The 280,714-nt window shown below is 40.1% G+C and overlaps 3 protein-coding genes across 12 annotated transcripts; all 3 read left to right on the forward strand.

The window, feature by feature from the left end:
• The first annotated feature begins 6,185 nt into the window (after positions 1–6,185).
• Positions 6,186–180,910, forward strand: TSPAN9 (tetraspanin 9). 4 transcript variants are annotated; one of them, XM_083855608.1, is made up of 9 exons: positions 6,186–6,284; positions 15,914–15,957; positions 83,436–83,515; positions 171,514–171,705; positions 173,301–173,375; positions 174,838–174,939; positions 175,551–175,682; positions 175,803–175,886; positions 176,847–180,910. In XM_083855608.1, exons 3-9 carry the CDS (start codon positions 83,453–83,455, stop codon positions 176,916–176,918), a joined length of 720 nt encoding a protein of 239 aa, XP_083711734.1. In that variant the 5' UTR covers positions 6,186–6,284; positions 15,914–15,957; positions 83,436–83,452; the 3' UTR covers positions 176,919–180,910. The 4 variants fall into 4 exon arrangements, with proteins under 4 accessions (XP_083711734.1, XP_083711731.1, XP_083711733.1 ...); XM_083855605.1 differs by lacking the exons at positions 6,186–6,284; positions 15,914–15,957 and adding an exon at positions 48,601–48,673; XM_083855607.1 differs by lacking the exons at positions 6,186–6,284; positions 15,914–15,957 and adding an exon at positions 48,610–48,626.
• Positions 180,911–188,803: 7,893 nt separating this feature from the next.
• LOC310906577 (protein mono-ADP-ribosyltransferase PARP11-like) lies at positions 188,804–201,732 on the forward strand. Of its 4 annotated transcripts, XR_014589447.1 has the most exons (9): positions 189,033–189,133; positions 192,370–192,498; positions 192,597–192,717; positions 194,041–194,116; positions 195,066–195,138; positions 195,226–195,356; positions 198,964–199,115; positions 199,544–200,762; positions 201,249–201,732. XR_014589447.1 is itself a non-coding variant. In XM_083855958.1 (8 exons), exons 2-8 carry the CDS (start codon positions 192,373–192,375, stop codon positions 199,855–199,857), a joined length of 993 nt encoding a protein of 330 aa, XP_083712084.1. In that variant the 5' UTR covers positions 188,804–188,831; positions 192,370–192,372; the 3' UTR covers positions 199,858–201,732. The 4 variants fall into 4 exon arrangements, 3 of the variants coding, with proteins under 3 accessions (XP_083712084.1, XP_083712082.1, XP_083712083.1); XM_083855958.1 differs by lacking the exon at positions 189,033–189,133 and adding an exon at positions 188,804–188,831 and having other exon boundaries at positions 199,544–201,732; XM_083855956.1 differs by having other exon boundaries at positions 199,544–201,732.
• Positions 201,733–209,099: 7,367 nt separating this feature from the next.
• On the forward strand, positions 209,100–265,871 carry CRACR2A (calcium release activated channel regulator 2A). Of its 4 annotated transcripts, XM_083882393.1 has the most exons (20): positions 213,054–213,071; positions 213,829–213,929; positions 217,782–217,831; positions 222,464–222,702; positions 227,082–227,193; positions 229,421–229,589; positions 231,131–231,277; positions 236,829–236,919; positions 239,440–239,535; positions 244,370–244,557; positions 246,476–246,547; positions 249,015–249,060; positions 249,876–249,967; positions 250,698–251,022; positions 255,019–255,151; positions 257,079–257,160; positions 258,111–258,225; positions 259,871–259,972; positions 264,584–264,660; positions 265,588–265,871. In XM_083882393.1, exons 4-20 carry the CDS (start codon positions 222,535–222,537, stop codon positions 265,676–265,678), a joined length of 2,106 nt encoding a protein of 701 aa, XP_083738519.1. In that variant the 5' UTR covers positions 213,054–213,071; positions 213,829–213,929; positions 217,782–217,831; positions 222,464–222,534; the 3' UTR covers positions 265,679–265,871. The 4 variants fall into 4 exon arrangements, with proteins under 4 accessions (XP_083738521.1, XP_083738520.1, XP_083738519.1 ...); XM_083882395.1 differs by lacking the exons at positions 213,054–213,071; positions 213,829–213,929; positions 217,782–217,831 and adding an exon at positions 209,100–209,126; XM_083882394.1 differs by lacking the exons at positions 213,829–213,929; positions 217,782–217,831 and having other exon boundaries at positions 213,017–213,071.
• Positions 265,872–280,714: the final 14,843 nt, after the last annotated feature.

Below are 280,714 nucleotides of genomic sequence, written 5' to 3' on the forward strand. Positions count from 1 at the left end.
GGTGCACAAGTATTGCCCAGGATGTCATTTGGCAAGCAAACTGGAGGAAAAGAAGAGGAGAGAAGAGTGAGAACAGCTTCGCTTCCTGTGTTTCCAAGGCAATCAAACACAGCCTCTGTGCTTTACTTGTAAACTGAGGTTGTCTATTCAGAAGTCACTGAGAAGCAATAATCTTGGTCTCCACAATGCTGCTGATGTGGGGAAATGATGCAGCCATTCATGCTGCTCTGAGAGAAGAAGTGGTTTGCATGATGCTCTGGCAGCCGTTGAACAGGAAATTTATTGGGTGGCCAGGCAGTCGTGTCGCCTGGACAATCAATTTAATGTGGAAGGGGGACTAATTGACTTACTTCCTCATTAAACAACTGCATGCCAGTTGATCTGTTGTAACTGTAAAAGTTTGGGTTTCCATTTGCATGTGGGAGGTCCCTGACAGGGATGAGTCTTCACCAGGCATATACCCTGTGCTTTGAAGCATGGGAAGGAAAGGACAGGGGTAAGGAGGATAGCAAAGATGATGCCATGAAGCCAGAGCTGTAGCAGGATGGTTTGTTTCTTGTTATGGGAAAAGTGCTCTATATATTTTTCCTCCCAGTCTTGCAGACCTTGCATTCTCAGAGGCTACTTTTTAAGGACCTTGCAGAGCTAGTGCTGTTAACATTCTCTGTTCAGGAGCCAAAAGTGGATGGTCAAGAACAGAAAATTTGCTTGCACCTATCAAGCAAAATCTACATCAAATTCCTGCTCTGCCTGCACTCTGCAAGACAAAGAAATACTTTCAAGAACAGACTTCCAAACAATAATACAGACACACAGATGCCAACAACTTTCCTTAAGAGCTGCGTGGCTGGTAACCAGAATCAGTCAAGCTTGGACAAAGATGAGCCAAATACTTTAAACACCTAGAAAACAAGGCATCTTGGAATACCTGCTGTTCTGTGCTACACATGAAAAATGCATGCAAGCACAGGCTGCCCTTGCCCATCCATTGGGTGTTACTGCTAGTCCCAGCCAGGTGACCAAGCCACCCAGGACTGCATTAACTACATCTCTGCAAACCAGGCAGCCCCTCCAGATGGCCATGTAGGTGTGAATGGCACCAACTGTCTACAGGCCATTGCTAGAACACTGCACCTGCCTGTTACAGCCCTGTGCAATTTCCTTCCTGATCTCTGAACCATGTGTGAAGCAGGCATCAAATCAAATAAAACCTTGCTAATAAGAAAAAAGACTGATCCTTGGGAAAAATATTTCTGGCCCACGCAGACAACAATGTTTTGAAATGAAGCCTTTACAGAGAAAGGGCAGAGAAAGTCCCCAGCAATGGAAAATTCCTTATGATGTCTATTAGTGCTCTCCTGCAAACATGAGCTTGGTGCCTTGCATGCGTTTACCAGAGGGTTACAACAACAGACCCAATGGAAGTCAGTCCTGAAGAACATGAGCCCTAGAAATCCACTTAGTCCATTAGCTGACCATGAATAAAACCACATTAAGCAAAGATTAAAGATGTTATCAAGGCAGTAAACACAAACCAACAGGCTGAGGAACAGATGAAATCTTCACACAGTTGGTTTTTGGACACTTATGGAGGGTTTTTCTTCAACTTAACAGCAGTGGAAGATTCTTCTCTGGCACTATTCCTTTCTTCCTTGCTCTTGGAGTTCACAGCTCCCTGGTGTCAATAACCAGGGTCAGCAAGAGACATCTACCTGCCTTTGAAACTCAGTGGAGAAAGGAAAAGAAAATTCATGTGTCTGGGAGAGCTCACTTTTATGTAGGCCAAGAGATGAAGAAGATTTAGTAAAGCTAAGAGGCAAAAGAAGTACTGTAAATTTTGAGCTGGACTAAAAGGCTTCTGTCCCCTTGCAGAATGGGTGAGATCCATGCAAAAATACTTCAAAGACTGGAAGGACTGTAGCTCTCTGTTCCCAAGGCTTCCTTTCTTGGAATTACACCAGAAGAAACCAGACAGTGCATCAAACTAAGAGCCAGCTGCAATTTTGCTAAAAATAAAGCAAAGCAAACACAAAATAGCAGCATATGTAAAAAAGAGATAGCCTAGTTTCAAGAGGAAAGGCTAAACTGAACTCTAAAGAACCAACAACAAATGAGGATATTAGACTGTCTTACAAGTTTCATTTCTGTTGGGGCAGAAATACCAGAAGTATTAACTTAACCTGTAAGAACTTGCTGTAAAATCAAAGGACAAAACATTAAAAGCTGATCACTTTACAGCTCCTCTGGTCATTTTACAGCTACAAAACTGAGAGCTTAGAAGGTAAAGTGACAAAACAGAGATCTAACTATCCATGTTTTCTTTATAACAAAGCACTTAAAAAGTTTTCATTTAACCAATTCCCTTTTTTTCTAATGTACCTGCTTCAGTTCATCAACCCTAATTTGTGCAGCTACATCTGCTTGTGGAATCATGTCAAACTGAATTACTAAAATGATTCCACTTACTGATAGTCTTCTGAGATAAGACAGACCATGGGTCTGAGCAACAGAACTAGGCAAGACAGGAGCCCTCCCTTCATCCTCACTTCAAAGCAAAAAAGAACACTTCAGGTAAGACAAGTTCATTTGAATTCATTCATGTATCTGTGGTGAGGGGGTGGGAACTTCTTAAGCTGACATTGCTTAAGAAAGAAAACATGTAGGCTGACATTGCCAACAAAGAAAACATGTAGGTAGGCCTAGAGGCAAAGGTAGGGATTGAATTTAAATCTCTTTCTACTTCAATATCTAGACCCAAGGATCATTATTTTTCACATGCTTTAGCCTTTGGTGCAATGGTTTCCCAGTGACCTTCTCCTCACCATTACCCAACTCATTTTTGTCTTGCTCCTTTAACATGTTGGACCAGACGAAAGAGTTGAAGATCTTGTGTGGTTATAGCAAAGAATAAGAACTAATTCAGACAGGTGAGAACACCCTCAAACTTGCTCTAGAGCTGTAAAAGGGGCAGGAAGAACACATGCTGAGTCTTCAAGAAGCTGCCAGGGGGTCATGCTGTTTCACTAATCCTGCAAGCAGAGTCTACATCAAAACCAAGCAGGAGGGCAGCAGACAACTTGCATGCTTGTAATGAAACAGCAATATCAGGGCTACTCTCTATGAGGGAATGCTGGCCAGAAGCTTAGGTGGACCACAGATCTCTCTGTAACCTCACAGGCTGGTGCAGTACCAGTCCTCTGGGACACCAAATCCAGATCTACTACACTGGAAGCCATGTTTGCTTGTATTTAATATGCTGGTTCAGCAATTACTCAAGACTCCAAATCTGTGATTCATACAATTTTGGCCTTTTAAATGAGACACAAAATACTGGTGCTCATTCTGAGGAAAAATAAGAGAGCATCTTTAGAGAAAAGCATCCCCCTCATCTCCTTCAGGTGCAATAATACAGCAATAATGATGGAAACAAACTGAGTATAAGGAAATTTAGAAAATCTAGATGGATGATCTCTTTCTGCCAAAAAGAGAAGCAAAGACTGAATTTCAACTTCCTTAATTTCCCCACAGCACTCAGCTCTGTTGCCACGTTATGATTTAATCTGAAATCGGTGGCTGGGACCAAAGCCACAGACTTGCTATTACCACAGAAGGGTACATCCTGTGAATTAGACTGGAAAGAGTCCTTTTCTAGATGCCTCAAATACAGCTATTCAAGGTTGTTCTCAGAAGCTGTATGTAGCCTTCAGGTTTACTGGTTGGATGCCATGGATTCAGGTACACAGGATCACAGAATGAACGAGGTTGGAAAAGACCTTTGAGATTATCAACCTATGACCTAACACCACCTTATCAAAAAAACCATGGCAGTAAGTGCCACATCCATTTTTTTTAAACACCTCCAGGGACGGTGACTCTACCACCTCCATGGGCAGCCCATTCCAATGCTGAACCACTCTTTCTGTGAAAAAACATTTTTACAATGCCTAGCCTAAACTTCCCCTGGTGCAACTTAAGACTGTGGCCTCTTGTCCTGTCACTGGTTGCCTGGGAGAAGATGCTGATGAGGTGCAACTCCTTCTGTTCCTCACTGTATGGAGAACATCAGAGTGCCCCCACACTAGATTTGGTTGCATGTGGAAGACAGCTAGTAGAAGCTGAAAGTCAAGTCTAACAGATTGCTTTCCTAAACTTACTGGCATAATTGAGAAGAGACCTGCAGATAAATGCAGTTTCCTTGGTAGAAAGTGTATCTACAGTATCAGCCACTCCAGTCCTCAGTTTCACAGTGATCCACAAGCTCTTCCCTAAATGATCAGGTTCACACAAAGCTCCCGTATATGTTTCATTTTTTTCCTGTGCACATTTTACTTTTTTTCCAAGGTAGACACCAAATGATGACTTGATTTCACATACTGATTTTTCACTTCAACTTGAACTATAGAAATCCCATATACCGGGGTATAAAGCTGCTTTGCTTATTCAACAGGTAAAGAACACAATATCACGCTGTTTCTTTTAGAGTGAACAACTGACCAACAATTACACCACCACCAAATGTGTCAAATGTATTCTCGCTGTCTGCTGACTTCCTGTGCTGTTTGTCTTTCAGGAAGTGGTTGTTTATTTCCAAAGTTTAAGTTATTTAAAGATTGGCATCAATTCTGGAATGAAGATCTTTTATTCCTTAGATATAATGGGATTTGCTGCATTAGAGCTACAGCATCCAGGAGATGGACTCTTCTTGGAATCTGGAACCAAAGAATCAAAAGAAGGTCTCTTCACAGGTCTCTATATCTCTTGCTGCATTGCAAGACACATTTCCTTCATTGCTTGCTTTAAGGTAAACACACAGCAATGTTCGTATATTTCTGCAGGTAAATAAATGACTAACAGAGAGCTGCTGCACACGCTTCTCTTCTGGGAGGGAGAGAAACAAACATGCAGCAAATGACAATTGTGTTGCTGGCAGCACTGCCACCAGGATGCTTCGAGTCTGTTGAACCAAGCAGTTCATAAAAATCCACTTAGGACATGATGGAAGAGACAAGAGAATATATTTGACGTAGACATCGCCTCGAATTGAGAAGTTGACAGCAGCAGCAGTACCAGAGAAGGAAATGAGAATACACAGGGGACCCAGGAATGTGAAACAGATCTTCCTTCTGCAAAAACATTTATGGTAAAGCCTTGAGTTGATCCTCATACACTGTAAAATACAGTTCCTCTCAGGAGGCCCCTGTCCATAACTGCATTGCTCTACTTCTGTAGGCATCTCTGCCCCAGCTCTAGGTTGTTTTCCCAGCACATAACACTTCACTTAGTGGTTCATGCCAGAACCTTCCCCAGTTCTGCTAAGACAACTCAAGAGAGTGTTCTGCTGGAGACAGTGTTTAAAGTTTACTTCATTAAGTATTTGTTGCACTTCCACTGACACACACAGAGGAAGGCAGGTGGGGACTCTCTCTATGATGTCAGAAGATCTCCCTTATGGCCCTGTTTCTCATAGAACCACTGGTTAGAATCATCAAGATTGGAAAAGACCTCCAAGAGTCCTGTCATATACCCAGGACTGCTGTGTCCAGTGCTAAAACAACTCTCTAAGCACCATATATACTCCTTTTTTGAATACTTCCACGAACAGTGACTCCACCACTTCTCTGAGCAACCTGTTCCAATGTTTGAACACTCTTCCAGCAAAGAAATATTTCCTGTTATCCTATATAAACCTCACCTGGCACAGTTTGATGCTGTGTCCTCTCATCACTTGTTACCTGGGAAAGAGACCGACCTACAGCTGTGTACAACTCCTGCTGTGACCGCAGGAAGCTCAGAGGAGCGCTCAGACAGGCTTTCCGCTGTGCCAGCACCCGTAACAACACACTGGCGGTGGTGGAGGGCTTGGGACCACGGAGGAGCATCTCAGCGCGGGTTGGCGGTCGGGGCTCACCCCGGGCACCCCCTGCCCGAGCCCGGAGGGGACATCCCGCCGCGGGTCCCCGGGGCAGGGCCAGCCCAGGGGTGCTCCGGGGGATGCTCCAGGGGATTCCCGGAGGGAGCGGGGCGGGCTTCAGGCAGAGCTCTGCCCAAGGGGGGTGCGCTGGATGAACACACCGGCACCGCTCCTTCCCTCCATCCCTCCCTTCCCTCCTCCGCGGGGCTGGAGCCTCCCCTGGGCAGCGCCCCCAGCTCCTCCCCGCTCGGTAACGCCGGTCCGAGCCCCTCCTCCCGTTTCCGCTGGCAGGAGCTGGGGCCGTGTCCTGCCCTGCCTTCCCTCCGCCGCTCCCCCGGCACTCGGCCCCATCCGGCCCGGCCCAGGACCCGCGGTGAGCCCGGGGCGAGGGGCGGCGGGGGCTGCGGGCCATTCCCGGCCCCGGGCGAGGGGAGGGCAGAGCGGGGCGGGGGTCTCGGGATGCCGGCCCGGCCGCTGGAGATGCCGGCTCCCGGCGGGATAGGGGTGCGGGGGCTCGACGGGGTGAGGAGTGTTCGCTGCAAACAATACCCCCGCCCCCCCCGCCCCGCCGGTGCCTGTGCGATTTTTGCGGAAACAGGAAAGTTAGTTCTGAGGGATGAGGCGAGCCCGGCGGCGTGCGCGGTGCTGCCCACCCCAGAGCCCGCCGTGCCCATCCCGGGACGGGCATCCAGCGGGAGCGGGGGGCTCCAGCCGGGGATGGATTTGTCCCGGCGGCGGGGTGAACATCCCTGGGACAGTGGTGGTGGCAGTGGGGCTGTCCCCGCTGTGGCCTTGCCTCCCCCCGGGGCTCAGCGGGTGAGGGGCTGTGAGGGGCCGAGCCGAGCCCGGGCTGACAGCTCTGCCCTCAGACCCGGGGCCTGCCAGCGGCTCCTGCCTTCCCCTGCTGATGTAAAACTTGACTCCAGCCTGGCCTTTTCCTGTCGGAGATTTTGGAAACTTTTCTTGGCTGTCTGCCCGCCGCCGTGCTGCTGGTGGGAGCTGTGAGGTCTGCCCTCAGGGAGGCCTCCAGCTCCAGGCATTGCTGATGGGCACCTCTGGTGTGGGGATGATGTGTTAAGGAAAAAAAACCCTAGACTACAAGGGTGAACTGCGTTTCTCTACTTAATCCTTTTATCAGCTCTTGTTCTGTGCATTTATTCTGTATATAGTTCTGTGGTTTGAACCACAGGAGTGGGGGCACCTGATTTTCCTACCTGACTGCATTGGACTTACTTTAAGATATAGGCATAAGTCACCTGGGATGTGTCTGGGTAAAAGTTAAATATTCTCTAGAGCAGCCATGAGAATCAAATCACACAGTTTGTTTGGGCTCCTGGCCCATTCCCAGATGGGCCTAAAAGTTGCCTGTGGAAGCCAAACCTTAACACCTTTGTGCAGCAAAGCTGTTAGTAACAGGTGCCACAAATTGTTTTAATGGTTTGTTTGTTAAGCTGGTAGTGGAGTCCTTTGTAGCCAGGGTGTATAACTGCAAAGGACAGCAGCCACTGAAGTGTGCATTCATATGAGTTGTGTGTTGGCATGGAATGTGGGGCAAAAGTTAGCACTCAATAACTTTTAGAATGTCAAAAGATAAATTATCGATGCGATGTTGAGAGCACCAAGGAAAGAAAATCAGTCCTTGCAGTTTTATGTCCTTTGCTTCCATTTTGCATTTTTCCTGAGCTCCAAATATGAAAACTGATGGAACTAATATAGCTTCTGCCTCCAGATCTTCCCCTTTTATATTTTTAGACCTGTCATGATCAAATTGCAAATCCTACAGAAAAAGCCTTTTCTATAATGGGGCTGTAAGATTTGTGACAAACCTGATTTTGGGTACCTGCTCTTTCTTTACACTTAATTCTCATTAATAAATCTGCATAAGAAGACCTTGGGGTCAGAACATAACAAATGCAATGTCATTTGCATTATTCAGGCAAAGCTCTGAGGTTAGAATGGCCCTGTTCATCTCTGTTGAGCAGGGTAGAGGGCTAATGGTGAATGTCAATGTTATCTCAGCTATTTTGGTTATTTTAGCAGAAAGTAGCTATCAGAGATGCATATCCCACAGTCTTTGCTTACTGTGCTATTTTAAGTTATTTTCTTCCAAAGCATGCCAGACCTCAGCCTGTCCATGAGGGTATTTCCATCACAACTGTGTATTTTTAGTGTTTAACCCCTGTCTCCCCAAACACACAAACTAAAAAACTGCAATAGAAAAGTGAAACATAGGAAGAACACAAATTAAAATAGCAAACCAACACTGAGGCAGCAGCACTGAATGGAGGAGTTACTTTCACATTTGTGTCACAAGTGAAACTAGCAAGTTTGCACTAGAGAGTGCAAGGCTTTGTTTTGGTATTACTCTGAGAGAGCTGGAGCAGAAGTGACTGCTATGTTAATATGTTAATATTCTCGAGGTGCTTGGGTTTTACGATTGAAAACCCATCTCGGTTTTTTCCTTTTGTCATATTTCAGTGTCATGCTGTTTGCAAGTGACTGGTGCCCTGTTAGTTTTCTACTTTGAGTGTCACTAGGTTTATTGATGCATGACAAAAAGAGATGAGAATGCTTTAAAGAAGTTGAGCATGAGCCAGCGTTGTGCCCTGGAAGTGAAGGCAGCTGGCAATACTCAGGACTATTTTAATAAGACTGCAGCCAGTACCCAAGGAAGTGATTATCTGAGGTCAGGATCTGCATCAGTGGGGTCCAGGATCCAGATGTGTGGCTGGAGGCAGGGCACAGCCACAGCACAGGATGGGCAGGCACTGAAGGCCATAGGCAGAGCTAAAATGGGGTCCCTGGTGCCATGAGCAGAGAGCAGGGGTTTATGTGAGGCCGAGAGAGCATTTAAAGGCCTTTCAGTGCTCTCAGAGCTCTGGTGCAGCATGAGGATTGTATGCTGAGGGAGCTAGGCTTGTTCAGCCTGGAGAAAACTTCAATGGGACCTACAGTGACCTTCTGCTACTTTAGAGGAGGTTCTTGAGAAGACAGAGCCTCTTTACTTTGGTATATGGTGACTGCATGAGGGACAACAAAGGAAAGTGGAAATGAGGTTCAAGATAGATGTGATTTCCAGCAATGAGGACAGTCAGATGCTGGAACAAGTTGCCCAGAGGGGTTGTGCACTCTCTATCCTCACAGGTTTTCAAGGCCAAAGTGGATAAAGTCCTATTGGGACCTCATAGCTGGCCTGTGTGAGGTAGAGCATGATGGAATCCCTACAGGCCTGCTCCAGCATGACTTCTCTGATCCTGAGATCAAGCAGCCACTTGGTCTGAGAAGGAGGGAGATGTATAAAACAATGGCAATACTTATAAATACCCTAGATGAAGAAATGTTTTAGGATGCTGATGTGCTGCTAAGATGCTAAAAGAAATTAAATTAAGAACTTTTCTCACTATGTGTGCAGCTTACGCTGGGAAGGTGTGTGTGTGGGTAGGGGAACAGTTTGTATTTGTAAACTCACTTTTCTTTAATGATTCTCAAAGTACAAAGTGCCTTTGTGGTGTAACATCACTTCAGGATCATTCTGGAATAGATCAAACCATGTTCTTTCAAATTTCATGTAGGAAGTGTGATGGCAATAAAGCATGTTGAGCTTGGGGAAAGAGTGTATAACCAGGGAACAGCTCTTATCTGAGGATTGTCTTCTTTGCCTCTGTAGAAAATAGAATAAACATGCCAGGACCAGCAGATCATTTCCCCATTTCTGCTGTGGTTGTTAACAGACCTTAGGATCGAGTCAGTCCTGGTGAGGCCACCTTAGCAATAACCCAGAGAATGTGAGTGGATCAGAAATAGATATTTGTCTTTTCCTCTCTACATGGCAGTGAAACTTTGGAAAAGTAGGGATGTTCTCAGGAAGGTCCATCTCTTTGCTCCGTGCAATGCATGTTAGAATTTAATTTTGAGGAGAATTACTTGTTGGGAAGATACAAACTTCTGTATATTTTACTCAGGTGTTAATAAGATATTTTATTGGAGACTACAGGTATCACTGGTGTACTCTGCAATTCCTCTTCCTCTCTCCTGATCTCCTAAAACTGTTAGACTTCCAGAGACTGTTTCTGCTGCTCCTTGTAGCCTCCCTCAATGAAACATGCATTGCTGAATGTCAGTGCTGTGTTTCCTGGGAAAAAAACCATCAAATCTGTGCTGTGGGTCACTTTCTGTGGTTCAGTGACATGTTTTCTGTGGTGTGTTTGTCATGAGGCTGGACTCTGTTCTCCAGTGAAAGATGCTGGATGCTTTGCTCATTGCACAGGTGTTTCTGGGAAGGTGGTGTCTCTCTGAGTTAAGTGTTAATACAGCTGGACAGCACTGTTGCTTAAATGTCTTTCAAGCCCTACCTCACCTTTCCCTCTGTTTTCTGATGATAGTCCAAACACTTGCATTTATGGCTGTCAAAAAATAAACCTTGAGGGCTAGAGTTTGTAGAATGAGGCATGATCCTTGGGCAAAGCCCAGCTGCTGCAAGGTGTTACTGTCTGCAAGCCCAGTAAAAAAAGGAGGCATCTGACTGTGCTTCACATGGAAGAAAGAACAGATAGGAAATGTGGGATCCTGAGTAAGTAATGAACTGTGTTTTGATGCTAGTGAGATGTATTGGTCTGTTAGACTGCCTGTTGAGGAGGGGTGAAAAAATTGTTGTTGAAAAGCTTTGAAAGTCAAGAGTATAAAACAGACAGGCATGTTGTAGGGATAGCTCCAGGCAGATGGGGCAGACTATATCATAAACATATGCTCCAATAAGCCTTTAAGTGGACAAAGGTATTAATTAAGCTTATACTTTCTTTACAGTGATGTGAATATGATATTGTAATATTATGATAACACTTTAAAAGATTTGAAGTTTGCATTAATCTTTGTTTCAAAAGATATAACAGGAAAACTTATTAAAGTTTTTTTGAAAGCGCTTTTCGCTTTTGTTGTCAGAGTTCTCCTTTCTAATGCAGACGCTGTCATGCTGTTCTAATGCCTGATATTTCTGAAGGTGGAAGTGACTAATAGCTGGGTGTTTATTCCCATGATCCCTGTTGCAAGTACAGAAAGGGAAACAAACTGCATTAACTAGTGAAAAGCTGATGATACTTTTGAGACCCAGTCACTGTATGTCTCTAGAATCAGCTGAACTCTTGTTAACTGGGCTTCAGTTTCTACTCTGATGTTGCTCAAGTAGAGCTGCCTTCACCCTGGACCATCCTCACTAATTTACAAGTGCTTGGATGGGTCTGTGTAAGCTCACAGCGAGGGTATGATGGAATATATCAGCCTCATGCAGGCGCAGGACCACAGGAGCTGCATTATCCGTGTGTGGCGTGTCTGGGCAGGAGGCAGGGCTAGACTGGAGAAGGAGCTCAGGGGGGAGTGAGTGGGAAGGCAGGAGCCTTGAGAAGGCACTAGGCTAAGGGAGAGGAAATCTGCAGTCCTCCCCTGGGAGGAAGGGCTGAAAAGGAAGGATGAGGTGGTACACTGAACAGAGAGCTGAAGTGTCACACCCTGTCAGCAGGTTTGAAGGAGACTTAGCTCAAAATTTTGAGACTCTGTGCTAGAGAACAGGAATTAGTGCAAGAGAGCAGAGGGCTCTGTGAACTCTCCTATATTTGGTGTCCTTTAATTTCACTCTTAATTAAATTCATTTGACCTGAAGGATTGAGTGAGGCAAAGCTTAAAGTTGAAGGAATCCTGGGTTCAGGACATCGGTGAGAAGAACCCAAGTGACTTGTCTTGTGCAATTGGGTAGTCAGTGCTGTCTCCTCAAGTGCCTTACGGCAGTGTGCTGACAATCACATTTATGGTGATGGCAGCTGTACTCCAAACTCATGTTGAGCACAGGCAAGGAGACTTTTTGTTTTCATTTGCACATTTCTAATGGTTAAATAATTCAAGAATGCTTTTGAAAGCATACTTTCCTTTCTGTTTCCCTAGTGCTGTTTTTTACTCACAACTCAGTGTAAGGTGGTTCTGCCCAGTATGTTCATCCAGCTTTATTTTAAACAGTTCCTTGATTTTGTAAATATATACTTATTCCAAAATCAGCTTTGCATTCCGTTTTATTTTAAGACTGTAACCATATGTGAATGAAGGTTGTTACCTGACTCTGTTTGAAGAAAGTGCAGCTGAAGTTGTGAAGGATTGAAAGCAGTGTTTTGGGAATGCTTAGTATGTTGTTTCTGCTGGAGGACAGTCTGCACAATATTGTTTATATGTATTTATATACATGTGGACAAAATACCATTAGGGAAATGGGATAATGGTTCTGGCTGTAGAGGAGATCTGTACTAACATGCAGATGAGAGCATGTCTCCTTGTAAAATAAAAACCTAAATGGCTGGCCTAAAAGCCTGTAAAGGGAATCTTCCAAGTATAAATTAAGTGTTTTTCTTTCATGCATTAGAGCTTTTGGATCTTTCCAGTGCTGCTGTGCTGTCTCACAAAGTTTTGCCAAGTAAGAGTGGCTTTGAGTGTTAGAAAAGCTCTTGCTGATCTGTTTCCCAGCAGTGAAGAAAGCAGCAGGACTGGCAAGACTTTGCATTCACAGAACCTGGCTCACTGTGGACAGCGGCAGAGACATCCATAGGGAGGGTATAAATAGCACAGACACCTAATGCTGAGCCATTGGGTGCCATCAAAGATGAAGAGCAAAGAGGAAGAACTGCCACTCTGGAGAAATTCCCCATATATTCCCTTCACACCTACTCAGGATGGAAGATCAGCTAAATCCTACACACTGAAACTTCTCCTGTTTCACGTGGGAGGACTTGGGACAGTATTTCAGGTGAATAAGGTTATGAAGGTTATGAGATAAGGATATGAAGGCTGTGGTAAAAGTAATTGCCAGGACCAGTGATCCATAGAATGATTTGATTATCTGTAGAGGGAGAGACTTCACTGTGAATAGGAGCTTTTTGGATGTGTGCACTATTCTAGTTATATAGAAGGCAAAGTAAAAAGGACCATGAAGTAGAGAAGGGATTTTCTAGGGAGAACCAGGAGGAGGAAATGAGAACAGAGTTGTAAGTTCCCACACCACTGTAAATTCATCTGGATGGCTTTCAGTTTTCTAAGTTCCATGTTGATGCACCATTTCCTGGTGAATGGTCACCACAAAGTACCTTCCAAGACTTATGCAAGAAAACCTCTCCTTTTCATTCTTTTTTTCTTAAAATAATTTCTTAAGACATCTTTCTTAAAGCAGTCACCTTGCCCTGAAGAATCCATCTTCAGTTGCCTACCCACCAGAGACACACAATCTCTATTGCTTCCTGTTTTCTTTTATGAAAACAAAAAGTCCTGCTTGTGTTTCATCATAGCTTGGTTTTCACAGCTTTTTAGTCTCTATCATCAGTTCTTCCTTCTTACTCTGTTCTCTGTCAGTTCCTCTTTGAAGAACTGAGGAAGTTCATTCTATGGTAAGAGCAGAACAATTTTGATGTCTTTAGTCCATTTCTTCCTTGCTGTTTCTACATTAAACCACAAAAAGGAAACAAAATTGGTCCAAGTCATTTAGATATGTAGAGGTTTTTTTTCTGAAAATTTTAAAGGTATTTTTAAAGAGAAATATTGCTTCATTTAGGAATCTCCATCTTTCTCCCTGCTTTAGCAAGTATTCTTTAGTTTCTCTGTTTTTAAAATTTGAAAGTAATTTATCAAAATCTTCTTGAGGCCCTTGCTTATTTTGAAGGTGCTAAGTCATCCCCCCTTTACTTTTAAGAGATACTGAGAAGGGATATTCATTGCTCCGTGTTCTTCTTAAGTCTTTAGTGGAAGATCACTACCAGACTATTTCTGCTTGTATCACCGGACAGCTCAGTTTCTGCTTCAAAGAACTGTAAGTGGTTAGAGCTCGAGGTTTTAATTTTATTAATAAAATGCACTCATACTTCAGGTACAAAATATCCCCATGGCAAGTTCAAAACAAGGACAACCAAAGTAGGTACTTACCTGCGATGATGACATTGGTCCAGAGCACGTATTTACAAAAGCAAAGAGACTTTGCTTGCCCCTGGGCCGTGGTTTGAGAAACTGATAGACAAGAATGCTTTAGTTTAGGGGAGAGGTGTGGTGGTGTAGCTAGCAGGATATAAGTGCCTACTGGTCACTGAGCTTTCTAGAAGAGAAAAGATCACCAGTTTATTCTTCAAGGTTTTGTTAGGCCTCATGTTATAGGACTTCTGCTTTGGAAGGCAGACTGTCTCCTTACTTTCTTCTGCTGTAAACTCTGGATTGCACAGGTTGTCTGGCTGCTGAGTACAGTTCTCTACTCTTGTAGAAAGCATAGTGAAAGATTCAAGTTTTTGAAGGATTGATGGTGTGCCTGTTCGTTGTATCACAGTTTTTGCAACAATCTTGCACCTACCCAAGCCACACAGTGAATCTGTGGGGAGCATGAAGTGAGCTCTTCAGTTCTGGTCCGTGAATTTTCATCTCACCAGTTCTGTTCTGTCAGAAGAGTCTTGTTTCTTTGATTTTATTATTAATGTTTACCTTTGCCAACAACAAGACCGCTTTAACAGTTTTCTTGCAGGCATTTCATTTTCCTTTCTTAATTTTGCTATGTAGAACTGGTTTTTGTCAAGCCAGTTAATTTACCTCTGACATGGCTAGGACTGCTGCCTGTTTTACAAGATTACATGACTTGAAGTGCTTCTCTCAGACCATTTCTGCCTTTGCTACAGATTGTGCTGTGTTCATAACTGCCTTACATCAGTGGTGAAGAAAGTTCATGTGTAAGTGTAGCTGACAGCATATTGTGTGTGACAGGAGTTTGACTAACCCACATGCACACAACGGAACTGTGGGAATCTTGGCTAATTTAGTTCTTGATATATATATATATTTTTTATTTTATTATTCATTAGTTATTGCTTAGCTACCCTTGACTTCAGTGTGAGGATTTCAGTGGCTGAAGTTGTTGTCACCTGTGTCACTGAGGAGGTAGGTTAGGTTGGGTGGGTGCCTGCAAGTGCTTGCCATGGAGACCAGTATTGGTAATAAGTTCGTACAGCATTAGTTCACTTTAACAAAGATGTGTAGAAGTGATGTGCATGATCTCTTGAAATGTCCGTGTGCTGAAGCACGTAAGCAAACAGACTGTGTGAAATCAACAGCAATGTTTCATTGTCTTAGTGAAGAAGACAAAGACTTGATACAGTGAAGAAGGCAAAGGGAAAATATTAATTTCAAAATCAACAACAATGGAATGATGGAAACATTTCCATTGACCAAGTTTGGTGAATAATCACAATAAAAAAAAAATAGTCTGTGCTTTTTTTTATTTGCAGCTGCAATAATATTGATGGGCTTTTAAACAGTGGAGATGGCACTGTTCCATGTCTTTCCTCCATGTGGCTGAAGGAAATACTAGTCTCATTTTGCTAACTGCAGCACCCTTCTAACCTTGGGTTAGAAGCTCCAGTGTGAATTAGAGAATGTGGGGTGCTTTCTGTTGTGTGGTTTTGACTTCAGCAGTTGTCCTACAAGCAAAGGACTCTTTGTTGTACTAGAATCAAAGGTGACACCAGTCAGAAAGCAAGGCTACTGGAGGAGAGTTCGTGAGGAAGGGTCTTGCCTAATTTCTGGTTTGGCTGCTGTAAGCAGGTCATCAAGAGTCATGGTGATAATGGGGGACCTAAATGCCAGGGAGTAGAAGCACTGAATTTTTCTGATTGGTATTTCTGATTTAATAGACACACAGCTTTTGCTTTTCCCCATGATCTCTGTTTTCCCTTTAGTTTCTTTAAGTCTGTATTAATATTTTGCCTATTGCCATTATTTTAACTGGAGTCCAGATCAAATCAGTGTATTGTGCCCTGGAGACCAGTGTTAAGACTTACTCCTTTTGTTCAGAAGCAGGTGGAATTTGATATACCTTTTCCTGTTTGTTTTTGTAAATCTCCCTAAATCTCTCCTTTCTGTTCTCCTAAGCTGATTATGTTTGTGGTGAGAAGTGGGTCCAAAGGACAAAAAAATTAATTTTGTTCTTCTTCTTCTTTCCAGGTTTGATCTGCAACTTTTTCCTTGGTGTACATCCAGTCACCTCAGTAAGTAAGATCTCTGTGAAGAATTCTTGGAGTCATTAAGCCTTGTCTTTAATACTGCTCACATTGACATTAAGGGAAGATGAGTTGGTCCAAAGTAATCTGTTACTTTCTTGCCACAAGTGCTGAGAGAGTCCAGAGTAACATGGTTATTGTTGGGATTGTTAGGATGAGTGCTGCCGTAAGTACCAAAGGAAATGTAATGGAGGAGGACAACAATCCTCTTCGTTATATGGAAATATTCCTCTTCCTCTGTTTTCTTACCTGTCTGTGACAGTTGTAGGGACAGGAAGCAGGGAAGAATGAAACAAGGTTCCTACTGAGAGCACTTTCATTAGTCCATATAAGTTTTATCCTTTTGTGCAAAGGTAGTTCTATGAACAGACTTAGAAAAATAGATTCATCTTGGAGGAGCCCAGGGCTCCCCTGGGGTTAGGTGTCTTAGTACAGCTGCAGGTCTGTTGCTTTGTATTTTTACATTTCCTGTGTTCAGGGTTTTAACCTTGCCTGGGAGCGAGTAGAAGATGTGGCACTGCTTACCTTTCATTAAATTTCTGACACAGCAGAAGAAGCAAAATCTGCTCCTTTAGGGAAAGCAAGGTGATCCACCTTTCTGCTGGGTGCATGTGTTCTATCACAAATGATAAATAAACCCAAGCAGTGAGAGCAACAGAGAACTGATAGTTCACTCTTGTACTTGGCTTGCCAAGAACTGTTTCATACTTCCGTGCTGCTGTGTAAAACTTGTCATGACAGCTGCAGGCAAAGAACATCTACTGTTGTACATTTTGGGATGAGTGATGAGAGATTATGGTCTGTGAAGGGAAAGAATCTCCTTGCAACTGGGAAAAGCTAAGAACATTAGGTGAGGCTATGAAAAAGGAATGCTGGAGCTTTCCTTTACTCTTGTATAAATCATCATTAGAGCTGATGCTATTCAACAGCTCAATCTTGGGGATACGGCAAAGATGCATTGACTTAGGGATGCTGTTTATTTAAGAGAGAATTGGGAAATATCCTGAGAGGGTTTTCAATGTCAAGGCAAAAGTTCTGTTGTCTGACTGTTGTGGAAAATTTCAGTTGTAGGACTTGTGTGTTTCCAAGAGAAAAATCAGTAATAGGAGGTATAGAAGTAACTTAAAATCTGTACATTTGATACTGGACATGGTTGTGTTTTAACCCCAGCCAACAGCCAAGTCCCACACAGCTGCTCACTCACTGCCCCACCAATGGGACTGGGGAGAGAACTGGAAGGTTAAAAGCTGGAAAACTCATGGGTTAAGCCACAAGCAAAGCAAGGAATTAAATCCCTGCTTCCAGTGGGCAGGCAGGTGTTCAGCCATCTCCAGGAGAGCAGGGCCCATCACAGGTAATGGTGACTTGGGAAGACAAAAACCATCTCTCCAGTCTTCCTCCCTTTCTCCTTCTTCCTTCACTTGCTACGCTGAGCGTGATGTTACATGGTATGAAATATCCCTTTGGTCAGTTGGGGTCAGCTGAGTCTCTTCCCCATTTCCCACATCCAGTTTCCTCGCTGTGGCAATACAAGGAGCAGAAAAGGCCTTGGCTCTGTGTAAGCTCTTCCCGCCACCACCAAAACATATTATATTATTAACTAATTATATTATTAACTCTGTATTATTAACCCTCTGTTCAGCACAATCCAAAACACAGTCCCATACGAGCCACTGTGAAGAAAACTAACCCCAAGAGCAGCACAGATATGAATAGCTTCCTGATACTTCTGTTGCAAGACAAAGAATGAAAAGATAGGTGGGGGATGTTAGGCATTGACACAGGTAACATCTGTATTTGTAGTAGATGAGACACAGTGTTACAGTATGTAAGATAAAGAACCTGTGAAATTTCATGCTGTAGAATTTAAGATTGTTATAAAGAGTCTTGGCTTGGTCATAAAATGTCTCTCCATAATGCTGCTGGGTGTTTACATCTTGCAATCATTTTTCTGATTACCTTTTGCGTGTGTGCCACACTCTGAATCACAGAGAATGGTGGTTTGTTGATTACTGTGTCCTAGGAGAGCTGGGTGATAGAATACACTAGGGAAAAGATAGTTGGGGAAGATTGAAATGGTTGTTATTTGTTCCAGGACTTTTCCTTCTGTTCATTCTTGTGCCACTTAAAATGATTGCTGTATTGTGAACTCTTTCATCTTGTTTCCACACCTTTAAAATTTGATACTGCAAAAATTAATGTAACATCATCGATAATATTTAAGCTGCCTCATGTTATGAAAGTGAGAATTCCCACAGCAGCCTTAACTCTGCTCCCAGAAGAGAAAGCAAATCAAGTGAGTGTCTTAAGTTACACCATTGTAGCACTGGGGGCACTAGGATGTGCAGTTTGGCAAATATTTACATTTCAGATCTGGTCCAAGTCCATGGCAGTAACAGAATATCATGTGCTAATTATGCTAAATGATCATATTACACTGGTAAATGGGAATAGGCTTGATTCCCATAATGCTGATCTGTGATTCACATCATCAAGGAGTACAAAAGAATTCACGTCCCTTAGAGAGGGAAGATAAATAGGATATTTCAAACATTTTTCTTGCATGTGTGGTAATATGCAATTTTTCCCCTTTCCATTATGTTTCTGAAATCAGTTTCACAGCAAATTGAAAAATTAGTATCCCATCTCTAATGGAGGTTTATAAATTACCCCAGTTTCTTTACCTTTCTGTTCAGTATTAGCTACTGGATTTCAGATACCTTTTTGTATTATTTCAAGGATTTTCCTTTCAAAGTGGTCTATTTCTGCAAACAAGATGGGACTTGAACATGCTGAGCAGAATGGGAAATGTGCTTTTTACTTTCTATGAAACCTACTCATGCATATTAAAAAGCTTGCCAGACTTGAATTTCTAGAATCTGAACAACAAATTGTTGTTAAAATAAAGTGATTGAATGCCTTGCTGATGTGTGGTATTGAAGTTGAGTGAAGTTGCTGCTACTCATCACTCAAAATTAAATACAGTGTATTACAAAAGCTATTGTAGGAAACTGCTCAGTAGAGAGCTCAGACCCAGACTGAATAGTGAAGACAATCTTCAGCTATGTGCTAAAACCAGCACATGGTGTGGGGATTTTTAAATGTCTGGAAAATACTGTTGTGTAATGAAATCAAAAAGGACGTGAGATGCTTTGTGATGGTTTGTTTTTGGCAGGCAGCCATTCTAGATAAGATGGACATTTTAACATATAGGATGTGTTGAATAATGTTTTTTAAATGTTTAAGTTGCTGTTGTGTGGGAACAAGTTGTCACTGTGCCTTATCCATGTGGTGGACTGTGAGGTGTCCTAGGGTGATCCAGGGTACCTCATTGGGGCAGGCTGTTCTTCGTTTGTGTGGTTTGTTTTGGACTGTGAGCAGGGTCATTGCTCTCACGTTCTTCATACTGTGCCCAGCAGAGTGAGGCACAGAGGGGAGGACCTGGGACCTACTGAACAAACACAGGCTGTAAAATTTAATCCAAAATGAGATCAGGCAAGCAAGGTGAGAAAGAGAAGTATGAGAAGAGGTTTTCTTAACTTATGTTTGCTGTCTTAAAGACATGGAAATAACTTGATGACCCTGTTGTGCCAAGGGCATGTAATTGTAAAATGTTTCAAATGTGCTCAGATGTTCCACATTTGGGCCAACACGTTGATGTCTGATTTTAATGGCTACTTGACATCAATCTCTGTTCTTTGTTTTAAGAAGAGCTTCTCCAATTAAATGGATAGTGTTAGACCACATCTTCAGGAACATTATTAGAAGTTCTGCTAAGGTAGCCTGAGGAAAAGAAAGTTGCTGTGGGCAGTGGCCTTGGGATTGGCATTTGGCCAGGTCAGGGTAATTTCATTCTCAGAGTCTGTTTTAAGCTGGATTCTGAGGCCTTGAGGCAAAATTGTAAATGATCCTGTCCTGTAAGTTACTAAGTAATATGATACAGCTAAACTGTAATGTGCCATAAAGTTAAATCTCCATGTATGAGAGCACCCCACTGGCAAAAGATAAATTAGTTATGGGGAAAGGAAAATTATTTGTCCCAGAGATACTGTTGAGTTAATCGCTGGTTCTTCTCGGGTTACGTGAACCTGGAATATTTGTCCCCATCATTAATTAACATGTTTTATTATTACTTCTGCTCCCTTGGAATATCAGATTTGCGGCACTTTCCCATGGGTGGATTTTTATTTTAAGTTTTTTAATATGGAGAGAGATTTTCACTTGAGTATTTAGTCACACATATAACCAAATCTCCTTATGAATGATAGGGTGAGGCTGTCTCTTACTTGTCATGTGAGAGAAAGCATGGAGGAATCCATTGAAGCACAATTTTCTGCTCTTGCTTAGCTTGTTGTCCCTATTTCCTGTCACCAGGCTCCTGCAGAGCTGCCATCCACAGCTGCCTTCCACAGAGCAGTTCTTGGGCATGGCAGCCCCTGAAAGGAACTGTGGGGTCCATCTCTCTGGGCTGAGCCAGTTTGTGGTACCTGTTTTGTTGTAATGTCACTTCTCTCTGACAGAATAAAAAAAGCCTAATTTTAAATCATGCTATGTACATATTCCTGTGGTAGCCTGTTGGACAGCTGTGAACTAAACTAAATTTCTTAAAGCAGTAGTTTTCATTTTTACTATTATCAGACCTTAAACATTTTATGGAGAGTCACTGTATGCTCAATTCAAATCCACTTTGATTTCTGATTTATTGGCTGCTGTATTTAAATTGTTGACCCAACTGTTCTTTTCTGCTTGGTGTATATCACACATGCACCTGAGCTTCAGAGAGGCTGTGAATGTTTAGGTGTATTTCTCTTAAGGAATCAAGGAACTGATCTTACCAGGGTACCAAAGCTTGGATTGTCAGTGGATTCTTTCTTGCTTTTTTTTTTTTTTTTTTTTTTTTTTTTTTTCCATAAAATTATTCCTCTTGTAATTCCTGAACAGTTTCTTTCAGTGTAGGAGAGAAATCTGTGGCTTCTTGTGGGGGGCATAGGTGGGAATTTCAGGAGTTGCATTATTTTCCTTGCTAGGATCCCTGGAATCTGCCCCATCATTTACAAAGGGATACTGCTGTCACTCAGCAGAAGCATCTGTAGTATCACAAAGGTTAGAGATGCCACTGAAGAAAAAACATTACACTTTTCAGCCAGCCCTCTGCAGAGCCAATATCAAATTTCTCCCTTACTAATGTGTTTCTTGGCACTTTGGTTCAGTTGCTGCGGATTTTCCAGCAGCTGAGTGCCCCTCAGGCAGGTAGGTTTCCCCCAGCAGAGACATAGAAGTGTATTCCTAATACACTTGATACTCTTTTTGCAGTGTATCATTATTGATTGTAGAAGTCATTGCCAAGGTTTCTTCCAAGCCCATTTTCCAAGCCAAGTTCAGTGTTTTTTGAAAAAAAAAAAAAAGTTGGGGATCCATGTAGGTATCAACAATAGCTGTTAATCCTGTTTTTTTTTTTCCTTTTTGTCAAGCTAATTAATCACTTTCCTTCTTCGTGCTCATGCCGTGGCGGTACTGGGAGGCTGTCAGCTCGTGCCCAGCCCTGTGCTGTTCCTGGCTGAACTGTGCTACTCAGCTGCTTTATCTTTGCCATCCTGCCAGTTCCTTCTCTGCCTGCCTCGGTATTGCCCTCGGGCTGACACGGAGATTAATTGACCTAGTATTGTAGGATGTTTCCTCTTTTGAAGTCCTCTCTCCAGCAATGTTTAAGAAGGAAAAAGGGAGAGTTTGGAAACAAACAGTCAGCTAGCTAGAAATTGGTGTGCAGCATCTGAGGACAGCTTACACAAAGCAGCATTATTAATGGGAAAACTATGGCATAAATGCACTATTGCTATACAAAGTACAAGATGTGAGAGATGGAAAGCCTGTTGTATTGCCTCAGTTTGCCCTTAGTAGTGGGTTTCAGAGGCTCATGCACAGATCTGAAGTAACTCATTTAGGAAACTTCTTTTTCTAAGTGGTCTGCATCTTAATTCAATTACTTGATTGAATTAAGAGTTGATAAAACCTGTTTGGGGCTTGATATGGTATTCATTAATAAAGCCAGGCAATAAAGTCAGATGGAAGGTGAAAGATACACGAACTGACAAGAGACTGTTGCATGGACCCTGCAGGAGGAGGTGAAGCTGCAAACATTTTGAAGTGGCCTATTTGATGCTATGCAAGATGGGTAAAATTTGAACCCAGGGTTGCTAGCATTTGGTCCATCTTTGTGTGTTTATTTTTGCCTTCTGTTCCAAGGGAGCACATTAGGTCAGGCTTGACTGTACATTGCTAGCAGTGCTGAGAGTGACGGGAGATGCTGTGGGCATGGAGAGTGAGCCATGCATGACTAAGAACAGAAATGGAATTCAGTGCCTGTGACTCTGAGCAGGACAGATAACACAGATCTGTGTGGAGCAGTTGCACAAGCACAGACTCTTCCTTACAGAAAAATTATTAGAAAAAGTAGTTTGAATTTGGGAAGAAAGTAAGCTTAAAGCACAATCAGGCTTTGCAAAGGGCTCTGTCTCTGAAATGGACGTTCACACAGAGAGTGTTAACACTGGATTTAATAGTTAACAAATAAATAATAAACAAATAGTTAATAAATAGTTAACACTATTTTGGATTGTTCTCAGCCTAAACAAGCTGAAGGGCGATGGATTTGTCACATAAAACTTCGGAAAATAGGTATGGTAATACCAATTACTCAGCAGAACTGATCATGAGTATCTTTTTGTCAAAATAATTTTTGTCATCTTTTGAAAGCATTCATGCAATTTAATGTGAAAACAGAAAACTAGGTAGTTTTAGATGTCTTGGTTTGATTTTAAAATGTGTTTTCTTTTTTAAAAGCATATTTTAAAAAATGTAATATCTACAATTAGTTTATCTTGTCTCCAGGGATTTATTTTTAGCCTAAATAGTGTTTATCGGTCCAATTTATGTTTAAGCATTGTATGCTTCTTTGACAGCATTGCCTGCTTGTTTCTTACATGCTTTGTGAGTATCAAAAAGAATACAGAAATAGGAGAAGTTAGTGAAGGCTGCATGTTGTGACGTGTATATTTTGTTCACTGTTTCAGGGAAATCCACAAATGCAAGAGGTTTATGTACAAAAAAGAGACAGGGGAGTCCTTCACCTTTATTTGAATAAAGGGAGAGTCCTCGGGGGCACACACCCACAGGTTTTCCTCTCTTGAGGTTTCGGAGGCTGCAGCCTCCTTTTATCCTCAACTCCCAGCCACACATTGCCTTCTTCCTTTCCCCATTGCTGAGGTACAGAGAAGGTAGAGCCTTCCCAAACCACCTACCACATATTCCCACCCTGAACCTACTATTTTACCCCAAAGCTCAGAAGTTGAGGCTTGTGCAGACCCCTGTCTGTTTCAGGAGCCAAGCTCTCTGGGCTCTGCAACAAACCTGCTGCCCTAAGTCAGCAGAGACTTAAGACCCATTTCAAAGGCTTAACACCCATACCTTCACCCATAAAACTGTTTATAAAGACATTAACTTTCCTCTCAACTGTTCTGATGTTAAAATTTTTAATGGTAGCTGTGCAATTTCAACTTACAGCCTTGTGAACAGTGTTGCTTGAAATATGCATCTTCAAGCCTGTTTGTTTTTCTCTTGTGGCTTGTGATTTTAAATGCTGTTCACCTACTGGAAAGTAAAGATTTCTCAAGAGCTGATTTTTATCTGGGAGCCTCACACAAAAGAAGTGTCAAAGTGTGCTCTTTGTCCAACCACACCTTGGTGCTGTTCAAGTCATTCCAGAGACATGCAAAATGGGAGGAGGACTCCAGAAGTGAACTGGATATTAATAATTTGCAGTTTTGTATAAGTAAATCAGCATGCTATTAAAACTGGTATTCTTCCTTGTGATTTATTAATATAACCTTGGTACATAATAGTAATAAAAAAAGAATTTCTGAAAAGCCAGTGAGTATATCTGTATAAGAGTACTAATTTTTACCTTTTGCATTTACTGACATTTGTATATATCTGGCTTTCAAAGCTGACAGCTGAAATAAAAATGTTGTCTTGGGGACAACACTGACCTTTGTTAAGATTTTTTTTCTTGTCACAATTGTTTAGTGCTTTAGTCTTCAGTCTGCTTGGTTTTTGTTTTTTTTTTTTTTTTTTTTTTTTTTTTAGTAGTGGGGTGGCTGTTTGTTTGGTTTGGGTTTTGTTTTGGTTTTTTGTCATTTGTTTTTGCTTTAAAGCTGCTCACAGTGCACCTTTTATTTATTGGTGTGATATAGTACGCAGTGAAGACTGAAGCTGGCAAAGAGCTGGTACCACAGAATGTACTTTTTTGCGGTTTCCTGCTTTTGTATTTTCGTGCGAGTGCTTCCTTTGATAGTAGCCCAGAACAATACATAGCCTAAACTCTAATTTTTTTATTTTAACAATTGTTACTTGTTCAGGAACAGTGCTGTACAGTTGGCTAGTACCAGTCATCCACAACTGGGGGATGAGGGTGCAGTCGAGGGAATCCAGCCAAGCTCAGACAAATTCCTGTTTGTTAAAGCATCCTGAGCTACCCAACTTGAAATATATTAAATGAGGCTGATGAACCTTTGATGAATGACAAGATGTAGCAGGATGTGGAAAGAAATGAAGTAGTTTGGGCATGGAAATTTCCTCTTTTAAGGGAGAGTGTGTAAAGAGAGAAGACTAATCTTCAGCATTCATATAGGTTAAAATACTGTAGTGGCTTTGTCCGCTTTTTATTCTCTGCACTCAGCTTAAATGAGGCTGCAGATCTGTTTGTGTACCCTTGTTTCAAAATAACATCTGCTAATTCACCTTAGGCTCTTCTATTTGTGTTACCATAATTCCATTAACTGGAACAAATATATGAAATACTTAAAATTGAAAAGATATAGTATTATTATGCATGCTATCCTATATTTTAATTTAGTAGTCTCCCAAGATTCTTAAAAGAAAGAAGGGGAGGTTCACTGAAATGCAAAGATGGAAAAACCAAGAAAATTGCATGATTGTTTTCATATATCATATCCTTGTTATAGACTGTAGAAGTCATCATCAGGGTTGATGATGGGGCTCTGAGTTTAGTGCATTTAAAACAGTTTGGGGTTATAGTTAGGTAGTGAATACCAAATATAGTACACAAACATTCTTAATTGGCAAGGGATATTAAAACTTCATTTCAGCTCTTAAGTCTATTATCCACCTATTAAGTTCAATTAGAGATTTTCAAGTATGAACGATTTTTCTTTTTACCGCCTACTGTGAGGTTCTTGTCCTGTTTGAGGACAGCACTCAGCATTTCAAGGCCGCAGATGATGTAATCTTTTCTTCAGTGCAGCACCCTCAGACTGTGTGTTGTGGTGCATCTGCTCTGACCTGACCATGGCGCCCACGAACAGGAAATTTGTGGGCACCGGTGAACTTCTGGTACTGTAGGAGCAGAGCTCATGACTGTGTCACCGTGTCAAGGGAAGGTCATCACTTCTGGTCGGAGGCACGCTTATTAGTCAGCAAAAATGGAGGCATTTTCCTCCTGTTTCAGTACCTCCTGTCGTGAAACCAGAGTGCATTTTATGGGAGTGTCAGGAAGGAGAGAGAAAAGAAACAGACTGCAGGCCCCCGGGGAATTTTTCTGCCCACAGCTATGGGACAGTTAACAGAGATGATGGGAAATTGGGTTAGACGAGTTGTTTTGTGAAAGTGGATGGATGCCAGACTAGCTGCTGTATTAACTCAGAGATTCCCAAAGGATGGCACATGTGCTAGTTGTGGTATCTGAGCATGCCCATGCAGCAGAATTGCATTACCACGCTGAGGATGTGTGTAGATCAACAGCACTGCTGTAAAAGTATGTAGCTGACCAAAGTGATTTTGAAACTTCTGTGCTTGATGAGCTCTGGTGAACTTTAGAGACCTTGACATGCCTATCAAGTACTTATAAACATCATTCTATGTTTTAAAACTGTATTTGTCTTCCTGAAGATCTAACTGGGCTTCAGAGATCCAGTGTGCTCACCATGATGTAATGCCTTCTGCTGATACTGGTGTGAACAGCATTGAATTTTTTGACAGATTTCACAAAACTGCTCAACAAAAGTAGCTGTGTAATGTGGGTGACTGTATCTGTATGTGTAACTGAGAGTCATGGGAGCAACTTGAAGCCAAGTATTACATCAGACTGCATTCCAGGCAGTGATTTGGTTTGGCCCTGCTGGATTATTGCTGCTCTCAGAGTTTGTGTCAGCAAGTTTACTCATGATTGACGTGAATTTTTAGTCCGGATTAATAATGGTATTAAGTGTAGGTCCCATCATTGACTCCCGTGATCAGATACTTTACACTACTCTACTTCTGGCAGCCTTCGTGCCAGTGGTGGTTCTTACAGAGCAGACACGGTAAGGACAATGGCACTACAGATGTGATACACAGGCCAGGGGTCACCATCTGTGCCATGGAAACTTTCCAAGGGCCTGCTTCTAGCCTGACTAAAAGCCTGTGTCTATATGACCTTGTGCATCTTGGTACCCATATCAATATGTTTGTACTGGGGGAGGCATATGGAGGGAGTGGGGACACTGTTTTAAATTTTCTTGAAACAAATGCTGCTGACTAAGCAGATAAACTGTGGGTGAAGCAGCTCAAACATTCCTCAGTGCTGCAAACATATGCCAGCACTTGCTGTGCATTGTATGGTGCAGGAAACCCTGGGATAGGCATATATCAGATGTTAGAGCCATTTCAAATACCATTTTATAACACTGCATTTATAAATTTGGTAGCTTCAGAGTAATGAGCACCCAACGATAAGCAAAAAAATCAACATTGGCGTTTGTGATGTTACTGTCAGAAAGGGCATTGAATCTATGATATCTCAGACTCATGTGTGCCTAGATTTATAAGGTGATGTCACTTGCAGACTCATTCAGGTTGGAAGGGACCTCCAGGGGTTATCTAACCAAGCTCCTACTCAAAGCAGGATCAGTGCTGACTTCAGAGTAGGTTGCTTGGACATTGTCCAGATGTTTCTTGAAAATCTACATGGATCTAGATTCCACAGTCTCTCAGATACCTGTTCAGTACTTCAGAGCAGTGATTTTTTAATTTTTTAAACAACTTCTTGTTGGCAACTTCTTGTTGTCCTACCACATACTCTCATAAAAAGCCTGGCTCGTGTTCTTGGTAACCCACTCTTGGGAATTGAAAAGTCTGCTGTTGAGTTCCTCCAAAGCCTTCATAAGTGAAGCAAGCCCATTTTAATCAGCCTTTCCTCACAGGCCCAGAGCTCTAATTCCCTGAGAAACTTGGTGGCCTTTGGCAGGACTTGCTCACATTTCTCATGGAGTAGTTTGGGTTGGAAGGAACCTTTTAAAGGCCATCTAATCCAGCCCCCTGCAATGAGTAGGTACATCTTCAGTCAGACCAGGTTGCTCAGAACCCTATCCAGTCTGGCTTGACTGTTTCCATGGATGGGGCATCTATTACTTCTCTGGGCAACCTGTCCCAGTGTTTTATCATCATCACTATAAAAAACTTCTTATATCTAACCTAAATTGCTTCTCTGTCAGTTTGAAAGCTTCCCCCTTTGTCCTGTTGGTGCATGCCCTTGTAAAATGTCTCTCCAGCTTTCAGGCCCCCTTTAGGTATTGGAACATGCTATAAAGTCTCCCTGGAGCCTTCTCCAGGCAGAACAACCCCAACTTTCAGCATGTCTTCATCAGAGAGGAGTTCCAGCCTTCTGATCGTCATGTGCCTCCTCTGGCCTCACTCCAAGACTTCCACAGCCTTGATCAACACTTTCTTTTACTGGAGGCTCTGAACTGGATTTAGTACAGTGTTGAGTAAAGGAAAACAATCACTTCTATTATCTACTGTGTATTGTTTTGTGAATACAGTACAGTAAGGTTTTAACCTTCATTACAATTCTGAGTCCCGTTTAGCCCAGTCCCCACTGATGCCCACAAATCCTCTTCAGCAGAGGTCCCTTCTGGCCAGCCTGTTTCTCTGGCCTATCCTCAAAATGGTAGCTCTGCTCTGGAGCTTATTGTCTGCATCCCCTAGTTTGCTGTCATCAGCAACCCTGATGAAAGGGACTGTGTCACCTTCTCCAGGTCACTGATAAAGGTGTTACACAGGACAAGCCTGAGAGCAATACTCTCCTCACTGCTGGCCCCCAGCATAGATTATGACACTTCAACCACTGTTCTTCAAGCCCAACCTTCTAAGGAGTTTTTCACCTGTCTAGATACCCACTAATCCAGACTGTTAAAAGGCTTGCTGGGGTACATCACATCCTCTGCTCTGCCATTGTCCTCAAATCCAGTTGGTCAGGCATTATTTGTCACTGGCTAACTTGTGTTGACTGGTCCCATTCATCCACAGTGTGTGCATTTGAACACAGGAATGTGTTCCAAGAATACCTGGCTCATGCTCCAGTTCATGCTGATCCTCTGGAAAACAGCTCTGTCTGGTTGATGACAAGCTGACCATGAGCCAGCAGTACACACAGCTTGAAATTTAGCTTATCTATTAGAACATTTCTCCTTTTTCTATCAGGACCTTATGTTTTTAGGAGTTTCACCTTTTGTCGTATGAGCTTTGTTTTGTTATTGGTGCTCAAGATTGCGTTGAATTTGCTGGCAAAGAACCCTCCAGAGATTTCCCTCTGAGTTTTCCTTTTTCTGCATGCTAATTAAACTCAAGTTAAAATTTGTATGTGGAGCCTGAGGAAGAAAAGGAGAAATTTTCAGCCATGCTTATATATAAACAGTTTGTTTTAAGTAGAGCAAATTATAAAAACCAGTATTTCTTTAATTTTAATATTTGCTTATCTTACAACTTGGGTTATGGAAATAGAAGATTGATTATTTTCTCTTTTAAAATTCTAATAACTTAGCATCAAGCAGAACTTTTCCTTAGGCTGAAATATAGGGCTGAAGCTGACTAAAAGATCTCCCATAGTTTTGTATAGTTAGTTGCTGTGGGGCAGAATTGCATGTTACAGGAAAGGTTTAAATACCTTAATTTTAAAGAAAAAATTGGCCCAGTGGTATTTTAAAATTTACTTTTAATTTTTAGTTTTACTGTGGTTAAAAATAAATCATAATAGTTAATTTCTTAACTCAAACATCTTTTCAGCCTTGCTCTTGGCTTACCTGTGCATTAATTTTGACACTAGAGGGCAGCTGAAACACTTCAGTTCTTTCAGAAAACCAGCTTTAGGAGAAAAGCTTTCATTCTTCCTTACTCAAAGAAAGGAGTTTTGTTAGCTGCCTATTATGTGGTGTTTATTTTAGGAATTAATTTGCTTTAATTCTTTAGTTTAAAAAAAACCCTTTAACATCTGTCTTTTAACTTTCTAGCTTTCTTTGTGCCTTTATAGGTGTATCACACAATTAAACTTACCAGCAGTTGGAGAGAGAAAGTAGTTTCATATTTTAGTAACTGTGAAGACATAGAGCTTGTGCTTCTTGTGTGATGGGTATTTTGAACCACCTTCTTTCAGAAACAAAGAGAGAGATGCCAGAGATGGGAAAGTGTTTAAGATCTCTTCTCTTAAATTTTCTCAAGAAAGTAGAAGTTTGTCTTATGGCATTTGCAATTTGTTTCGTAGTTATTGTTGGTATGTAATTTTAAATTAGTTTCCAAAACACTTGAGTTGATCCTTTTTTATTCTCTGCTTTGCTTTAAAGCCATCTCTTTTTTTGTAGCAGAGCTTCAAAATGGCGACTTCTGTCCCTCCAGATGTTATTCTATCCTCTCAGCAATCAGGAAACAATCCAATATGAAGACTTTAGAAAGGAAAGGTCAAACCAGTTAAAAATTACTATTTCCACAGCTCATGTGAAAATTGCCAAGGAAGTTCTTGACTTAAACTTGAAATTGGAAATGTAATTTATTTTTATTAAAAAAGTATGGTGAAATACATGGTGAAACATGTAAGTTGTTTTAAGGGTGTATTGTCAGAGATATTAATCAGTTCTGGCTCTAAAGTAAGAATATATTCTGTCTTGTGAGTTGGTTGCTTTTGTATCTTTTTGGGTTTAATTCCCTTTCTTTCTGCTTTGAACCATTACACTTACTGCAAGTGTTGAACAATATTTTTCAGCAGCCGAGCTATCAAATATTCATTTCCACTAAAACTTTGAATCGTGTCTGGAACAGTAATAAAATAGCATCATTAAGCTTTTAAAAAGGAACTCTGTCTCTTAAAAGTTCAATCTCGTACACTTAAGAGTGTTAGAGATTAAGGCTGCTTTTTTTTATTTGGGATCAGATTTTTTTTTTCTGTATTTACAGATTATGTGATCTGAAAATTAACCTGTGCCTCTCTTAAGGAAATTTTACACCTTTGCAACCTTGCAATGACTATAAAGACAATAGTGTTTTCTCTTTCAAACTAAGCTTCTGAACTGTGAAGTTACAAGGAAATCTTGTCTGGTTTTGTTAAAAGCTTTTCTTTAGCTTCAGAGATCGAGAGAAGAATTAAAATACTAAAGCGGTAGGCTCAAGCAATAAGATTTTTTAAAAGGTATAATTTATTATTTTGAAGAAAGAAAAAAAGATTGATTTTTGACAGTGGACTGTGTGGTTTGGCTTGTGATGCTGGCTCTGATGCCAGACTATGGATTGCAGTTCTCCAAGGCTTGAGGAGAAAAAGGCCTGAGCTGGGAACAGAACAGCTTTATCTCTTTTTGTTGTGATATCCTGAAAGTGCTGCAGGTTTTGGGACTTTGCTTGGTTTCTGCCATGATTTCTTTTTTATGTTGCAGAGTGTATCTGTTATCTCTGACACTTTCTTTGGCAGTTTTGGACATAACACAAACATTCTCACCAGCCTGTACTGATTGATAGGGCAGATTTTGAAAATGATTGATGCTTGCTTAGTTTTTTCATACAGAATTCTGCAAAGTGCAGAACTGCTTGGCTTTTGGACAGTGTCAGACAACTGTTGTAGTAAAAGCTGGATTTCCATAGATGGGGTTAAAACAAATTCAGTAGTAAGCCATTTTTCTTTCTGTTATTGGTTCTGGATTACAGGAAGGAGCCAAACTGCAGCATTTTTATTCTGTCCCTAGCTGCTAGTCCTGCAAATTGAGAGATTATAAGTAGGCTTCACTTAGAAAAAAAGCTGAAGAGAAGTTGCTGAGGGCAAATTTTTGTCGTGTGAGGCTTAGTTGTGGGGTTGTGTGTGGTTATGACTCAATCTGTCACTGTGCAATCTCATTGTTTGGAAGTGTGCAGAAATTAAATCAGCTGTAAATTGCTTTGATGATTTACAGTCAAAGGTAAATGTCTGCTCCCTTTCTCTGAACAGCATTGTCTTCACAGGACAAAAAGGACTGATAAACCTTCATTGGCTATTTTTATCATTATGTTTAATAGATGAAACTGTGGCTGCATGTTAGGGAATGTGTCTTTCCTGATGGAAAGACACTGCTCTTCTGATGACATTTGAGAACAGATTCTGTTTGAGCTTGACTGGTTAATAGGCCATCCTTCTTTGGATGTGGCTCTTGTAAAAGAAATTGCTTTGTAGTAGGCACTCTCTATATTTTAATATTAAGATTTCATATTGAAAGGTCCTAGTAGATAACTAAGCTTTGCTTTGGTATTTTCCCCTTTCTGCTTTCCTATTTTAGATATGAATAATTGGGAGACTAGCCTTTTTCAGCAGCTTGCTTCATTTTATGCCTGGTTATGCAATGTCCTGGCAGCAGTTACTTTATGCTCTCAGGAGAAAATTTCTAACACAAGTTTAGATTTTGCTAGTCCATTACAGCTTCCTCTAGTGTGTGAGAATTTAAAGAAAACAGTCCTTTTGCAAAAATATAAAGCTTTGATACTTTTGTCTTAAAATTATCCTACCATTCATTACTGTTTACCTCTCCTGCACCATCAGGTTTCATTTGATCTTGTCTGAGCTGTGCTGATCAGCCTACTGCAGACAGAGTGAAATAAATCAAGGTGCTGAAAAAATTATGTGGTAGGACTTAAGTCTTGTTCTCTTTCACCTCAAATCTCTTCTCTGTGCGGTTGGGTATCTTTCTGTTCTCCACTGCAATCTGTCTGGGTAGGATGAGGACAGTGATTTTTCCTCTTTTATGCAATATGGTGTTGCTGTGTGTGAGGAAGTCACAGGAGGAAAATAGAAGAGCTTTCCTGCATAACCCCACTGCCTCTGGAAAATCAGTTGAGAAATACTCTCCAGTGGAAGGGCTGCAGCAGCCAGTAGGTACTGTTTATTTTTCTGTGCTTTCAGTATGAAATTAATTGGACTGCTCTCTGCAACAGCATCACTGCATTGGTTTGGCTGGTGGTCTAAATAGCTTAAATTCTCCTTGTGAGTTAGTTAAGTCTGTGAGGCACTAATGTAATGGTCTCTTCCTCCCTGAGGGTGGAAGGCTCCTGAGAACAAACATGGAAGCATTAGCAATAACAAAAGCCTCTTCTGTCTTGCTGTCTTGCTTTAGTTTTCTGATGAAAAAGCATCTGGTACAGCCTTTAGCTCTCCCTTTATAGGCCAGAAGTCCTGATATGTTGCCAAGTGGCATAACATTATGTTTCATTTTTATAGAGGATTTTGCAGGGCAGAGGGAACAGTGCACAAAAAGTTTATTTGTTACATGATAAGGTCATTCTTTAAGAATGAGGCAAAACTACAAGTGTTTTATTTTTGATCAGCTTTGACTTGTGATTAGTTACAGCTTCCCACAACCAATGCTGTCATAACAGTTTTTATTCTGGGTCATAAACAGTGATTGTAAACTGTATCAAAATAAAAAACAACAACAAAAAACCCTAAGAAGGAATGTGCTTGCAAGAAGATTTATTTCTGACATGAGTCATACAGTTCATGAACTTCTCACAGATTAGTTCATCATAATCATAGGGGAAATCTGTAGTAGGAATGCTGGTATCTAAGTTGCTCAGCTATTACCTGCTTCTCAGCGACATACAGTGCTGTGGATCAGCACATCTGCATTGTGCACCTGTGTTCCTAAAGTAATCCTGTAGCTTCTTCCTTCTATTTGAAACTAAACCTGCTTGAAATGTATTTATTCATTTGCTTAAAGTCTGACTCGCATGTCTTCTGAGTTGTAGGAGGTACCTTAGACTTCAAGAAATACCTGGGATAGTTTTTAATTCAGTTTTTTAATAGTGGAAGTTGTTTTCAGTGGTTCCTAAAAAGATGGTACTAGAACCTTTGCGTGTAGAGGCATTTGAAGATTTATCAGGAGGTAGGTTATTGCATTTTGGCAGTACACATAAATTGCATGTTTTTAGAGTAACAGAGGCACCTGTTTTTAGAGGATTGGCAGCAGCACCTCTGTTTTTTTCTGGATATGTAAATTATATTTTGTGTTGAAAGAGACCACTATATTCTTATATATAAACCAAGAGACACATATGTGACAGAGATGGGCAGTGTGTGATTTATGTCTTAGTGATTCCTTTAGTGATTTAGTGAATTTCTGGTGAGTGCATTGGTTCAAAATTGATTTGAACGTTCTTAACTGGAAGTAACTAAAGCAAAATCAGCAAGACTTTGCAAAACACATTTCCAAGAAAAAGGACTACAAATGGTGAGTGTCAGAGAGAAACTACAAAGTGAAATCCTGTGCTCTTAGTTACTTTAGTGGTCACGTGAGATGTCCAGAATGTCTGCACAGTAAAGGAATTTGTTAAAAAAGTTTTGCTTCACAAGCATTTTTTATTTGTTGGATTTTGAGTTTTTGGTTTTTTTCTTGTTCAGTTGGTTGATTTTGTTATTAACAGCAGTGTGTTTACTGAAAGCCTGTAAGAGCATATTTTATGGTATAGTTCTTTTATCTGCAAATGAAATGCAGATAAAAGGACTGTTTATAAGTCAGTCACCCCCTTATTTCCAACCCCTCCTTTTTCTAGAGTTTGATAAAGGTTGGGCTGAATAAGAAAACATGCCAAAATGAATTTGATCTGTGCTGAACTCTCAGTGGACATGAACAAACCAAATCTAGAACTTTAAGGCTCCCCTCTTTGGTAATTTAGTTTATCTCCAATGCCAAGTTGTTACCAAAGCAGTTGTCAGCAGGGCTCAGTTTCCTGCATAATTCTCTCTCATGTAGTTTGGTTGTAATTATTAAAATCAGAACCTTGAATTTTTAAACGCACAAGTACAGACCATTGAAACATGAGCCCAATCTGCTGAAGTGGCACCGTGTTTTCTCTTAAATGAGCCTCAGCATTTGGCGCCAGCTGCAGGGCCTGTGTGGCATCACTCCATGTAGGTCGCAGCAGTCCAATTTTGAGGTGACAAGTTCATGCATCACTGTGGCAAGATGTGACTGGGGCCAGCAATGACAGGCAGTGCAGTACAATGAGATGAAAATGAAAAATAGTTCTGTTCGCTATAGCCTCTAGTTGACACATGTTCCTGACAAATTCTTACTTTGGTTTTGCTTAAGTACCCAATATATTGTCCTAATAGCATTCTTACAGAACTGGTTGATCTGAAAATTACTCTGGAGCTAACTGCTTACAAGGAGTTCTAGCTAATGGTGTGGCAAGGATCTAAAATGAGGATAGTACAGCTTTATGCTGTATTAATTATAACTGAACAGGGATGTAGGATTTCAGGAGCCTTGGGAGAAACTTAGAAGACAAAAGTTAAAAAAGAAACAGAATAGAATAGAATATTTCAGTTGGAAGGAACCTAGAGCTAGCCCAACTGTCTAACAGCTTGAGGGCTGACCAAAAGTTAAAGCTTGTTAATAAGGGCATTTCACAAATGCTTCTTAAACAGACAGGGATGGGGCATCGATCATTTACCCAGGAAGTCTGGGGCTTCCAGTGTCTGACCACCCACTCAGTATAGATGTGCTTCCCATGGTCAAGTCTGAGCCTTCCCTTGTGCAGCTTTGAACCATTCCCAGTTTGGTTGCTCTCCTCTGGATGCATCTCTCCTCCCTCCCATCCCACTTACATGGTAGTGCCCAGCCCTGCTCCCGGCACTCCGGGTGAGGCGGCAGCAGCGCTGAGCACAGTGGATGATCCCTGCTCTGCTCTGCCCGGCTGTGCTGCCGTGTTTGATCCCCCCAGGACACGGTTTGTGCCCTCTGGGCTGCCCGGGCACACCCTGCTGACTCTCACTGAGCTGCTGCCGCCAGCACCCCCAGGGCCCTCCCTGCAGGGCACTCCCCAGACACTCCTGTCACGGTTTGTACTTGTGCCTGCAGCAGGATCTGGCACTTGTTCCTGAGAAATTTCATGCCAGGGATGATTGCCCAATGCTCTATGCAGATTCCTCTTCAAGGCCTCTGGTCCCTCCAGAGAATCAACAGCATCTCCTGGTTTAGCATCAACAGCAAACTTGCTGATGGTGCATTCAGCTCCTGCATCCAGATCACCAACAAACTTATTGCACAGAACTGTCCCTAGAATTGAGCTCTGCAAACACCACTGGTGACCAGGCACCAGATGCAGCCCCCTGATTCACTACACCCCTTTGACCCCTGCCCTTCAGGCAGTTCTTCACCCAGCACAGTCTGAACTGCTCAGGTCCCAGCAGGGACAACTTATCCAGGAGGATGCTGTGAGGGACAAAACCTTACTAAAACTCTGAAAAACTTAACACACCAAAGATTGGATTAACACCCTACAGTGTAGGGTGTAGAAGCAATTAAAACTAAACTGTGCTGAGACCTAGACAGAGTCTCTCACAAGCTGTACATACTTTTTTTTTTCTTTCTGTCTTTGTGTACAGATCATAGATTCTCTGAACCTCTCAGAAGTGTGATCATTGGATAGGAAGAGGAAAAAATAAGACTGGAAAAAAAACCCAAAGGACACAAAAGAAAAAAATAGCTTTTTATAAGTACAGTTAGCTTCTATTAGTACAACAGATGCTGTTTTGTGTGGGTTTTCCCGCTCCCTTTCTGTAAAATTGATCACCTACTTAAAAATTAAGATATGGGACATGCCAGATTAATAGGTGTTTAATCAAATGTATATAATCTCTTATTAGTCTGTGTCTCTCAGGCTATCAAAAATAAAACAGCTTAATTTCCACATTTTTAAAATTTCTGGTATTTAAAATTTATTTTAACCAGAAATTAGGCTGAATGAATGATTGACTCAACAATCAGTAAATACTTATATATTGAAACTGTCGTCAGGTTCATGGATAACTCATCCATAGCTTGGAAAACTCACAGTATTTGTAAAAATTTAAGTCTGGTCCTGTTTTTTTCTTCTTTTGTTTAATTTTTTTTAGTCCTATTCATTTATCCCTGCAGTGCTCTATGACTGCTGCCTTTCTGTAAACATCCATAGGTCAGAGGTACTCAATTTGGCTTAAGCAGCATTCTCATGGGCAGTTTGCCAGGAACTCATAGGCTTCACCTAAATTGCACATTGCTGGGAATAATCTCACTCTCAGCTGTTCTTATCTTTTGTTTGTTTCTTGCTTAGACCTCCATCTGGCTTTTTACTGGGTCAAGACAAGTAGCAGTAATTGGTGGTATCTATAATTCCAATAGTTTGCAGCTTCATAGCATATTTGGAGGCAAGTACAGAGCAGAGATACTGGATCTAATAGAAAAAATTTCCACCCAGTTCTCACATTTTTTTATAGTCCCTACTGAGAGAGTGTGTACTGGCTGTCAGAGCATAACAGAGCATCCACAGCTTCTTAATGATTTCAGCTCATTAAGAAATCCAGTGCAGCTTCCAGCCACAGTAATTCTAATGCCCTGGGACATACAGTCTCATCAGTGTGTTCCCTGACTGTCCTGTGAGGCTGCATGTATTTGAGATATAGGTTGGTCAGGAAATAGGTTTTGTCTGGACAACAGTTCAGACTCACTTTATATTACTCTTCAACTTATCATCTAGAGAATAGATTTTCTCACATAAAACATCTCTTTGCTTGGAAGGTGGAAATGGTTTTTTAATACTCTCTGCTACCTATTTTTTAAAGCATGTCATCCCTCCCCGATGTGATGGAACAACTTAAAATTAGTGTTTCTTTTTGTTTCTGTGGTGAGATCACTGGGGATTATTTTCTGTTGAAGTTTGAGCTCACAGAGAGGGCTCTGAAACAATGTCTTGATTCTGGAAAAACATATCTGAACCTATGCCACTGCAGGACTGCATGAGCCGAGCCTTGAGGAGAAATAATGTTATTTCAGTGCAGTCATCAAGACTGACAGTATAGAAATTCCTCCATTCCCAAATAGTTGCTCTCTATTCATAGATAAATTTATAGAAAACTAAACTCGTGTCTTAACAAAAAGGCATGTTCTTGGCAGCAGGATGATTTTGACTTTTGATGAGAAAGAGACTGATTATCTAAGTGGGATTTTACAATTTTTTTTTTTGTGCCTGATTATCAAAAGCATGCAAAATAATAGCGGATTCAGTGTAGACACTTTTCCCTCTGCTTTCCAGTGATCTCTGCATTATTCACCTTTGATACTGTTTTCACCACAACGACACAGACTCTGATCTTCAGAAGCCTGAAAATGACTCCTTTATTTTTGAGATGTGTCTTCCTTATATACTGTTTTACTCAGACCAATTTGATGGGTGACAAAAGGGAAACCTCTTCAATCACATTGGTCAGACCAGAGGGACATCAAGAAGTCCCTCCTAGGAAAAGGAATGTATAACATAGGTACAATTTACAAGAACACTTCTCTTGTTTACAGAAAATTCCCTCGGAAAAGAATTTCAGAAAACCAAAACATCTCAGGCACGAACCAGGGCTGCACACCTTGAGCAGATGTAAACTGAACTTGAAGCATACCTTGCTTTGTTCCTCTTTTTTCCTCTCCCCTGACTGCTGGGAATCTTTTTCCTAAACTGTGTACATATGCAGAACTGTGGCAACCTGATTTGCACAGATTTAAACCCTTTACCACTCCAAAATCAGAAGGAGAGAATCCAAAAGTCTTGTGCTTCAGATCAGATGGGTTGCTCATTGCACCCAGCTAGGCAAGCCCTAAGAGCTTGAGAGAAGGTAAACATTCGGGTAAAGTGCAACAGCTTTGTGGGAGTCCTGATTTTCTGAATAAAAAAGCTGGGGAAAGCAGATCACGGAAAATTCTGTTACTTGTTTTCCTTTATTAGAGATTTAAGGTGGACATATTCCTGATGTTAAAGCCCTGCATCTAGTGACTGTGGCTAAGGTCCTCCTCAGGGCCAGCAGTAACACAGACATCTGCATTAGAAATATTAAACTTGCAGCCATTGTGTTTGATGAGCTTCCCAAATGATAAGAAGATGCCTACCTTTACGACTGATATTTGATCCGTATCTTGACATCTCCTGGAGCAAGCCAGTACATTATTTTTTGTCCTTTTATTTCCTTCCTGTTGGTGTATCAGGACCCTTTCTAATTGCATCATAATGCGGTATGCCAGAAAAGGGTTTATTTGTCAATAGTTAGAGCTGTAGTAGCTTGTCTGAATAGGAAGGCTGTGAAAGCTTGCAGGCTTTTAGGTGTAACAGAAGAGTGAAGGAAGTGCTCAGCAGATAAGAGCACCTCTAAATCACAAAATACAAGCTCAGCTGGGTTTGAGAGCAAACACAAAAACCAGGACCAGTTTGTGGGAAGAAGAGTCCTCAGGAAAAATTAATTTAAGCAGCCAGCAGGTAGTGTAGGAGTTGCTGCTTCAGTTCTGCCTATACAGTCTTAATGGCAATTATTGTTAGTAATATAAAACAAATAAAGTTGCCCCATGAACCAGCTGGATTTGAAGGTGGGTCAGTGAGCTGCAGCTGATACTTCTAAACTCCATCAGATATATGGGAAAAGCAGAATGCCTGGAGACATGTTTAACCCTTTTAATAGGGATGTGAAAAGTCCTCACTTCAACTGGAAGGGTTCGATTTTTGCCCTCTGGCCCTGCTGATGGCCAGCTGTCTTATCCAGGGCTGGTTGATTTTGCCAGTGGTTTTATTTAGAGTGGCTCTGCACTGACTGAACATCAGCTCTTTTAGTATCAAATTGAAAGCCATTAACTAAGCTTCTTAATACTGCCCTGTCTGGGTTGGGGAAAAGGAGAGGCTGAGTGTTATCAAGATTTTCTGTGGATGGCCCAGATCTTATCACAGATGTTACACATCAGTAATCATGGTTTCCTTGGATTTTCTTCACAATTAGATTCCAGTCTTGCCATTCTTGACCATTTGCTTTCTTGAATGTTCAAAGTTCACGTTTTTTAAAGTTCATGGGGTAGATAAAGTAACTTTGAAGCAGGTAAGTAACACTGAAGGTTGTGTAGATGATGAAAGAAGATGGGAGATGCTAATGGTTCAACTGTATAAGGCAGCCTGGGAGAAAATTCAAAGTTGGAACTTCTCAGGAGATATGAGATTGTAAAAAAGGGAGTTTCTTTGTGACAGAACATGATATTTCCACAGGTAAACATGAAAAACAGGAGGCTTGTGCAGACTGTCAAATAAGTAATTTGTTGGAATGTCAGTAAGCTACTTGAGCGTAACTGTGTCAACTGAGTGAATTACATTTCAGGAGCTGCTTTGTGAAAAGCAAAGTCGGGAATAGGCAGCATTCAGTATCATGGAAAACAAATTGGGACTGTAAGAGTTGGGGGGAAAAAAGCATAATGCTCTAAGTGCACTGTGGATACGCAGTAACAGCCATACAGGAGCTCAGTAGTGCAGCTTATTTATTATACTGTAAGCCTTTTTATTTGCAGAGGTATATCAGCAAGTTTCCTGTTGGAGTTGCAGTTTAAATCAGTTCTTTAAGTGGAAAGATATACAGTGGCAGACTGAATTTTGCTGATGTGATGATACAGTATAAATTTCCAATCTGTGCCAATTTCAGTGTGGGATTGAGGCAGACAGCATGTCTGCATTGGCAAAACCGAGGTGTAGACAAATGACTCTGTGTCTTCATTGGCCTATTGATGGCAGTACTTGCCTAAGTAGTGCTTTGTGGTCAGTGTGCTCTGCCCATGCAGTCACTAGTGCTCATTAGAGCTCTAGCCTTGCTTTCAGCTTCTTGGATTTCTTTCTGTAAGCATTGTTGAAGGGCATTGCAGGTAAAGGCTGTGGCTTGGAAGCTGTTGGGGTGTGTGAGGCTGGATCTGTGCTGCAGAATACAGCTCTAAGTGGAGACCATGAGGCAGTAATAGACTGCAGCCTCAGACTGTGTGACATGGCGTGGCTTGGTGCAGTCAGTTGCTTTGATGTGTGTCAGCTACAGTCCAGCATTCCAATCCTGTGTCAAAATGCAGATCTTCAGGAGATACCCTTACATCCTTGTGAGACTTTCATCATTTAAAAAAAAAAGCAAAACAAAAAAGAATTGAATTGTTAATGCTAAGGTCTTCAAGATACACATCATAAATGAATTTTCTTTTGAACTGTAATCAGAACTGAACTCAGGCTCAGTTGAGGTGAAATAACTGAAGGGGTAGCTGCAGAAATGGAAAAAGTCTTTAGTTAGAATAGTCTCCAGCATACAGCTGGAGAAACTGTTGAGCGTTTGATTGAAACTGTGGTGTTTCTCTTATGTAAATCCTGCCTCTGGCCAAAGGAATCGTTTCCATAGTCACTGTGTGGTTTGTTCTCCAACATGCAGTGTACATGGACATTGCTGTTTTCATTGGCTCAGAACTTCCCAATGTTCATCTGCAACAAAGATGCTGCATCATCTTCTTGTTCACTACAGCTGAGCAGGGAACTGCCAAAACATTATTGAAAATAAAAACCAAAAGGCCAGTGCAAATGTGGTGGTCAAACAGCTAAGAATGAAAAAAACCACCTAAACCTTTCTTTCCTCTTCACACCCCATTTTCTTCTTTCTTTTCTCACTTTTTCCTGTAGACTACCTGAGCTTTAATTCACAGATGCAGAAGGACAGAAGCTTTGCTGGTGTGTAGAACTGAAGTGTGTCATAAAGAAGGGTGTTTATTACCATTCCCTGTCTAGTTGTGGGATCACAAAGTGTTGGTAGCACTGAGTGACCTGATGTAGATATCTGTGAAGTCCCTGTTGCAATAGTGAAGCCAAAAATTTCCTGCAGCCAATATGCCATGGTTTTTGACTTTGACCTGTGAAACCACAAACCTTCATTTGAAGGTATAACCTCTAATTAAAAACTTACTTGCTATTCACCCTGCTACTTTTGTCTTCCTGGAGTTTTTTGTAGTCTTGTTTTTAATAACCTGGGTTATTGCAGCTTCTCCCAAGACTTTTACTAATGTGTAAGTGCTAAACAGCTCCTTGATTTGAAAGATGAGGCAGCAAGGAATTATAGTTTAGGGGTGTTTCTTTATAGTGAACATGCTGCACTGCATTTATATGCCTGCTGTGGAATGTCATCACATATTCCATAACTCAGTGTCGCATCAGAGAGCCACAGTGCAGGCTGGGCTGTGTTTTATCTGTTGGCTGCATCTCTCTGAGACTACAGACTAATGCTCCATCCCCATTTGAGGTAGGAGGGCAGTGGGAGCAAGATGAAGTGTCACAGCAGTCCTCATGCTTAATCCAGTTCCCAGAAATGACAAAAGGCAATGTGCCATCTGATACATTTCATGCACAGTGGTCCCAACCACCAAGGCCTGGCCGCTTGCCAGTGAGGACCTGAGCAGGGCAGAGTTTCAGAATGTGCTTGGGGTGGTCATGAATGTCAAGTTTCTGATGCCTCTCTGAAATGAGATGTAGTAACAGCTGTGCATTCCTATCCTGCTGCAGAACAGGAGTGGGATTCATGTTCTGATTCATATTCATTTGCTAGAGGGAGCTTCTGATTGCCTTCCAGATGGTGGTCAACTGAGTCTTACTTGGGTATCTTGAGAAGAGTCTGTTATATCAGGAAGCTTCAAGAACTGGGAGTGAAGGAAGAGGGAGAGAAATAGTCAGGAATCTTGGAAGAGCATTTTACCAGGAGGAGTGTGTTGGCTGTCTAAGGCAGCAGTTAATACAAAAGGTTATATTCAGGGGTGGGGAAGTCTGTTCCTGGTTCTTGGAACTTCTTGGTCATGATGGTACACTAGTTATGTCAGCCTCTGCTTCAGTATTTCCATCTGTTCGATGGGATGCTGCTTGGAAGACATACTCAACTCGACCAAATGAAGTTCCTCTCATGCAGCCAGTTACCAGGGATTGTATTTTTCTACTGTGCCTTAGTGTAGCCTGTATGCAAAAAAAGGGTGTTGGCATGAAAAAAGGAGTGAAAGACAGTAACGTCAACATTTTGTGCTTTTGTTTCACATAATACATCATCACCACTACTTGTTTAAAAGCTTTTGAACAAGTTTGTGTCTCTACAAGTAAGATGCTGTCATTCTTGCGGGAATTACTCTATTTTTCTCACCTTTAAAACTTGTAACATCCTGCTGATTCAGAAATGAGTGTGTCCCTTGGTATCGTGTTCCTTCATGGCTCTATCCTTTCCCTTCCTCAGGTCCTCAATCTAATTACTGTCAGTGCAACAGCTGCTGCCTCTGCACTGCCGAAATCTGTGTCTGTTCATTCCAGCAAGTTTCCCTCTCATTTCCAGGCTCAGCTGAGATGTACCCTCTGCCTGTGCCTCCTGTTTTTGTCTCCTCCCAACTAATGACAATAAAGCATTTTGGTGTACAATTTGCATTAATAAGATGAAAACAAAAATTGCCCCACAAAAACACAAACAAGCACTGAAAAAAACCTGTGTTGTGTGAGACAGTGGCTCCTTTGGAGCCTTGTTTTGATAACCTTAGATTGGAAAAAACTCCTACTGTGCATCTTCATGTCTCACTGAACTCTTTCTTCAGAGAGTTAAGATCAGCTCCCTTTCCCGACAGCTCATTGTTTGATCAGGAGCATGCAAGTGCCCAAGATGTAGGGCAACACAATGACACATGTTGTGTCTGTTCATGTGGCATAAGTATATATATAGGACAGGGCAGTATTGTCTGAAAATGTAATTAAATGTAATAAAAAAAAGGAGTGGCTGTGAAAAACATGCATGGATTATTCTAATCCTGCTCCCTTCAGAACAAAGAACAAATGGGGCTGCTGCTACTCTAGTTGCAGCCTGTTCTTCTTTGCTTATAAGCATGCATGAGGAGAATCAACTCCATGGAAAGTAAATGTAAAATCACAAAATAAATACCAGTAATGTATTTAAGGATGACTTCCTCTAAGCTTGCTGTTTTTTGCTCTTTCTTTGTCTGCTCCAAAGCTCACATAAAAAGTATAATGTGAAAATAAGGGATGGAGGAAAAAAACCAAGCCAGTCTCTTTTTTGCTTTTGAGCCATGTGAAGAATGCCTTCAAAGGTTTTTTAAATATATATATATATATATATATATATATATATATATATATATATATATGTTGTTTACTTAGATTTTTTGTTCCTCTGCACTAAAAATTTAGATGCACCAACAGTATGGTAGAAGAAAGATTGGTGTTTGGATGAAATGAGGGAAACAGAGATAGGAAATAAGGGGATGAGGGACAGTAAAGCTTTGTCCTTTCTCTCTGCCATCCTTTTTGATTTTAAATCTATTTTGCCTTTGTTTTATTTCCCATAAAGCTCAGTCTTTCAAGCTTATTTTTCACAGCCCTGGAGACCAGAATCAGAATCTCCACTCCCTTCCCACCTCTTTATGTTTACTAGTACAAACTAGAATTAAAATGAACAAACCCAAATTTAAAATAAACAAACCAAAAAACTGGAATTTCAGAATGTACAGCCAGACTGAAGTTGCCAACACTGGGTATGTATGCTGGTGCATCTGAGGAACTGAGGTCGTTTCACTGATGCTACTCAGTATTGAGCACTTGATTGTATGGAAGTAGCCATGGAGTTAACTCCTCCATCTTCTACCCATTCCTACCCTCCGATCAGTAGATGATGGTTTCCTCTGTTCATACATAAATAAGTTGTCAAACTGACATAGTAGGAACATGCTAGAATTTATAGGTGACGTGAGCATTTAAATTGTCTCCTTGTCAAGGTAAGAGCTGCTTTTGTTTTCAATTTCCTGAGGCAGAAAAAGAGAAAATTGCCTTTTGCCTGAGGTTTCTCAATGACATACGAGTCCCCAGGGCTGCAGCCCCACTCCTGTTTCTGGTAGAGACCCTGACACTCCTGGACAAGCACAGGCAGCCCTCCACTCCTGCATCTCCTGCATTGTAGATCCTCCAGTTGTTAGCCTTGCATGCAGAGTCCATCCACTAGCAGGTCTTCCAGGTGACTTCCAAATTTGAGTCTCTCCAAAAGGTGGCCAGGACCATCCTGATCTGTCCAGAATCCAATTCCAGTAGTTGCCTGACTCCCAGGACACATGCATATCTGTCTGCCAAGCCATCTAATTTAGCTACCTGTTTAGCCAGCAAGTAGCTGCTGGCTTTATAGTTCCTAGCAATTACACATCCACTGCAGTTGCTGACACTACACATACATGGACTTCAGGACCTGTAGTCCCACTCCAAAATCATTACCATCTGCAGAAAAGTGAATAAGTAGGCTCACTGACCTTTGGATACCAATCATTCCCACACAGAGTGGAAAAAAATATTTTTATCATTTATATTTTTTAATGACTCATTCAAGAATTTTAAACTATTAGGTAGCTGCAAAACCTCTTTGTGAGGTTATGACAGTGATGGATGCTTGGCTTTCTGGTCATCTTTGCATTTATTTTTCTGTTAAGGTGTTTTCTGTAGTGCTTATCATCAGCATATTTGTGTGCTTATGTAAAGAAGATTCATGATGTGATGAATGATGACCTGACAGGGTTGATGATAACAATTCTGATTAGTTTATTTATGAGCTACTACTTTTTTTTTTGCTGCAACTGGTAAAATATAAGAGGGATGAAAAGGATGTGGGAACTCCAAAAATACCTCTCTCTTAGGCTTTTTTTACCCAGCTGTTAGTTTGGCTCCAGTCCTTCGGTTTCCCCCATCTCTATCCGCTTTTCTCTTTTTTTTTCCCCCCTCCACCTTTCAATCTGCTGCAGCTGTTAGAATTTCATCATTGTCTCCAAATACCGCGTTTCCCATTAGCAGCACAGCCCCCTCTGTGCTAAGGGGAATGTCATTTGTGTGCTTTGCATGTGTATTATTGTTAGATGGTCTGCAGCCAAAGCAGTACTTACACCTTTGATTGCAGCAAGGGTCAATTCCTCAGTAAGAGGCACACACAGGATACATAAATATTGAAGGATGAGGTTTGCAGACTTGTGGGTAGAAAGTGGTTAAGCCTTTTTGTTCTCATGCTCTGCTTTTCAGATGCCTGCACTGTAGTTAGCCTTATCAGCATTTGATTTAACCCTGGATGCCAGGATATTTATTCATTTTGGCAGTTTTAGTGCCATGTCACTCATTGACTGTCACAGTTGTATCATATATTAGATGGCTTATCCTAAAAAACCATTTCAGGTATGAAACCGCTGCTCATTCTAATACACTTTATCTGATATATCTGATGGGGTGGGGGGGTGGTGTTTCAGCTGATTTTTAGGTTTAATGTGCATTTTGAGTCAATGGCTGTTGTGAATTTTATTCTGCTCACTATCTTAATTTCTGCCTGATACCCATTTTGCATTTACTTTGGCTTTGCACAAAAACTCTGGTAGTACCCTTGCTTTTTCCTTACAGTCTTCCATGATTAGAGTCTCTGATGGATTCCTGCAGGGCATGTCAGGGCATCTTAATTTGGATGTGGGGGTCAGCTTGGAGTTCTAAGTTACTCATAGCATGGTTCCATCTTGCTCCCACAAAATGGCCTAAAATAGATGTTAATTACAGTGTTTCTTTGCTACCCTCTGGTTCTCTTCAGGAGAGGTCTTAACTCTCCTCAGGCTAAAATGCCTATAGATTTAACTTACTGGTCCACTGGGAGGAGAAACTTATTCCAGGGAACACAACGGGCCTTTAAGTCCAAACTGGTTTGTACCTGCACATATAGTCTACATCCGTGTATCTGTGTGCCAAAATAAACCGTGTGACCTGGGATGTATAGGATAAATCATAGGACATCTGTGCTCACTGATGCAGAGCTTCTGTTTGCACACCTGAGCACTGAAAGCATCATGCCATTGTATATTGCCTCATTTCTACATTGGATGCATATTGTGAATTCTGTTGTGCAAATACAACCTTATTTTGTGCAATCTAAGACTGTTTAAAGCAAAATACTTCTGACTGGACTTGTCATCTTCTATTCTTCCCTCTCAAAAAAATGTCAAGGGCATTTGCACAACACTGGCAAATCTAGATATTTTTCTTTTTTTCTGTCATGTTTGTTTCATTAAATCCTTTGTAAAAAAAAAAGAGATAGTAGATGCAACTCCTTTTGCAGTGTTCTCTGTATAATGCATGGACTTAAGATACCTTCTAGTCTGTCTGCCCCCAGCATATCCTGGTGGAGGGGTTTATTCCTCTTCAGGTGCAAAACTTTGCATTTCCTTTTGTCACTTTTCATGAGGTTCCTGTGAGCCCGTATTTCCAGCTTGTCAAGGTCCCTGTGAACAGTGGCATAACCATCTGTTGTATCAGCAATCTTGTTGGTTTTGTATCATCTGCAAATTTGTCAAGGGGAGACAGTGACAGTGGCAAATACAGCTTCACAAAATACTCATTTACTTTGGTAGCTCAGACTGAAAGCAGGATCTTGTCAGGTGGCCTTGGGAGAAAGAACTGGATGGAGTTTAACTCCATTGTGTAAAGCTTAAAAAAGTTTTCCTCCACCTCCGGGCTCTTGGATTTCTCTGCTGATGAGAACTGTATGTGACCTTTCTATGCTTTAATTATTCAGGAAGAATGTCCTACTCTAATAAAAAGTCTGGAATAAATGCTTCAAATGACTACTTCTGATGTGTTCTTTAGATCCCGTAAGTCAAGGAGATCCTAGCTGGAAATCCTTAGGAGACTCTAGGAAGCCCTGAGGGGCTGCAGGTGTTTTCTCCCAGTACACAAGTAATGCTCAGCACACTGCGAGTTAAAGGAAATGTGATTTTTTTTGTAAATAAATACAGATTCATGACTATCTTGGATGGACCTTTCTGTTTCTTACTTTTACTAGTCAGGAGGGACCTGCTCTCCTCTCCTCTGCGACTTGTTGGCCACGTGGCTTTGATATGCTGCATGCAGGACAGAATGCCCAGCTCTCCTCCACCTGGTGTTGAATGCTGCTGGTTGAAAATCGCATCTGCTATGGCTAATGCTCACAGTAAGCAGTCCTGAAAGTGCATTTTTACCTTGTGTTTATTGAGGTTCCGTGGAGATCACTTTAAACAGCACGTTTCAACTCTGCAAACCCTGGTCTGAAAACAGGTGTTGAAAACTGATTGCCAACTTGCTTTGGGGATATGGACTTAATTGGTTCATTCTGCTAACAATATTTTTAATAGACTTATCTCTTACAAGTCTCATCAAGTCTGCTTTGCTTTCTCCTGCCAAATAAATATTCCCTAATAATCCCCAAATCTCTTCCTTCATCTTCATTATTTATTTGCTTGTTTAATAAATATTTTTTTTTCCTCCCAGAAGCCTAAACTGACTTACATGTGAGCTGCTCCTTGGCTGAACCACATAGCAGTTGCTGTATGGTGTGCTGTATTTGTCAGTGTCCTCTGAAAAACTGCTGGTACTCCAGAAAATCAGGGCTACATAGTGATTGATGTTCCTCAGGCATGTGGAGGTGCCTTGGGAGAATAATAATGAAACAGGTCTTGCATGTCTCTGCTATGCTAAAGCAACAGGGAAGCAGTTAGTTCTGAGCTTCTCTTCTTCAATCCTTAAAAATTCTCAATGACTTCAGAAAATGCTTGAATGACATTAAAAAAACCTCCCAAAGATAGGGATCTTCTTGGGCATTTGCAGGATTATGGGCTGGATCTCCTGTAGAACCAACCCCACACTGCAAATGCCTTCCTGCTTGAGAGTTAGACATAAGCAACTAGTAACTGATTCATTTAACCTGATTTATTTTACCTAAGCATTCTGCATAATTACTTCATAAACAATCTGAATAAACATTTTGAATGATGTTATTTTAAAATTCAGTTGATCTAATTTATTTTCCACAAGTGTATCTTTAGAATAGAATAGACTGTTTCAGCTGGAAATTTATTTCAGATAAACTTCTGCTCTGTCAGCATCCTAATGGAGAAATTGCACACATGATCTGCAGCACCTTTTTCCAAGGAAAGAAAAGGAAGGAAATGCAGATTTGCAGATTTTGTCCATGTCACTCACTCACAAATAGATCCCTGCAGAATAATAAAGAGCTTCAGTGTCATTGACTTTTTTTTTTTTAACTAAATAGTCACAGGCTTCACGTAGTATAAGGTCCCTCTAGCTGGGTACCATTTTAGGAGAGCTCTATATTATATTACATGTTTCTAGCTGCTGGTTCAAATTTCTAAAGTAGGATTTTTCTGATTACAAGCTTAAGTTTGAATTTCCAGCCCCACTGAATCCCCCTCCAAATCTGCTGACTCCGCCAGGCAGACTGATGTTTTAGTGGATTTGTTAATGTTCAAGCTACATTCTTACCATTCTTTTCTCACAGGAAAATATCTGTAAATAACTCTGTCTAAAATTTCTTACTCTGCTGGGTTTCCTGTCACTCTCAGGAACTTTAGTGCCTTCTTTATTTTGAGTGTTACTATATCTCCAGGAGCAACCAACTGAGGGTATGATGACGGATCAGTGCCATTTGGGTAAAAAAGCATATGTTGAAATGTGCTTTTCCTACCTTATTTTAAAGGTGCATAGTATCACTTTATTCTTGTATGTAGTAAGGGAGATTTTTATTTCTAGGTTTTAGTCTTAAAGTAGGATTATTTTAACACTAGTTTCTTCCTTTGTTTCCTGCATGAGTCATTGGTTGTATTAAGGTTTAGTGATTGAATCTCACCCAAAAGCCTTTCTCCCCCCCACCCTACAATTCTAAAGTTTTCATATCAAAAATTGCATTTATTGTATCAAGAACAAGGAGTCCAGTTTAACTAGGAAAAAAAATTGCAGAGCTGTTACTGAGTATAAAAGCTAGTTGTTACCTTGAAATTGAATTTAAAGTTTTCTTCCCCTTCAAGACAATTGCACAAATTTATTTAGTCTCATTTCAAGTCTTTTGTCTCATCCCAAAACCACTCTGTAGTTTCTTTTGATTCGAAATAGATGCACTAATGAACTCTTTCAACAGAGCTGTGTTTAGGTCAACATTTTTGAACTTTTGCACTTACAAAGCAAAGACTTGAATATATTTCCCTTTTTTTATATTAAAAGGATTTGTAAGAAGATTGTGGATAACTGGCAGTTTTACAAATTAACCTGAAGTGTGAATTTCAGAACTTTAAAGCAGTAAAATGTCAAAAGTTAGTCAGTATTCTCTGTTTGTACCACCACCAATCCTTGTTGCACTTGGGATGTGAGGTTTCTGTGTTTTTCTGAAGAGCTCTTTTGACACTTTCTCTCAAAAAGCCCCAAATCATCTATTTGCTGTCCAGTTTCAAAAACTCAGCAGAACATTTGAGAAGTGCTAGGTAGTTCACATTCATCAGGGTCATTATCTTGGATACCTGCTGGCTTTTAGTGACGTTTCAATCCTTCTAAAGATTGCTGTAGGAGTCAGTCAGCAAACCCATGAGGACCTTCTACAGCACTGTGCTGGGGCAAAGACAAAATGGATTAAACAGTGTTAAGCAGTGCCTTGGTTTGAGAGAATTCTGTTGCTCCAGGTTTTAGCTGCAGTGTGGCAGTGTTCTAGCTTGTGTCAGGAGTGTGGTTGGAGCACAAGTGCAGGAAGCTGTGCATTATCTGTGCTCTGAGTGTGTGTGGAGTCTCCTCTTTCCCCACAGCTGGGTGCCTGAGCTGGATGAAAGCTTTACCACATTCCTCAGCTCTTAAGAGTGGAACTTTCTGCTTTGAAAGGGTGGGATACCTGTAGCTGATGGAAGCCCCAAGCATGGAAAGCTGTGGTCTTCTTGCAAACAACACCTTGGGAATTTCAGGATGTTTAGGTTTTCTGCTCTCACTAGAGAAGCCTGAAGGTTAGTCAGCTCTGCGTGGAGGGGAATGTGTTGTAATTGTACACTCTCCTGTAGCAGGTAGGCAATTATATGCAAGAATGACACAGTAATAAGAACTACAAGCACGAGCTGGTTTAAGGTAAGATCTTGTTGCTCTGGTTGGCTGGCAGTTTGGACTTAATTGGAACTTATTTTATTATTCTGATAATTTATATTGAATTTCAATGCATCGTGTTGGCTGATAGGAGTATATTAAATGTAGCAAATCTTCTGCTGGGTAGTCTATAATACAAGGCATTTTCAAGAGCTGGCAGGCTTTGTACAGGCCAAATTATCATGCAAAATGTCTGAGAGCATATGATTTATGCCAAAGGTGCTGTAAGACTGCATAAATTTAAGACTTTTATTCTCAACTATTGCATTCATACACTAAAATAATTATAGGGTGCTGACGATGCAGCACCATTTAAGAAAATGAATGACTTAATTTTACTTAAGTCTATTGTTAAAGATAAAACTATGCTACTGTATTAAAAAAAAAGAAAAGAAAAACCCTGCACAAGATGATGAAGTGCTGTCAAGTCACAGATCATAACACTGCAACTGGGAGTTGCTCTCTGTGGAGGAATTGTATTGGTTTTACATTCTTTATTTTAAAGTGTCCTTACATGATCAAACTGATCATACAAATGTTAAAATTTAGTGAGAACCTCCATTGCAGTTAACCTTTCATATTGACTGTCTAAGAGTGTGGCCAGCAGTTGGATCTGAACTGACTCACTGCTAAACCTGCTATAATTATTTATAATCATTGTCTGTGAGTGGGGGTGGGGATATCATTACTTCTGACACAAAGATGCTCAGAAGTAGAAAATTACTAGGTTTTGTGTGTACACATTGTACCACAGTGGTACCACCTGATGGTTTGCACTTGGGTGTGAGCACCTACAGCATCAAGCTGACCCCAAGACTGTGCTTGCCCATATCCTGTTTGGAAACCAGCTTCCTCTGTGTGTGTGGGCATTGTTTGTGCTGTAGGAAACCAGGACTATCTTCTGGTTGACTGTAGGAGAGCTCGTCCGTCCACTGAGGCATGGGGTTTGTGAGGCCTGCAGGGGAGGGAGGAACTTGACAGGCTGTTGGCAAAGGAACAGTCACTTCTCTTGTCCTCACCCTTACAAACAGGTTGGGTTCTCCAGCAAAGTCCTTGGCTTTCCTTATGTGACCGACCAGATGAAAAATATGAGTAAACTATGAAAAAGACTTAAGGGAAAAAAGATAAATTATTCCCCACCAACTTGCATCTGCTGTTAAGAATAGGCTGAAGAGGTAACTGAAGCAAAGAGCTTGGACAGGCAGTGACTGGACAAAGAAATGATGCTGAGAGGTGGCCCATGTCAAGTCCAAATGTAACAAACTGCAGCAGCCATCACTCAGCAGTTCTTCTTCCTTGTGCAGTGCTGTGGCTTGTCAGGTCCTAATCCTCATTAGTTACCCTATTAGTAGCCTACAGCTGTGTGGTACTTTGATATAAGGCTGGGTTTGGTGTCCCAAGTGGAAGCAGTGGAGCTGGAGAGGAGGAAGTGTAGGGAAGGATGGATGGATGTACAGATGTTTTGCTGTACCATTTCTTGACCCCCTGTATAACTCCCTTACATGAGGACCCTGAAAGCAAATTTAGTGTTAGCAAGACAAGTCTACAGTGCATCACAAGCAGTTTCCACTTCAGCTGCTTCTCACTCATCATCAAAATTGAAATGGGAAATGGGAAAAAGTGCAGTGGGAGAGGAGTAATAGATAAATAGCTGATGCTTTTTGCTAACAGTTCTTTCCAGATCAGCATGACACTGACAATCCAAGTCCTAGTTGTGCTAGAAATTTTTGATAAGAGCTCAGACATTTAATATTTGAAGTGACCTTCCTAGTTTAAGTTGTGATGGATGTATCTTAACATTTTTTTTTTTGCTTCACATCAATCCTCTGGTTTTAACATATTTCCAATTCTGAGCAATCTAATATTTTATTTTTATTTTCTTTAAGTAAACCTAAAGTATTTATCTGGAGCAGTATTTATCTGCCAGAACAGGGTGATGTTGATATAAACTGATACACTGGTGCTCTGTTTTCCCAGCCTTCCAGAAAATCGCTGGTCAGCAATACCTACTGTGAAATATATAGTCTTCAGGTGATATAAGAGAGGTGTGTGGACTTAAAGGCTTTTGTGGAACTGTGCTGGATTTTTCTAAGATAAATTTAATTCCAACTCTGATAAAACAAGTGAAAGAACTGCAAAAAGCTTGACAGTTGCAAGAGAGTGACCTATAGTATAGTGACCTCTAAAGAAGAAAGAATGAACACTTTTTTTTTCTCTCATCTGTGCTGCTTAAGAAAGCTTGGAAGATTATTTCCACGGTTTTTGCCACTTGTAACAATAGAAACTCAGATTTGGGTAAACATCAAAAGATGTTTTCAGTAATTGGAGAGTAGTGGCATCACAGCTTTCAAATGAATTTTGAAATAAATTATTACTTGAAGATCCATATTTTTAAATGTTATTCAAGCACTTTCTGAATTAATTGAGAATTTTTAAGGATGGAAGAATCACAAGTCTACAGCAGAATTGCCTATTTTCAGAATACAATGAAAAGCAAACTTTATCATTCTGCTGTATTAAATGCATCCAAAAGTCCAAAACGTGTTGAGAAAAATGCCTTTTTTTTCTTTTTGTAGTGTGGTTTTAAATTCCCAGTTTTATGATAAGTTAAATAAAATGGAACTTATCTGGATTAATATTTTTCTCCCATCATTAATTTAGTTGTTATTCTCTGGAGAAAAATAGATTTGGTGTTAGCTTAGATGTTAGTTTTGGCTGGGAGAGTGGGGAATAAGAAAATGGTTTTACTGCTTCTCATCATATAATGAATGGTCCATGGATCAAGAATTTCAATTTCCATGTATTTTGCATTATGTTAAAACCTCAAAACTACTTATTAGCTGGTGTAATATTTAATTTAGGATTATGTAAAATCGGATGTGGTTTGAAATCTGGAAATGAGTTAAAACTGTAAAAATTTGTTATATGGTTATATAAGGCTACATTAATTGTGCTGGAGGCTTAAAGAATAATGTTTCTAAAAACATGCTTTGCATTTAAAATTAGCATTAGGGCAAAGAATCTGTTATATGTCCAAGTTTATTTGTTAGTTAGTCTGTGTTGAAGTATAAAAATTGAACTTATCACTGTGTTTCAAGGTTTGGGGTATTTTTAGTTAGGAGAATTTTTTTTTTTCTCTGTTAGTCTACAGCTTTGTGTGAAGTTGTGTTGGGGTTTAGCCCCAACCATCAACCGTGCAGCAGCTTCTTCCCTGTGGGATGCTGAAGAGGATGGGAAGTGTAAAAGACAGAAAACTCATGGGTTAAGATAAAGACAGTTTAATAGGGAAAGCAAAATCCGAGCACTCAACGCAAAACAAGGAATCATTCACCGCTTCCATGGGCAGGCAGGTCTTCAGCCATCCCCAGGACAGTGAGGTTCCATCACAAGTAACGGTGACCTGGGAAGACAAATGCCGTCACTCTGAATATTCCCCTCTTCTTTCTTCTTCCCCAAGCTCTACATACTAAGCAGGAGACCATATGGTCTGGGAGATTCCTAAGGTCACTTGGGGTCAGCTGTCCTGGCTGTGTCCCCTCCCAACTTCTTGTGCACCCACAGCCTCCTCAGCTTTGGGGACAGCGAGGAGCAGAAAGAGCCTTAATGCTGTCCAAGCATTACTTAGCAATTAAACAAAACCAGCAAAAAACTCTGTTATCAGCACTATTTCCAGCACAAATCCCATACCAGCTCCACACCAGCTACTGTGAAGAAAATTAACTGTACCCCAGCCAAAACCAGCACAAGTGGTGATGAAACTGAACTAGTTGTTTAAGCTGCAGTGAGAACAGTAGCTTCTCAGAAAATAGTGCTGCTGTCAAAGGTGATATCACCCAGTTCTATTCTACACTTCATTTAACAGCAAACCTGGAATACTTGAACATGTCTGTCTAATTAAAAATATTTTAATAGCATGGCAGTTTTTAGATCTTAGAAGTTGTCATAACTTGGAATTTTTAGTAATTTCATTTGAGGTAAAAATATACCTTAAACTTGCAGACATATCTGGTTATCTGATTTACTTAAAACATTGAGAGACAAAGCAGTCATTGTTCATAACCAGCATGGGTTCACATGGGGAGAGTCCTGCTTAAGCAACTTAACTTCCTTTTATGACAAGGTCACGCACCTAGTTGACCAAAGGAAGCTTTTTATTTTTTTTGTAATTTTATCAAAGCTTTAGGTACTGTTTCTCACAATGTCTTTCTGGATAAACTGTTCATCACACATCTAGACAAGTTCATAGGACATGGAGTGAGCAGAGGGCTGTTGGGTGGGGCTCAAGGGGTTATAGTAAATGGGGTTACATCAGCCTGGCAGTCAGTCACCAGTAGAGTTCTCCATGATTCTGTTTCAGGGCCAGTGCTCTTTAATGTCTTCATAAAGTATCTGGACACTTAAACCAAATGTATCTTAAGAATGTTTGCTGACGAGGAGGGGTGTGGGCACCCTCAAGAGCAGAGAAGCCCTATAGAGAGATCTGGATAGCCTGGACAGTCAGCAGCCATATGAAATTTAGCAAGGGAAAGTGCCACATTCTCCACCTGGGATGGGACAATCTTGATTGTCTTTCTGGTCACCAGTGACAGGATGCAATGAAATGAAATGACATGAAATGAAGCTACATTAGGGGAAGTTCAGCTTGGCTGTTAGGAACAGGTCCTTCACTGAGAAGGTGGAAAATCACAGGAGCAGCTCCCCAGTGAAGTGGTCACAGCATCAGACCTGTCAGAGTTAAGGAGTGTCTGGCCAAAGCTCCTAGTCATAGGCTCTAGTTTTAGGCAGTCCTGTGAGGAGCAGGGTGTTTGACTTTCTGGTCCTTATAGGTCCCTTCCAACTTGAGATATTCCGTGATTCTGTGGCTCATTCTTTTACCTACTATGTGGAAAATTACAAGGCTCTTATTTAAAATGCAGCAAACACCTGCCAAATTGTTCACAGTTTTATTCATTTGTCTTTTGTTACTGTGCACAACCTTTGCTTTTTTCAGGTTTTGATTTTAAAATGTGACTATCTGCATTCAGCCTTTTGCATTTGAAAGATGAGCAAAAATTCAGGATAATGTTAACTCCTGCAAGGTCTGGTGTAAAAGTGCTGAAATGTACTTTTTAGCTGCTCTGTGAGGCTTTTGGAGCGGCTGGTTTCCCATTAGGGTTTCCGTGTCAGAATGGAAAAGACATGTGAAGCAAGCAGCCTCTGCATTGCCGTGCTGCAGCAGAATCTCATAACGTGAGGTATCTGCCTGTAATTCAAAACTTCAAGAGAGATCCAGCTGAAGCAACAAAGGTCCCACTTTTGGCATTTGTGCAGCAGCTGCCTGGGCATTGTGCCATTCATCAGAGGCAATACACATTCCCTCTCAATCCTGCTGTGATTCCCTTCCTCCCTCCTGTTTCAAATGCTTTCATAGAGCTGAGCAATGTGAACTTTCATCAGAGGAGGTAAAAGTAGTGTTGCTCATTCTGAACATGCTGGGATTGTTTTCCTAAGTTCAAGTCCCACTGAAGGTTTATTCCTGTTTTTCTACTCACATTTGCTCCCTCTTTGCCCTAGAGCTGACTTGTTCTTTGGTGTAGTTACATGAAAAATGCTAAGACCCTTTTCCAGGCAAAGAAAATTAATGTCCTTCTACACTGAGCTGTACCGCATTCCCAGTAATCCGGTTATGTTCGGTCCTTTGCAAATGGAGACCATAAAGGACGGGCAGCTTTGATCCATCTCAGTTACAATTGCTATGATATCCCATCCTTGGAGTCAATGTGAGGTTTTTACAGCAACAGTCAGTATACTTTCTGAATGTGGAACTTAATTTTCATTGTTACATGATATAAATGGTGGTTGGGGAGATTTTTATTACATCATTTTGTAAGAAGCTGTAGCTAAAAACATAAATATCATCTATCTGTCTTCTGGAAAAAAAAAATTGAAGTAAACCCAAAACTTTGTCATCATGAAATAAACCAAGAGAACCTCTGCACAAGAGCAGCTGTGAAAGGGAATACTGGATGGGTGGTCTCTCCATCAGGGAATCTCTCTCTCAGTCTCTCCCCGCTCTCCCCACCCCTTTCTCATGCAAGCAGTCTGGTGAGCATTTAGATGAGGTCCTACAGGATAAACCAACTTGCTATTTTAATATATTTTGTGGTAAGATTGTTGTGTTTAAAGCTTACTTCAGCTGTATCCCATGTGATCTTGTTGGCCATGTACTGAAGTAAGAGACTGCTGTGATAAAATAGATGTGGAAGTAATGCTGGCTATGAGCAACACTGAATCATAGTGGTTGAAAGAGCCTCTTTGAGTCATCCCTGCCCAAGAGAAGATTCCACACACAGAACCTTAAAGATAGTGCTCTGAATTGCTCTTAAATCCTTCAAGCTGTAGAGCAATTCAGCTTGCCTTTTGACTTCCCCTTAAACCCATCCTTCCATGGTGTTCAAGGGAAAAAATTCCAGGAGGACAGATGCCATGTGTGTAATAATAATCTGTAACAGATTCTCCATGTCCATATTACTGTTTGCACCCAGCCCAGGTGATAAGGCCTGAAAGCTGTTGCCAGCTGATAACTTTCTGGCAGGCTGTGAGAAATGAGCTCCCAACCAGGACTTAGAGAGTAGAGACTCGCTGTGGAGGAGAAATGCAGTTTTGCTGCCTGGTACCTATTTGCAGTGTCAGCAGAGGTGCTGATGCAGAAAGAGACCCAGGAGACTGAATTCCTTTGGACTTACATGGCCCAAAAATAACCGTGTGTGTTTTAGAGAGGACTGTAATGGATTACAAATAGACTTTGTATAAACACTACAATTTTGTTTTCATATAACAAGGTGATAAAAGCAAATACAGTATTAAGAATAAACTATACTGGATTTACTTACTAAGTAGGAAAGAAAGAGTAATGCTGAGGCTGCCAAATTTTAGCACTGACAGGAAGCTAAAAGCAAATAGAGCTTGTGGTGGCTGCTGTGACACCAGGGAAAAGACAGCCTTGGCACAGCTGCCTGAGATAGGTGCAGAGCCTCCAGCCATGGAGGCTTTGGGAACATGTACTGTGCACACTGCTTGGATGGAGAGTACAGCCCTGGACAGTGGGTAGGTGTTTCTGCAATTATTGTGAGGCCTGGCACATGTGAAATGTTTCTCACAGAACTGAGTTTGGTTTTTTTTTTTTATTTATTTATTTTTTTTATTATTTTTTTTTTCCCCTCTGCTAGTCTCTTGGGAAGCAGTTACAGGCCATCTCTTCTGTTTCCCAGCTGTGGCTGTGGCATGAAGCATCTGGCAGAGCTGGAACTGGGATACAGCTTCCTGCTGAGCAGATGTCTGTATATGTTGATACTGCTTTTGGAGGGATGGTTGTACTAAATGACTGGTTGAGCTTTGCTTGGCTGTGAGTTTGATGCCGTGAAAGTTGAGGGAACAATGGGATTAAGGTGCATGACTGGTCAATTGCCTTATGTGGATTAAGTGTGAAGCCTCTTTTCCAGTTCCCTAACATGCCATCCCATTGTCTTCAAGGGGAATGTGCTGCACCATGCAGCCAAGGAGCACCTATTTTGCCTTCTTGTCATTGTTCAGTTGCAGTTAATGTGTGCTGCTCAAACACTGCTCTGAGGACAACCTGCAGTGACATTACTGTGATGATGTTGGAGTGCTTCATAAAATTTTAGGACTTAATTTTTCAGAGTGCCTCGTTGAGGGAAAGTGAAAGGTTGCCATTTCCCCATTATAATGCATGGGAGTTGGACACAGTGAAGTTGAGAAAGGTTTTCACTTCTGGCTGCCCAGTTTTAGACCCTGTATTTTTTCAGGACACTTTGTGTTAAATGACAGCCTGTGTTTATGGTGCAGGTCCCACTGTAAGTTTAAGTGCATGGCCATTCTGCCGGCAGAGCAACCTTGGTCTGAAGAAAAACAACTAAGATCCAAGGAATGTGATTAGTAGGAACATGACTATGTGAGGAATTTTGCCATGCATTGCAAAAAAAACCCTCTATGGTAAATGCAAGGATCATGTAGGATTTCAGGGACAGGAGTTGACTGGCTTGACACTCAGAGCATCGTTCTTGTCTCCTCTCTTGCACGACCTGTATCCTCACGTGTTAAATGATTAGGTTGTTCCATAAAAGAAGCAACCTCTAACTGTGAATTACTTCCTCAAATACTTCCCATTTTTCATGGTGTTGTTCACCTGGACTTGTGTTTTTGCATGCACATGAGCAAGAGTATATAGAGAAAGTGAAAGTTATTCATTAATATTCTAACATCCTGTTCTGATCAGAGCTGAGTTCTCTAGGCTTCAAATGTGAAAGATCATATCAACTGATGAGAACAACAGGTCCTTACATGGGCAGCACGATTCCCATTTTCTGTAAATGGAAATGGAAAGCTGCAATTCTGATGTCAGTAGAGGGGGAGAACTGGGATGAAAATATATCAGTGTTCCTATGATGCATGTACAGCCTGAATGTTCATAACTCATTCAAGGAAGTGACCTTCAAAACTTGACTCTGCAAGGTTTGTTTTGTTTCATTTTAGTTTTTGTCCTGGTTTAGGGCAAATTTGGGAGGAAACCTCCAAATAGGATCTCTCTAGAAAGCAGACTCAAGTTGCCCCTCCCCGTACTGGTCCAGGAGAAAGTTTCCTTAGAGAAAAGTGGAAAAAACTGTTTATTCAACAAGCGAAGTGTTCACAAGTGCAAAAAAAAAAAAAAAAAAAGAATAATATGAAACAAAAAAACTTCTCACCATTCTGAAGAGAGAGAGCAGAATTGAGCAAGTCCTTGCCGTGGGTGTAGCTCAGCTCTCCCAGTCTCTTAGTCTCTTATCAGTCCCTCTGGCACTGGAAAATGCCGTCCTGGGCCCGAGTGGGCTGCAGGTGTGAGCTCCGAGTGCTTTTCTGGGTTTTCAGTCCAAAACAGGTTCAAACAGTTCCAAGAAAAAGGAAAAAACCAGTCCAGGGAACTTCTCTGCCTCTGCTAGCTGAAAACCAACTAAAGGCAAAGGAGATCTCTGTCCCACTGACTGTCCTTGCTGCAGACACCACCGTCCAGGAGCAGCATGTGGAGGAGTGAGTGCACTTTCTGAAAACAAACTCGGCGCTTCTCTTTCTCCTCTTTGCTCTCGGAGCCAGTCTTAAAGGTACAGAACATAATATCCAACAGAAACAGAACAGATGATTGGGGATACAAGCATCATAAAGTCAACCTAGGATAGTTTTGCAGGAGGGCTATGTATAGGAATAGGTTTTTTAAAATGTGATCACCTCAGAATCTGTAATTCCTGTCAATGTATATTGAGATAAGTTCTCTTTGTGAAAGAGCTGTAGAGGGCTGATTGCCTTTGCATGCTGGAAGTAAGGCTGTTCAGCTCTGAGATCTCTTAAGAATCTGAGGCTAAACCAGGAGCTTTAGTGCTATTTGCTCTTCTATCTTGAAAAATTAATGGACGTTCTCCACTGTAGCTATTTTTTTAAAAATAGTTTTCTCTGTGACCTTTTTTTCTGATATTTTATATGCTGTGTCTTTCAGTCTAAGGCTGTGAGGTGCCTTCCAGACTCCCTTATAAAATTTCAGGACCTGCCTTAGTGTTTCCTTTCCTCTTTTAGACTAAAGTGCTTGTTCATTCTGTCCCCTTCCTCCCCGCCCCCACTGCCCCGGTTTCCCACTGCTATCTCAGGATGCAGTGCTCCTGGTGCTTTGATATGCTTGGGCTTACACTTTCTATTTGAGCTGAGCTCCCTGTCATGGGATAGTTACAGGCCGCATTCCTGTGCTGGAAATAGATACTTTTTGCATAACCTGCTTCCTTATACCCTTTAGCATCTAAGGCCTCTGGTGAAGCACTGTCTCCACTACCATAGATGGAGCAGCACGGGAATCATCAGAAGCTGAGAAAGGTGACGGGGAGAATGGAAAAGTTGTTAGGGTTCTAAGGGGTGGAAGTTCAGAGAGGCTGTTGGTTATGAGATAACTTCACTGTATTATTATTTTTATTTAAACTAAATAACAGAACCCATCTTTTTCTTATTAGATACAGATACAGAAAAACCCAAAATACCTTATGAGAGTGACTTGATGCAGAAGTACTTATAATCACTCTGTGCCCTTAAGAAGAAATTATTCAGCAAGTTCTGCTTCTGATTTTGCCAAGAGGTGTCTTCTCAAGGCCTGAGCAGCAAAATTGAAATATTGCTCAGAATATGTTCTAATAATCATCAGTTGTCTATTAAGCTGTTGTTTTCTTCCTCATCAGAAAAATAAAAAAACTTAGTGGGTTTATTTTTTTGATAACAGGTTGCTCTCAATTTCAGGATTCTGTATATTAGGGAAGGATTGCCTTGTAAACACAAATTTCTGTAGTTCTGAGTTCATTTTTGCCTGTGGCTCTGTCAACAGCTACAAATGACTTTGGGAAAGTCACTTTTCTCATATGGGTATCTGCTTCCAGTCTTTAAAATAGCACTTCCTTTGTCTCTTAGCATTCCAGCTCTTTGCTGCAGGGACAGCTTCAAGTGACAGGGTCCAGTTGTTGGGTGAGGCCCTACTTGAATCTTGATGAACCTAAATTCAGCTTCCTGCTCCTGCCAAAGTTTCTTGTGAGAGCTCTGGCAATTTATTTGACATCTCTTTCCTAGCCATGAAATGGGAGGGATAGTAGGCAGTGTTATGCTGCACAAAAATATCCAGGAGGTGCATCTTCTAGAATGGACACATTTAGGTTGTGGTTGAACAGCTTTTGAAACTGATCTCAAATTGGGATTGCTGTGATCCAGCCCTTTTTCCCTGAGTGTGCCTTCCTCTGTGGGCTAGTACCTTCTGGAGCTGCCCTGCTGCGTTTTTTCACAGGGATAGTTTGTGGTCAACTCAGTTTCTTGAAAGGTCTCATTGAATAGATACAAATACCAACACCTGGGAAGGGCAGGATGCTGCAGGGAGTCAGGAGACCAGAGGAACTCAGGACTTCAGATTTGCCCAAGTTGCCAAAACACTGCAACCTAGAAAGACACTGCAGACATAAGATGTGGAATAAATAGCTATGTACAGGACAGGACAGAGACACCTTGTTCTCCACAGGCCTGGTATGTGGGCCTTCTTTGCTTGAAAGCTGGTACAGAGTGATATCTTAAAATAAGATTCTACAGTTTTCTCCAATCTACCTTGATTATGTTGAGAAATGCTCATCCTCGACTCACAGTCTATGCTTCACTCAGTCCCAGTGTTTCTTGTTCTTGAATGTACCTCCCTGTGCTAAGTCTCCTCCAGTTGCTCTGCTCTTCAGTTCATAATGTTTGTCGCTGATCTCCAAAGTGGTTCTTCCTTTGCCTTAGGCCTTTTCTCTTGCAGGGCAAACCAAATTCTCTTTCATGTTGTTCTTAATATGTAGGAGGTCACTTCCCCTTCTCTCTTTTTTTTTTTTTTTCCCAGGGTAATACAGGAGGGTAGGTTTAGATTAGATAAAAAGAAGATCTTCTTTACTGTGAGGATGATGAGGCACTGGCACAGTTTGCCCAGAGAAGCTGTGGAAGGCCCATCCCTGGAATTGTTCAAGGGCAGGTTGGATAGGGCATTAAGAAGCCTGGTCTAGTGCAATATGTCCCTGCCCATGACAGGGGGTGAAACTAGATGATCTTTAATGTCCTTTCCAACCCAAACCATTTTGTCATTATATGAAGTGCAACCCCTACCACCAAACAAAAAATCCCAACAGGAAGCAGGAACTGAAAACACTTGATTTGACTTGGTTTTTGAAGCTTTGTAGCAAGTCTTTCTAAAAGCATGGGAAAGTGTGTTGATAAGGCAGTGCCTCACTGAAGAGTACGTAGTTCCAAAATATATCTCATAAGGAACAAATCAGTGGAAAAAATAACTCTGGGGTTGTACATTTATTTCTTTAGTGTCCCTGCTGGCAGCAGACAGCAAAATACTTTCATTCATATCTAACGTTATTCATTTATATGTAATATATGTGTGTATATATATACACACACCATAACTTCAGTGTAGGACGGGATATGAATTTTTATGAGCAACTTCTAAATTTTAAAGTCTGTGTTTAACGAAAGACTTAGATTGTTTTTATCAAGTTGCAGGATGTTCATAGTAACCTGCATGCCCTGGCCCTATTTCCCTTGATTGATTCTGTGGGAGAAGTAAGTGCTGTGGTTAAGCAGTTCATGCCAAATTTCAGAGGATACTGTTAGGCTATGTGATAAAAGGGTCATAAACATAAAGGTGCAGGAGGTGAGAGAACCCAACCAGCCCAAAGTGGTACAATGACCCAAAGACATGACTTCTCCCAGACTGTCACAGAAGGGTCAGCCTGTGGTGTGAGTGTAAAACCTGTCAAGATGAGTCAACATGAGAGGCCGGTCGGTTCATTTGCAGTCATCCCTGGCATGAAATTTCTCAGGAACAAGTTCCAGATCCTGCACCTGGGATGGAGTAACTGCAGGCACAAGTACAAACCGAGACAGGAGTGTCTGGGGAGTGCCCTGCAGGGAGGGCCCTGGGGGTGCTGGCGGCAGCAGCTCAGTGAGAGTCAGCAGGGTGTGCCCGGGCAGCCCAGAGGGCACAAACCGTGTCCTGGGGGGATCAAACACGGCAGCAGAGCCGGGCAGAGCAGAGCGGGGATCATCCACTGTGCTCAGCGCTGCTGCCGCCTCACCCGGAGTGCCGGGAGCAGGGCTGGGCACCACCACGCCAGAGGGGTGGGAAAGTCTCTGGATGTGTGCAGAGGAGGGAAACAAAGCTGGTGGAAGGGCTGGAAGATGTGTCCTGGGAGGAGTGGCTGAGGGCTCTGGGTTCATCCAGTTTGGAGAAAGGAGAGGCTGAGGGGTGACCCCCTTGCTCTCTGCAGCTCCCTGAGGAGAGGAAATCGAGAGGGAAGTGCTGATCCCAAACTCCCTGGCATCCTGTGATAGTACTAGAGGGAATGTTTCAAAGCTGCATTAGAGGAGGTTTAGACTTGACATCAGGAAGCATTTCTTCCCCGAGAGGGTGGTCAGACACTGGAACAGGCTTCCTAGAAAGGCGTTGATATCCTAGGCCTCTCATTGTTTAAGGGGCATTTGGACCATGACCTTAATAACAGGCTTTAACTTTTGGTCTGGCCTGAAGAGGTCAGGCAGTTGGATTAGGTGATTGCCAAAGGTCCCTTCTATTCTATTCTATTCTATTCTATTCTATTCTATTCTATTCTATTCTATTCTATTCTATTCTATTCTATTCTATTCTACTCTATTCTATTCTATTCTATTCTATTCTATTCTATTCTATTCTATTCTATTCTATTCCATTCTATTCCATTCCATTCCATTCCATTCCATTCCATTCCATTCCATTCCATTCCATTCCATTCCATTCCATTCCATTCCCTGGCCATGCTCCGTGTGTAGTCGCTGCAGTTCATCTTATATTCTTATTCTATTTCTGACAGTTTCTGTGGGTGAGGTGCTCCCTTTTCCTGTGGATGCATTGAGTCTAAGTGCCAGCAAGTAGAGTCATGGCCAGGGATCACGGCACAAACCACAGGAAGGCAGGCCTCGTGGGCTATCACCTGTGTCAGCAACAGTGGAAACCAGGGCCCTGATCTAAGGCCAGCAACTGGAGGGATCCATGTTGTGTATGTGTGCAAATACCACACATTTCACTCTGATGAGTTTTCTTCCTGATCAGACAGCAAGCAGCACAGGATCAAGCCTACTGTCTATATCTATGTGAAGTTGCATCTGGTGGGGTTTAGATTGGGTTTTAGGAAAAATTTCTTCACTGAAGGGGTTGTCAAGCATGGGGACAGGCTGCCCAGGAAAGTGGTTGAGTCACCATCTCTGAAGGTAACTAAAAGATCCGTAGATGTGGCACATGGTTCAGTGGTGAACTTGGCAGTGGCAGGTTAATGGTTGGACTTGATGATCTTCAGGGTCTTTTTCAACCTCATAAATTCTGTGATTCTGTGATATTTCATGTAAGTATGTGTGTGCCTTTGGAATGTGTGTTTGGCCTTGCTACTGGTTGGATGTGAGAACATGAATCTGTATTGCCTTGCCTTCATGGGGCTATCAGATTTGGCAGCCCTTAGCAAGTTCTAGTTATTCTTTCTAGCTGAATAGCTGGAAATCTGAAATTTAAATATTGTTGATGGGAGGAGGCATGAAAATGGGGTTGGTTTGGCATGTATGGGTTGTTTTTTTTTTTTTTTTTTTGGTGTTAGACATTTGAGAACAAAGAACTTCAGAAATAATTTGGTATCTTTTACACAGATTAGTATTAGCACAATATTCTTAGAGGTTTTCCAGTGCTGGCAACTGGGACTAGGCTACTAATTACATGTCTTGGTCTCCTTTTGGCATTTCTCATTGGCCTTTCTCCATCTCTGGCATCTTGCTGTTGAATAAGAGCTTTGGTCTATACCCATGAAACTTTTCCAGGACACAGGATTGCCTGAACTCTAGGATGGGTGCCTGAACTCCATCCTAATAAAATGGCTTGGCTAATCTAATTATGAATGCAGGCTGCAGAGAAGTACACAGCTAGTTCTGTTGAGTGTGCAGATGCTGTTACAAATGCTGAAAAGTTATAAAAGTGTATTTATCTGAAAATAGCTTCTAGTGGATTTTGTGTCATCCACTTACCTTGTGATTCACCTGGTGATCCTGAACTGTGAAGCTGGAATATAAAACAATGGATGACACACCATGTGGAGTTTGGCACAGAAACGTTCCTTGCACAGTTTTTCCAAAATAAAAACTCAGTGTGTCGCTGACCATAGAAGTGCATTTCTTGTATTGTGTAACCATGCTGGAAATGTTTTTGAAGTATTTGCAGATGTCCCTTAGTGCCCGAGCCCTTTTCCTTTTCCAAGAAAGTACCGGGAGTGAAGGAAATCAAAACTACATTACGTTATACTTTTTTTGATGAGATAGCCACAGGACTAGATACCACTTTCTTTGCTTCTTGGTCTCAAAAAACTCCCCTCTCAGCTCTGAGACTCTGTTTCTCCTGGAGCCAGAACCGGCATTCTGCCCAGCTTCCCGAGATGCTGCTCCAACCAGCTGGGCTATTGCAAGAGAGGAACTTGTTTAACTTGTAATATGTGTAGCATATAGACCTTTGTTTTGTAATAGTCCTCAGATGTTTGTGAAGAGACATTGTTTTAAGCTATCCTATTTTCTTACTGTTTGTTTTTTCAGCTTCTCTATTAAGCCACTAGATGAATGCAATAAATATCCTGGGAGTAAAATTAGTCCATGTTATTCCAAAACTATAATAGAACTATTCCGTGTTCACCAGGACATCACTATTAAAGCAGAATGGAAAGCAGAGGCTGATAAATACATCTTAAGACAAATCCCTGAACTAAAATTGAAAAGCAAAATATCTGTACAATGCGTGTCCCTTTATGGTCTCCTGGCCAGGACTGCCCCTTTATTTATTATTTTTTGTTGCCACTGGGGCTGTTGGTCTGTGCTGTGTAGCAGGAGAGCATTAACCTTGTTTTTTCTTGGTTTGTGAAAGGGCGTAAAAAGCCAGAAAAAACAGACCCTCTTCAGTCATTTGTCTTCTCTACCTTCCGTGGTCCTTGTGATATGGCCAGTATTGAGAAATCTCTTTCCCAATCTAATATGAACAGCAGCATAGAAAATGTTTAAAAGTTCAGCCAAGGTAAAGCTTGGTCTTGCTGGGCCTTAAGGATACATATGAGAAGATCTTCCAGTTTTGTGTGTTTTTACCACTTCCTGGCTTAGTAAAATATGAACCTTTTGAACTGACGGGTCTGCTACAGCCACGTGCTGCTGTCTGCCTTGCCCTTTTCTCCCTCTTCTGCTGCTTTCCTTCAGGCATAACAATGCTGTTTGCACCTTACACTATTGTTTTTTATCCTGTTGCTGGTACTTGCATTTCTAGGAAATTCCAGGTCTGAATTCCTATCGATCACCTCTTACCTGGCCTGCTTGGTTGGTGGCAGAAAACTGGTTAAAAGCATACACAGGCTTGTAGAGATCAAGTGCAAATTCTGTAATCTGGTTTATTAAACACCAGCTTTACTGAATGCATCAATACAAAGGCTGGAATTTCAATTAGAAATCCTTTGCACAGAGTGCAATGACAGTCAATATTAAAAGTTACCACTATGAGAAAACCTGGAAAATTGAAATTGAGAAAATGCAGTCAGATGCCTTACAGATAGCAATGGGGAATGGAATATCTCTGTTTCCTCTGATGCTCAGTGCTCATGAGGCCACACCAGGCTGTACCCAGGCCTGGTCTTCCCAGTACCAGGTTGATGCTGACAAGAAAATGCAGCAAAGGGCCATGAGATTCCGCAGGATCTGGAGCACATACCATTTACAAGATGTAGGTAGCTGGACTGATGTAGCCTGAAGAACAGGCTGATTTTCATAGCCTTACTTTACTTAGGGAGTGTGGTAGACAAGATAGGTTCTTCTCAGAAATCCTCAGGGAGGACAAGAAGCAGTGGTCAATGGTCACGATTGGTGCCTCTGTAAGTCACAAGTGGCGGTGAGGAAAAAAGTTTTTCCTGGGGGTGCTGCCGTAGGAAGAGGTTGCTCTAGGAAGCTGTGGAATCACCAGCCTTGGAAGTTCTCCAAATTCTGCTGGACAAGGTCTTAGGTAATATGATACAGCTTTGAAGCTTGCTCTGCTTTGGCCATGGGGTTGGACTAGGTGATCTCAAGGGGTCCCTTTTACCCTGCATCATTCTGCAAATCCAAACAGAATCCCTGGATGTTTTATTGTAGCAGAAGGCTGACTGTTAAAATTTCATTTAACGTTAGAGTGATGAAGGGAGTATGCAAAAAAAAAAAAAAAAAAGGTTGATTTTTCCCTCTTTCTTACCACTCATTTTAAGTAGCTTGTGTTTGGTGAGCCTTCTTGCTGTTGCCACTGTTGTGTGATCATTGTTTTTGTGAGACGGTAGCTAGAATGAAATGTTAGTATGAGTGAGGACTGGAAACTATAATGTTGACCTTCAAAAGAAAGCCAAGATTTTTCTTAGCAATTACTGTCCTGAAAGTATAACCACTGGTAAAATAATGGGCCTGATATTAAAAGAGGATGCAAACTCAGAGTCTGCAGGGTGACAGAACTGTAAGCAATAACAACATGAGTTCATAAAGAATAAATCTTGCCAGACAATGTAATTGCTTTTTTTGATAGAATTGGAAAATTAATGATTTTAGGGAATCAAGAGGAAAGTAGGTATGTTTACTTTCTAACATGAAGATTAATTGAAATTCACTTGGGTAGGAAGAAGAAGTTGGGTGAAAGATAAACAGAAGCTGATTATCAGCAGTAGTGCAATGGTTATGTAGGTTGGAAGTTAGACTGGAGTTGTGTAACATTTCTGTTAATGATATGACAGAGGGAGAGAGAAAATTCTCTTAATGAGCTTTGAAAACAAACTGGGAATTGTGAGCCTCAGAGCAGAAAAATAAGGGGGCGATGGGTTTAGACACATAAAGAGAAAATAAAATGAGATTAAAGTTGGAGAACTGTTAAATCAGGAGAATGTTTGCTATATGGAGCTTATATCCTAAACCAAAGTGGGGAGAGAAGTAATGAAAAGAGAGGCCAACCTATGATGCTGAAACTGGCAGCTGTGGTCCTAGAACCCCTTTTAAGCAGGGCACTCAGCCTTGCTCCTGCCTCTCTGCAGGGCCACTTTAAAGCCCTTGCCCAGGTCATGGGGCTTGAAGGGCAGAGTGCACTGTGCAGAAATTCACTTTCTGCTGCTGTTGTGATGTGTGCTTGAGGCTACTCCACACACTGCTAGATCTGAAGGTGTGACTGCCCAGCTCCAGTTCTGTCTGTTACTGTTCAAAATTCTGCCAAGAGCAGAATGAACGAGTTCTGATTTTCTTTTGGATGGCTGAGCTCATTACAGACCTCTCCCCTCCTCACCTTCTGCCCTGCCCGTTCTGGAGGACCTCCCCTCTGCCCCAGTGCAGAGCTGTGCAGGGTGAAAGTTCAGTGCACAGAATGTGAACCCAGTCGTGTGCGTGCCCATTCTTCGTGCAGGCTCCAGGTCAGCCTCGTGCACTGTTCCGCCGTGCTGCTATTGATACTCCAAACACATGCTGCTGAGCACTGGCTTGGGTTTCCAGGGCTTGTACAGCACCCTGCCTGCTCCCTTCCCTCGGGTTTCACTGAAGACAGTCTGGATGCATAAATCTTACTTCCTTAGAAATCCAGAGTGGGAATAAGTTACATGATTTGGGGAAGGAAGAGTTGCCAGGATCTGTTACTGTTGCCATGTTGCAACTTCATTTATAGCTAAGAGGGAGAAATTTTTTTTTATTAAATGTGGAGACAGAGAGGCCACCTGGATAAACTAGAATTAACCCCTAAATGAAGTTTATCAGTGTCCCTATTTCTTTTGGAGCTTAAAAGAAAATTCATCTAATTTTCTGTATGTTCATCCATTTACTCTTGTAGCAGCCTTATGTGTCTCCTTAACTGTAGAGACACGCTGAAGTAACACTAAAAATCTCAAGGACATCTGATCCTGTTAGGAGCAGTAGAATTGCTTATTACTTTTTAAATCCGTAGGAATGATATCCTGGGTATTTCAGACTGTAGCAAGTTTTTTTCCTTGGAGTTACAGCAGACAATGCTACTTCAACATAGAATGTGGTCACTTGCTATGGGAAGAAACCCTGTTGTCAACCTGCATGGCTACCCAGATGAGCCTCAAAAAGATAAATCATGTCAGGGTATAAAAACCCTTCAGATTCTGTAAGAATGAAAGGAATGTACAACACTTTGGAAGCATGTGGCTAGGATTCTTTAACTTCATCATCAAAATTAATTGTGTTTTATGTACACGAGTACTGGAAATAGGGAAGTTAAAAATATTTTAGCTCTTTCAGCATTTCCATCAAAATAGCTCTTTAGAATTATTAACACCCAAGGATCAAAACCATATTTGTTTGCCTTCTTCATATATTATGCTCCTTGTCATATAGCACAGCAAAGAAAGCAAAACACTGCAAGGAAACGTTTCCATATGCTAATGTTTGCCATTAGAGCAGTTCATTTCAGAAAGGTTAGAGACAATATGACTAATACTCCTTCAAAAAATCATGAAGAAAATAATGCACCGTGTATGTATGATGCAGAATGAAACATCTAGGGAGGCTCAGCCCCATGGCAAGACTGTCCACAACTGCTAAAAGCTTTAACAATAAAGCAGTTATTGGGGTATATGGCCAGATGTAGCATCATTTTGCTTTTTTTTTTGGTTTAGATGGATGCATCTAAAACTGTACCAACTCGTCAGGTCAGTTTCTTTAAATAGCTTTCCGGTGTCAATGACATAGTGGCAACACCAAAAGAAACTCCACCATCTCTGTGCTCAAGGATCAAGCTTTCTTCTCCCATGTAAATAATTTAATTTGGGATCTTTCAGAAATTTACTCTTGAAGAGATTAAACCAGCCCTTCGTCTATGCATCTCTTATGGCAGATGGATTGCCTTTAAATGATTACTAATCCCTGCTTTTTGCAAATGAATTACATTCCTTTCCTTGGGGAAGGTCCTTCCTTCTGACAAATGCACTCTTGTATGGAATTCACACTCCAGTAGGAAAAAAAAAAGCAGAGCATGGTGATGGGAAAGAGTGGAATTTGTTGTTTCTTCTGTTAAAGAAAAAAATTGTGCTGTTAAAAGAAGACAGTAGTTAACAGATTAGAAGGAATAACTACCAAGTTAAGTCACACAAATCAGACAGGCTTTATGATCTGTAGATACTCAATTTATAGGATGAGGATGTTCCTAATTTGTCAAATCTAGCTACTGAGAAGCAGCATCTCTTTTTTCCTCTCCTCATCAGTGGGATAGCAATTTCAATTTGCCAGTTTTTCAGTGCATGCAACTGTAGTTCAAGTCACTGCTACTCCAAGAAGTTCGGTGTCAGTCTTGCACAGCCTGAGTTTCGGATCTTAGAACAAAATGTTACAATCCCAGTGAAGTCTAGGATGAAAGGAGATTCTGGAGAGCACATGGTCCAACCTTCTATTGAAAGCAGGACTCCAGTTCAAGTTATGCAGGCCCCTGTCAAGCTGAGTCTTGAATATTTCCAGTAAGGGAGATTCTAACATCTCTCTAAGCAATCTGTTCCAGTGTTTAATTGTTCTCCCACTACGTATTTTTTTCACTTATATCCAGGTCAACTTCTCCCCTGAGCAACTTCTTTCTATTGCTTGGCTTGCCAGCATGCATACTTGTGAACAAACTACCACCATCTTCTGTAACTGCTTTTTAGTTACTGAAAGGCATTTATTGGCCTTCTGGAAAGTGAGAGTCTTTTACATGTTAGGCAGCACATCTGTCCTGACCTTAATGTCTGCCTAAAGCCTTAATATTAACATTTTATGAGGTGGAATTTTTATTTCAAAACAGTGTTTAGCATCTCTTGAGGGTATCTTAATTTGGAATTCTGTCCCGAAGCACATACCTTTTCTCTTCTATAATAGGAGTCAATGCCTTAAGTTTTCCCAGTATTAAGAGATGTGTGTCAAAAATGTATCTGTTTTTTTCATTTCAAAAGGTCCCTGGTTGCTTTAAAAATGTGGTTTACAGATTTTGCATAAGAGCTACTGGTGACCAGCCTGTGAAATCTGAGAGGGAATCTGGTTGACAGAACTTTGTAGCAGTCTACCATGTCAGGCCTTCAGTAGTCTGAGGGTTCTCTTTCCAGTACTTGAGAATGCAGGAGAGTGTAGAAATCTCTTTCAGATTATTTGGCTTCTGAGCATTTGTTCTTTATATAAAAATAAAAATAACTATATCCTTAATATGAAGGATGTTTAAAATGCATGAAGATAGTTCTGTGATAGACATTTTGAAGGCTCTGGTGCCTGGGAACAATTTGATAGGGAACAATTTTTATGGAAGAATTAATTATTCCCCACTCCCCGCTTCCTGCCTACGGCTTGGTATTGATGTAGTCTTTTAGACTCAGATATTGTCGATATTTGATAGAGACAAACACAGCAGATGGAGTAGGTAAGGACAAAAGTGAGATACCTGTATAAATGGAGCTAAAAGTGCTATAGAACAGCTATAGGCACTCTTTGTGAGGCACTGAACTTTGAAATGATCAAGACACTTTCTTCGTCTTTTTTTTCTTTCAGCATAATACATAAGCTTGGCATCTAATTACAAGACAGGTGCAAAGCATCATTCTGTTTGGAAAAATACTACCTGTAAAGAGAAACTGTACCTTGCAAATAATCAACTCTGCTCCCTTTGTATGTTCAGAGATCCTTAAGTCCTGATTCTGTTGATTAAGGTTTTGTTGCTTTTTGTTTCCTTTCAACCTCATTTCCAGTGGTACACCTCTTGGGGAGTGAGAAGAAATTTTTCTTCTCTCTTTTTTTAAAGTTGCTGTATTACAGTTTCAAAACTTAGTTTTCAGCGTATGGGACAGAAAGCATTTAAGTTGATTTAAAATAAACACAGGGAACTGAGATTACTTAATTTATCAATCCTTGGAATACAAGAAACGTAGGATTCCAGAGTGCAGTTCATGTAGTCAGGTTTGGTTGGAATCTTATGTATTTCAGGTACTGTGTTTCTTCTGGAAGTGACAAACCTACAGAATCTTCTCCTGATTGTATCTGCCAAATTACTTTGCTTCAGCTTGTAGAAGGGAGTAACCCCATTACTGATAAACGTTTAATATGACAGCTTCCATGCTGTTGGAATAGAAACACTAAGTATTGTACAAGACAGGCCTGTAATAAAACCATTGGCACAGAAGTGGGGGAGGAGAGGAGTGAGGTATGGTCAATTTAGAAAAGTTGTGTTTCAAATATAGGATGAGATGATGAGTTCATAAAACTTCTGCAAAGTGTCTGGGTGGCTTGAGGGAATTTCTGTTGCTTCTGAGCAAATGTTTGGCTGGAAAGGGGCAAGTGCAACATAAGAAATGACTATATGAGAAAAATAATTCAGGAGGAGAATACATCAGCTTGATAAAATCCAGGGAATTTTTCATTTTGGGGGCATTGATGTCCACGCCTGCATATATCTGTTTTACGGACAGGGGGATTGTAGAGTTAAAAAAAACAACACAAGCAAACAAAATGTTACCAATGGATAATATTATTGCAGATTTACTATTAGCTTGCTCTCTTGAAGGGAAGAAGTTCTGGAAAGCCTTTTCAGTAAATTAGTTTAGATTTAAAATCACTCTGGACTTGGACATTTAGGAAAGAAGAGAGAAAGATCACATATATATTCTTGCTATGGACATGAAATTTGACTCCTACAAGGCATATTTGGACCCAAACTGTCACTGTCTACCCTTACATGATACTGCATTTTGCAAGCCATTAGTTTCATTCATGTTGTTTAAAACCCCATCTGGATGCACACCATTTGCTAAGCATTTATGGTCATGTATTTTTGATAGATTCCCCTGAACCAGTCTGGAGAGCAGAGCGTGAAACATCGCGTTGGTTGCTTCTGAAATAAAATGCCAGCATCCCAATTAATTTGTAAATGGAAAATATCTGGCTGTGATGAATTTATGAAGTGCAGCTTCTAAAGGCCAATTGATATTTTATACAATAGCTACTGCATACTTATGACACACCTAAGTAGATCAGAGCAGATTGAATGACACAAATAGTTTTCCCCTACAAAAGACACCTTTTTTTTTTTCTTTTCCCCTGCCTTTCAGATGCCTCTATGAGGAATTTTTGGAATGTTCTTCGTTTCTGACTGCTGATCAAGGGTATCTATCTTGGTTTTCTCATCTCCGAGAGACACTGATGGTACAATTAAACTTTTTCAAAATGAACTGAATGTGGGCTTGGCTTTTGGGAAAGAGTCAAACATGCTTGCCTCCATTCTTTACACCCCATATTAGGCTCTGAATGCCTGGTATTGCAGCTAGCACACAGCATTCTCTCCAAGTGTAAATGAGTCCTCCATAATACAGATATGGCCATTAAAAATTATATTTTCCCATTATACTTCTGCCTTTACAAAAGCTTGTTAATGAATATACTGTAAAAAGTTTAGTAGCAACTACTGTAAGTCAGGGAATTGAACTGCTGGATATCTTTCTGTGACTTGACAGGCAGGGTCATGTCAAACTGCTTTTTCCCCCCTTTTCTTTGCTTCTTTGTCATTTTAAATCTCTCACCGCCTTGTAACAAGAGCTGACACCGATCACAAAGCTCATGAACAGCAGCACTGTTACATAAACCTGCTGGATTATAGTAAGAGGGTTACCTTGTTTTCATTATTACACCCTTTCTTGTATCTCATGCAGAATAGATGAGAACCATTTAGCCTCGTTCTTGTGAGATGAGATGGGTGGCTAAAATATCTGCCTCCTCTTGGGATTTAAATATGACTCTGTTGTTGGCAAAGCAAAAAGCATGAATTGCATGACTGTTACGTTACAGGCACATCCTATTTTAAATGTTGAAGTTGACCACATCCAACAGTGTTACCACACAACAATAAATTTTTTTGTCCAATAAAGCTTATTATTATGAAGATAAATAAGCTTTATTGCCAGGGCAGATGCAGATGGTCAAATATGATTATTTTTATAAATTTTAAGAGCTTTAAGACAGGAAGGATTCTGTGGACTTTGCTCAGGCTAGGCGTTGTGGAAGCTGGTTGAAAGCCATAAAAATGAATCCAGCCCAAATCAGCAGGATGGAATGTGGCTGTTCTGCTGTGCTTTGATCAGAATGTGAGAAGTGCTGTTAATGGCAGTGAAGGTAGTTCCAGTTACCTTGAATTACTCAAAAAGTGTTTCTTATGAATTCAGAATCATCTGCCTTCTAAGATAAAAGGAGTCATGCACTGGGAATTGCTAGGCAATGTGGCTTGGGTGTCACAGTAGAGACTGTGGTCAGGGAGGGCCAGGAATAGACTGAGGTCTGAGTGGCTGTAGAGACTAGACCCCACCCTTGTTTCCAGACATTTCTGCCCAGAGTCACACTGGGGGCCCAGCAGAAGGGGGAGCCTGGTACTGTGACTTGAAGCCAGCCCTCTCTGATGGCAAGATCATCTGTGAGGCCACTGGCTCTGGGCAGGTACTTAATTCATTTGGTGGTGTGTCTCCTCTCTGAGAGCTGTGCCTCTTTGACCTGAAGTGGGACCTGTGGTTAGGTTTGGCATAGAAATGCTGCTGGAAAAAGCCTTTTGATAACTCACAGATGTCTGAGGTGATGACGCTCCAGTAAGGCATTCAGTCTGCCACATCCAGTGAGTCTTAGGTTGGAGGCTGGGGCTGGTGATGAGTAGCTGCCCATTGAAGACATCTGGGTCTCTGCCAGCCCTGACACAGTGGTTTTAAATGTCTCCATTCATGGAATGACACCTGTTCGTGTTTAAGTGCCAAAAAATGAATATTTTAGCAATGAAGGAATTCATTCAATTGTGAAAGGAATGTGCTTAGAAATGTTCCTTCGTGGCATAACTGAGCAGGTTTCAGAGATGTGTGCTGCCTTTCAAAAGTGAATGCTTACATCATTCTCTTGGTTCTTTCTTCACATGGAGCCATTTGTATGAGGGTTTTTTAAAATTTGTTGGTTTTTAAGTTTAATAGTTCTGCTAATACATAGACACCAGCTGTCAGTTAATTCAAAACAGCAGACTGCTGGTGAAAGACAGCCTCTTTGGAACAGATGTTAGAGAAAATCCACCTGATTTTGTTCAAGAGACCTGTACACGTTGGACACAGTTAGAAGAGTTATTGTATTAATGAAATCCTGCTGCACCATCCAAGAGGAAGAAGAGATATCATCGCTCATGATAGGCAAAAACCTTTGGCTATTTACTGGCTTTCTTTAATCTGTAGTCAATATAGGAGATATAAAAACCTAAACTGTCATTTAAAGTGGGAGTGGAAAAGAAGTGCTCAGATCATGTACTTTACCTCCACAAAAAATAGGTGTGAACTAATAAGAAGCCTTCTCACTTCCTCGCCCATGCTTTCTTTTTTTGGTCTTTAATTTTTAAAGCATGGTTTTGGAGATCTGATTTGTGATGTTCCCTCACACAGTGGTGTCGGGAATGTGATGCTGCTGCCTTCCTGCCTCTGGCTGGCAGCTTTCTGGTCCCTTGATCTTAGTTTCTCTGTATGTGAAATAAAAAACATCCCTGCATACACCTTCTTTTTTTGTGCGTACTGGAAGGAGACTGCAGTTTGTACCAGACATTAATGGATGGCCAAGGGTTGATTTTGTTTATGTCAGCATCTTTACAAGGAGTCCCTCTCTTTAGGGTGGTCTTTCTGGTGACTTTACAAGGAATGAGTATCAGATTCATGTCACAGTAGTGAAAAAATTCCCTTTCCTCCTACAGGTTAGATACAAATTTAAACTACAAGGATTTTTCTGTTACACTCTGAAAAGTTCAACCTTTTCAGAGCCAAATTTTGAATCTGAGCTAGAAAAGCAGAATGGAGATGATAGAAAAATGTCTCTTGAATCTAAGTAACTTCACTTTCATAAAGATAAGGTGTTGATAGAAACAGAATTGATTAAATTTATTTTGAGTCTGAACATTAACTCTTGTCCTTTAAAAAGAAGATCTTTTCATCAGCAGATTGGGAAAGATTGTGGTAGAAACATAGCTCAATTAGAAAGAAGCCCTAAGATGGTTAACTGAACTTATTAGGGAGTCAGAGTTTTCAATATCAGGACAGGCTGAAAAGTGCTTAGTTTAATGAAGGGCAATAACATAGGATGTAATAGAGGATTATGGAGTAATGAATTATGGGATGAGGATGAATATCCAGACAGAGGATAGAGCTGGAAAGCTTAATAATGATAGTGAGTAAGAGGAAGATGTTAGTTTTTTTTAACATAATGCATATCTGTGGAACTCACTGCCCTAAAATATTGAGGCTAAGTTCTCAGCAGAATTTAAGGATTAGCTGTTGATGAAGATGAAAAAATGTATTTATTGTTATGGAAGATGAGATAAACACCCTGTAATTAAAAGGGATACAGATTCTTAAGCTAAAAGTCATGAACAGACTGTTCCAAAGCATCTCTTAAGCTCTGCTGCTTGGTAGGATAGACCTGTCTGCTTGGGCACATGCTGTTCTCTCTGCCCTCATATTTCCTATTTTCTCTCACCTGCTTGGAGGAGAATTGGTAAGGTAGTTTTGGGACTTCAGAAAAAACCCCCACTTTTATTTTAGTTCTTAAAGGTGAAACTAACAATGGTGAATTGTATTCTTATATAGTATTTACAGTGCTTCGTTCAGATCTAGGATATTTCATGGTGTTTGTGAAGTGAAAACCAAACCCCAAAAGACCCCTGTATACAGTGTGAATGGTTTGATTTAAAAGCTTAAATGTTGGTAGCAGGATTTCCATTTTGTGTTCTGTTTTTCTGTCGCTTTGGAAACTCAGACATTTTTTATGCTCAGTCTGAGTGACTCTGAGGGACAACTGGTGTGAAGGTGTGACATAATCAAAATTTCTTAGCTTTTGGACCTCATATTGCACTTTAATCTGCATGTCCCAAATCTCCTGTGCATTAGCATATCACCTCATCATCTGCAATTGACCACAGTGGGTTAAGGTTCCTGACATGATTTACAGCTAATTCCTTTATACAATTTGGAGACAGAATCTCATTCTGTCTCTGGTGTGAAATAAGAAGTCTCAGCCACATGCACATTGTTAGCAGTAAATGATTTTTAGTGGAAATCCCAGGGACCAAATGACACAGGATGTTTGGCACAGTGGAAAATCTTACAGCAGGGTCTTGTTTTCTTGGTCATCTATCCAGTGAGGACCCCATATTGGATGGATAAACTCATCTCACTGGTATATGCTAGTATAAACCAGTAAGTATTAATTTAGGCCATTCAAAGAGATTTTACCTCTTTTTTTACCTCTTTACCCTGGGGAGGCAAGGAGTGTTACTCATCAGAGGCAACCATGAGCTGCTGTGCTCTTTTTTTTTTTTTTTTTTGTCATAGAAACAGATTAATTCATTTCCTTTCCAGTAACAATGTCAAGAAGTATAATTTCTCTTGGTGAATTCAGGACTAATGGAGGTGGGTGTTGGATTGAGGTGCCTAGACACTCAATTCCTGTATCTGTAAGAAAAGATTCTTTAGGCACAGATCTCATACTCAGTGTCTCCTTAGGGGTGCTCCTTCACACACTTCCTGCATCCTGGAGTGCTGTCCCATTCCTGTCTCTCTGCAAAGCCTCCATGCCAATGCTAGGCAGAGTCCCAGAACACTGAGTTCAGCCTCCAAAAATCCATCTGAGCATCCTGATTTTCCTTCCAGCTTATGCTGTATGCATATTTACCTATCCCAGATCCTTTTACCTGGCCTCTTTAGTTGGCTTTCTTCTGCAGGAGGAATTGAGGATCAGGTGATGCCTTTCAGATGCTTTTGGTTGTGCTAGAAGGTGAAGAGAGAAGGACATGAGGTTGTTGTCTCTCACAAAACGTTGGGATTGTTTGCTGGTCAGATCACAGGCACCAGCTGTGAGTAAGCCTGTTTCTTAATGAATCCAATCTCTCCCTCCATCAGCTGTCTGTTCACTAAGCACCAAAGGAAATGGTGGTTTTCTGACCATAAGAGAAATGGCTGCTCCTCATACTAGTAGGGAAAGTGTGCATTGCATTCCACTCTTTTCTGAACACTTGGTAGTGATTTCTTTCTTTAACATTTGTATCAAACAAGCTGTTCATATAGGCACTAAATAATGTGTGAAGCTATGATTGGAGACTCCAAAACTGAAGTTACTGTACTTCTGTCTACGTATACCATTAGTAGTGGAAAATGAAAGTGTGTCAAAGGTTAAATATGGCTTGGGCTATTTGGTTCTGAAAAACACAGGCAGATTTCAAAACTTGTCTACCACACAAAGTTATCCTTGAAATCTACCTTGTTTTTGTCTGGTGCTGTGTTCAGCAGAATACCTTGGTTTTATAACATCCAAGCCATAGCTTGGAAGGCCCCAGGATGTGCATTACAACTGTCAGAGCATCCAGGTTTTTGGTTATAAATTCTGCTTGAGAACTCCAGACATTTTAACTTGAAAGAGTCTGTAAACTTTTTGGCATGGAGCCAAGGGCACGGAAGACCTGAGAACCCCATGGCTTTGTCTCTCACGTGATCCTAATTTCAGTTCTATTCTTTGAATGTACTTTTCCCTTTAAGCTTATTCCAAAATCCAGCATTAGTTGGTTTGTTTGTTTGTTTTTTAATCTGAGCTTTCAGCTGTATGCAACTCTATGCAGTTGTAGGCTATTATTTTCAACTCTTGTTCCTTGCCTCCTTCTCATGGACTTCCAGGGTTCAGAGCAGTGATTGGAAAGATGTAGTCACTGGGTTTATACTCAGCAATCTCTGTTCTTTGCCGAACTAACATACCCTGAGGAAGGCTTGTAAAATTGAGTTTCTGGTCTATATAATTCAAAAGAAGAGACTGAATTTAAGAACCATATCCTTTGAACACTTGGTAGCATATGCATTTGTTCACCTCTCTGCAGGGCTCAGTATTGTTCTGAAGTCATGTGGCAGGGTTACTAAAACTCGTGATGCCGAAAATAATTAATTTGAGAATGGTGCAGTGGTTAGTGGACTAGCTAGGACGTGTGAGGCACAGATTTGGTTTGCTCCTCTGCCAGCAGCTTCCTATTCATCCTCAGTAAACATCTTGGTCCTTGAGTTCTCCATATTTAAAATACTGACAGTAGCATTATCCTACCTAATAGAAATTGCAAGATAAAATATATAATAAGGTCTGCAATGGCTTGTGTACCATGGTGACTGGAGTTTTTATTTTTCCTTTTTTAAAAAGCCCTAAAGTTTCATATTTCATTTTCAGGAATCATGGGAGACATAAAAAAAACTTAAGATATTTTTGCTCAGCCTTCAGATATTTTTTTCCTGTTCTTGCCTGTTGTAGTCCCTCTCCCTTCTCACTGGGCCAGCAAGCTAACTGAAGGGGAATGTCAAGTAAAACTGATTTGAAATTTCTAAAAGGAGGAAAAGAAGTTGTTTTTTTTCTATGTTGCTGATATGTCTTATGTATTTTAAAATCTGTTTTTATAGATATGTTTATGAATTTGGTCAGCTTTTGCTGTTTTGCAGTATGATTCCATGAGCCAGTTGCGCAAAAACAGCTGAGGAGGGCAGAAACAAATAGAGGGGTTTAGGAGCACTGTAGCTGGGTGTAATTGGCACTGAAGTTGTGGTGAGATTAAACTACAGGATGGGAAAAAAATTAAATAATTTGTGAAATTCACTAAGAAATGAAGATGCTGGGATGTGTGCTTTGGGGGCTGTGGTGGACTGTTCCCAGAATGGAACCAAATAAATCAGATTCAGTAGCAGAACCAGCCTGTGCTTTTTGACCACATTACTAATACCCTTCCTTTCCATTTTTTGACTACACCCATTGTGACATTGATTTTCATACCTGCTATCTAAAAGTGGCCTATATTTTTATCCTTAATATTTGGAATAGCCATTTAAATGCAACGGATTGATGTTTATTGCCTTGTCCCAGGAATATACACGTGAGACTGAAATTATTTTCTTGATGTGAAGGCATCACTCAGCAACAAAATTCTGTGATTCAGTAATCAAACATTGATGAAGTACAGAGTGAGCTTTTGAATGTTTTTCATGCCCTGATTACTAAACAGAGGTAAGATCTGTAGTGAAGCAAAATGTGTTTGTCCTCATGCTGAGGTTGTGCGGTTGAGTGGGACCCTGAAAGGTGCTGTTGCCACGCAGCAACACCTTCTGCAGAAGTCTCAGTCAGAGGCAGAGTTGAGTGCAATGGCTGGTCAAAACACAGCTGGACAGAGTGCTTACAGCTTTTTCACCATTTATTTTTTCAGCAAATAAGCAGCCCCGTGTGGTTTATTAACTGAGCTACCTGAGCACTGAGTTAGAGTTGCAGCAGCAGGAAGTGGCTTCTAATCTGTAAAGACACTCCATGGTTGCAAATTGAAGTGGCTGAAGGTTACTGAGGCTTGTAAAGTCTCCCTGGTGGCCACAGCATAACCATAAGAGAGTCATATGTTTTCTTGCAACACAGCAGGAGGAGAGGCTGATCTGGAACCTTGTTTTCCCTGCTCAGGTCTGGATTTTTAAACCATCTGTTGACTTTATGTGTGTCTTTGGTTGGGACTGTTCAAAGTACAAACTGTACGGTAGACAAGTCATGAAAGGTACGTTAGAGGTAATGGTGCAGAAAACCAGTATTTTGTAGTATTTGGAGGTAAAAATAGAAAACTGGAAAACTTCAATGAGGTCTAATGATGAAAACTTGGAAAAAAAGGTTAGAGGTATCACTGCTTTGCCCTTTTATTTCAGCCACCAGTAGAAAATTTCCACTATTTACAAACTGTAAGAGTATTTGTGGATTTTTTTTTTACTTATAACAGAATATTATTTTAATTTTTTGACCTTGAGAAGGGCAGATTAATTATTTTGTCATGTATTTTCAATGGGAAAGTAAATATTTATATTGCATTAATTTTCACAAGTGCACAGCATTTTTTTTTTCTGTAGCTAGTCTTAGTCGGTGTAAAATTTATGGCAAACCAAAGGGTGCAAAAACTAAAAAGCTAAAAATGCTTTAAAGTACTTGTGTGTTCTCACAATTTTTTGGCTGAGAGCTCAGGTTTGTATGACAAGTGAAAACCACTAAAAATGTCTAGCTGCAGCATTGCTTTGCAGTGGTACAACTTTACACTTCCACTAAGTGAATTTCAAACAGAAGAGTTTTTTCAGTCTTCTAAATCCATACTCAGACGTTTACCTTGTGTTTCAATGTGAGTTATCCTGCAGGCTCCGGTGTTTGAGGCAGGTACCTGCCCATGACCTGCAAGTTGCTTCCATGTTTTTTGCTGAGAATGTTGCTTCTTGATAACTGCTTATGGTGAAGTTTGTATGTGCACCATAGACATGTATAGAAATGCCCATTCTACTTTGGTCAGTGCTAATTTATCTTTTTTTACTTGGGTGTTTTGTGTGTAACTTTTTCTGCTATCACACACAGTGCTGAGCAGTCATCCTGCAGTCATCGTTCTGATGGACACATTTGATGCAGGGAGCTGTGAAATTACTTTTGAAAAGCAAAGTGAACAAACATTGTTGATATGGGCTTGGACCTGCCTGTTGTTGAAATCTTATTTTAGAGCAGAAGAGGTGAGAGAGAGATATTACACATTCAAATACTGCGTATTTCGTGTACTTTATGGGTAGAGAGATCTTATAGCAGAAAAAGCCAAAGAAAAAGCCAAGTCAAGAAAGGTACAGCACTGGTTTAGGGTGTTGATGCTGATGTTGTTACATAAAAATTACAGAATCTTTAGAGAGTTTTAGCCATAGAATGTAAGAATGTAATGAATGTAAGAATGAATAAATGTTATATTGTCTTTTTTTCAAAGATACTTGATGTAACCACTAACAGTGCATTTTAATGAGCATGTGAAGGGGTCAGTTGAAAATTGTATAGAATTTTGCTTTTCCTGGTAGTTGTATTTCTTTCACAGTGGCCTCTTAATGTGGTTTCTTTCTTTACAGAAATAAAAGAATAACCTGAACTTTAAATCTGCTGTAGCACTTTGCACCATTGCTGCTCTGCTTTTGCGCTTGTGACAAATTTGACGGATTTGGAAGTAGGGGCAGCAGTGACCTGGAGTGTTTCTCTTCCCCCCCCCCTCCAGGCACTTGCATGCATATGTGCAAGCACACGTGCACGGTGCCCACCCTGTTTCAGAGTCCCAGCAGGCATGTTGCACTCCCCTCTGGAAAAGAAATGTGGCATTTGGGTCAGTGTTTCTAGTTCACAGACGACCTGTGATGTAAGATGGCTTATTGCTGTACACAACAAGAATCTCTCATGTGCTTGTTAAATAGCATGTAAATAGCTGCAGGCTCAGATCTCCTTACATTTCAGGAGTTTTAAGAATTCAATGATGACCTCGTAAGAGGCAGCAGCTCTGCTTTTCCGGTTCTGGTTAATTATGTCACAGGTGATGGTGTCGTGTTATGTGCGTGTACAACTGAGATGTGTGCCTAAGCAGTGTATGCTGGGTGCTAGCCTATTCCCATTGCTTGTCCCGTGGGACTTGTTTAAGCCAGAAGAAAATGTAAGTCACTGTTAATGAGCAGAGAGAGGTTAGCACCTGTCTGTCTAATCCATGTTTTTTCCATATTTCCTTACATCGAAGGAATATCACTGCCTAACGGTTCTAGCGCATCAACAGCTAAACAGTACTTGACATTTAAAGAGATTTTCTGTTGTGCACTTGTATAGTCAAGAGTAATTCTAATCCTATTAAAGATATTATGTCATGGAGGCGTGTCCTGGAGGAGAAGGCTTCTGCTAACTGGCCCGATGGAAAGCAGAGAGGAGGGGCGAGCAGGAGGGCGGATTTATTACTCGATAGTTAGGTCAGGGATTTCTGTGGGAAATGCCCAGTGGTTGCAGTTGCTGATGATTTCACGGCAACAGCAGTGAAACACAGAGTGCGCTCCGGTAGCTGGTTACTGAATGAGACACTGCAAATGGGTGGAAAGAAAAAAGACAGCGTGTGAGAGAGAGTCAGAGAGACACAGAGAGGGAAGCTGAGAGCAAGGAAAGTGCTCCGGCTCGGAGAGTCTCCCAGGTGTACTGCAGAAGCTTTTTGGAAATGGATGCAAGGACCATCTGCTGCCTATAGATTAGAGGACTGTAGACTAGGAGTGCAGAGAAAGATCTTATGGCTCTTTTTAATAAAAATCAAAGTTCTGCATAACTGATTCATCGAGATAAATCATGAGTGTGCTCTTGCATGGGATATTAATGTATAAATCCGTGCTTCAGACAGACAGAGTACAGCATACACTGCTTTAAAAAATAAACCCAGCAACAATGCAGTGAATAAATTCTGCAGTGATTATCTGATTTATGTACGAAGAAAAAGAGAAGCAAAACACAGACAGCTCTTAGCGCACTGTGGCATTTGCAAGGCACTGCATTTAATGCTGAGAGATGCTATACATTAAATCTGACAACTGTGAAAAGAGAGATCATGGAGAAGTCAAGTAGTGAGGATTCTTCAATTCACCGGAGTCCATCTTTGGATAGCAAAGACTCAGATTTTGCTAAACCTTCTACCTCAGGGAGGCAATTTGGTCGAGGTTTTACTGCAGGAGCTTTCTATGGTACAACTGGATCACGCACACAGAGCCACACTGGGGTCGGAACCGGGACCGGCGCTGGGACTGGAACTGGCGTAAAAAGTGAAAAATACAGTGCACCCAAAGGCAGCAAATACGTGGTCTTTTACCTGGATCTATCCTTTGTTTTCCTTTTAGAATTTAAGAAGTGCAACATGGCAAGAGGCTGCCTGTGTTGTTTGAAATACATGATGTTCCTTTTCAATTTAATATTTTGGGTGAGTACTGCCTTTTCAGTTGCCTTCCTCTGTTAGTGTATCCTGTGCTGCTGCATTATGTGTTTAGTGCATCTTTGAAGCAGTACAGTAAGTTCTCTCCTCCCCTCCCTCTCTCTCATACCTGCTTGGAATATTTTCAGTGTTAAACTTGTGTCTATTGGGAAATGCACATGCTTTCTATATTCTTTATTGCTACCTGGTTACTGTAGTTTGGCTTCTAATTGCTCAGACTTGCTATTCTATTGTGCTTTGAACTGGGTTATCTAAGAAAGGGCAGAATTGTTGCCCTTTAAGGAAGACTGGAATTATTGTAGCATTAAAATCCTGCAGTGGCTGCATTGATGCATTCTGTTTTAATACTTGTTTTGCAAAAAGCTGAAGGTTAATTTTTAAAGTATATTTTCATTGTCACCGTAAATCTCATTTGCCTTGTGTAAACTGCATTTGACAAACTGCTTTTTCATTTGAAGGAAGTTCTGTCCCATTTCTCCAATGAAAAACAGTAAATCATGTGTGTTCTAACCTCTTAAAGTCTCAGCATAAATGTAAAATGCCTGGAATGGTGAATTAATCTGAATTCAGTTTCAGCTGCAATTGTGCACATTGGTGTGTGAAGTTGGAGACTTGCACTTGCTTCTCAGGGATCAAAATTGATTTTCCTCCATCAGCCAAGAGGCGTGAGGAGTTGTAACAATGAATGTTTCAGCCAGCAAGTTAAAAGCGTAATGGCTACTTTGAGCAAAGTATTGTCACTTACAAGGGAAGGAGGAAAAGTTAAGTCATCTGCCAGTTAGGCATCCTTCAGTACAGTATTTTTAAGGAAATCACAGGCTGATTGAAATACTGAGTACTCATGAATGTAACCCAATATGAAACAGTTTGCTTCATTTGAAAGCAAAGGTCACTGCTTTCCTGGTGGTTACAAAGCTTGGGCACGTGAACAAAACCATTCATGACTGTGATCCAGAAACATACAGTCAGCTTCATAAATAAATGAAAATACCACCCCAAGATTTAATTTGGAAAAAAGGGCATCAGCAGTCTAGTTCAAACAGCTACCTCTGGTGTACAGATATCATTGTTCAAATTAGGAGCCTTACTAGCAGGTTCTGTGTTTATCTTGACCCACTTACTGAAATAACCTCTAAGAGCAAGAGTTAATGGGAGCTTTGGTACAGTGTTGAACCGCTCACGCAACAGTGAGCTTTTATCAGTAATAGACTGAAATCCTACAATTACTGAACTTGTGGGCATCTTACTGAAGTAGAAAGATAGAACTGATCACCAAAGGACATCTGATCAAAGTTCACTTATGGTTTTAATTTTATTTTTTTTTCTGTACACATACCCTACTAGAAAGTTGCCATAAGTATTTTTGGAATAAATAATTTTAAACACATCATATTTATATGAAACTGGCTATTTGACTCAATGCTGCATTATTTTGACACTTTGAACTATTTTTTCCATATCTGTATGTGGTGACTAGTTTTAGAAAAGCTTTTATCTAGTCTCAATACTTATGTCCTCTGTGATCTGTTATGTAGGTGTCTCTTACTCCTCACCTCCTTAGATGCAACATTTTTCTTTGATTTTTTTCTTCTTCCCAAGCAGCAATTTTCTTGACTCTGCATCAGACCTTCAGAGTCCATTTTTTCCATCCCTTGAACTTGCAAGAACATTTCAGACTTCATCTGTGTGCTCATCTCTGTCTGCTCAGCTCCCACTGGACTTCTATACAAACACATTGCTGCTTAGGTTAAAACTAGCCTACCATCTGGAACAGTTCTCTAGTGTCCTGTGCTTCTTCAGTTCTTACTCTTAACTCTTAATCCCCTTCACATTCTCCTTACCATGTCTTTTGTTGTGAGGCTTATATCGCTTTTCTTTCTTTACTAAACTTTATCACCACATCTCTATCCAATATTCTAAAAATGCCCTTTTGTGTGTGTGTGAACTATACCATTGAAAATGAAAATAATGCTCTGACCTGGTGAATCTGAGAGATTATTGAAAAATGCTAAATGCAAGATGTCAGGTACTTTTCAAAGTAGTTTACAACAGACATGTGATCCTTCAGCCTGGTTTAAATTGCTCAGAAGTCCCCCCTTCTTCACTGTAGCTGTCTTGTACTCAATTTTGCAAGCTAGAATGATACTCCTGCATCCTGTGCATTCTTCCAGTTTTTTGAGGTTTGTTTTGTTTTGTTTGTTTTGTTTGACTGGGCCATTTTATTGTTTGAGACACTCAAATGAATAACATTATCCTTTGACTCGTGGAAATGCAGCTAGAATGAAGCACACTACACTACATGTGTTCTGTAGTTTGCCACATCTGGCTTCATACCTGGAACCTACACTAGTTCCACCATGACTGTCTGAGAGGTTGTGAATGTTTTGCTCTGTGTATGTGCTCCTTGCTGATGCTGTGCACCTGCAGCATCTCTCACTCCTGCCCTGAACTCTCCTGCTAGCCCAGCACTGGACTCCCCCCACAGCTCTGCCAGTGCCCTCCACTCCTGCCCTGCCCCAAAGCACTCCCTGCTCTTTCAATCCTATCTTTCTTCTTAACCTGCTTTTTCCATTCCCAGGTTTGCCTGGGAATTCAGAATTCTGCTTCCTTCTGAATTTCTGTTAAGAAACCCAAGTCCAAAAACATGAAGCTGTGGCCTGCGCTTGAGCAGTGACTGTCATCTTTCATAAAGCAAGGTGATTCATTTTTAAAAAGAGAAGCTTCATTTTTAAACATGAAATTTCCTGAACTGTAATTTTAAACAGAATGAGGCTCCTGGCCTTCAGAGATGAGGAGGCCACTTCCACGCTGTTACCACGTAAAATGGTGCTTGTGAGGTGCTGCCTCTGAAAATGAACACAGGAGATGCCTTTTGGCATCCCAGCATGCTGGGCACGATGGTCTGGAATCATTCTTAGTGTTGGCTCAGAGGAGAATGTTCTTCTGTAGGAAAAGAGGAACCTTTTTCCATTATTTCTTCTTCAGGCAGACAAATGGGGCCTAATCTGTGCCTCATGGGCCAATGGGCTCTACTATTCTTTCAGCCTTGCAGCTAACTCATACAACTCACAGATTTGACAATTAATTATATGTGAATATTATGTATTACACACATTATTTTTACATACATTTTATTTTACTTATTTTAATGTATATCCACAGATACTTACACACAATTTTATGTTTTAAAGTGATGGAGAAGTGCAGTAGTCAGTGGATTCTCCACTTTGTAGCCAACATACTGTTGCTATGATAACTGCAACCAAGAGTTGTAGCAAAAATTCAGTGTCTGTAAATTCAATTCATGACAAAATACAGCTTTTGAAGATTACTAGCATGTGTATCAGTTACCCTGGAAGGATCACCTACCTAGTTGTACAAAGCAAATTTGTCTTAAGTGGGGCCTAGCAGTAAGTTGGAACAGAAGGTGTTTCTCCACTGAATTAGTGGGAGCTTCAGGTATTTCTCTGTGTCCCTCTGATTCTTAACAGTTGTTCATGGCCATCTGGCATTGCTTTCTTTCAGAGATTAGGAAAGTCTGAGCTGAGGGTTAAGGAAGCTTATAGTATTTAATTGTGTGGCTAGGATGATGATTTACACTGAATTCATCCTAAGTGCATAATAAGTTTTGCAAAGGGACTGGATGGACAACTACAAATGTTAATTGATTTACTTTGCCTTCAAGAATATTTATGTGCAAACATGCGGAGATTGCAAAGCCGCTGATATTGCTCTGCAGAAGAAATAAAGTATTGATTTTTGCTTCTACAGATAGCAGCTAAATTGTCAAGGAAGGTAATCACTAAATATAAAAACATTAGAGTATATGTCATTCTGTGAGGGATTTCACTTTATTTTTATTAAAGAAAAGGATTACAATAATTATTTTCACAAAATATATCAGAAAATATTACTGGTTATAAAAAAGAAGTTCTATGAAACATGAATTTTTTTTAAAAAATTCACTCATGAAATGAGAATTTCATATGGTCTTAAAAGCGAAATTTTGAAATGACTGGCATAAGTTACCAAAAATTCACTAGGGAACTTTGCAAGCAGTCAATGGTCATAGTTACATTTTGTCTTGTTCTATTAATTTAACTTAGGTAATGAGTCTGCATACACTGAAGCATTCATAATAGACATCTTGATAGTGTTTACTATTGCTTAATTTTAATATAAAATGCATTTTACTAGGAGCTACATGGCAAGATTATTAAGTCTGATCTGTGTTTCAAGAAGAGCTACGGAAAAGCTAAGCGTAGTCAAGAAAATCCTTAATGGGGTTTATTTATTAAAGGTGTTTAATTTTAAACTACTAAAAAAATCTCATAAGCATAATACCTGTGTATTAATGTTATAGTTAAAAGAAGAAGTTATAAGCAGGAATTATTATTAATCTAATTTAAGTGGAGTCAACTGTACAAGTTCAATTATTTAATATTTACTTTCAGTGTAAATTTTGTACTAACATTTACTGAAATGTAAGTTTAGAAGAGAAAAATATGGGCTGGAAACTTGCTGGTCCAGCAGGAGCAGTAGAAAGTCAAATACAGCAAATTTTTCCCTGATGGTTTGTAATTACAATAATGGATAAAGACTATTGCTCCTGAAGAATTTTTTTTCTGCATTAATTATTTGTGCAAATACCAGGAGTAATTAATATTTTTTTCTGTAGATTAAAACCAATATTGTGCATTTATCAGTGAGCCTAAAGACGCTAGTACAGCAGCCATGCAGGTCATTTTTACTAAAGTCTCAGATCATACTAAAAGGGAGGGAGCATGTCCATTCTCTGGGTATGGCTGCTGTCAAAGCTCTTGGTATTGTAAAGCAGCTAACAACTTTAGAATGATTTGCATAAGGTAATCCATACTTATTTATGCCAAACTGGAATAAATAATATAGTGCACTGTTTAATTAGAAGTACAAAGTTTTAATGCCTAACTGAACCTGTTGGACAGACAGCTAAATCATGTAAAGAGACTTTATCCCTACAAATAACTGAAAATTAATCTCTGAGGTTTAAAAAGAGTGGACAGTTTGTCCCTTATATCAGAGCAAAATTGCTAACAACAAACAGCTTTGGAAAGGACACACATTAAATTTCTCATTCTTTTGTTGCCCTCCCGCTGGCTGCATTATCTGTTATTCCTCATTTTCTTACACAGGGGATAATGACAAGGAGAGACAGAGAGTGACCCTGGGATGCTTGTCTCTTGACATAATAATGATATTTACTTCTGTTGTATTTTCACTCTAATGATGTAAGTGTGGTGACAGTTGCGGTACAATTCTGTGAAAATAAGATTATCCAAAACCAACCAAACAACCAAAAGCAAACAGAAAAATCCCAAACAAACAACCCTTCCCCCGACAACAACAAAAAAACCACATCAAAAACCCAAGAGAAACTAGCAAGACAGTGAATTCTGGAAAAGCTAATGTTTTCAGTGACATTAGCAGGAGAATTCTCTTTTTTCTGATACGGATTTGAGAAGCTGTGAAAAGATCTCAGCTATTCATCTTAGTTTCCTCTCCAAATGGTATAGCACTGTTGGTCTCCCTATGGAAACATGCACCTCAGCGGGGGAGAACTATTAGATAAATGTTTTAGCATGACAATGTTTTGGCTGGGAGGAGAAGGAAAGGTAATATTGAGTTCAAACAGTGTGGTATCGTAATGAATGTGAGGTAAATGAAGTCCATTTGTAACCAGCATGATGACATTACAGAATAATGTTAAAACATTATTGGAGACCTGAGACTAGTTTTAATTTAAAATATTGAGGTTTGCTTGAGACCTGAGTTACACTGGTTAATCTGGGTGGTGAGGGTCTCATACCTCATATTAGAGTCTAAGCTGTTTGAACTTGATAGGCAAGACATGAGATACAGCATTTTTTGCAGTGTTCCTCTCACTAACTACTCTTTGGTAACACTATATCTTATTTAGGTTGTTTTGGGGTTTTTTTTAGGTGTGGAGGATTTTTAAATTATTTTGGTTTTCCTTCAGCGTGGAAGTGTTTTAATTCTAGCTGTAGGTAGGTGTGAGAGCCATTTGTGTCTGTTATTTTGGATAAACAACAAGTTGATTCATCACTCTATTAGACTTGTACACAACTGTTGTAATGTGGCCTGTTGGGCAGTTTGTTCATTTGTACATGAGGAGTTTTATGGTCGTTGAAGGTGAGAAGCGCAGTAAGAATTTCCAGCTGGAAAACAAGTTCCTCTCCTCCAGTTCTCCCTGCACCCTTGTACTCCCAAAGTTAAATTTTTCTTTGAAATATATGACTCAGGTTCCATTCCTTATATCCTTTGAAGGCATGAGGATGACATTAAACAAAGCTGTGCATGACATTAAACAAATTTCTTCAGCCTTCTATGTCTCAACTCCTCTAACTTTAAAAACAAGAATGTATGAGAGTTCCATAAAGTGATGACTTATTGTCAGTTTTGAATAAGGGTAATAACTGTGATGTTTCCTACTTAATTCTGCATTCCTAGACCCATTTCAGTAAGCCACTTGGTAGGGCCTTGGTTAGCAGGGTCCCCTTTTGTCTGCTCCTGCTATCCCCCAGGTAAGTAGGTCTGCAGGAGGCCCATCCAAAGGGGTATAATCTTTCTCATGTGAGTAGAGGATGAGCTTGTAACTCCATTATCTGGCTGTCCAAGGAGGCATCTAATTTGTTTATTTGAACACTGCTGACACAGAATGAGACCTGGGTAGAAAAGATGGGAGGATACATCCTGGTTTCTAGAAAGTAAAGTGTGGTTTATTAGGGTTTTGCTGTACACGTATTTGGGGTGTTTCTAATGGGTAGCCAGATCACCACAGATACTGTAGAATACTATAGGTACTCTATGTTTATAATATGTAGTTACCCAGCCTTTCAGTAACTTATGAAAACTGAACAAAAGGAAGAATTCTGCTGTTTGTGTTGGGGTTTGCTTTAATATCTTGCAGAAATAAATAAACTACACTTTCAAACAAAGGGAAGGGACCTCATATGGCTGAAGGTGTGTTATTAGAGAGTGAATATTTGCTGAACCTATTGGGGATTTCTCACATAAAACCCAATAGTTTTAATGTCACTTTATAGAAATGACTGCAGACACTGAACTGAAAGCCATTTCAGAACTTTCTGACACAAATTAGCTTTAAATCAACTCAGATCTCCATTTAGCTTGCTCCCTTGCTGCTTAGGAGCAACTTGAATTGCTGAATTTATTCAGCAGAGATAATTGAACTTCCAGTTGTTTTGAAATTTGACTGGAATTTGATTGTTCTTTCCTGCTGCCTTTATTGAGCTAGGCTAAAGTTCACATGGCTATCCAAACTTTCTTCATTTAACTACTGCATCCAGTATAGCAAGGATTGTGAATATTCGTGGGACTTGCTGCCAGTTTGAATTTTAGAAGTCATCTACAGCTCATCTTCAATATTGTTTCTTGAAACTTGGCACCTTGGCCAGCAACTTTATCACTGCTCAGATAACACAGCTAGGGCTGGGGCTCCACAGGGTTACAGAACATCCAGTCCCTGTTTGTTGTTATCCTTAATCAAGTCACAGACATGGCCCTACAGTCTTAGTAAGCAACCCAAACCCATCTTTAAGTGTTTGGTTATGCAGATAACATGCTGGCTCTCTTCTCTCTCACCTAGAGCCTCTGTGCTGTCTGGGAACAGAGCTGATGGCTGCCCCTTAGAAAGGGATGGAAGCTGAAGCACAGGAACACTAGTTTGCTGTTTCTTTTATTTCCTTTGCTTCCTTATGTTTGCTATGTTTTTATTGTTAAATGTAGGAGATGAGAATTAACTTTTCAGAATTAAAAGAATTAGTAATGTTTGAAAATATTGCTGTTTTAATAGGGAAAGAACTCTCTACCCATGGATTCTGTTAAATCTGCTTGGTCCTCATTTCAAGCTCCTTTTGCTAGTCCAGTCTTCTGACTCCGAAATGAAAACCCCTTGTTACTGTTTCTAATCAATGCAGCAGGGATAGTTTTTAAAATACATTGAATTAGTCTCTACATGTCTTTCTTCCCATATCACTGGCAAGTCATGAAGCATCAGAGACTGAATTTGTATCTTTTTTATTTCTTCTGTGGATTACCCCATACTTCTGTTTTATGTGCATTCTGGTACAATTTGTACTGCTGAAGGTACAAATTATAGGTCTGCAGTAGAAAATGATCACATTATAGTTGGTTCTTAGAAGTGTATGACATGTATTGAGAGTTGCTGCAAGGAATAAAAACCAGCAGAAGATGGTATGCTAATCATCTGTTACAGAATTATTAATTTCTAACACTGTATTGAGTTGTGACTGGTAAGTACTTTCTTTTTATTAAAATAAGCAGGGTTTAATGTTTTTAAATTTTTTATGATAGAGAAGACTGAGGCAAGACAATAATAGGCTATAGATGAAGATAAGATTATGAACAGATGACTATAGTCTGTAGGGTTCATCAGCTTAACAAATTACCAGTCATTAAGAGAGATGCATTAGTTGCTTGTGTGCACATTTCTACCATGTTGTGGATGTGCTGCAAAGCACGTTAACTTGAACCATGCAGTTTACTCTGCAAATAATGTATGGAATGGTTAACAGTGGAAGCAGTTAACTGGGAGTAATTCTGTTCTATATAGTCATGTCTCTGTACCACAACGTACAGTCACTGAGGCTAAAATGATGCAAAAATGAAACAAAAAGGGAGGGAAAAGAATTTGTGTTATACTATTCAATCAAATTTCCTCCATTTTCTGTCTTAGAGAATTGGAATTTACTAGAAGGGCTGCTTTTGAATCAGAGGTTGTTCTTTTAGTCTTCTTTAATTAATGTATTATGCACACTTTGTTTTAAATGGTGCTGCTGAATACTTATACTTTGCTAGTAGCTATGTCACTGCTGAGAAGCGTGGATTCTTCACAAGACTCCTTTCTTCTTCTCTATTGTCTTGGAGAGTTTCCAATTAGTTATGCTCTTAAGCAGGTAAAAGAGGTGTCTATGAATAGATTGTAATTCAGAAATGTAAACATCTCTTCTTGTCTCATTTCATAGTAGTTTTAAACTGAATTGATGGTTATGAATCTTATTATCCTTTCCTTCTGTGCTCATCCCCCACTTTTTTACCTTTCATCAAACTATTGCTGTGTTCCAAAGTTTCCCTTTTTCTTTTGCAGTGTCCTCTGGATGCAGAGACACAGTTAAATTAGAAAAAAATAAACTTCATGTTCTCAATCGCTCCTTCCTTAGAGTTTCATTTGCCCCTCTTCTCCATTTTCACTGCCTTAAGGAATTGATATTACATCTGTTGCCATAATCCCAGAGTGTCTTAGGACCACTTAATGTATTTATCCTCTTGACACCCTGTAAGTATGGGCCGTGCTTTTATCCTCCTGATACAGATGGAAAGCTGAGACACCAAAACAAAGAGAATGTCTGCATTAGAGCACAGGATAGAGGGCTGAGAGCCATTAGAGACCAGAACTAGCAAGCTGACAATGGTTTAACCCCAGCCAGCAACTCAGCACCACACAGCTGCTTGCTCATTTGCCCACCCCTTCTACCCCAGTGGGATGGGGAGGAGAATCACAAGAAAGGTAAGTGGGTTGAGGTAAAAGCAGTTAAATAATAGAAATAAAATATAATAACAACAATCACTACATAATGATAATTGTAATAAAAAGAGAGTTAACAAAGAGAGAGATATAAATTAAATCCCCAACCCCCCATGTACAATACATCCACTGACACCCAGCCCATCCCTGAGCAGCGATTGATGGCTCCTGATTGACTCCCTGCTGTTTATGTACTGAGCATGACATTCTATGGTATGGAATATCCCTTTGGCCAGTCCTTCCCATGCCTCCTCCCAGCTGCTTCTGCATCTCCTCTCTGGTAGAGCATGAGACCCTGAAGAGTCCTTGACTCAAGGTAAGCACTGCTCAGCAGCAGGTGAGAGGCACTGGCACAGATTGCCTAGGGAAGCAGTGGATTCCCCGGACCTGGAGATTTTCAAGGCCAGGTTGGATGGGGCTTTGAGCAGCCTGGTCTAGTGGAAGGTTCCCTGCCCATGAAAGTGTGATTGGAATTAGATGATCTTTAAGGTCCCTTCCAACTCAGGGCATTCTGTGATTCTGTGTTACCAATGTTGTTCTTACACCAAATCCAAAACACAGTGCTCTACCAGCTATTAGGAAGAAAACTAATTCTATCCCAGCCAAAACTAGGACAGAAGTCCACATGCAGCAGACTTCAGCATGGAGAGGCTTGTGTTGAGATCTGCATGGCAGTGCCCACGAGCTCAGAAATCCTGCTGATCACTTCCCTCAAGCTTGGGTGTCTGCAGCAGTCCTCCTGCACTTTCATTGCCAGATTAGCTTGAGCAGAGACAACTTAAATCCATCTGTATCCATGGTGTAGATATGTCCTTCTGAGAGACTTGTACAAAGTTAAACTGAAATTGAATCTGGATCCCTGAAGTCTCTGGTAAGTGTCTTAAGCAACCGACCATCTGTTACGGGCCATGTTCCTTGGGAGAGACTTCAGAGCGAAGACACCTCGGAACTCCACGTGCTCATGCAGCAAAAACTCCTGACAGTTTTGTCTGCAGGCACAAAACTCCTGACAGGTTTAGGACTGGTACAGCATCCTTTTATTTGGCTATGTACTCCAGAGGTCAGGCATCATGCCACTGACATCCAGAAGTATCTAGAGGAGTGGAAGTTTTGTCATGACACAGCATAAACCCTAAACCTCCCCACCACCTGCAGTGTCAAGGAGTAAACTGAGAGATTCTTGAGATTGTCATCCAATGGATGACAGTCAAGGGGAAGACTTGGCTGTGGGATATCTCTCTTTATTGATTTCATAGTAGTATTTTTTTATTACTCCAAACCAGCAAATAAAGTATATTCCATAACTAATAAATAACCAAACATTGGATTTAACACTTACAGAAGGTGGAGTTGTTGTATGGCTGGCAGTAGGATTTCCTTCTACCTTCCATAGCCCCTCAAGCCATGTGTTAGTCTTTTACTGCCTGAGCAGTTTGTTCTAACAGCTTTTTCAGCATGTGGAATGTAGAGAGGACTCTCAGGTGGGATCTTTCTTTGCGCTCTCAGCATCTGGGAGGATGTTGGGATGTCTTTCAGTGCAACACTGGTTTTGTGTCTTGAAGGATGCAGTCTAAAATGCAGATTGCTGGAGTTAGATTTGCGTCTGGTTTGCTGTTTTTGTGCTTGTTTAGGCTTTTTTATCTTAATAGAATATGCCTGTGGAGGTGGCTAGGATGTATGATCTTGATGTGATAGAACTGTTACTTTGGCAGGTTGAAATCCCCTTTACTTTGGAAATTTGAGTTTGTCTTTCTTCTTTTAGGTACATGTGCTGGATTGCTGGATTTTGTTCTTGTTTTGTCTCTTAGTCTGTTCGTCCATTTACAGCTTAATTGAAATAAATAATTGTTGTGCTTCATGATTTAGTACGTATTAGTGGTAAGGTTCACCTTATTAGTGGTAGGATTTCCATGGTTCTGTTTTGAGTATTTGAATTCATGATCCAAAGAAACTGTAGCAGAGTTACAATTTAATACTACTATGTTCGACTTCTGGTGTATTGATTTATCTCCCATTCATGAGGTTCAAATGCAAAATTGGATATACTGAATTAGACCCAAAGTTCATTTATCTTGCCTTTTAAAGTATATGATAAAAAATGCTTAATAGAGACTAAAGGAATTGAGTAAATTCATGTGACTCCTTTCAGCCATTTATCCTAAATTCTCTGGCAGAAAGTCTACTTGTTTAATTAAATATTCGGTGAAAGGACATTTCCTTTAATGTCTTATGCTTGCTGATTTCAATAGATGCTGACAGTTATTCTGAAGAACAGTGAACTCCATTTGTCTTGTCATTACTATTTTTTGTATTTTTACTTTATTATGGAAAGAAAAATCAGAAAAAAATCTAATTTAAAATGAGTTTATGGCAAAAATAGTATTTAGCAGGGCATATAGCATAACATATGTTCGGATCATGGAATCATAGAAAAAACTCTAGGTTGGTAGGAACCTCTAGAGAACATCTGGTCCAGCCTTCTGTTGAAGGGAAATCCTTAGTTTGTGTTACCCAGGACCCTGTCAAGCGCAGCACTGAGTATTTATAGCAAGAGAAGTGCCACCATTTCTCTTGGTAATCTATTCCAATGTTTGCTTTCAATTAGTTCAGTTTGTTTTCAGTTTTTCTTACAGCCATGCCAGAATTTTCTGTGAAGCAACCTGTGTTCAGTATTTGTCTTGGTGGAACAGTGCAGGATGGTGTTCAGTTTCTTGAGCTGGGATGACCAAGCCTGGATACAGTAGTCCAAGTATGGTCTGACAAGTGTTGGATAGAGTGGAATAATCACATCTCATGATCTGCAGGATATAGTCTTGCCAATGCTGCCTGAGGCTGTATTTAAATGCTTACACTAATATTTCTGTAGTTCTGTGGCATAGCTTTTAACATCGAGTTTAGAGTGACAGCAGGCACGGCGCTCTGTATAGAGTTCTGTGAGATGGAGAAGCTCTGTTGTGAGGACAGAAAGATTTTCTTCCTCACTTCTGAGAATTCTTCCTCACTTCTGAGCATAGTACATCGCTGCAATTAGACACTCATCCTTTTATTGTTTTTCCCTCCGGACTGCCTTCCCTGGCAGCCTCCCCTGAAGTACACTTCAGCTAAACCACTTCTCCTTCTCTGAGCTATTCAGCAATTTTTGTAGCCCTTCCTGCAGCTCTGTCCCTGTGGGTCATGCTCTGTTTTAAACTCCATCCAGCTTGAAGGTGCAGTTGGCACAAGTGCTGACAAGAAGAGAAACATTGATCTTATCACTCCTCCATCCAAGTGGCCGCAGTGTGTGATTGTGTTCTCTGGTGCAGTGTATTGATTTTATGCGTTGCTGTATGTGTTACATGGCTTCACCGTATTATCAGAACTGCTGACTGCTTTTTTCTTGTTCCACGTTTCTGGTCTGTTTAGGACTCCTGCAGCCCAGCCAGTGCTTGTATTCTCTGTTACGTTCATTCTCATTAACAGTGTGTATCTCAGAATAATGAGATTTTAGGAGTTCATAATCTTTATCAGTAGAGTTGGGTGTGGGACAGGTTTTTGTTTGGGTTTTTTAAAGAAAGCAAACAGCTAATTTTTTGGTGCATTCTCATGAGTGACCTTTTTAAAAATTTTACTTTATGTTTTAGACTTTTATTGAGGGAGTCTGAGCAACAGCTCAACCTTGAAAGCAATATTACTATATGAAAAATAGTCTGTAAAAATAGTGTTGTTTTTTTAAAAAACGTTTTATTGAAGTGCAGACTGCATGACAGCTCTGAGTGTTTCCCAACAGTGTATCTGTTCTGACATGTGTCCTAGTTTTAGACCTTTTCCGAGTTCATGAATGCCTTTTCTTCAGAGGACTGTATTAAAGCCCAGCAGTATTTCTTTCAGGATACTTCATCTTGCTTGTCCTCCCAGAACTAGCTGGGATCAAGCATGTTTCCACACAGTTCTGGAACGTCCGAGAATGCAGGTTTCTCACTTAAAAGCTTCTGCAGCTGTGTGTGAGCAGTAATAAATGGTTGACACAAGCCTCTGGGGACAGCTTTAAATGGGTGAACTGTTCCCTGTTCCAGCCGTCTCAGGGATTTTTTTCCCCACTGGTTGGATGCTGTGCTATGAGCCTGACCCAATCCTTAGTGACAGCTTGTCGGGCTGATTAATGCAGACTCCAGAGAATAGCTCTTTGCTCTCTGATTGATTCATTTTACCAATAGAACTCACATTCCTGTAGTGTGAATAATAAACAAGTGATTTAATGAGTACTCCCCAACCTATTCCAATGACATATCCTGACTGAAGCAGCACATGCTTTTGGAAAGCTGAAATACTCCCTGTATGTTACATGCTGAAGATCTACCGAATTATATACTTCTCCCATAAATCCAAATTAGAAAGTTAAGGATTAATTTTCTTCTGTGCTGTGCCATTAGACACGTTATCAGAAATGTCACTGATGCTTAAATTGTTACTTCCTTCTAATTTTTCTGTTTCTTAACCAGTGACTTTTTTGCTCTGTGCTTCCCACCATGAAATGTGTTTCTCATGAAACTATTATTTCTTTGCAGCTTTCCCATCCTTTTTTTTTTAAATCTCAGAAAGTGACATGCAAAAAGTAAGATAAAATTTGTTCTTCCTCAAGGCTATCCTTATTCCCTGTATCCCTGATGGTGGTGTCCCACCTCATTCTATGGTTCTGTATATAACTCTTTGTAGGAATTGGCTCTCCCAGTTCTTGTATCTTGGGAAACTCTCAGGAGCACAGAAACAGCATTACAGCACTCCAGGAGGAGTGAGAGGGGAGCCAGAGCACTGGAACGAAGGAAAAATTTCTTGTTTGTATCTGGATGGTTTCTGTGTCCTTATTATTCAAGAACTTTTACTACTGCAATTAGGAGATCCTGGCTCTGGATCTACAAAGAGTTCTTCAACGAACATATTCAAGAGAGATGTGCATAAAATGAATGTGAAAGGAGGGAAACAACACTACTGCTTACTTGTAGGAATATAGACATAGAAGTATTTTTGCTTTCTTAAAGCTTTGCTGTGTGCTTCATAAAGAAGTATGAGGGGAAAATGGGAGGATAAAAGCATCCTTAATCTCTTCCCCTGTATTCCCACAGTCTCTTTCCTCCTTTCTTTCTTTTGCTGGGATCCACAGCACACAATTTGTTTCTGCCCAACATTCAGCTGTGCACCTACTGATGTGTTCTCCGTGCCCAGCCTTGCTGGTACTGGTATCATACCTGCTCTTTTGTGGTTCAGAATTCGAGTAACTGAGGGAGGAAGCAAAGATCCTGGTGGGATTGTGATCAGGTTTCTGAGGAATAACAGCTGCCAGCTTACTTGCTCTCCTTCCCAGCCTCCACCAGAGAAAGCTGAGAGGGTTCATTTGCACTTGTGTGAGGCACCCCTTTTATAAATCTGATAGCACTGTGCCTGCATGCACACAGTTCTCTGACATGACTTCACATTTTTGAGTGGATGATTGAGTTTTATTGTTTTCTGTTAAAAGAAGCTCGGACCCTTCTAAAGAAACTTTTTTTCTGTCCTCAACTTACTGCTAAAAGATTCTAGGAGCTGTAATTACAATATTGCTTTAATGACAGTTTTTGGCCTAATTTTTTGCTTCATAGCAGCTTGGGGGAGAGAGGGAGGCTTTTTCCTTTATTGTTTCTGCCCTGTAGTGTCTCCTGCTTCTGTCTGTTCTTCCGAGACCGCAACCTGATGTGACATTCATTTCAGCAGTGGTTCTTTTTGCTGCAGTATCAGTGCAGATTTATGTCTGGCCATTGACGCAATATGTTTTATGGGTAGTCAGCTCAAGGTTTTCTGTTTTATAGGATGTGTTGTGGGCAGGTTTTGCGAAGAAAATGTTCAAACCCAATAGCACGAAAAGGCAAAACAGGCTTACTGAATTATGTCTGCCCAGGATTACACAGACTGTATAGATTTAAGATCTGTCTTAGAGCTGAAATGAGCACTGCCATGCTGAAACAAAAGGGAGTGTAAAGATTCAGGAGTGTATGCTTGAGAGCACAAGAGTTTGCCACAGAGACATGAAAGTGTCATCACTGTGCTGGATGAACCCTAAATTATTTTTTCTCTGAACGATTATAATCTAGAAGTGGTAAAGAAACCCTGACAGGGAGCGTGACATTACATGGGACTGAGTTTGAGGTTGTTCTAATGATAAGTTACAGCTCAGCTCCTTGAGATGGAGCAGAGGCAGCCTTTTGCCTGGTACTCCAGGAAGGAGGAGGAAGAAGAGGTTACAAACACTTTTGCTTCTCTAGGGTAAAACAGTGGGCACTGGAGAAAGACTGAGTACTCTTGGTTGTGAATGGGAATTGGTTTTGAGTTCTTGACAACAGTTGAGTCCATTAAAAATGCCTTTTTAATAGACTGTTGTTTTGAGTAAAGTTTTCATTTCATAACACTTCTGCAAGTTCTTGGAAAATCAAGCCTTGATCTACAGTCCTATCTGAAATCAATTTTTAGAAACTTACACCTGAGCCATCAGTTGCAAAAAACCGCAACAAAATGGGCAGCCAAAAATCCCAACATTTTCAAGTCCTGAACTTGAACATCATAATCAAAAATAGGATTTTGAAAGGTTTCATCACTGACTGGGCTTTGCTGCTGATGTAGTCAGCTCTCTGAAAGAAGAATGTTGACAGCCAGTTTTCAAACCCAAGTGCCTGGTACTCCGTTCTGTGACTGGCCAGATGCTACTGCCTGAGGATTTGTTGAGCTTGCTCTCAAAAGTTTGTGACAGAATCCTTTGTGTCAGGAAAAGTCCATTGTATTTCCAGTCCTATGGACAAGAGTTATCTTGCTTAATTATCTATCTGTACTTAGAGATGAATGCTATGGAGGTGTGTGTTATGTATGCTGTACCTGAGAGATTCCCCAAAAGCTCCCTTTGGAGGTGATAGATTATGGCTAAACTAATGAGGGAGGTGCTGCAGATCAAACAGGTAAATGTGATTATAAGAGCTTTTACATTGCTACTTTGTAGATGGCTTAAGCAAAGTGTGATGGATCTCAGCTTGAATATTTAGTTTAGGATTGCTGTGCCCGAGTTAGGACAATGGTCTTTCCATTTGCAGACTCATAGGACACATGGAATTGTTTTAGCATTTTTTACTGTTATAGGTTTTTTTCTTTCTGTTGTTTCTCGTTTCTGTGAATAGAGTTGTCTGTCATGCAGTAGGAGACTTGATTTAAAATGTCCTTGGCATTGAGCAAAAACTGTCACCTTGATGTAGTTGCTGTTAAGTCACCTGACTCCATGTTATCTCTGTTTAAGGTATTAATTAGGAAAAGAGTTTTAAAAGCTGTTTTCAAGGCCTAGTCACTCAAATATGGCAATGGAGATAGAAAATACATTTCAGCTGACAAATGACACGAGCTTTTATTTAACAGTTCGTATTCAAAGGTACTGAATTGGGAAGACCTGCTTAAATGAGCCCATTCTTCTACCTTCAGAATAGTGGGGTTTTGTAAAAGAGATTCCTGCTCATTTTGGACTGATACGCCCATGTGATCCCATGGCAAAAGCATAAAGAGCTCCGTTTATTCATGACTTCATGGGGACTTTCCAGTGAGTGCAAGCCAACAGCGCAGGAACACTGCCATAGCTACCACTGAACTGGAGCCTTGAGGCAATTTCTTTACAGAGCTTTCTTTTAATAGATTTGCTCACAAAAAGATGCCTGGTGATGCTGCCTTCCAAATAGGTTTGGCATACACTGGCAGAGCATGAAAGCACCTTATCTCTGCTGCAGATGAAAAATCTTGTAGTTTTTTGTTTTCCTAAGAAAAAACTGGGGGGCAAAAGTGAGAAGAGCCCAAGGACCCGGTAGATACTGTGTTTACTTTTTGGCTACGTGCAATTCACTTTTTACTGCTGCCTTTCATGAGCATAACTCAATAAATATATCAAATTGAGACTCATGAGTGTTGCAGGCAGAATGGGAGCTTCAGACAAAATGTATTAAAGAAGCCCTGCTGTTGAGTCATGAGGTGCAGAAAGGCTCCTCCTGCTTTCTAAACTCCTTCTCACAGAGGAGTCTTAGTGCAGCTGGAATCAATCTTGGCCGCAGACTCTGCCAACAGTTTATCTCTAAAAGATTATATAATTGAAGGTTTATAGAACTTTGTCCTGCAGGATTAAGGATGGCAACCCAAATCTCTCTCTCTAGATATAAAATAAATTATTTATTTAAACTTACTATGATAATTATAATGATCAGACTAAAAGACCTTAATCAGGATAGGAAGCTATAAGTACTAGTATGGTGTACTATTTTTGGAGAAATATTCAAGCAACTATATTAAAGCTAGCAAAATCAATTATTAAGTAGAGATTGATGTTACTCACCTGTGCTGATGACTGTGGGGAAATCTCTTTTGCTCAGCCTTGAGGAGTAACCTTGAGGAGTGTCCCCACTCAAGGGAGGAATTTACACACACACGCTTGGAGAAGGAGCATATTAGAACACTCCACAGTTTAAAAAGTGGAAATGGATTTTTATAGTATGAAGTGATTGACTGTCACTCCTACGTCTCCAGGCCAGCTGTGCCGGCTCAGCATCTTTATTTAAGTTGTAACTAGTATCACTTCTTGGGTCCTTTACCAGGCACTTCATCAGGTACTTTTTTCTTCCTCAGAATGCTTAACTTTGGGGCTGATGAGTCCAAATGGTTTCAGCATTCTTAAAGACCAAAACCAGCATGGCATCGCTTTGTCCATTCACCACTGATAGCTTTACAAATAAAAATGTTCAAGCTGGTTTTCCCCCACTCTAAGCAGAGAATCCTGCTACAATGAGAAGCCTAATACTTCCCTGTGCTCCTGACAGGGATACTAACAAAAATCCAAGACAAAGATATGGACAAGGGATATTAAGGCACCTTTCTTCTTCAAATTTCAAAGCCTTTTGTTAAGGATTACAATGCACCTGAAGCACCTGAGGCTTTGACTGTCTTAACAGGGCGGTGCAAGAGGATGTGTCAGACCTGAGATCAGCACTTCTCTTCTAGTCAGGCCCTCTGTCTGCTCTAGATCATCTCTCTGCTTTTTTGCCCTTGTTTATTTTTTCATGTAGTTGTAATGACCTCTAAAGTGTCAAGCAGATGAGATGACATTTTATTGACATTTATTTATGACTGTATGTGGTCCAAGAGCTGTATAAAAGTGATAATTAATGAAACCGTTTGTATCTTGTAGGTGCCCAGCTCTCCCTACCCTATGAGACATGCATTAAATTTCTCAGCAGTGGAATGCCACAGGCAACACACCTCATATTTAGTAGAGCTCTGGGGAAGGATTTCTATGAGTAATTCAGGAGAGTGAGGCGACCACAGCTCTTTACAGGTCCCTGTACTTAGTCGCTGCATGAGGCTAACTTGGGAATGTATCAGATAGGGCTGACCCATGAGTGTTACCTGCAGTCCCTGTGTGGCTCAAATGTTCTAAATTGGCCACCTGTGATGCACATAGTCAACATCTATTGATTTTATTGACTGAGGTAACTTGGAGAGCTTTTAACTTTTTGTCCTTTTAGTGCTTCTCCAGCCCAGAAACAGATCTGCAAGTTTCACAGAAACAGTGGCTTTGTTAAGTCAGTGAGACCCTGCACAGCAGAGCAGAACCTGCCTGCAAAAATACTGCTGTTAGTGAAAGTGTGACAGAAGAAAACAGCTCAGTTTGTCCCTAAAACCCAGGGCTGATACTTCAGGATTCAGAGTCAGCAGAAAAAACACCACATAAAACTGTGTTTGAAAACTGCAAACCAAACATGACTGATGCAGAAAAAATTGAGATGTAATGTAACACTGGACCTCCCTACTGCTTTTTGACATTGACTTTTGGAAACGAGCCATGCTCAATGCAAAACACTGGGGAGTATGAGTGGTTTAAATTTTTGATGCTCAGGACAGAAAATCTATTTGCTTGAAATGGAAAATAGAGCTCCCTGTAAGAGGGATTGTGTGTCATCATTGGCATGAGAAATAATTTTGTCTTGATAATTGTAATTTTCTATCTAGTAGTAAGATCTGGCACTAGAAAATACCTGCTTTTTACTGGCTTGCAGTCAGGTTTTTGCTAGGCTCATGGGAAGTTTGAAGTAAGTGAAAAATTGATAGAGGAGCTGCAGAGACTAAAAATCCCTATCTTAAACTCTGGTACATAGTACCTGCCAGCCAAGAAATTAGTCCTGGGAGGATGCTTTAACTTGTATTATTCTATCTGTCTCTGTGACTCTGCTATTCCTCCTGGGACCCTGCAGGTAACCTAGCGTGGAGCATGGTGGGGCTCTGCCTGTGCTTTTATATGCAGGAGTACCATCTCAGGGACACCACTCAGTAACTGAGGTTCTGCTTGATGAGATTCTAAATTAAAAAACAGTAAAAGGTGCTCCCAGCAGCTGAGCGTTTGTGATCTGAAGTGGGAAATGCTTCTCCATATATATTTACAGATGGTGAGTGTTAGAGAGTGATTTATGGAAGAACTAAGAATTGAACCCATATCTGCAGAGGTTTGATTAAAGCTCCTGTCTGCAAGGCTGTTCTTCCTCCCCTCAGGACCTCTAGATGATGATGGTCTTTCTCATATGTTACAGATTTTTTGAGTCAGTAATTCTACAGACACTGTCAATAGTCCGCAAGGTCTCCTTTCTGGGTGACACTGAATCCAAAATGATCTGTAGCAGTGGTGGGAAGGTAATCGCTCTTGAAAAATATATGTCTGTGTTGGCCCTCTGGCTTTTTTAACTGGAGAGGAGGAGAGGAATTGCAGGAAGAGGAAGCAGTAAATCTATGTCTTTATAGAAAACAAAGTTTGTGATTATTGTAATTATGGTAGAACAGTTGATTGTAAATGAGAAAAGCACTTGAAAGGTGAAGGGAATATAAATTGCACTTAGTGAATCCTTCCAGAAGACAGCTGAACTTCATGTGCTGATTACTAGGGTCTGTCCTGACCCTCAAACTTGGCGTTCTCAACCTTGGTGAATGGTGTCTTTGACTGTCTTTTAGGAATCTGTAATCCAACCCTTCCACTCAGCCCCAGTGTAGAAATTTACTGTATTTTTTAATTCTCCTGGCTGCTGTTTATCATTAAACAAAACACATACTCATCAGAAGAAGTGAGCCAGAGCTGTCGTATTCTTGGAGGATTGCTAATGAGTATAGAGTTTTTAATTACAGTGGATCATTACCACATGTAAACTGACCATCTGTTAGAGGAGAATGAAGGAGAGAAAAAGGACATAGTGTGTACCTTTCAGTGAGGATGCTGCTCACTGATAAAATACTAATAGATGTTAGCCAGGAGGACTTTGGAAGTTTCATCCTGTTACTCTTAATAACTGGGTCGCCCTTATGAAAGGAAGTTTCCCTCTGCATTCTTCCCAGTATGGGTGCTGTCCAAGCTGACCCAAGTCCTTGTACTGAAGCCTTGCACTTTGTTAGTTCATGCAGTTTTGTCGTTTTAATGACCATTTTGTTAGAGGTTCTTAGGCCAGGGTGGAGGACTTACCTTTCTGCTTTCGTGCTCCATGGGCATTAATGCAGTTGGTGTCATTGGAAGGAAGTCTTGGGAAACTACAAATTCTCAAAGCAAATGCACTGAGTTTTGTGCAGTGAATTTCACAGATGATGTAACATGAGGCTGTCATGCACACATGTGGCCTTCAAAAGGGATGATGACTGCAGAAGTGAAGAGTGAGTGCTCAGCAAACATTTCATCTGGAAAGCAATCCAAAAAGGCAGATTGCCATAATTTTAATAAAATATTTGTTATCATTATCATTATGTTTTTAAGAAATAAAATTAAATTATTGGATTATTTAATGATGCGTGTAAAGAGCAACATGGTTGTGTGTCTGTGTGAAGATTCCATCTGCAGTGGTGAGTGCTCGTTATAAGATGTTGCTCTAAGAGAAGTTAGACCTTTCTTTCTTGCCCCGATACTAATGCGGGAGTGATGGAAAGTAAAACTTCATCTGTTGCATTTCCTCACTGAAGTAAAGGCATTCTTCTGAGAACACTGATTCTCCATGCCTGGCATGATGCTGCAGAGAAGCTTTTCTTTGCTTTAGTAACTTTTCTTAATGGCCTTATCCAGTTAGCCTGTACTCTGAAAAGTCCATGATCATTCCCTATCTTATTCTCCTCCACTTTTTCAAGCCATGCGTAAGGGTAAGTCATGCCAAGCTGATCTGATTTGTCTATTTTTTGCTTTTCAGTGCAATTTTCTCTTGAATTGGGAGCTGAGGTATTTTAAATTGATTATGTAAACTATTTTTGATCAGATTAATAATATGGTAGGAATCTGTCATATTGCTGTTTGCTGAATGTCTTTGGCCATGGTCTTTGCTAATGGAAAGTGGAACTATTGAACCAACAGTTCTAATTGGAACTGTTGTACCAACACCTTTCTTGATCTGTTTAGAGCCCGTACCTGTTGAAATGATGCTTAAGAAAACGGAAGGGAACTTCTATGCACTGAAGCAATAGTGTTGTACTGTGGGGGAAAACAACTTTCTTTCATGACCCCTGATCTCAGTACTCACTGAAGCAAGAGATTTGATTGCCCATATCTTAGGATGCAGAGCAGCACATCAATAAAATTCACACTGTTTTTTTGTGTTTATGCACATCATCCTATCTGATCTAAAGGAACAGCAAGGCTTTTTAATTTCCAGTTTGCATATTCTGTCCAGTCCTCTAATTGCCAAAAGTAATATTAAATACTCTAGGGAGAAGGTCATTTATGAGGAAGAGGAGTTTTGGGACTACTGAAGAATTAGGTTATCTTTACATTATGAAACCACAGTGTCAGAATTAGGTCACTATTTTCTTTAATGTCTCTGTGTAACTGGCTGAAAAATCTACAGAAAATCTAAGATAGCTAAGGGTGTGTTATTTATGAGACAGGGAAGAGCACTTGGTTTTCTGGGTTGATACTGGTCCAATGCACTGCTAAGGGATGCACCGATGCTGCAAATCACTCAGGTATATCAGTAAGGACACTTTTCTCAAATCTGTGTAAAAATGATGCCTCAAACAGTGTTTGGGGGCCATCTAGCAGATGATGGTTTTATTTCCTTTGGATGAGAGGTGAAGCAGCCTTCCTGGCCACTTTTCAGAAGTGTTGGAGTGCTAATCCTGGCCTCCTAGCCAAGACCAGCTTGGGTAATTAGGTTGTGCCTTCTTAAATTCCACATCGTGTCCGAGTGGGCAGACTATTCTTCAACCCATGTCTCAAACTTGGTGTCACAGTTAGGTATTTTCCCTGCTGTAACTTGTGCTGGTAACGTGGATCTCACACAGTGCTGTGCCTCTTGCTTTTGCCACCATTATTACTATTCTCTTATTATTGTGCTGAGGTTTGTAGGAAGAGATGATACCTTCATCTGACCAAGTAATACAGCTAGAGAAAAAAGCCTTAATGTACGTGCCAGTAGAATGTCTAGAGACTCCTAGAGATCTGGGCCTGGTTGTTCATGGTTTTGTGTAGATACAGAGTTAAAGGCAGGGTCTGTTTTACACAGGGAGTTTACACACGTGGAAGATGAGGCAGGTAAAGGGATAAAGATACACAAGCAGAGTGATTGATGGGGTAACATTTGCTGGTGAAACAGGAATGGAATTTATTCTGGAGGTAGTGAGTTAATTCACGAGGTATAGGAAGGGAAAAGAAATGTAGTAGACATGGGACCTCCTGAGCTTCTAGGCCAAAGAAGATGGGGAAGCTGGTAGAGCAAAGCTGAGATTGGCAGGTTGGCCAGACTGGTGTTCGAGTGAGTGGCTGACTGAAACAGTGGAAACAGACAAAATTCTCTGTGATCATCACTACCATTTTGGCTGCTGTGGAACTAACTGGGATTCATACTCTTTGCTTGGTCTCTGGGTCAGAGTTCCTGGTGCCCAGTTCTGCATGGCTTAGGGTGAGCATGGGACAGTCTATGGTTACAGAAGGGGGAATAGTACTTTGTTTGAGAGTTTAAGATGCTTTGGGGAATACAGGTGGTCCCTGATCTTGACCTCTTCATTCATTTTCCTCTGGACACTGTGAATCCATGGTGGATTCACTGTGGAATGGTGCTTACATCACTGGTGTTTGCCGTGGTCAGTTCAGCTACTCTGCTCTACTGAGAGTGGGACAGAGCTTTTTAGGCAGCTTAGGTGGGACAGCTTTTCCTCTGTATCTGAAAGCAAAGAAAAGAGGGTTACCAGCATCGGATTAGGGTTTGGAAGAATATAATCTGATTGAAAAGGTCCCAAGAAGAGAACCCTGGGCTGTTCTTTAAACCATCTGGCTCTCAAATGGCTCTCTTCCAGCTACTGTGGAGATCTCACTATTTGCTTATGATATTGGGGAACACTTGCCATAAACACATCTGCTGTTTATGTTAACGTCCTAGGGTATAGTTACTTTTTACGATGCTAGTTTGTGTAAACTACCCCTGCGAAAGTGGATTTTTCATTCAGTCATTCCCTGCATAACTTGATGGTTGCTTGTCTTTAAGCAACAAAATATAAAAAGGAAAATGTTTTGTCATTTTGTGCAAACTACAGAAACTGGCCTGTGCATGCCCAGCAGAGAGGAGGTCTAAGATTTCTTCCCCACTGGCTTCTCATGGCCCCCATACCTAATGTGAGTACAAGGTGGCGTTTCAAATAGCCTAGCCTCGGGAACAGAGCAATTCTTTACTCATTGCAGTACTTGTTCTGAATTAGGAGAGCTCAGCACAATTTTCTTAGTGTTCCTTTTTTCTTGTCAAAACCCAGTTTGCTGACAAAATGCACAGGTCTATATTTGCTTTTTGACTGCTGAGTGGAAGTAAGTTTTATGTTTTATTTAACTACGTTCTTGCAGAGAGGAACGAACCATCCTAGCAGATGATGGGTTTATTTCCCTTGGATAAGAGGCAAACCAGAATATTTTCACTGCTTCAGCTACCTGGGCTCTGATTTTGTTTTTGTAGTGTTTTTAATTTATTTTTTTTAATGATTGTTGTCCTCAGTTCTGAATCCTTAGTGACCCCATTACTGAGCAGCTGAACATGACCACCCAAGAGAACAACTCTCCACTTTTTTCTGTTCTGGAAATGCTAGGTTTTAAACTTTTAGAAGAATGTCTTGTGTTGTAATGCTTAACATGCTCAGTGAGCAGAGATGTGGAGAAGGGAAAAAAAGGAGGAGAGATGAGTCTTTATAAGCAAAGGAGTTTGGTTGGTTGGTGTTTGAGCCTGCTGTTAGTCTTCTGACACTAAATTAAACAGTGTAGTGTCTCTCAAAGTTATGAAAGAAATCAATTTCTCTTAAACCCTTAAAATAATGAATTGTCATTTTGTGCTGTTTGTTTCAACAGCATTAGTGTTTTGGTGTTCTGCTTTCTCGGTCTGAAATAAATTCCTTCTCTTTATGTAGTACCTCTTTTTTTAAGTGTGTGCTAGCAGTGTATGGGTAGATAAGAGACATCTCTTGATGTTACCTTCCTTGACTAGATTTAAGCTCCATTTGGAACCAGTAATGGGATGATTTTACTGGCAAACAATAAGACATCACTGTAGGAGTTAAAAATGGAAAGATTTCAATATTGCCAAATATCGTGACCTTAATTCTCCAGTTACCTTAAGATCTTGATCCCGGAGTAATGTGATTATTAAAATACTACCAGAAAAGAAAGCAAACCAAAAACCTAGGCAGAGTATTAGCCCTGGCAGAAAAGCTTGAAAACAGGAGTAAAAAGTGTAAGGGTGGAACTGAAGACAGGAAAATAATCCAGAATATATTAGTTAATACAAAAATACTGTTGTGGTTTTTTTGCATGTGGGATTGTTTGTTTGGTTTGTTTTTGCATTCTTAAATATGAGTTTCAGAGGCACCTGACTTAATTTTTACTGTAAACAAAGGTGTAAAGAGTAAAAGGCTAAGTGTCCATTTGGAAAGCAAGTAGTTGGGCCATTTTAATAGGTTGGAAGTGAAAGAGACTTCTCTTGTAGTAACACTGGAAGACATCTGAGAAAAAGTCCCTTCATTGACTGATGATGCTCATCTCCTTGTATTCTCAGTGGGAGATGAGTGATGACTCAGCACTTGCTGAGTCTTCTATTCCAATTGATCCATTTATCGAGAGAGCTGAAAGGAGCTTTCAGAGTGAGAGAGTTAACACAAAAAAGAGAATTAAGAACTCTGGAGGTCAATAGCATTGTTCCTGCTTGTAATGGCAAGGAGCAAGTTTTAGCTGTGGAGGAGAGAGCAAGGCAATGTACTTCAAAGCAGATTTTTATCAAGTAACTGCGGCACTTTCTTGAAATGCTTCATAATTCTTATTAGTTGTTCTGTGAAATGAGATCCTGTTTCATGTGGAGGTACTTCTTGGGGGCAAGAGTTCTGCATCCTCATGAATTAGAGGAGTGCTTTGCCCATCATGGGTGCCATTGCATGCAAACAAACAGTCATACCAGCAAAGTAGAACTTGTTCTTTCCTTTTCCCCACACAGCAAAATTTCTTACAGAAGCCTACAAGAGTCTGGGTTTGATTTTTAAACAGACCATCACCTGTGCCGTGTTACTTTTGAAAGCTGTTTCACAAAAGGAGGAAATGCTTAGTCAGCACCTTTCATGCTGACTAGAAGAATGCCAGGGAATAGAGATGTACAGAGAATAGAAGAGATGTATAGAGTAGATAATGTGTAGAGATAGATGTATAGAGATTAGAGATGTATAAAATGGAGAATGCCAGGTGTTGTGCTTTTCTGTTGTACACGTTAGCAGCATCTCAAAGTGATTTAATCTAAACAGAGATTAAGTTTCAAATACATTCCTGAATATGTTCGGCTGTATCATAAGCTCCTTTGACTGCTGTGTCCAATTGTGTGCACCTTTGGCTATATCTGAATTAACAGGGAGATAAAATTTATTGCAAGCCAGAGCTGTTCACTGTATACTTTGCTAAATAAGATGTGCCTGTTACTGCTCTCTCTGGAAGACTTTCTATTATTAGGAAAGAACTCAGTTGCCCAGTATGTAAAGCATATGCTTTAGGACAGCTACCCTGTAGCTCTCAAATACTATGAGATCAGCCAGTGCCTGGATTTAATCATGCACCCAGAAGCTGGCTGATCTAGTCCTTGCCTGCAGAAGGGAATAAGCAAGCATATTTGGGGTGCTGCTGAATCTGACATCTCGAAGTTAGGAGGTCCATAAACAGGAAAAGCCAAGCCCACTAGAGAAGTGGGCTCTGGAATACTGCTGTTGTTCTCTTGTTTTCTGCTTGGTCTATAGTGCTCTGATAAAGCCAGAATACCACAATTTTGCTGCTTGTGGGGTTGTCAGACATGTGACTGGTGATTCTGTAGCAAGGAGTGTTTCAAAGCTGGTAGTGAAGCAGATAAGGAATGAACTTCTCCCTTAGGTGTAGTAGAAAGAGATTCTTATTGAATTTGCTCTCATTCATACTCATTTAGGCCTGCTGTGATATATGCCCAGAGAAGGGGTTTCTAATCAGAGGTTTGTAACAACCATTCTGTATGTGATGCACAAAGAGGAATCAAAGTCATGAAAGTTGGAAGCGTGGTGGTCCCTCAGCCAGTATTTCACAGAGCTAAAGTAATGTTTCCTGGTATTTAAACAACTTGAGAGGAGGATGAGCTTTTGTACAGTTTCAGAAAGAGCTGAAATAGGAACTGACTTGAATCAGCCTTTCATCTATCTCGAGTGCTGTGTGTTAAGAGTTTGGAAAACATTTGAGTAAGACAGTGCTGCCGGGGGAATGGGCTGAGCTAATTTTTTTACCTCGTTGAATTGGAAATTCCTTTCTGTTCTGCTGTGCTGAAGCTTTCACAATCGGTGAAAAGTTAACTGCTATCCTTGGTGTAAGCATGTTCTGCAATAGCTGCAGAACAGAGGAGTTTGGGTTCTATTAAGCAAGCTTTCTACACCTGTGTGTCTCATCCTGGTGGTGTCCAGAGAGAACAGGTTGAGGTAATCCCTGTCCTTGTTCATCCTCTAATGTTGCTGATTAGATGTTGGAAAAGCTGCCAGTTGCTATGAGCAACATGGGGACTGGGATGGGCCAACAGGTCCTTTCCTGTCAATGGGGAATTTTTAAAGTGTGTTTCAAACTGTTGACCTAGATAAGAGGAAAGATGGGATATCCCTTGACCAGCCTGTCATCTCTAGAGCCATCTGGCTCTTTCCCATTCCTGCACACTAGCATTTAGAGTTCAGATGCTGAAGGACTGGATGGTGCCTTGCTTTATTGCCAGCAGACACTAAATGGATAAATCAAAAAAGCATTTATTAATTGACTTTCTTAAAACTGTCATTTAAACTTAGATGAAACTTGCCTCCTTGAGTTATTACTGAATTTCTGGTATCCTGTTAATGCATTTTTCTTTCAAAGGGAGATTAGTAGTGATATATGAGCAAGGTAGTGGAATGGTAGGAAGTCAGGTATTCTGAACTGAAGTATTGTACAACACATTGACAGTGACCTGTAACAGCTGCATGGCTTAGTGAAGAGTTTGAGAGTATTTTTGTTTTTAATGCCTGGGTTGCCAGTGAGTTTGCAACTTTCCATCAAGCATTTTAGAAGCTAGTCAAAAGCTTCCTACCTGGAGCCAGTAATTTAGTTAGATTAACAGAAAAAAAAAAAAAAAAAGAGAGACTAGCATTACAAAAAGGCTTACAACAATTCTTGATACTGCTGATACTGCTTGCTAACTCTGTGTTTTTGTGTGGACGTGTGTGGGTGTGTGTTTACAGTGTGTTTACAGAACAAAAAAAAAAAGATAGGGAGGAATTGCTCTGATGTTATGTAAGCTTCCCATTTAACTCTGGCTTCCCTGTGTCTCTTTCTACCAGCTTTAGTACTTCAGTAAGGTTTGTAGAACCCAGTAAAACTCCCCATTCTAGTGCTCATTATAGATGAAGGCAAAGAAAACATCCCTTGCCCCTTAAAAACTGTAGTTAAGAAATCTGATTAAAGGTCAATGGATGATGCCTAGGCAAAAGGGAAATTAAAGGAAAGTTGCAGGTTCACTGATGTTTGTTAAGTTCTTAGTGCTTTATGTCTTGGTTGATGACAGTCAAGCTTACTGAGGGCAATTGGCTGCTGTTTTTCTGAGAGCTTTTAAAGGAAGATTTCTTTGCAAAAATTTCTTGGTGTTGAATTGATGTCACACAATGTGTTTGACAAAAGAAAGCAAATAGTGTTTGGAAGATAATGGTGTCAGTGAATGTTTAGGTGAACCACGTGTTGAAAACACGATAAAGGAATTTTTGCAGTTGAAGAAAAGAGATGGTGAGTTTTGTAGGGATACGCTGCCTGCTAAAAGCGTGGAATGATGTGGAGGCACCTTATATCATAAATATGCCACTACATGGCTGCTGAGCTGCAGTGGCATTGCCTCTCACCGACACAATTCTTTACAAAAAAATCATAGAATCCGTCACCCAGTACTGAGGAGTAGAGGAACATCCTTGCTTTTATGTTGAGAGTTGTTTCATTTGTCTGTGTTGACACATCAATTACTCCTACATTTAGAATTAGGATCTAATTAATTGGAAAATTAAGTGCCTTGCAGTCATTGCCTGGTTTGAGTGCAGCAACAACAGCTTCTTTTTCTGGTACTGACACTCAGAAGAAATGTGTTTTCCCTCCCTCCCTTCCTTTTCTTCTTTCTTTTCTTTCTTCCCTGTGAACAGGGATTTGTCTTGAGTGGCTGCATTTGCCCCCACTCATGGCTGTGTGTTAGCCACTCATTTGAGAGCACCAGAGGCACCTTTGAGATGTTCCAGTGTCTGTGGAATGTCCAGGCAGATCCAGTGCAGTGCTGGGATTCTCTTCAGCTGTGTACATCACAGACAAGAGAATTTTCGACACCTCTGTTATGGATGAGGCAAAAATCAGGAAGCTAGCACATCTCTTGGAACCATAGTGTCATTTTGGAAGCTGGCAGATTTAAAAATAAGCCTTTCATTTTGTGCTGGACACATTTCCTTAGGTGTGGATGACAAAGTGTCAGAACCTAATTTTAATTGGAATCTTTTTCTGACTTCATTGCCTGTTTCTAAGGTGTTGCTATTGTATGCATCATAAGTTTAATCTTAAAATATCTCTAGTCTTCTGAGTAAGAAACTTCTATATATAATGAATTTCTCTAGTTTCACTGCCCTGGCAGTGCACTGGAGGCTTCATCTGTGCTGTTATGAAGTGTTTTGTTACATTACACAGAGATATTGATCTAATCAAATCTTATATCAAGTAATTATCACTTGCTCACTCAACATTCTGCTCTTCTGGCATTCTTTCATGGCACAGTGTTTAGAGACTCTGACACCATTTCCACTGTAAGGCTGTATGTGGAAGGCTTGTAATGTCATGCAAATGGCTTTTCTGTGTCTGCACTTCTTAAAGTCGTAGAAGGAAGAACCTGCAAGTCATCTTCAGCTCTGTGTGGAGGAACTAACAGTGAGGGACACAGCAAGAAAGCTGCTGTCATTCAGCAATTCTCTTCCTCTGCCGTAGGGATGACATAAAGCACAAAGCAGTGGGTGCCAGAGTCCACAGATTTAATGTATAGAAATCCAAAGACAGATCTCTGTACTTGTTCTCTATTAATTTGCTCATGTTTGGCTCAAACAGTGACTTTAACAGTTTGATTTATAGTGCTGATGTTTTGCTTACAAATTGGAGACGTTACTGCACTAAGTCTGCGTTTAAAATCAATGTGGAGTAATTGCAGCATTCTCATAGTTTAAAGACATTAACAAGAGGAATGTGCTATAGCAGCAATACTTGGCACAAACACAAGCTATTACAGCTAAATTCCATGTCCATTTCCAAGCTAATTTCAACAAAATTTTACAGTATAGTTCTTAGTTGGTTCCTGTGGAAAAAGGGATGAAAACATCAGGCTGAGCTATCTTGATTAACAATATTGCAACAGCATTCTGCTTATGACCCATATGCTGTTTCTCTGTCCTCCAGATGCAGTTCTTCAGATGTCTGTCTCCAAGGATCTGCTGCCTCTTTTGTTTTAAAGAATAAAATATTTGGTTGTGTTGAGAATCCTTAGGATGCAATGTTTTGTATTCTGTGTTAACTTTAACATTTGGTCCCATCTTCCTTGAATTTGCCGTTTTAGCAAATGTGTACTGTGGAGAAATATGATCAGTTGTATTTGGTATATGTACATCATCATTCCAAGCTCTCCCTACAACTGGCACATTGTCTGCTAGCAAAGCAAGTTGCTCAGTCTGATGGAGAGTTTTTGATTAGAGGGGTTTTTATTTCCCTTGTTTGCAAATTGGAGAAAGTTTGTGGTACAAGCAATGGGAATGGGCAGTCATGTGTAATTTTCTCCAAAGGTGTTTGTGGATTTCCTTTTGGTAGACTAACAAACAGTGGTAACTGCAAATCCACAGAAGTAGCAGAAGGCCTCTGGAGTGGCTGCTGAGGGTCTGGAGATTGCTTCTGAGTTGTACTGTTGGATTTTACCTGGCAAGGCTTAAAGTTGGCTGAGACCCTATGGGTATTTATACTCCTGATAGGAAAGAAGCAAGTGGAATTTCACTTGTAATGTCCTGCTGGATATCAATTAAAGGTATAAGAAATGTGCACAAGAGTTGTCAAGAGAGCACTGAACTAGTCAGTAGTTTAGACAAAAGGATGTATGTTCTTCAGCTGAAGTCATTGTATGGGCTGATGTTCTCTGATGCATGGCAGACAAATAGTGGCAGCTGTCACAAAGCATTTAATATCAGGTTTGGCCTGATTACAAAATCAATTTGCCCAGCTACGTTTCTACACACCTTCACTTCACAAAAATGTAAGAGACAGAAGTTACTTTATAGCTGCAAGAGGTGATAGCTCAGTTTGGCTGTACAGATGTGCAGGCGTGTATGTGTGTTATTACTTCAATGTTTGATTCAAGTTTTGCTGCTGCACAGAACTTAAATTATTTTGTTGTAAAGATAAATAATTTTCTTTCTAGATGAATAGGAAGTTAATAATATGAATGTCAAACATAAACTTAGAGCTAAGTGAGTATGTCAGTATTTTGCTATTTTTTTTTCAATATGAGAATTTATTTCTCTCTTTGGTCTCATTCAGTTGGAGGGAAAACACTTTGATTACTACTCTTAGTACTGATGAATGCCAAGAACTGTAAAAATGCCAGTAATGTTTTGCATTACCACTTGAGGAAAAAAATAAAGGGTTTCTGTCTTGATAGAAAAAAATTATTATTGTTATTGTACCCTTCATTTTTCCAAAATTACCCTTGCTGGTTTTCTTGTAGCACTGTTTCTTAGTTCTCATGTCTTCTCCAGGGCTGAAAATGTGCTTGGAAGTTCGGGTGATGGTATCTTCATACAGACATTAATAACATTTTACTATCACTTTACTCTTCCATAATACCTTTCATCATGGTACTGTGACATGTTGACTGTAAGAATATTTGGAATGAATGGCTTCCCCTGCTGGAGAATTACAAGCCCTGTACAAGTAAGAAAGATGGGAAGCATAATTGAAATGATGTGGCCGGAGTCAAGTCGCTGGCCATTGACTATCAGCACCAGAGCTGGGTATGAGTGTTGACACTTAGTGGTAGACTTGAGAATTAAAACCAGAAGCTGAGGGTGGAAGTATTGACTTGAAGCTAACTTAGTTTAAGTCTTATTATCCTGCTGAAGTTTTACATTTAATGTATTTTACACTTGGGAAAACTGAAGGGCTTTAATAAAGAAATGCAATGAGCCTGTCGTTGTGGAAGAGAAAGACAAAGGATATAAACAAGTTCATGGGAGTATGTGGTGTGTGCAGGTAGCCACCTTTGTGCAGGATGGGACTGTAACATTCAATATCTACATCAAAAAATGGCATCATTCTGTTTTGCAGCCTTTTAAGGCTTGCTGGGGAGTACTAATAAAATGGTAGTAGCGATCCACTGCTGCATCAAAAGGATGTGTGGAGTACTATAAGAAATTAAAGGAACATTCCTTAATTAAAGGGTGTACTTAGGGGAAAGAAAGCACTTTTATCTTTTATGTGAGTTCATGTATGTGAGAAAGGAGGCAAAAAAAGGGATGCAAAGACAGGGTCTCTCTCTGGTGCCATCAGTCTTGTAGTAAACTCCTGAATATTAAAAAAAAAACCCTCAAATGTTTACTGCTTGTCAATCTTTCTCCAAGGCTGATGATAGAAAGAAAGGAATGGGTCCAGGATGCTCAGTTCTCCAGAGGGATGCAGTAAGTCGTTCTTCTATTGGAGGGACAGGGGCTGAAGGTGACATTGAATTGATAAATAAGGGTGAAAAATCTCATCCTGACCACATAGAAAAGTGTCAGAGGATGAGAAAAGAAGATCCTTCATGTCTAGCATCTGTGCCACATGCTTACCAGAGGGGAAGATGAGGGTGAAGAGTTGCTAAAGGAAGTGGGAAAACACATACTGAAGTAAATGTATAGAATTTTAATGAAAGACAGCTTCTGTCACACCGGGCTGGGGAATCTCATATCACACTGTGGCGGGCTGAGCTGGTTTGGCCATGTGTTTTGGAGTTTGGCATGGTGGAGGCTCAACTGGGTGATCCAAAGGGAGGCTGTTTGCTGCAGGACTTGATGCAGGGAATCAGCAGATGCTGCTCTGTGTTCCCATTCAAAAATAGTTAAATATGCTCTACTTCAGTAAGGCACAATGTCCTGATGGGAAGATTGCTGGGATGATGTGTTGGTTTTCCTTACAGCTGTCATATTTTCAAGCTGAATTGTTTTTGTCGTCTCTGTAAGATAACATCTCTGTAAGATAAGATTTTTTGATCTGTCTAGTTTTCATTCACGGCGTTTATGTATGTCCTTCTAAGCCTTCTCTGGTACAGGAAAGGCCCAGAGAAGTAGCAGGTTCTAATCTCAGTGCTCCCATTAGTTTCATGTGCTGTCTCAATGACAGATGTTGGAATTGTGGTAGTGATTTATGAGCTATTAGGAAGGGTTGGTTGGATGACTTAATGGCTGGTTTCAGTACTGTCAAGGGTGTGAGAGGATCACACACTGACTGTTCTGTGGTGCAGCTTCTGCAATAGCTGATTTCTCTTTGGTGTGAAATGGAGGTGTCCTGATGATTTCTTTGCCATTATGAATTAGAATTTTTTCACAATGTTCTGTCTGATGGGGAAAGAGGGAGACTAAATGCTATTGCTTGAATGTGCGTCTTCCCCAGGACAACCTGAGCTATGTCATCTCCAACCTATGCTGCTTCAAACTCATTAAGTGTGCCTCTGATCGTTAATGAGCTCCTTCAAGGGAAGCAGTGCACCTGAGAAGTGCTGCTCACAGCTAGTTGTCATGTGTGCTGCTGGGAGCTCACAGGTTATTAATTGACACTCTTATTTCTTCATCCTCCAAGTCATATGGACATCTGCACTGTTTCTGTAGTCCTTCTGATGACAGATTTGGTAAGGACAGGGTGAGCCCACTTTTTTCTCAGGCTTGGTGATGGGGTAAGAACTCAGGACAGAAAAAGTCCATTAGACTTGTTCAGGCAGGCACGTGTGATGTGTTATGGTGCAGAAAGGCTTGTTCAACACACGTTTGTAGACCTGCCCTCTACATGTGCAAGCCATAAAACCCTTTAGTCGATTGGATCAAACTAAATGTCTTTTGTACCAAGCAGGAAAAATATTAAAAAAAGCTCTCATACTCTCCAGGAAGATGATAGGCATCTAGGTCTGTACAGAAGTATGGACATTGTTATTCAGAAATGACCATGTACTCCTTGTGAATGGACAGCATTATAGAGAAAGCAAATTACCCCCATAGGTCCTAGAATTCCTGCTTTGAGGAAGCTCCTTTCTGAGCCTGAATCTGTGCTTCTATCTGCTTTGCTTTTATAGTCAATTCACACCTCTAAGCTTCCTGGTAGTTTTGCAGTGCTAGGAGCACTACAAACCCATGAAGTCTGTGTTTTATGCTCCCAAAGAGACGCCCATCAAAATCAAGCTATAAATACTCTTCTTTACCAATGTCATCCCTACGGTTATCAGGCTGTTTGTGGTGGGGGAATTTCTAATACAAGCATTGGGGTTTTTTCCTAGTGGTCTAGGATGAAAATCAGGAAAGATTAGCATTATGCTGCTCTGAAGGTCAGAGGCTAAAAGTAAGTAATGCTTTGTAGGAAAGCATACTCCTTTTATTATAATTGATTCCCCACCCTCTCAAAAAAGAAAATAAATTAAAAAAAAATTTAAAAAAGAATGAAAAAATAATTATTTTAGGTGTAGAACTGCTTTGTTAGATTTGAATTCCTCTCATCCCTGTGTTTCTTCAAATCATCTACATAGATTTTGCTAGGAAGCAGCTGGGTTTGACATATACCCAGCTTGGATTTAAAGCTGATGAAAATTGATCATTCAGGGCAAGGACTCTTAACAAACTCCTGAATTGTAGACTGATGTTGTCTTTGCTCCTAAATGCTATAAACTCAGTATGAGCTCCTGCAGAATTATTTCTGCATGATGAAAATAGCCTCTGTTACTCATCTCTCACAGCCACCTCTAGCTAGCAGCAGTAGGGATTGGTAGGATAATTATAATATAAGAATATTGGGGATAAACACACACAAAGGTATTTGCAGTTGCACGACACAGAACATCTCAGGATTCTTAACATTTTATGTTTATTTCAGTCAGAGGGCATAATCTTGTCCCAAGCTTGAGACACAAAAAGCCATGTTACTGTTTCTTTTTGACTTTTGCTCAGCCAAAACGCCATGAGAGGAAGGACAAACACGAGAGGAGTCACAGCCAGTCTGTGATTTTGGGAGACTTCTGGTCTGATTATTGTTGTTCTATAGACTTTCAATGGTTGTTTCAGACTTTCAGATTGACCTTTAGCAGTGCATTGGGTTCCTTGCTATATCTGTTATTCATCTCCCTCCTGGAGGTAATTGTGCTTTTTTTGCAAGGGTTTTTCTTAGGAAAATTCATTGCTACCTGTGAAATGCCTTAGTAACACAGTGAGGGAGCCATATAAGTATCTAGATTGATAAATAAATGCAAATTACACTATCTACAGATGAGGTTACGTGGGTACTCACCACAAAAGTCTCATTGTAACATCTTTTTAAAGTCTCAGCATACTCTCATGTCAATGATAAGTCAGCTGTAAGGTACAGTGTGTTGTGTGCTCTTCTAATATTATTCTAAGTATTGAGTATTTTAATTTCTGTGATGGTAGGAATTTATGCCATAGGGAGTGAAAGCAAAGTGGTTGGACAACAATCACAAATGTCTTACAGGGGTTATTACTGTACACTCAAATGGCATATTTACCCCTGGGAACAGGGGAAGGAACTCTGTCTTATTGACTCTTTGACAATAAATAGAATTGCAGAATGGAGAATTCAGTTCACTTGAATTCCATCTGCTTTGAATATGTATGGCATGAAAATGGCCCACACTTATCTGAGGTTCATAGACTATCCCTAACATTATTTAAAAATGAGCAAAGCAGAACTTGTCCAGAATTTGTCCTGAAAGCCTCTGGAAGCGAAGCCCTTGCATAACTCTAATGCTCCATCAAGCAGAACCAGTGAGCTGAATTCTGTTCCAGTAGCTGCAGAAGTTTGCTAGAAGACCCAGTGCTCATTTTCAGGGTATTTTTTGTGCTTATTGCCAACTTCTAAGAAACAGCAGAAGAATAAATATTGCTAAACAGAAATTCAAGAGAGTCTTGGGTAATGGTAAAGCTGTGGCATGCCTCAGATCCTGCAACTCTCTATTTCTAATTAAACAGATACCTTTAGTGAATCACTTAATCACCTGATAAGTGGCCTGTTTCTCCTGCAGAGGTACTGTGATTGGAAACTGATTGTACAACACTGATTGTAAAAGATGTGCTGAGTGTTTAACACCTAACTTGTTTTCATTGTCTTCTGCCAGGGAAGAAGAAAATTGGACTGCTCTAAAGCTGAGGTTATAAGTTAATTGAGTCTGTTTAGCTTTCATGGTTCGAAACAGCTTTGTGTCATTTTGTGGATTACTACCCAAGTGCACAACTGAAGCAGACAAACCAGAGTTCCTTTGATGGAGAAAGCCTTCTCAATTATAGGCAAAAGGTGCAGTTGTGCCTCCTGTATTTGTCATCTCAAAATTTGTTTGTGTAAGTACTTTCATACTGCTGGGAAGAGAAAGTCTTCTGTCAGATTTACATGCATTTGGTTTCCTCTGGTAATAAAAGTACCACAACTGTGCACAAAATCTGCTTTTTACTGGTAGCTTTCTGGGTATTCCTCCTTCTGACAGCTTCTTTTTGTGCTGTGTAGGAAGTAAAATGGACTCCTTGATGAGTCTCAGACAAAAGGATTCTCCAGTTGCTTCACAATCTAGGATGTAATAATAATAATACCCAGGCTTTTCCTTGTTCAACACTCACATAAAATTCTGTTTCTCTTCTATATGAAGAAAACGTCTCCAGTTTAATATTAAAAGTTCAAATAAATTACCCCAGGTTTTAAATCTAGAGCCCTTGTTAACACTGAATATCATTGTACATACAACAACAAAATATTATTGGAGAAGAAAAACTACTGTTGTGAGGGAAGCTTGAGTTTCATGTATAATGAAAGCACACTGCAAAGAGCTGTTAGTTACATAGCTGAGACTTCTAAATGCAACCTTAATTATGCAAGCTCTTATCAGTTATATATAGAAGACAGTCCATGGATAGAGCAATCTTGTATGTCTTGTGACAGCAATGAGTGTATTAAATTGCATACCCTGGTGGCATTCTGCCAGGCAAATGGGACTGTAAAATTGAAAGAATAAGATTATTTTAAAGTGCTAAATCTGTCCTACACCCATTGCTACTGTATCTCTCTAAGGATAGATCTGGATACAATGGTACTGACGGTTATAGGAAGCAGGCTTTGCATCCCAGATGAGCAGTAGCAATATTGCTCTTATGCTATAAATTATGACATTCTCTTTTTATGTTTTACATGCTTGTTAATGATATTGGATGATATTGCAGTGACAGCCTGCTCAGTGATTCTCAGTGTGGATACCTGTTTCCTGGGAAAATTTTGGAAAACATCCTGTTTCGAGAAAATGCTACCCATCAACTAGTTATATATTCTCATTATCGATGCAGTTTCACCCCTTCTGACTGTGTGAACAATATCCATGAAAATACATTTATTACTTTGCTGTTCCATCTGCTTTTGCTTCTAGAACATCATCTGATACATCTGTCCTTTCCCCAGGACATCATGTTTTATAGAAGCTGTGAAGTTTGGAAGCTTTTGAATAGTGTCCCAAATGTAGAGATAAAAAATAATATTAAATTACTTGCTAAGTGTGCAACTTCTGCTGTGAAATGAGTTGCCTCTCATTCCCCAAATAAACTGGAAATTCAAACATGATCTTCACAGTTGGTGTGCAATCTCTTTATCTAGTGTCCAGTTTTATTTCAGCTTTCAGGGCTGGATCTCGCCTAGAGAACCATTCCACTTGGCCTGCCAGCTTCCCATCTCTAATAATGTGAAGGGAAAACACAGAACAAAATGCAAAGCGTGGCCGTCAATAATGACTGCTTTTCCTTTCAAAGATGCAATCCCCATTTTGTGCCCTCGTGTTAGTTCAGAGGAGGGAGAGGAAAGTAAGGAGGGATTTCATTGGTTAATAGAATTAACATGTTTAGAGATAAGTCAGTGAGACTTTTGATGGATATGAGAGGAAGGAGAGGTTGATTTGCCATGGAAAATGATAATCTTTTTGAGAGGAATGTGCATCTTTCTGTAAATAGCGGCATGCTGCTGGCCCAGGGATTTTGTTTTAGTGCGTAATTATCAACTGAAACATTGCCCCAGCAAAAATTTTGAACTGAGAATAAAAAGTGACAAACAGTAAACACACTTAAAATTGGCAAGTTGTGCAGGGACATTATACAAACCCCCGAAAGCAAGATAAGAATTGTGTGAAAACATTCTCTGTGAATGCAGGTGTTCTGAATGGAATGTGGCTTCATTCCTTCCTGCTATACTTCAGACAGCTCTGAAGGAATGATTGAAAGAACAGTAAATCAATAAAAGGATTCCTGGTTTTTAATTATAGTTTTTATTATTTAAAAAGAAAAAAAAATAATTGAGAGAAGTCCAAGTAGGAAACTAATCAGAAACTTTTTAATTTACTCTGAAAGATGCCATCAGGCCTCTCTGATGTTCTTGGTTACTTTCATCTGTCACCAGTGGCTTGAAAGACCCATCTGTTCCTCAGGTGTGTCTTTTGCCAGTGCTGACACCATCTCCATGCTTACAAGTCCATCATTTCTATCTTGCTTCTATCCTGCTCTGCACTGCAGAGGATGAGAAAGTAATTTAGTTTTAGAAAATGCAACCTTATTAAAAAATAAATACTTTTTTGGTGATGGAGAAGAGAAAGGATCTTGGTCAAAAGCAAGTGAATTTACTCACCTTGTTTAAGGTGCATTTATTTGTGGAGTTCAGAAATATTGTCTGTATTCCAGCTTATGATTAAACTAGGTATGATCCGAAATTGATTATTGATGTCAATCTGTTACATTCTGCTCAGTCTGTTTCATTTCCAACATTATCCTGCTTTTTGTTTGTCAGACCTATAAATGCCACATCTGAATATTCAACTTTCTCAACACAGATTCACAAAATGAAGTAAATCTCAGTTGCTTGCTTTGGCAGCAATATTCTTCCTAAGACACAGTGATTGTAATGACATGCAAATATTCCTTGGGTAGTTTATTAACTACCCTTTTATTAACTAGTCTTTCAGAGAGCCATAGCAAGCATCTGTGCAATTCAAGACTTGCTTGTTACTTCTGCACATACAATCAGTTTCAGCACTTCTGTTCATCAGACCTGAGCATGGTTAGTATTTTTGTGTGTCATGTACATTGAGGTATAGGTACATCTTCAGCTAAATGTAATCCTTTTATCTGGGCATTGATCTTGTCTGAGTTTCTGGTTTTTCTTTGGTGTATAGACTGTAGATTATGGGGTTTTTTTATTCCTCTAAATCACAAGAAAACTTTCATTGATTGCATAATCAATGTATAATAGTCACTTGTAAAATGATGAGCGTGCCCATATCAGTTAAATTCAAGCTAATGGGCTGACAATAAATGGCTTAAATTATAGTGCTTCCGATTTGGATAAGAACAGTGTGGCATTATTTGTGCTCAGTCAGACTTGTGTTATTCTGTACGCAGGTTATCTTGCATGTTGTACCTGAAATGATCTATTTGGAATGGCAAATTAATTTCTCAGCTTTCATACTATACATTACCTCTAACTTACATGTTTAGTATGTAGCCTGGCTTTACTGTTCAGAAGGATCATCTGGGAAAAGGAAGTTTTAATTCCATTCTAGAGAAATCCGTAAAATATGCAGTTAAAGTCTGTATTATGAAACACAAAGTAACACTATAAATGTGCATGGGTCTTAGGCCTAAACTGATAGTTTTGGAGTTATGAGTCCTCTAAGTGCTCTTCTGTATTTGGAGACTTGTCATGTTTCAGGTTATTGCACACTTCAAGTGCACTCAGGAAACACGGAGCTGTGTGGATCTGAGACAAAGTGCACAGTGGTCTGGAGCAGGGACAGCAGGTCTGTTGGCAGCCAATTGGAGATGCACTTCATCTTCCACTACACCTTTTTCAAGTTTATTACTTCTGCTTGTCAAGGGTAACTCCAGGGGCACAACTGGTTGGTGTAAGTGAGAAAAAAGCAGGCACAGGGCTCCAGCCCGTGTTCGAGTTGGAAAGGAGCTACAGCAACCTAGCCCAACTGCCTGACTGCCTGAAGTTAGAACAGGTTGTTGAGGGCATTTCCCAGATTGCCTCTTGAACACTGACAGGCTTGAGGCACTGGCCACCTTCTGCAGAAAGGCTGTTCAGTGTCTCACCACCCTCTCACTAGAGAAATACTTCCTAATGTCAATTCTGAGCCTCCCTTGAGGCAGCTTTGAGCCATTCCCACACATCCTATCACTGTAAATATCCCTTGTCATTGTCAAGTAGGAAGCACCAAGCATTTTTTAGTTACAATGCAGTCTATTCTACAGTGATTCAACATATGGGGATAGGCTTGTACCTTAGAAATCCTTTTTGGATAAAGAATTCTGGGCTCTTAACTGTTGTGAAAGCAGTCTGCATTGGAAGGGAGACAAAGTAAAATCCTGTCTCTTTTCTACAGGAAGGAGGCATTCACTTAACAGTTGGCATTGCAGTAATGCTGTCCTGAGTTAATAGCTGGTCTGGCCCCTGGCATTCTGGAAATTCAGCTATCTGTAGAGTTAGTGAGGATTTTTTATGACCTTCCTGTGAAGTTCACCAGTATAAGTTATGTAACAAAACACTTGACTTCTGAGAGTGGGACTTATTCCTGCATTTTGCCTGAGGAGTCTTTATTTCCTGAGGTGGTCCCATAGAAGCCAAAGGCTTCATTATCCTAATTAAGGATGTACAGGATAAGATTCCTTCTTTTGTGCTGATATGTCATACACTATCTTTCTTTGATAAGAGAAATCTTCTGGAATTTATTAATGAACATCCTTCAAAGATAAAGAAATGTGAAGTTTTCTTGTCAAATGCATGTTTTCTAACTACTCTACTTTTCAGCTGAGGATAGTTTTGCACAGTAAGGGATATGCTTGTATTCAACTAGATATGATTGGCCATTGCCAGGGGCAGTCGAATTTGCTGGCTGAATAATTGTCTGATAACTTAGACAAATCCTGCTTGTAATGGAAGCAGAGGAGTGTAAGAAATGCACCCTTACTCCAGGGTATGAAAGTCCAGTACACATTCCATTTTCTGTTGTTACTTATTTATTTTTTTATTTAAATGCAATGTTTAGGAAATAATGAAGAATGGATGAGTGTCAGAGATGGTACTTAGAACCACAGAGTTCTAAGCGATTTGGAAGGGACCCACAAGGATCATCAAGTCCAACTTGTGGCCCTGCACAGGACACCCCAAGAGTCACACCACATGCCCAAGAGTGTGGTTCAAATGCTTTTTCAACTCTGTCAGGCTTGGTGCTGTGACCACTGCCCTGCGGAGTCTGTTCCAGTGCCCAAACACCCTCTGGGTGAAGAACCTCTTTCTGATATCCAACCTAAACCTCCTCTGACACAGCTTCAGGCCATTCCCTTGTATCCTGTCACTGGTACTAAGAGAAGAGATCAGTGCCTGCCCCTCCTCTTCCCCTTCTGGAGGAAGTTGCAGACTGCAGTGAGCTCTCCCCTCAGTCTCTTCTTCTCCAGGCTGAACAGACCAAGTGGCCTCAGCCATTCCTCATACGGCTTCACCTCCGGACCCTTCTCCATCTGAGGATGGCTTTCCTTCAGACATTTTGTATCTTTCATATATTGCACCAAAAACTGCACCAGCATAAAGTACACCACTTCATGAATTTCATTTCATCTCTCTTCTTACCATGTGATTATAGTACTTAGCTTACATAGGATGTGGTCATATGAGATTTGTGACAAATTGATTTTTTTAATAACCTGATGAGCATGTTTCTGTTGTCTGATATAATGAGTTATTATCTCTAATGACTAAAGAAGTATTAGTACTTGACGTATTTTATCATGAAATCTAATTTGCTGATGTTAGGACAGAAGTCAAACACATTAAAATACCATCATTAATTATAGCAATATATATTATTGTGTGTGTGTGTATATATATATATAATATTGTTATATGTGTGTATTATAAAATTGGCTTTTCGCAAGATGTGTGCTATATGATTAATAACATAGTAAAGATATAAAGGTATAAGTTTATTTCTGCTATTGGTAAGACTAGATATAAAGGGAGTAGTTGATGTAGCAGCTGCTTAAACTGTCTGTTTGGTTGGGATAACATCCAGTGAACATGTAAAGAAGACTCTGCTACTGATAACACCAACTATCAGCATCTACCACCCGCAGAAGGCACGGACCAAGGCCCAAGCTGGACACGATAGAAAGGACACAGCCACGAAACACGCATGCTCTATCGATATAACGAGAAGGGTATTTAACGAGTATCCCTGAGAAAGCAAGGTGTGGACTTGGCTGAGTGCCAAGTCACCCGGCCGGCCGTTCTTGGTTTTTTCTTATCTCCTAATTGTCTTAATTATTTTATTAAACATATTCCTTAAAATTTACTAAAAAGTGAACCTCGTTTTTCACAATTTGGGGGCTCTTGCCGGGATATACCTCGACCCTGAAACCCCATGAAAAGCAGAGCGAGGGAGGCGCCCCGCCTGGTTTTTGGCGGCCCAAAACTTTGTTTTTCCTGGTGAGAATTGGGGATTGCAGGTAAACATCCAAAGAGACAAGCAAGGAGAAAGAAAAAAGCAAGTAAGGAAAAGGGAAAAGGCTCCCTAAAACTGCAGTATTTTTTGCTCCGTAAAAACCTCGTGCACGAAGAACCTGAGGAAGAAAATGGTTGTGAGTAATTCTCAGGGGAGCGGGTTAAAAGGGGGGTCTGTGTGCTGTGTGAATGGGACACTGGCTGGGTACCTCAGACTGGTGAAGTGAGTGTGGTGTGGCTTCTCATGCTGTTCGTTATCTCGCAAGGGAAACGGCTAGCACAGAGGTGAAGCAAAAGATAAAAAGTGTGAATGTGACCCCGGGTGATTGGGACGGGATCCCAGAGGAAAGAGGGGTTGTAAAAAACCCCGGGTGGCTGGGACGGTCCCAGGGAGGGGTTGGACCCTCAGAAAGGGAGCCGATAGTTTTCCTCTACAACCCACTGGGAAAACGGGATACTGGGGGGGGGAAACGTTTGAACCCCCTGGTCTGGGACGGGGTCCCAGGAAAAGGGTTTGGATCCCTTAAAAGAAGAGAGCAAAGGACACCTAGACTTGCTGCTGAATTAAAAGGGTTACGTAAGACCCAAGAGCATTTAGGGTTTGGCCAAATATAGGTATTTTGGGGTTTTTGCCAGATTGAGGATAGAAACACAAAAAAGCCTTGCAGGTGTAAGGTCCAAGACACCTGGGCTTTGGAAAAGGCTGCCAGGTTGAGGAATACTAAAGGCTTGAAAAGTGTGATAATCTAAGAACATCTGGGGGTTAGTCAAATACCTATGATTAAAAACTAACAATTTTTTTTTTAAAAAAAAAGGGTACCAATCTTTTTGTGTTGTCTTTGTGTAAGTGGAAGTAAGTGCAGCTGAAGAGGTGTGATTGTTGTGGAGTTTATTTGTGTTAAAGAAGTGAATTGTTGAAACGGTTAAAATGTCTGAATGGAAAAGGGGGAACTGCAAGGGAATTAATGAAGAATTCAAGTTCAAGAGGGCTGTCTAAAAAGAGAATTGGTGCAGTTTTGCAGATTAATGGGGAAATTCATTTTGAAGAGTTTTTATTGTTGTTGTTATTGTTGTTCTTGAGTGAATGTATGTGTAATATAGACTGCTGAAGTAAAACAGGAGTTTTTGTTTTGAAAGATGGAGTATGCAGCACATGGTGCTGTGCTGCTGAGCTGATGAGTTTTCTGTGCCTCGGGGGAAAAAGGGAGGAGGTGGTGTTCAGGCTGTTGGATGGCAGAGAGGAGACCAGGCAGTGACTGGATGGAATCCTGAAGGTGGGACAGAAGCTTGGAGAGTCTTATGTTAGAGGTCTTGAAAGGTTTTTTGAGAATTTTGGAAATTCTTAGAGGTCTTAGAAGTTGTTTTTGTTTGGTTTGGTTTTTGGCTTTTTTTTGGGAGTGCATTGAAATTGCCTAAAGAGATAGCTATAAGACATCAAATGCTGGGGGGTGACCTCAGAAATAGGAAGAAATAGTTTTAATGAAACAGGAGATTGGAGTCAAAAGAGTTGTGAGAGTTCTGGTGTTTGATAAGAAGGAATTAGAAGAAGAAGGAATTATGGATGAAATTAGATCTTTTGTTATTGGGGATTTTTTTTTTAAACAAAATTTATGCTCAAATGCCATGAGTAAAATGTATGTTGGGAGTCCAGATGCAACCCAGATTGGAACCTGAAAGTAACACCCTTTGAGATAATGTTTAAATTATGAAATAAAGAGAAATTAATGTTAAAAGGGTATGGCTTTACAATTGCAAAAAATGGGAGAGAAAGTTCTTTAACCCCACAGTGGGAAGATGCTTTTTCAGGTATTGCAGGCAACTGAAGCTGCGGTATGGCTGAAAAACTAAAGCTGCAAGTTTTAAATCAACGTCAGCAAAATCAAGAGACCGGTGTGAGAACCCAAGAATGAACTGTAGCATCTAAACCAGGTGATACAAAGTTGAATTTTAAACAGAGCTGAGTGGTCATGAACTGGAAAAGACTCAAGTAAATTTGGAAGTTATGGACAAAGGACTTTCTCTGTTTTACTTCTCTGCATAACACCTAAAAATCAGTCCGGTCTGTCAAATGCTACCTCTGTTTCTTCACAGCTACAAAGGAAATGGACTTTCAAGTAATTCTAGTGTGGGGAGTTGAAATTGAAATATGTAATATTGGTTTTTTTTGAAAGTGTTTATGTCACTCCACTGTATAATATTGCAGGTACATGAAAATCACAAGAAGAAGACGGGCTCCATATCCCTAACATTTTGGCTAATTTATTTTAGGTTTTATATCTTACAGAACAAACAATATGTTTTTGCCTCCTTTATTTTTCTTATTTTTGTGTGTGTTTAAGGTACTTGTTTCATACTAACTTAAAGGCATTTTATTACTTATTAATCTGTTTTGTTTAAAGAAGGAGGGCAGAGAAGAGCGCCTATGTGAAATACCAAGAGGATATGTTAGTGCTCACAAAATATAGGGTGAACTACTACCCGGCAGAGTGGGAACTAAGGAAAGAGTTTTCAACTAAACTGGTACTGTGTCAAAGTTAATACAGGAGCTGTGATTCCTTTGTGTACACACACAACATTTGTAACCAATACAGGACATTCTTCAGTTACGCTGGCAGCGTTGTCCCCACAAAAAGGTACAGATAATTACTGATAGAAATCTAGTTCTGTCAGGTTTATTCTCAAGAGCAAATTTTTCTTCTACTATTTAGAAGTCATGAGAAGGGATATAAAGATTTGCTCTTCAAGTGGGTAGATCAAAAATAATTTAAGGTACTAACTATATAACTTTATAAGGTGGAAAAACTTTGTCATTCGCCTCTTAGACAGAGGTTGAGATGTAGATATTGGTTGAGAAGTTTTTTTTTGTTGTTTGTTTGTTTTTTTCTTTTTCTATGGGCAGTTCTTTGTGTGTCTTTGTTAAGAAACTTTTGAAGGTGTTTTGGTTTTCTTTTTTTTATATAAGAAGATGTCAGATTTTCTTGTGGAATATAAGGAGAGATAGTATGAATGACAAGATACTTGCTGCTTGGAAATATTATTGTGGTATATGCAAAATTTTTCTAGTAGTTTCATTTATTTCCCTGCTTGATAGGTTACTATGAATTTTGCAGAAACTGTTTTGGAAGGTTTTTTTCTTAGTTTTCCAGCTGGCTGCAGATAAGACCTAGCTCACAAAACTGGTGGTGTTGATTGTCAAAGGGGGTTCTTATCGAAGTTTCTAAGGAGTATCTAATCTTTCAAATCAATGCATGTCAAATTGAGTGAATGTGTTTGCCTTAGATAGAAATAAATCCTATAGTGTATGTACCTTTCTAAGTTCTCCTAAATAGTGAAGGAAAATCTTCTAGAATAGCAAGAATTCATTGTCTTCCTGCCCTAAGAATAGGCTGAGCAGAGGATTGGCCCAACAGAAACCTTCAATATGATAAAACTCTAACATCAAAAGGGGTAAAAGACATTTCTGTTGGTTTTTTTTGTTTCGTTTTGTTTTTTCTTTCTCTCTGTAGTTTAAGTTATTTTTTTTAGTAAATGTTTTTCTCTCTTTAAATTTCTTTTTAACCTGTCCCTCAATCCTAGTTACAGTTACATATATCCCAGTAAATGGGGATTACCAGTGCCTGTTGAGTGGGAAATACCTGAGGAACAGTGGAGAGAATTACGGTTTAAAAAAAAAAAAAAAAAAAAAAAAAAAGTCAAAGGCAATTTGTCTGAAAACTAACAAACAAACAAACAAAAAGAATTAACAAGGAAATAGAGGGCAAGACTGGGTTGGCCGCTGTACTTGCCACCAAGAAGATCATATACTCCTGCTGTGGGTAGCAACCCCATAGGCATGGAGGGTGGAGGTATAAGCCATACCAGACCTCTGTTATTCCTTTTTCTGTCACTTCACTTATTCTTTGTCTTTTGCCTTAAAGGATATTGGCAAAATCATGCTACAGATACTATTGAAAGTCCTATATGAAAAGACACCGAGGTACCTTTCTTATTACACATACCCATATCGACAGTCACTGTTATAACCCATCCAAATTAGATAGTTGTATTCATAATTGGGAAAATATTAAATTGTGGAAAACTTAAGGACCAGTGGTGACTGGTTGGAAAGTAAGTGTCTATAAGAGGAAATAATGGAAGCTAGAAAACAAGAAATATGGCTCAAAGCCAAATGAATTATAAAAAGAAGAGGTGGGGTTTGTTATATGTGTGTATTATAAAATTGGCTTTTCGCAAGATGTGTGCTATATGATTAATAACATAGTAAAGATATAAAGGTATAAGTTTATTTCTGCTATTGGTAAGACTAGATATAAAGGGAGTAGTTGATGTAGCAGCTGCTTAAACTGTCTGTTTGGTTGGGATAACATCCAGTGAACATGTAAAGAAGACTCTGCTACTGATAACACCAACTATCAGCATCTACCACCCGCAGAAGGCACGGACCAAGGCCCAAGCTGGACACGATAGAAAGGACACAGCCACGAAACACGCATGCTCTATCGATATAACGAGAAGGGTATTTAACGAGTATCCCTGAGAAAGCAAGGTGTGGACTTGGCTGAGTGCCAAGTCACCCGGCCGGCCGTTCTTGGTTTTTTCTTATCTCCTAATTGTCTTAATTATTTTATTAAACATATTCCTTAAAATTTACTAAAAAGTGAACCTCGTTTTTCACAATATTCCTTCTTATAATAAGATTAAATCTTGTAGAGGTCTATAACTCTTGCTTGGTGTGATGGACCCAGATGCAGCTTGTTCTGAGTGATCTTCCTCCCAGATACATAACTGAATGCACTAGTGCTGTGTGTCCTGCACAAGTGTGTTTCTATCTACTCTATAAATACTATTTTATGGCAGCTTTTTGAGATGATTAAGCTCTTCAGAAGGTAGATTTTGAAGTAGTTCAGTTATGCTTTGTTCTGATTTATGTTTTCCTCTGTATTCTTTTTGATTATCAGAAACCAGTAGTATGGTTGTCCATAGTTTTTACTGCTTGCCTTGAAAGTGGATTCCATCCAGCTGTTTGTAGTTCACACAGCCAGCTGTTGCAGTCTGGCTGAAAGGTATAACTGTTGCCATCTGTGACAGCTATGAATTTTGAGACAATCTCTTTAATCATGTTTATGAACTGTAAATGTGTTCTATGCATGTTGGAATTTGAAAACTGAGAAAATAATTAGCTATTAAAATTACAGGTTCCATATGAACCTCTTACTCCTTTTTAATAGCTCTCTCTAGGTTGTTGTATTGGGCTTTTTTCCCAGTTTTGGGGTGTTTTTTTGCTTTTCTTGGGGTTTTTGTTTCGTGGTGTTTTTTTGTGGGTTTTTTGATTTTTTTGTTGTTGTTGTTTTGTTTTGTTGGTGTTTTTGTTGTTGTTTGGTGGGTTTTTGGGGGTTTTTTTTGGGTTTTGGGGGTTTTTTGATTGGTTGGGTTTTTTCATTCAGTTTTTGGTGCTATAGAGTGCTGATATAGACTGAGGAGAGAGATACATACAAAATGTATTAGCATTATAAAAGAAGTATTTTTATTTTTTGTATTTGCGTCAGATATTTTTTGAGTGATTCATGACAGTATGCAGCAGCTTTCCAGGTGTTTTGCCCCTTTCCTGCTACCAGTATGGGAAGGTCTCATTTAACATCATCTGCATGTAAAGACTGTTCTTAGAGATAAGGTTTCAGACTATTTCTTTGTGGGTGAAGAGAAAATAATCCCTCTGTGGTATGTCACACTTCAGAATTAAATAGTTCTCATGATTTCAGTGTGCGTGTAGAACTCTGCTTCAGCTCTGTTAGTCCGAGGTGGTTTCATTTCAGCCTTGCTAAACACTAACAGTATTTATGTTCTGGTTATTCTACCAGTGCAGCTGTTGCGACGCGTTTTCCTAACTCCAGTGAATAAAAGCAGCTAAAGAACACTCACCGTAACTATGGCAAGAGCACGGATGTGTTCAGTAGCTCTCAGAAGGAATTCCAGCTCTGTGATGAGGGACACAAGGGAACCTTTCTGTTCAGGGTAGAGTTGCCAGCTCACTGGTGGCAACTCCCTTTCCTTGACCTGGCACTTGGGATCTCCTCTGCCCTGTCTGAGAATTGTTAACCACCCATGTGCCTGTGCACTTGCTGGTTATCTCAGTAATCAGACAGGCAGTTTCATTCTCTCATGTGCAAAGCAGTCACATAATGTGTGTGGAAGGGACACAGCAGTGAGGGAACATGCTTGTAGTGAAGTATTCAGAAAGGGAAATGGAAAAAGTTGAGTGCCACAGAGCAGTAAAAAAACATAATAAGGTAGTAGGAGGACTGCAGTAGCAGGTTTGGGTGGTTTAAAAGAAAAGAGGAGGGAAAATAAGAGGAGGAGGAAGAGGAAGGGGTGGGGAAGAGGCTGAGAATTTGGAAGGAGAAGTGAAGCCTTCAAGTCAATCCTTTACCCGTTGTTTTCTTGAGGTTGTTCCTCCAGAAAAGAATTCAGACAGACTGACATTCCTTTAGGTTACCTTTTCTTACTGGAAGCATCAAACACATCTCTTTTTTCCATCCTCATAAAGTCTAATAAGAAAGAAACCCTTGCCACGGACTATTGGTGCACGCAGCATCCTCAATACTTGATCATTGCTTTGATGGTTTAAATACAATGACTTTTCATTTCAGCCCGTCATTGGCTTTTGAACTGAAAAGCTGGGAAGGGATGGATGAGTGGATGCTGGGTTGTGACTCATGCTAGCTTCACAGTTCGGGTGTCTCACAGCTCTGCTTCAAGCCCCCAGACTCCTTCACAATTTTGTCAGTTGGCTCAGGTACTTGTACAAGCTGTGTGTTTTTAGTGATCTGTTGCTCTGTACCCGTATCTGTGTGCTGTCATCTGTAGCTGACTGATCTGTTCACAGCTCAGGATGCTTACTGGCATGAAGGGGCCAGACTTGGTTGCTCTTTCTTTGTGTCAAGCCCACTGCAGCCTGAGAGAGCTTAGCCTATTCCCAGTGTTTCCTTTAGCTGCTCTCTCCTTTCCTTCTTCAATTTGTAACTGTCTGCACATGTTGTTTCCTTTCACAGTCCTATCAGCAGTGTTCAGTGGTAGGGTTTGATAGAAAAGATGTGGTATTTTGGTATAATTGCTGAACTCTATACCTGCTGTGCCAGTGGTGATGATGTATATCTAGAGAAGGACAGCACTTCTGCCTTAGTCCAAGTCAGATGCACAGAGAGAAATATAGTATAAGACAATATACCTAGAATTACTTCTCTTTCAAAGGGCACATAAATTTATTGCTTAGCACCTCATTAGTACCTCCTTATTCAAGGTGAATGGAAAAATGACCAGGTAGAAAATCAAATGTAGGACTCCTTATGTTTTTATAGGAAAGCAAGGTCATTTACATGAAAGAGAGGGCTTTGTGCCCAGAGAGTCTGTGTTCATATGTCTAGTATGACTTTAGGTGTAGAATTATGATGACAATTGTGTACATAAATCCAGGTATATGGACAAACTGTATTCTGTATTGCAGGCAAATTTCAAATGTGAACACTCCAGAGGGGGAGAGCAGTAGCTGTCTGGCTCTACATTTTCTTCTTGACTAGACTCTGCTGTAATTCCAGTTCCCTACAGGAATGATTCTCCATTTCTTGCTGATAATGCACATGTGTAATCTAAAGGCTGGGTGTGGACCTAAACATCTGAGATGATCATGTATAATTCACAAGGATTTAACTGGGAAAGCTCTCTTTATTAAAGCATGTCCTTTTGACTCTCTTAATGGAAGAAAAAGAGTCTGCAAGGGACTTGTTTCTTTTCTTGTCATCGCTGCTCATTGGGAGTAATTCATATGTAATTTAAACCCTATAGTAAAGAACTTTTCAAGCTTCTATCTGAAAGGCAACTGTTGGCTGGTGTGCAGAGGAAGAAATTGGACTGAGTTTTTACAAAGTGCATGATAATGGTGTGTCCTCTACAGCTGCTGAAAAGGTTTAACTGCAGTCATTGCTGTATGTACCTACACTGCTTGGGGGTGAACAAACAGAGTCCAAGCAAAACACGGAGTATGGTGTCTGTCTGATTATAACCTTGGAAAGACAGAAAACTTAGGTGGAGTGCTTCAGAAAAGTGTTTTCTGCTGTCACTGAAGAGTGGGGCGACTGTGCAGGCGGCCTTGTTCCAGTAGTGAGGACAAAGGAGAAGCTGAAATGTTAGAGTCAGCTGGTGGCTTTTCACATGTGACAGTACAGCCACAAGTTGAATGAACCAACAGCACTAACCTCAAGACCATCAGGAATGGACTTTGGGAAGGGAGAGTCAATCCTGGGCAAAGCTGAAGTGAATGGGCTTGTACAGGCAGCTGACAGAAAGGCTGAAAGATGCTTTTTTCTTTTGCCCTGCTCTCCTCCTTTAGTGAACAGTCTCTGTCATGCTGAGATAAGGGTGAGATATCCATGGGGTGAGGAGATAGGAGACTGTCTGGTACAGAGTCCTCTGTCATTGTGTCTTCCTTCCTCATTCTCCTCCCTGGTCACCAGAACAGGCAATGGAATTAGTTAAAGGCTTGGCTGCTTGCTTGTGAAAATGTTTTAGGTGAGCACTTGAATTTTGGCTAAAAGTTAACTGTGTGCTGTAAAGAACAGGATATCCAAGGATATGAGGGAACGACCACACACTCACAGTCCTTCTAACACTTTAGAATTCTCTGCATCCTGGATTCCTAGCTTAGGGTTTGGTTGGTTGGGATTTTTTTGTCTGTCAAAAAATACCACTAAGGAAAAACAGATGTCTCAGAATGCACCCAGCATTTGAACTCAATTATTAACCACTGATACTCAATTTCCCCCTACATTTTGCAGAATGACAGAATTCTTTCACTCTCTGGTCTCCAAGGTCATCGTGGCTCAGAGGTTTTCTAGCACTCATCGTGTACTATGTATTTGCTAGAAATTGCTATTATTTCCTTTTTCTTCACTTCTGTAGGACAAAATAAAACTTAAATTTAAGTTCTCTGCTGCAGCCTGATCAAACTGGACTCCTAATTCTGTTTCTATTGACTAATGGGTAAATGAGATTTTCCTTTCTCCTTTTTAGTAAGCCTTCCATGTTCTGAATAGACCTCTCAGCTGTGCTTATATCATCTCTCCTTTCTAAATTTGTTGTGTTATTGTAGCCCCACATTCACTGGCATTACTCAGCATGGAGTTAATTTAAAGAAAGAAAGACTTGTTTAAGGAAAAAGAAATGAAAATATGATTTTCTAAAGGCAAGTCTTTTGCCACATTTCATTAAGAAAGGCAAAACATGAAGACTAGAAAGTGAATAATACATAAATTAGTTATGAAAGGTCAGGGCAAAAGCAATATACAGAGACTCATACAATAAATAAGTGTAAGCTTAGTTGCACTGCTGAATTGATTTTCACTTCTATGGATTTTTAAGTAAAATATTTACTAAGATTTCCAGGCATGAATGCCTAGGGAGGCACTTCAGCTCCAGGCTTTGGGAAGCTGAGCTATCAGCCTTCAGCCACAGCTTATGTTGGCTAGTGAACAGGCTGTCAGAACAAGAAGCCCTCTACCTTTTGGTTGCTAAAGAGGAAATGAAAAACAATTGGTCACACATTTCCCTTAAACTTTAAAAAATAGTCTAGCCTGATACATTGATTTATGTTTGAATAAATGAATAAACTCTGTACATGTGTCATCAGATGAGATTGCTGTGCTGCACTGCCATTTTCCATTTTGGGAAGATTATCATCTCAGCATTCAAATTCAGTATTCAATTTAGTCCCAGTCTGGCCAATAAGATCTGTCTGTGTGGAACATCTGCCAAGCCAGTTAACCCTCCTTCTGTTTTTGTGCATTAAAAAGGCAAAATCACTGTGAATTGCTTCCCATTTGTCTTTATTGTAGTTCACTTTAATTCATTTCTGTCCCCTCCTTCAATCTGTCAGTTTTATTACTAGATTGAATGTTAAGCCTAAGCTCCTAGGCAATATCCAATTTTAAAGGTACATTTTAATGAGATGGGTGTAATTTTTGAAAAAAATGATGAGAAAAGCCAAACCCTCTTTTTTCTTTAAAATCAAATCTGATTTTTTTTCCTTTATGTCTATGACTTGTGACAGTTAGAATTCAAAAATAAATTTATTTTAATCCTTTTAAAAGTTTGTAGCTCGTATAGAATCATTAGACAGTAACATACGGTATGTTAGCACAGAGTAGTATTTTTGAGTATGGCATTTTGAAAAATATATTGCTAGAGGATTATTTCTCAATTTGTTCAGCTTAACCTCTCCATAATTTCCATGAACATAATTTATGGATATCTAGTTTGAATTATTAATGAAGCTGAGCCCAGCCTTTCCTTATTGGAGTGAAGGACCAAGAAGGGCTGAGAGAATGCTTGTTCAGCATACAGTTCCCTGGCACAGGGCAGGTTTCGTTTTGCTGGTATTTCACCTCTGAGCGCAGTGCAGAGGAGAGAGAGAGAGAGATTCAGCTTCCAGGGTTCATTGCTGTGGGTTTATGTCAACCCCTGAATATAGAACAGAATTCTGCCAAGCGACACAGTAATTCCTATGTGAAAATAGATGCTGTGCTGTGCTTTCAGGCTAGCAGCTGCCTGCTTTGATATATGGGCTTCAGCAGGGAGGCAGTCACATGACCTGGATATAAAACTGTCCAATTCCTTGAAAAAGTTCTCAGTATTTCAGTGGATGTCAGCAGAGGAAGCCAAGCAGCTTTACTTCATGAAAAGAGCAGAAAACAGTCTGCGATACCATTTTGGTGTGGATTAGCCTCATAATTGTTTGGGGTTTTTTTTAAGCTGCTGGACTTTCAAAACTGCTAGAGATCATTTTTGTATGCTCAGAGCAAATGTGTTGTCTTTCTCTGAGTCTTTTGGAGTGGTGAATTGCAGAGGTTATTTGCATTGCAGTTGTGATTCCTCATGGTTGACTGAGAATGTGTCATAGTGCGGTGATGTGCTGGGCTTTGTGCTGTGCTGTCTGATGCTTGAGCTTCATCTGTACTGGGGGCAGGATGGGCAAAAGACTCTCACTTCCCGGACTTCTGGCATTGAAGGGAAAAACTTGTTTTGCTGTTTTTTGTTCCAAAGAGGTACAGGAAATATGAGGAGCCAGAGAAGGCTGCTTAGAAGACTTAAGTTTGTCATAAAAATAAGTTGAATAACAAAATGACCCAAGTTGAATAAATAACACTGTAACAGAATGCAAAATAATGAAACTTGGTAAAGAAGGGAATCTGTAGTTTCTCTTCATCTTGTTCTGTGAAATGTAGAGAATCAGTATGCAAGCCACTCAAAACCCCAAAAAATTCCCAAATGCTGAAAATTCCCATGATACTTGGGTTGTGGAATTAACTGCTATAGGATGATATCAACAACAAAGGATTCAAAGATATTTTGAGTTTCTCTGTGAAAAGGCTACCCACTAGTCAAATATCAAAGCCAAAAAAAAAAAAAAAATCACTTGCTGTGATTTAATCTGACCTTTGTCTCCAGGGTATCAGCTGACATTCTTAAATTGACTTTCATGGGTGTGTTTTGCTTATTGGGCTTCCTTTGAATGTGTCTGGTTTTCACATGTTGTCAAAGTCAAGCTACTGACGTGGTGGGCGCTTAACATTCGATCTGGTATGGCAGTTCTCCTGTAAGAGAATCCTAGAAATTATGATGCTGAATTTGGAATAAGAAATATGATTGACAGTTCACCCCATGCTTTCACACTGCCATATGGCCTCATTCCATGGCCTGGTAGCTTCTGATGCTACTTGGATTTGCCCGTCCTCTGTGGGGTGGTGTCAGACTACTTCAGTTGCTGATCTTGGCTAAGTCCTGTGCTGCTGACAGTAATAAGGGAAAGCCTCTTGTTTTCTTGGGCACCAGTAACTGCTGTTAGGGGCAAACTAGACCAAGTTTGAACCTTCTTACGAGCAGTGGTGGTGCAGTTTCTGTGACACAGAGTTACCTAACACAGGAAAATGCCATGGCTGACCGAGGTACTGTCAGCCTACAGCACCACTGTTCTTTAACCAGGGAGAAACGAAGGTGACATTCCTAGCAGAATTCTCATGCTGGCTATGAAACAATGCTTTCACTGTATCATGCACTTGCCTCGTGATGTCCTCATGAATTTATAAAAATGGTCCTGGGTGTATATTTTAAAAATAACACTAATTAAGAGGGGTCTTAATGGAACAAGGGAGAATATGTATCCTTTGAATACCTCTGTGAGAAAGCATAGCCCAGGGGTTTTACTGCTGAAGTTTAGTGGAAAAGAATACTGAACAAAGTGTAGTCATTTTGAGGGTCTCTCTTGCTCTTCTCCCTTTTGAAATGCAAACAGTGCAGGATTAATGATCTTTTGTTGTTCTTGCTCTTTGTTTCTTTTGGGTTTTCTCTATATAATATAATAACAGTGGGTTGCTCCGCAAGCGGAGGTGAGTGAGGAGCTTTAATTTTAGCGGCAGAATAAGTGTAAACTAGATGTTTGAGAGACAGAACTAAGGATGTACTAGCAAGGTGTCAAGTGAGCTGTACGTGCAGAAACCATGGTGAACTCATAGGGGATTGCAAGAATTGTATCTTCACAGAAGAGCCAGCAATTCATAATTTCAGAAAAGGAAGAATGACATAAAAGTGAGTAGGAAAAAATGTCCTAGTATTCTTGTACCAGAGCCTTCAGTTTTGTATGCTCTTCAAAAGCTGGAGTGCATCACTTCCATCACATAACTTACTTTTAATCAGTTAGTGTAAAAATGGACTATTGTAAAAGCAGCTTTAGCTGCAAGAATTCAAGGAGACTGGCAAAGTTGATAAAAATCTTTTTTGCTCTTGTCTCCCATTCTTCCTTATATAGGCAGAGGGTGAAAAATCGAGATTACTTTTCCTTCTTAAAACCAAATGCCATGGCATAACTTTTGACAAGACATGAACTTTTTAAAAACGAAGACTCTAATGACCCTGATGTTCCTTGCTGTTGTTGATTGCCTTTGAAGATGCTCGAATCTTCTGACTTTCTCCTTGGCTGAGGAGAAAATGTGGAGCTGTTAGAAAAGGGCACATCCTCAGTACATTTGCAATGAATTAGTTAAGCAGATGTTAACAAAGGCAGTTAATGGTTAGACATTGAAATGTTCTTAGCCCTATGGTTAAGAATTTCGTTGACCTTTGAAATGGCAATCTCCTGTCATCCGTGTGAATCTACTGAAATGGAAAGCGTAATCTCAGTTTTTAATTATGTGCACACACATTGCTTGTGCATGTATGAAACAGATGCAGGGATAGATTAATTTTTTGTTGTTTTTCTTTCTTGACAGAGCATATGGCTTACTCATTATATATGTATAAGCCAGTGTGGACAGAGGGGTGAAAGAGGAGGTAGAGAAAGGACACCAGCTGGTTGGGTTTCCTTGACCTGTGTTTGGACTATCCTATTGTAATAATGCTTCAGTTTTAATCTGCAGGCATTTCTGCAGTGTCTTAAATTTTATGGAAAAGATTGCAGGTGTACACTTCAACCATCATAAGGGCTTTTCATCCAGTAATGCAAAATGATGACCAGTAAGAAGCCAACTGAGTGGTTTGTTGGTCCTCTACTAGGACTTGGAGACATAAAAAACATACACGTACTATTTAGAGGTGTGCATTTTTTTTTTCTTTTAATACAATCTGATTATGCACACACAAATTGTTCATTATCAATATATATCTTGGCTAGATGCTGTTTCCAGAGCGTTTTTACCGGGACAGACATCTGGCTGATGTTATGGTAGTAAAAGGCAATATATGTCTAGGTAATGACATACAATTCAAGAAAATAATATTATGGTGAAGAAATACCACCATTTTACTTTCTTTTGCACTTGAGACATCGCAAGAAGGGAACTGCTTATCTGAGATATAAAGCATCTCAACAGGTCATAGTGCAGCAGGTCATAGTTTTAAATCTAACCCAAGTTGTTAGCAACAAATCTGTTGCCATCGAATTTATGTCTTCCTCTGTGTATAAAGACTTGGTGAGGGATCAGCCTAATTCCCAATGAAAAATAGGATATGGAAAATTTCATTTTCACTGTATGGAGCTACTAAGCAAGTTTGGACCTAGTGGCTGTGTGGATGACAGATAATCTTGAAGAACTTTGCTGCTGATTAGAAGTAAATGGATTGATTCTGTTTCATTTTTAATACTGCAGCATAAGGTAAACCTATGGAGGGACTACTAGATTTCAGGAGGTTGGGGTTTGGTTTTTGATAATCAGATAGCAATGACCATCCTGATCAAATCTTTTCCTAATGATTACTATCATCATACTTTGATTTTCACTGGTGTAGAACCATTGAGTTCTAGATAGGTACTTACTGTATAAATACAGAATCAGGAAATTAGTGAGACTGATTTTTGTAGTGGTTTCATCAGCAGATCAAAAAGTGTTTTCAAAAAAAGCTAAATGCTCTTACATCAATTTTATTAATGGAGAAACCAAATTGCAGGCAATGAAATCACTCCTTGCAGGCCCACCAGCAGCAGACTGAGGAGAGAATCTAGGTCTTGAAGGTCATCCTGTTCTCTTGTTCCTGCATCAACTAACACATCAGATTTACCAAGGACCTGATTGCCTTCAGTTTCTTTTGATTTCATACAAAATTCTGAGTGCTCATAGCTACCAGTACTTTGACATGGAAGCCTGTGTTCCCTTTAAAAGCTATTGTGGGGGTTTTTTTTCTGTAAATGATTGAATATGGAAAGTGTTCATACCAGAGATGGATGGGATTTATATGCATGTGCTGTAATTCCTATTGTAAGGGGCAGAAAGGCATTGTGTGAAGCGGTGAGGATTCCTGATCCCTTGTCCAGAAGCGAGGTGATAGTTCTCATCAAATCTATACTGCGAAATTGAATATTTTAATAGATACAGTACTAGCATTGTGCATAACTGGAGATTTATAGATGCTAATAACATGAAAAGCTCAGCTGGTATACTCTCTCTGTCTTGTTGTACATTTAAGTCATTCACTAAGTGAGAAAAAAGTTAATGTAATTTGTCTGAAAGCGATCTCTAATGCTCGTAAGGGAACAAGAGACTTGCTCTTTCTGGTTTCCCTTCATTGATTGATTCTTCATGTAGATGTCAGGTTGTTATTAGAAATTCATTTGGGACTAGAAAAAAATTGGGAGGATTTTTTTAACAGCTGTGTAGAACATCTTTATTCTTCTATCTTGATGGCAGAAAAAGACCCCCAAACCCAGAAAATGTGTTTTTAAGATTTTTCTAGGGCTGTTTTGTACATCTTTGCCCATAGAAAGAACCATAGATTTGGGCATGGTCACCTAGGGCATGGTCAAAAACCTACTTCTGTCTTGGCTGCTTGTACAGTCCACAGGGAAGATCTAAAATTAGGAAACTGCAAATAAGGTCTTCTCAAATCTTGTACCAATCTTAGCACCTCTAGGCAGGGGCTAGCATTTAGGGCCAGAAAATCCAAACTATTGATGTGAGTATCTATTTTAATTTGATTCCCTGAATATTCTAAACAGCTACACTGGGAATGGAAGGGTATCAGCTGCCCTGAGAGGGAGAAGTTACACAAGTGAAAATGACGGGCTGGGGTGAAGATATATGAACTAAGACAAGCTAAGCAGTTTAGAGAATTGTCCTTGTGTGTAGCAGAATATGTTTCTACATTACTTACAGTAGCTTTTAATACCATTACAGGGCCTAAAGGGGTCAGATATTCGGTGCTGTTCTTCCAGTTACACTTTCTAAGTGGAACAGTTGGTGTCCTTCTCTGTCAGTTGCATAGTGTAAAGTTCATTCATTCTTCATTCTTGCTGCAAAGCTCCAAACTGTAGGAAACGTGTGGTCATTTTCTATTATATTTAACCAGAGTATAGCCACCTGACAATGTATTTAACACATCTGAGCTAATACTTGGCAATGCTACATACTTCAAAAGTGCTTGAAATTCTCCAAGTGCAGCTAAGCACCCACATTGCAGCAAACCCAGGCTATGCAGATCAACAATTCTGTACTCATTTTGCTGTCTCTGTATTTGAAATATCTGGGTTTAGCTGCTTCTGCTTTTTTCTTGCTGTTAATTGTTGCACTAAAAAGGTAATGTGTGACTTTTCCCTTTTGATAAGTGTCAGAAACGTGCTAAGTAGAGATTAGGTCAAGATCTTGGAGCACGTTATTGCATTTCTATCTTGGGCTTTCTTGCCAAAAATCTGCCAAGGGACAAGGTCATCCCACTTTTTAAAACCTGAAGAAAATAGATAACTACATTTTATGAAGCTGGGTGCATACAAGTGATTTTCTTTTCTTTTCTTTGGCTCCTCAAAAATGTTTTCCTAAAAGTGGTGAGGAGGAGTGGTGTTTTTTATTTCTTGAAAAACAGCTGTTCAACTAATGGTGGGAACCAACTGTGTGTTTCACAAGTGGGGCAGTGGCATGGCTTGGATCCTGCTGCCAGTGGTAGGGTGGGGTCCTTGTCCCTCTTACCACCTCTTCCCTCTACTCTGAATTTTGTATTTTCTGTCTTTATTATGAAACATTTATAATGAAGAGGATAGGGAAGCCTGACTTTCATCCCTCCTTTCTGTGATTCTGTTAAGTCAGCAGAAGCTGTAACTTTGATTTCCTTGTAGCCAGAGTTTTTTCTTTTCTATTTAAGAAAACCACTTATGCTTAGACTCTTTTAACCACTTAATTTTCCCATTATAGTCACGTCTAATTGTTCTACCTGTAGTTTGTTGCTGTTTAGGAAACAATCTGCCAGTTTATTGTTCTTTATGAGGAAATTGAGATAGATATGAATGAAATGTTTTGGAGTCTTTGTCATGTGTGTAGATTATTTTCTAGGCCTAGATATTTCAGATACATATGACAGACTTTCACACACATGTATATATGTATGACAATGAGATCAAAAAGACTAGTTCAGAAATAAGTTTAGTAAAAGTGGATTTGAAGGTACTTCCTTCCTAAAATTAACTTCTGCCAGCTTTTCCCTGCACAAAGCACATCTGATCTCTGGTGTCAGACAAGCCTTAATTTAATCTGAAAGTTGAACCTAACACTGTTTGGAAAGTGATTTTTAAACTGTATTTAATAAGGACACTAGTCTTTTTCTAACAAAATTGTTCCTTAAGACTTCTTGCCAGCAGAATCAGTGAAATGACTGTAGTAATGTTAAATGGGAGCTATTGCTACTTTTATTAAAGAAATATTTAAGCTTCTTGAAACATTTTAAACATGGGTGTTGGACAAGATAATCTTAAAAGGTCCCTTCCAACACAACCCATTCTGTGGTTTTATGATTTCACCTTCTTATGAAGAGTTAGAAAATTAGCTAAGAAACCATCCTGCCCTACAAACTTTTCTGGAATCCATGAAGGAAATAGTCTTCGAAAAATTTTGCTGTGGCATAGAAATCACAACGTACTGCTTGTCACCAGGAAAGGAATCATTTAGCCAGAAATTATTCCTGAGCTGCCTCCTTATAAATGTACTTGGACAGATCTAATTCTTGTGAAGCACAAAGCAGGTGATGCATAAACAAAGAATCTCAGCACATTTAATTTATGATTGCTAACCTTGCTTCATTTCTGACCTCCGTGTTCATTCAATGTTTTATGTGGTGTCAGCTGTTCAATTTGAAGTCTTAGTGGCCATTTTCAGTTTCTACCATTTTGCAGAAGAGTGGGAGAGCTGTTCCTGGTGGTTCAGTTTAACCTTGGCTCTACACCTGCTGGCATGCGCGTAGTTTAGCATGTGCACAAAAAAATTCTGCATGGGCTAAGAATGAATGGAGAAATCTTTACAGTGGCTTTGGAAAACAGCGTAGAAAATGTATATTCAGAGGAGCAAGGCAAAAGAAACATTATTACTGCACAAAAATTGACTTTTTGTTCAGCAAGTTGTCTTTCTTAAGGGTTTTCCAACTGCAGCCAAGCTATGCTGGTCAATAAAGTTGAATGAAAGACCTTTCAATTTAATATTGGTTGATGCCACTAAGTCCACGTACAAAGCCCTCCTAGCCCATGTCTAGAGCCAGTTTAGCTTTACAGCTACCTCCTTTCAGCCCCATGTACCCAGTTCCAGAGGCAACTTGCCTAGACTATGCTATCATTGTACAATCAGTGCACTGAAAAGTGTCTTGGATTTTCTTCTGCATAGAGTGAGTGGAGGGGAACAAGGAATAAACAGAAGCTGCCAGTACTTGACAGAATGTTCAGCCACATATGTGCCTATCCACATCTGTAGGTCGGTTTTGTGCAGCTTTGGGGGAGTAGATTAAATGTTTGAGGCAGTCAGGATGCTTACAGAGTGATAAGGAAGATGCTTTGCTAGTTCAAAGATCATCTAGTTTTACAGGTCAAAGAAGGCAATGCATCTAGCTCAGATTGAGAACTGACTATCTGAGGTCATATGACATGTCAGGAGACAAATGAGAAGTTGAGGGTAAGAGTGCCTTGTGCCTGACGTAATTGCTATAAAGCCTCTGCCATGACATTTGGGTTACATTTCTTTACAGCAATTACGCTGCTCTTTCTGTGTTGCTTAAAACTGGGCAGGGCAGGAATGGCAGCATGACTAAGAAAGACCTCGGGCCTGACTGGATGGCAAGTGGAACATGAGTCAGCAGTGCTCTGGCAGCCAGGAGAGCCAAGCCTGTCCTGGGGTGCATCAGGCACAGCATCGCCAGTGGGCAAGGGAGGGAATTGTCCTACTCTGCCCTGGGATGGCCTCGCCTCCAGTGCTGGGGACTTTTAGATGCCTTTATACAAGAAGGACTTCAGACTATTTAGGGTGTGTCCAGAGGAGGACAGCCAAGATGGTGTAAGGTCTCAAGGGTGAGACTTAGGAGAAGCAGCCAATGTCAGTCGGTTTGTTCACTCTGGAGCAGAGAAGGATATGGGGTGACCTCATCACAGTCTACAGCTTCTTTTGGGAGGCAGCAGAAGGGGAGAAGGAAAAATGTTTCAGAAAAAAAAAAAAAAAAAAAAAAAAAAAAAAAAAAAAAAAAAAAAAAAGATTTTTTTTATCTGTAGTTTTGAAAACCAGCAGGCTGTGCTAACAGATCTTTTTTTGGTTTTCCACAAGAGACCACACAATCTTGTCATTTTCACTTGTATCAGCCAGGAAAGGAGCTGTAGCATGGGGAATGCTGTTCTTATTTGTGACTTTTAAATTTTCATTTGAGTGATGAAGAAAGTCTGCCAAAGTGGTCATTAAGATGTGTTCAAGGCCTTGCTTAGTAATTATTTTTTTCCTTGGAATTTGAAAGCAGGGACTTCTATATTATACTCAAATCATTAATACCAATTAAATATTAATGCTTCCTCCACCTCCCCACCTCCTAAGAGTTGTGTGAGTCTGGTTCAGCTTTCCTATTTTAGGACTATTTTGTGTTGTATAAAAATGCTACAACATTGTCAGGATTAAATATTGTCTGCCTCTGCTTTTTCCCCATCCAGCTGGAATCAGAGTTCTTTTTTTTTAGGTTTGGTTTCTAAAATATTCCCAGATTAAGACAAAGCAGGGAACTGCTTTAGCTAAGACTAAATAGCTGCTTCTTTGCAACTGGAGAGGAGGTTTAACAGCAACATAGTGCATTCATTCATTCATTCCATCAGATTACTCTGTTCCATCTTTCTAAACTAAAACTGTGGCTTAGTAGTTCCAGAAGTGAAGTCACACATTTGCAAGAATCCAAGCAATAAGAACTCTGTTTAGAACTGCTGCTTTTTTCCAAATGACAACAGCAGGTGAATGTAATTTCAAAATAGCAAATTAAAAACATAATTATAACACAGTAAAGTCATTATCAGAGACTAGTCTAGTTCTTGTCAGCCTCATTCCCAAAGAAGAGTAGTGATTATAAAGTTTAATCATGATAATAAAGTATACAATTCCTCTGGCTAGGGCCACGTAACTAACTTTCCCAGGCAAATCCTTTGAACATAGGAAGTCAAGATCCCTCTTAACTTGGAGTGGTGTGAAGGGACATAATCACACCACTCCAATCTATATTGTCTTAATTCACATTCTGTCAGTTCAGCTCCTTAAAGAGTGTTGTCCATTCAACAGGGGCACTTTCCTAGACATGAACAGTTTAACAGGTTCCATATGATCCATTATTCATGTCTTCAATGTATCTGTAGGGAATTTTCAGACCTAAGGGTGTGTTGGAGAAACTGTCTAAGGCAAGTGCTCCTTTAGCACTCCTGCCCCTACCCTTGGCCAGGAATTTTACTTCGGGGTATTGCAGAATTTCCAGTTGTCCACCTCTGACATAAAAACCCCAACAGGTAAGAAGTCATTGACATCATGGTGCATTCTTTCCACCTTTTTTTTCTGGTGCTTTCTGCTGTGTGGAAGGTCTAGAGCCAGTTTAGCGTTTTATTCAGGGGTGCATGTAAACCTCATCTGTGTGGGGAGGCTCTGGAGCCTCGTTCACAACATTCGATGGATGGTCATCTCTCACTGTTTTGGTCAGTGCCAGTGTTTGGGCAAACAACTGTCATTGTCTGCTTCCTGCCATGGTATTTCTATTTCTTACTGTTCCTTCTCTGGAAATAAAAGGTAAGCTCTTTGTGGTGTGTACTCAGTTTCTCTTTGTGAAGATACAAGAGCAGTAACAACTGGCTTATCAGTGGCTGTATCCTCTGCCCTCCTGTTATGCAAGATGCTGCTCTAATTTTCTGTTTCATGTTGGTTCCTATTACAACTTGAATTTTTAACATTATGATGACAGAGCTAAAGCTACCATGCAGTGCTGGGAATGACCCATGAAATACCTGGAACAGAAAGCTTCTGATCTCACACGGTGTCCTATACTTGAATATAATTGTAAACAAGTAAAGAAACCCATTGATAAAGCAGGATAGATTTTCAGAGCAAGAGGAAAATGAGTACCCCATGGTGGCAGTCAATACTTTGCTGCATATTCAAAACAGGCTCCATCTGTAGCTTTGGAAAGTGAGAACAATATTGCACATTTTCCATGTGTAAGTATAGAAATGATAGTGACAATGATGACGACAATGATGGTTTATGACATTCTTTGTACCAATACATTTATCATTCATCTAAATGTGCATGATTATGGTCTGCTCAAAAGCAAACCGAACTTACCAGTGACTTTTTGATTACTTCAGGACTCTGTGAAGATTGCATTAATCCAATTTAGTAATTTGCCTGTTTCAGTAAGCTGCTGTCAGAATTAGTCAAGTTTATGAGGTTGTGGAGCTGCCGGAAAAGTTTGAAATATAATTGAATGTACCGGGTCTTGTCATTGTGGGACAACAGACACCACACTGTGGTTATGTATGATCCAAAGCCTCTCAAGGCAAATGGCTGGCTAGGAACTTAGGCTGCCTGAGAAGGAGTCAAATCTGTGCTGCTTCTCACCTGGTTTTTTGACTGCCTATGAGGGATTTAGCTTAGAAATGAAGGGAGATCATCAGATTCAAGATGAAATTCCCCCAGGAATTTCTGTGTGAAGCAGTGTGAAACAACAGGAACCAGGTTCCAGGAGTCAGCAGAACTGCTGAGAGCTTGGATATGTGAAACAGGGAAGTCAAAGGGATAGATTTACATGGCTGCTGTATGTGAGTGGCTGTTGGGATTTTGGACAGAGAATATGTGAGTATTTTCTTTGAATTACAAGTGTTGCAGATGCTTATGCATCTATCTAATACATCAATCCAATGTTTCTTATGTTGGCTTGAAGTGAGAAGGATCATAGTTTTTGCACAAAATTGAGGCTTAAGGCAGTTAGGATTAGAGACATGATGGCTTCTGTCAGCTCTTCTGTTTCCTGAAACAAGAGCTGGCTTTTCATTGAGTTAGTTTTGCACTCTGCAAATCTGAGCTCAGTTAATATATGCCTGCAGGCATACACGGGCTTTTAAGATGCTTCTGCAGATTCCAGTTTAAAAAAAAAAAAAAAACAGCCCTTGAATGGAAAATGTCCAAAATGAAGATATTTCAGCCTGCAAGCAAATTTTATGCAAATTAGTCAGTAGGCATGAATGACTGTCTTGCACTGTTGGTGGTCTTGGCAAGCCAGGAATAATGTTGGGAATGGCTGTTGTCCCATGTCTGACGACATGGGCGGAACATACCCCCTCCTGGTTGCTGCACTGTCTTTGGCCCATATATAGTAGCTCTTGCAATCAGGTGGGAGCTTGGCTGATGTTTTTAGTAGGGCTGGGACAGGGCAGCTCCATCTCTTACCGTATGAGCAGCTCAGCAGACATGCATGAGCTGCCTAATGACACACTGCTGCAAAGGCTCAGTTACGGTGCTTGTTTGGCAAGGAAGATATAATTAATAATGTCATTGCATAAAAGTCAGCTGTTCAGGACTCATGCTAGCTGCCAAATGTTACACGATGCAGATTCAGAAATATTTTATCCATCTGCCAGTGCTTTCAAATCATTCTGGCAAGGTTTGTATTTCTATTTTAAACTGTGTAAAGGGAAATTGCTTTCATTCTCTCAGTGCTAAGGATGGTGCAAGCTTTACCCTACCTACTTTTAGAGAAATAGACCAGGGGAAGAGAAGTGTTAGAGGTCATCACAGAGATATCATTTAGTGTCCAAAATGTACTGGACATATGCCAGAGTGATTCTGATAGCATTTTTTGGGGAGGGGGAAAGAAGTGGTGTGTCTCAGGATCAAATAATGTGTACATTCAGGAAACATTCCACAAAAAATTGTGAAGCAAATTTACCACTTTATATTGATAAACTGTAGGAAATTTTGTTTTACACCTTCCCATTAATGTTGTGAAACAAGTGTCATTTCCTATTAAGTACTGCTACTTCACTGTGCTAGGTATGGAAATTTTATTTATGCAACTTTGATTGTTTTTCTTTATTTGAAAAAACTCACAGAGTCTTTCATCTATGTGTCCCCTTTTTTTCCTCACACATGCTGAGTGATTACAGCCTACAGTGTTCCCTTGGTTAATAGTGGCATAATGGAACAATCAGTTGGAGTTTTCCCTCTTCTCCTTTTGTTCCTGACCATACCTGTAATCCCAGCTTTTTAAACTGCTCCTTATGGCCACAGCCAGTCCTTTAATGTCAGACATGTAAGTTAAGCAAGTTAGATCCCTTAACTAGTAAAATTATATATAAAACAATGATTAAAGATCCAATTTTTTTAGGCAAAAAATTATTTACTTTTCATTACTTTTGTTCTTACTAGGAGGTACAAGCTTTGCTGTCCCGTATGTAACCTCACCTCAGCAGTCCCTGTTACTAGGGACAGACAGGAACTTGTGAGGTAGGACTGCAGAATCATAACAGTTACACCTGGGACAAAAATATCTGAGCAAACTCAAACAGTGCTGTTCTGGCAGTAAGAGAGGAGCCCAACAGACCACAGTGTCTAAAGAACCAGCATAGACTAGTGTCTTTACTGTTACTCCCAGGTTTTTATGCTGCTTTTTATGGAAATATTTTTTCTTGTTTGTTACAGCAGGGTGAATTTGCATGTGATACTCATTTCATGCTGCTATTTTGACCATGGCATGAAGAGATATTGTTCCATTGCTACTGCAGTGTCAATCCTTATAGCATCTGCTCTGTTATCATTGTGCCCTTCCAGCACAACTCCTGCTGTAGATGGGCTTTTCTTAAAATAAAGAGGAAAGTGAAAATAGTTTTTTTTATTTTTGAAAAGGCAAAGGACTTGAATAAGTGCAACATAAAGAATTACTAGAATTCCTTCATGCTCTGCCAAGAGAGTCCTCTCTGATTCTTGGTACTTGTTAATTAGCATTCTAAGCTAGAGGAGAAAAAAAAAGATACTCTTTAATTCAACTCTATTTAACTTCTTTTGAAAAACTAACCCCAAATCTCTGTGACACATTTCATGACTGTAATCTCTAAAAATGCAAGTTAAATAAAAACATATAAGGAGTGGATACTTGCTGTCAATTTCTCCAAAGAGGGCAAGGGAAATACTTGTGGAAGACTTAGCAGCTGGAAACAAAGCTGGACTGAAAGACTAAACCAGTTTTTGAAAGCCTAAACCAGCAGTAGCTTTCATTTCAGATTATTCCTTTGGTTCTTCTCAACACCTATTTTATTTAATATTGAAAACTGGCAGCTGAAAAAGCAGGCAGACTTGCCTTCTGTTTTTGAGCATATAGAGAATGAGGTATTAGCATATAAGAGCAACAGTGTCTACATTTTTATAGAGTTTGGTCATGAGAAATGTAGTTCTTTAACTACAGGTAACGCTAGCACTGTGAAATAAATCCATTTTAAATAAAAACTATGATGATTTCTTGATAAGAAACCATCCCCTTTTCTTTATTCATTCAGCACACTAAACGTAGTACATTGTAACTAATCATGTATAGTAAACTTTGTAACTAATCATGGATAGTTTTGAAATGTTGTTTTGTGGCTTTTGATTGCAAATTTCTACCAAAATTCAGTTAGCAACAAAGATGACTTAGTGTATAGAAACAGATTTTCTTCCAGCCTGACAAAAGATCCATTTATTATCTATAGAAAGAAGCTGAGTTAAGGATACAAAAGCAATGCAGGTTAAAATGCATGACTTACTCAAAGTCTCTTTCAGTTTAAATGATGATGGAAGCTGATGTTTTAAATACCTGTGACTTAAATCAATCTGAATTTACCCTGACCCATTAAAAAAGCATTTTTGAGAATAGAGGTCACTTCCAAAGGTTCCTGATAGAAGTAGCAAAACGTTTCTTTTTCCACATCTGGTGAGAATGGTGAGATTTCTCCAGCTGTCATTGCTGCAGTGCATGGCTGTTCATAGTCTTATGGTCAGAATGGACAAAGCTGGATTTCATGTCTGGAGTGCAGATCTGTGAGTCTTTTTGACATAGATAGTACTGTGCTCTTGTTTTCATTGGATACTCAGTTTACAGGCTCTTTCAAAACGTCGAGCAGTTCCTCATTCATCTCTCTCCTAAAGCAGATGGGCAGACAAGAGTTGTGCCTCTTGCAGGTGGCTGAACTACCTTGGAAATGCAAGGTAGATGGGAAGCCAGGGATCTATAAGCCATACAAGAGCATGCTAATCCATGGGAGATGATGTTAGTTGCTGCTACAGGGATCATTTTTTTTTTTCTCTTGAACCCTTCAAATGCAAACAGTAAACTTAAATAACAGGTGGTTTTTGAGAAAAAATGCTCTGACTCTACACAGGAGTAGAGGGCTATTCACCATCTAGCACCCTTTTTGTTGTTGTTGTTGCCTTCCATTTTGTAATGAAAGTGTTCAAGTGTAATCTGATTTCTATAGAAAAGCATGAGCTAGGAGCTCATGAGGGCAAGGCATAGGGCTCAAGCCTCAGTCAGGCATGCATTGGGAGCAGCAAAGCAATTGCTGCACAGAATTCTGAACTTCTGTAGTGTGTCTGATGTCAGAGGATAATTGGAGAAACATGCCAGCACATATGGAAACAGATTGGGAGTTAGATTTAGTCTTTCCTGACTTGAAGGTCTTGCTGGATGGATTTCACAATGGCAAAAACAGAAGGCCACTTTAGCTTCTCTTTGATGTATGTGGTAAAAGAGATGGAAGCATATAGGAAGGTAGGTGAGCAAGGACTGTGGTTTCGAGTGTTCCAGCTGAAGCAAAAGCTATTTCAACTTGTGGAATGAGAAGTATTTTTGAAAGCTTTTTGGATAGAGACTGGAAAGGTCAAAATCCCGTGGCTGTCTCTCTGCTGGGAGATTATTTTAGTCAATGTGTTCATGTAACCCATGTTTGTATTGAAATCTATAGCACAGCCTGCAGTTTAGGATTACCTATATTTGCCAGTCAGATACCTTGTGTGAGGCAAGTCAATACTGAGATATCATATAAGAAAATTACCCTAGAATGATTTTATCATGACAAGCATCCCAATGCAGGCAGATTACACGGCATAGATTTACAGTCAGCAACTGGAGCTTAATTATGGATTCCACAGACCTGGTAAAGGAAACTCAAGATTCACGTGCAATAATAGGATATCTTGACTCTGTAAGAAGGTAACCAGTTACAGAAAATGCGTTTAATGTAACATCCCTCTGATATAAGTAGAACTGCTTTTTTCTGTTTGTTTAAATGCTGCCAGTCTTACAGATTTGGGATTTTGTTTATGTGTTGCTTACGCTTTCATGTGTGGCTCCTGGCAACTCTTTTTTCCGTCTTGTACCTTCCTATGCTTTTCAGATTGTGAACTCTTGATGGGCTGCATAATCTATTAAAGTAGTGGCATGTGAGTGGCAGGCCTATCTCGATGTGCCCTTGCAGGAAGAAAAAGTTGCTCAGGGCCTTTTTGGTAGCTCTTACTGTTTAGCTCAAAATATAGCATCTCATGGTTTTTGGCTGCAGAGAGGCTCAGTTTAATTTAAGGGGAGTTCTTTCTGCTTTAACCAAAATACAGACATGATGTGGAGATGGTTTTCATGGGCTGATAGGAAACTCATGAAGTTCAACAAGGGAAGATACAAAGTGGAGAGGAACAACCACATGCACCACTGTGTGCTGGGGCTACCTGGCTGGAAAGCAGCTTGGCAGAAACAGATCTGGGAATTCTGGTGTATAGCAGGTTGAACAGGAGCCAGCAATGTATCCTTGAGGCAAAGAAGGCCAACAGTATCCTGGGCTGCATTAGGAGTGTTCCAAGCAGGTCAAGAAAAGGTGACCCTTCTCCTTTATTCAGTGCCTGTCTGGTGCAGGGCTTCCCAGTACCAGACAGACATGGACATAATGGAATGAGGCAAAGGGCCACTAAGACGATGAAGTATCTCCCTGTGAGGGAAGGCTGACTGAGCCAGGACTGTTTAGCCTGGAAAAGACAGGGATCTAACTGATGTATGCAAATACTTGACAGGAGGGTATAAAGAAAACTAAGACAAATTTTTTTCAGTGGTGACCTGTGACAGTGCAAGAGGCAATGGACAAAAACTGAACATCAGGAAACACTGATTTTGCTGTGAGGGCAAACAAGTTGCCTGAAGAAGTTGTGGATTCTCTGTCATTGAAGGTATTCAATAGCCAGACGTGATCCTGGGCAGCTGATTCAAGGTGGCCCTGTTTGAGCAGTAGGGCTGGTCCAGATGACCTTCAGAGGTCCCTTCCAACCTCAACTGGTCTGTGATTCATCTTTGTGCCATTTTGAGTATGTTGTTTGCGCATAATCGCAGATAATTCTCAAGTCTAAATATAGTAAATGAGCAGTCTCAGCACAACTCAAGGTCCCTCCAGATGGGTTTTAATGCATAAAGACTGATGACTTGGCAAACCCATGTGGGAAAGGACATTCCAGGTATACCAGGCTTGAAAGGAAGACCAGAGACAAAACTCTGAGAAACTGAAGATCAACAGACCTCTGACTTTGGGAATTGCCATTTCTGGGCAGCTGAATTGGTGCTATGCAAGTCAATCACTAAAAGCATAGAAGGTTATCGACCATAAGACATCAAGTATTCAAACTGATGTTGACAGCTCCATCATCTGTTGTCATGCAGAGCTGTATAAACAAACACATTTCCACATAGTGGGTGTTATGAATTCTCACCTTCCAGAGAATCCACTAGTCCTGTTACATGCACACTGAGGTATCCTGTGGCAGCCAATAAAGACAAGTAAGCATACTTCCTTCACAGCAGTAAACTCAGCTGGTTTTGGTAAAAGACTAGCTATTTTTGGAGACTGTGTACAGCCATGCGTTCCCACTGGCTTCATGAAGAAGAAACATTATTATAAGAAAAAATACACATCAGAGGGAAAATGGTGGTGGTGGGTTCAGGCTTAGAATGAGTTTAGCCTGAAATGGTTTGGGTTTTTCTCAAGAAAAATTAAAAACTTCATTTTGATGAAGAGTCTTCTGTTCTTTGTGCTTTAAACTCGCAAAGATATCGAAATATGGATTTTGGAGCTTGTAGGTATATTTTACTCTATTTTAGACTTTTTAGACTTTTTATGGCTCCACAGGCCTCAGCTATCCACATGGCTTGCATGTATCTGTCCTTACAAAGCTAGCAAAACCATCATTAGTATTGAAGAATAAGCTTGCTAGAATGGCTTCCAATAGGCTAAACATTAGTTTAGCCATGGAAACTGTGGGCCAAAATACAGAAACACAAAATGTCACTGAGAAGAGGAGCATCAAAAAAATCCAGGGAATGAAAGATTGCCACTCAGAAATTACTCTTAGTGAGGAGTGGTCCTTTGATTCCCAAGCTCATGAAGGTAACTGGCATAACTAAAACTAGGTATGGCTTACCTCTTGAGGGATTCTGTGCTTGAAGTTTGTAGATACTACAAAACTACCATACAAATAGGGAAAAAAAGCACAAAAAAGTATAGTATGTCGGGTAATAAGATGAAAATGTTGTTTGTATTCCATACTCTGTGTATAGTTTTATTTCCAAGCTTTTCCCTGATTTATTCTTGTGCTTCAATTGTTTGCTTTTCCTCATAAGGATGTTTTAATTAGAGAAAGAAGATATCTCTGTAAGGTCTAGAAGTGTTATTTTCTAATCTTCCAGATGGGGAATGTTGTATTTCAGAAGCAATAGAAGGCATTTGACTCATTTATGTCACAGTACTTACATGCAATAATGTCTTTGTTCTCATTAATGGCTAATTTATATATAGTATCCAGACTGATGCAAAGCATGAAAAGATGGCTGTGAGACTCCAAATGCAATTTAAACTTTTTTACTCAAAGTCTCATCCCATTTGAACTGAACTATGTTTTATTTCTATCTGCTTGAGTCGTGTTACTTGTAAAGGTGGAATACAGATACTTTCAGTACTCCAGGTCATCCTGCATTTTGAAGTGGTGTATGTTCCAATTCTAGTTCCACCTGATCCATGTTTGGCAATACAGCTTTGCAGTTTTGTGCCACAAGTTTAAAGACAACAAAACTTGTATGTGTGAATGACCTCTGTCTCTGCTTGTGGGCTGCACAGGATGCTGTTACCCACATGGTGCATATCCAAAATGAACACTGCTTCTAGCTGGCATCAGTCTTTTTCTGGAAGTGTGCATATTTACACAGGCAGCCCGGGATGATGAGACTTTAAAGTGCCCTAGGAAATGCATGAAATTATAGGATGGAGAAATTCTAACTGTTTTGTCAACAGTAGGGACTTGAATTGAGGTCTCCTGTGTAAGTTGCTGAAGTTCCATGCAGTGGAGTGAGACTTCTGTAAGAAGTTTGTTTATACCTTTGAGTTTGGTCCTTGAGTCAGCTCCCACTTGAAGGTAATACTACCCTAAATGTAGGAGTTAATCTTCAGGGGAATTAGGCTTTTGCTGAGGAATAACCTGAAAACCTGTGTATTTCTCTTCACCATGGATAAAATTTTTGTAACTGGATAGTTTCATTTGAGTTTCATTAGTAGAGTTTGAAAATATGAAGACATGTTTGTCATTAGAAGATGTGAATCTAGACAATCCCATAGCTGCAGAATATATCCATAGATTGCCAACTAAGGCAGTTGACTTTGGTGAAAACTGAAGTAATGTAACATTGCAGTTGTACTTGTAGATGTAAAGAGTAGCTGTATGTAGTCTTGTGTTAGGTTCTTATCAGTTAATATTTTTTTCATAAGAAAGTTGGATGGCAAGAAGGGCAACGAATCCTTTGTTTGGGATAAATATATTTATAATAGGGCAGTTCATAAGTCATTGTCTGTGACTGCATTTTCTTGGTTTTCTTCTCAGTGGTAAACCATTAAGTATTTCTGACACCAGAATAAGTGTGTCTGGTAGCTTGGCCTTAGAAACAGATAAGTCAGAGATTACTGGAGAGTATGACCCAGGCTTACTAAAAGAGCAGTCTACTCTAACTAAATTTTGATTTTTCTTGATAAATTACTTACAGATGACCTGCGGAGATGGAAGGAAAAAGTGCTTAGGGGCCATTAACTTGTGAATAAAGAATTAGAGGTAGGGAAATGGGAGGTATTTTTAGGCCATATTTGAGGGATTTAATTCCTTCCATCTGTTAAGTTTTTTAGTCAAGCATGTGTCCAAACCACAAACAAATACCACCTTGGATAAGAAAAAAATCAAACTTGGTGCATTTACTTCCAGAGATGACCTTTGGGGATAACTTTCACTGTATATCATGACTAGCTCAAAGTGGTTGTCTGTTTTGGATATCTGCATAATGCAATGGATGAAATTCCATTAACAGTCTTATGTTTTTTTCAGTAGAACGTAATTTACATTTTAATGAATTCTGCAGGGACAGAAATAAAACTGAAGATGTGATTGGGTAGGGGATACAGATCTTTAAAGGAAGCCTGCAGAATAAACTCCAGCTTTACTAGAAGCCAGAGAATCCACATGTGAACAAATTGTTCTACATGCCCTCTAAGAGGGCAAGCATTAACAGAGGTTAGTTCACAATGGATCAAAAAGCCAAGATTCCAATCATAAGTCACAAATCTGAGGGAATCCACATTTTATTATGTCTTCTGTGGCAAAGTAATTTGCTTTTTATAGGCCACAGTCAAGCAAGTATGAGTTGTTGAGGACATATTTCTCTCCTGTAAACTAAAGTGGATAAATCAGTCTGAGGAACTGCTGGAGTTTTCTTCTGCATGTGGAAAGAATCACACATAGGAAATATTACATTGATTTGGTGTTGGCATGAAATACTTGAGCCCTTGAGAGTAATCTCACTGCATCATACAAGATGAAGCTTGTGGGCACAGACTTTTGTTCCTTACAGAATTTGAATACTGCTTTTCTTTTTCTGTGTGCATATGATGCAGTTAGATAATGATTTTCTCAAATAGCGTGGTGCTTCTAGTATCTGTGTGATGTTAGCAGTACTTGAGTACAATGTGATCATGAAATTGGGCTTTTACCTTTTGTTTCTGTTGTTTGGTACATTCATTTTGGCTTTCTCATATTTGAAAGTGGCAGAGCAGAGATAAGAGCCTGGGAGATGTCCTATGTGATGTTGTGGCTAAAGCTTTTTTAATCTTATTCTAAAACATTTTGTAATCAAGTGTGCCTTTTGTTATCTTCATTGATTGTTGAAAGGGTGTTTTAAACTGCAATCAGCTTTATTTTTAGGTAAAAGCACAAAGTAAAACAAAGTAATTTTGAGTGCAAAGCTGTAGTCAAGTGAGCATGAGTTATTGAGGATCTATTTTCCTCAACATAGTTAATACTCGTTAATTTACTTGCTACTGTTTCTGGTAGCAACAAAGTATTCAGTACACTTGGCAACTCTTGTCAACACAAAAGTTGGGAGAAATTGTTCTATGGTACTACCACTGATCTGGTGATCACCTGCTCTGTTGGTTGCTGAATTTCATTTGACTTTCAAAATAAAATGCATTTACTCCTCTCTGGTTGGTGTAAAAACTCTGTACCTGTTCTGATCTGTGCAGAAGTGGGTATGAACAGCTCTGTCAGAGCGGGAACAGTGGGATGGAACTGTCTTCTGTAGTTCCAGTTCCTCCCAGCTGTGACCACTGCAGTCTTGTCAGCATGTTCACATGGAATGCTGTCAGAAAATCAGTGTTGGCTCACTGAAAGAGAGGGAAGGGTGAGCCAGCACCACCCTCATTTAGTCTTCCTTACTTCTGGTAGTATTTTTTGTGAACCTTATCCAGCCCGAAAAATGAGAACATATGGTCTGTAGAGAACCTACAGAAACCAAATGATTTTATATGTTACAGTGGAAATCAAGACCTGTAACTTTAGAGATTGTACAGCAAGTTAATTTTATTTAAGATACTTTTTAGATATTTTTGAAAATGTAAATTTCTGCTGGGGCGCAGCATTTTCCTGTACATTTATATTGATTGCTTTTGTCTTTGGGAAGACAAAAGTTCAGAGTGCAGCTGGACTCCAGTGGGAAGCAATATTCTCTGCTTCACATCAGGTTCAGTTAGATTGTTAAAGGCACAGAAAATACAGAATGTCTGCTGCCTGAAATATTTAATGCACTGGTCATGTTAGCAGACTGAACATGTGGTAGGGAAAAGACAACCTAAACTAAGCACATAAGGCTGCCACTCCTTGCACTCTTCCCTAGGCATCAGGGACATCAGGTGTCCTTGTCATATGTACTGCTTGCAGAACTCCCTCATGGTAGTGTATGAAGTTATTTTGCTAGTTGTGAATCCTTAGGACCTTGGATTTTTCTTTGCTAACCTAATTCCTCCTCAGTCTGGCTTTATCCTCAGTGAAACGAGGAGATACAGCTTATCTTCCACTTTGCATATGGCCTTGTTTGTCCTCCTTGTTTGTTCTAGTTACTTTCACTCACCTTTTCTAGGATGTTTACATTTACCTCCTTCTAATTCTTTTGAAATCACTGCATCACAAGCTCTGCTGTCTGTTTTATTAGCAGTGCCTGTCAGAAGACTAAATAAATAAACATCACGAATACTTATTTGGTACAGTAATTGCCAGAACTGTTTACAGAGATATTTACAAATGGTTGCTAGACATCAATTTTGTCCCAGTCTAATTTTCCAGCATTTCAGATACCAAGATAGCATCACAGCTCCTATCTGGCAACAGTGGTTTCTTTCCTAACTCTTCTGATACAAAGATTGTTTCATCATGGTATATGGAAAAAAAATACCGTAACAGTGATGAAACAGCCCCATGTGTTTCTCACCCTGATAGTAGCTGGACCATGGAGGTTAATCAACACAGAGCACTTGAACTCAGTACTCCTTTTACTAAACCATTTTGGCATCTGTTTCTCTGCAGATTCCTTCTTCTTGTAGTGAGTTTGGCATGAACATATTGTTAAAATATTCTGGATATGAAGTGGAACATTTCCTTTTTTTTTTCCTTGCTTCCACAATAAGTGTTCCTCATTCTTCTTTCAGACAAGTCAGTGAAAGCTTTTAAAATTTGTTTTCTTGGAAGTGATGCACGACTCAAAGACAGTTTGTTGCATGCATCTGTATTTGTTAAGTGGTCTAATGCCACTGTCCCATGTTTGTTTTGGGATAGCATAGGCTTTTGTTAAATCTGTAGCCGGCTGAATTTTCTTACTGAATATTCATGTTTCTTCTTGAGCCAGTATGATTGCCTGTTCTTCATTTCCCTAAGACAGCTCTCTGGATGGGAGGGAAAAGTGAGATTCAGTTAAGTGACAAGTCATCTGCCTGCTCTGATGCTTCTGGCTCTTCTCACTGTAGCACATGGCTGCTCTCCTACCCCTTTTTATTTGTCTGGTCTGGCCCCTTTATTATGTCAACCCTTGTTAGTCTCTCTGAAGAGAATTAGGCTCAGCCTTGTAGCATTTCCAGCAACCTGCAGGTGAAAAGTTACACTTGCCTGAGGATTTTTACGTCTTGGAAAATAACTGGATAGAGATGGTTCAGGCAATGGACAGAGAACACATATTATTAATTGAAGACCTCTTGACAGAGTATTTAACAGTAAGTTGGAAGTGTTCCCAGTCCACTGGGAGATGTTATTTTCTAGCTAGTAGCTTCAAAACAGAACCTATTAATAGAAAGAGATAGGATAACTGTAAATATTACCAAAGAAATAGTAAATCTGCACTGAATTAGTCTGAATACAACTTTTCTCTGGTTGATCTAATAGACTTACTGATTTCTTTTTCCTAATGAGTGCTGAGCAAAACTGTTCATCCTTCATTATCATTGCTATTTCCCTATTTATTGATTATTGTTATTTATTGTAATTGCTGTTACAAAATTGCACTTCAGTCTTAAGAGGAGCAGACAGTGCAGAAGGCAAAGAACTTGTTTGCCTGCCTTCACTCCTGTTGTCTGTTTTATTTGAGTATTGCAGTGCTTGTTCTATTGACAGCTGAAGCAGTACAAGGTTATTAGGAACTGGAAGCCATGCTACAATCTGATGTGAAATAAGTAAAATTGGAAGTCAGTTTTACTCCTTATTCACTTGTCAGTGGTGCCAGAGCTTGTGAATTAAAGAGGGGAGTGAATCCCCCAGAGTTTTGTGCTGTTTTAACATGCAAATTGACCAAGAGTAAAATGCTGATAGTCCAACAAGTATCAGGCTTACTTCACACATACACAGTGAACTGGTTTACAAATATTTTTTGAAGATAGTTTCTTCACACTGATTCCTTCCATCTTTTCTCAGAAGTGCCCCCAACAGTTGAAAGAGAAGGATACAAGTGGATTTGCAGTATGTAGTGTAAGCCCTTTTTGAGCAGATGGAGAATGAAGCGTTTGAGATGCACAATGTTATTGGTTGTGATCTGTAGTACACCATCAAGACAGTATCTTAAATCACAGTGACTTCTTTGGGACTGGATACGTCCTCAGTCCTTTTACACAAATTTGAATGAGGATTGCTGACTGTCTGTTGCCTCACCACAAGTCCTTCAAACATCTAATTTTTTGTTTTGTTTTGTTTTCCTGCTGCTTTTATTTGGCATTAAGAGATATAGTAGAATTAAGCAGCTGTGGTTAAAATAAACAAAGCGGATAAAGCGGCTTCAGGAGAATTGGCTCAGGAAAAAGGAGACAGATTAACAACATGTGACCAGCAGAGGTGCCTAGATTCCATAGAGTTATGCCAGTGGGTGCTAAGCATTGCAGATGTATATTTGATGGATTGACCAGAATCTGACTGGGCTCCTTGCTGGGGAGAAAGTGTCCATGAATAAGCAGAGGGGCTTCCATCTCAGAAGAAAATACTGCAGGTGCGTGCCCCTGCACTTGTGCAAATATAGAACAAATGAATTTAGCATGTAGTTTTAAACAGCCACACAGTTTTGTTTTAAGAAGGCTTTGATGCAGTTGCTCAAAAACTAGAGCACTGAGAAACTAAACTGGTCATGATTCCATTTGTTTTTCTGTCTACTCTCAATGGAATAAAATATGATTTCCTGTCTTCTCTGATACATTTCCCTTGGGGCTTTTGTATACTGGAATTTGGACTGTTTGTTACTCTGGGAGCTATCGTGGTAAAACTGCCTCTTCCTGTTGACATCTATGAAAATTGTTGAAAAGTTTCCTTCTAGTTTTCAAAGCCTTGAGTGCTGGTGAATCAAATGGTTTTGGACAGAGGTTTTAATAATGAGGCAAAGCAAATTTATTAGCCAAATCATGATTGCTAACATGTACAAGTCTTGTACTTTGTTATGCTTATTGAGGGATTAGTAATTGCAGTTAAATATTCTTCAAATTTTTCTAAGAAGTGGGAGAGCAAAATTCAGCTCTCTTTCTGTTCTGCAGGTCTAATGGGATGAAATAGCAACACACATTTGTTTTTGTGCTCAAACTCAGATCTGAGTGTTTCCGTGGAGCAATGAATTCAGGAGATCTCTCTGTCCAGCTTGCTTTCATATTGGATTTTTACTTCAAGTGAAATTAACTGTATGTAAATAAATAGAAAAACAAAATAGAGCAATTTTAAAATCATTGCAGATTTTCATTTTGTAATTAATGCTATTACATAGGGAAAACCCTAAAGTTACACCTCCTGACAAGCCGCTTCAAGAAGTGGTGCATTAAGAGACAGCATTTTAATTTGCTGCCTGTTTTCAGTTTGAAGTCTGTAGATAGGGTCATTTGCAGGAATTAAAGAGAGACTGCTTTTAATCCCCCAACTTTGCATTTCAGAAAGATATCTTTTCAGTTATGTGTGTTTAGGAAATAGAGTTTAATGCTCAGAAGTGCTTTGTTAGGCTGATGGATTCTCATTCATTATGATGAATTGCTTAGAGAATTTTTCAGCTCTTATCCCCATGCTTACTAATGAGAAAACGGTTTAATGTGAAGATTATGTATAATGCTTTGTTACTCTATTTTAAATGAGCTATTATTGTCAGTCTGTTATCAAGGACAGCATAACTGTGCATTCTAATATATGCATAAGGTTAGCATTTCTGTAGGAACCACAAGTCCTTTATGGGCTCTATGAATTATATAGCCTTTAAAAATTATACAGCCTTTATGAATTTTATATTAAATATCCTTCCAATCAGGTCTCCTCTGTGGAGTGACTGCATAATTCCTTTTTCTTATATTAGTTATTCTCTGGATTTTATATATTTTGTCTGTGACTTTTTGAACTCTCTTTTGTCTTTGATGTTTTTTTCCATCCAGCATATAGTGGTTGAGGCCCTGCCAGTCCTTCTGATTTCAGGAGTTTTGGTATTTGATATATAATGTTTAATTTTTTTTTCTAATACTAGTTTTGAAGTTCTACCTCCATTCTCCTTCCTGCCCTCTGAGTTTAACTATCACTTAACTTTGTTGTATACGTTTTATTCCTTCTTCACACATCATCTTTCAATCCTCTTCAAATGTTCAGTCTTTTTTGCCTACACTTTAGATGTTGTGTAGTTGTGTTATACACAAAAAGATGATAATGCTGACAGTGGCACAACTAAATATAACCTTTCACAGCTGTGGGCAGAGACAATTTTGTTGTTTTTTGCTTTGTTGCTTTTGTGCATGCCACTCAAAATAGTCATGAAGTTTTGGGAGAAGAACTACTGCAGTCCAAAGTAATGCCTTGTTTGTTTTGACACTTTGCTTTTTTGCATCAGCTTTTTCAAAATCATTTTGCAGGAAGTCTGTTTCGGGGATCTCATTCTACAGGTTATGTTCCTTTAAATTAATCCTTTGTTTCCTTTCTACTGCTACACTTCTCCACACTAAGTTTTAAATACTGACAATTTATCAACTAGAAATTTCATGAATGAGATGTTTATCCCCAAATTATTAATGAAAATCATTAGAAAATCAGGGCTGTGCTTGTCCTGGACACAAGCTGTGACTAATTGAGTGAGTTTATTCCTTACCTGTTCAAGTGGACACTGGATGCTGGGGAGAAAAAAAGGGTGAGTATGTGTGCATAGTGGAGAAAACACCTGGAATATAGCTATTAATGGATATCTGAGAGCTTATCTCCTAACAAGAATGGAAGAGTTAGGAAGGGACATGTTGAGATCATATCATCTGCTGTCCCTTGCTTGAACAGGATCAGCTAGGACAGAGAGTGTAGAGACTCTCTAGTCTACAGACAGACTGTAGAGTGTCTAGTCAGGTTTGGAATATCTCCACAGATGAAAGATCCTCAGCCTCTTTGGAAACATTACTTCAGTGTTTGGTCCCCCTCACAGGTCTTGCATCAAACTTTGTGTCTTAATTTGTGGTCATCTTGTCTTGTCACTGAGCACTCCTAAGAGGAGAGCAGCTCCCTGTTCTTCAATTCCCTTTATCAGGTATTTATACAGATCAATAAGAACCCCCTGAGCCTCTTCTTCTTGAGGACAAACAGGCCCCCTGAGGCCTCTCAGCCTCCTAAGAGGCTCCTTTCCCTTACTGGTATTCACCAATGTCTGTCTTGTATTGGGGTGCCCAGAACTGGACGTGGCATTCCAGTTGTGCTGGATTAACTGGTGTTGAGTAGGGGGAAAGGATAGCACCCAAAGCAGCCAGACACATTCCTCCTAGTGCAGCCCTGGGTGCTGTTGGCCTTCTTTACTTTGAGGTTGCATTGCTGGCTTCTGATCAGCTTGTTGTGCACCAGGACTCCAGGCCCTCCACTGGAGAGCTGCCTCCCAGCCCCTCAGCCCATGGTGTGTCCCAGTGCACAAGGTCATTCTTCTCCACGTGCAGGACTCTGCATTCCACTTCATTGAACTTCCTAAGATGTTCTCTCTGCCTGATTCTTCATCCAGCCCAGCTCTCTGTGAGGGGCAGCTCTGCCATCTGCTGTGTCAGCTACTCAGTGTTTATCTACAAACTTGCTGAGGGACCATTCTGTCCCATCATCCAGGTCATTAATAAGAGGTAAAACACCATTGGCCCAGTAGGTGAGGTCTGTTAACCCTTGGGCACATCTCAGTGTGTCTGTGTCCATCATCCTTTTGCTCCCCTTCCACCTTCTTGAAGTCTTCCCCCACTTTAGACATGTCGGAGCTTGTTCTGCAGTCTGATAAAGTGGGGCACAACAAAAGAGCCTTTTACTGTTGTTTATGTTTACACTTGAATTATTTATTTCATTAGCTCTTACTAAAGAATGTTTTGCCCATTTTATAACTGTTTTCAGCTAATCACAGAGTGGTGGCATTTGTTAAATGTAAACAAAATGGCAGCTCCCTGCCATAAAATGTACAGGCACTGGAGACACACACAGGTATGCTGATTCCCCAGCATGGCAAGAGAGCTCTCCCCATAGGGCTTCCACAGGAAAGAGATTTCATGTGTTCATTAGAAATGACATGGTTGCTGTGTTTTTCACAAATTAGGAAGAACATGGTAGCTGAGGAAATTATAAAATCATAGAAATGTTGTTTGACAGGAATCTCTGCAAGTCATACCAAGTGGTGCTGCTGCTAGTGCTAGCTCAGGTCAACCATGACTGCCTGTAGCAAAGCATTGAAAACCTCTGTGACTGGAGATTTTGACACCTTCTTGGTAACTTCTTCCAGTGCTGTACTAATTTCTCAGTGAAAGTTTCTCCTAAAATGCAACCTTGAAGTACCCGAGCTGCCCTTCAACTAAAGAGAAGTTTAAGCTTGACAAACTGAGCAAAGTCAGGTCTTACAACTTCCTTTTACAGAACATATCCTTTATTGAAGACTCCGGGGTGACCAGGGAAGAGCATCCAAGCCAAAGGTTAAGGTTTCTGGGTGCACATTTACACGTTTGAAAAAGACCGACTGAGAAAAGTGTCAGAATTTACCACTCCTCAGGGTAGCTGTCCCTCTGCTTGCTCCACAGAAGATCACAGTCTCTGATGCCTGACTTGACTTTGTCAGGACCATCCCATGAGTACAGCTTGGGGGAATGACTCTAGGAAGATGATAAATGCTTTCTCTGGCAAATGGATTAAGGAAACTCAGCATTTGAACAAATTTCAGTTCTGCACCTTCTATTACATGCAGGCTGTCAGTACAGCTGTTACAGAACTAGACTCAAAGAAGACATCAAAATTATTTCCTTGTCATCCATCCTCAGTTCATAGGAATGTTATAGAGGAGTTTAAATCTGCCACATGATTATGGCAGTAGCACTAGGTAGGTTTTGAGTGTGTTCACCTACTTCCATACTCTATTCTCATTTTCTAGCATACAGCTGAAGAACTTCTCAGATTTTGGTGTCCTTGCTGTATTTTAGATCATATTTCAAAGATGATCTTGCTTTGCAACAGACCTCTGAGATTGTCAGCTGTTAAGTCCCAGTTTTGATTAATCCTCTGGATTATCTAGACAGTGCAGGAAAATGTATCTAATCTTACCTGAAAATCTCCTTTAAGCACCAGCCTTTGCAGAGATGGATTAACCACCAAAATCCAGAGTTGGGAGTTGGCAATTGGCATCAAAAAACTTAATTTGCAGAAAGTCTATCTCTGTTCTGCAGTGTGTTTTGAAATGGTGGAAATCATGTAGTTCTCATCCCTGCCTCTTTCCAGAACAGTTATTCTGATCTGTAATACATTAAGGTACCATAAATGAAGAAGAGGGGAAAATATAAAAAAAAATACAACCCAAAACACACAAAATCCCCCAAAAACCCCCCAAACCTCAGGATCAGAGTGAGAAGACTTTTGCTGGTTCATAAGGGACATTGTCTTCTTTATCTCATCTGCACACTGACTGGTGTGAGAGTTGGAGAAATGGTGGAAAATCTCTCTGTCTTGAAAAGAAGACCTGAGAAAGGTCACCTTTATCTTGTGGACTTTACCAAACAGAAGGATAATATTATTGGCAGCTTTTCCAAAGTGTTGTGGACCCCAGCAAAGGAGAGGGTTTTAATAGCCACCTAGACACTGAAAAACCTTTCTGTGCTAGGCTTTGGTGCTGCATTCTGCTTGTCCTTGTGGCTCCTTCAGTCCTTTTGCCTTTTGGTGCAGCTCGTCTTCCTGTTGACTTTCTGTTTCAACAGAAGTCTGTCAAAACCTAATTCAGAGTGTCTTTTTGTCACTGCAGTTGTCCGGAAATCAGTTCCCAGCAGTGACACTTTTTTTTGCAGTCATACTGTCAGTATTTCCTTGTAACAAACCCCCTGTGCTTTTTGCCATTTTATGGGGCTGTATTTAAGCTCTACCGTGTATTTTTCATTGTATCATTTTTGCTTCAGGCAACATCTCCTGTTCTAACAGCACAGGGGAAGGTGGGGAGCTTTCTGTTCTCTGTAACTGGGCCACAGATGGCCCAGGGCATGTTATTCGAGGTGGAATACAAACTGAGACACTTGCTTCTTTTTGTCCCTCGTGGTTGTCTCTCATTATTTGGTTTCTAAATGTCTCTGTTCTATTCCAAGTGTCTTAAGAGCTCTCCTGGTGTTTAAGCAGCGCTAGAAAGTCTGATGCCAAGAACAAACTCTTTCTCTCACGCACACCTATCTGTGCAGCTTTTCCATCATGCATTCTTTGCACAGGATGGAATAACTGCAGAAGTCAACAAGAATACGGCCTCATCCCTTGTCCTCTTGGTAGTGCCTACCTTATCAGATTCCTTTTTCTGGTGCTGTTCAATGACTTTAGGGGCAAGCCTATCAATGTTATTCAGTTAATAGACATTACCAGAATGGCATTTCCTACCCCCATTTTACCCCAGCTTGTTGCTGCTTGGTAGTTTTGCAGGGTTCTGCACACATTATCTTACTCTGAGAAACATGAAATGTTATTATTTGTGTAAATGCCAAGAAACCACAAATGCTATTATCAATATCAAAAATTATCTAGCCCTCACTGACAATAGTGAGCACATTGCTTGATTCTTGTAACCAACTATGGCGTAATTCATCAATTTACTTCTCAGTTGTGTGAAGCAAAATGTACTACAAATGCTTGCTATTATTCCCCTTATTCCTATTATTGGAAAGGGCTGAGACACGGGCTGTTTGCTTTTCTTACTGAACGCTAGAGTTGTGAATATTTCATTCACATCCTGTCTAATAATTCCTCCCAGGCTAGATAATCCTGTGCATAATCTCCTTCTGTACAATATGTCAGTCTTGGCATACCTCTGACCATCTGTGTTGTCCTTTCCTGGGTCTTGTGAACTCTTCCTGTATCTTTTTATGGTTAGGGCAGATAAACCTGGGTAAAATGCTCTACTGTGAAAGTTTGTATTGTTGTATTAGTTCACACAATGCTCAAAACTGCAGAATAGAATACATGAACCCCATTCCTGTTCTGGTGATAGCATTTGTCAGGGAAAGGTTTGTTTTGAGGTTTCTTTCTCTCTGAATTTATCTGGAGTTCTAATTTCCCTCAAAGCGTTTGACACTCTTAATGTTTCCTAGAATGCTTTATGTTTTCTGGACACAGTCTGTCACAGATGAAGACAGACAGATGTTGAGGTACTGAAGAGAATTCAAAGTGTGGGAGAACCTGCAAGGAACCATTGGTGTTCCTTTTGTTTTTAAGCTCCAAAATATATGTACCATAGCTTGGATAAATTGCCCTATAAGTAAAAGTGACTGACTTTATGATAGTGTTCTGCAGTGACATAAACACCAGGGGAAGGAGAGATTTGATGGTTGCCTAGAGGATGATGATTTCTAATCACGAGAGGGAAACGAGCCAACGTTTCTTGAGAAGAAAAATCCGGTGAAATTTATTACTCTGTTGAACCATTTCTCTGGGGAAGGAATATCAGTGCCATCACTCTCACACAATTAAATACCAAGCAGCATATATTATTTAATTATATGGTGAAAAAGGAATTAATAAGATGACTTGATATATTCTTGCTGCTTTCACACTCCAGGATTCAGTTGTTCCTAACAGAGAGATCCTGTGAGAAGAAATAGATGTCAGAGCATTTTTGTAGTATTCATGTTGTATAAAAAATGAGACTAGTATAGAATAAAGTGTCAGTGAAAGGTATTTTATTGCTAGAATCCCGGGCAGCTTTGGTTGGTATGGTCGTATGCAATTAAATCCCATGTCAGTAGAATTATTTGGGATTTTTTAAAGAAGCATGAGTGAAAAAAGCATTTGTCATGGGACCTGAAGCTTAAAGCATAAATTTTAGCATCATCAGTACTGCTATGCAGTGGAATGGCAGAGAAAAAAAAACAGAGAAGAAAGCACAAAAATCGAGGAGCTGTGGAGAGAAGAAATACGAAATTTGTCTTAAACTTTTAGTGCTGTTTGGTATGGGATGCCACCTTGTGGAAGTTTTTAGGTCGTCATGTCTTTTATCAAATCTCTTCCTGACTTTTTGCTCTCCAGGCACTAGAGAATCCCAGTTGCATAGATCAGCCTTTAAGTCACTCCATCACCTAATGTTTTATGTAATCTGAACTTTCATTGTAATTTAGGGATGCAGAAATCTTACTTTGGGAGGTAGAAGGTATTTGAAAAGAAATTTCCTTAGCTTTGGAGCGAGCTGTTTCAAGAGTGTGACCGGTGCAGACATTGTGGTATGATTGTGGTACCACTCTCTTGCATGTTGTCCGAAAGCTCTGAACAGAACTCTAATCCCATTGTGCACTTTTGGTGTGTTAGCTCGATCACTACAACAGTGTGAAAGAAGTTACTCCATTACTGTCTTCAGCAGGACTTTGGAATTGCAGGAAGAAATGGCAAATGTGGGTGTGTCTGTAGCCTCAGTCAGCTGACATTCCACTTATTTCACCTTGTAAAGGACTCTTCTCCTGGTGTGCTCATATGTCTGGTGTTCTTCTCCATAGTGGTCTGCCTTGGGAGAGCACAGGTATATTGCAAATCCACCAAACTTTTTTTGCACATTTCACATCAAATGTCAATGCTTCTTTCCTGCTCAAGGCATTGTGAAAAGGGGAAGATGCAGGTGAATGATTTTCTGCCAAAAAGCCAAGTAGTTTGCTCCTGAGTTTACCAAAGTACTAATGTGGCTACCACAAGCAAGTGAAGAAATTATATGCCCTGTATGGAAGTGTATGTAGAGGGTCTCCTGAGCTGAGACCCTGCCGAAGGGACAGAGGTCATCTGTCTTGTTCTGCTTTCCAGCTTTGATTCTCCTTCTGCTCGTGGTCTTGTTTTTCTGCCTTCATGTCCATTCCATGGAGCATGAGTCCCTTTCCTGAATTCCTATAACTTGAAGGGATGGCCTTCTACCATCCCTCACTTAAGCAATTAGGTGCTTCTAACCTTTTCTAAGTGTAAACATAAACATTTCCTGGACTTTCTGGAATAATTTCCTACCCACCTTTCTCTTCTAGACCAAATCTCTTTCAAGGATTGTGCTGCAGGATTTTTTCAAATGGTAAAGAGATGCTGGTTAGGGGTTCTTTCTTCTATCTCTTTTGCTATGATCTTATAATTGGTGTTGGATTCTTAGGTGTGATTCTTTATGGGCTGAGCTTGCATTAATCATATGTACTCCATTTTGTCCTTTACTTGTCCTTCCTCTGTAAACCTTTTTCCCTGACCTTGCTCTTACCCCTACATTGTTTATCTGCCATGATCTATTGTTTTTGGCCTAATGATTCCAAAATTCATTGCACTCTTTCAAAACACTTGAGCTAGAGCTGTGATTTCTGAACTTAATAGAGTATGTAAGTCCAAGGAACACATTCGTGAATGACCTTTAAAGTGTGAATTCAGGATCTGATAGAAAGTTACACTGAACAATTTTGGTCTTTGGTAGAAACTTCTTTGGAAACATTTACAGTCTCATCCATGGAGCGTCAAGAAGTCATTGATTAAAGTGCCATCAGCTAATGGCAGTGGCAGCCCTGGCAGCTTAGAAATGCCATTTAATACCTTAAATGAATGTTGTGTGGTGAGAGCTGTTTCTGACCTCCTGAACCATTAAGCTCTCAGCAGCCCCAGCAACTGCCTGCAGTTCTCATCTAACGGTGGAAACAGCTGAACCACCGGGTGGATTCCTGAGAGAGCTTGAGGCACCAAAACTGCAGCAATTCAAGGACAGAGTAGATGAAATTTAAAGCAGGAGCAATAGGGTGACTGATTTCATGAGCTGCAGACAGTTTAAACCTGTGGCCATGTCCACAGGGTCCTGCAGCAGAACATCAGGAGGCTTCAATTTTGCATCCCCCCACAGCTCTTTACTACTCCAAGTTCACGCTGACCTTGCTGACATACCATGAAAGGCAATGAGAAATCAATTCAAGATTATTAAGTGGAAAGAACAAATTTGAGGGAAGAAGCAAAAGTCCTCTCCTGCCACATGCGTGTATGTTTTGTACCAGTCTTTACACAGGGATAGCAGGTGTTTGACTTTTTCCTGCTACACACACTCCTGTTGCAGCTGTATCCAACTCTGTTATAGGACACAGATGTTGTGACATTTATCCATACCTGATGATGCAAAGCTTCCCAACCCACTCTGTGGAGTTACTGTGTGTTGAGTTTTGGAAGCAGAGATGCTTCCCAGTCTCCTTACAAGAACCGCGAACATTTCCTTTGATACCCAGTGCATGTGTTACTCTGCTTCCCTTGGGAATGCCTGTGAGCATCATGCATGAGGCTTGATCTGCCTGTAGATAATGTACCTACAAATCTGATTTTGGTGATATTTTGTCAACACTGGCTATCAGCACTAAAGCCATGAGAACTCACACTAAAACCCAACCTGGCTACTGTGACTGGGCATTTTATGACAAATATTTACTGAAATGACGCTTTTGATGGTAAATGTCATCAGGACTTCCTTGTCTCACCTAGGATGAGGCAATACAGAGCTGAATACTCTGAGACATTGCAGATGACTATACAAATAAGAGCAATGGAGTATTCTTTCAAATAATATTTTTTATTTTCATAGAGAAAAATGCTGTTGGGAGATCAATAGGTAGCCTTGGTTTCATGTGCTAAGTCTCTCAGAAGAGAATTCTGCCATCCAGTGGCTTTTAAATAGAATTATAAGTACAGGTGACATGACCAAGTCAAAGTAAGAACATACAATTTCACTTTTTTGCAGCATCAAACCACTGAGAGCATTACTGTAGAACACTTACCTGAGAACTTGCCTGTGAAATTCTTTCTTTTCAGAGTTTCAGGGGAAGGGGACAGTGACATTTATGTTAACGGTGGAACCTTTCTTTTGTTTGTCTCTTTGCAGTTATGTGGCTGTGGTCTGCTGGGTGTGGGCATCTGGCTCTCAGTGTCACAAGGGAACTTCGCCACATTTTCTCCCAGCTTTCCATCACTTTCAGCTGCCAACCTCGTCATTGCCATTGGCACGGTGATCATGGTGACTGGCTTCCTGGGCTGCCTAGGTGCTATCAAGGAAAACAAGTGCCTCCTGTTGAGCGTAAGACATCAATACTCCTTTTCACTAAGAACAGTGGCTGTTGCATTCTGTTGCATTATTATTTTATTTGAATGACCAGTGCAAAATAGTCTTGTGGCCCACTGTGACATTGCCCTTGGCTTTCAGTCTTCCATAGGCTTGCAGGATGACATCTCACAGCTTTAGTCACAGTGATATCAGTGGTGTATTAGCAAATATGTCCTTGTTACTATGTACCCTAATGTATTAGGTAGCAAAGCAAATTGCTGTCAGTTACCTCTGAATGGTTAAGCATGAACTGTAGGATCAGCCTGGATAGCCCTTCTGGAAATATCTGCTGGAAGGAAAAAATCTTAGGCACAGAGCTGCTCAAAGCCTCTCATGGCTATTTTCTACATTGGCCATATCTAAGGCCTTTGTCAGAGGATGGTGGAAGCCATCTGAGCCAAAGTTAAGAAGTCAAGGTCTATGCCAGGCCTAATCAATAAAAAATGATTAGTCTGACCCTTGAAATTCTCTGACCAGCACTGAAGCACAGAAGCAGGGAACCCCTTTCAGAAAACATGGTGTGGCTATTCTTGCATAAACCCAGGAGGTTTCATCATTAGCTTCCCTGACTAATGATGGGAGGTTGTATGGGGGAATATATAATACCCCCCCCATATAAATATCCCCCTCCAAAAAAATAATGGGGAGAGGAGAACTCCCCCTACAAGGAGAGAGGTAGTGTGGCAGAAGGTGGGAGGAGGGCTTTCAAGGCAGACGGGTCCCAATTCAGTCACATTTTACAAATCCAGATGCTGTGACATTAAGGAGCATATTTTCCTTGTGCAAAACTCTCTCTTATATGATGTTGGGGAACAGCTGGGCAGAATTCCTTAAGCCACCTTAGGGAATTAAACTGGAGGCAAAATGTGCATCTAGTTTTTTGCTGATTGCTTGGTTTTGTGTTTTGCACAGCTAGGAAAGCAAACAGAGATTAGTGTTGAAGTCCATGTGATTCATTCACACTAACTGCAACACCAGCTTAATTTTTAAAAAAATATTTTATATTTGTACGAGGCTCTGCAAAAGTCATTTTGTACTATCATGACTGTCATGAGTTTCCAGTTGAAGAGCTAGCTGTGCTCCTTATTGCTTCTTCCCCAGTGTCTGGGGGTCAGGTGTCGTGCCTGTCTGGAGTCCGCTAGGGCATAAAGGATGAAAAAAAATTCCCACTGGGCATGAAAAGTTGCAAGAAACTACTAGAACTCACACTTGGGATGCCTCTATAGAGGGAGAGTTTTTGGCTACAGAGCTGGGAATAGAAGTGCTGAGTAATATGATGACTATTCCACAGTCACATGTGGTTCAAGCCCATCTGCTAGGGAATCGTTTCTGAGGCACGTCACATTGATCTTTGCGCTAAGGGATTTAGCATCTGTCCTGTAGTCTGTGTGAAGGAAAGAGACTCCTAGGACTGTGTGCTGTGATAGCAGTCAAAAGGAGCAAGACAAAAGCATGGCTGAAACCTGCAAACTGGTAGTAAGCCTACTGTTTTCATAGTTTCTAACAGCTCCAGGTTTATTCTCTATTTGGCAAGTGTGTATACACTGTCTCTTTTCTCTTTGTTCTAGTTTTTCATCGTTTTGCTGATAATTCTCCTGGCAGAGCTGATACTAGTAATTTTATTCTTTGTTTATATGGACAAGGTAAGCAAATATACCATATAGATTAATTATCTTTACAAGCATGTAAACCAGGTTTAGTTTTTTGTTTGATGAAGGTATGTGGGTTCTCCTGGATCTTCAGTGAAGGTTTAACCTTGAGATTTCAGCTGTCTATTGTAAGAGGCTTCTGAAGGGGGAGGAGGAAGTGATGAGGAGAACAAGCAGGAGACAAATCCCTAAAATAAAACCATGGTCCTGAGCCTCTGCAAGAAGCTGATCATCTTCTAGTCCTGGGTTAGTTGTGGAAGATCCTGCTTAAAACCTTTTAGCTTCTTAGGGCCAACCCTTGGAACAGGACAGGAGAAGAGAGGCATGAGATATTCACAGGTTATTCCAAATGCCACCAGTTGTCTCACTTGACTGGGGAGTCCCAGAGAGTTTGGCATGAGTGCAGAATGGATCAAGAGGCAGTTTCTCATACAAGCTCATCTGCAGGAATCTGCTATCTCAGAGTGACTAAGTGAAGTAGGCACAACTGGCTGGCCCATCAGATACATAACACTGGAAAAGTGTCTGGGGAACTGGAGACCTCTGCTAAACACAGGGCAGAACCTTACACTATGAATATGTCCAGACTTAATTTAAAACAGCTCCTCCCAGACCTTTATCTCTTCTCAGGCTGTCACTATGATGCCTGCTGCTTTCAGGGAGCTGAGGTGAACTGCTGATTTTGACTGGGTTGTAAAAGAGGGATGAAACAGATCTTATAATATCATTGACCTTTATGCCAGGACCATAATCCTTTTTTTCTACCAGCTCACTACTGTCAGAGGCAAAGTACATTCCCACCTTCATCCAGGACTCTGGGCTCAGACTGAAATTAATACAAGAAATGGGACATCTTAGATCTCCTGTTAAGCATTCCAGCTTTGTCTTCTAAAGGAAGAAGAGTATATTTGAAAATCATAAATCCTACAAGCTTGCTCTCACAAGGAGAAAAACAATAATGTCTTTTTTCAACTGATTTTGTACTGGCTATTCTCTATAGCCTGCCTGAACCCATGCAAGGATAACTCCACTAAGGTTGGGAAGCTGGGACTGTGGATTTGTGATTTTAGCAAATTAAAGCAGGCCACAGGCAGGAGAGGCTGCTGTGGGGTATTGCCAAAACAGCTGTCCATGGCAAGGTTACGGCAAGCTCAGCAGATTGATGCTGTTCATGTTCAGCTGGTTTGAATTAGATGATGACTGTATGATGGACTTCTAGCAGAGGTCTCCTATGTCAAGGGAATTAACCCACTGTTTTGCAATCTGAGGGAGAGACTAGACCTATGCAGCTGCTTAAAGGTCCCAATGATTTATGAGAGTCCTGAAGCTTTTTACCCATGTTAAGTTTGTGGTGAGAGAAGGTAAAAGATGGACATTCTGTATGTGTGTCTGTACCATTTGGTCCTTTCCTCTCAACAGCAGTGCATTGACTTACTCTATCTTCTACATGGTGCAGGTCAGTGAGAGTGCAAAGAAGGATTTGAAAGAAGGTATGAAGCTATACAATTCAGAAAATAATGTTGGACTGAAAAATGCATGGAATATCATTCAAGCAGAGGTAACATATTTTCTTAATAGTAACAAAGTAACAATTTGGTCATCAAGGCTGCTGCTGTCTCTTAAGCGTGGCACCCATGCCTAGTCTAAAAGATGGCTAATGCAGGTTTTGATTTCTGATTTTGCACTCTTGAATATCCAGGGAATAGAATACTGTGAAACCCAAGAGTACTGTGAAACCCAGGATCAAAGTGTACTCTGTAAGGCAGAAGATGCTCACCTGTCTGGGATTCTCTGTGGCTGTCACAGGCATAGAGATGATCTGTAAGAGCAGAGAGGCAGCAGAACCTGCATAGGTGGCACTGCAGCTTTGGCAGGATTTTGCTTTTAGCAGTTGTGGGCTTATTACCTTATATTTTGGTGTTTGGGCTCATGTCTCTGTGACAAGAAGATTTGGATGTGGAGTCATTTATTTTATTTGATTATGTTTTTCCTTTGTGTTTTTAAGTATTTGCTTTAGGTGATCAGCAACCACAGAACACCTTAAAACTGCAAAAGTGTTGTGGTGGCCTTTTTGAAAATATAGAGTGCTTTAGTGGAAATAAAAGTTTGTGGTTGTGTGTGATTTACATATTGTGCTAGTTAATGTATTAATCCTTTACTTCTGCACAGATGAAATGCTGTGGTGTGAATGACTACACAGATTGGTACCCAGTGCTGGGAGAAAACATTGTTCCAGACCGATGTTGTATGGAAAACTCCCAAGACTGTGGACGGAACTCTACTGAATCACTGTGGAAAACGGTAAGGTTCACTTTGCCCAGGTCAAGTCTAAGGTAGGGGTGGGGAGGAATAAAATAGAGGGAATGCACGTGAAAAGAAATGTGACCTTGGAGTTTCAATTTTCATCTTTCATCATTTCAGGGATGTTATGAGAAAGTTATGAGCTGGTTTGATGACAATAAGCATGTCCTTGGTTCAATTGGGATGTGCGTCCTCATAATGCAGGTAATACTGGTCTGATGTTTTTCAACATGGCTTTGATTTGCTGTCACCATTCTTGACTCTGCTGTGTGAAAAGTGATGCTCAACTGCTTTGAGTTGGAATATTATTTCAAAAATGTCAGATTTGTTTTATGAGTTCATTTAGGGTCGTGTGCTCAGAAAGGAAGCAGATCAGTAGTCAGTCCTGCAAAGAAGACTGGCTACATTGGATTTTTTCTTGCCCGTGTTTTGACTTCAGGATACCTCTTTGGAATTCCCATATTAAGCCATCTGTTATGCTATCCTTTCAAGAACTGGTTGATTTTTGATTTTCGAAACAAGTTCTAGAAATTCCCAAAATAAGTCAAATCATGGCCACTGAACTGAGGAGGTCAATGTGTTTTAAAAAACAAGTGCAGAAGTATCATAATAATCTGTTACAGTTTTGGGGTTCTTGCTCTAGCGAAGTGGTCACTGCACCAAGTCTGCCAGAGTTCAAGCATTTGGACAATGCTCTCAGGCATGTGGTGTGATTTTTGTTATCCTGTGCAGGGCCAGGAGTTGGACTCAGTGATCCTTGTGGGTCCCTTCCAACTCAGGATATTCTATGATTCTATCACTGTTGTACTTTTTGGGGAGAATATCTGAATCTGATCTTTTCAGTTACAGTTATCTTACTTAGCAAACACAAGTTGGGTCAAAGGGAAGAGTGGCTTGTATGTATTGATTCCAAAAAATTGTTGCACATATGACAAAGAACCTGAGAGCTTTTTGGCCTTCATCTGTGCTCTGACAGATAAAACCCTGGACATCACTATGTGCCTGAATGACATACATTTAGGTTTACTGCTCAGTGTTGAAGCTTGAGAAATATGGCTAGTGTAGAATGACTGTTCAAACTACAGCTGGGCCATGAACACAGGTCAGCAGTGTAGTTTGGGCAGCCTTCCTGTACTAAACCCCTTATTATTTGTTTTCCTTCAGATTCTTGGAATGGCCTTCTCCATGACACTATTCCAGCAGATTCACAGGACTGGCAAAAAATATGATGCCTAAAGCCTCTGAAACATTATTACATCAATCTTTCTGTCTCATCATAAAATGAACACAAAGAATGACTGCAAGGAGCATCACGCCTAGCCCTGCTGAGGAAATCCGTCCCATTGACAGATCCACTTTGTTGTTACTTGTCCTGTTATTATCACAACTTATTTGACTCTTCCTTTTTTTTCTGTTTCGCATTTGCCATTTATTTGCCAAAGAGGGGGGAAACTCCCCAAACAAATGGATTTTCTACACAAAATCATAGATCTGCTCTAAGAATGTTCCTTAACTTAAGAAAATGTTTTGCTCTACTAATCCATGCTATATGTGCGAAAATTACGTGTGTTTGACTTCAAGGGAGAATTCTTCAAAGTCTTCCATTAGGTTTTCAACCCTTATGTCCGATTTACTGGAAGACTCAGAAAGCCACTCTAACTGAGAGTCCTGGGAATTGGAGCTGCTTTGCTCTGCAGCTTCTTGTACCTTATGGTGTATACTTTTTTATTATGATAATGATGATGATTATTATTATGATGGATATAGCTTAGAATTTAGTTGCCTGACTTATAACTTCTTACTGTTTTTGGTTTTACACATTTATTGTACATTAATTTGGGAACCACTGTGCAATCTCCAGAGGACATGTTTTGCAAAGTTGACAGTAGGTGTGGGCAGAGACATAACTTTTCTCAAGTCCATGGGGAGGCAGCACCTACCTTTATCAGGGCCTTGATGCCCTTACTGTAACAAAGGTATTTCCTTTAAAATCAGAGACTCTTTCCTCAGATGGAATGCAAAGCCTTCCCATTGGACCAGATGTTGAGCTTCCTACTCCTGCAAGGCAAAGTTCCAATGCCTTTACTCACCCAAAGCAGTGCCTGGCTGCTTTATGTCATGCTACTTCGAAAGCTAAAAGTACTGACTAAGCAAGTTACTGCTGGCACAAAGGAGAGAGACTGCAGTCTGACCTACTGGCAGCAGACTTCACTGACTGTGTTGTCTGCTTCAAAAAGTTTGCCCAAGGCACAGCAGGCTGCTGGATATGAAGGAAGGGGATGGCAATTTGATGGCACCATTATCATGCCATGGCCTTTGTTGTAGGGATTTCCTCAGGCCAAAGACAGCTGTCTCCCAGAGCTAGAAAAAACAGTTTGATTATGAGTGACCAGATGATGCAGGAAAGGGGCAGTTTCCAGAACAGCACTCAGAGATGCTCTGTATTGGCACGCCTTCAGTACAGAATTGTTTTTTGCTGACAGATCACCAAGTTCATCCACTGGGGTAGTTTACTTAATGCATACTTTTTACCAACATTCCTGTTAGAAAACTTGAACGTGTATTTCTCTACTTTGAATGCTTCTTCATTGCAAGGGGCCCTCACTTACCCATTGTTAGAGGTTTTTGCTGTTTTGTGAAGGAAGAAGGAAAAGCTCAGACAGTGGAGGATGCTCTGATTAAACTTCACTCAGGGCTTGATTCAGCTCTGAAAGAAGCACTGCTTTTTGCATGGACAGCTGTCAGAAGTGACCTTCAAAGATTACCTCATCCAATGTCACTCTCAAAGAGGTATTGACACATATGTGAGATGGGGTTCACTATGGCATTATTGGGCTGAGTCTCAGAAACTGTTGAGGATGGAGATTTTGTGCCTTTCAGAGCCATGCCATCTCAAACTACTCTTCTGGTTAACCAATTACTGTCCAGTCTGAATATTCATATTTCAAGCTCTAAAAAGATGTAATTTTCATTGTATCATTCAGCCTATCTTTTCCTTGTGGGCTGGAATAGCTGTTGAGCCACTTTATATCTGGAAGGTTTTAGTTCCCTATTTATCTTCCTAATAAGTCCTGCATGCATCTGTACATCTGGCAGCAATAGTGTTTTGTGTGACCTACGTGTCACTTTTTTGAGTTCCTGTGAAATCAGTGTGACAGGAAGGAGTGTGAATGTGTGGGAGATAGAGATGAATTTGGGTGTTACCGTGAAGAAGAAGGTTGCTATTCTTAGAGCACAGCCCTTGCCCATATGAGCACAATGCCCAAGTTTCACAGGGCTCTGGTTTCCCACTGAAGCAGACAAGGCCATATGGGTTCAGCTATTTCACTTGGATAACCTTTGAAGGAGTCAAGGAAGAAGCAGAGGGAAAGCACAGAAACTGAATCCAGTTTTACTTCCATTTCTAACAAAAATTGGGACCAGGAGCATCTGAGCCTCACTGGAGATGACTGTTGAAGAAGGGGCTCTGATGCCCAGTGTATCTGCTGCTACATGTAAGACTGTATCCAAAGTTGCTAAGATGTGTTCCCATTTTTGCAAGAAAAGACAGGATGGTTTTCGTCTGATGGCTCCACTGCATTCTCCCTTTGGGCTGAGGTGCTTAGCTTTCTCTAGATTTTCTGGTGCTCAAAAAGAGCCAGCTGCAGGGCTGAGTAGGAGCATCATCTCTGTCCTTTTGGGTCGCACAGTGGTACCTGCCGCATCTTAAATTTTAATCTGCAGTCAGTTTTTGTACAAAAATGGTAAAATATATTAGTGAAAGTAATAAGGAAATAAAAGATGTTTATGAGTAACTCAGAGATGAAATGTGTAGTTGCAAACTCAGCTACTTTGCCTTCCATCCAAACTTATTTTTCTAGAATGCTTCATTCCATTTCATGATCTAGAAGCATAGATCCTGAAATCTTTTTTTAATGACTACTTTAGGCATTTTAAGCACAGTATTAAGTGAGATAGTTACATGAGCTTCATGTATTCATCTCTATGAAGCCACCTACGGGAGAGGAGTCAAAAGCAGGACTGATTTGTGTCTCTAGCTGACTCTCTGATGTGGGAAGTGATGACAGACATCCTCAAAGAAGCAGAAAGGTAATACCACTTTCCAGGCAGCAAAAAACAGCTCTGGAAAGTGTGAGGCTGCAGCAGTCAGTTTGTCAGAGAAGACACGAATTGTCCTGTAAGCTGGTCAAAGGGAGCTTTGGCTCATGTATGTATGCACTTTTTTTTGCTTATGCTGGTGGGTGGCTGCCTGTGTGTTTTCCCCAAATGTCACTCTGATTATTTAACTATAAGTTTTTAGCATGTTTTTAAATAAAAACTGATACTGAGTAAAAGTATCTTTAATATACACAAATATTGATTTGTATAAATGCATACCTCCCTGTATCTCTAATTCATGAAAGCACAGTTCAAGTCTGTGAAAGTGCTGTTTCTCTGAGTGTTCCCTCAGACTGTACCATACCTGCTGTCTTACTGTCCTTCGTACCGGGGAGCTGCCATAGAATTTATGCAGAGACAAAACAGGAGAACTGCCTGAAGAAGCTCTATTTGAAAGCTGATGAAGTGTGAATTAGCAGTGAATTCCGCTTGCTCCTGCTCATACCAAGGCTGTTTGTTACAGGAAGCCCAGGTGGAAGGCGCTCAAAAAAAAGTGCCCATAGCTAAGTAGCATGTGAAATGCTAAAAGACAATGACATAAATGTCTCCAAGCTGACAGAAGATGCCTTGGATATGTCATGCTTTGAGTTCCTGGACTATGGCTATGCTAGGGCAACTCTCCTATCCTGTGTCCACCCATTCCATTTCTGTGCATGAAATACAAACTCACACACAGGGAGGGTGCAAGCACAGAAGGCAGCCAGACTGATCCTCGTGGTCTTTCCTGCGTGACGTTCGGTCAGACATAGAAAAGGCAAGGAGGAAAAGGATGTTTTCCCAGCAGATGGTTCTTGGGAGGGGAGCAGCATGGAACAGGCCACACATAATTCTGATGTAACTTCTTTCCATAAGTTGAGCAGCTTCATCCTGTAGCTGGCATGGGGAAACCTGGAGATGTTTGCCTCTGGGCTAGCCATGTGTTGTGCAGTAGAGAGTAGACACTAAGAAACAACATGCCATTCCCACCGGGTGATGTTTGCACCAGTGTTTCTTCTATGCAATACCTACTTTCGCCTTTATATAAAATATTTTTACTAGGATGATATAAAAATAAAGGATTTTTTAAAAGGTGCCTCTTTCAGCTCATTTGTCTCCTGACTCCACCACCAAAACTAGAAAGGGACAAAAAAAAATTCCCAAAGGTGACTCACAGAGATCTATTCCAGCACTACTGCAGCTGAAATCTAGGGCTCTTGAAGCTGTTCCATTTGTGAAAAGATTCCTCTCCCCTGCCTCCACCCCATCTTCCCCAGTCCTCTCTTATCCTTCAAAACAATATTAAAACAGAGAAAGGTGTGGAAAATCCCCAAATAATGGAAAAATGGTTTTGAGAGCCTGATAGAATTTCTTTCCAAGGAAAGAAATTGCAAGGGTCCCCAAGAACACAGATTAGCTGAAGTGAGGACAAAATGGTAGAGAGCTTGAAAGACATCCAGAGGACACAGAGAAGTCTCAGACAAAATGCGAACATTGATCAACACTCAGATAGAGAATGATTACAGAACAGCCCTCTAAATGCCAGGAAAGTAGAAGATGGGCTGAAAGATCCCCAGATGAAACAGGAGCCAAGCAGAAGTGAACAAAGCAACAGAGTCCAAAAGAGATTCCGAATGCATAAACTAGCCTCAGGGAAGGGGAGAAAGCCTGTAAGTGCTCAAGAAAACAAAATGCAGCAGTGTCAGAGGCCAAGAAAGAAAGAAAGAGCTAAGGCAAAGGACCCCCCCAGAGAGTACAGAAGAGGCTCAGTCATAACAAGAAAGTATCAGAGCTATTAAAGGAACCCCAGACTACTCAGTAGTACCAAGGGTGGCTTCAAGAGAAGATTAAAGAAAAAAAAAAAAAAAAAGGAGGGAGAAAGATTGGTAGTGCCCCAAAGAGTAGCATCAAAGAAGGGAAAAAGAGCCAAAAAATCTGTAAAAGACTCAGAGAACACAAAGTGGCCTCAAAGAGGTAAAGGAACTATAGAAAGCCTGAAAGAACCATGATGAACTCACAAGAGACTTTGACAATAACAAAGTATCAGAGATTCCGAAAGCACTCTAGAAGTGTATGCCTGCCGCTGCTGAGAGAGAACAGAGGCTAAAAGCAACAGAAAATAGCCTTGGAGAAGGGCAGACACAAGCATGAAGGCTGAAGATGTCCCAGGAGATGGAAGCCACTGAGATGCCATGAACCTTGAAAGAAGACTAAAACAGCCCTAGAAAATCCAGTCAAACTTCAGAAAAAGGGGCTGAAGGGTGAGTGGGATATGAAACAAGCAAAAAGACTGAAAGTGCTCCAAAGTTCCCTCAGTGAGAGGAAGGAAGAAACTGAAAGGCAGCCAAACCAGCTTTGGAGAGGTTAGGGAAGAAGTGGAGAGGTTGGGAGAGTCCCAGAGAACAGAGTAGTCTTGCAGATACTGAGAGTTTAGAAGAAAGCCTGAAAGAACCTCAGAGAAGAAAGTAGCATAATGTCTGCAAATGTGAAGGATTAGCTGCAGAAAGGTTGAAAAAGGTAGGCAAGAAAGAGACCCTGTGATCATACAGTAGCCTTGGAGAGGTGAGAAAATACTGCAGAAAGACTGAAAGAACCTTGAGAGAGCAGAGAGTAGCTTCACAGAGACCAAGAAAGAAGCAGATGTTGAAAGAGTTGAAGGAGGGCACACAGTACCACTGGAGTGCCACAAAAGGAGGACAACACTAGAACTCCACTGCATGCAGAGTATCTGTAGGGCAAGCTTTCCCAGTTAGGCTGGAAAGCCCATTGGAAGACGTGCTCTCGTCCTTGTTCCTCAAAGCAGGGGCCCATTGCCATAAAAGCCAAAGCTCTCTCTGCAATGCTGGCTGTGCAGTCAGGTCTTAACCCACGGACTGGGGGCTCTCCTGCCCAAGCCTTGCCTTTCCACTGGCAGGACCAAGGAGAACAGCACATGGGCTGCAGTGCCCTGTGGCCACTCTTGGTTTCCTAAGGTCTCCCTTGACAGTGACACATGGAGGAGCAGGCCAGGGGAGCAGGCCAAAGTCCAGACGTGCCTTGGTGCTCTCTGCAACAGCCCCAGGTCCAGCCTCCCTGCAATCAGGAGGTCATGTGAGGTATAGGCAAGGTCAGTAGATGGGTGCCTCTGTATCCTGTAGAAGGAATCTCCAAGCAGTGTCCCAGCACTGGCTCAGGTGTGGTGCAGATGCAGCTGGTTGTGGTGCATCCCTTGGCAATTCACAGCATCCTGAGGTAAGCAGTGGGGCGGTGAGTACAGGGATTACAGCTTGGATACATGTGTGTGCACATCTGAGTTTGGAAATGTGCTGTAGCTGTGTAGAAGCCTGACTGCGTGTACACCAGAGAGACTCTGGATTCTCTCTTTGTGGCAGGTTGACCCTCACCCACAGCTAAGCACCACACAATATCTCACTCACTCCCCCCTGAAAACCACAGCAGGATGGGGAAAGCAAAAGTGAGAAAAATCACAGGCTGAGAGAAATATAGTTTATTAACTGAAGGAAAGAAGAAGGGGAAAAAAACTGATACAAAAGCAGACTGATGTCCAGTCAGTCTCTGAGCAATGGCTGCCTTCCCAATCTCTGTCTCCTCAATTTCTGTTACTGTGTATTATACTGTAGAGCATACAGTATCATATGGGTCTGTTTAGGTCAGCTTGTGCTCCCTCCAAATTCCCAAATACTCCCGAGGGGGGCTGAGTGGGAGTGAGAGAAAGTCTTGATGCTGTGCAAGCAGTGCTCAGCAATAGCTACAACACAGATATTTTACCAGGGCTTGCTTTAGTCACAAATCCCAAATGCAGCACCATACAGTCTGCTACAATGAAAATTAATTCTATGCCAGCCAGACCCCAGTATACTCTTAAATATCACTTGAGTGCTGGTGGATGGAGACATCATGAGGTTCCAGAGAGACGTGGAATGTAGTTTTGCCTCTTCTTCTTATGAATGCCTGTCCTCTCCAAACTTCCCAGACAAACACAGTCTCCCAAACCTACAGTTTGCAGTGTGGCATTGTCTCTGATCATCCCAGTCTTGCTCACTACATTCCCCAGACACAGCAGAAACTATGGATACTTGCTTGTGCTGCCTAATGTAACTGGGCTCAAAAGTACTCTACAAATGCTCCTCTCTCCTCAGAGATAGCCCAGCCCAGCATAGGCAGCAAAGATGGGCAAACCATTCCCTAATTCACTAGGAGGTGAAGAGGACAAGGGATGCCATATCCAGTCTTGAACAAGGTTGCAATTAATCCCTGCCTCCTTTCGTAGGTTGCAATGAATGGTGGGAGAGGAATGCATCAGGCTTATAGATAAGTCTTTTTTCTCCCTATTGCAACTGGCAATTTTAACCAACCAAGTATTGGATATGAGAGTTAGACAACCAGGGGAAAAAGACAAACATCTAGGAATGTGAAAGAAAAGTGAAAGGAGACAAGGAAGTCTCTTGGGTGTTTTATTCTCCATTAATAAGGGGTAGAACATGTACAGTTTGGGACAATGGCTTTCAGTCAGTATCACCAAAAAGAAAAGAACAAAAATAAGGCTGAGAAGAACTCTCACAGAGTGCAGAATAGGCATAGCTGGGGAAAACACAGCAGGAACAGTGCTAGAAAAGGATCTTCTAGAAAACAGAAGGATGCAGGAGATTCAGTTCAAGAAAAATCACCTGAAACATCTAACAGCTCCTTGAACAACAAATCAAGAGGATGTAGACTTTCAAGGAAAGAATGTAAAATAATATTCTTCTACAGTTTCCTCCACATCTCAAGACCAATGCCATATTTGAGGTGGACAGCCATGGCCTCTAGATGTGATGCTCTGTAATAAGCAGAGTAATTCCTCAATCTCTTCTCTTGCCTCTGGGCAACTGTATTTTTGAGTGTATAAGTTTGTGGATACCACCGGCATCACATGCATCTTATGTTTTCCTTTATGCTATAATACACATGCCCATCATAAAATCTTGAAGTTTTCTGAAAAGTTGCAAAACATTGTCAGTATTTTCTTTTCATGGCACAGTCACTGCACTGTTATGGGGGGGGGTCTCGGGGGGCATGGAGTGTTTATATTTTATTCCTTCTTTGGTTGTTCTGTTTGGTTTCTGCTTACTTTCAGTTAATGCTGGCAGAATTATATGTCAATATCATTTACATTATCATTCAGTAACATATATGTAACATTACACTGATTATTAAAAATGAATCTACTATGAAATGGCAAATACCAAAGAACCACTCACTTTCCCCTCTTGGAAAATGTATAATGGCAGTTCATGTTCCTTGTCTTTTCTTAGTTGATACACTCAAGGGCAGAGAGCAGCTCTTCAGAGGGACACGGACAAGCTGGAGGAGTGGGCTCAGAGGCACCATATGAAACTGAAAATGGACAATAGGAAAATTCTGCACCTGGGAAGAGATAACCCCCGGCAACAATATGGGTTAGGAAATGGTGAGCAGCTATTCTGAAAAAGCAGCATCGTCTTGGTAGATGGAAAGCTGGATGTGATCCCACAGTGTGCCCTGGAGGCAGTGGGGAACAACTGCACCCTTGGCTATAAAATAGCAGAACCATATTCAGGATCTCAAAAGAAAGGAATGCTAGGATTTTTTAACCCCATCTAAAATACTGCATCCAATTTGAGACTCATCAATACACAAAAGGCTGATAAAATTGTTCAACTGAAACAATTTCAGCAGAGGAGCACAAAGACAGTCAGGAGGTGGGAGCACTAGTCCTGTGAGGAGAAACTGATGGACCTGGACTTGCTTAGCCTGGAGAAGGCTCGGGTGGGAGTAACTAATTGCAATCATCCAAGAGAAGATTCCTTCTGCAGAGGTTAAAAAGACCAGCCGGGGTCCTCACAGTAGTGACTGGTGGTAGGAGAAGAGGCAGAAGGCTTAATCTGTCATGAGCAGATATAGGGAAAATTCTTTCATGCCAATGAGGGTCAAGTATCAAGCACTGGAAGAGGTTGTGCAGTCTGTATCCTTGTAGGTTTCAAGACCTGACTGGGTACAGTCCTGAACATACCTGATCTCATAGTTGACCCTGATTTAAACAGGAGGTTGTGCTAGATCATATAATTGTAGAATAGTTTGGGTTGGAAGAGACCCTAAAGATCATCTAGTTCCAACCCCCCTGCCATGGGCAGGGACACATTCTACTGGACCAGGTTGCTCAGAGCCCCACCCAACCTGTCCTTTGAACACTTCCAAGGATAGAAGGTCACAATGAGGTCTCCCTGGAACCACCTCTTCTCCAGGCTAACAGCCCAAACTCTCTCCGTTTGTCTGTGGAAAAGGGGTGCTCCTGCTCCAGCCCTCTGAACTCCTGTGTGGTTCTCCTCAAAGACAACCAAGGTGCGTTCCAACTTGAAGCCTCTTTTAATCCCCTGTCTGATACAATTAAAGAAGCACTGTCCTAAGGTAACTGACTATAATTTCCCTCTGCTTCAGGTAGCTTTTACCAGCTTGGAGACACTGTGCCTGTTATTTTCCTACCCAGAGAAAGGCACAGCTGGGAAGACTGAGGGAGCTCACCTCACAGGGTTACACTGAAAAGAAAGAGTCAATGTGCACAAGTTGCAACACAAGAAATTCTGGAATGGACAGAAGGACAAAAGTCTTTTGCCCTTGAAAACAGTTCAGCACACATGCCTAGAGATGGAAAAAAAAAGTTTTAATGAGGAATTGAGCAACTTAATCTAGATTTTAAATGAGGCCTGCTTTGGTAAGGAGACTGGAATAAAGAACTTCACCAGTCCTTTCAAACCCAAATTCTTCCATGAGCCTAGAATTTATGTACCAGGCAGTACTAGGGAGTTCTCTCTTTCACTTCCATTTGACCATTCCCTGCGAGAATGGGTTTGTAACTCAAGTCATGTGGCCAAACCTCTCCACTTTCTGCCTTTTTGCTGCTTGAGGTCAAAGCTGATGAGACTCAATTAAAGCACTTACATCTTCTTCAGATAAACTGTTAATCTGCCCAGATATCACATCACATATCCACAGAAATCTTTGGATTTGAAAGGTTTTTATGCTTTGTTGCCATAAGGAGCCTGGTATTAGCACGTAGCTTCCTAAGAATACTCTCATAACAGGCTATGAAGATATTATCTCAAGAGAGGTTTATGCTCCATTATTAATTATCAGTCTAAACATTCAAAGAAAGGGAAGAAACACACAGCAAAAATCTCAGCTGTATCCCACACTTCAAGGCATAGAAACACTTCAGAGTTTTAAACAGAAACCTCTTTAAAACTTTTGGCTGCTAGAAAGCTGTGCATTGTGCTACTGTAACTTCAAATACACAAATTCTGTGAAAAGCCTGACCCTTATTTCAAAAATACATGACAGCAATAGCAATAGAAATAGATGACTCAAAGAGGAGCACATTAGACCTAAAGCACTGTTAGCATCTTTTCAATAAAAAAAGATGTTCAATAGACATTCAGCAGCTAAGGTGGTAACAGAATCCTTCCTTGCTGCTAACCTCTATATAGATCCATTAAGCAAGGCAGGATACACGTCCCAACAAACTTCATGTGTTTTCCAACAATGTCAGTACAACCAGCATGAAAAAAGATTGCTCTAGTTCCAGAAAGCTCCTTTATTCCAGAAGCATTGTATTCATACCAGTGAAATACCTCCTGTGATTCACCATGGGCTGCTTGACTTTTTAACTCAAATAAATAACCTTTTCTAACTCTATATTCAGAGGCAAGGTCAGCACAGCCAGAATCTGGATAAACATCCTGTTTGACACTCCCTCAGAATTGGAGAAATTAATCATTTTCATTCCACCTGTGTTGTTCTTGGCATGCTGCTCAATGAAAATCCTCCACTGCAGGATGTGTTGCAGTGACTGCACACATGTATGAAGACTGCCTTTGTTTTGGAAGTTACTGGCTGAGTGCAGAGTGCTGTAGCTGGTGTCACTGCCAGCTTCTCCACCCAGTAGCTCCCCTCCTGGACCGTAGGCACCAAAGGGCTGGGGCCATCTACGCTCAGCACTGTGGCTTCTCTTACTGACCGGTCCTGGGGCTGCTGTTGCTGCTTCCAGACCTCATTGTGGCATAAAGCTGCCCAAGGGCCCTGAGTGCCTGAAGCAGCCTCTTATTGCTGCCCTCTTTGCCCCGTGTGACCTGGGCCGTGCATGGTGTGATTGTCACATCTGCTGCCGTGCCTGGCACCAGCATGGTGTCACAGCACTGGTACCACAAGGGCTGGTACCGGTACAGGAACTAGGGCTGGGACTGTTACTGGTACCAGCACTGGAACTAGAACTGTGACTGGCACTGATCCTGGGGTTAGAACTGGGCCTGGTATTCGTACAGCTACAGGGACAGGTACCTGAACAGCTCTTGGTACCAGAGCTGGAACTGGCATTGATACTGGTACTGGTGCTGCTAGTGAGACTGGAACTGGGATTGATACTGGTACTGGGACTGGTGCTTGGACTGGGACTGGAATTGGGCCTGGTACTGGTTTTAGTACTGGTACAGGTACCTGGACTGGTTTTGGAACTGGGACTGCTGCTGGAACTTGGGCCAGTGCTCGGATTGGAACTGGTGCTGCCACTGGCACAGGCAGTGGTATTGATACTGGAGCTTGGCCTGGTACTGGTCTTGGTAGTGAAAGAGGTGTTTGGACTGCTTTTGGCACTGGGACTGGGAGTGGTGCTGGGGCTGGTGTTGTGCCTGTGCCTGTGCCGGCATTAGCGCTGTACTGTGGGAACACAGGGACGAGCCCAATTCCGGGCCCTGACCCTGATCCCGCCCCGTCCCCTCCGCCCCTCACGGCAGCGGCTCCAGCCCCGCCCCGCCCCGCCCCCGCGCTCATTTGCATGCCCACCCCCAGCGGGCCAATGGGGCGCGCCCACCGCGGGCGCTGGCCCCGCCCACCTCGTCCCGCCGGTAACGGAAGCGCCGGGAGCGGAGCCGGGGCCCCGTGCGCGCGCGGCCCGCGCGGGGCGGCCTGCGGGAGCGCGCCGGGCGCGCGCGGGCGGGCGCTGCGGTGAGTGCGGGCGGGGCGGAACGGCCGCCGCTGCCGCCCCTCCCCCCGCGCCGCGCCCCGGCCCCACGGGCCGCCCGCCCCGCCCGCACTCACCGCAGCGCGCCCCCCCTGCCGGCAGCCCGGGCACGGGCACGGGCACGGACACCGACACGGGGGAGGGAGGCGGTGCCTGTGGGAGCGGTGGTGGTGGCTCCGAGCGCGGCCCGGCGGCCGGGCCGTGCCCTTGATCCGCCATGGATCCGGCTGTGGAGGGGGCGGTTCCGGGCGTGATTGCGGCGGTGGTCCCCGGCAGCACGGAGCGGGTGCGTGGGGGCGCAGGTGGGGAAGGGCATTGTCGTGCCACCGTGTGTCCCCTGTGTACTGGGGCTGCTCCTTCTCCTCGCCTCCCCTCACGGGCCCTGCGGGCTCACCTCAGGCAAGTCTCCTTATCAGGTGTCGTGTTGTCTAAGGAAGAGCCAGAGGTTCCCTTAGCCCTGCCTGCCTTCCTAGCAGGGTGCTGTACCAACTCGATGTTTGTGTGTGGAGAGCCTTTGGCAATAAAGCTCGATGTGCCAAGAGAAGCAGGCAGCGCAGGAATCCGGACAGAGCAGTCCTTTGGGATGCTGCTGTGTTTGTTGTCATCCGGGTGCTGAGACCCTGGCATGGGTTGCTTAGAGAGCTGTGCCCCATCCCTGGGAGTGTTCAAGGCCAGGTTGGATGGGATCTGGAGCAGCCTGGTCCAGTGGAAGGTGTCCCTGCCCATGGCAGGAGGATTGAAACCAGATGCTCTTAAAGTTCTAACCCAAAGCATTCTGTGGGTGTACATACTGTAAAGTGTGTCTGTCAGTCCAACATAAAGTACTTCTGGAAAAAAGAGGAAATGCATTGCCAGTAGTAGAAAAGCCATTCAGTCACAGCACACAAGTGCTATTCTTGTTCAGGAGGATGTTTTTCCTATGAAATTTGTATAATTTGAGCTGTTCTGGTAGCTCCTGGACCAGTAGAAACAGTGCTAATGATGGGAATTGAGACTCTTCTCAAAATGCTACCTGATACTTACAAATGGTGTGCGTTTGATTTTGAATTAATCAGTAATTCCCTCAAACATTTTGGATTTGTGTCACCTTTGAGAACAGTTCTCTTGTTTTTACGGCTTTACATGTTCATGCCTTCAGGTCTTTCCTCCATACTGCTAAAGTATCCTGGAGTCTACTTGCTCACCCTAGACTTTGTGATGAGGGTAATATACGTGGATTGAATGTAAGATTTTTGAAAGCCGTGGGAATATCTATCTCCTTAGTAAATGTTTTATTCTGGAGGCTGAGATGCCACTGGAGGACACTAAGTGTATTGGCAGGCACAGATAATCATGCCTTCTCTGCTTGTCAGGACATGTCCTCTTGTTCAAAAGGCATCACTGATTTGAATGATCAGAGTCCAGGCCCTGGAGTAACGCTGGGAGGGAGCTGAGCTGACCATTTTAATGGGAATGTGAGGAAAACAGAACCTTACCAAGAAAAGCCTGAATTGCTTTCCTCAGCTTTGAAGAGGTGCAGACTACTTCTGCCTGCTCTCAGTAGGATAGAACGTAAGTCAAATTCTTATCCAAGAGGAAGAATCAAATTGAAGGTAAAGATTTCCTTCGGAAGGTGTTGCTTTTAACACCAAGTGGATGTAGGCTCTGTGGCTGTGTTGCTGTGGATAATAGAAGAGATGTTGACAGATGCCCTCTGAAGCAGGGAATGGTTTTCTTTTCTCTTTCAAAATACTTTTTCTGTGCAGCTGATGAACCTTTTGTGTAGTGCTGCTTGAACTTGAGGCAGCAATCCATACATGTTTGCCTTGGGTAGGCTTCCATTTGCACTGAAGTAGGTTTGTCCTCAGGTTCTGCAATTCAGTGATGTTTGGGAGGTTCACTTATGATTCCCCTGGTCTCTAAGCCTCTAGATTTTTGTACCCTTTGGAGCTTTTGATGATTAGAGTACAGCCCCTAGCTGTGATCAAAAAGAGGTTTCTCACTTTTTTTTTTTTTTTTTTTTTTTTTTTTCCCCAAACAACTACAGAAATACTAGCTTGGGAAAAATGGGGGTGAAGGGCAGTGCTAGAAGTGCCTCCTGCTCTGAACTGCTGGCCAGAACCAGGATGCCTACTTTTAATCTCCAGTATTTGTCTTCTTCAGGTCTCTATTTTTTCTGGGTTGAAGTGACCAGGAAACAACTGAAACATCCAGGATATTAACTGCACATTGTTTGACTTGTGTTGGGGGGGGGAGTGTTGTTTCCCTTCTTGGAAGAAAAAGTGAACTTGAGGACCTATTTGGGAAGAGTGCCAGCATTTTGCTTAAACAGAGTGGATGAATTGCTGACCTTTTCTGGATGCAGGGCAAGTTTTTTTTCTCTGAAAGATTCCCTGAAACTTACTTAGAATTTTTGCCTGGGGAGGTTTTTGCAGGAAGTTGACACGTTAGGAAATATATGCAAATAGATGTGAGCACTTTCAGAATTTTATTGACGAACACAGAATGAGCTGAATTCTGACAGGGACTGTTCTTCTAAAGGTATTCTGGCGTAGCTCTTGGTAGGCTTAAACTTGTTCAGCTGTTTTTTGAACTTCCGTAAATTTCCAGCATCCACACCATGCCATGAAAAGAAATTCTATAGGTTACCATCTGGTTCATGAAGTTTTCCTTTCACTTACTTTGAACTTGACATGTGCATCCTTCAATTGGTGTCTTCTCTGTATGTCAGAAGAAGATGTGATTCTTTATTCCCTATTTGGTTTTGTCATGATTTTGTAGACCTCTGCTATATTCTTTCCCGAGTTATTTTTCTTCCATCCTTCAGAAACCCAATTTGTGGTAGTCATTGCTTGTGTGGGAGCCACTCTTGCTTTTGGTGTGAACCTTCTCTGTAAATAGAAGTACAAAGTACCAGGAATTTACTGTGTCATTTTTAAGTGGATGCATTAGGGGGAAAATTCTTCATGCAGTGTGAAGGAATAATCTACTGTGGTCTTGCAGAGTTAAATAATTATATTATTTATCTTAGTTGGGTTTTTTTTGTTTTTTTTTCTTACAACTTGATTTCCAGTCTGAATTGTTCACTGCTGGTGAGTACCTAGTAGATGTTTGCATCAAGCTGTTGGATGTAACCCCAACACGTCATTCTTGAGGAGTATGAATGAAGAGCCTGTTGTATATTTCTGAGTGGCCTTGATCTTATAACCATCAGTATGAAATTTAGCACCTCTCTGATTGCGTAAAGCCTATAGCTCTTGCCTTTGCTGTCACACTTTACAGACAATTAAGATAATTTTGAAAGTGTTTAACTAAGTTAAAGGATAATACTGGATAAGCTGGATAAGAAGTAAATGGATAATTTTTCTCTGGAAAAGAAGGAACAGATCTGTCCTCAGCCTGATAGGTGTTTTTTTTGGTTTTTTTTTTTTTTTTTTTTTTTTTTTTTTTTTTTTTTTTTTTGTAGTTATTGCAAATGCACTTTGTTTTGCTTTTTTTATAAAACTATCTAAACTTTTTTTTTTTTGTGTATGGATGTTTCAGGAAATGTTTCAAGGACCATCAGAAGATGTGTTTGCAAAGGTGGAAAATTCAGTTGAAGACATGGATACCTCCGATACCCAGTGGGGCTGGTTTTATTTGGCTGAGTGTGGTAAATGGCATATGTTTCAGGTAAAGACCTATGAAGGTATATTGCCTCTGATGGATTCCATACAGCAAATTACCTGTGGCTGAGTTTGCCTTAATGTGTTTTTTCTTTTGTTTTGAAGACCGACTCAAACAGTCACTGCTCTATTAGCAGTGAAGACATTGAAAGGAGTTTCCGGGCAGACCCTCATGGATCTCTGTCTTTTACCACGGCAAAGTTTAACTACACACTGGACTTTGCAGGTATGTGTCTCTCCAAAGAGTAAATTTAAACAATAGAAGGTCTCAGATACACCAGCATATTTGTTCTTTCAGCAGGTTATTATCCTCATATCTGGTGTGAAAACATGATTAAGAATGTCTTCTTTACTGGAAAGTACATAGGAGGTTTTAGAAACAGCTGCCCTGTTACATTTTTTGTGTAGTTTATTAATGAAGTAGCATGTTTTGTTTGATAGCACTCCATTGTGTTCCTGCTGCTTGCTTCAGCTGCAGGTGGCATGTAGGATACATCTCTTGACCCTTTTTCTTTAATGTGCAGCTGCCTGTAAGTTTGGAAAACCTCTTCCATTCAGTCTGTATAAGGAAAATTGCTATAAAGGAGGCTTCCTGCAAAATACGGGCATCAAAGTGATTTAATAATTCAGCAGGTAGTTGAACCTTGTTCTCTTCTCAGAATGACAAGGAGATAGACAAGTAGATTGTAAAGATCTTGCTTATGCTGTTCCTGTAAATTAGAGAGTATTATAGGTTTCTAATGTGTGTAACTAATAATAAATGCAATCTGTTCTTTGTTCTAACGTGTGTTCTAGTAACTTTTTAAAATAATTTTTCTATCCATAGCTGGTTTATTTTCTGATTAAATTACAAAACCGCTGTATGCTTAAATATAGGAAATGAAGGAAATAAATACATATTCCAGTATATGTATTCAAATTTCAAATTGTTCAAATACAGAAAGTGAGGACTGAGTAAAACAGCAATGTACTGGCACTAAAGTGGTATCTGACAATACAAGGAATTCTGTGCTTACTTGTGTTGAAATGTCTTTTTATTAAAAAATATGTTTTGTGTGCAGAATAAAAACACTATAAACAAATGTTAAAAACCATTTAACACCAACACCTCATTCTTGAGGAGTATGAATGAAGAGCCTGTTGTATATTTCTGAGTGGCCTTGATCTTATAACCATCAGTATGAAATTTAGCACCTCTCTGATCACATGTTACTGTCTTTAGGTCATAATGTCTTACACTAAGGATAGTGTATTCTTTGTCATCCCATTCAAGTCAGTGGAAGTTTTGACTGTGATTTAGTGGGGCCGAATGATAGATGGATATTTTAAAAATAATTTTTTTGTGTGTAATATTTGGACAGTCTGCCAACTCATATAAATGGCAATGTATTTAGAGGCTTTTATTGAAAATGCTCATTTGTTACTTGTTGAAATTCCTGTCAAGGTACTTAGGGTGTAGTAACATTCTTTTTAAAAATGACACTTAAATGTTTCATATGCTGTAGATGAATTCCCAAAAATTTCATCCTAATTCTTGTTTTATGCTCAGTGATGAAACAAATCAACCTAACTACCCTTAAACAACGTCCAATAAAGCGAGCTCCCTTTGCAATCAATTCATTCAGGTAAGGAAATAAGAGGAAGACTCCTTATTTTTCTTTCATTCTTGATTCTTCTAAGTAAAATAAAACAAAAGTGTTTTATCTGTACTGTTTATATTTATTTACTTTTGGAGTCACTTGCTCTGAATACCTGTTGAATCAGAATTGCTGCAGGGAAGCAGCTCCAAAAAATGGAATCCATTGACTCCATAAATTATTTAGAAGTGTTGTTCTAACAGCAAAAAAAAAAAAAAAAAAATTGAGTTATATGCCGTGCCTGTATTTTACTCATGTACTGTAAAATGACTTAGAGTTTAAAAAATCGTGTTGTAACAAGTCTTTTATGAGTCTAATTGCTTTAGATTGTCAGTTTCTAACCATTTGCTCATTCATTAGATGTAAAGCTGAGCTGATGTAAATCTGGAACTCACTAAACATTAAACTGAGCTATGCAGTTTTACTACCACAGGTGAAATTGAGTGCCAGGGATATGTGGGTTTTTTTCCCCCCAAATAGCTTCTGAGAAAAGATTTAGTTCTGAATTGTAGTGTGGTTATACATTCAAAAAGAAATCTGTCATTTGCCATAAGAAATGCAGTAGCAGTCTGTTCCTACTGACTTTCAAGAAGACCTGTGATTTTGAAGTGTCAATGTTTTTTTCTGTAGATATTTGCTAAATAGTGCAGACAATGATGTGGCAGTTTATTTTGTTTTTTGAATATTAATAATTGCGTTCAGTATTCTTATTTCCATGTGGTGACATTCTTTACTTTCAGGAGATTCCTTCTTTTAGTCTCAGTATTAAGTTTTAATATGTAGTGCATGTGCTTAAACTACTTTTTTTTAGTAGCTCTGTATGAACTTCATGGGGGTTTGCTTTTTTTGCATACTGTGCTGTTTGGAGCAGGAGTTTGACAGGAAGAAAGTGCCTCATGTCTTTGAAGTGATGTGCTTTTACCTTTTTTGTTTGAAGTTTCATCTGTGAAAATGAGGCTATCCCTATGCCTTCCCACTGGGAGAATGTAAATACTGAGGAGCCCTACCAGGTAAGAGTTGGTATGGAACTTGGTCAAAAACATGTGACAATGAAATAATGCATTGAATTGAAATCGCACTAACCTCTTTTTTTCCAGCTTATTCCATTGCAAAAGAAAACAAATGAATATAATGAAGTTTCTAGTCTCTTTGGAAAAACAATGGATAGCCACCGAATTAAAAGAATTAAGAGAATACAAAATCTAGACTTGTGGGAGTTTTTTTGCAGGTGAGATTATTTCTAAAACCAACAGTTTTAGGATTGTTAACGGAAAAAAGTTTTAAGTGATGCAGCAGAAATATATTTACTGTTTTTATTATTAATGAATTTTTGTTACTTTTTAACTTTAAAAAATTTTCTTATTTTTCATTTCTCTTTATTTAAAATTTAATTTTCAAGACTGTGTAGCTTCTACAGGTGCAGAAATGTAATACTTGTAGAAATGAATCAGATAAATCTGTAGCACAGATAATGTATTTAAGATCTTTAGAGTATCTGTGTGGTCGATGCCCATGATCCTGACAATGAAGTAAGAACAAAAATTAACTTTTTGTAAAATGAATCCTCGAGAAATGTGTATTATTTTAATTTTTACTGAACAAAGCAAATGAACATTTCAGTCCTGTTGAATTTCTCAATTTTATTGCACAGGGACAATTAAATGTCTAATTAACACATATTCATGCAATTTCTTTGAAGTTTAATGTGCTACAAAACCTTGTTCTAAGTTCTTGGCTTTTCCCTCTTTATATTGTGCTGGCCTGGAAGAAGTAGGAAGTGCCCAGTTTGGTGTCCACTTATTTTTTGGTGAAAAGTTATTTGTGTATCTTGTAGGAGGAAGTACATATCAGAAGGTTTAAAGATGTTTTACACTAATAAAATAATCTAGACTAAGTTAAAGAGTGAGAAAATACCTAGCCAGATGTATACTAAAATCTTGGATGAGTTACATGATTTTTTAAAAAGATATCTCATTTATTGTTAATTTAAAGCTATATCATTAACGTGTGTGAGGAACTGAAATTCCTTATATATGTTAATGGCTAAGAGAGTTATCCTACTTTTAGTTGTTTCCTTTTTTTCATGGTGGAGTAAGGAAGAGGGTCAGCAGAACTGCTGCCTTGGACATCCAGAGGTCAAACTTTGGCTTGTTCAGGAGACTGTTTGACAGAGTCCCTTGTGATGCAGTCCTGAAGGGCAAAGGAGTCCAGGAGGGCTGGACACTCTCCAAGAGGGAAACCCTAAAGGCTCTGGAGCAGGCTGTCCCCATGTGCTGAAAGACAAGTAGTTGAGGAATAAGATCATCCTGGCTAAACAGAGAACTTTGGCTGGAATTCAGACAAAAAACAGGGTTTATGACCTTGGGAAGAAGGGGCAGGCAACTCAGGAGGAGTAAAAAATGTTGAGATGTTTTGCAGGGAGAATAATTAGAAGGACCAAAGCCCAACTAGAACCTAATTTGGCCACTGCCGTAAAAGGCCATAAAAAAATATTTTTAAATAAATCATCAACAAAAGAAGGGCTATAGAGAATCTCCATCCCTTACTGGATGTGGTGGAAACATAGTGACAAAGATGAGGAAAAGACTGAGGCAACAAAGGCATTAATAGTAAGACCAGTTGTTATCTGGGCACCCAGACCCTGAGCTGGTAGACAGAAACAGGGAGCAAAACGCAGCCCTTGTAATTTAAGAGAAAATGAAACTTGCTACCCCACACAAGTCTATGGGGATGGATGGAATCCACTGGAGGGTACCAAGGGAGCTGGGGAAGTGCTTGCTGAGATACTTTGAACCATTTACCAGCAGCCCTGACTCACTGGGGAGGTCCCAGTTGGCTGGGGGTTGGCAAATGGGATGCCCATGCTCATGAGGGATTGGAAGGAGGATCCAGGGAAGTCCAGACCTGTCAGACTGAGTTCAGTGCCAGGGAAGGTCAGTGAACAGCTCATCCTCAGTGCCATCACACAGCATCTGCAGGGCAACCAGGGGTCAGGCCCAGCCAGGGTAAGTTTAGAAAGGGCAGGTGCTGCTTGATGACCAACCTCACCTCCTTCTATGACAGGGTGACCCACTAAGTGGATGAGGGAAAGGCTGCAGTTATTTTTTACTTGGACTTCAGTAGAGCCTTCAACACTGTTTTCCCATAACATTCTCCTGGAGAATCTGGCTGCTCATGGCTCGGACAGGTGCACTGTTTGCTGGGTAAAAAACTGTCTGGAGAGTCAGGCCCAGGGAGAGGTGGTGAATGGAGCTACATCCAGCTGGTCACCAGTGGGGTCCCCCAGGGCTCAGTGTTGGGGCTGGTCCTATTTTAGTATCTTTGTCTGTGGTCTGGACAAGAGGATCAAGGGCACCCTCAGTCAGTTTGCAGGAGACACCAAGCTGGGTGGGAGTGTTGGTCTGCTGGATGGCAGGAGGGCTCTGCAGAGGGATCTGGACAGGCTGGATCTGTGGGCTGAGGCAAACTGAGTGAAATTCAAAAAGGTAAAATGCCAGGTCCTGCCCTTGGCTCACAAGACAGTGCTATAGGCTTCCACTCACTGGTGAAGAAATTATGGTAGTATATTATGAAGAAGTAATACATACAAATTCACTTCTTTTAGTGTCCCAGGGAGGAAAGTTGAAAAGAGCAGATGATGCTTTGTCTAGCGTCTCAGTTTAGAGTTGTTGAGGAGTACAAGCAAAAAAAGGTGTTGGTCAGGGAGATTGCTGACCAGTTTTAGAAAAAACTTACGTGCTTACATAGGTACAAAGGGGCCATATCTGGATATTTAGTTTTGCTGTAGGTTTTGCCTTTTTTTGAGTGAATTGGCTGAGAATTTTCACAGTGCTGGATCAACTTAATTTTGTTGAACTGGATTATCTTGTCACTGCCTGTGGAAGGTGTGAAGATGAGGCTTTTTAGAACAGTTGGACTCCTCAATTTCTGTTCCAAACTACCAAAGTGTCCTGTTGTGGCATTTCTGCATTCTGCACAAGCAGCTTGCCAGTGGGCCCAGTATACTCTACTGCTTAGGAGGAACAATTACTAGTTACACTTTTATGGGTTTGGAAAAGTATTTTGTTTAATCGATAAGACAGGGATTACATTTGATCATTGCTTGAATCATTATTTGCATCACTGTAGTAGTCAGAACACATTTGCCTCTTAGAATAGTTCCCATCTTAATGACAATTCCAAATTGGCTTTATGAAATGAACTGGTCAGAGATAGTAAAGGACTGTTACAGAACATCTTTTGACAATTGATTATGCACTTTTTCTGTAAATTTGTTCCATTCCCCTGTTTCAAGAAAAGTTACTTGAGGCTACTTTTGTATATTGTCAGAGATCAACAGCCAACAACAGAGGGCTGCTGATTGAAGAAATTTCAAATGTTCAGCATAACTAGCCCTTAGGTCAGTTTTTGCTGGTTTGCCTAGGTAATAGTGCTTTATAATCTACCAACTTTGTTATCTCTTCCACTATTAAAGTCTGTGGAGGAAACAAAATGTACAAAATTAACTTTCTTTTAAACATGTATCTGCAGAAAATTACCACACTGAAGCTAGTAACACGTGAACAATGTTGATAAAATTGGTGTAGGAAGACCTTTTTTCCAAATCTTAGACTATGTCGGGAAATAGTCCTATGCCATTCAGAGATGTGTGATTTCTAAATATGTACCTTAAGAATTCTGACCTGTTTAAAAACTAGAGTCATCTAGGTGCTCGTAAAGTGGAATGTGTTAGGTCTGTATCCTCAGCAGTGTTTTCACAGTAGTAATTTAGTGTGGTTTTACACCTGTTTATTTATTATGTGCTTATTGATGTATTTATTTTGTGTTTTCTATAGGAAAAAAGCTCAACTGAAGAAGAAAAGAGGTGTCCCAACAATTAATGAACAGATGTTGTTTCATGGCACCAGTAATGAATTTGTAGAAGCAATATGTATTCATAACTTTGACTGGAGAATAAATGGGATGCATGCTGCTGTGTATGGAAAAGGTAAATACTGCTGTCACATACAACAGTGGTAGTGTTAACAGCTCAACATTAAGTGTTCCCTGTAGTATGTACTTTGTGATGCATGCCTTGTGTTTACCCAAAAGCTGTTTAATACAGCTCTGCTTTTATGGCAAGTGTAATTAAGGATGCAGTAAGGAATGTAATTGTCACAAGTGGCTGGCAGGGCCAGGGAGCATGGGGAAGGGATGCCCAGTAATGCAGTGTTGATCACAAGACAGTCTCCCTGCTAAGATGTTAGCACTAAAAATATTTGGTTGTGTTGTCATAATATAACAATTAACAACAAAAAAAGAATTGCTAATGAACATAAAAGAACTGACATTTTTCATCATCTTGATAGCTATGCTTTGATAGTCAAATTGTCATGGTAAGAGCATCATCAAATTTTCTATGTTTTTATTTAAAAGGGACCTATTTTGCAAGAGATGCATCATATTCCAGCCATTTCTGCAAAGAGAGCATGAAGCATGGAGATACTTTCCAGATTCATGGTGTGAACCTGCAGCCTCATCTGCATAGACCAGATAAAGTCATGTTTCTTGCTCGTGTATTAACTGGTGACTATATTGGCGGTGACTCAAAATACATGAGGCCTCCTTCAAAAGATGGAAGCTTTGTGAACTTGTATGACAGCTGTGTGGATAATACCTGGAACCCAAAGATCTTTGTCATCTTCGATGCCAACCAAATCTACCCTGAGTACTTAATAGAATTTTGTTAAGTTTGAACTAAATATTGCTTGTGGTTTTTTGATATTTTTCTTCCTTTTGTAAAGACAACAACATAAAAACATGATGCATGAAAGAGGTGAAGGAAAAGCTGGCATACATTTGTGGAGGAGGAAAGCTATTAAATATTTAAGAGAGACTGGTGAACTGTTTTTAAAAATCTGTAAACTTTACTAGTGCGTTTTTCAAATGTAGAGACTATTACAAATCTGAAGTTGCTTAGTGAGCCTTAAATACATTGAACATTGGTAAGTTTTCAAAGGCAAGATTTATGTTTTGATTTCTTAAAGTATATTAAAAGTGGTAGAAATATGCCTCTGATATAGTATGCATATGATGAAACTAATCTTTTATAAAGATTGCCTATAAAACATAAAGTAAGAGCAACAACAGCAAAACCCCAGGGGACATGGCTATATGTGTATGTGTTTGTCTGTGTGTCTGTGTTCTGTACGTGTTACTTTGTTTGGAGGTCTCTTAATTTGGATTCTAAACCAAAAGAAAAAAAAATAATCTACAGCTCCTTCATCAGTTTCCTCCAGATAAAGTTCAACAAACTGTCAGGTTTAACTTTATGTACATTTTACTGTAAGCTTCAATTATATACTGGGAAAATAACAAAGCCCTTGCAGTAGGATTTGACCGTTGGTTTTGATGGAAATGATGCCCATAAACTTGTGGTTGTTAGTTGCTTGGTATGTAACTGTTTGGCTCATTGTTGGGGTATCAGCAGTGCCACACACCTTTCTCAGTTCTTATCCTATGGAATTTTTGCCATGTTGTTACAGGATTCATGTGCTGCTGTGATTCCTGTCTGGTCAGAGTTTAAGACACACTCAGTGCTCATACACTTGGTGTTACTGAAGACAAATGTTTAGATTAACTGGAAAGAATACAGGTAAACAAACAAGAAAAATTTCAAAAGATGCCATCCTTTAGGTTTTTAAACACTATAATAGAAAGTTTTCAGTAACAGTTGTGTAGACCAGATTTTCATAACTGGTATGGTTGTAAAGTTAAAGAGTATTTTTCACATGTAGAAAGAGAAAAAAAGACTGTATTTGGGTAAAGAACAAACCTGAGTGCCTAAACATATGAGGAGGCTGAGGAAGGGGCTATTACAGTGAAATGCACTGTCATGTGAAATGATTTGCTATGGAATTGTCTTCCTAGTGTCCTTTGTTAAAGGACCTAAGTAGCACCAATGGACAAAGTCAAAGTTGAAACCTTTGCAGGCTTTTTCTTTGGCTATGGCCAGTAACAAGTCCCTGTAGAATCGGTATATAATTGTGGCAGATGTAGAATGATCTGTGTTGGTTTGTTATAGAATTGTTAATGGACTTTTTGGATCAAAGGCTGTGTTTAAAATGTATTGTATTTAAAGGCACTGCAGCTGCTGGCATGACCAAGTCTGCTCAAAGTCATACTAAACCGGTGGAACTGGAAGCAGAAGGTGACGACATCTCTCGCATCGTAACTGAGGACACAAATATCTCTTCCTTCTCCTGAGTGCTGTTATTGTTGTCTGTCAGTGGATCTTGCAAAAGTTGTATCTGTTTCTATTTGTAATTTCATGGCAATTTTCCTGCCCCTAAACCATTTAGGGCTAAAATGCATTTTCCTTTATTTTAGGAAGTATGATTTCTGATCCCAGTTGGGAACTCTAGGTTCTACTCTTGTAGGTATGATTTGTGTTTGATTCACTACTATGCTAGCTCTGCAAAAGGCACTTTGTTCCCTACATTGTATAAAATAATAGCAAATCACGCAGGGAATTTGTGTATTACTGAATCCTTTTTATTATTACACAGTATTCTACTGTGCATACATTTTGTGAAACTAACAAATACATGTGCTGTTGTTCCTTTGATTTGGTCTTTTATTTCTTTTGAAACTGATGCTTTTCGTTTAAGAAACCGCAAGTTTCTTTTTTAGCACCTCATGGACACAAAGTACCACAATCTTTACTGATCTCAGAGACTTTTCTGGTTGTTTGTGTGGTGGTATGTTTGCTGCTTAATTTGAATTGAATGGCACAATCGTAATCTTACTGCACAATTGAAGTTTTACCTCTTCTTTCAATGTTCAATGTGTTCTACTTTGTGCTGATGAATTTTGTTATTGAAGATGTCTGTAAAATAACTGTCCTTTCTCTGGCAAGGGGAAGAGCGATTATTATTGCAAGCAAAGTCCAGAACTGTACAAGTAGCCAATACAGGAAATAGTTGGACTTAATAAAAGGAACGGTGAGAAAGAAAGGGAGGAAAATAATTTCTTGGAGTGTTAAAGAAAACAGAAGGGATCTTGGTGTGATTCTGGGGAAGGAAACCTGCTATTTTCTATTACTGTTTCATGTAGTGGAACTTTGTTCTCCATTTTGGTTTTACACCTGTGCAAGAGAGCATGTTATTCTCTTTAGGTGTCTTGGTCTGAGATATAGCTTTCTTACTAAAATTATTCTTGTGGCAGAGTGTTTTCACGTGAGCACAGCACTTCAGGATGACATAGGAAAATAAGATCAGCTCATACTGGCCTCCTGGACCAGCTTTGTTTTTTACAATTGGTGTGTACTCAATTATTGCTCATTTCATCCAGAGTGGTTTGGGAGAGTGTCTCTCTACACTCCAGTTGATTTACAAGGTCAGTTTGCACAAACTCTTGTTTTTAAGTTAGAATCCAAAGGGAGAAAAAAAGAATACAGCTCTATTTTATAATATCTGTCCCAATACACTCCCATCCAAGCTAGATGTGCTAGCTGGAGCTGTGACTTAAACTCAGGCCTGCATTGGATGCCGGTTCAGCTGGCAGCTTGAGGACAACTCTCACCATTTTTAAACCTTTATCAGCACAGAAGATCATAGCAGGAAGCCTCAAGTGAGTCTGTGCAGTCTACATAGTGAAAGTTACTTTCAGGAAGATGAGCACATGTCAGTCTTAAAATTCCTGTGACTTAAATGTTCATCAGTGTTGTAACTATTTTTAGGCATTGTCTAAAACAGCAGACTCACAAAACAGCACAGGCCTACTCCAGTATGGCCATGTACTCTTCACAAGTCACAAAAAATACTATGGGGCTGATAGATGGAATACTTCGCCTCGTTTTAAAGCCAACTGGCCTCTCTTACACCCCTCTCAATTAAACCCCTTTGTTCTCCTTGACTCTGCCTTCCCCATATGTGTACAGCTCCATTGATTCCTGCACTGCTCCTAGTTCCATTCCCCAATACCATTTCCAAAGTCCAGGATGAAATGAAGTTTCACATGCTTTTACATGCTGTTATCCGTTAATATGACTGACCAGATTTGGTTCTCATCACTGCCCCCCTTATCATGTCAGCCAGGTTTATTCCCATATGTTCTTGGCTTCCTCCTTTTCTTATAGTCCCTGTTGTGTCAGAAGGAAGTAGAGGAGTAGTCACTCTCCTTCCACATATTCATACAGATAATTGCACCACATAACACCCAGCAATTTTAGTGCCATGTTTGTCCTAACTCGGGGCTTTGGTTGGAGTGGTCACATTTCAATCCTATGGTAATGAATAGACAAGAGCCAAGGTGAGCAGCACCAAGATGGGAAAGTTGCATGTTCGAGTGGATTTTTTAATTGGAAAGGGCACACTTGAATGCGTAGAAATAGGAGAGTCTTTGGTGTATATTGCAATAAGCAAAAAACAAACAAACAAAAACCCATAAAATGAGTTTCTCTTCCTTGTGTGCTGTGAACTGTATGAGTTTGAAACTGCTGTCATGTTAAGGATTGCAAACCAGCTGGTTCTAGCTGTTTGCACACTCACTTGCAGACATTCGAAGATTAATTTACTGCTACTACTTTTAGTCTTTTGCAAAAGAGATTGTGACATCATTGCTAGAAACAAATCTGAAGCTATGCTCTTCTCAGCTTTTGACTTTATTAACTAGAAATGTCATTCATTTCTGTGTTTGTATTTTGTCTGTTGCCTTTGAACATATTTGAGGTGTTTTTGTTGCAGAGTTTTCCTTTCTAGAAAAATATTTTTGCAATTAGAGAGGGATGAAAGAAAAATAAGAAAGAATAAATGTATCAGCATTTGGAAGCTGCTGGGTCCATGTCTGGAGACTGTGCCAATCAGGAAGGCCGGTAGTGGAAATGACATTATGTTTCCAAGCTGAGGCCAAGATCAGTTACATCCATTTCCTGTTTGTCTTCTAGCCAATAAATGCCAAATTTAATTTTAAGGGAATTAAATCATACACTAAAAGGAACAACCTCAAATATTTCTTATCTTTACTCAGCTTCTTCACTGATACACTTTTCTTCTCTTGAACTCATAAAGCAATGTAATATATAAACCAATACAGGCAGTGAGTATCTGACTCATGTCCAGGTTTCAGGAAGAGCCTAAGGCCTTGGCCTGCTCACCTCCCTTTTCCTGTTCCCATGCTTTGCTTGAATTCATGTTGCCATAAAGTGAATCAGATGAAATATCTGGAGCATTGTTAACAACTAATTTGGAGTGGGAATACGTTAATGCAGTTTATTGTACTAAGTGATGTGTTTGGTTACAGACCTGGAGGTGGCCAAGTAGCTCATATATGCAATCTTTTTTCACATTTGAGCTGGTAAAAGTTGTCCAAGAAAGTAATCCCAACTGAGAACAGCTGGGGCAAATAAGCCCTTCAAAGGATGATTGGATATTGGATACACTGTGTTATTGTCTGTGTATTAACTAGGGGGATTATTTTTAAAATACTTATTTCTATAAAGGGACTGGCTGATACAAATACTATCATCACAGATTTTGTTTTAGCACAGCTGTTGAAAATACTGTAGCCTGACAATACTCTATCAGCTAATTACTGGATGTTTATGTGAGTGACTTAAATAGCAGCTCCAGACTGATATTTTTTAATTGTTTCGATTTTTATTTTTAGTATGAGAAATATGACCCAAAACAATGGGATAAGGCAAGGACAAGAGATGGAAAAGCTGGGGGTGGGGGGGAATCAATGGGAGAAAAATGGTTACATAAGTGAAAGGGTGTATGAACGTGCATGTACACTGAGGCTGGGGAGTGATACAAGAAGGGGAGAGAACATAAGAATATTACTGCTTTAAATCTGTCCTTTAAATTTTTTATACTCAGTTTTCATGCTGATGATCTTCCTGGATGTTTAGCAATGTTTATATATTCCCAGTGGGATGGAGTATTGGATGGAGAGTCGGGGGACTTGTAGTCAAATTTTCATGTCTTTTGACACGTCATGCTGAGAGCAGACTTAGAGGAGTGGTGCACAAATGATACAGAGCTGTCTGAAGTGAGAGGTGTAGCTGCAGCCCCTCTTCTGAGCACTGCTGCAAGGAGCATGGAGATAGCAAAGTGTTGCTGTCTGCTGTAAACGTAACTGGTTGGCTTCTGGCTTCTCATGGGGCCACCATGCTTCCTGAAATATCCCCACTCCAGTGACATGGCATACATCTTGTTTTTGCATCTCTTCCATGCCAAGTGTGTGTTATCAATTTACTGTATTTAGTCAATCACTGTAGTGTGACAAAAGGAGCAAAAATGTTACGGTTTGCATTAACAAATGTGAGAAAACTGCTATTGCTCTAAATTGTCTGCTCCGTGAAGTAATTGATTTCTGGAAAGAAACTGTCTTCTGTTGTGTGTTACATTAGGTATTGCAGTAAATCTCCTGTTTTTTTGGACTTTAGCTGCTATGATGGTAAATATGACAAATTTTCAAAATTCAGAATATAAACCTGTGCTGTCTCTTTGTAAAAAAACAGGTTTCTAACAAGCATGCTCATAAAGGTGGTGAGTTTCTGAAAGTTTTTCTGTCATGCACAAAATCCCTCACTGAACAGAATTTAATAGTCTATCTATGAGAATGGCATTCAATAAGACAACATAATTCCCTTTATAGTGAGTATTCATTTAAACCGAAAATCCCTGAGTGGAAGGTATGTGTCTAACAGAGCCTTGAGCTATCAGTGCACTTCAGGGCTGGAATCTCTGTAATGCTTCATCACAGATGGACAGCTTGTGGACAAAAATACAGTTTACCACCTCAGCATAAACGTGGGGGGAATTGGTAAGGCGGTATATAATTAATGCTGGATTTGATCCAGGATACCTTTCCCTTTGGAGAGAAGATCAAGATTTTTAGTGACAGTGTTTTAAAGACTGGTTTATGGTTCAGCAAACTGTGGAATATTGAGTAAAATTAGAACTGTATCATGGCACAGACTGAGAGAGGAGTCTTTCTACTGTACTGCTGGCTCCACATCCTCACAGGGAAACATTCTAAAATGGTGTTTTTCTTTTAAAATAAAAATTAAATGCTAATTCTTTTCAGTTTGAGAAATATGAAGAGCGTGGCTGTAAAATGTGATAGGAAAAAAAATATCAACATGAAAAACTGGTTTTAATGTTCCCCTGGGAATGTTGTGGTTTTTAATATTTCAGAAATGGGTTTGCTTAGCCCTGAGGGAGAGGGATTGGAAGAGCATGATAGACACGAGCGTGCACGAAGACTGTACATTCAGTATTAAGAGGGAAGAAATAGGTCACTGTGTATTAGATAGCTCACTTGGTTTCCTTTAAAGCCACAAGAGATAGCAACTGCTGAGCTGGAGTTAGAAAGTTGCCCTGTTTTCTGAGGGACAGGGCAAATAGGCAGTGTAGATGTCCTTACTTTGGTACACACAAATACACCTGTTAATTGATGCTTTCTTGTGGAGCTGATGGTGCCTTACTGGAAAAAGTGCCCGCTTATGCAACAGCTCTAATTATTCATGTGCCAATGCTGAGCTGCACATGGCTGAAGGAAAACATTTTTAATGCGGGTTATATGGAAAGAAATACTTTTCTTTTTATTTTTTGGTAATTTATTATACATTATGCCTGAGAATGTTCCATCCCAACACCCTGGAAGTCAAGAGAAAGTGTCAAGATGCCTTCATGGATGAACAAGGAGCTCCTGACTGAACTCAAACATCCAAAGGAAGCACACATGTGGTGGCAGCACAGAAAGATGGCCGAGGGGGAAAACAGCAGTGCTGTCCTGAGCTTGCCTGAGCAGGATGAGGAAAGCCAAAGCAGCCAGGAGAGACAACAACAACAATGATGAATTATTCAACGAGGAATTGAGGGATATCTCTAGTTCATCTGCCCTTGTCCTTATGGAAGATTTTAACTTCCCAGGCAAGAGCTGGTGAATTTCATACAAAAGAAACAAACAGGTCCTGGAAATTGCTGAAGCACATGGAGGATAACTTCTTGGTGCAGGGACTAAGGGAGCCTCCTAGGACAGGTGCCCTCCCAGCTTTGTTGTTTGTAAACAGAGAGGGTCTCAGGGGTGAAATGATGACCGGTGGCTGTCTTGATCACAGTGACCATGAAGTAGTTGTGTTTCAATAATTGGTGAAAAAAACATCAGGAAAACTTTGTTCCTGGATATGGGAAGAGCAGATTTGGGGGCTGCTGAAGGAGCTAGCTAGTATGGAGCTCTGGGGATCTGCTGCTGAAGATATTTGGGTTCATAAATGCTGGTCACTTTCTAAGAGCCATCTCTTAAGAGCACAGGAGCAGGCAACTCCAAAGGAAGGGAAGTCAAGTAAACAGTGCAAAGGGCTGTCTTGGCTGAAATGGGATCTTAGAGAATTTAGGCAAAAAGAAACTGTACAGACACTGGAAGCAAGAACAGGCAACACAGGAGTACTAGAGAGATCCTGCTTGGCACTGCAGGGAGAAGATTCATGCAGTCAAAATTTGATTAGAGTTCAAGCCAGCCAGCACTCTGAAGGACACAGAAGGCTTTCTAAAATCTATCAACAGCAAACAGACAATCAGAGAGAACACTGGTCTGTTGATTGACAGGGTCAGTCACCTCACAAATAGAGATACAGACAATGCAGAGGTATTTAATGCCCTCTTTGCCTCTGTCTTTAACGTCTAGTTAATGATGGGCCCTGGGATCCCAGGAGACCTGTGTTGGAAGACCAGGACTGAGGGGATGATGAACTCCCAGCTGCCCCTGAACTTGTTCAAGAGTAGCTGTTCAAGCTGGATGCACATAAATCTATGGAGCCTGACAGGATTCATCCCAGGATACTCATGGGGCTGACGAAAGTTATCACAGGACTTCTTTACATTATTTTTCTTCTGTGGCTTTGGGAGTCTGGAGAGGTCCCAGTCCACTGGAAGCTGGCAGTGTTTCAAGAAAGGTAAGAAGGAAGACCCTGGTAATGATAGACCTGCTAGTCTTACTTATCAGTGCCTGGTAAATATATAGGAAAGGTTTTTTTGAGAGACAATCCAGTCATTGATTATAGTGACCACAGGTTCACAGGGGAAAGTCTGGCTTAACGAACTTAATTTCATTTCACTATAAGGTCATGCACCTAATTGATCAAGGGAAGCCAGTAAATGTGGAGTTTTGGAATATTACCAAACTTTTGATACTACTCTGAATCAATCGCCCAGCACAAAGATAGACAAATCCATAATATGTTGGGTAAATGGGGTTACATCAGGGTGGCAGCCAGTCACCATCAGCATTCCCAAGGGCTCAGTTTTACAGTCAGTGCTCTTCAGTGTTTTCATAAATGATCTGGACAGAGGAATCAAATGTACAATAAGTAAGTTTGTCAATGATACTAAATTAAGAAGAGCTGTGGACTCCCTTGAGGGTAAAGACGTCCTGCAGAGAGATCTGGAGAGCTGAGCCATCACCAACTGTATGAAATTTAACTAGACCAAGTGCTGGGTTCTCATTGTGGGACACAGTAACCCTGGTTATTCATACAAATTGGAGGATGAGAGACTGGAGAACAGCACTGTGGAAAGGGACTTGGGGGACCCTGGCAAGTGAAACATGAGTCAGCAGTGCCCTGGCAGCCAGGAGAGCCAAGCCTGTCCTGGGGTGCATCAGGCACAGCATCGCCAGCCGGGCAAGAGAGGGGATTGTCCTGCTCTGCCCTGGGATGGCCTCACCTCCAGTGCTGGGGCTGTTTTGGGTGCCACAATAAATGAAGGATATAAAGCTATTGGAGTGTGTCTCCAGAGGAGGGTAACAAAAGTGGTGAAAGGTCTCAAAGGCAAGACTTAGGAGGAAGTGGCTGAGGTTGCCTTGGTTTGTTTAGCTTAGAGAAGAGAAGGCTGGGGGATGACCTCATCAGAGTCTGCAGCTTCCTGAAGACAAACAGTGGAGGGGAGGGGCTGATCTCCTCCCTCTGGTGACCAGCAACAGGACACAAGGAAATGCAGTGAAGCTCCAGCAGGTAAGTTCCGATTTAATATTAGGCAAAGGTTCTTCACTGAGAAGGTGGTCGATCACTGGAACAGGCTCTTCAAAGAAACTGGTGATGGTACTAAACCTGTCAGATTTCAAGGAGCATCTGGATGATGCTCTTAGTTTAGGTAGTCCTATGGGGAGCAAGGATTTGGAGTTATTGATTAGTATGTGTCCCTTCCAACTTGAGATATTCTCTGATTCTAAGTCTATGGAACCTGGTGGGATGCATCCCTGAGGGAGGGAGCTGGCCAGTGTGATGGCAAGTTCCCTTGGAGTGAGAGGAATGTCTCTGGCAGGATTGAGGAAAGTGATCCCTTCTACTGAGCACTCAACCATATCCAGAGTCTTGTAGGCAGTCCTGTGTTTCTCAGTATGAGACATGGATGTACTGCAGTGAATCCAGAAAACAGTTCCTAAAATGATTAAAGGATTGAAACATTTGAGAAGATACTGAGAGACTGTTTAGCCTCAAGGAAAGAAGGGCTGGGAGGGAGTTTTATCAATGTATATAAATACTTGGTTGGAGGGTATAAAGAAGACAAAGCTAGTCTCTTCTTAATACTGCAAAGTGGAAGGACAAGACGCAATGGACACAAACTGAAAGACAGAAAACTCCACCTAAATATAAAAAAACAATGTTTTTGCTGTGTGCAATGCCAAGCACTAGAACAGATTGCCCATGGAGGTTGTGGAGTCTCCATCTTTGGAAATAATCAAATTCCAATTGGACAAGGCCCTGGACAACCTGACTTTGCTGTGAGCAAGGGGTTGGTTGGAATAGATGACAGCCAGATTAATTCTGTAATTAAACCTTGAATTTTAGAAAAGTCTTGCATTTACTTTTTCAGTGTAGCCCAACCAAACTCATACTGCACTGCAGGTGACGTGTATCTCCTTTACTCTGTCAAGCAAGATGACTCTAGAGCTGATCAAGCTGGAATGCCTCCAGTTTTCTACCTGTCACTTAATGCAATTTCCATTTTGCTGTAAATTTCTGGTAAAGTGTAAATCTGCAAAATTCTTGCAGTATGGCTCCAGTTCTGTAACTTTTCCTCTGATCCTTGAGCATAAAGAAGGAAAACACGATTTTGAATGTTAGTATGAAATTCCCTCAGGGTGGTGCAATTTCATAGGCAATTAAAAGCTGCATTAGAGTGGAAAGACAAAACAGGCCTGCTACTGACAGCCTGAATGCAGAAGAAAATGACCCCTTGCATCCCAGCAGTATGATGGCTTTGCAGACTGGAATAAACACACATCACCCTAAATAAACTGTGAAATACAGCCTATTTTATTTAAAGGGTGGTGTTTTATTTTTATATTGCACTTGGCATTTCCTGATTTAAGAGCTGCAAGCTGTCTTCTGCCTACTACATGTTTCTGTTTGTGGTTCTGGCATTTGTATAACCCAGTGGTAGAAACTGTCATCCAGTTTCTAACTCACTGTACATTAAACATAGCAGTCAGAAAGGATCCTAGCTCCAGACAATATGTTTTGCACACCAGTATTTTTCAAAATCTCCTGCTTTTAGTCCTTGAAGAAAATCTAGTGAGTTTATGTCTAGATTTCATAGAGGACAATTTTAGGCCCATATAAAAGGGTTTAATTCTTTCAAGTATTCCATTTAGCACTGTAATTTGTGTTGCAGTGCAATCTGTGTTAAGAAGTAGACTCATGCCTGTGCACATTTATTCCTGGGCTATTTTTTCTCTTGCAGTTATCATCACAGTCTCTGACATCACAGTATATGAGTTTACTGCTTTTCAATCCACTTACTTCAGGAGAGAGATATGGTAATGAATTTGATTCTGGCTGGTCATGAAGAACAAATTGTGGATGCTCAAGTCAATTAGGGTCTTTGTCTCCACCATCACCAGCCAGGGAATGGAATGCATATAAAGGTATATGATGGGAAACTGCTGAAAGAAATCACAGCAGTACATGAGTACAACACAATCCATAACTTTTTGCTATGAGAGAGAATAAAACCAGAGAGCAATAGACCATTTCTAGCTGGCTCTCTAAGGCTATACTCCAAAGTATTCACATATATATAAGAACAGCATTAGCTGTCCAAACAAGACCTAAAAAATTTCATTGACGAGCTTTTCTACTATTGCTTAGTAGGCCCCACAATTTTCTTACAGAAACTGGAAAGTCTAAACTGCCTCATACTGAAGGGTAAGGAAGAAAATGGAATGACTGGTTGCAACAAGATACCTAAGCAGTCTTCAATTTTAAGATATATTCCCTGGAGTCTTAATACATGAAAGTTACCACTAAGCCTGAAAATGCTATTTCAGTGAACTTTTCTCTCCATGTATGTCACAAATTCTCTGCTGTTCTGAAACTTTCTAGATTCTGTCTTCAGTTTCTTCACAAGCTTTTGAATTATGTCTAGTACCTTGTGGCTGATAGTGTGCCTTCCTTTCTCTGAAAGAGTCTTGTGAAGACCACAAAGGTCACCTTTAAAGGTGGTCCACACCTTTAAAAGAAAGGCAGTTCTGTCTTTTACCCACTATTTTACTCACTTAGCAAAAGGTTAAATAGAAAAGTTAGGCTGAGTTAAATCAGCATGTGCAGAATATTACAGCTATTCAGCATGCTGATAATTTCATGATAAGTACCTGTGTGCCTGCTTTCACCCACAGTACATACAAGGCAGCTGCTGTAGTAATCAAATTTCAAATATTTACCTTTTTTTAGAGAGCATGGATGTGAGCAGCAACTATCAAGTACTACTTTACTGCATGGTAAATCCACACTCAAGCTTGCCTTGTTCAAGCCTACAGTCAATCATAGTAATGAGTGAAGTAATATTTCCCTTTGCAGAAGCCATCCTAGTTAAAAGCACATAATCAACTCGATGTTCAACAACTGCTTTAAATGATTACTTGTAGTGCTTTGTAAGTAGTTTTATCAGGCTTATGTATGTGGCCTGTATTTGGCAGACTTCCTGCTGGTCTTCCTGATATTCCCCCTTGTAGCTGCAAGATTTGCTGTTTACCAGAGCTCTGGGATTGTAGCTTACTTTAAGGAGATAAGCCTGAAGGGTTACGGGCTGGTCAGGAAAGATGGATTGGGAAGGCAAGTAGGAGGGCTTGTACACTGTGAAAAGGAGGGCCTTGGGTGTGTGGAGCTGTACCCTGGGACAGTTGTTGACCCTGTGGAGAGCATGGATAAGGACACGAGAACAGATCAGTGCAGTTGATGTCACAGACGTGTCTGCAACCAAATCACCTGATCAGGAAGAGGAAGGTGAAGCCTTCTTTGGGCACCGTGTTCTAGAAGCTCTTCTGCAGTTGGGAGACCTTACTCCCAAGTGATGGGAATCATGTCAAAGTTTTTTCTCTTCTTCTAGAACTACTTGGAAAACCTGATCCCAGAAGTGTTTATTTTTCAAAACTTACTTTGGGCTAAGTGAGATCTCTGAATCGAACGTGAACCAATTCTGTCTCTCTCTGCCACCTTCTGCAAACAGAACTTGGAGAGTTTGGGATGACAAGGTGGAGAGATCCCAGTAGGTCCATCTGGACTGTCACCACCTCAGGACCTTGCTGTGGATGGTGCCCTTCCAAACCCTCCAGGCTGACCCGTTTAGGTTTCCCGTACCTTTGCCTGGAAAACCATCAGGCACGCCGTCCTGGCTGCAGGAGGGACCAGGGGAGGCTCCCCCTCCTCACCCGCCCCGGGCTCTCTGATCTCGCCGAGGGCGAGTGGCTCCCGCCCAGGTGAGGTGATGCCGGGCGGGGCAGCCGGGCCCCGGCCGCAGGTACACAGGGAGGGAGGGAGGGAGGGAGGGAGAACCGGGCCGTCCCGCCCCTGGGGCACAGCCCGCCTCGCCCCATTATGTCACCCGTGCTCAAAACAAAGTTGGGACAGCGGTTTCAGCCTTTCCGCGGCGGGGAGCGCCGGCCGGGCCGGCGGGAGGTGAGTCGGGGGAGCCGGGCCAGGGGACAGCGAGGGCAGAGCCCGGCCGGACCCTCCTCCCGGCGGGGAGACACCCTTGGCCGCCGCTTCTCCGAGCCCTGGGGGGCGATCCCCCCGCCCCGAGCCAGCCCCGCCAGCCGCACAGGGCACAGGGCACAGGGCACAGGGCACAGGGCACAGCGCCCGCAGCCGGCACGGAACGCGCTCCCTTCCCCACCGAGGGCACCCGGCAGGGTGGCAGGGGGCATGGGGAGCCCTTGCCTCTCCCTCGGCTCGCTGCCAGGCTGGGAGGTGGCGGGAAGGCGGCTGGAAGCGGCACAGGCTGGTGCAGCCCCGCAGGGCGATGGAGCCGAGACCGGCTGGGGAGCCACAGCTGGGGCCGGGGTGCGCCTGTCGTGACTCCTCCCACAGGCGGAATGTTTCCCAAAGGTGGTGCCCGAAAGTGCCGGGGGCTGGAGTCGCCGTGCCTCGTGTAGCAGCTCTGTGCCGGGGCTGACAGACAGACGCTGCCACAGAGACATCCCTGCCTGGCCTGGCCTCCCCAGGGGCTGCCCCGCTGCTTTTCGCTCCCCTGCAGACACAGGAGACAATTGAGTCTGTGCCTGGTGACTGCCTTCAGCCTCACCAAGGCAGTGCTGTTCCCCGTGCTTGTAGAAAGGATCCCTGCGTCCCCCTGCAATAGTTTGGTGTCACTCTCACTCTGCTGCAGCACTTTTGTGATCTCCCATTTCATTTTCTGTCTTTCTTGATACTGAAGGCTTGTGATGACTGTAAATGACAGTTATAAAATAATCCTCCTCCTACCAGGACAATAGATTTCTTAATATACACCAGTGGAATGGCTGCGTGTAGTGAAAGGTGGGTAGTGTCACAATTGGGAGAATGGTGAAATCCCTCTGGAACACTCTGGCTAATTTAATGCACCCTTCTGTTTTCTTAGTTGCAACTTTGTGGTTTTCAACAGTAGTTTTCAGCTTAGTTTCGCTTTTCTTTTTAGAATACGTGAATTATTCTGATGCATGGGTAAAAATGTGTTGGTTTTCTGTGGGTTGTTCTAAGAGCTCTTAGGTCCCCATAATTGAGCTTCAGTAATTGTACAGATCAAAAGGGAAACATTTCACCCAGAAGTACAAAAGTGAAAATTGAATGTTGATCTTCTCTAAACAAGATTCTTGTCTTTCATGAAATCAAGAAAAGAAATCAAAAGTCAGAATTTGAGGTACAAAAAGGCAGATAGATTTCTGTGAATGGATTAAGTAGCAAATGAGATTTAAGGCAGTAATAGTTTACAGTTTCATGGTCTGCCAGCTCTCAGAGACTCAAGTTCACTGCTGCTGAAATGAATGAGATATGTTTGCTTCCTTGTGAACTATTTCTGCCCCCACCACCCTTTCCTCTTATCTTGTGGTGGACTAGAAGATAACAGTAAAACAAGTAGCAGAAATAAATGCATCACTCTACAAGCTTTGTTTGTGGTTTCTTCAGACCACAGGATGAATGTGCTGCTTCTAACAAGTCTCTGTTTTCCTCCCTTTTCTGTTCACTGACAAATGATATAATGATTTTTTAGGTGGATAAATGGAGGAGTAAAGAGTATAGTAGTCTGCCCTGATTTCCTCCCCATCATTTGCCAATTCGTAGTATAAATATATATGAACATACAGTCCCAACATGTAAGTTGGGAGTAACACATCTATAGAGTTTTATTTCTCATGTTGAAAAATGCAGATTTAGTCAGTTCAAGTTAAACCTGATGTAAAAACATGATTGATTCCACTGTTCATGACCTAATCCATGCAGAAGCACCAGGATGTTTGTGTCTGATTGAAACTGAGTTTAAAGATTTTGAATCTGTGTTATTCCTCAGTCTCACAGAGGGTGTGTCAAGGAAAGTGAGAGGTCTTGCTGGGGAACTTCCATTAATTGAAGAGCAACATAAATGAAGTCAGGGATCCTCACAATTGCAAAGATAACTTTCTGAATAATTGGCTCACAGAGAAAGTGGAAGTTGTGTCTCTATTCAAAAACAGTAGTGAATTAAAATCCAATTAAGAATCTGTAGTGATACATTTTCAATTGTTTGCATAGTGAAACTTTTTTTTGTAGAACTGAACAGGATGGAGTACACCAAGCCTCCTAATCAAATATAGATAAGTGGATTTGTTTATATGTGTTTCCAAGGCCTTGGAAGTGAGCTGTGCAGAGCAGATAGCATGAAGGTTAAATTGTTCTGCATATAGGAAAATATGACTCTTAGTTTCATGTTTTACCATTACTTTTTGCAGTGAAAAAACAGTGGACTAGCAAATTAAATATTCCTGTGCCTCACTGGCATGCTCTTGCCCCATAAAACCTGCCCCACTGACTCAGGTGAAGGTATTTTCCCAGGGTAAGTTTGTAGTTTTAGAAGTTCTGGAAGTTTTGAAGACAATTCGTGCCAACCTGGCTTCAAACCGAGGGCCAAATAAGTAAGGAAACACTTGGAATATGTCTCTGTCTTCTTGTGGAATCTGCCTCAACTTGGGTTCTCCAAGGTCCATAGTGGAGTAGACTGAAATTTTCTACTGATGTTTTTTTCCATGAAAAATGAATTCCTCTTTGAAGAGAATGTTTAATTTGTATCTCAAAATCCTTTAACTTAGGTTAAAGATGTAATGTTCCTTGAAAAACTAGAAATAGAGAGTGTATTTTAGACTTCAAGCCAAATTGTTGTTAGTTTTCAGGCAGATAAAAGGTTTTGATTTTATTTCAGAAGTTACATTTTTAGCAAGGACTTTTGGAGGAGGTAGAATATTTCAAGGGTTGGGGTTTTTTTGTGAAAATGGTGTACTTTAAAGATGTTCTTGTCAACCTGATTTCACCAGCTGAAAGTAGCTCCATTTAGCAGTGAGTCATTAGGAAAACTTGAAAGATAAGACAATTAAAAGGGCTATATACACTATTTATCTTTTTTTCCCAGATCTTTACTTCAGGGGTAGGGGATTTCCAGTGCAAATAATTTGTCTACAAATGGAACAGCCCATGTGAATTGGCAATATCTCCTGCCAGAACGTCATGTTACACCAATTACTAATATAATGCTGTTATCAATATAGTTAATCACATTTAATTTCAGTACTTGGAACAATGCAGCACAATAAATTGTGCTTAGAGGCATTTTCCAACATAAATGATTCTGTGATTCTTTGCAGTCAGATGGGCTCAGCTCAGTTTTGACTTCACTACATTTGGAATGTGTTGCATATGTTGTAAGATGGTCCTTCCTAAAATAGTTTTTACATCTCTGAATTAAAAAGTTATATTTTAGAAATAAGTCAAAATAATGGCAGATTAGTTCTACACAGTTCTGTAATAGTTCTGATACAAGTTCTCTAAGTGCCAGTGTCTGTCCAGTTTATATGCAGACATCTACAAAACCTCGTGCAGCAGCCACAAACATTAGCCAGAGTTTTAGCCCAAAATAATAACTGGCCAAGCTGTATTTGTATGCAGCGATGATTTATTGGTAATTTAGAGAGATAAATACAGCCTTAGTGAGGAAAACACCCACTCAGACACTCATGCACATTTGTACCACCATCCTGCTCAGGTATTGTGCAGGTCAACACTTTCTGAAGACACAAGGTTCTTGCAACCAGCAGGCAGGCCAGGAACAAGAGGCAGGGAGAAGAGTTCTTCTTGGAATCAGTTTTCTTGAATCAGGCAGAAAGAGCAGAAGGAGGGAGAGGAGACAACAGGTCCTTAAGCCTGCAGAGACTGCAGGCAGGGTGCTCTCAGTTCTGATGATCTTGTGATTACTCTACAACAGTGATTTCATGATGATTGCTGCCCTTAAATTCAGTGTCCCTCTGTAAGAAGTTTGCATTTCCAGGCAGCTCTTAGCTTTTGACTTTGTAAATACTTTAAGAAGGAAGCACTAAAACAATGAAGCAAGAGGAAAAGATGTATTTCTGTTGAAATCATTACCTAGAGTAGCTTTACGTCTCAAGGATTCTAGCAGCACTTAGCAGGCCCATTTCTTTATTTAAGAACTGCTTAAATTTAGGCAATAAATATCCTGTTAGTTGTTTTTCGTTAGTGTTTTCATATTGAAGACCAGGTTGGGGAATAAATGAATATATCTGCTTACTTTGGGCATCTGAATTTTAATGCATGGATAGTTTTATTTACTATTTCCATAGAGGCTAGCAAGAAGCCAGGCAAGAGATCTTTTGTCTTCTTCTGGGGAAGCTGGCCTTTGGGAGAAGAAAATTTTCTTACAAGCCCAGTGAAAACTAGTTGCTTGGATGCAAATGTTAAAAATAAAAGTCTAATGATGACATGTTCACCAGTCAGAGTTGGAATTCTTCATCACAGTGCACAGAACTGACATTGTTTTATTCCCAACGTTTGTATTTGTGGATTCATCTAGGGACAAATGCCCAGTGGGGAGTAAGTGGTCTCTGTCCAAAGTCTTTGGCTATCTGTTTTGGAATCCTCAATGCTTAATCACTTCAAGAATATTTTCTGGTTTTCTCCTGTTTCACAATTAATATTGTTGAGACACTACTTCAGATATATAATCTGGATTTTTTTTATCCTTCTTCTTTAGCTTTAAGGTTTGTTTAGTTGTTTTTTGTTTTTTTATTCCTTAACCAGTAATTTCCTGAAAAGGAGAAATTTCATTTATATGACTTTGATGTATGTATAACACACAATATCTTCTCCCAGGTCTTTTTCCTCTTTGACTTCTGCTGAGCTTCCTTACCTTGAAATAAATTGTAAGTAATTTTATAGGAACTTAAAACCTTGTTGTGGTATAAATGCAGCTTTAAGCTTGCAGATAGCAAAGTAGATGACTTTAATGGTTCCCTTAATCTTTAAAAGCTAATCAGGTCTGGCTGGAGAGTTTCTGTTAAGACTGATTCTAAATGGAATTTAGTTCTCCCACACAAATCTACTTATACAAAAAGAATTTCTACATAACTAGTTTTTCCTTTTGCAAGCCTGTGTATGTAGGATTCTTCTGTTGTCTTTGCCTTTGCTACTCCCCTGAAATGATTTTCATGACACATTTCTTTCAGACTATCTTCTTGTGGTCCCTCATAGGAACTCCATCTTGCCTTACATCTCTCCCTCCAGAGTTAAACTCCCCCCACACACTCCATGGTGTACAATCTCCTAAGATGAAGAGTCATGAGAGAAGTGAATTCAGGCTGTGTGGAAGAGGCTTTGATGATACATTTCATCACAAGATTTTCTGACTTGCATGTTTTCACTTGAAAAGCCAAAACTGGAGGAATGAATGTCCGCTTTTTTTCATCCAGTTGTGTCTAGGTGTCCATATGGTTAGGCTAAGTTTTATAATTCTTTCAGGACAGCTTAAAGCTTAATGGTCTTAGTCATAGATGAGAAAAAACAGGTATTTTCTTGAGCACACAACTTTATATCTCTGCTAGTTGTTTTAAGTGTGAGACCTGATTTTTTACGTTGGATGGTCATAGAATCTTTTTTAAATGGGTAAAAGTAACATTAAAGTCCACTGATCTAGTAATCTTTCTCAGGAGTGATCTCCTCTGCCATTATTTGCAGATTTGTGTTTGGTCTGTTCTTCCACGATGGCAGAATTGCACTGCCGTTGCAGCCAGGGGTTCAGTGCTCCACCTTCTTTATCCTTGGGTGGGTTTTCATCACCAGCTTGTCTGACATGTTTGCCTCTTGTGGATTGTATTATGTGCATGGGGAGCATTTTTCTCCAATCTGGTACCTAAAAAACTTTATGTGCTTGAGCTTGGTTATTGTGCTGTCTTTGGTTTTAGCAATCCCATTCCTCTGTCATTCTCTGTAGGTCCTGCCTTTTTGATTCTTCCTTGATGGACCACTTGGCCTTAATTAAATTAAATAAACGATAACTTTCCAGTTTAAATTGACAGGATTCTACAAGAGAGTTCACTGTCTAACTGGATGAATACTTCTTCAAAATCAGGGCAGAGCAATGGGGAACAACAGAATGACTTCCTTGTGGTGATACATTTTAGCTTCAGGAGCTTCTCAGCACAATGCTGAAAGATAACCAACTCTGACACTAAGTTATTTCTGAAGAGGTCCCTGTTCATGCGTCAGGCATGCTACACTGCAGCTGTGGGTTATTTTAACAAAGATAATTTGGTTGTAGGAAATAAATATTTCTTGTAGAAAAAGCATGCAATCAATTTTTTATTTTGTAGCATAAGACATAAGTGGTCTTTTATAACAGTGTTTTGGATAAATCCAAGGTGACCTTGGTATTAAGTAAGCTTACTATATTTTTCAGCTGATGATACGTTTTGAAGTGTACTGCAGAAAATTTGTACCTGTAGACACATGCTAAGAGAAATATTTCACTGAAAACTAAAAACTGAAGAGATAGGAGGGTAGGGAAAACAATTCTCTAGGTTTTTAACTATCACAGTTAGGGAGAATGGGGTTGTCACACATCATGACTTGTGAAATCTGTGGCTTAACATTGCTCTGTACTTCTAGTTTGGTGATTTGCAATAGACCTGACTGGAAATGATGAAAATGCTTTTTGGAATGTTAATAGTAACCTGCCTTTTGCAGACCCGTCCAAAATTTACCTCATGATTGATGGACAGAAGCCTCCTAAATCACACATCCTTGTTTTGTATTTGGAGCTATGCCTGTTTGCATCAGGTCATGATATGACCTATTTTGCATAGTGAGGGATGTTTGTGGCTAAAAGAATGGAAATCAAAGGTCTTAATGGAATTGATTTTGTAAGCCATTCATTTTCTAAAGGAGATAGATGAGTGAATGGAACTACCTATGTTATTTGAAACTGGCCTTGAGGTAATTACTGAATGCTGATTCAGTAATGTGGGATAAATTGCAGTTTTAATCTTTCATGTTATTACCAGCATTTGCAAAATATCAGGACACTGTAGGAATTATTATGAACTCTATCAGCTTTAGAAGCTGCCATAAGGATTAAGAAATTTTGCAGGTGCTCTAATTTAATTTTCTGCTGTATTGAAGACACTTGCTGTGTAGCAAGTTTTTATGATGTCTATAAAAGGTGGGGCAACTTATAAAAAGGTGAGGCTCTCATGATGCATGTCATTTCATTTTGTGGTGTGGAAGCATTTAGAAAGCATGGTGATGTCTGCTGAATTGTACTGTTTGCTAACTGCAAACAACTTTATCGAAGTTCCTTTTTGTTCCACCGTTTTTAATCTGTTTTTGTTTCTCTGTTCTTTCACTTGCAATGGGTTATCTATTCCTTGCATAGTTTTTCTTTTTTCCTAAGGAAGTCTAATGGGCTGTGCAGAGGCAGGCACTAGCAGCACTTATTATCTTGACTAGCTTGGCCTGTTCCTCAGGCCTTCTGAGGAATTGTTGAAAAAAACCCAATGAAACAACCAAAAAAACCTCCCCAAAAAACCCCAACAAAACACAAGAAAACCCAAACCAACCAACCAACCAACAACAACAACAACAACAACAACAAAAAAAAAACCCAAACAAAATAAACTAATACATTTTAAATCTGGGTCAGATCTTGTCAAGACCATCTTTAAGCTGTGCTTGTCCCATTGACTTTTGGTGCTTTAAAATTGTGTTTTTAAGTTAATGTCATTACTAAGTTGAAACTGATGGCCTGGTTTGTTGCCTCATAGGCTGGTGTCAGCCAGGAGTGAGCTGTATCGGAGTAATGGAGGTTCAGGTGTGTAAATTCAGAGTGAAAGGAGAATTTTATCCAGGTTATTACACCAGTGTAGTTTGATTATGGCTTTCCATCTGGTTCACTTGTGGGTGGCTAGATACAGTGAGAGCAAAGATTCATCTGGCTCACATACTGTTTTTAAGACTGTTGTTGGCAACGTCGTGGAAGGGATTAAGAAACAGGGCAATTATGGAGTGATATTTTCCTTTGTGTATCTTCCCAGCTACTGAATGTTGGTCAGACTTTCTGAGCTAGAAATTTTCCTCATAAGAGAAAGAGATTGCAGTTGTTCAGGCAGCTGTAATAGGCAATGTTATGTTATGTGTAACCAGAATTCCCCATGACAGCGTTTTTCTAACCTTGATAATTGTCTCCAGCTCTGCTGGCACAGGTGCTCTGGCAGGCTTTGGTGCCTCTTGGGGTGTGGAGTGTGGCTTGCCCCAGCAGAAAGGTCTTGGGGTTTATAAGGCACCCCTGACAGCTGTGCATTAAAATTCAAGCAAGACCCATTCTGAGTGAGGAGTTTCCTAAGGTGGCATGATCCCAGGTTTAGATATCCTTTGGCTTCTCTCAGAGTGTTTTTTCTTCTCCTGCTTGTAGCACTGCTTAGGAAGATTCTGACAGGTTCTTTGGCCATGTAGCCGAAGTTATTTCCATTTAGGAAAGTATTTGAACAGTATTTGAAAGTCCTGGGGTGATTGGAGTGATAAAAGAGAGGAGGGAGAGGAAAAAGCCTATGTTTACAGATTTTTTTTTTTTTAATGGTTTCAGAGGTGCTGGGTGATTTGCTTACCAAAATCTTAGTTTGATCTGAAGTCAGTGGCCCTGTTTGCAGTAAATTTATACTTCTATGCAATGTGGGAAGTCCAACTGCCTGGCCCATGGCGATCAGAGAAATCTTTGTCCTTTGTCCTCACTTTGTCCTGGGGAACTGTGTGAGTTCTGTGGAGTTCTTAGAAGATGCTGGGTTCCAAGAGCACCAGGTTTGAACTTAAGCATAGAGCAAAACAGTCTGAGTTGCTTTGTCTATGTGATCAGAGCCTTTTCACCTTAAGAAGCTGCATAGACAAGCCTAAGGTCTTGTTTCCTCATATTCTACCTTCACATCTGTGCAGTGCTGAGGTCTTTGCTCTGAAGACAGCCTAAATTCCATATTTAATCAACTTTCACTGACCTCTGTGGAGTTGTTCCAGGTTGTGCCAGTCATACTGGATCAGAATCAGGCTGTATTCTCTTATATTAGCCAAATGCCTTACAAAAACTCTTTGTTATGTTAAAAATTTTCAGACAAATTTTTGTCTACTTCAGGTAGGCCTACTTAGATAAGAACTACACATTCAAGATAAATATATGAAGTCAAGTTGTAGTTACTCTTGCCTTTATCTGTATTTCTTGTGTTTTCTTATTCATGTTGATTGATTGTCTGTATTTCTTGTCAAACTGGCTGATTTTGCTTTGAGATTCCCTTTCAGAGCTAGTTTGGTCTTCTCCTTCCCTCAGACTCCCCTTCCTTGCTCATCATCCCATTTGCAATGTCTTTAGTGCAGCCCATCAAGGGTAGGCATTTTCAAAAAGCTTTTTCTTCTTCTAAGCTTTGGTACTGAATGAAAGAGATGGTTGCTAAGAGATTGTGGAAAGCATCATTAAGAGGGTCTGATTTGCTTTTTTGCTTACTTTTTTCCATACACAGGTTTCAGATCAGAATTTATGGGTAAATGGAACAGCAGCATCCCAGGATATTCCTGAGCTGAGATTGTAACCATGGACAGAATAAAAGGAGACTTTGCCAGTCCTGTGCAGCCAGGAGATGCAGAGAGGAGCAGGACTGGAGAACAAGACCCAGAACTAACTGTGTTGGGAAAAGCACAAGAGTTCTTTCAGATCTGTGATCTGGAAGGCAAAGGCTTCGTCACTCGTCAAGACATGCAGGTAAAACAAAATTGATTATGTGAAATACACAATGAGAGAAGCTCCCAAAGCCCTTAATGAGTTGGGACTGATTAATTTAGAGTTAAAAATGTTAACAACCTCCTCATGACTTTAAAGAGATATGTGGGATTTAAAATAATATCTTTGAAGTTTTACATAATGCTTGCATATTTTCCTCACAGACAAAGCAACAAAAAAGTGGAAAATCAAAGTAAATTAAGTTTAAAAAGATGCCTCAGGAATTCAATTCTATTCTTGTTGAAAACATCAAAACACCATTAAATTAATTATTTTGTGATTTGTCACAGTGTCAGGAGTATATTCAGTTGGCCAATTTATCCTTTTTTTCAGCAAAATTGTGTAAATAAAGTCTTTCACTGTGGCTTCACTGTGGCTTCACTGTCAGACAATGGTGAACTCTTAGCTGGATCACATATATATGTAGGAAGTATAGAGGAACAGTAATTTTAGCATTTTTCAGTGTTGGCAGCAATCTTAGGAAATTGTGCTTAATTTGTTTGAGGGCCCAAAATCAGATTTGCTGAATATGCTGATGAGGAAAAGCAACTATTTATAACAAAAGCTTTTGGAAATGTGGTTGTGGCACATTGCAGAAGTGATAAGATGATTTGAACCAGTACATGGCAGAAAACAGGAATGTACTCATGCTTGACATGCAAAGCATAATTTGTGTTAATCCATTTCTACTTCAGTACTTATGGGTGAAACAGAATTGAGGAGCAGGAGCGAAATAAATTCATCATGATGTACTATTAAAGAAAGCGTCTAGTAGAAAATTTAGAAACTTTCTCTGTCCTCAGAAACAAAGGTGTCTGTATGTATGAAAACACAGTTGAAACAATTTTAACTTGCTATTTTGGAAAAGCAAAACCTCCTAAGTAAACTGTTCAGTTTGGTAGCTCTCGAGAGCTTTCTTTGCAGTTGTGTGTTGCTGAGTTTTCCTCTGGCTTCTGTTAATTATGCAGAGTTGAAAAAGGAGAGGAATGTGGATGCTTGCTCTGCTGTAGGCTTTGCCAATCTACATTATCTCACTGAAGTAAATGAATGCAAAAAACCAAATATATTGCCAATGGTAGTTTTTGGTAAATCCAAAGCCACAGAGAGTTTAATGGATTACAGTTTTACAGTCTTTCTAAAAACTGAATGGCATATATTTTTACCTAATGGAAAACCCATATAATTATATGTATGTATGCATATATAAAAAGTTTTAATACCTGTTTTTGTAAGGAATGTAAAATATTTGTTTCTGTTTGATTCTAGAGTGCTGCTAAATTTATACTTCAGATTCTAGAACAGATGTTGCAAAAGATGCAGTAGAAACAGGGTTACAAATAACAGAGTTCTATTTTCATTCTTCATGAGTGTTTGTTTACTATATCTGAAAACTTCATCTTTGTATGTAAGTGTATGTAAGTTCTTTAATACAGAAATAAAGGTGCTCAGGACATTTGAGATGGTGTTTCTTTATACTTGATTTTATTTCCTGCATTTTTCATGGTTGGTCCCTATAAGAAAAGCATATATTAATAAAATAAAACAGTTTTTTCCTTAAAAGGTACTAAGTGTTGATCACTTTTGCATTGTGCTGTTTGGTAGGTCTGTAGTGCTTATTCCTGAAGCTTTGCTTCAAATATAGGATGCTAATGCTAAGCTTTTTAATCTTTAGTCATGGGATACAAGGCATGATTACAACAGAGAGTGCTAAGTATCTGAAATTCAATTAATCTTGATGGAACAAATCTTGCAGTGTTTTCTCTTGTGTCCGTAACAGTAACTACACTAAAGGTTTACTCCTCCTTGATTATATGATGATAATTATTGTGAGAAGATGTTAATAGTTGGTGGTTTTTTTTAAATTTTCATTTCATTTCTAAATACCAAATGTGCTCAACTTTGAAACCAACAAGAGGTTTTCTGAGATGACAACAAAGCAAATTCTACCTTAGACTTGAAACCACAGTTTCATCTGTTGGTCCTTGAGGTTATAATGAATAATGAGAATTAGTGCTGTAAAATGTTTTGTTCTAATGTGCATGGGAGGATTGGGTTCAGATCTTGCTCTCAGCTATTTGACCTCTGTCCTTTTATTTAGCTGAGTAAAAGCTTGGTGTTTTGAGAGAATTAAGCACAGATATCATGCAACCACAGAGCACATTTGGTGGCAGTGCAGATAGTTTCTTTTGAAACTCCAGTGGTACCTCTGAATATGTTTTATTTTGTTTTCTTTTAAAAAATTTAGGAGTCTCATACTGAAAGGGCCTATGTATTTTTACACTAAGCTTAAAATGAGCAAATAAACAAAATCACAACTATGAGACCAATAACATTTTGCTTTCCTTGCCACAAACAACCTTAATTTTTTTTATTAAGAAAAAACCCTAAGAGTTTGGGAGAACATTGACTTAGTTTTAGTAAGTGGTCCCAGTTCATAAAAGTCTGTAAATTATCCAGAGGGAATTTAATGGAGCAAAATGTTGGTACATTCCGTAGAAATTCCTTAGAATCTCTTATTTTCACACCTTCCCCGCCCCCACCCCCCCCAAACACACACACACAAGAAAATGCAAGTACTTGTGGTGTTTTCTAGTGTAAATTTAGTGTGATTCTTATTAGAATTTGGACGCTGCATCAGGGCTCTTCAGCTGTGGTTGGAGAAGCCCATATTTGTCAGTCAGGTTTGCAGCAAGGCCTGCAGTCCATTGCACTGGAAGAGCAGCTGGGTCTGTGGTTTTGGTGTGGCTAAATGGGTGCTCCTTCCTTCAGCAGGTCGCAAAGATCTTTTGGTAAGAGTCCAGTTTTTGTTCTTTCTGAATGTAAAAAGAGTAATTTGTTTGAAGCACCTTCTCCCTCATCAATGCAGTGTAGGTTGTAAGAATTTTACAGGAGAAGCTGTTTTTATAAAGTTTCCCTTTAGATCTTAGAGATTGAAATCCAAATTTTGGCAAGATGGGTGTGTTTAAGTAAGAAAGTGGACAGATGTATCACTGATAAAATAAGTGATTTAAACTGAGTATACATCAAGTTTTCCTAAGTTATTTTTTGGAAGCAGGCAGCAATACACAACTAATCATGCTCAGAAATCACTTTGTGGCTATTCCCAATAGTTCTGTGCTTTTTCACTTCCCAGGACCACCTTGGAATTCCTTTTATCACTCTTCCATTTAATCCATACAGTTAATAAAACATACCCTAAACCCTTTGTGGCAACTGGGGAACTCCTGGTTAATGCACTCAGCCAGTTCTTACCTTGCCTGTATGGCTTGGCATATTGAATAGTGCTTTCTGCTGTTTTGGATTGCAGGAGAAACACTTTTTGGCCCTAAATCCCTCCCCCACAGTGGAACAGATCAGCACTTTTCATCTAATGAACTTTATCCACCTACTGGCTTGCAGTTTTAATGTGTTGTATATACAACAGGAGTTCAGGGGGAGAGGACTGAACCAGTGTGCATTTGTATTGCTTCCAAGCTGAGGAAAGGTTTTAACTTTCCTGGTGCTGTCTCCCAGTGGAAATGCTGGGGTTATTTGAGTTGTTTGTCACTCCAGTTTCCTCCTGTTTCTGGGAATCTGTCTACACTGTTAAAAGATTTAGAGTAAAACCATTAGGATCAATTTTATGGAATTCTTTTAGTTTATGCCCGCCTTTAGATTATCAGGAAAAATATGTGATATTTGTGGAGCTGGCTTTATGAAGCTGTGTCTTTTTTGGTGTGATTATCAGGACAAAATATGTGATATTTGTGGAGCTGGCTTTATGAAGCTGTGTCTTTTTTGGTGTGAGCGTGCTGCCTTTCAGAAGTAGACAGTCATGAACACCATTTAACTCACTGTGGGAGCAACAGATTTGGTCCTTAGACCATGCAGTTTTCTTAGCTTTGTTTTATTTACATAATTATTTATGTGCATTTTTTAAGTCAGCTTGAATTAGGACAGTATATCCTCTATAATGTGGTTGTCTAGAAAGTCTCTTGCTTGACTTTATGACGTGGAAGGACCTAGCTGTACAATTCTGCTGCCAAGTTTATCCAGTCGCCTGATAACCAAGGCATTTCACCAAGATAATGAAGCCATTTCACCAGGATGCTGAGACTCCACCTCAAGTTCTTCCTGTTTCTTCCCTGTGCAGTTGGAATTTGTGGCACCCAGCTGTTGTTCTCCTTGCATGGTCATAATGGATTCATAAAGGCAAATAAGTCATTAAAGCAAATGTCCCTCAGCTGGTCTGGTTTTGCCCTGTAATTGGATTTTGGGGAAGCAAAAGACCTATCCTGCTATATTATGGATGGTTTATAGAACCCAGTCTTCCTCTTAACCTGTAGTAATGGATAAAGTAGCTGCATGTTTTGTCATTACAGAGACTGCATCCTGAACTACCTCTTAGCCTGGAAGAACTTGAAAAAGTTTTCGTTACATTGGATGCTGATGGCAATGGCTCACTTACCCCCAAAGAGTTCATCACAGGATTCAGTAAGTCTTGGAAAGCATGTCTCCTCTTCTGAGCTTTATTCATGTTCTGTACTCTCCACATCAATCAAGAAGAATTTTTTCTTAATAGCATATTTAATAATGCACACATGGAGCCAGACTATTCCCTAAATATAGCAGATATATGTAGCAGAGGAAGAAGTGGTCAAATTATGTGAATAAATAGACAAAGGGCTCCAGGGTCTTTCTCTCCTGTGAAAAATCACAAGTCATGATACAATATGAGAAAATGATGTAATCATCTGGATAGACTTATGTGTTATTTCATATCAGGTAATAAGACAGGAAAGATAATTAAAATTATCTCTCATCTTAATGTAAGACAATGCTAGGAATGTATTAACGCCACTATCCTTAGAGCAGTGGGAATACTTTCTACAATGAATTAATTCTTCAAGTGATGTTAATTTATTTCAAAACAAAACAGGATGAGGCAATTATTGCTACTGTAAGATGTGATTTGGTAAGTTCTTTGTAACTGCCTGTTTTGCAACAGCACTCTTACTGTCGTGTTCCCTGTGTTTGTCGCAGGGTGGTTTTCTCCCCAGCTGTGACATTGCAGATAAGATTATGATGTTACTTAGACTGTGCTTGTTTACACAGAATCAGTTTTCTACTGAATTTTAGCTCAGCTGGCTAAGGTTTAAGCATTTTCTCTAGAAAACTGAATCTCATCTATGAGTGAATTGTAGCAGTAAATCTCAATTTAGTTACTATCTACAGGTCCAGCAAACAGGACCTTCATTTTTGTTTGCAAATCATCAGTAGTTTGCAATCCTTATTCTCTCACATCCCACCTCTCCCATTGTAGAGGTAGATCAAGTTTCTGTCTTTATAGAGTGAGCTCTAATCTGAAAACTGACATTAAAAAATGAAATAATATGTGCTTTGCTTTTCATAAGTTAAATTAAGATTACTTTCATAAGCAGTCGTTGCATAACAAAAACTCTTTATTAAGGGAAGTTTTAAGTGGCTGCCGTCTCAAGCAGCTCCAGATCCTGGGGATTCCTCCTGTTCAGGTGCTGGAGCCCAGTCCAGAGGCCCAGGTGGATGTGGCCACTGCTTTCCCTGTTTGCAGGTTCAGTTGGTTCAGTAAAGTTAAACACATACCCCAAAGACACCCACACAGGCACACAAAGGACCTGGACCACACCACATAAAAGATATGGATAGACAGTATAAAGCATGGTACATTTTAACCTGTTACACCGCACTGACAGGTATTTTCCAGGCCATGTAGTCCTACATTTGCCTAGGTGATGATGTTGGCATTCCTGCTAGAAGCAGAAGCTGTAGTAGATAAAAGCTGCTTGAGAATGCAGAGTAGTGTCTGGACAAAGCTCATGCTGCACCAAATACTATGAGAGAATCCTGTTTCTATTTCTAAATGGTCTCAAATATGAAATTTACTGTAACATCTCTTTGCAATGTACTCCATTCTGTTGCCAACATCCTCTGTTGGGTGCTATAAGAAAAAATGCAAAATGGAGTTAATAAAAGCATAAAACCACACCAGTATTTCTGTTTCCTTGGATCTATAGTAATTTCTGTATTGGAACTTAGAATATAACAAAAAACCCTCTGCATAAAATCACTATATGCCCCCCTCCCTAAAAAAGAATATTTTTTTGACTTGTGGATGTTCAAATAAAATAGATGGCACATTTAGAATTTGATGGAATGTATCTGATCTGTGGCAACTGAGCACAAATTGTTACATAATTCATGTGGGAATTTCACTTTTGAATCCTCACCATACAACTACTGTTAATAAAATGTAGCTTTCTGTATGCAATTTATATAGGAATTGAATGTGTGTCTTTGGTCATCCACTAAAAAGAATGTTAAGTTTTATTTAATATACATTTTATCACTACCAATATTTTAGATTCCTAATCTATTTAAACCTATCAGGAAAGAAGACCACAACATTTATGAAGGGTTGTTACTGCAATTTATGTATTTTTATGTTTTTGCATGGAGATACAATTTTTTAAATTATGTTTGTGAATTTTGAGGTGGATGATTTACTGAAGGTTAGACATTAAACTGGGCACAAAGCCAGCCATAGAACTCAGAGATCCTCTTGGCATGCCCCATCTTTTTGCTGTTTATTTACCGTAAAATTTGAGCTTTAGTATATTTAGTATGACATTGCTTCTTATAGTAATTTCTGAAAATGCTAATGTGTGTAATTTCTAATTCTTAGGCCAATTTCTTTTGGAGCAGATTGACTTGAAGAGTGACATGGTGCAACCATCAGAAGGTGAAACAGCCTGCCCAGTTAGATATGAAGAGACCATGACTGGTGATGAGGATGAAGAATTCCAATTCTCAAATCTGATGGATCGGCTTGGAGCTACAAAGGTTTTGGATGAGTGAGTTTTCACAGCAATAGTAATCAGTTGTATGACCTTTTATGGTTCACCTCTGGGTTTGATTTTAATGGAATGCAAGATGAATGGTGAGAACAAAAGCTGCTCAAAACCACAGAGGTTCTTAAAAAACTAATTTTCTTGCTGTCAGGATAAAATGCCATTTGACCAAAATTTCCAAGACCAAAACTGTTGTACTCCAGGCACATGAAACATGTTTTTCTGCCATGTGAAAGCTGCACCACGAGATGTGCCATGAGATCTGAACATAGATAATTACAAGCATGTAATCCACAGATGTCACTGATTTTCAGTCAATGCATGATGACTGCTATTTTTGGGAAGGGCTGTGTTTAAAGTGCACCATAAGTAGGGATGTTTTCTCCACTTTTTCTACTTTTGCTTCTCTTGGTGCATAATTGCATGTTGTGATTGCTCTGGTAATGCTACTTCTTCCATGGCCAGGATGGCTCACTCTGAAACATAGAGCATAAAACCTGCTCAAAGAGCTTTTTGTATGCTGGCCTCAAATTCATTGGTCAATCACAATGAATACTGTAGAGCAACAACAACAAAAAAGCACTGGGCATGAATGGGAGAGAATCTGGACAAGTGGTACAAATATTTAAGAAATACATTGGTGATTCTTACTGCGGAATAAAAGTGCTCATCAGTCCTCTTCTCCTGACTGCCTGTTCCAGGAAGCAGTTCATTATCAGTCATCCTGGAAGGCTTTCATTATGAAGAGATATTTATCACCCGCTTTTTCTATCCTTATGCTCATTTTGTCCTTTAAATACAGCACCCTTTCCTGGCTAGGTTCGGGCTTGCAATGCTCATGGAAGAGAGTGAGTCAGGAAGAAGCAAAGTGGTACAGGAGAATATTGGCAAAGTATTAGAAACCCATTATCATTCACAATAGAGCTGTCAGTGTCTGCTGAACAGATTTGGAAACAGAACATTATCTTGGTAAATCTTTAAATCAAAATTTCAAGGCGTTTTGTTCTGCTTTTTGCAGCAGACTCACCATGGAATAAAAATGTATTGAAAATGAAAGAATGTGGTACAAATGCAATTTGTTAACAAATCTACATTACTTAGGATTCTGAATCTCATTCATTTCTTACGAAGAAGGGATTTTTATTATCTTTCCCACTACCCCCTCTCCTCTAGATTTGTGGAAACTTCTTTACTTCTAATAGAAGTGATGGCAGGGCATACTGTATCTCATCCGTCTCCTTTCTTACCTGTCCCTGTTTAGGTGGAGTGTCTGGCAAGGCACCCACTAAACAAGCAGTTCCTGTGCTATTCTGCAGTCAGGAATGGCCAGATGTTACTGTGCATTTTTTTGAATAAATTCAATTTCCATCGTTTTCCACCCCCTCATCCTTTTCAAATCAGGCACAGTTTAAGTTGTTTTTAATAAATTTTGTGTTCTGACGAGTGATGCCCTGAAGCCTCCATCTACTAAGGGTGCTAAGGACATTTACTGCAGCCTGGGAAATGTTCTCTCTTAATGAATCCTTTATGATCTTTTCTTTCAGCGAGACTGATGTGAAGCAACTTTGGCTGCAGCTAAGAAAAGAAGAACCTCATTTACTTTCCAATTTTGAAGAGTTCCTGGTCAGAATTTTTTCCCAGCTCCAAGAAGCAGATAATGAGAAGAATGAGTTGGAATGTGCTCTAAAAAAGTTAGTATTTCTCTTTGTTAGACTGCTTGTGTAGTTTTACAACTATTTTACCTGCTATTTGAACTTCTGAAATAAACAAGGTATTTCAGTGGAGAATTGAGGACAAGACTTCACATAATGTAAAATTTCCCATAATGTAAAATTTTATCAGGCGTTGCAACTACTGGTAAAACTATTCATACAGCAGAACTGAATTAAATTAGCTTTTCTCTTCTGCTTAAGATTTTATTGACTGAAATTCTTTTGCAGATATCTGTTATTGCATTGAAGTTTTAAGACAATATTGAGTGATCTCAATCTAGTTAATCAGTTTGATTCCAGAGGAAAGTCATATTTAACAGTAAATCTGGTAAATTGTCTGTGTGCTTTGCAAGCATTGCGTGCAGAAAAGCTCTAAACCTGGATTAACTGGCCAGAGACATAAGAGGTTTAAGATGTTAGAGCAGCACAAAGCACTGATACTAGTGAAAATGTAAGCTAACAATTATATATAAAGCGAACCTATGAAATTTAGTAAATAACATATGTTTTATATATAAAACATATAAAATGTAAATATAGGAAAGTACATAAAATGAACATACAAAAATATGTATAAGAATTAAAAATTAATAGATCATTCTTTTACATGTAGTTATCTAGAGGGAGAAAAGTTATGATGTTAAATCTTAAGAGAATGCAAAATTATGGGCATACTTGAAGTCCCACTGTATTTTTATTTTAAAGTGTCACTTCTGAATTTCAGATTCTTACAGACTGAGCAATAAAGGCAAATATATTGTTGAAAATTTACTTCATTTGTTCAGCACTCTTGACTATTCTGAGAATGTGACAAGGCTTAGGAAGAAGGAAAAAACCTAAAAATGTATGATTACTAAAGACAATTGGTTTATATTGGTAACAGCATTTTCAGCTAAGTCTCTGTGTGTGGTTTTAGCCTTCAGACAGCTGGAAACAACATACAGAGAGTTTTGCTATCTGTTTTAGACTAGAGATTGTTAACTACCATGTGTGGTGAGGGCTTTGTTCTGTGGGCTTTTTATGTGAGTGTTTTTTTGGGAACTGAATGAATAAATATGTCTGTTTATTAGCTCTGATCAATGCAGAGGTGTACATAGAGTACATTAGCATTATCTTTTCTGGCTGATGTGAAACTTCTACCTTGAAAGTGCTGTGTATTTTTATGCCTTTGTAGTAAAAACATGTTTTAGCTAATTCCTTCTTTTTGTTGCTCCTGATAATGCCATTGATTTCAGCACGTTGATTGTTTTGTTTGTAGTCAGTTGCTGGAAGGAATCAGAGTAGTAATGTTGTCTTTGGTAGTAACAGTGGGGCTGAATAACCTGTTTCTTTTAAGCTATGTACAAATAACAGCAAAGCTCAACCCAGCACCGTATAGGGGAGAAGATTAATTTTTTTTAATACCCACATACTTACTAGCACTAATATGCATGTATCTGCAGAGACTTGCCAGGATTTACTGTGGGGTCACAGAAGAGAAGGGATGCTGGGTTTTGAGGTCTAACAACATCTAGTGGGTTGTTCTTGATTGGTGACAATAATACTCTTTGGAAATTGAATATGAATTTGATCTTTCATCTTTCCTTCCTGACTCACCTCTGTGAGTCATTAGGCAATAAGGCAGTCTACTCTCAGCCTTTTGTCTCCTTTCCTGAGTGTAGGCTGTGCTTTTGTCCTCAATTGTTCCTTTTTCTTCTATCCTGGATGCCCTGAGAAGATCCATGTGCATGCTGGGATCTCTATGCCGTAGAAGTCTGTGCCCTTCTCCCGTGATGTTCTTCTCTGCCTTTTTTTTTTGTCTTGTCTTCTGGACTTTTCACGCATGCACATTTTCATTCTTGGGCCCGAGTCCCGTGATCTAAGAGACCCAGGATCTTCCTCGTGTTCTGGTTCAATAGGTCCAGTGGGTTGCTGCTGTTCCTGTTTGTAGGTCCAGGCAGCAGTGAGGCTGAACATATATTCTCAGTACACAAACATGCAAATACAGCACACATGGGGGACTGTGCACGTTAATACTGATGTAACTAGAGAGCAAAACAAACTCAAAAAAAAAAGGATTTTAAATCTAAACCAAATGCGATTTTGAGGGTACAATGCTTATTTACCTGGGTAGGTTAGTTCTTCTAGATTTTTGGTATTTGTGTTTCATTTTGAGTGCTAGTTTAAAATTTGTTTGCTTCTTAAACATAGCAGTAGTGTTTTGTTGTTTTTTTTTTTTTTAATAATAAGGTGATGTGTTGAGCACACAGAAAAAGCAGAGATGAACATTAGGAGGAGAAAATAAAATCATGCTTATGTGATGGGCAATTACAATTCCAGAGAAAGCCCATGGGGGCATTGTGGAGAGCTTCCCAAAATCAGCCAAAAGAGCCCAGTAAACTGCAGGGTTTTACCAGGGAGGGAGGGTACTGAGCACATGGCAAAGCATGTTTTTGCTATTACATTGACTCTTAGTGCACCCATTTATCCTGAGTGCATTGTGGGAAGTTCTGGTCTCTGCAACACAGGAAGAATGTAGTGGGATAAAGAAAAGTGCAGGGAATGGCAACTCAGTGGTTAAAGGAATAGAACAGCTATTCTGAGAGAGCTATATTTAAAAGGTCATATCTCTTGAATGAGGAGGCGAAGGCTGGAGTGGAATATGACAGACCTTGTTATTCTTCAAATCCCTGGCAGTAGAACCAAGGGGCTTTTAATAAGACTGATAGGAAGTAAAAAAAAAAAAAGCCTAAAAGAGATGAGAAAGACCTTTTTCTTCTAATAGCAGATAAAATCTTCAACTGCCATTAGCTCTGTCTACTGCTGTGCTTTGCATTTGAAGGACAAACCTAATAAAAATGTAGACTGTGTTTCAAACGAATTCTAAATAGGCAAGATAAAGGAAAGGGTAAAGGGGAAGGGAAGAAAGAATTGACTTCTCACTGGGCTTAGCTTGGGATAGTGTCAGAAACCATCTTTGCAGAAGAAGAGGAGAATCAGCATCTCAGGAGATTAGTTCATACTGTGCACAAATCGCTGTATGTTTTTAAGGAGAAAGAACTATTATGACAAACTGCACGGACAGCAGTTGTGAATCAAAACAATTCACATTGCAGCTACAGGAATGGGCAGAAATTAAACCCTTCCAAGTGTGTTGATCCTAAATTTGCCATCTGAACTTAATGAACTCATGTTACATTTAATCTGCTTTCATTTTCATCTGTTTATTTCACAATGTTACTGAAAAAAAGAGACTACATTATTAAATATGGCTGAAATTATGAAATTATGTGTTAAGTAAAGCATGAAGGGGTAGTCTAAAGGAATAAAAAAATCATGTTGCATTTTCTACATAACAGTGATATATCCTTATCTATTCAGTTTTTTTTCTCCTGAATGTATGTGGGGAATATTTGCCAGCTAATAATATATTGGATTATTTTTTCTTCTGCTTGTTAGTTATTTTACTTATAATTGTTAGACTTTTGATCATGAGGGGATATTATTTTCCCCTTCTGTTTAATTTCATCGGAGATAAGAAAGAAATCCATGAATGAAATGCTTGGAGAGTATTCAGCCTGCAGAATGGCATGTGCTTATGTGCTAGACCAGCTGAAAAGATGTTTACATTCAATAGTGCCTTCAGGATGTAGTCTTCATGGTGCTACCACATCCTTTGCTTCCAAAGAGAAGAGGATAGAAATATAAGAAATATAATTTCTTTCCACATAAGAGCAAAGAAATACCTAAATCAGCAAGCTAAAACACAGGACTGAAGTGATTTTCTCTGTCACACAGAAGCCCAGAAAATCTTTATGATTCCCATGGAAACACTGACTGCTGTGCAATGTGTTCTGCCTCTGCAAAGTTACAGGGCTTTTCACTAGTCAGTCTAGCACTGGTCAGAGTGACATTATACTGCAATTATACAGTAGGTGTTTGATTTTAGCATCTCTGCAATGCCTTTTTCTAAGTAGCTGTTATTTCTCTATGAAATTTGTTTAATTTGATTCCACTGACGAGTGCTAATTTAAGAAATTAGCATTTTTTTTAGTTTCAAGAAAATAATTTGAGATCAGAACACGACCCATCTTTACAGTAGTAAAGATACAGTAGTAAGGCAGCAAAAAGGGCTTCTGGATTTTCTGGCACTCTTTATTTGAAAGGTTGCAATCACATGGCCGAGGCCCTTTTGGGGTCTGGTTTTCTCACCTAGTCAGAGTTTACAGAAGTCGAAGTGACAGCCATTGTTTTCCTCCAATTCTTGTAGCTTGACAGTTGTTTATTGCTTCTGTAAATCCTGAGAAAATGTCTCAGATATTTTTACCTGTGACCAAAAAAGCAAGCTGACAGTGTCAGGTGGTCTGCTGTAGAAAGGGAGAAAGACAGACTTGCTTCTGGTTTTATTCACTCTTCTTAGATTAGGTAAAGTTTTTGAATTTTCTTTAAAATTGGCTTTGTTTTAAATGAGAAGAGAACCAGGCCTTCAATAAGGGAAAACATAGAATATGTACAGCATTAGGTTTAAAAAAAAAAAAAAAAGCAGATACAAAATAAATGTTGGGTTTTTTCCTACTCCGTGTTCCTTGTTTTGCTCTTTCTGATGTGAGTGCTCTCGAAGATTCTGTGTTTTATTTGTAACAGATGCATTATGCAGATTGCTTAAGGAACAACTATGGCAGGAAGAATATGGGGGAATATACAGTACTGTCAGATAAAGGGCCTAACAATCTCTAACAAAATATTTTCTAGGATGTCCCCTGAGTTTGTTACAAAGAGGTCTTTTTTTCAGTGTCTGGATTAATGAGCATAGAATAGAATAGTAGCAGAACAAAGCAGGTATCTAGTTCCCTGTCAACAGTTGATTTTTTTTCTGTCCAAGCTAAAGCATTTGCTCCATGTAATCCTTCATGGATCAAACTGCAGTGATACTAATTGCAATATTCTACTGGAAAGAAGTGAACTTTGTAGGTTCTTTTTCTTTCTTACAGTGGCATACATTTCTGCAAAGTATATTTATTTCTGTTCCTCCTCTGGGCTTTTCAAACTTGTTTCAGCAGAGCAGTTAGAGAGGCAGTAAGGCTGCTTTCAAGAATTCCATTTTAGCTAATGTGTCTTAGATAAAAGTACCTCATTCAGTACCGTTGAATGGGCAAAAGTGCAGACCAAGAGTAAAAAAAAGGAAGTTGCTGTGAAAATAGTTTTAACTGTCAAATTTAGGCTCTGATATCTTGGTATTGTCATTAGGAAACTCTCTTCCTTATACCTAAGATCTAGCAGTCATTAAAATTGCATAATGACCAGCTGCTTTATATGGAAACATCAGCTTTATGTTAGCTTTTGAGCTATTAAAGCTTTACTTCCATGAGAAAAATAATAATAAAAAAATAATCTGTGAGCTTTGCTGCACAAAAATTTCTATTTCCTTGACACCAGAACATTCTTTGGAGTCTTGTGTTAAGGCAGGCATGTGGAGCTTAGCTGGTAATGTGGACCATGACTTGAAGTAATGCTACAAAGACCTACTCAGTGTATTTTTATCTCTTATTAGGAAAATTGCTGCTTATGATGAAGAAATTCAACATCTCTATGAGGAAATGGAACAGCAAATCAAAAAGGAGAAAGAGCAATTTCTCTTGAAAGTGAGTGTCTCTGTTATAGTGGCCATGGATTCTGCTCCCCCTTTCGGTGGTTTTAAACTCATTCTGGGTAAAATTAAAGCCCACAAAATGTATTTCACAACAGAGGAAGGAAAACCATCTTTTATCTTGCAGCTATTTTTGTGCTGCAGCCTCAAACTTTTAGTCTTTGCAGCTTCAAGTTGGATGAAGGAGCTGTGATGTCCTGTGCTCAGTGGCTGGCATACAACACAGCACACAAAACACACATTGTTTTGAAAGTCAGTTAAACTACAAACACTGAATTATTGGTGCTACTCTAGGTCCAACTTCTAGTCAGTCAGGAAAAACTCTGTGAGGTTGTTCAGAGCAGCACCAATCCTGTTGACTTCTGCAGTCTCTGCTTTTTGGAAGGGGATAACAAGAAGGGATGACTCTAGTGATGGTAATTTGTGGAACAACCACAGGTTATTTGCAAAATAAACACGGGGCAGAATCTTTTGTCACTGCCATGGTACTTCCAGAACACCTGAAGATGAATTCCCTTTTCTTGAGAAGTTGTCTTTAAATGTCCTCTACTGTGTCCCTAGTCTTTGGATTTTTCTGTCCTGCTTTTTCTTGTAAATCGAGGTAATTAACCAGAACTTCCAGCACACTCTAGGAAAGAATCATCTTAAAATCATGTAGGTGGGAAGGTGACTTCCTAACCTAGATCAGGATGCTCAGGAACCTGGCCAATTAAGTTCTGAGTATTAAAATATTGGAGGTTCCACAGCTGCTCTGGGTGGCCTGGGGCAGTCAACCACAAGCCACTTGGTTCATCCCTTTTTTGTTGTCTTGGCATCAGTCATATAAATGAAACAAACACAGGGTTTCAGCAATATGTGATACAAATAGTCGCCGAATTAGTGGTTATTGCCTCCATTCTCAATCAAGTATATATAAATATATCTAGACAATATAATAAAGTATATTGAAAATGTCCTTTTGTGATGCAAATATATCAAGTATTTTTAGTTTCCTGCCAACCAAAATAAAAAAGAGAGAGGAAAAAAAAAGCCTTTATCAGCTGTCTAAGGAATCATTCTTTTCACTTGCCTTACAGGGTAGTGAACTTGACTCAAATTTTCAAGTTTTTTTTCCACTCCAAGCTGAGAGCAGTTTTTAGTGGTGGATGAGATGAAACCTTTGAACAAAGTTTGTATGTCAGCTGAAGGATAAAAAGTATTTGCAACTTTGCCTTACAGCAGTTTTGTGGGAAAAATAGTTTATGTGCTCTTAATAGCCAATAACTGAAGTAGTAGTACTGAAAAACCCCAAACAACAAAGACTTTTCCATAAGCAATGATTGTTGGATCTCCTAATTAGTTGTATGTTTGAGGTTAAGCCATTTCTTTCAGGCTTTTTCATGAAAGCTTCCCACTCAAGCTATTTACAGTTTAGTCAGCAGTCACACTAAGGGCTGCCAGACACTCATGAAGTATTGTTTCTTTGCATGACTAATTTGAGATCTGGGGAGATCTGACTGTTAAATTCGTTCTCTAATGCAAAGTCTTACAAAGACTTTACAGCCTAGAGAGATGCATTGATGCCATATAAAGGGGAAATTATTGTAGCTTGAATGAAGAGCAACTCTTGAAGAATACATTTAAAGAAATTGGTAAGATGCAAATAAGTACAAATTGTAGCTATTTACAATACTTAATACCCTGCTGACTGAATGTTACACAAAAGGGGCAGTTAGTCTGTTTTTTCACTTGCATATGTATTCTTCCCCAGAAAGAGCCACTTATCATGCATTTGATTACCCCATTACATGTACTGCTTAAGCGAAAACACTTGTAAGAACTACTGCTGTCTTGAGGGAATTTTTATTTTTGTTTAGAGGCATTTAACTAGGGATCTTAGAGAGTTGAAGCCTGTTTTTGGAGAAACAGGACAGATTCTCAGTGGATACAAACTGCTGGAACCTGATTTTACTCAGGAGAGGGCCGACAATTTTTCTCAGCTGAGGAGTGTCAGAAGGAGTATCCCAAATGTGACTGGAAGTTCCCAGTGACTGCAGGATACTTGGATAGTGGACAGGTTAATATAATTGCCAAGTGAAAGGCAGAGCTTGAAGCCCCAGTTGCTTGTTTATAGCAGTGGAATATCTGTGAAGAATTGTTGTTAGTGACGGATTTGAAGTGTAACAGTTGTTGTTCCTTTCACATCGACCTGAGCTGCTGTGGCTGGAAAGGAGAGGATGTGTTCTGCCTGCATTGATTTAGACTGGCTGAGCTTCTCAGCCTCCTGCCTGAGATGTCTGCCTCCACTTGCTAGGTTCCATACCTACTCATGTGCAATCAGCACATTCCGTAGCAACCACAGTCATGGAAGCTGCTGGACTATAGCAGTCTGGAGGTTCATGAGTGATACCATCCCTAAACTGAGTGCTACCCGTGTCTTGTTATATTCACTGTGGAAAGCTTCATCCCTGATTCCTTATTTCTCCTTCTGTGATGCAATTGCGCTGTTAATCCATTTCCTCTTGGAATTTTGCAGGACACAGAGAGGTTTCGGTCTCACAGTCAAGAGCTGGAGCGCAAGCTGCTCTCAAAAGAACAAGAACTGGAACAGTTGGTTCAAAAACAGAAAAGGGTATTGACTGATATCCTTTGGAGTTAAAAAACAGCTCTTATTTGCTCATATGATTTTCTTTAGGTACTATTTTAGGTCCCAAAACTGCAAGTTGGTGTGATGTTGTTCTGCCAAATTGACCTTCTGTTGTTTTTCTGTCTCATGTTTAGTAAAAATGTTAACCTCTATTCCTAAAGTAATTTTCCTTTTATGTGGTAAAATGGAAAAAAAAAAAAATAATGCTTTGGACATTCTCCCCAGGTACTAGGTTAGTTTTTATGAAAATATAGCATAATTCCACTGCCTTCGGTGTTCTAGGAACTGGCTTAACACACAGCTTAAGAGCAGAGAACAATGATTTGGCTCTTCTAGTGCACACTCTGCTCAAAGCCTGTACCAACCACTCATTTACTTGTTTTGGACTGATTCAGCACTATGAACTTGAAATGCTCCCTCCTGAACAACTTGCTCCTGATATATCTCTGTGATAACAGTTTTATAGCAGTGCACATTCCCCTTGCATTGGTAACAGCTTGTCAAGTTCCCATATTAAAACCTGATGTGTTTTACTTCTAAAATGCATAGCCTGCTTGAGGGAGCAGAGAACTTGCTGTAAAATGGCTCCAAGGTCATTGCAGGAAAGATTAGCAGTAGGGAAAGGAGGTAGCACTGGAATTTAAAGGGCTGAAATGGAATGCTGTAAATGCAATTTCCTCTGTAGAATATGAATATGTGGACAAAAAGAAGAAAGTTTTTCACAATGAGAACCATCAGCCGTTGCAACAAACTTCCTGAGGAAGTGGTGGATGCCCCAACATTGGACACTGAAGATTTAGCTGGGCAGGGTGCTGGGTCATCTTGGCTAAACTTGTTTTTTGCCAAAAAAGGTTGGAACAGATGAACCTTGAGTTCCTCTTCCCATCTGGTACTCTGCGATTCTGTGAAGTTTAGTTGATGAGGATTAAGACCTGAAATAAAAGTCTATTCCATAGCTGAAATCAACTGCCTGATTTCATAAAACCCTTTTGGTTTTATGCAGGCTCTTTACCACATTGCAGCACTATAGTGGAATAATCTATGCTTTGAAGATATCTGTGGGGGCACACAGATCAGGCATTTCTTGTCTGAAACTAACTGCAAAAGTATAAGAAATTACTTATTCTAATTTTGTAATGATTAAATTTAATATTTTCCTTTGTTTGTTTTTGCTTTAAAGCTCTGTTTAAAACTTGGTTGTCAACCAGTAATTCTGTAAAATAAACTCCTCTTGTGTTTCTTTCAAGTATTTGCTTTATAAATTTGGTATAAAACCCACAGAAGCTATTCAAAGGCTTTCACTCAATTTTAAGCCTGGTATAATCAATCACTATGGGCAACAATACCAGGAAGTCTTATCTCATGATTGTTGTCTACATTGCCATTGTCTACTGTTGCCTATCTCGGAGAACATAAAACAATGTCTGTGCTATTTTATGAGTATTATTTTTTTATCTGATTTTATGTTTTCCATTTCTATTCACTACACTGCTTATTATTAATAGTATTACAATTTGGGTTTTTTAAATTTGTAATTTATAATATTTATCATTTTCCCTCTCCATTATGAATTTGCATAATTTGCATAATCACAACAAGGGTGCTTTTGAAAGACAGGATGTTCATACACTACAAAGATTAAACTCTTTATGGTGTATGAAGATCCCATTTTGATTTTATGGAAAGGAAGCTGTGTTGGGCAAATGGAATTCACTATTTCTAACTATGAGATGAGTGACATAGTTTCATTCAGATGATTGATGGCAACTGAAACTTCTGTCACTCAACCAGCTGATTGGCCCATTGTTAATCTGATATGCAGTATTTGGTGGGGTTTTTTTCTGGTATACCAACCTAGCCTATTTATGTGAGTGCTTTACTCAGTGTAGTTTAAGGCACTGTTTTCTACATATATTTTTCTGATTTTGAATGATCTTCTCTGAAAGTGACTCTTTACTCAGATCTGTTTTTATAATACTATCTCTCCACTCATTTTCTGGTATTGTTTTTCATTCACTGAGGTACCCATATGTGGTGTCTAATGTTTTCCTTATCCAGAGATCTCTTTAACTTTTGTCTCCTCCTCTGGCACAGAAGTATACTTTGATAATTAAATCTCTTCTTGCAGACAGTAAAGGTAGCTTGATTTAACTACGACTTCTATGCTTGGTTGTATGAGAGGATCTCTTGGGAGCAACACAAATGGTTTTTTCCAAACTTCATTACTAAGTGTTTATTTATTTATTTATTTATTTTATTTATTTATTTATTTATTTATTTATTTAATTTAAAATACAGTGTAATTATTTCTGTGCTGGAAATCATTAAAAAAAAGTGAAAAGGAGCTTTCAAACCAGATGAGCTCAGAGTTGTTTCCTCTGACATAGCCAGAGGGATTCTCCCTTATGAGGGTTGTCTGGTTGGCATTGTTCCTCAAGGGATGTGAGTTGGAACATCTCAGGAGGAGGCACTGAGGACAGAGGATATGCAGCACAACCTCTAGGGCACAGACTGTCCTGTGAGAGGAAGAAAGTAGGTGTGGACCAGGTGAAATATAGGGGAGTTACAGGACTTTTCACATGAAATGCTGGGTTCTGTGCTGATGGCAGCTGCTAAAGAGTGTGATCCTAGAATTGGGAATGAGATCCATGAAAACATGGATCAGTAGGACTCAAGTGCTTATAGCTGCCTTATGGCGCTGTATAAATGTTTCATCTTTCACATGCTACTGAAATAAATAAGAGAAAAAATGTAAAAACTACAGAAAGGACAAGGCTGAGCTAAGAACAAGGGATTGCATGGAGAGTGCTCAATGTGTGTGTCTTTTGGGGACACCAATAAATCTCTTCAGCAAAAGCTCATTTGCATTGGATAATCCCAGTTGTTTATTCAATGTTAACTTGGTTTTCGTCTCTTCTTTATCCAAAAAAAGAGAATATGCACCATCAACTACAGTGTCTGTGCTTGACCTGTAGAAATGGGTTAATTCTCTCTGCTACTTAGATTTTCTTAAACAGGTCTACGGGCCATGAGTCTTTTCCCCATTAGTTTCCATCTACCAGATAAACATAGGAGCCAATTTGCAGCTCCAATAAACAGCCAGAAGCTACAGGATCTATGCCATTCTATTACCAGCTGAGCATTCACCTGATGAGTTATTTTCTCTGTACTGGGAGCTGTTTAGATGAGTTCTTTAAAGGTAGTGTTTTGCATTTCTCAAAGGATTGTATGAGTTCAGTGGAAGAAGGGAGGTTTCTATTGCTGAGAAACAGTCCTTTCTCCTCTTGTTGATAATTATATTATCATTTTTCTGACAAGAGTGAGCACCAGGATTTAAAACAAGTATTTCTAACATCAGTATAGATGATTCTGGGAGATGATGTTGGCTACCACTGCAGTTACATTTCCAGAACAGTCTCTGTGTAAGTTTTCAGATGGCCATACTATTCTCTAAGTAGGGTTTCTGTCTGCAGTTTGTTCCTTCTAAGATTTTTGAAAGTTCATCTTTGTGTGATCGCTTTTTGCTTCTTCCAAAGCCACTCCTCTGGATGACTCTTGTCTTAAGCACCTGAACCAGCTTTTAAGTCTTTTACTTAGAATTTTAAGTATTTTACTTAGAATTTACTTAGAATTCTAAATCTTTTACTTAGAATTGATAACTTCATTCTGTTGAGGGGTGGAAGCAATATTCAGGAACTGATATAATCTATCCATGTAAACCAACCTTGTTCAGCAGTAATCTGATGCCCAGCCAGTGTTCCCTGTGAAATGTGAGCCTGCTGAGGGTACAGTTCAGCAAGTGCATTAAGCTGCTGCTGGTGCTAAGTGCCCCCACTCTACACTTGTTCCTGACTTCTCCCAGTCCAGGCCAGAAAGTATTTTCTGCTTTTATTTTTAACCTGGGTCTCATTCAAAACCAAGACTACAACAACAGCAGTGTTCTAGGGTAGGAACTGATGGGAAGAGCTGGATGAGGACAGATTTTGATTGGGTAATCTCTGCTTGTTGGAATGGGCAAAATGAGAGTTCTAGCATTGTTATGTCTCAGATCCAGAAGATTGAAATGGTATCACTGTAATGCTCCTAGTATATTTTGCATCCCTTAAAATAAATACAGAAAAAAACCCCACCAAAACACCCCACTTTTATATTTTAAGGTCAGTAATGCCTTCCCTAATATGAAGTTTTGCATTGTTTAAATTTGCTCAGTGAGCCAGGGAGAAGCAGGTAGAACTTCTTTATGTACCAGAAACCACTATCATCTGCTGTTACTTGTTTTACAGGGAAGTTGCATCTTTCCTTTGATGTACATTGGAGAGGGAATATAAAACTGAATAAAAAGGCTCTAATTCACACTTCTTGGCAGAACTGTCTGAGGTGGAAAAAAGGTCACTGCTTGTTTATATTGCTGGGGATGGGAAAGTTTATCAGCTGTCAGATTTAAATCTAACAGTTTTTAGGTAGAACTCTGAATTGCTCTGTGTAGGCCTGGTCTTTGTTGAAAATGGTCTAAAATAGCAGTTGTGAATATCAGCTTAGTGCTGCTAATCTCCTCTGTAGCACCTTTTTTATGTTTTGCACTGGTGTGTTTTTGAACTGGATAAAATTCAGTCATAGAATGGAATGGCTTTGTTCTTGTGTAACACAATTATGTCTGTACAAAGAGCAGCGAAAGAGCACCGTATGTGTTTTATTCAGTTTTTGGCTTTGATAGAAATAGCTCCCTGCTCAGCTAAGCTCTAAGACCCAAATTGAAAGCCTCAAAACCATGATGCCTCAGCCAGTTGTAATGCTTTCTGTTCTCTTTTTGCCACCCCAGTTAGAGCATCAGTGCACAGAACTCCTCAGTGGCAAAGAAGAAACCAAAGTAGAGAACACCAAGCTGAAGCTGACTAACCAGGAGCTGCTGAGAGACCTGGAGAGAACATCCCATGAACTAAGCCTGGCTCAACAACAGCTACAGGTGCTTCAGGAGGAGGCATCAAGGCTCCACGAGGAGAAGGAAATGTAAGTGTCCAGCTGCAGCAGTTCTAGTGCACTTGCTTGGTGAGCCTCCTCAGGGTACCAAGTGCTGTGATTGATTGAGGCTTGTATCATAAGCAGAAACCACCTGCAAAGCTGAGTGCAATTCTAGATGCTTTCCCCCAGGTAGTTCAGCGTCCAAATCCTTATCTGGCTTCTATGGAACCTTTTGCTACATGTTCAAAATGTTAGTGCTCTCCCCACTGCCATTGGTTGAGGGTGTTTAGAATTAAAAATCCATGTAGTGTCTTAGTTTTGAAATAACAACAGAATTCCTTTTGGAACTGCCTTACAGTTGTGGCACATGATGTTTCATCTTCCTCAAAGCTGAGTCTGAAACTTGCTTCTCAGGATGCACTCTGACTGTGAGATACCTAGGATCTTCTTTTTTTCCTTCATCAAAAGTAAGCCTAGTAAGGCCAGCAAGATAAAACTTAGCTTATCCCAATTCTCACAAGGCCTAATGATAATTCAGAACCATAATTTTGGGGTTTCCAGTTCAAATGTTGAAGATTTCGGAGTCTGACTCTTAATTACAAACAAACAAACAAACAAAACAAAACAAAAAACCCCACAAACAAACAAACAAAACCACAAAAAAACCCCAAAACAACAAACAAGAAGAAATATTTACAGTTCATATTTTGAGGGATAGAAATGACCTGTGACAGATCAAGCTACCCGTCTTGCTCCAGCCTTCTGCACAAAGCAGAAGAATCACTACCCTGAAGCTGTAATTGGCAGAAATGTTCACTGAAGTCCATTTTAAAGAAAATGCTCAGGGATCTGTAGAAGCTTCTCATTGCCAGTGGAGAGCACATGAATGACAGATGGGCCTAGCCATTGCAGCAATGAACTGTATAATTCAGAGCTGTTGCTGCTTGACATATTTCAGGTTCAAATGTCACATTCTTTTTCTCTTAAGTTTTGTGCCAAGCTCTACATAGTTATTGTTTCTTTAATTTTTCTTGAAGGTATAAATAATGAACTTTGTTCATAAATTAGTGTTAAAGAATGACCACTGCTATTAGAATTTTTAGGTTTGCATGTTTGATGTCTGTTTTGGAAGTAGACAGTAGAAATACTCCTCCTCAAGGTGGTTTGTTTCCTCTTTGAGGCCTCTCTTTTCAGATCCAGAGCAAAGACTATGGAATGATCTGATTTAAAAGCTACAAAGGAAATCTGCCCAGTGGTCAGACTGATGAATAATACTACTGCACTTACAAAGCACTGTGGATTCAATAGTGGTTTATGGAATTAGAGCTCAGCCCTACTCAACTGCACCTGCAGTGTTGCTTTAAACATCTGTATCAGTCTGGTAAGACCTGAGCTGTTGAAGCAGGTGTAATGTTCAGACAGTGCACAGGAAGAACTTGAGGCTTCACTGAAAGGCGAAAAAACCAACATTTAAGGCCAGACACCAAATTGTGTTAAATCAAAGTAAATGGTGTTAAAACGGCTGCATAAGTGTCAGGAATTGGAAAGAAATTGTAGGGATTGTAGATGTGTGAGCCTGACATATGGTTCCGGCAGCAGGATAAGCTCTAATTTTGGATAAAATGTCACCTGTTTTTCAGTGGCCATGAGTGAAAAGTTATTTCAGCAGTGTATCTTTTCTGAATGCTCCAACTGCCAGTATCAACATATATTAAACTCTCTGGATGAAGAAATTAAAAAGCAATATTTTTTGAAAAAAGAACCTCTACTCCTTCCTCTGCTAACTTGTGCTGCTGTGCTACTGTGCTACTGTGAGCCTTATACTGAATAAACTTCTTTAAAATATTAACCATTTGTGCAGAATAGAATCTCCAGGTTTGAAGCTGAGGTCTCAGATGTAGATACCCCTAGGGGGAAGCATTTTAGCAGTGTTTTACCATGGTTAGAACTATTTTATTTTTTGCAGGGAAGTGTACCGGGTGACAGAAACTTTACAGAGAGAGAAGTCAGGACTTTTGAAGCAGCTGGATTTTTTAAGGTAATGTAAATCTTCCATTCAAAATATTCTTATATAATTCTAAAGAGGTCCATTAAAGGATGAAATGTTGGGATATGTAGTGAGTGTAGGTGTCAAGGTGCTGATAGTGGGGTGCCACAGAGGCAGAAGCCAGGGCTGCCCGGTGACAAAGGACACGGCACAGGCCACAGTGGAGCCCCACAGTCCCAATGTGCTTCTGGGAAACCTCAGTAAGGGTGGAAAACAGCACAGCAGTTGGGAGAGAAAATAAGAGAGAAAAAATTGTATGAGAAAGCCCTTCAGACACCAAGGTCAGTGAAGAAGGAGGGGTAGAAGGTGCTCCAGGCACTGCTGGAGCAGAGTCCCTTGTAGCCTGTGCAGAGACCACACAAGAGCAGGCTCTGGGCAGGAGTTTTTGTTCCATGAAGAAGAGCCCATGCAGGGGCAGGTTTTCTGGCAGAAATTGTGACCCATGGGGGACCCACGTTGGAGCAGTCCATTCCTGAAGGACTATTCCCCACAGAAAGGACATGTGCTGGAGTTTGTGGAGGACTGTAGCCTGTGTGAGGGAACTCACACTGGAGCAGGAAAACAGTGTGAGAAGGAAGGAGCCACAGAGAGAAGCTGTTATGGACTCACCACCAACCCCACTATTCCCCATCCTCTTGTGCCATTCAGGATTTGTAAGGTGGTAGAAGAATGTGAGGAATGGGTTTGTAGAGGATTCTTAAAGCCTGACTGAAAGCTCACATAGTCTTGTACAATTTTATGTAAATTTTGGGATAAGGTGTACTGACTTAGGCTATGGAATAGAGAATACATTGTTGAGAGAGAAATTGAACATTTATAAGGTATTGTAAACAAGAAATAGCTTGGCTTCTCATAGAATGGCATTGAGTTTTACATCTCTTGTGTCTCACCCTTCTACAAGATTAATAATAGAATAAAATCTTCTAAAAACGCCTCTCAGTTGCCCTGTTTCTGTAGAGCTGGATTTTCCAACAAAAGAGCTGAGGGTGTAGGAGTGAAGTTGAGCCTGAGAAGAAAGGGCTTTGTGGAGAAGGTTATTTTAGTTTTGTCTCTATTTCTGATCATCCTACAAGTGAGTCTGTTTCGTCTGTAATGGGTAGCTGGTAAGTAACCTTCTTGTCTTTATCTTGGCCCACAAGCTTTTCCATGTTATTATCTTTCCTTGTTGTGTTGAGGAAGGAGAGTGAGAGAGTGGCTGGGTGTACATCTGGCAGCCAGTCAAGGTCAACTGCCACAGATAAATGACACAAAAATAGTAAAAATGATTACAAAATACTTTTATATGCTCACGTCTTGCATAGAGAAGAGGGCAGCACACCTGAAAGATGTGCTTTGTTTTGACAATTCAGTATTGTAGGACAATCTCCCTTCCAAATGTCAAATGTAAAACAGAACAGCACTGAGTTCTAAGCTGATTCTGATGTAGAAGCCTGGCTGCAGGAGCTTGCTGAAAGGCTCTGTTGCTCCTCAAGTGCTGGGAGTTGAGCCAAAATTTCCCCAAAATATTTGTAAAATGATACCAAAATGTTCTTAGCTAACATTTCGTTATTGATAGACTTCAAAGTTTGGAGCTGCCTTCAGAAAACTGTAGCCCTCTTTTTAATGTGCAGGAGTGTAGGGTTTTGTTTGCTCAGTGGTCAGTCAGCATGGGCTGTAGGCTGCACCTGCCTCTAGACCTTCATTGGCTGCATTTCCTTCTTTCAAAGTTGCCTGAAGATTTTACAGGCTTGAGGAAAGGCTCTTATTTTGCAGCATGTGTTTTCCATAGGCCACTCTGTGATCTTGCCTGCTGCAAATTTTGGGGACATAGATAGAAACATCTGGCAACAGACGTTTTTTCAATTCAGCTTGGCTGCTCAGTCTCTCCTGTGGCCAGGCCAGCAACAGATGGAGACAATAGATGATGTCCTAAGCAGGTGTGCTGTCAGATCTGATCAGAGTTTGCTGATTGCCTAGAGTATCTGTTTCTTGACACTTTCATTGTTTCTGCACAAAGGATGGAAGATGGATGTTTTCCCAGGGTGACTTTTCCATGGCAGCCACAACTGCAGCCCTCAGAGAGGCATAACTGGCCTTCACAGCTGTCACCAGATGAACAAGAGTTGGTGTTCATTGCACCCTCTCCACATTAAGAGGTCATCTTTACTGTGAAAATCATTAAACATTCTAATTTACAGTATGTGAAGGCATATTGACCACAACTGATTTCTATGTGTTAAGGCATTTGTTTAGATAAAATACAGAAAGACATCCAGATCCCATCTGGCTTTAATCAGCATAGCCGTGCTGGAGAATCAATAGCCCAGACAAGGAACTGGCTGAGGTGAGAATATAAATAAAGGATGATGAAATGTTTGCACTGCCAACTGTCCAGTCTGTCTGTTAGTGTGGACTAGAAAAGTCAGCAGTTCTAAATACTTGGGTTCAGTGTTTCTTTTGTTTGTGTTTTTCTTTGCAGAGAGAGGAACAAACATCTCAAGGATGAACGTGACATATTTTTGCAGGTAATCAACAATTATTTTCAAACCCAGTGTTGAGCAGACACATATGAGAACAGCTTCAAAAGAAGGGGAGCAAAAGGCTGTGCAGGAGATAGATTTTCATGCCACATAAATCTTGCCCGTTCTTAATTTGTATTGTCTTTTTTTCTCACTTGAAAATAAGATTTTTTTTTTAATTTGCTAAACAATTTTAAGAGCTACATGTTTAGAATTATAAAGTAGGAGCTATCTGAAGAGAGATGAATGTATTTTAGAGGAAACTAAGGATGCAATCAGGAAAGGATGAAATAACCTAAAAATTGAACAATTAAATTGTGTTAATTTAATCAGTCAAGAGTAGGTAATAATCTGAAACAATTTATACAACAGTACAATAACTGAGTACCTGAATCCACTACCTGAATACCTCTTTGGACTGGGGTAAGAGCAGTTCCTATTAACTTTTTAAGAAGCAGCAAAGAAGAGACTCCTATGGTGTTCTAGAAGTACCCTGTTGTAAGGAGACTAAGGCCACTTAGTTTATATTTGCTTCTGTTCTTAGTCCTACAAGAAGAAGCTTGTGTGAAAAAAATACCCATTTACTTTTTTTTCATGACATTGTGCCATTTTATTTACAAAGCAGATGCATTTTTGCAGGATCTGGAGTTCCCTGTTCTGATTGTTTACCAGCTGGAATTCTGAAGCATTTATACCTCTAGGATTTTCTTCTATATTTTTTTCTTTCCTTTGCATTGCATTATTAAGTACTTGGAGTGCAGGTAGTTAACCATAATGAACACCAGAAGTAAATCAGTAAGAAGTATTCTGTATTTCTGCAGAAATGCAAAACAACTGTTCCAAAAGCCAGCTGGAAGCAAAGATCAGGGTCTATCATTGGGAAATACATAGAGGGCAAGATGCTCCCTAACAGGTAGGAACTTTTTTTCATGTGCTCCCTGTTTGAGTATTATGAGGCTTATGGAAAAAATATGTGGAATTCTTCCTTTCTGATACTTTTGAACTTTTCAAAGAGTGTATTTGTAAAGAGTCTGTCACTATAAGATTACTGTATTCATTAAGAAATTTGAAAATGAAGAGCCAAAATTTAACATAAAACAAGTGTGCTGCCTGCAAAGGCAAGAGATTTCCCCACTGTGGAGGGTGCATACTGGGAGACACAAAAACTTGCCCATGACCCTATGTTAATGTGGCACAATATTGAGTCTCCAACTTGGACTTTTTTAATTCACATTAAGCAAACTCATGTCCTTCCTATCTACTAAAGAGAGAATTAGATTTCACATAGAAAGGACCTTGCTTGGGAAGCTCTTTTATTCCTCCAGAATGGGAGTGGAAGGTGGGAAAGGAGAAAATCACAGTAGAGGAGTATGCTTTACCTCTTTTATGAGGTTAAAATTGATGTTAATCTAATGTTTCCCATTCTGGTTCAGGTTTCTCTTGTAAGTTATTAGCTTTCCCCCTGATGCTTATAATTATCAATGTATATACATGTGGTATGATGAGCTGACTTTTCTGCAGATACTGGAATGACTCTACTCTGCTTGCTGTGACTCCATGTAAAAAACATGGGAGATTAAATTCAGAATAAAATAGTAGGTCCAATATATTTTTGTGATGTATTTTCTTTTTTCTCTGTCTAGCAATTCATTTGAAGAAGATGATATTTTCAGTAACTCAAAGAGAAGGAATTCTACTGGACTGAATGGAGTTCTCTCTGAAGAGCCTGATACTGGAGTCACTGGAGGAGTGCCTAAAACGTCACATCTCCAAAGAATAATATCAATTGAAGAAGATCACCTACCCCAGCTTCTTGACAGGCTGGTTGATAAGCAGCTGAGCAGATGGACTGGAGAAGATGAAAATACTTTTGAGACGAAAATCAATAACAAAGCTGGAGAGCAATCAATGGAACACTCATCATCATCTTCTAGAGAGCAGCCTGTAGGGAAGGAAACACTGTCAAATGTAAGAGGACAAAGGAGACCTCACCTTGAGTAGAGTGTGGAGTTCTGGGCCCTGTGGTTCAAGGAGGATGTGAAGGTCCTTAAATGCATCCAGAGGAGGGCCACAGAGCTGGTGGGAGAGCTGCAAAGTGTGTCCTCTGAGGAGTGGCTGAAAGCTCTGGGTTTGTCCAGTTTGGAAAAACAGGCTGAGGGACAACTCCCTTATTGTCCACAGCTCCCTGAAGAGGGGAAGGGGAGAGGGAGGTGCTGATCCCTTCTCTCTGGGATGCAGAGATAGGATATGGGAACAGTTCAAAGTTGCCTCAAGGGAGGCGCAGACTTGATATTAGGAAGCATTTCTTAAGTGAGAGGGCGGCCACACACAGGAATGGGCTTCCTGGGGAGGTGGTCCATGCCACAAGACTGTCAGTCTTTAAGAGGCTTTAGATAATGCCTTTCATAACATGCTTTAACTTTTGGTCAGCCCTGAAGTGGTCAGGCAGGTTGCATTAGGTCCCATCCAACAAACTCTTGTTCTGTTCTATTCTATTCTGAAGAACCTTGGATGCCATGCGGGGGTGTCAAAGGTTAATGTGTTATTCCTAGAATCTAAAATAATTTTGTTTTCTGTCTTGAAGTTGAAGCATGACAAATTAAGCCATTGGATGAAATGGGGGATGAAAATGTACTGCAGATAAGTGCTGAAGGTGCTAAGAAGGGAAACAGCCTAAAGGAGTTGTAACTGCAGACAATACGTACATAGATTTACATTTGAAGGACTGTTTAGGGAAAGTGTAGTTAAGCCTTGTAATAGGTGATAGGAGAAGATCCAGTGGAAGGTAGAAATGGTCTTAAAAAAGAAACAACTTTTTCTTAAAAAAATGTTTTTCTTTTTTTTATTTTGCCACTAGGTAATATTTCTCATATTCTGATAGTTTTGAGTCAACTTTGGTAGCTGTTACATTGTGTGAGAAATAATGAGAGGAATATCATTACTTTTTAATTATTTTCGAAAATACTTTTATTTAGCAAATTGAAATCCTATATTTTTCAGCTCTTGCTTGTATATGCATGTTAGCAATGAATTCACCATTCAGTAATAATCCTTAAAACAGTGTGCTGGAAGGTACATTTCTTTGTAGTCTAAAGTTCTTTTTGCACTGCTATTGCTTCAGAGCTAGCTGTGCTTGTTTTCTAATTTTAGAATCATTGTTAAGGATTACTCATTTTTAGGTTCTTGAAGCACATATTAAAAAGATTAAAGTATAGGAAAAATTGGTTTGCTTGGTCATAATTATATGGTTCTTTTAGAAGAAGCAAGCATATCTTAAAAATTATGATAGAATTATGCCATGGTTACATAATAATTTCTAAGTGGTACCTTTTAATAAAACATTGAGGGTACAGAAAAGAGTTTTGTATTTTGAAATTATTTAATTCAGTGCATGCTTTCTGCTTCCTGTATGACTGATTTTGTATCACATTTTCAAAGCATGGCATCACTGGATTTTAGGATGACAAAAGCCAGGTAGCTCATCCTATCCAGCTAGAACAAACCTGTCCTGCCAGCCCTGTTCTAGCAGTCATGCCCCTTGAAAGCTCATCCTCACAGCTGGGTAGGAACTAGATCTTGTTTTATATTCTATTCTATTCTATTCTATTCTATTTATATTATATTTCTATATATTTCTATTATATTTCTATTATATTCCATTATAACTAGTCTACAATGGCCTTTGTGTGACATGGAATATGTGCATTCCATGATCTTATTGCTTACTGCATGGAACTCAGGCTCATAGCTGCTGGCATTAAGCCTTGACAATAAGCATATAGTCACAATAGTTCAGCTAATCCTGTATGACCTACTACACCTCATAGGAGAGGAGAACCAGTGTTGTCAGCAGTGCATTGAAGCCAAGCAACTGCTGCTGTTTTATCTGGGAATTGACAATCAGGTAGAGCATTTTTCTGAGTGGCTGTGAAGATGAAGCTGCTGTCAACATTACCAGAAATGTCACTGGGAAAGCACCTGAAGGAACCCCAGTGGAAATTAAAGCAAGTTTTTCTGTCCAGAACTCCTGCATGAGATTCACTTCCTCTTCCCTCTGATCTTTCAATATGGAATATGAAGCACTATGTTTATACCTGTAATCTCCCAAATTTGTGTTAAATTATACAAAAGCTAGGTGTGTTACTTTACCTGGCTGTTTATATAAATATCACTCAAAAGAAACACATAGAGAAGACTTTTTCAGACTGCATGAAGTAAATTTTCATCCTACTGCTATTCCATTTTCTCATCAGCACTTTGTTGAAGCAGACTATGGAGTAGCTTATGCCCTAGCATAGTGTTCACATGCAGATTTAAAATCAAGTTTGATTATTAAGGTTATTTTCATGACTGGGCTTGATACATCTCAGTGAAAAATGGCTTCTTATTGTGTTGGGAGTTGAGCTGAAGGCCTCTGGTATCTTTGAGTCTTAGTGCTACTGGAGTGTGTATGACCACCAGGGACAAAGTAATTCAGGTCATGCAGTCCATATATTTGGCTGTTATTCTCAGAAGCACTGTGATAATACTGCCAAGCTGATGATTGTATGTTAACTTGTTTTATTTCCCAGAGCACACAGACTAATAAGCTGGGAATGGTTTTTAGAAGGACTGAGAATGTGCTTTGTATAAATTCATATGTGCTACTAGTAGCCTGTAGCTGCCATGGGGTTTCGAATTTTAATAGAAAAGGAAAATAAGAAACCCCTCTATAATTGTGGTGGGCTATAAGCCCAGTTCATAAAAGAGACATGTATTTTTTGTCCCCAAAATTTACAGCAGTGAATGATTATTTTTTTTTCCACACATAGGAAGACAGCAGTTCAAGCCTTTGTTGTTTGGGTTTTTTTCCCCCATCAAGAGCAACTCTCTATTTCTTGTTCTTTCTCTAAGACTTCTGTATATTTGTAGAAAACACTTCCAAGTGTAGACTTCAATGTCTCATTCAAAGGACTGTTGGGCAGTGAATTCAGTTCTGATGTCTTCATGAAGGCAGCAGTCTCCTGGATCCTGCACATCAAATGACTGGCAGGGAGCCCTTCCCTCCCTCCTGTCCCTTTCCCTCCTCTCCCTCCTTGCAACCTGCACCTCAACAAGCTAATGTCAGGACCATCCATGATCTTGCTCCCCTTCTGCAGCATTGAAAACAAACTTTCTATCTCCCTCTTCCTTCACCTTTACACAAAATAGAAGAGACCAGCAAAGGCACCCCCTGCAAACCACCAGGTGCTACAGAGTGCTTCCCATAGCAACTCCTGATCTACATGCAGAATGATGACCTACTTGATAGAGGATATGGATATTCTCTCCAGCATCCACTTAGTTTAGCCTGCAGTAAACAGGACCTGGATAAGCAAAACAAATTGTGGCTTCTTCTGCTTAAAAAAGTGAAATGACAGAAACATATATGAATGTTTACAGCCTGATTAACTGGTCTAATTTTCTGTCTATGTCTTTCCTCCATTCTTCTGCCTGTAATGTTAAACAGATGTAGAAATTCAGTAATTGGATGGAAGTTCTTGGCTCTATGAAAGCAGCAGAGAGGAGAATCTGGTGGCGTAAGCCAGAAATTATGACTTTGCTTCTGTTATCTAGAGGAAGATGTGCTGCTTTCTCTGTATGTCACTGGTATAGGATGAAGCTACTGAGCAGAACTGTGTGCAGCTTTATAAATTTTGATTTGTGGTCATGAACATAAACTGTTTTATTTTGGCAGTTTCATGCAAAGGTTCATATTCAGTATACTTCCAGAGCTCAGTGCAAATCACTGCAATTCAGATGGTCTGGAATGATGCATGGCAAACATCTGAAATGCTGAGTTATTTTAAGAAACAGAATATTGCTTCATGAGTAATGAAGAATATGATAGGATAAAATCTATTCTTTTCCCCATATCAGCCTTTAACTGGGTAGGCAACAGGATTTACAGAACAGTTGGAGGCTAATTTTTACTCTTACTTGAAGGAGGAGAGAATAAGCTCTGTCCCAGACCGCTTATTCAAGATCATTTTTGTGGGCAATTCGAGTGTTGGAAAGACTTCATTCTTAAGAAGATTTTGTGAAGATCGTTTTTTCCCAGGCACAGCTGCTACTGTAGGTAAGTTTAAGAAAATAACTATTGTTATTTTTGTTCTGACAGTACTTAAAAGTTTCTGCTGGGATCAGGCCTTGTATTATAAAACAGAAACGTACAGATGTTGTAAAAGTAGGACATGCAAAGTGGGCTCTCCTAAACTGGAAAGCACTTAATTGATGGAGAAGTTTCAGAGTAGAATCTATACTGAAATCCTGGCCAGCCCTGAGATAAATAAGAAAAATTCTACTGATTTCTGTATAGCTAGAATTTCTTTGTATCCTGAAACAGATATCCTGTCCTCTGGACTGTACTGTAACAACAATTCCACCTTCATATCTCATTGCTAGCCCTCTAAGTAATCTGATTTTATTTTAGAAAGTAGAATATCTGAATCACCTGTTTGAAGATTTAGCATTATACTAATCACCAAAAAAAATGTCAGACCAGTGTTTCCAAAGCCAAAGTGTTCAAAGCCTAAATTATTCTTACCTTGCCTGAAGTGTAGACCGAGGTTTCAAAAGTCAGACACAAAATCAAGGTAAAAAACTCTAGTATAGTTTGCAATGCAGCTACAGATTCTTTATGCTTAGCTTGTATTGAGACCTTACTTCTTCTGGAGCATATATGAAATAAAACTTATCTACTTCAAGGTGAGCTTAGTAATGTCCTAGTTTTTCACTGACTGTATCTCCATTAACTGGAATGGGAGTTTAGACACCTGTCTGCAGTTGTATGTTCATATATCCTGCAGACCTAAGGGCTGTGTCCTGTCCGTGTTGTCCTGTAATTGGCTGATACACTTCTCTACACTCTGAGCTCTTACACTGTGTGTGTAATTTTCCAGAGGATAAACAGAGGAATGAGTCTGAACTTTTTTCTGCCTTTGGCTGGTCATCCAGGGTTCTTGCAAAGAAAATGGCAGGAAAGCATTTGTCATAGCTTTGATTTAGTGTTCACATCAATGAATTTCACAGATGTGGGCTAGGCTGGCAAGGTACAGACAATGGGAAAGTCAAGTGAACAATTTGGAGAGGAGTGTTGAATCTCTACAAAATAGTTCAAATTTCTTCCCTTGAGATACAAGCAATAGATATATTCTCCATACAGGTTTTTTAATTGCCTATTGAAGGAATACAGGCATAGATGCTTCTCCATTTACGCCATTGGTAAAAATCCCATTTTTGTGGAAAATGGCCCCAAAGATACTGTTGCTGACCTACTGAGATCCCTTCTAACCTTAACCATTCAATGATTCTTTCATTTTATGATACAGTTCAATGTGATACAAAAAAAATGTAGATTGTCATTAGGAGGAGGTAGTGACTGATTAACATTTAAGACTCTAATTATTGTTATAAATATCCAGAAAATACTTACATGTTCACAGGTTAGAGGAATTGGGAGGTGATTAATTTAAAAGTTTAAATAAATGAATTTTCATCTCCACTAACCTAAATAAAGTGAGCTCATCTTCTAATAAATAGGGGAAGAGATTCTCCACATGTTCCATCCATCTATCTTCAGCATTTATCTTAGGATCCACTGCTTCCTGTGTTTTCCCACTAACTGTAGAAGGCTCCCATGTGGTTAGCTCAGGCTAAACTAGCACATTTCACACAATTGATGTTACGCAGTGAGTTCCAGGCTAAATGGCTTAGACTGCTGTGGACTGTCAGATGGACCATTGACTCATGTTCTGTGATTTAGAAAGTGACTTATCTTGCATATTTTACAAAACTGAACTACTCTACTACCATTCAATATTTTATTGCTGGAGAACTTCAAGCAAACCAAAGCTCTTGTTCTCTGATAGCTGGAGACTCTGGACATAATTTTTATTGCAGTGCTTGTCTTTTTACTTTTCTGGAATTGTTGCTATTTTCTGGATCCAGTTTTCAAAGATCAAACAGCTTGTAAGGATTCAGCTTACCTTGTATTTCTGTTGCAGGTGTGGATTACAACGTGAGGACTGTCACAGTAGATCACACCCAGGTAGCGCTGCAGCTCTGGGACACGGCTGGCCAGGAACGGTGAGAAGGTCCTCTTGTGGTTCAGCCCTGGCAGTCAGCCCAGCTGTGTGGCTGCTCCCTCATCTGCTGGCATGGAGGAGGGAATTGGAGCCATGAAAGTGGCAACACTCCTTGTTTGAAATAAAGGCAGTGTGACGAAATTTAACTCCATGCCAGTCAAAACCCGTATGCATTTTAAGGTCTCGCTTCCTTGAATCATCTGTTTGAAGATTATTAAGTGTGGACCTAATCCTGCTTCTTAGGAGAGGATCACATATAGGAGCATTCCTAATAGAGCCAGTGGATTCACAGTTTAGCTCATTGCCTTGCAGCACTAATGTGCTGATTTGCTGCTGTGTCCACTGCCAGTCTGTAAACAACATTCTTGATTAAGCTCTGAAAATTTAGTCCCACACTATTTCTTTAGGAAGCAGACTGATTTTAAAATGCACCTAGAATTATTTCTGTAGCAGAAAAATACTTTAATAGATAAAAAAGAGGTGTTTACTTTTTTACTAAAGAAATACCATTGTAATAGAACTCCATGTTTTTGTAATGTTTCAGTGGTAATTTCCTTCCCCATCTCCTCACCTCTTGTGTAATTTTCTATTACTAAAAGCAAGGATGATAATGACAATCTATGTTTTCTACATGAAGCTTGGGAAAAAGGTCTCCAAAAACCTAGCTTGCTTTAGAAGAGCACTTAGTGAGGGGAAATTTCTGCTCCAAGCTTAAAATGAAAGAGGTGAGAGAAGGTGAGATATGCAGCTAATTTATCCAGCCTAACCCAGAATCAGTTAGAGAAGGCAGGGGCAGCTTTTCCAAAAACTTTCTTTTAAAAAATCCTTTTATTTCTAATTTTTTTTTTCAAAATAATTTATTTGCCTTTGCATGGAGGAATTACTATAAATTTTAACGTGTCAGATTGTTGCTTCTGTTGAAGAGAGCTGTAACCAGATTCTCACTTGTAGGTACCGAAGCATTACCAAGCAGTTTTTCAGAAAAGCTGATGGTGTCATTGTGATGTATGACATAACAGCAAAAGACACATTCACAGCTGTCAAGCAGTGGCTGATAAGCATTGAGGTAACCTGACATAACTTTAAATCTAAGCTCTGGTGTCATTCTCTACTTTCTTCTAAACAAGGGCTGTTAGCAGTGTAAAATAGAGAGCAGCATGTTTCTTGTGTTGTCACAATTATATTTTTGCTTGTGAATTTGGTCTGCACCTTTGCTGGTGAAGTTGTTTTACATCTCTATTTGTATGAAAAAAAAAATCATAGTTCCAGGTTTTTAAGGACTTTGAGTGACTGGTGGGAAAATCCCAGCATGGTGTCCTCTTATTTCTCATGCAGGGAGCTGAGCTGATGACCCCAGCTGGATCACTGCTAGCACTGAGAGGTGTTTTGGATCAGTGATAATGATCTGGTCATCACTGATGATCACTAGCAGTTTGATAACCAAGTGTGTAGCTCATGGAAAAAAATCCACATTGTGAACATAAGCCATAAACTTAGAACTATGTAATCTCCTTTAGTGCTGTAGGTTTTCACTGCCTCGTGAAAGGCAGTTCAGCTTCCTGGGGATCATCCTTTCAACCACTTGAAAAGAAAATCATAGTCCATGCTACTGAGTGACATCAGTTAATTTAAAAATAAAACCTATTAAGAGTGTAAGCAACGGAATTTGCTTGTGGCCAGAACAAAGTAAAAATAAAACTGAGGCAGCTGCCACAAAGGGCTGACTTGTAGCAAGAATGAAGTGTGACTTCCTGTTTGCACACTGAAAAAGTACGGGACAAATCGATATGCAAAAGTCATTTAGTGTGATTTTATTGGGCATGTGCTCTAGTGTAACACACTGTTTACCAGAATAACCAAGAGGTGGCTTTGGAAGTTTGGATCAAGACTCAGTCATTTAAATGCCTCTGGAATAACAGTCATAGTTATTCCAGAATGAATGGTCTTACTGAAGTACTATTACCATGCATTTAGGAATAACAGATCCTTGCTAATTCTATGATCTTATTAAATCAGTGGCATTTTTTAATTCAGTATGGTAAAAGCTAGAGGAGTATTGCTGATTTTGATTCAGAAAAATGGAATATTGTGGTCAAAACTTTTTTCCAAGCTGTACTCGTTCACTCTTCTTTACTAACTAATTTTTGTTTGCTGCAAACTGTTGCTAAGTTGGATGTACTGCCAAATCCATTTACTGCTGTAGCATTCAGCCCACCTAATGAAAGCACTCACTGCGATAATTATAACCCTTTTCAGAGTGAATTTTGATTTCTGTCTATTTTATGTATTTTGGGGGGCCTATTCTGTGTATTTCTTCACTATTTCGTGCAATTAATTTGGCATAATAGTACCCAGGTGTTACCATTTTTTTTCCTGGCCGTGTAATTAGAAAAGCAGTAGCTGTAAACACATAATATCTGAGCCTGTGTAGCACGGTGGTTTTCTCTCTCCCATTTTAATATAGAGTCTAATGAGCTTCTGTGCTGTTATTTTAAAAAAATCCCTAGTCAGTGTAATCTTAGCATTGTGTCTTTTTCATGTCTTTTATCCAGCTTCGATTCCTGACATGTTTGTAAGCAAAGTGGCACATACCTGGTTTGTGTGAAGTCTTAAATGTCTTGTTATAGTGTGACATTTGTTAGCTTTAGTCCTCTTCATCTATGATCTTTTGAATTTAACACTTCAGCTGATATTTGCTATTTATTCTGCAGGAGGCAACTGGAGAGAATGTGCCTGTTCTTTTGCTGGGTAACAAAACCGATAACGAGAAGGAGCGTGAGGTCCCGATGGGAATGGGAGACCATCTTGCAAAGGTACTGTACTTAGGGATTTCCTTACAAGGCTTGAAGGTGAAGCTTTAATATGGAGTCTCAATGTGTCTAAATTCATAGAAACACAGGTTAATATTAGTCAGACAGGAATCTTTAAGGATGAGGAACCCCATCACACTCTTCAATTCATCTTTCAACGATGTAAGTGCTGATAATTATAGTACTTACAACATTGCCTAGATGAAGAGAACACTCTAAAACCAGACCAATCAAATAAAAAAATCCTAAACCAAACCAGAAAATGAGTGGAGAAGAAAAATATTTAAGAACTCACTCTCATTGTGTCTTCTCTGTCCCTGTTCTCTCTTTTTCTCTCTTTTTTTCCTTGCTGCTTCTTTTCTCTCTTTTTTTCCTCCCTTTTTTTCTGAGAAAGGATTCTTAACATAGAGATAATTTGGGGACCTTTTCTCCCTCCTACCTCCTGTAAAACCACAGAAGACCATCTGTTACTCCTGTGGTAGGAGTAGAAAACATGTTTACTTTTAGTAACTTTCCATCATGGAGATAAAATAAGTAAGAGTTAACAGTCTGCATCTACCAGAGCACTGGTGATCCATGGGCATAATTTAAGCATTCAAGGGACTGCAAATAGCAGATACTTGTTTATATTCTTGTGTACCATGTCCATCAACTTTTCCTTTGAATGTCTTTATGCAGTGCTTATAGTTTGAACATGAATGCCTGCAGAATATTCATTTATTTAGAAATAAGTCATCAAAATATTGCTGAAGTATTCACTGAATTGGTAGGAATATACCCATATTAAAGAGTGTCCTGGATTTCACATATTTGTTCACATATTTATTCACCTGTTTCACCTTTGAAAATAGATTTACTGCCCGTAATAAAAAAGGGCATTTTCAAAATTTGAAGTGCAGCTCAATTGTTCTTCCAGGAAACTGAAAGAATTAGCACTAGATCTCTTTTTATCTTACTTTGATTATTTACATAGCCTTTTGAAATTAGACCTCCCTATTCAGGTTTGTGTCCATTGTTTGGTTTTGGTTGGAGAGGATTATTAGCCTTGAACTTTATCGCCCAAAGGTTCTCCCTTTAGGAAATCAACTCCATTTTCTTGTGTTCATGGAAATGTAGATAACTTTGAGACCCTGGAAGCTAGGAGGGACTCCTGAGTGTAACACTGAATCCTTCTGTGAAAAAAACAAGTGACACATAAATGCTAAATGGACAGAGAGTAGGTGTCTTGCATGTCATCTTGCTCTAAAAAAACTGTACTAGTAAAACAAAGATGAATCATTCTAGTATATAGAGCTCACAGCCCACCAGGCTATTAATTCTAACATGTCATGCAAGAAAATAAAATGTTTTGCATAAGTAAAACAAAAAGTTGTCAAATAAGATGATTATAATCAAATGAATGGATCTGAGTGACTCATTTGAATGTTTGAATGTGCTGCCTGAGGTAGTTAAGAGAAGGAATGATTAATGGCAATGGATTAGTTGAAAAGCAGCATAGATATAATTAAATTATAATAATTTGCTTGCTGAGCTAATAATAACCATGAATTTTAATGAAATATTAATTCTTGCTAAGTGGCCATGTAATTCCTATGAAACCACATACCACTGTCTCTGTTAGTGTATGCAGTTGAGTTACATATTTTGTGAATAATCCCATAAATTACTCACAAATGATCCCAAATGCACAGGGCTAGATGCTGACCTGATACTAATTTGTACAGCCATATTTAGTGAAAACAAGCTCTTCTTGTGCAGGCAAAGAATCAGTTTAGGCTGCTGGCCCTGAAGTCCAACAGTTTTGAGGATTATTCCCATCTCACAGGATGGGATTGGTTTTACCCAGCTTTTTCTATAGTCAGAAAGGAATATGTACTTTCAGGGGGCATTTCAGCCTGTATTAATCTTTGCTTTGCTTCAGTCCCACATCTTGCAAGCACTGTACTGTACCACAGCTTTGGTCAGAAACCCAAGGGCTTCCATCATAATGCTCTTGTCACATAACTTCTCTGCAAGGCAGGAAGCACAATCAATTTTTAAAAGGAATAATGGCAGCCTGAAGGGAGTTGTCATTTGAGAAGACTGGTAGTTCCAGTGTGTTTGTTATACCCTGTGAAAGGGAGAATGGAATGAGCACAGGATTGTGGAAGTCCATTTGACTTTTATAGTGGAAGATCCAGAAGGAAAACTCCATATAACAAATTTGTCTTTAGCTTAGCTTGATCCAATTATCAAGAGTTCATATGAGCACAAGAAGAGAGAGTGTTCAGATCATATTGTGAGCATCCAGGAACAGCCAGTGTTCTGTTTGAGTGGATAAGTGTAAGCACTGCCAATTATTTAAATGAAATGTCTTATGATAAAGGTGCTGCTCAGGCGTGCTTATATCTGCACGATCTTATTTTGTCCCTGCACATGCTTCCTGAGTGATCTTAAATGGGTCAATAAATCCTCTCTATCGCTGTTCCTCAACTATAAAATAAGATAATAATGCTTTGTCTGCCTTGGCTTTGCAGGGTATATGTGCTTCATGGAATGAGCACTGTTTCTGTGTATTCATACAGTGTCTCCTTTGTCAACCTGTCAGTGCCATTCTTACACAAATAGTGCTAATGAGGGAGCTATTCTCAGAGTAGTGCTACTTTACAGGACACAAAATTGCCCAACTCTCTCTGGTAATAGTTAATTTTCCTCCCTATTCTTTAGCTGTCTTCTGATTTGGAGGTAAATTTTTAATATGAAGTAATTGCCAGTAGTCTCCAAGGTTCACTAGCTAATTCCTGGACAGAGATGGTTGGCATTTCCTAGCTTAATAATTACACGTGTCCTGCCTGCTCCTAGTTTGTGCTCCTTGTGTATTCTATCAATTAAGATTTCCTCTTTGAATCAAGGAAATGGCATGCTGTATTTCCAGACTGTCTCCCCTTTCACACATGACCTTTTTGCTAGACTGAGAGAATTAAGCACTCATTAACAATTGAGTTTAAATTGTTATCTTTCCATCCAAGCAGTTTGTTGAAAAATCCATTCAGATTTATGCCAGCATAAATGAAGTTATCACTGAGAGTTCTCTAGTGACACTGTGTTGCATGTGGGGAAGGTTTTGGAGTAGTATCACTCTCAGCTTGACAGACATAAAATACCTATAAACTGACCACAGTAGGTTTTTCAATTAGAGTTCTGATCAGCTGAGCAGAAAAAGAGAGTGTAATTTTTATTTCAAGCTTCTGTTTGCATAACTAGCAAGAAATTTGACCCGGTTAAGTTTTATCTTAAAACTTTTCTAAGAAAACCAAGAGAACCATGGGGTTGCATCATTGAAAATGTTATAGATGTTTAAAAAAATCCATAAAATCTCTATTCAACACTAACATTGCCTGATTTCTTCCTTCTCTGCTTCTATGTGCTCATCTGGTCATCTAGAAATTATTGCATGTTGTTCAATCCTGTTTTTTAATTAGAACAAACAATACAACCATTGACAACATATTCAAACTGACATTGGATAACTCTGAAACACTTTTTTTAGAGCTGCTAAAACAAACTACTGTGTTTATGAAATTATTTTCCCCACTTTTTGTCTCTGAAATTTCATGAAGATGACAAAAATTTCCAAAGTTGTGTAATTCTGGAAGCATGGTATATAGAAAAAAAAATCAGACAAGACCTGAAATACCTGGTCTTCTTAAGGGAAAGTTTTGAAAACTGAATTATAAGCGTCTTCTGAAGAGTGGTTAAATAAGTATAAGTGCAGTAAATACAGTTAATAGCAAACAAATCAAAATATGCAGACGTGATTGTAATTTTCTAAGGTACTGGCTTACTTACTTGAATTTTAAGCTACTGCTATAAATAACAATAAGACACAGAGAAAAGTACAAAGTGAATAGAAATTTGAAATCTGGATGGGTAAAAGAACATGTAGTAACTCCACAGAGGCAATGTAGGTGACCTTCATTGTAGTAGGGTGTGAAAGAAGACAGGTGTCTGTTTTGGAGGATATTTCCCTTTCAAAGGTCTTTCCCTTTCAAACTTCTCTGCCATCAGAACTGCCAGCTCAGGCTCTTGTGCAGATGATCTCTTGCACTTGCATTTATAAGAATTCAGCTGAAGTGCTGAGAATCTCTCCCAAGACTTGATCATTTACCCACTGTTCCTAATTACAAAGCTCCAGGGGAGTACACAACTGAAAAATGCAGGCTGACTGCAAAAGAAGGTGCAGAAAGATTTCACAAGTACAAAAAGATGAAAGAGGAGTTACTGGAATTCTTTTCACTTGCTTTGTCCAGCACTCAGTGATGTGGGAATTGCCTGATCATCACAAGGGAAATTCACTAGACTTAGTACCTTACAAGATCTGTTTTCATTTGGGCTCTTACATCAAAAGCCACTCTACAGAACAAATATCTTCTAAGAGAGGCACATAGTTTTTATTTGTGAGGCACACTCAGACTTCTTTTGTTACTCTTTACTGTTAACTCTAGAATTAAAATCCTAAGATCATCTATTTCCCTTCTTTATTTTTATATTTCAGTGTATCTGTGTTGCTCTTTTTGCAGCTGGAGTGAGACATTGTGCAAAAGTAATTGAAATGGTCTTTCTCTTTGATTGTAGGATTACAATTTAATTTTCTATGAATGCAGTGCATATTCTGGGTACAATGTGGAAAAGTCCGTGCTTCACTTAGCTAGGTAAGAAGAAAATACAAACAGTGAGGTTTTTATGTGCCTGATTGCCCTGTAACTGATGACATTGTGAATTATCTTAGTTTAATTAGTATTATATTATATAAATATTATATTAGTTTTATATTTATTAGTTATAAGAACTCAGGATGGTGAAATATTCGTTGTTTTTAAACTGCTTTATTGCTCTGACTGAAAATTCCTCAGGTTCATAAAGAGTTATGCTGGTGAAAGTCTGTATAGATCCAGAAACATCTGGATTGTTGCTAGGAAAGCTGAGGGCCTTGGCTGTTGTGATAATTATTGCAAGAATTTCCTGAAGGTTTGGAGAAATATACTTGCAAATGGATGCTGCTGACTCCTTGCAGCAGGACATTGGATATGCTTCCTTCTTCCCTCTGCTCATTACAGCTCAAATTCTGCTGTCTGCCTGGGGGCTGGGAGACAGGAAGAGGTGGATTTTTGAAGTTATGTAGAGGCTAGAGGGAAAGATACAGGAAAATATGACCTCTCTGAACTACTTACAGAGGTGAAGACACTGGTAATGAGTTGGACAATCTCTAATATTGTTGCTGAAATCAGTGAAATTTTGTGGAAGTGTCGGTAATTGATAAATGACTGGGCAGCCAGATTTGTTTTAGTTTTGTTCCATCTTTAAAAGTAAGAAATGAAAGTCACTGTTTTGAGTCTCTGTAATGTTCAATGAATGTAAACAATCAGCACTAACTATATTTTTCTAACTAAATGAACAAAGGCAGTTGTGTGGTGGAACCACCATAATTGTACTTTTTTGTTTGGTTGTTAGTTCACAAAAATTTATCATCTTCTGTTAAATCTCTGAACAATTTTACACTCTTGGGAAAATGCTTTTTGTTCGATCTCTTGTGGGTTTTATTGACTTTTTTTCTCACAAGTATTCTTTCTTTCCCCCAGGATTTTAAAAGAGCATGAAGATAAAGTGAAAGAGAAAACCATCGAACTTCAATCAGATACAAACAAAAAGTCATGCTGTATGAGGCAATAAAATGCTGTGGGATGTTTAGACAAGTCATACATTTATACAACACTACCTGACACAATCAGATTTACTTTTATCTTCCAAATATTTCTTCTGTTGTGTTCTGAGTCTAGGTATAAGTGAAAGTTAAAATCTTTTTATGATCTGATCTTGTTTTTATTAATATTGTTGTTAGTTAATTGACAGAGTATTTGAGACAGTAGCAGTCTTTTATTCTGTTTGATGCCTAACATCACTGAATCCTGCTTTGTCATCAGGCTTGTAGAAACTGCCACATTATTATTATGAAGAAGATGTAATTTTATGGGAAGAAGACTATTTGGAATATGAAGTAAATTCTTACTGGTGCGAATGAGCCATCCTCTGAATACTGCTTATTTCATTTCTGTTCAGACCTTTAGATCCTGACTTTGTGCTAAGCTCTCTTTACAGTTTTTTAAAAATGCCATAGGTGTAGTTGTTTGTAGTTCAAAATATGTTAAGGCTGACTGAACAGCTCTTTGTCTCCCAAAGTCTGTCACAGAATGATGTCATAGAAAATTTTGGAGGTAGAATTTTCAGAAACAGCAAATCTTATTTTGAGGAAGATTTTGAAAATCTTTCCAGCATTTAATGAGTGAAAAATCTCACCAAAATCCAGTGAGATATTGTTTTTTTAGCAATGCTAAGAAAAATTTCCTCCTTATGTAGCTAAACACATGACTGATTTTTCAAAAGCAGCTGCCACACAACATTCCTCCAGGGCCTGATAGCACTGAGACACAATTTACTCATGGGGATGCATTTTAGAAAATCATGGACCACCCTGGATCATAAGAAATGCAAATGTCAATTGTCTTTTGAAGCTTTGTGGAATATAAATGGAAATAAGAAACTTGAGAGTGCATCACCCAGCCACCATGTGATCAACAATTATTCCTGGTGGGATAGATCTTCACTGCATCCAGCTACTATGGTAAGCATTCAAGAACAAGTATTCACAATGGTGAGCTTGTTGGGAAAATGGAACCCATGGCATAATTTATTTCATTAAAATATCACACAAGATGGTAGAGTTCATTATATAAAACTGTTACAGATGTTATGTTTTAAATCCATTTTCTAAATGTTTTTAAAAAGTTATTTTTCATTTAACCAATGAATCAATTTGAAACTGAAGATGAATGTTAAGAACTAGCTCAATAAGTAACTCTATTTTTGGATAAAAACTTTGTCAGTAATTAATTGTGCTTTTGGGATTTCAGTCTGATCAAAGGTGTTTATCTAGTTCCAAGAACTGCACAATACACCCCTACAGCAATTTCTATATCCATACCAGCACTCAAATTCCCTTTCTTATGTGTTGGGATCCAAATGTGACCCCTTCCCTATCAGGTAGAATAACCAGGAATTTTCTTCTATCAGGAATGATGGATAAACCAAGCATCCCAAGATAAGCTGATTATTAAGAGTTTTTCCCTTTTTGATTCCTGAGAATCTGCTCATCCAAATGAAAAAACCTCCTCTTGCCTTCAGTGAGGTGCCTAAGGAGCTGTAAACCACCAAAGGAGCAAAATGAGCATCCATTACTGAAAATCAATAGGCTTTTTGTCACTTCCCAGGGTTGCTTCTTGCAGTCCATTACTGGTTGTGGAGAGTTGAGTTGCCTTATTGACTGTGGCATGTTATCCGTCATGGAAATCTTAGAACTGAACCATCTGTGTTCATTCCTGGCTGGAGCTGAACTAATGCAAACCATTAATTTAGACATCAACAAAACAAACACTTTATCCCAATTTCAACTAGGAAAGAAGTGTCATCAATTTAAATACTGGCTCTGCTAATTGACTTTGAATGATCTGTTCCCCCATTGATATTGGAATCAGCAGCACTTCCTCCAGCCTCTGTCAGCCTCAGGAAGACAGTTTGAACCCTTAATTTCAACTTTACTGCCCATGATTCTAGCCCCACAAATGCTCAAATTCAGATCCTTAATTTCTCTTTCCCTGAAGTTCATCTTGATTTTGAAGGACAGTGACAGATGAAATGGATTTTCTTTCTGTGACTCCCACAGGATCATTTTTATTTGGGTATCTTTTAGGGTGCATGTAGACCCTGCCAGCAGGACATACACAATTTGAGAACAGACAATGCTAAGAAGCAGCTGAATCCTGGGGTGAGGGAGATTTCTCCTTCTACAGACAAATCTGTGCAGTCTAGGTGCAGTCTAGGACCCAGAAATGTGTCTGTCTCAGATTGATAGCTGTGGCTGCTGCTGGTCCTTTTTGGAAGTGCAGCCAAATCCCAAGCTGAGTACACGTTGCAGAGGTGCAGATACACACACAGCACCAACGTCATCAGCCACATAGACAACACAGAGACTGGTGTCTTCAGTGGTTGTCATCCACATACACACAAGCAGCATTCCTATAAATATGAACACAGATAACCTAATCCTCCCCTTCCTTTCCAGCAGATCAAGACTGAAGTTTGCTGATGAAAACATGTTTGTACACGACTCCTATGAATTGCAGTTGCTCTCTTTCTCCCACTCTTCCCTACACCTCTCCCCAGGATCAAGCAGAAAAAAAAAAGGTTTAATGAAAAGACTGGATGTCCTGCAGCTCTGGGGCACAAGGCTCATTTAGATAAATTCTGACCAGCAGCTTGCCTGCATACAACTGGTCCCTTTTATTCTACCTTCTCTTGTTTATTTCCATGCTTATTCTTCTTCCATCTACCCTGACCCCTCCCTCTCTCTGTCCTTCATGTCCCAAAGAAACAACATATTCCTAGTTGCCTTTTCCCTATTAGTCCCAGGTTTTCTACATCTGTACTCACATACCTATTTCTTATATCATTTCCTAAGCCACCTTGACTTTACCTGCTGTTATTGATACAGCTACTAAGGTGCTGTTGGCCATGCAAGTTTCCACTCCCAGTAGAGTCCCAACTATCCCCCTCCAATTATTTGTGAAGTTACTGTGTAACTCCCCCTTATCCACCTGGGAAGTCCAGGCCTTCCTCACAGTGCTGTCTGTAACAACTTTCAGCTTCTCACTCTGCTGCTTGCAGTGTTCAAGGTTGCTTGTGTCATGTCCAGGGTTTCTCATGGTCTGTTTGGTTATCTAAACCTCAGGGAAGGGCTTACTCACCTGTTGGCACACCTGAACAAACAGCAGTTACTGGTGGATTCATGCTCACTGAAAACAGGTGTGAATAACGTGCTACAAGGCTCTACTCCTGGACTGATTCTGCTGTCCAGCTGGCCATCACACTGGTGTGGGAATTGTCAGATCCCATGTTCCTTGATGCTGTGTTGCTGGGTTGCTGTCTTCTGACTCTCCACCAGTTTCATACCTCCTAGCAGTATTTTTCTCAGCTCTTCTGAAAGTTAATGCTGGCTTAACAGCACTGAAGCTTCCTTTTTCTCTTTTCATTTTTCCCCCCCAGTTTTTGGTTTCAGTTCTCCATTGGGAGAAATTTATCTCTGCTTGGTCAGGTACCCAATACTGACAGATCTTTGGATATGCTTAACACAGAGTACAATTGCATGGATATAATAGAGTGCTCCTAACCCTTCAGAACTGGATATCCATGAATTACTGTGCACCAGTCAAAACAGATTCCAGCCTGCCCAGATGTGAATGGAGCAACAGTGGAAAAAAATCATGGCACAGTATAACCTTCCCGAGAGAAGTGTACAGCACCTCCTCACATACCAGATATAAGGAGTAATCTACAGCTGTTAAAATGGGAACACTCCACACACAAGGGATATGTGAGGAACAGACCACCCTGAAGCAAGTTTGCCTCTGAAAGAACTGCAGTCGGTGGTCACACCCCATGCTGGAGCAAGGACAAACAAGGAACAGGACAACTGGCATCCCTAAGCCCAGGACAACTGGAAGTGTTGGGATTGAATGGCTGAAACCATATTACGTGGTGTGGCAGAAAGCATTACACACAGCACCACAACTTCCCATGCTGCCTGTTGGCTCCCTGGACAGATTCTGATAGCCAGAGTTGACCCCATAGTGAAAAAAAAAGGAAGCTGAAACTCAAGAACAGAGGAGAGAAAAAATATACATAAATACATTTGTCTAATGGTTTACACTCTTTTTCTTTCCCCAAAACTTCAATCATTGATAAAACATTTGTGTACTTTGGTAGTAAATTAACTCAAGTAAAATTTCCCAACTTGGGACCATTTTTGTTTGCAACATCCGTATATTGGCAGAATTTTCTACCATGTGAGATCATTTTGGAATAAATCCACTTTATCATCTGCTCAAGTGGAAGCTTGTTTTAGAAAGCAGAAACATACTCATAAAGCTCATCAGTGGCAACTTCCTGAATTCATCCACAGCTGTTGAAATAATGGGTCTTTTTGATTATTGAAATTACAGGAATTGCAATAGCACTCACATACACTTCTGAAAAAAGGAGAGAGTTGGGCACTTTGGCCTGTTTGCACATCAAACAACTGAAGTTCTTTTAATATGAAGCTAGGAAAAGGCACCTGGTTATTGTCTCATGAAAATAGGCTTCTCAAGGGGAAAAACACCCCGATAGGTTAAGTTTACAGGGCAGGCAGAAAAGTTCATTTCTATTACTAATCTGAAATATTGTATGCAGTGACACTGAATCCTTCCAAATGTACTAGAAGTTGAAGGACATTGGATTAGTCAGACGAGCATTGCTTATTTCCTTTCAAACACTGAAGAGGGAAGTGTTTCAAATGTTTCAAACAAGTCCAGTCATAATGGACAGCTGTGTTTAGCTTCTGCAGTTGTCAGTGCCTTTTCTGCCACATGATTCTCCTGAGCACAACAATCATTATAAGAAAAAACCCAGATTCAGAGGAGCTTTCTCACTTGAAATATCTGGTTTTTATGGGTTGGACAGGAAGGGAGTAGGGAATCCTGTGGAAGGGAGACATTTTAGTAACACATTATGTAGCTTTGAATCTTGCTGAAGCACTCCCATTACTTGAGCTGCTGTTTATGTGAGTATGGGTAATGAACAGTGGAGACCCTGCTGTGTTTTATGTGGCTGATGACATTAGTGTGTTGTCTATGCATCTGTATCTTTGCAGTATGTGCCCAGCTCAGGTTTTGGCTGGACTTGCACAAGGGAAGAGTAGCAGCCACAGCTACCATCTCTCTATGACATACTGTGTTGTGTCTGGTGTTTTGTCTTGTGCCATCTTTGCCTCATGTTGTGAGATCCCTGTTCTTTTGCTCAGAGCATACATAATATGCTTTATTGGGTCTTGCGTCACTGTATCCAGCCTAATCTTTTTTGGTTATGGTGTTTTTTGGGGTTTTTTTTTGCTGTCTTCTTAAGGACCTTGTTGCAAAGTGAGTATTATCAACTTTGGAACATCAGTCTGCCTATTTGCAGGATTCAGTGCTGCTGCAGCACTACACTTCAATCTTACCTTTTCAGAGCAAATCAAGTCTATGAATTGGGGTTGTGAATATTGCTGTGACTGTATAGCTGCTGTTAAAGCTCAGGTGCTGCCGCTTTCACAGGGTAGAGTACTGAGTAGGTTTGCAATTCTCCATTCCTGCCAGTCATTACTCCTCCATTTTACCTTTTGCAAGTTGTTAGAACACTGCAACAAGCCATTTAAGGCCTTGGCAGAATCTCAAGGGAAAAAAATAGAGAAAAGAAGAAAAAGACAGAATTCTCTCCTGCATTAGTGAGCTCAACTAGCCCAGCAAAATCTGACAAATACCACAGTTAGTGGGAGGATATGGGTGGAAAACACAGCTAAGATCACAGTTTTGAGAAAAGAAGTCTAGAGGGGTGGGCAGCCCATTTTCAGTACCAAGAAGGTGTTTAATTGTTTTACCCCTTTGTAACCTCATCTTTAAATACTAATAAATGGAACTGGATGTGAACCATGTTTCTCAGGCAGCCGCGGGAGCTCAGTATTGCTGCAGCCAAAAACCAGTTTGAATACCTCTGCTGGGGGCTGAAAAACCTCAGGACCAGCAGTGCATAGCTCAGAGATAAGGAAGGCTCTCAGCTGCAAAGCTCAGATGTCTCCGCTGAGAGCCTGAGTGAACCCTTCTGTTTCTGCATGGCCTTCTCTCGGTTCTTACAGGTGCAAATGACTGAACTGCATTGAACTGCACTACTTGACAGTTTTGAACAAGGTCCTTTGAATCTAGGCTATTAAGGCTCATCAGTTGTCATAGCAACCCTGTATTGTATGGATTTATATTATGAAGCTGTAATAAGGCTGTTGCTCATCCCTCTGAAATGAGGCATAAATCACTAATGCAGCTTCTCAGTGACAGGACTTTTTAAGGTATTATTCTGACAGAGAAACTGATTTGCATTAAATGACATTTCTGTCAGAAAGATGAATGATAGGAGTGAAACTTTCTACAGATATGCTATGGGCATTTTTATTTGCAACCCTCTGTAGAGTCACCTTCTACACTCAGATAATTTGTGTCATTAGAAGCCCCAGGAGAGGTTGTGCAAGGAATTACTAAACTCAGGTAAGATGTGTGAAGCCCTTGCTTTTGTCTTGTCCCATGCAGGGAATGCTGCACAGCAATTAAGTGCTGCTCAGATGATTAAATAGTGGAATTTTTGTTTAATATTTGTTCCTTGCTGACATGATTCTTGTGTAGAACAGTAGCTAAATGTACCTTTCTGTCATTGCTGTGCAGACAATGCAGCTGTGCAAACATGGTATGCTTAGATTTCCTTAGGGTGCCCTTGGTCAAGAGAGTGAAGTCATACACAATTACAGACATCTATCAAATGATTGAAAATTAACTGCTGGCAGGTTTCGAAATGTAATGCTAAATAAGCTAGGCATGGTTTATTGTGAAGGGGATTTGTATCCAATTTGCTGATACCTTATAAAGTCCCCATCCCTGGAAGTTTTCAGAACAGGTTTTACACAAAGCCACAGTGATTTGACATAGCTTTGAGGAAAATTCTGCTTGGACTAGAAATCTCCAAGGTTTCCTTAAACCTACATTTTGGTGGTACAGATGTAAAAAATTCCTAATAAATATAATTTTAATTAAGCAGACCATTTTGCATGTTTTGCAACATTAAAGCCTAGCAGTTAATCTAAGATGGCCACAACACCTGCAACAGAGCATTTAAGGGTGTTGTGAAAGCACTCCGTGGTGCAAGACATCTCTAAGAAAGCAAATGTCTGTCCTGTCCTCCAGAAGGGCAAGAAGAAGGGTCCAGACAGCAATGAGCCTTACCACAATTCCTGAGAAAATGATGGACATCTAGTCCTGGAAACCATTCTGAGATACACTAAGGACAAGATGGTGATCAGGAATAATCAGCATGGAATTGCAATGGGGAAATTATGCATAATGAACCTGATAGTTTCCCCAATGAGATGTCTAGCTTGATGGATGTGAGGAGATTCATGGATGTTGTTTAACTCAGCTTTAGTAAGGCTTTTGACACTCTCCCATAACGTCCTCATTGACAAGATGAGAAAATGTTAGATAATTGGACGGGAAACTCTGAAAACCAGATGAATGACTGGACCCAGGGGGCTTAAAGAAGAGAAAGTTCAAGAGGGATCTTATCAGTAAATGTAAATACTTTATGAACTTTGGAAATAAAGAGAAGAGAACCAGACTCTTCTCTGGAGTACCCAGTGACTGTAGAAGAAGATACATGGGAAAAATTGAAACAGATGAGATTCCATCTGAACACAAGAAATTATCTTTTCTTTTTTCCCCTGGAAGTGTTCAAACACTGGAATAATTTTCCCAGAGAAGTCGTGGAGTATCCATCCTTGAAGGTACTCCAAACCTAACTGTAAATGGTCCTAGGCAACCTGTTCCAGCCTGTCTTGCTTTGGCAGTGGGGTTGGATGTTTTCAAGAGATTGGTAAATCACAGTGGTACTGTCTGTCTTCTAAAATATAAATGTTCAAAATCTAGTGGGACTGGCAGTATGTCCAGGCCAACTAGATTTATCCTCACTGGCATAGGCATTTACATGAGTGGACTGTAGTAAAAAGGACACATGACACACAGACAAGTAAGAGATGAGGACAGCTTGGTAGAAATGTTTGATAAACATCTGGTTTTGGTTTATAAGCAGGTTCCACAAAGGGAATCCTATATATCACTGAAGTACAAGCTAGAAACTTCTCAAGATGAAGGAGAAGAAACAGTGTATTATGCCAGCACTGTTGAAGGAACAAGAATGGGAAGAACATAACACAGTATCAATGTTCTGGCAAGCAGAAGTGAATTTTGCATTTGGACCTATGAACATTAGGTTGCAAGGGTCTAGGATTTTGCCCAGATGGAGAGTAGACATCCTGCTGCTAACAGAGTTCCTACTTAATGGTATCATTTAGCAACAGAATGCAAATGGAAATGTCTCCCAGAAAATGTTAGGTCCTAATGCCTTCACTACTTTTGTTAGTGGGTTGTGTCAGGACAATTTACCCAGTCTTCTGAATGTTTTCCAATTAATTTCTTTCAGTTCTTTTCTCAATTACCTCCACATCTTTGCTGGTGAAGGATACCTTCACTTTTTGAATTCCGCTGCTTCCATACCCTCAATTCATAGCTCAAAATGTAATGTCATCACGTGTTTTGTTGTTGGCTACTTGACATACAAATGTTATCCATCACACGCTGCTCTTTCAGCTTCATACAGCACTTGCATTTCTTGCTAACTACATTCACCCCATAGGAAAGCAAGCAAAATAATGAGCTTTTTTTTCTGAGATACTCCCTTGGTGGTGATAATAGCAATTATATTTGCTTCAATCATATCTCATTAGCTAATGACATTGATTTGTCATGCCAATAAATGTGAAAAATATGCCACCATGGTGATAAAGTGCTTCTGCTAACTGATTGGCATTGCAAGTTACTGTTAATGAGTCACACGCGCCTTTCTGGGCTGCCATTTCATATTCCTGCATCAAAATGATAGGGCATGTATGATTCGTGATTAAATCCTGTTGTGACCTTAACACAGGGGTCCATTTCTGGTTCTAGGGCTGTGTTGTACGGGAGATGCTGACGGTTCATTTGCGTAAACGGGAAATGGCTGGACACGAAAGCACAGAACTGAGCTGCAAAAGAGGACGTTCTGTTTTCCATATGAAGATTTAGGGGTCAGCTCAGACTTGATCCTGCTGATTGCTGTGCTTCTAAAATACTGCACTTGATGATTCAGAGGAATGACTTGGATTGTAGCCCAAACCTGTGTGTTGTTTGAGGAAGTAAGACTGATTTTTGTGTTGCAGTTGTTGTCTCAAAGCTAACATGGTTTCTTTCTGTTTCATAATCACACTATAGTTTCTCCCCAAGCTTTCTCAAAAAATACTGTCTTCATGTTGTTCTCATTGTCACTAATCTCCATTGTTTGTTTCCACTCAAAAATGAGAAAAATATCAAACAGACAAAGAATAGAGAAAGGGAAGGGAGTCAGGGAAATTATATTGGTACCTGTAAAACTTGAAAGTCACGCAAAGAGAACAGCAGAGATTTCAAAAAATTTGAGGTAATAAAAATATTTTGCTTTCCTGTCAGTTGTATCTGGACCCTAGAATAATTTTTTTTGTATAAGAGACAGGTGGTCTGCTTTAGCAGTCATCTGTGAGCAGTGCTCTGCTTCTTTCTCTGTCTCAACTGTGTAGAACACATCTTTTACCTTTTTTGTGCCTATCCCCAGAAGCAGCAGCTATTTTCAGGGAACATTCTTGTTCCCTGTAGGCGTACTACTGCCCTGGCTCACCTCAGTCATCATACTGTGCAGAAATACCAGTTTTCTGGGAAATCTCTAGCTGATGATTCACGTTCTCTTTACTCTAAACATATTGTTATCTCAGATCTGAAGTGTCTAGTTTATTTCTTCAGTTGTTTTAAAAAAAGATTTGAAGGTGCTGTTAATTCATGCCTAATTTCTAGGAAGTTTAGATGCCATCTAAAGGATTTGTCTTCTATATGACTCCCACATACCTGTGTGCTTAGCAGATTAAGGTCTGAGATGATCTCTGAGAAATGTTTCAAAAAAGGTAAAAACCTCCCACTTTTCCAGTTGGAACTAGTGTGTGAATGCTTCATGCCTATTGAAAAAAAAATCACCTAGCTTAGTTGTATATTCCAACTAGGCAGGTGCACACACTGGCATAAACTTAGACCTTATAAGCCAATGGAAATTGTTCATAAAATGTGTCCTCCATGCCACCAACACAACACAGTAAGAAAACTGAAATTCTCTTTTAATAGTGATCCTTGGGATTACATTTGTTGCAAAACCCTTAGATGCATTTGTTAAGCACTGTGCAACAGCAGCAACATGGACTGTTAGGAGGAAAAATGGAGGAGGTGGGATTACAGGTGGATAGGAGATGTAATTCATATAAAAGTCTAAGATGCAATCATGGGTTGTGTAGGGAAGAGGAGAGTTACCCTGAGGGGTATAAGGTGGAAACTAATTGTATCTTCCAGTATCTAATGGGGAGTTACAGTGAAAAGAGATCCAGGCTTTTCTCGGGGGAAAATAGTAAAATAACAAGAACCAACAGTCCCAGGTCAAAGCGAGAAATTGCAGTTGAACATTAAGTGTCCCCATGAGATTATCACAACACTGGAACAGCTGCCCAGAGTGGCTGGGGAGTCTTTGGTCTTGGAAATTAAAGAATCCCTGAACAGTTAGATTTGGAAAGGACCACTGGAGGTCGTGCAGTCTTACTCCCTGCTCAAGCAGGTCCCTTAGAATCCATTACTCAGGATTAGTTTCCAAGTGATTTTTTAATATTTCCAGGGAAGAAGATTACAGAACCTCTCTGGCCAATCTGTTCTAGTGCTTGGTCACTCGCACAGTAAAGCTCTTCCTCATGGCATCACAGAATATCCTGAAGTTGAAGGGACCCATAAGGAATCATTGAGTCCAAGGCTTTGCCCTGCACAGCACAGCCCCAAGAGTCACCCTATTTGCCTGAGAATGTTGCCCAAACACTTCTTGAACTCTGTAGGCTTGGTGCTGTGACCATTTCCCTGGAGAACCTGTTCCAGTGCTCACCCACCCTCTGAGGGAAAAACCTTTTCCTGATATCTAACCTAAACCTCCTCTGACTTGACTTCATGCTGTTTCCTTGAGTCCTGCCACCAGCTGCAAGGATGCAAAGGTCAGTACTTTCCCCTCTGCTTCTCCTTGTGAGTATGCTAAAGACCACAATGAGTTCTCCCTTCAATGTCCCCTGGGCTGAACAAATCAAGTGACAGGCTCATTTGGAACTTCCTCTACATCAGCTTCTGCCCTTTGCCTCTTGTCCTATTGATTGGCACCACTGAGAAGAGTCTGGACTCATTCTCTTGGCACTCTCCCTTAAAGTACTTACAGACATTGATAAGGTCCCCTCTTAGTCTTCTCTTCTTGAGGCTGAACAGGCCCAGCTCTGTCTTAACAAATCTGTCAGCCTTTCCTCCTAAGAGAGAGGCTCCAGTCCCCCAGTCATCCTCATTCCTCTCTGCTGGACATGCTCCAGGAACTCCAAGTCTCTCTTGGACTTTGAAGCCCAGAACAGCACTCCAGATTCGCCTCACCAGGACTGAGTGGAGGGGCAGGATTACCTCCTTCAACCTGTAGACAATGTTCTTCCTAAGGCACTCCAGCATACCATTAGCCTTCATGGCCTCATGGACCAAGGACACTTCAAGGACAGCTCTGGCTCATGGACAGCTTGTTGTCCACCAGCATCCCCCAAATCCTTTTCTGAAGAGTTGCTTTCCAGCAGGTCAGCCCTGTACTTTCTAATCTTCCTAAAGCAGGGATTTATTCATTATATACATAGAATACCATGTATCCTTTAAAAACTTACCTTCTAAGTGAATGAAGTTATCTATAATCAAACCTGTATGTGTTAAATTAGTTTCTGAATTAATATTAAATTTAAAATAAATCCTGTTAGAAATGATCTCTGAGAAGGTTCTTCAAATTAGTGCTGTGGAAAAACATGTCTTGGGTATTACTGGGTAAATATTACCACATTGAGTAATATTCTTGTTCATATTTTGGACAGTTCCAGCTCTTATTAGAAGTCTAAGACAGTATTAAAAAGTTGTAAACCCTCAATTCTGCACATAGAAAGGACTCAAGAACAACCCCTGCAAAACCCAAACCTGAAACTAATGACATCTGGCAAGGGCTAATTGGTGCTGGGAATAAGTTCTTATGAGAATGGAGCCATACTATGCTGTCCTTTAGAGAACCTTGGGAATACAGAGTGGCCCCCCTAACACTAGGGACTACTTCCTTAATCCTATCAAGCACTGCAGGTGTGAATTTCCCACTGTGCCTTTTAGAGACATACTCAGCATGGAGCTTTTTTTGCATGCTCCTTTTTGTTTCAAGTGACAGAACAATCCCTGAGAAGAGTTTTAGTACTTTTGCCTTAAGATCAGAGTCAAGGCAGAAGTGACCTGCTTTATCTTTTCTCTAGTGCTGTGTTACTCGTCAGGGACAGAATTTTGTGTAAATACTGTATTTCTGTTTCTTTCTCATCCTCTGTCCTTAGCTCATGATCTTCTTTTCCTGTCTGTGGGAAGGGAATTAAGCGTTTTAAACACGTGTCTGTTTCAGCTCTCAGTAGTCATTTTGTCATTATATTTTAATGCAAAGCTTTGAAAATCAGTGGCTTTGGTTCAATCCCGGAGTCCATGAGAAACCTTCTTATTCAAGCCTTGAGAAAATGAGGCTCAGACTCTGTGGTAGTTACTTGGACTTGGATTGCTGAGGAGAGCCTTGAAGCTGATTCCATCTGACCTGCAAGGTCTTTGCATACCTGTTTCACTCATGCTGACCAAACAGATCCTGTGTGTGCTGAACTCACAGGTTCAAAAACCAAAACCTTGTTGGTAGGTAACAGTTTTAATGGCCTTGCAAGCCTGAATTTGCTTTTTGATCACTGTGGTTTGAAGACACTCAACACTCCAGGGGCACTCTCAGTTCTTTCTGTGATGGAGAAATACACGATTTTTCTTTTTTTTATTGATGTGAAGAAAAGCACAAGCTAATTTTCCAGGATGGAATTTGCCTGAGGTGTGGAGACCACCTCAGAACTGTGCCATTAACAATATCAGTCAATACAATATATAATCCTGCAACACTGAAGTGAATGGGCACTTCAAGTACTAAGGCAAGGTGGCCACTATTGAAGAGAGACTAACACTTCATTGTCAGCAGTTGAAAGATGAGGCAGAAAGGGCAATCAATGTACAGCAGTTCTTAAATACTTCTCAAATTGGTTAATGAGCTGTTCTGATCAAGAGGTTTTTTTTTTTTTTGTCAGGCAAAAACAATAGACCCTCAGGAATCTTTCCCTCCCACCCATTTTTTTCCTCTTTTTTTTTTTTTTTTTTTTTTTTTTTTTTTTTTTTTTTTTTTTTTTTTTTTTTCCAAACAAGATGTTTTTCCTTCTTTTGTTATTCTTTTAATATTTAAGTTATTTAATGTTCATGTAGTGGGCTAAAGAAGTGGATGGTTTGAAATGCTTTCAAAGTATAATTTAGACAAAGTAAGAGTATTTTCTCTTTCAGTAATAGTCATCTCAGTGATTAGTGGCAAAGAAGAAGATGTAAACATTGTTTGAGTAGATTTTCATGTAAATGGAGGACCTGAGAAAAACTATGGTAGATTTCCTTACCTTAAATTCCTAGAATCACAGTAGTGTTACTAGAAAGGGACTTGTAGATGTTTTTTTTCCCCCAGCCCATTACTGAAAGAGTATATGAATTCTCTCCCTGAAAATGATAGCAATATTTAACAAATAAACTCGATTTTGTAAGGAAAGTTATGCATCCTCAATCCAAAAATATGAAAGAAGCTTCAAAACAACAGTGATGAACTAAATGGCAAACAATATCTTTTACTGCTGAATTACAGTTTAATTTCACTCTACATAGATACCATTCAGTAGAATCCCTAGACCATATTCTTTTGACCATAAGAAAATGGAGGCACTATACAGTTTCTGTGGAGGGAAAATCAATAGAAATAGGTTTCTAAAAAGTGAGAAGTTGACAAATACTGACAAAATACATCTTCAAGTATGCTTTATTTGCAGGTGATTAAAAATATTTTTAGGCAAAAAACTAGTCAATCTTATCCAGTACAAGATAGAACATGATTTACTGCCTAATGCCAGACGGACTGGAAAATGCGTAGATAGGACTGGTGATGCAGTTGTTGATGAAATACATGTGATTAAATGGCCCACATTCATATAGTAAAAAGACCTGATACATACATATGAGGAATTATAAGCACTTAATATTTTAACAATAAGCAGGAGATTTTGTACGAAAAACAAGGGACTCAAGGGGATGGGAAAGCTACAGACATCTTAGTAATATCAGAAGCCATCAACATTTTTTTTAAGGACATTAACTTGCTCCTGCAAATTACTGCACTCTTGAGAATAGTATTTGCAATTTAAAACTTATCTAAAACATCACCAAAAGGTAACACTAATTCCTATTTTTTTTTAATTATTTTGTATTAAGAATTTTGCAAAGAACTGAAATATGGCATGGCCAAGAAGCAGGAATTATCCACCATTTCAGAGACTTTGCATTCATCACATTTAAATACTAGGTGTCTGATTTCTGAAAGTCTCATGCAAAATCCAGCTATAAAAACTCATCACAGAATATTTTCAAGGATAAAAAGCTAATGTTTTTTAAAGCTCTGACAGACATCCAGTTGTGAAGGTGAATTCCAAAACTAACGGTCCACATTTTCAGAGGACATTCAAAAATATAGTTGTTGAACTTCCTGTAAATGCCCAGCTCTTATCTACACTTTGCATGGAATATTTACCACAGCTATAACATTGGACAGTTAATGGAATATATCACTGCCTAGAGTAGTGCCAAAGGTAACATCATCATCTTTCCATAACTGCATAATGAGAATTAAATAATCACAAAACAAATTCCTATTATGAAATGACTTTTTTTTTCCTCATGTACAATATATATATTCATTTATATTGAATATAAGTCCAGTAATACTATCACAGTAATGTGC

Source organism: Zosterops lateralis (assembly GCF_965231275.1).
Source record: "Zosterops lateralis genome assembly, chromosome: 2".
Lineage (NCBI taxonomy): Eukaryota > Metazoa > Chordata > Aves > Passeriformes > Zosteropidae > Zosterops > Zosterops lateralis.

Coding starts and splice junctions, on each gene's coding strand:
- LOC310906577 (XM_083855956.1), top strand. CDS start 189,065: ATGGATCCGGCTGTGGAGGGGGCGGTTCCGGGCGTGATTGCGGCGGTG. Junction 195,357..198,963: donor TTGTGGGAGTTTTTTTGCAG/GTGAGATTATTT, acceptor TGTTTTCTATAG/GAAAAAAGCTCAACTGAAGA. Junction 199,116..199,543: donor TGCTGCTGTGTATGGAAAAG/GTAAATACTGCT, acceptor TTTATTTAAAAG/GGACCTATTTTGCAAGAGAT.
- CRACR2A (XM_083882395.1), top strand. CDS start 222,535: ATGGACAGAATAAAAGGAGACTTTGCCAGTCCTGTGCAGCCAGGAGAT. Junction 229,590..231,130: donor GCTACAAAGGTTTTGGATGA/GTGAGTTTTCAC, acceptor CTTTTCTTTCAG/CGAGACTGATGTGAAGCAAC. Junction 258,226..259,870: donor AGTGGCTGATAAGCATTGAG/GTAACCTGACAT, acceptor TTTATTCTGCAG/GAGGCAACTGGAGAGAATGT.
- TSPAN9 (XM_083855608.1), top strand. CDS start 83,453: ATGGCAAGAGGCTGCCTGTGTTGTTTGAAATACATGATGTTCCTTTTC. Junction 171,706..173,300: donor ACAAGTGCCTCCTGTTGAGC/GTAAGACATCAA, acceptor TCTTTGTTCTAG/TTTTTCATCGTTTTGCTGAT. Junction 173,376..174,837: donor TCTTTGTTTATATGGACAAG/GTAAGCAAATAT, acceptor TACATGGTGCAG/GTCAGTGAGAGTGCAAAGAA.